At 36.1% G+C, this 243952-nt stretch overlaps 31 protein-coding genes and 4 long non-coding RNA genes across 45 annotated transcripts; 14 read left to right on the top strand and 21 right to left on the bottom strand.

Moving 5' to 3' along the window:
- Positions 1-42242: 42242 nt before the first annotated feature.
- Positions 42243-45883, bottom strand: LOC118436901. Its single transcript, XM_035855561.1, has 2 exons — positions 45823-45883; positions 42243-45230 (listed from the first exon to the last, which is right to left on the bottom strand). Exons 1-2 carry the CDS (start codon positions 45880-45882, stop codon positions 43746-43748), a joined length of 1545 nt encoding a protein of 514 aa, XP_035711454.1. The 5' UTR covers position 45883; the 3' UTR covers positions 42243-43745.
- A 2688-nt stretch (positions 45884-48571) lies between these two features.
- LOC110854962 lies at positions 48572-50769 on the bottom strand. The gene is made up of 3 exons (XM_022103389.2): positions 50615-50769; positions 50251-50313; positions 48572-49588 (listed from the first exon to the last, which is right to left on the bottom strand). The coding sequence occupies exons 1-3, from the start codon at positions 50673-50675 to the stop codon at positions 48969-48971; spliced, it is 744 nt and encodes a 247-aa protein (XP_021959081.1). The 5' UTR covers positions 50676-50769; the 3' UTR covers positions 48572-48968.
- A 274-nt stretch (positions 50770-51043) lies between these two features.
- Positions 51044-52430, top strand: LOC110855080. Of its 3 annotated transcripts, none has more exons than XR_004835812.1 (4): positions 51044-51152; positions 51803-52018; positions 52102-52207; positions 52277-52430. XR_004835812.1 is itself a non-coding variant. In XM_035855677.1 (4 exons), exons 1-4 carry the CDS (start codon positions 51723-51725, stop codon positions 52341-52343), a joined length of 387 nt encoding a protein of 128 aa, XP_035711570.1. In that variant the 5' UTR covers positions 51317-51722; the 3' UTR covers positions 52344-52430. The 3 variants fall into 3 exon arrangements, 2 of the variants coding, with proteins under 2 accessions (XP_035711570.1, XP_035711569.1); XM_035855677.1 differs by lacking the exon at positions 51044-51152 and adding an exon at positions 51317-51765 and having other exon boundaries at positions 51848-52018; XM_035855676.1 differs by lacking the exon at positions 51044-51152 and having other exon boundaries at positions 51320-52018.
- Positions 52431-63086: 10656 nt separating this feature from the next.
- Positions 63087-65897, top strand: LOC110855011. Its single transcript, XM_022103443.2, has 3 exons — positions 63087-63335; positions 64844-65225; positions 65624-65897. Exons 1-3 carry the CDS (start codon positions 63127-63129, stop codon positions 65837-65839), a joined length of 807 nt encoding a protein of 268 aa, XP_021959135.1. The 5' UTR covers positions 63087-63126; the 3' UTR covers positions 65840-65897.
- Positions 65898-67830: 1933 nt separating this feature from the next.
- LOC118436980 lies at positions 67831-69123 on the bottom strand. The gene is made up of 2 exons (XM_035855701.1): positions 68521-69123; positions 67831-68241 (listed from the first exon to the last, which is right to left on the bottom strand). Exons 1-2 carry the CDS (start codon positions 69088-69090, stop codon positions 67960-67962), a joined length of 852 nt encoding a protein of 283 aa, XP_035711594.1. The 5' UTR covers positions 69091-69123; the 3' UTR covers positions 67831-67959.
- Positions 69124-70284: 1161 nt separating this feature from the next.
- LOC118437010 lies at positions 70285-72251 on the bottom strand. The gene is made up of 6 exons (XM_035855752.1): positions 72105-72251; positions 71858-72016; positions 71442-71476; positions 71157-71381; positions 70569-70735; positions 70285-70489 (listed from the first exon to the last, which is right to left on the bottom strand). The coding sequence occupies exons 1-6, from the start codon at positions 72181-72183 to the stop codon at positions 70384-70386; spliced, it is 771 nt and encodes a 256-aa protein (XP_035711645.1). The 5' UTR covers positions 72184-72251; the 3' UTR covers positions 70285-70383.
- A 509-nt stretch (positions 72252-72760) lies between these two features.
- On the bottom strand, positions 72761-77355 carry LOC118437067. Of its 2 annotated transcripts, XR_004835861.1 has the most exons (5): positions 77268-77355; positions 76353-76621; positions 74189-74422; positions 73524-73687; positions 72761-73088 (listed from the first exon to the last, which is right to left on the bottom strand). It is a non-coding gene; the product is annotated as an uncharacterized LOC118437067 (long non-coding RNA). The 2 variants fall into 2 exon arrangements; XR_004835860.1 differs by lacking the exons at positions 76353-76621; positions 77268-77355 and having other exon boundaries at positions 74189-74579.
- LOC118437068 lies at positions 74626-76034 on the top strand. The gene is made up of 3 exons (XR_004835862.1): positions 74626-75060; positions 75189-75252; positions 75362-76034. It is a non-coding gene; the product is annotated as an uncharacterized LOC118437068 (long non-coding RNA).
- A 404-nt stretch (positions 77356-77759) lies between the features above and the next one.
- Positions 77760-82279, bottom strand: LOC118437052. Its single transcript, XM_035855823.1, has 6 exons — positions 82169-82279; positions 81660-81842; positions 81556-81590; positions 81049-81282; positions 80249-80412; positions 77760-77892 (listed from the first exon to the last, which is right to left on the bottom strand). Exons 1-6 carry the CDS (start codon positions 82239-82241, stop codon positions 77760-77762), a joined length of 822 nt encoding a protein of 273 aa, XP_035711716.1. The 5' UTR covers positions 82242-82279.
- A 1734-nt stretch (positions 82280-84013) lies between these two features.
- Positions 84014-85534, top strand: LOC118437008. Its single transcript, XM_035855748.1, has 3 exons — positions 84014-84091; positions 84337-84551; positions 85078-85534. Exons 1-3 carry the CDS (start codon positions 84058-84060, stop codon positions 85210-85212), a joined length of 384 nt encoding a protein of 127 aa, XP_035711641.1. The 5' UTR covers positions 84014-84057; the 3' UTR covers positions 85213-85534.
- Positions 85535-86318: 784 nt separating this feature from the next.
- Positions 86319-93178, top strand: LOC118436921. 4 transcript variants are annotated; one of them, XM_035855597.1, is made up of 4 exons: positions 86319-87342; positions 88097-88267; positions 90132-90491; positions 90746-93178. In XM_035855597.1, exons 1-3 carry the CDS (start codon positions 87092-87094, stop codon positions 90457-90459), a joined length of 750 nt encoding a protein of 249 aa, XP_035711490.1. In that variant the 5' UTR covers positions 86319-87091; the 3' UTR covers positions 90460-90491; positions 90746-93178. The 4 variants fall into 4 exon arrangements, with proteins under 4 accessions (XP_035711490.1, XP_035711489.1, XP_035711488.1 ...); XM_035855596.1 differs by having other exon boundaries at positions 86320-86572; positions 86872-87342; positions 90132-93178; XM_035855595.1 differs by having other exon boundaries at positions 86320-86572; positions 86896-87342; positions 90132-93178.
- Positions 93179-93195: 17 nt separating this feature from the next.
- LOC118436920 lies at positions 93196-94726 on the bottom strand. The gene is made up of 4 exons (XM_035855592.1): positions 93833-94726; positions 93700-93751; positions 93392-93429; positions 93196-93322 (listed from the first exon to the last, which is right to left on the bottom strand). Exons 1-4 carry the CDS (start codon positions 94622-94624, stop codon positions 93212-93214), a joined length of 993 nt encoding a protein of 330 aa, XP_035711485.1. The 5' UTR covers positions 94625-94726; the 3' UTR covers positions 93196-93211.
- Positions 94727-96355: 1629 nt separating this feature from the next.
- Positions 96356-99464, bottom strand: LOC110855145 (zinc finger MYM-type protein 1). The gene is made up of 2 exons (XM_022103565.2): positions 98711-99464; positions 96356-98653 (listed from the first exon to the last, which is right to left on the bottom strand). The coding sequence occupies exons 1-2, from the start codon at positions 99234-99236 to the stop codon at positions 96906-96908; spliced, it is 2274 nt and encodes a 757-aa protein (XP_021959257.1). The 5' UTR covers positions 99237-99464; the 3' UTR covers positions 96356-96905.
- Positions 99465-100729: 1265 nt separating this feature from the next.
- On the bottom strand, positions 100730-104412 carry LOC118436922. Of its 2 annotated transcripts, none has more exons than XM_035855599.1 (4): positions 102411-104408; positions 102186-102343; positions 101414-101583; positions 100730-101341 (listed from the first exon to the last, which is right to left on the bottom strand). In XM_035855599.1, the coding sequence occupies exons 1-4, from the start codon at positions 103556-103558 to the stop codon at positions 101156-101158; spliced, it is 1662 nt and encodes a 553-aa protein (XP_035711492.1). In that variant the 5' UTR covers positions 103559-104408; the 3' UTR covers positions 100730-101155. The 2 variants fall into 2 exon arrangements, with proteins under 2 accessions (XP_035711492.1, XP_035711493.1); XM_035855600.1 differs by having other exon boundaries at positions 101184-101324; positions 102411-104412.
- A 2438-nt stretch (positions 104413-106850) lies between these two features.
- LOC110855146 lies at positions 106851-111037 on the top strand. 3 transcript variants are annotated; one of them, XM_035855603.1, is made up of 5 exons: positions 106851-107366; positions 107619-107965; positions 109136-109306; positions 109871-110145; positions 110222-111037. In XM_035855603.1, the coding sequence occupies exons 2-5, from the start codon at positions 107715-107717 to the stop codon at positions 110332-110334; spliced, it is 810 nt and encodes a 269-aa protein (XP_035711496.1). In that variant the 5' UTR covers positions 106851-107366; positions 107619-107714; the 3' UTR covers positions 110335-111037. The 3 variants fall into 3 exon arrangements, with proteins under 3 accessions (XP_035711496.1, XP_035711497.1, XP_035711495.1); XM_035855604.1 differs by having other exon boundaries at positions 107648-107965; XM_035855602.1 differs by having other exon boundaries at positions 106852-107366; positions 107633-107965.
- Positions 111038-112234: 1197 nt separating this feature from the next.
- LOC118436923 lies at positions 112235-115606 on the bottom strand. Its single transcript, XM_035855601.1, has 2 exons — positions 114583-115606; positions 112235-113892 (listed from the first exon to the last, which is right to left on the bottom strand). Exons 1-2 carry the CDS (start codon positions 114742-114744, stop codon positions 112687-112689), a joined length of 1368 nt encoding a protein of 455 aa, XP_035711494.1. The 5' UTR covers positions 114745-115606; the 3' UTR covers positions 112235-112686.
- A 5538-nt stretch (positions 115607-121144) lies between these two features.
- LOC118437017 lies at positions 121145-124936 on the bottom strand. Its single transcript, XM_035855759.1, has 4 exons — positions 123203-124936; positions 122784-122941; positions 121967-122127; positions 121145-121888 (listed from the first exon to the last, which is right to left on the bottom strand). The coding sequence occupies exons 1-4, from the start codon at positions 124525-124527 to the stop codon at positions 121715-121717; spliced, it is 1818 nt and encodes a 605-aa protein (XP_035711652.1). The 5' UTR covers positions 124528-124936; the 3' UTR covers positions 121145-121714.
- A 3758-nt stretch (positions 124937-128694) lies between these two features.
- On the bottom strand, positions 128695-130253 carry LOC118437053. Its single transcript, XM_035855824.1, has 2 exons — positions 129971-130253; positions 128695-129902 (listed from the first exon to the last, which is right to left on the bottom strand). The coding sequence occupies exon 2, from the start codon at positions 129892-129894 to the stop codon at positions 128695-128697; it is 1200 nt and encodes a 399-aa protein (XP_035711717.1). The 5' UTR covers positions 129895-129902; positions 129971-130253.
- A 1195-nt stretch (positions 130254-131448) lies between these two features.
- On the bottom strand, positions 131449-133375 carry LOC118437054 (protein Star-like). Its single transcript, XM_035855825.1, has 5 exons — positions 133022-133375; positions 132136-132330; positions 131585-131812; positions 131518-131521; positions 131449-131468 (listed from the first exon to the last, which is right to left on the bottom strand). Exons 1-5 carry the CDS (start codon positions 133373-133375, stop codon positions 131449-131451), a joined length of 801 nt encoding a protein of 266 aa, XP_035711718.1.
- Positions 133376-134528: 1153 nt separating this feature from the next.
- Positions 134529-135261, top strand: LOC118436954. The gene is made up of 2 exons (XR_004835808.1): positions 134529-134956; positions 135087-135261. It is a non-coding gene; the product is annotated as an uncharacterized LOC118436954 (long non-coding RNA).
- On the bottom strand, positions 134799-136743 carry LOC118436953. Its single transcript, XR_004835807.1, has 3 exons — positions 136634-136743; positions 135933-136508; positions 134799-135182 (listed from the first exon to the last, which is right to left on the bottom strand). It is a non-coding gene; the product is annotated as an uncharacterized LOC118436953 (long non-coding RNA).
- A 4256-nt stretch (positions 136744-140999) lies between these two features.
- LOC118436909 lies at positions 141000-144417 on the bottom strand. The gene is made up of 4 exons (XM_035855570.1): positions 142929-144417; positions 142308-142465; positions 141780-141949; positions 141000-141695 (listed from the first exon to the last, which is right to left on the bottom strand). Exons 1-4 carry the CDS (start codon positions 143069-143071, stop codon positions 141519-141521), a joined length of 648 nt encoding a protein of 215 aa, XP_035711463.1. The 5' UTR covers positions 143072-144417; the 3' UTR covers positions 141000-141518.
- Positions 144418-146161: 1744 nt separating this feature from the next.
- LOC110855147 lies at positions 146162-149222 on the bottom strand. Its single transcript, XM_035855557.1, has 2 exons — positions 148862-149222; positions 146162-148790 (listed from the first exon to the last, which is right to left on the bottom strand). Exon 2 carries the CDS (start codon positions 148401-148403, stop codon positions 146598-146600), a length of 1806 nt encoding a protein of 601 aa, XP_035711450.1. The 5' UTR covers positions 148404-148790; positions 148862-149222; the 3' UTR covers positions 146162-146597.
- A 2955-nt stretch (positions 149223-152177) lies between these two features.
- On the top strand, positions 152178-155657 carry LOC118437070. 2 transcript variants are annotated; one of them, XR_004835863.1, is made up of 3 exons: positions 152178-152494; positions 152556-152707; positions 155239-155657. XR_004835863.1 is itself a non-coding variant. In XM_035855847.1 (2 exons), the coding sequence occupies exon 2, from the start codon at positions 153039-153041 to the stop codon at positions 155103-155105; it is 2067 nt and encodes a 688-aa protein (XP_035711740.1). In that variant the 5' UTR covers positions 152178-152494; positions 152556-153038; the 3' UTR covers positions 155106-155657. The 2 variants fall into 2 exon arrangements, 1 of the variants encoding a protein (XP_035711740.1); XM_035855847.1 differs by having other exon boundaries at positions 152556-155657.
- A 146-nt stretch (positions 155658-155803) lies between these two features.
- On the top strand, positions 155804-157311 carry LOC118437071 (O-antigen biosynthesis glycosyltransferase WbnK-like). The gene is made up of 2 exons (XM_035855848.1): positions 155804-156471; positions 156750-157311. Exons 1-2 carry the CDS (start codon positions 155832-155834, stop codon positions 157265-157267), a joined length of 1158 nt encoding a protein of 385 aa, XP_035711741.1. The 5' UTR covers positions 155804-155831; the 3' UTR covers positions 157268-157311.
- A 10492-nt stretch (positions 157312-167803) lies between these two features.
- On the top strand, positions 167804-168639 carry LOC110855070. The gene is made up of 2 exons (XM_022103501.2): positions 167804-168009; positions 168174-168639. Exons 1-2 carry the CDS (start codon positions 167861-167863, stop codon positions 168511-168513), a joined length of 489 nt encoding a protein of 162 aa, XP_021959193.1. The 5' UTR covers positions 167804-167860; the 3' UTR covers positions 168514-168639.
- A 1271-nt stretch (positions 168640-169910) lies between these two features.
- Positions 169911-171235, bottom strand: LOC118436993 (gastrula zinc finger protein XlCGF71.1-like). Its single transcript, XM_035855724.1, has 2 exons — positions 170894-171235; positions 169911-170426 (listed from the first exon to the last, which is right to left on the bottom strand). The coding sequence occupies exons 1-2, from the start codon at positions 171017-171019 to the stop codon at positions 169959-169961; spliced, it is 594 nt and encodes a 197-aa protein (XP_035711617.1). The 5' UTR covers positions 171020-171235; the 3' UTR covers positions 169911-169958.
- Positions 171236-173863: 2628 nt separating this feature from the next.
- On the top strand, positions 173864-175225 carry LOC118436950. The gene is made up of 2 exons (XM_035855670.1): positions 173864-174224; positions 174704-175225. The coding sequence occupies exons 1-2, from the start codon at positions 173968-173970 to the stop codon at positions 174930-174932; spliced, it is 486 nt and encodes a 161-aa protein (XP_035711563.1). The 5' UTR covers positions 173864-173967; the 3' UTR covers positions 174933-175225.
- Positions 175226-179944: 4719 nt separating this feature from the next.
- On the bottom strand, positions 179945-181808 carry LOC118436991. Its single transcript, XM_035855722.1, has 4 exons — positions 181610-181808; positions 181415-181539; positions 181009-181320; positions 179945-180831 (listed from the first exon to the last, which is right to left on the bottom strand). Exons 1-4 carry the CDS (start codon positions 181660-181662, stop codon positions 180362-180364), a joined length of 960 nt encoding a protein of 319 aa, XP_035711615.1. The 5' UTR covers positions 181663-181808; the 3' UTR covers positions 179945-180361.
- An 18173-nt stretch (positions 181809-199981) lies between these two features.
- Positions 199982-203255, bottom strand: LOC110854991. The gene is made up of 6 exons (XM_022103424.2): positions 203099-203255; positions 202485-202533; positions 202068-202398; positions 201489-201665; positions 200661-200955; positions 199982-200170 (listed from the first exon to the last, which is right to left on the bottom strand). The coding sequence occupies exons 3-6, from the start codon at positions 202354-202356 to the stop codon at positions 200044-200046; spliced, it is 888 nt and encodes a 295-aa protein (XP_021959116.1). The 5' UTR covers positions 202357-202398; positions 202485-202533; positions 203099-203255; the 3' UTR covers positions 199982-200043.
- Positions 203256-212288: 9033 nt separating this feature from the next.
- LOC110855148 (ABC transporter G family member 23) lies at positions 212289-219354 on the top strand. Its single transcript, XM_022103569.2, has 15 exons — positions 212289-212559; positions 212658-212687; positions 212803-212920; positions 213350-213504; positions 213586-213656; positions 214352-214388; positions 214448-214541; positions 214809-215164; positions 215696-215942; positions 216374-216551; positions 217080-217195; positions 217274-217344; positions 217676-217938; positions 218063-218149; positions 218440-219354. Exons 1-15 carry the CDS (start codon positions 212468-212470, stop codon positions 218655-218657), a joined length of 2133 nt encoding a protein of 710 aa, XP_021959261.2. The 5' UTR covers positions 212289-212467; the 3' UTR covers positions 218658-219354.
- A 410-nt stretch (positions 219355-219764) lies between these two features.
- On the top strand, positions 219765-223442 carry LOC110854953 (failed axon connections homolog). Its single transcript, XM_022103380.2, has 6 exons — positions 219765-220218; positions 221645-221780; positions 221853-221956; positions 222017-222109; positions 222766-223109; positions 223240-223442. The coding sequence occupies exons 1-6, from the start codon at positions 220112-220114 to the stop codon at positions 223317-223319; spliced, it is 864 nt and encodes a 287-aa protein (XP_021959072.1). The 5' UTR covers positions 219765-220111; the 3' UTR covers positions 223320-223442.
- Positions 223437-225004, bottom strand: LOC110854954 (probable calcium-binding protein CML20). Its single transcript, XM_022103381.2, has 2 exons — positions 224848-225004; positions 223437-224269 (listed from the first exon to the last, which is right to left on the bottom strand). Exon 2 carries the CDS (start codon positions 224267-224269, stop codon positions 223814-223816), a length of 456 nt encoding a protein of 151 aa, XP_021959073.1. The 5' UTR covers positions 224848-225004; the 3' UTR covers positions 223437-223813.
- Positions 225005-229489: 4485 nt separating this feature from the next.
- Positions 229490-230307, bottom strand: LOC110855149. Its single transcript, XM_022103570.2, has 2 exons — positions 230089-230307; positions 229490-229925 (listed from the first exon to the last, which is right to left on the bottom strand). Exons 1-2 carry the CDS (start codon positions 230274-230276, stop codon positions 229490-229492), a joined length of 624 nt encoding a protein of 207 aa, XP_021959262.1. The 5' UTR covers positions 230277-230307.
- Positions 230308-232746: 2439 nt separating this feature from the next.
- On the top strand, positions 232747-239758 carry LOC118436897. Its single transcript, XM_035855556.1, has 7 exons — positions 232747-233129; positions 235147-235313; positions 235898-236093; positions 236417-236571; positions 237553-237733; positions 237794-237915; positions 238984-239758. Exons 1-7 carry the CDS (start codon positions 232862-232864, stop codon positions 239656-239658), a joined length of 1764 nt encoding a protein of 587 aa, XP_035711449.1. The 5' UTR covers positions 232747-232861; the 3' UTR covers positions 239659-239758.
- The last annotated feature ends 4194 nt before the right edge of the window (positions 239759-243952 follow it).

The following is a 243952-nucleotide window of genomic DNA, read 5'->3' on the forward strand; positions in this document are numbered from 1 at the left end:
TTTCTGAGTAGATTAACGAGACGTTTTGTCACACTCTAAACAAATTTGATTAAAATTTGATCAAGGTTTAGTAAAATTTGCGATGACACAACTGGTTGATTTACACAATGAAAATGAAAATTTATCCAACCTTGTAAATAGAATTTTGCCTCAACCTTCAGTAAATTTTACTCAACCCGTTTTTTCATCGCAAATGTTAGTCGAGTTTATTTAGAGGGCACGGAAAACAAGTCAAAAACTCGTGTTAACGGGGCAGTTTGCTCTGGCCGCTCTATCAGCCAATACAGTCTCTCGCTCAATATTTCTCCGTATGTTGACAACATGCATAATTTTTTGCACAGCTTTTTTACCTTGTCATTCTTATACCGAGATTAAATGTGCACTCAAAAATGTGGAATTTGTTGAATTACAACTAGTGATAGTTGCGCAACAAGAAAATAAGGCCCTTTAAGGAATTGATATGCTACTTTTATTTATATTAATCAATTAATCTCGAGAAAAACAAAATTTTGATGGAAATTGATTTTCGGCATTTAATATAAATAAAAGTAGCATACCAATTCCTCAAAGGGCCTTATTTTCTTGTTGCGCAACTATCACTAGTTGAAATTCAACAAATTCCACATTTTTGAGTGCACATTTAATCTCGGAATTAGAATGACCAGGTCAAAGATTTTGCATTTTTTCATGATTCGTCTCAACTTGTCATAGAGTATGCGTGGTGGGAAGCCACCACCACACATATTCTTCCCACTGGAAACCACTAAAAACATAAACAATGCCAGATGATATTTGCAGTTTTTGCAAAAAATTCAAAATTCCCACCGAAACTTGTGAACTTTTTACCCCACCGAGTTCATCAGTTTCGCCACTATGTGATTTATGAGGATTGGTTTAACATAAAATATAGTCAACTCTTAAACACAGGTAACAGGTCGTTATTTTTAAAAAAAACTTAATATTTTCATGCCCAAAAATCTCATACATATTTACTGATAAATACATAATAAAAACATTAAATTATTCCGAATAACGAATTCACATCTTTTGAGCACATGAGACTTTTACCTAATAAAACGTCTCGTTAATCATTACCCAAAAATAGAAAACCTCCACGATTTGTCTCCAAAATTATTTAGTGTGTCCATAAGTTTGACACCAATACAGCCGTAATAAAAGATCACTTCTGTAAGGAAGACTCCACTTCTTGAGTAATGAAAGAATGTATTCATTAAAATTGTTGTATTCATTCGAATATTTTAGTAAATCAAACTCCACTTATTCCCATCTTGCCGGAATGAGTGAGCAAATCTTAATATTTTGTGAGTGTTATGTAAAAATTTGGTGGGTTGTGTCAATCCGAAAATGAATTAAGTTGTCATCCAGTTTGCATAAGTTAACAGTAAGTCATTACTAGCATGTCCATATGTATGTATGTATATATGTAAATACGTACATATCTGTACATATGTAAATATGTACGTCTATGCAATCGTGACCAAGTTATCATACCGCAAGGGACTGTACAGAAAGAATTTCACCGATTTGAGCGGAATAGGTAGGTGTCAAGGCATCTTATCCTTCGCAAGTTAGTAGGGATATGTATAGGTCGCACCAGATAAGTAGGGGCAAAATATGTACATGACACGCTTTATGTACGGCTCCTCACCTGGCTGGATAAATATACAACTTTTGAATATTCAGAAGTTGTGTCTATCGCATTACAAATTATGCATTGACACTTACACTTGTAAGAAACAAATACCGATTTAGATTATATACATAAATACGCACCTTTCAGAAAACATATATATATGTATGTACATATTAATAGCCTCAGCTTTTATTGCAGGTTTTACGCCTTTAAAGTGTGACTCATTTGTTTGTATTTAGAGCTGGTCAAGACCTGGTTTAAGAATGAATACCTTATGCAACACGGAACAGATAAATAGATGATATCATCTTTCCTTCTTGTGAATCTCTCCATCCTCTCTTGACGACACTTTTGCTTAAATCTGGATCAATAATCGTTTGAGATATGGGCAGTCTCAATCTTTATAAATCATAAGTGGAATTCTTAGTAAATTAATGGCTTGTTGTGTGACTCATACTCATATTATACATACATACATAAATATATGCAGATTCAGAATGGAATATTTGCAAGCTAAATAACCACACGATCCCGGAATGTTACATAATAAAATTAATTTTTCTGGAATATTTACAGAGCTAATTAATAAGTATGATAAAAATGCAACTATTTCCCTCCAAATTTGGGATATTGTCAAATCCTAAAAGTACAATAATAATCCTAAACGATAAAAAAAAATATTTTCAGTGACATTTGATCCAATTTAGAAGATTTACAGCCAAAAATTATTCGATTTCTCAATATTATCGCAGATACAACAGCGTAATTTGGCTTGTACATACATACGTACCTTGAAAATGGTTGATGGGGGGCTATGCAAAAATTTTGCAGATTCTGCATGTACGCAAAAATTAATGTCATCAATTTTTGGAGCGGATTATATTGCCGACTTTACGTATGTATGTACATAAGTACTCAAATAAGTAGTTGAATCGTATTATGCACGGGACCAAAATTCTGCACATACTTTATGCAAAGTCTCCCCCTTTTTTTCATGCTCCGCTTCCTTGTTATGATTTTTATTATCGTTTGTTAAACAAATCGTAAAGTATTTCGTGGATTGAATCCAGGTCAAATTTTGTATACGCTTATTTTAAGACAGCTTGGAAAACTTGCAGGGTAAAATATAGGATAAATTTTTTTCATTATGAAAATTTTTTTGAAGTAAAAATTTCCATATTTTGCTTAATTCATGGATACAAGTTATCAAATTAAAAAAAAACAAGTGTCGAAATCGTTTTTTCTTCACAAACTTTGTCGCTGGAGAGTCCGTTTTTCCATTTTGCAAACCTGGTTCGGATTGAGGGTGACGTGTCCATGCTATTGTGTCACGCAATATGGTGACAATGAGGTGACGTGGAGGAGAAAATTTGCAGTAAGTATTTTTCCACTTTACGAACATATGTATTTATGTATGAATTTTGCTTACAATTATGTAAAGTAAGTACAGTACGTAAATTATTTTTGATATCTCTTTCGTACTAAATTTTTTATACGCAAGTTTGATAATGAGTCGCTGATAACATTTGAAGTATTTGCGACTAAAGTATAAATAATTTTTCCTGCTTTTCCACTAAATTTGTTTGCCATTCAATTGATAAAACATGATGTTGTAGGACAGTGAACTTATAATTTTGGAAAATAAATTCCTAGCGGCAAAGATGTAAGGAAATGTATGTAGCGTCTCACGAAATGAAATTTATAAAAATTTCATATTTTCTTAATCGTTTTGATTTCTTTGAGGAAAAAAATACATACATATTTAGCTACATATTTTTTAGGATTAAGGCAACTTTTGTATTTATTTATAGTATATAAAAATGGAGGTTTTGAGAATTAGGAAAGTTGACGCGACCCTAAATAAACTCAGGAAGTAACCTTACGATGAGTAAATAAATTTAAAATGTTCTTATTTGCCAATTTTTCGTAGAATTGTTGCTGTTTAGGGGCCGTGCGTGATGCAAGCGTTCAGTGGAAGAAATTCATTTACCAGTAGACCATTAATAATTTGTGAAGATTTTCACAAATGAAGAAAAAATGGAGGTATAAAAAATGTCAAAAATAAGCGAGATAAAATTATACACCCATCAAATTTGTACATATCTATATCCCTAGAAAACGAAGACAATTTCCATTCCAGGCACGATGAAATATGTGACCATCAGAGATTTTGGACTGATTCTGATTTTATTGGTTGAGTTTGCAAATGGCGAGGTAAAATAAAACAGTGCAGTTTTTCTTTGTGTTTATGCAATTTTTCCCAGCTCTGTGTTAACATTGGTGCAAAATAAATATTTAGATTCCCGTGATAAACCAGGATTCAAAATCTGCTGGGATTCTATATACCTCATGTCCAATTTCCTGACGGACAAAACTACCTCCAAAATTTCTGAAAATTCAAATGGATTTAATTTTGATGTTGCTGTTTCCTCCCGTGGAGTGGACATTACAGAAGTTAAGATATCAGAATTTAATTAGAGGTTAAATATAGGTTAAAGATCACTAGGATTACATAAACAGTTAATAATTATATTTATAACGACTAATTCACATACGAATGGAGGCTCATTCCATCTGAACCCACACGATCTTCGTCGCACGCACATGTGATATCTTGTCCACAATCTTATAATAGATGCATAATATAAAATAAAACATATCATAAAAATCAAAATTTGAAAATTAAATTTCCCCGCAAAGAAACAGCAGTTGAAACAAAATTTGGAAATGCATTCATAATGGTTTCGTCGCGAAAGTGTAGATTCAACGGGGTAGGTTACATTTACGGATGTTATTCATTTTTTATTCTTTGATAGAAAAAGTTTTCAAAAATTCCAAAATTCGAAAAAATCCGAAATTTGAAATGTATTGAAAAACTCATTTATCAAGAAGACGGACAAAAATCGCTTATAGGGAGATAAGCCAATCGATGCCTTTGGGCCTGAGGAACCAAAAACGTTTAAAACCTCACGCGATTTTTGTCCGTCTTGGAGTTTTGCCGATTTTTCGAAAAGATAAAATTAACATGGGCTGCTTGTGTAGACAGCAGTAAATAATTCTGTTCCTACGTGGCCGGGAACATTGACAAAGCAGAAGTTGTGTGGTGTTCTCTTACAAAAGAGAGGAAAATACATGGCCAAACCCAGCGAGCAGGGTTTAGCACCTCTATTTTCTGGTACTCGATCAAACGTGTTGCTTACAAATGGAATGAGCCTGGAGTGAGCATACTCACGATAACCATCGCATATCTCGCAGATTAATCAGAGCCACGTAACGGATACAGTTTTACGAGATTTGCAATACTTGATAAATTTTTAGAGCTGGGAAAATTTACTAAATGATTGGCGATGCTAAATGCTGCGAAATGCGACACAAAACTTTGTAATTAGTGGGCCAAATTTAGCTTCAAGCGTTTTTTTACAAAATTTGCAATATTGGAGGTAAAAATATCCACAAATGCAAAATTCTAGTCGTTACAAGGATTCGATTTTATAAATTTCGGATTACATTTGATCGCCAGAAATTTTCTAGATGAATGTATCTCGACAGATTTAAATGTAAAGGAAAAAAAATCAGCCACAAGTAATGCTTCGATGGAACGAAAATATTAATCAATTCTATGAGTAATTAATTAATTAAGCATAACATTAGCCCCACATGTAACGTGGCAATGTTGAGGTCTTTATAAAAATCGAATAATCTAGATAATTGAGGAGAGGGAAAAGTTTTCCAACCATATTTTCATCGATGGTAAAGCGCGATTCATTAATTTTTTCGTGGTCACGTGGAAAATATGCATATTTTACCAATTATAAATACAAGATGAAACTAGAATCGATAAGATTTACGTAATATGTAAATTACTACACATATTTTACCAATACACACATAAATATGTTTGGTTAGGGTGATAGGTAACAGTCCTTCCAAATTTCGGAAAAATAATTTTTGTCATTATTTCTTTTCTTAAAAAAATGTATGTGTTGTTCCCATGTTTTCAGTATTTCTCAAATTTTGCTGGCAAATTTGATTTTCAAGGCTAAAACACAGAAATCTGTAACAAGTGCAGAAGTATTTCTGCACTTGTTACAGATTGCATATTGACATATTTATGTATTATTGTAAATATATCTAGGAGCAAGCCTCCTTCGTCCTTATTGCTGCCCATTAGTAGTGGAATGCGACTGCAAGTCCTTTTTATATTTACATTGTAAGTCATCATTGTAAATCACCACTTGCAAAACTTCCAAATTTAAAGACATTCAGCCGTTTTCAATATTCATTCCCAGTTTACAGAAAAACTTTGCAAATCGCAATTTCTGGAATGTAGCCACACATGATACACTCTTATAAATGGGGTTACGATTATAACCAAAAAGTAAACGATGTGGGACACAAGTTAATTTTTTTCTACATAGTCGGATCCGATTTCCAAATAATACCCACTTTCGACCATATGATCCAAACTGTTGGGATGTTAATTGGCTAGTTTTGGTGTTAGATTATATTTCTACCCGACTGAATAGAGCAGGGTTAAAGTTGATAAAGGGTGAACAAATATTTCTGAAAATGTAGTCACGAAAATATTTATATAATTAACGAACCTTAAATTTCGGCCATTTCTCGTGGTATGCAGGTATTTAAATTCCGCGCATAGTGTTGGCTGTTGAAGGATTCTCAGACATTAAAGGTGTATGTAAGTTATGTTACTGTTGCACATTTTATACAAATTTAGGCGAGGCGGCATCTATGAAAGGAAAATGACTTACATCAGCTGCTGCAACCCATTGCATTGTACTTTAATAGGGAGTCGTATAACTTTTCAAGCTGTACTAAAATTCCCAGTAATGAATTAATTAGGAGTCTTTATACTTTTTTGAAAGAATTTATCATCCATGTATAACTATCGTACTTCCGATTTGTCTGTCGGTAAAGGCAAACAATTTAAGCTGTAGTTAATCTTGCGTTCCAATCTAATGGGCTGGAAAGTTTATCAGTATGGCAACTGACCAAAAAGATGCTTCTTGTATTTGAAAATTCTCCGTGTCCTGCAGATCTGACTTTGTGTGTTCTAGATCTTATCCTACGCGCGTCCTTTGGTCTTGACGGAGATGAATATACTCGGATGGTAGAAATAGGTAGAAGTACTTGGTTGTAAGTCTCCATCTGGGAATAAAAAATTGACAACCGCTCTGCCTCCCGTTGTCCTATCAACTGGGGCAACGATAGCGCATAATTGTTCAATGTCTATGATTCCGAGTTCAAGAAACCCATAGGGAAAGGTCCAGTCCATCTAGAACCCGGGAGGGTTCACGGTATTGTATGTTTCGTTTTCTATGGTACTAGGCTGCTCTCACAATTCTTCAAAGCTCCTAATTTTCTTGAAGAAATTCAATGAACTGAACTTCTTGAGTGTTATATATATAAATCATGTTTGCACTTAGTTATTAACTACTACAGGAGTTTCAATCGTTTTTATTTCCTCCTCTGAGAAGCGACTTATATTATGATGTGGCAGATAAGTGGTATATATCTGTTAACCAGTGTGCTTGATCAGTTACAAACTGCTGCATTAGTAATTGAATTTTTCCGTTCTGTTTTAATGCTCGTGATACCATTAGTGATGCGATGCAAACTCTTGGAATGCTACTAGGCTGCTTGGTACCATAGCCTCTTAGCCAGATGATACTTTTACCCGCGTAAGGTTTAAACTTTTGCGGATGAAGATCACTTCTAATATATATTTTAGAGGTACATACTAAAATTTGTAGTGAAAATCTCTACTGTATATTTTGATTTGTCCGGTTAAGTATTAAGTTTTACATGAATCAGGTGAGGTCATGAGGAACACTATACATATATTTAGGTACTTAATCAAAGACAATTTAAAGTATAGGGCTGAAAAAGCGCGCCAAACTATACACTTCCATGTAACTTTATGTAATTGACCAGGTTCAGGTCGAATGTATTTTATCGGGTTTCTACATACATAACTTTGTACGAATCAATCCAGCCTTAATCTAGCTGTTTCACAAAACATTTAGAATGATAAGAACTAAATTTTAGATTAAACGATGTACCATATTCTAATTTTTTCAAATAAGTTGGGAAGCCCGCGTGTAAATAGTCTAAAGCTGCGGCGGGTTCAAATTTGTGTACTATTTGATCGCCTAATTTATATTTGGAATCTAGGAAAGAGGATTTTTTACAAAGACATGTTCCAATATCCTAAAAACTGTAGGTGAAATCATGTACAATTTTCTCATATTTTTCTCATACATAATTTTGGAAATCCGCCTATAAATACTCTAGAACGTTAGCTTACCCAAATTTTGGTAAACAATTTGGTCGTCTAATTTGTGTTTTGGGTATGGAATTTAGAAAAGGACTTTCTGCAGTTGTTACAGATATAAGTTTGAAAATTTCTAAAAAGTTATAAAACTTTAGATGATAAAACTTTACGTAAATCATTTTGGATATTGTTTTCCCATAAAATTATTGGGAAACAAGATTTTGGAAATTTTTGGAAAATCTCGTATAAAAATAGTCAAGCAAACTAGCCGGTCTAAATGGTTATATATTCGATGCATTGAATTATTTAGGGGTAAACGTTTTAAATTTAGGTGTCCAATTTTGTACCTGATTAGATGGAAGTTCTTCAGATGTTCAAACTTATCAGTTACAAAAGTCCTTTGTAAAAGTTATTTCGAATTTTGCCTTTACTTGGGACGATCGAGCTGTCCTTTTCCTGTGAAACATTCCAGTTTTGATTAATAACTAGGGAAAACGTTATCACTAATGTATTTATATAAGTATGCAATTATGTATTTGGTAAAGTGTGAAACAAGACAAATTTACTTATTATAATAAGTACAAGAAGGATTTTTCAACGGTTGTTGGTTCCATTTAGGGCCGTACATATAGAATTTGATCGATTTTCGGGTAGTTTTGACCCTATCCTCGAAGTGATTTATGTATACGCCCAATGTTTTAATTACCATGGGAAGGAAAGGATGCCATGACCCCTACCCTCCCTCAATTCTATCACATGCTTTGTGCACAGTCCCTTGACAAACGAAGCTGTGGGGGACTTAATTAAGAATTTCGAAATGATATTCTCCCCGATACGATGACCAAAACTGTTGCAATATGAATTGGCTGTTTGGTTTAAGTCGTCAAAATCGGTCTCATTTTAATTGTTTCTCGGGTTTCTTATCCTGTATAAATCAATCCATCCTTAATCGAGCCTTTTAAACAAAAAGATAAAAAACCTTGAGCAATTTTTTAATACTCAGAAATTGTTAGATTATAGCAATTAATTGTGTTACTTGACACATAAAGACAGCTAAGCACGTGTCACATGACGCGTGTCTTTAGTGAGACATGAACGTGACACTAATAACAGATTCGCTGTGATCATGATGGACTTAAAAACATATTAATTAAACACAACATTATTGGCCCTCCTGTATTATGGCAATGTTGATACTTTTATTTTACATTGAGGATTTTATCTCCCAGCCGAGCGAACGACGACATTCACGCCATTTTCCTAACGCCGAATTGGTATTTGGGCATGAGATGAAAACTTTCATTGACTTTAAAAAATATAAATACATGTGCTACATTTTTTAGTCGACACACCAAAATGCCAGGTAGCTATACATAGTCCGACCATAAGTTCCCGTGAATGCATTTCCTGTGATAAAGACCAAAGTATTAGAGCTATCTGATAGAAATTTTTGTGGATGAACAAGGTATTAATCTTGTTTAGAAATCATAACTTCGTTTTCACAATTTCCTCCACGGGCTTGTACACAAGACATAAGTCGTGGCGAAAACTGCTCGATCGCGGCACGCACGGATTTCCTGGGAAAAGCGCCAGATCTTCAGTAAGTGCGACCTCAGCCTTTCCACACTTGGGTGAAATTTAGAGCATACTTGTACCTATAATTTTCACCACCAGTCATAATTTAGGGGATTAAGGTCTGCAGATACTGAGCACCGTTCTACGGATGAAAAAAAGTCATGAAAATTCGTCTGAAGCCAGTTTTGGACAATTTTGCACCTTGCGCAGGAACAGGGTCTTGTTGAAAGGTCCAATGTCGATTTTCGGAGGGTCCAGGGTTCAGGTTATTAACGTTTGGCTTTAGGACACTCTGAAAATAATTCTTGGCTTCAACTTGTACCCTTTGCGGTAAAAAACAGAGATTTCATTTCTCCAGCCAACTTGCTCCCATGCACACCACGGTGATGACTTCGTATTGATTTCCGCATACTTAAACGGATGTCAGACTTCTGTACAACAAATATCTGGCCTTTTTTTCTATTAAATTTTTTGCCAACGGTGAAAAGTCTGAAATACTTTTTGCACGAAAATTGGCGCGTACCACGATCAACCTGTGGCCGTCACGAGTTATGTCTTGTCTAATTGCCCGTGGACGAAATCTTGACAAAGAAGTTATGATTTCTAAACAATATTAATACCTTGTTAATCCATAAAAATTTCGAACAGATAGCTCTAATACTTTGGGATTTATTACCGGAAATGCATTCACGAGAACTTATGACCCCACTATGTAGGTATTTGCAAAAAAGTGTTACGTAGATAGGAAGCATTTTCATGCAACTTCTTGGGTATTAAATACGTAGGTCCTGATAGTATAAAGAAAGTGAGGGAAGCTTTGCGGCTCATTCTGCTAAAAAGTTGAATGTACTGTTTATGTATACAGGATAAATAAACTATATAACATTAAAACTGGTTCGCTTGACGATGATCGGTTTGCAATTGCACGACATGTCTTCAGCCACACTTAAGATCTGTTGCGTGACTTACACATTTTGAGCTTCAAAGAAACTCTTATTAGAGAATAGAAATTAATTGTTTTACCCAAAAATAACATACTTAACCGCTTTTATCATGATAGAATTAACAAATTGTTAATTAAACGCAACATTGACCCGCTTGTAATGTGGTAATGTTGACTATTTTATTTTACATTCAGAGCTTATCTTCCAGCTGAGTGAAGGACGCACATTCGCCCCACTTTCGTAATTTCCGAATTGGAATTTCGGCTGACTTTGAGAAATATATATTACATTTCTGGATCGGCGATTGTACGAAAATGTACGGCAGCTATATAGCTCTACCGTAAATTAATAAATAAATGACTACGTCTATGAATAATGGGTAGGTTAAAATAAAACGTTGAGGATAGAAATACAAGAGTCATAAATGAAATTTTATGAGACTGCGAGGTTAAATAACTCAGAAAAACTTTACGTGGAGTTATGCAAAAAAAATATCATAATTTGGGAAACCCCGATGTTTAGTCGGATATAAATAAATATTCCGATTATAGATAATTTAGAAAACTTCTTAATTCCGAAATATGGGCCGATCCCAATTTTGGTAACGATATATATGGTCGTCTAATTTGTATTTAGGCGTTTGTATAGAAAAAAGATATGCCTTCTCAGCAAAATAATATGTAGAAAGGTAGGAAAAATTGCGTTCCTTCTGACCTTCACTTAATTCAGGGAAGATTTACAAATTTCTTAAAGAATTATACAATAATTGTTAGTAAGAAGCACGGATTGTCATTATTTTCCACTATACGCAACCCAACTCCTACGATAAACTGGTTAAATTTGGGCCCATTTTTCACTTCCTTTGCACGCTTCAACCAGATTGTTAGCTTCACTCGCATGCTTCGAGTTGACCCATCACTTTCATTTCCTGATTCCGCATCAAAATAACCGTAACTCTGTTCACTTGAAATTGCAGTTTCCAGTTTATCGCAGTTTATCGACTTTTAGCAATCGTGCGATTGATTTATAGCGTAAAGATCCATAAATAAATTAGCCACATAATTTCCGTAGATTATTTGAAGATATGTAAATATACGTATACATAACTTTGTCTAAGCGCATATTTACAGATTTATATTTGACAAATGTATGAATGGTATACACTGCGAACCACAAAACAAGGACACCTAGGATTTTTTCCAATTTCTCAAAGGCCCTTCAAAATACTTATGTGCTTCTTTCACCATTAAGTACTACGGTGCCTGGTAGTCTTGTTGCAAAGTTTCGTTAAAATTGATGCAGGGGCGGGGAAGTTATCTAATAATACGTCAAAATCAGGTGGCTCATAAAACAAGGACATGTTTGGAATTATTTCCATTTTAGCCAGTTATTTTGTATTTGATCAATTCTCTTCCACAACAATACTCAGTATAACTACCAACTTTATTGATATCAGAAATAAATCGACGATTCATTGACGCCACGTGCTTATTGACATGACTGATTGGTTTTGAATCACGTGCATCAATGATTCCTTGTTTTTGTTCGGAACCTGTTAAACACGGCTGAGTATTAGCATAAACTAGACGCGAACAATATCCCTAAATAGTTTTAATCGGATTTCGATCAAAATACCTCAATGGCCAAGCCAGTATGTCGATATCGTTGTCTTTGGACCATTTCATTGATCACCGAGGAGCATAATATGGGGTATTATCTTGCCACATTTTCAACCGAATTTTTGTTTCAGAAGAAGCAATTGTTCTTCTGAAATGATCTGATAACCTTCTAAGTTCAAAGTAGTCGGAACAACACGATATTAAACCCCATACCATATACCCCGGGATCATGACACCACCTCCCCCGGTCTGTCTGTGGTGAATTTAAGTTTTGTTGCCTAAGGTCATGAAAATGATACTTATTCCTGTCAGGACAATCCAATGTGACTCGGTTTTGTTCCTAAATATGATGCTGCTCGGCTTAGGGGTCCATGACATTCGTTCTTTTGCCCACTGCGATCGAACGTCTTTGTGCTTCCGGGAAAGCTCACGCTTTTTCATCCTTTTCCTTCTGCAGAGGATCGGGAAAGCACGCCGGACTTTATTTGGCCTTGATTTCCCTGAAAGAAGCTTGAAAAGCAATAGTCTGGTTTGCAGACACAAAGGAGTTGCCTGAGCGACGGAGAATGATGGATTTTTCGCTCTGCATCATCGGAGGCATGCCTCCTTGCTTGTTTGTTCCACCGGAAGTGGTCTCTTTGGCCTTGAACGTTACTACGGAATGTCGTCTGACAATTACGTGCTTCGCAATTTTCGATATACCCCTCCTATCCGCAAGTAAAGCTTCTACATTGCCCCTCTGCCACATGACCTGGAATTTACCCCTCGCCATGATATACCTTCCATAGAAAAAGTTTAATTTACACCAACTATAGACCAAAATATCACAAACATACTGATGATAAAATTTCTGGTTCAAAGTCAATCGATTTCGCCCTGTGGAATAACAAACATCTTGTTTTTTGGGATATGTCCTTGTTTTATGGGTCACCTGAATTTTATATTTTTGTAGATTCCCAAGTTGTATGATTATGAACCAAGATGAAAAGTTGCGACAAGACTTCTACCCACCGTAGTACTTAATGGTGAAAGAAACATATAAATATTTTGTAGTGCCTTTGAGAAATTGGAAAAAATCATAGGTGTCCTTGTTTTGTGGGTCGCAGTGTACATACAAATGGAGATACATATTTATCAGATTTTCTCCAAGACTCCAAACAATATTTGATGTATGTACATATTTCGTTCATTGATAATTTCACTATTGACCATTGTGATTAAAACATAAACTTAATTTAGCTGAGGTGGATGGTCAAGTACTCACCGTGTATGTTGACCAGCACGGGACGAAGGTCGCTTTGAAATTAACCTTTGGCAACACTCAAGAGAAGTTATTTCATCTAACTTATGAATACATAAATTTACTTACATATATGCAAATTCCTTCAATGTCGTCTTAAACAATATCTTTATGTCTCTGTCGGCCCCAGAAACTTGTACATATGTCCTTGGAGTCACATTTCCACGTAGCAGCGTCCCGTTGCTCCTCGTCAATTAAGACCAGAGTTCGTTTTTTATAGTTTCCTCAATTAAAATAGTGGAGGACATTTTCATAGTGTGTTGTCCATTACTTGGAGTCGTCAGTAAGGGGCATGTTGTCGCAAGGGTACATTTGCGCAGATGCACAAATGATTATAAAATATGTGAGAAGTTGTTTAGTGGCAGGGTCTAAGCAACTTGAGTAGATAGAGTGTCTGTGAGTTTGCGGTTGTAATTTCCATATTGAATTCGCTATGAATTGTCTGACCATCAGCTTGCTGAGTTGGTATCGCAAATTGATTTGTAAATTTATTTCACTGTATCAAAAGGTAAGTTTCTGGCCTGACAGAACGTAAAAATATGCACGTGGATGATGGAGATTAAGTATTTACTCGAATTGTTTTTGGTGCAATGCATTTAGACACTAGTTAAGTAAACATTGGTGGGATATATATTTACTATTTACTTCTTTTCTTCTAGTTTTTTACCTACTTATGAAGCAGTAAATCAAGTGTGAGAATAAATGATTAGGCACGTATGTACTTCGAAACTAATTGACTCCAAAAATTATGCAGGTACATATTAAATAATTTTCGAGTTTCCAAAATTCTTCCTTGCAATCGTAAGGACACTCATGATACCAGGAAGGTTGCCTTTATCATCGATCAGTCTAAATACTACAGTCCCAAATCGTACGGTTACATATGTACTGCTAGTTACACTATGCCTATTTAATGAAAGTCTGGAGGCGAGTAACAGTAATATTTTATATCAGTTTGAAATATGCCATTCTCAGAATATCATTCGTTAATTGGACCGTTTGCAAATCAAAGAATTGCGAATATGGATTAACATTTTTGAATATAAACTTATGTATGAAGGGTGACTTACAAGGTAAACTTTTAACTGTTTACGTTCAGAGAACCGTCTTCAAGTCCAACTGATCACCTCACTCGTGCCACCTTCGTAAGCTTAATGCTAGCTCGTCAAAATGCCCAATTGGTATTTGGGCATGAGACCAAAAAATAATTTGACTTTAGAAAACGTATAGTCGATATTTTAATGGACATGTGGATGGATGGCAGAAGTAGCTTGAAAAATGGGTTTCAGGTTGGCAACCATCTTTCATGTCGTTTATCCGGCATTTGCTCGGCATTACTGTTTCAGATACTGTGGGACCAGGTTTGTCGGCTTGCATCAATCCGGTTCAGAAATGGGATTTGCATCTCTGACACTCTAATTTCGATGCGACCGAAATTACTTTTTGTAATAAGGGGAGGCAAAGCTACATATTTATGTTTGTTATCCTTAGAGATTTAAAGTTTCCTACATAATTAAGAACTTTCCAATTACAAATAGGCTTTTTCCACCTGTGGATTGTAATCTAAGGTGGGTAATTTGTACATATTTCACATCTCTGAAGTGCATGTGTTTGTGAATGTATGGAGTAGACATCAAAAATTTTCGCGCATTTGAATTTTGCATAGCATGAATACTTTTATGCATGCACATTCTTTATTTGTCACAGTACAGCTACAAGTTCGTGCAAGCATAAGTTTAAAACATCATAAACAATTGTAAAACCAGAGGTGAAATGATTTAGAATTTTAGAGTATGTGTTTGTTTACATACGTATGTTCCCAAAATCTCTTGGTCTGTAGTCGGTCCAAATTTTTGGTAACGATTTGGTCCTTCAATTTATAGTTCGTCTTTCTTACCTAAAAAATAAAAGCATACTTTCACAGCTTAAACGACAGTAACGTCGAGTATCTACATACATATCTACCCTTCATGACGGATAAATAATCAAGCGTTCAAAATTACGGAGAAGATTAAGCGAAAATTGGCGTGCTTAAAGGCTCTCATTGTCATTGCGAAATATCAACTTGATTAGATTGATAATATTTTGCACCTTTCTTCCACGCGTGAAATCAATATATTTTTGTGCCTTACACATAAATACAAATTCGAAGATACCATTTTGCGGTGAAATGTATGTATCCGTAACATTGTTTAGTTTTTCTAGGGATTTTAGACTATTTTGCAACACTATTTGCAGAGGTTTAGCACCTGGAACGAAGGCAAACCGGTTTACAATCTGAACTGACATCGTTTCTAGTAGAATCTGACGGAGTTTAGTTTATTTTTTTAATTTTAGTGTTTGGAACACAATTTTAATACCTGCAAATTATTTAATTTTAACAATCAAAATTTAATAATTTACTTAGGAATGGTAGGATTAGGTTGTAAATAGTGCAAGTAGTACATAAATTATTTATATTCTTATATGTAGTTACAGTTATCCCTTTGTTGAAGATGCATGCTCAAGAACAAAAGTATGACCATTTCCTAATCATGCATACAAAAATTTTATTTTATGTTCGTACATACATCCATAATTTAAATAAAAACTGATAACTTAAAATAAATATTCATGTAAACTTTAGCATTTGTAATTTTGTAATTTGCAGGCCGATTAGGTCCAAATCGAGAATTGGGGAGAGTAGTTTCTAATGCATCGTTTGCCATCTACATATGTATGTAGCACATGTGTCCCTAATTTTCGTAATTCGATATAAAATGCAAGTTCTTTACACCTAGAGAAAGTGTTCGGACATATGTAGAAGCAAAATAATTCTTAAAATGTAGTTCAAAAATTGTTCAATTAAACACCTTTTAAAAGGATTGGCTTGGAATGCGAGGAGGATATGTATTAACATATATGTATCCACTGATTCTTACATACCTGCAAATTTAACATGTCGAATGTATATGTAAATGTTGCAGATAAAGCACATGTACGTATTTTTTAGGATTCTCATCCAATCATCTCACCCGATTATAAATTTTGTAATTAACATGAGCGAGATTATTAGCGCCGTTCCTCCAAATATGAGTGACTATTTGAATCATATTCATGTCTAATACTTTCGAAAATATGCATCAACTGGAATGCAAATATGCATGAATGTTCAAGTTGATACGTATTTACATATTTCCCTTTTCCTTTATTTCCATTATGCACACATTTGTAACTGTGTGCATAATGCTTAATTATTGTTAATTGGCTAAATTTGGTACGTAATTTCATACAAATATACGCACATAATTAGAACTAATTTCAACACCTTAATTTTATTCCGTACACATATGTATGCATCTTACACAATTTGTGCTACTTCGACGACTTTTGCACGATATCATTCCTACGATACTCTAAATCATAAGATAGGTAACTCAATTATTTGGTGTACATATCCACATATGATATCCACGCAATTACGAGACTCAGCTCTAATTTACGATAAGAAAATGGGCAACAAAAGTAGTGTTCTTCCATGAATTCTAGCCACTTGTTGTCGACGTGTTGGTGCTTTTTTGGAAATCTGTAGAAGGAAGGCAAATTTATTTATGTATGTATCTTGCAACTGTTAACTCTTACATATATAATTGGATATTGTTTCTTGTAAATCTCTCCCTACATATCTATCTAGTGGAATTTGTAAGGCAATGTTTAAATATGTGACTTTAATAAGAAGTACCTGCGTTAATGTAGAAAGAGCAGATAGTTGGTTGACTTGCCTTTTTATCTTTAACAAACTTAAAGCTTTACGACTTCAGGATTTTATTGGTCACGTGAATAGGGTGGTCATAATACGACACATACATAATTTTCCCATATATGTAAGTGGTCATCAACAACCAGCATTTATTATGTTCATAGTGCTTGAGTAATTTTAATGGCTCTGAATAATTTTTTAGCATCAACTGCTACACGCTTTTAAGTTCATTGCAGCCATGTGGCTAGTTCTAGCTGGGATTAGTAGGTATAACATATTCCCATTAAGGATATATTACTCGGTTACACGTTTCAGGATACTCTAATATTCCAGGTAGTGAATTATTTTGAAGTTCATATGTATTTTTAGAAGTAATTTATCGTACATGTATAACTATCGTATTTCCGGTTTGTGTGTCGGTAAATGACACAAATAAATCTGTATAGTTGACCTTACTTTCCAGCTACAAAGGTTTGAGTTTGCTAGTATGGTATTTGACCTGAAACGTGCTTCTGGTACTTTTAGTATTTCTAGTGGTCTGGCCTTATTTTATCTGGATCTCTCCCTTACCCCACATCCGTCCTTTGGTCTTAACGAAGACGAATACATACACTCGTATGACAGGAAGAGGAGTGTGTTCTACGTTGCCTTTTCTAATAAACAGGCCTAATTTCACTACATCCTAAAGGCCTGAGCTCTCTTGATTATCATATGATTCAAACCAATCGTTGACTTATATAGTCTGAATGTTGAAATCTTCCCAATATGTCGCTATGCGGTTTGCAATTGCATTTTTTTCCGACAAGTGACTTAGCGTCATGCATATCTAATGTTCTGTCAAGGCCTGTTCAAAATACAAATATCTTTTTTCTATGATACACATCTGCTTTGATTGAAATTAGTAATTTAATTAGTACTTTTCCTTCGTGTAAATCAATGGTAAAGATTTCATTTAAATTTATTCTATGATATTGGTCGAGCTAGATAATATCCATTTTATATAGATTTTTGCATACTTCGCAAATAAAAAGATGGATTTGTGGGATCTTAGAGAAACGTAAACAGTACTTTAAAATTGTTTTTTGTGGTTAGAGATCGGTTATGTATATATATATTGAAAAGTTTTTATTTAATTAATCAGGCGAATTATTTCTACTGGGAGATTTATATTTTACTATTCACAAGTGTACTGTGGATGGGTATGAGCGTTCAAGCTGATATTTTCTCTTTCACTTGCACACGTTTGTAACGGTAGGGCGTCAAATTGACCCCGTCAGATTTCCCCGCGACAGATTTCCCCGGTCATATTGACCCCGCGACAGATTGACCCCACGCCATATTGACCCCACGCCATATTGACCCCGCGACAGATTGACCCCAGGCCATAGATACAGGTACTACTTAATGTATTTACACACAAATAGTTAATTTTATTTCCGATTTAAAATTTAAGTCTAAAATATGTATTCCACTCAAAAGTATACATACATAAAGTAATATTTTAATTGTTAATATGCAATTTTCATAATCTATTTTTATCCTCATTTTAAGCTAAAAAACCTACAGTGCAGACTTCATATAGCCCGAGTCATATTTGTTAGATTTTCTATTATTTGGCATCAAATCCCTTAACATCTTGAACTTTCAAAGCTGTGTGTGCTATCCAAAAGTGGTTTTTACCCCCCATACCAAATTTCAGATGGAAATAATAACTAAAAACGGTATGGGTCAGCCTTCAGGGTCACTCTGGTTACATTTTGCTCACTTTTAACTTCATATTCTATAATGAGAAGCCATTAAGTATTACCTTGCTGATTTCATCTTTTTAAAGCAATTTCTAAAAATCGGTATAGGTCACCCCATATGGTCGGTCCAGATAAAAATTTTACCAATTTATTTTCATATTCTTCCAATGGGACCTATAAGCAACATCTCTACCAAATTTCAGTTTGATATGATGATTTTTGAAAAATCAGTATGGGTCAACTCATAGGGTACCTCAAGATAACAATTTTTCCAACTTGAATTTTTCCAACTTGAGTTTTTGTGTATTATAACCCATTAGCAACCTCTGTACTAAATTTCAGCTCTCTACGATAATTTTGAAATTTTGGTGCATTATACCCCACCCACTCCGATGACCCCCACCGGTCAACCACTGGACCGATTTCGCCCATCTTCGGACTGATTTCCTAGCTTTGCCCAATATGCATATGGTAAAAATTTCAAGTCAATCGGTTCAGCCGTTTTGGGTCTATCGTGCCGGACGGACAGACATACAGACGGACGGACATGACGGTTCGATAAGCCCTGACTCGGGCTAAAAATATAACAATTTGTCAACAAAATTATGATTGAACATTCGTATGGTACGCTAGTGGACGATGTCCATGGGACATACCTATTTATTTGTGTACCTTATTAACTAATAGTTGCCGGGGGTCAATCTGTCGCGGGGTCAATATGGCGTGGGGTCAATATGGCGTGGGGTCAATCTGTCGTGTGGTCAATCTGTCGCGGGGTCAATATGACCGGGGAAATCTGTCGCGGGGAAATCTGACGGGGTCAATTTGACATGGATTCTTTGTAACTGTATGCATGCATAGAGCTTAATTATTGTTAATTGACTTAATTTTGTACATACATAATTCCCTATATCGTACATACTTACATAAATACATGACACGAAATAGTGAGGTTGATGCCGGTATAAAATATTATTGGCTCCGGTGTTTTAATTCATAAAGAGATTCGTAAAGAATTCCTCATTCGTCAGAAATTGTAGGTCGTAACTCTCTGCACTTCAATCTCAAGTCGAAAATTTCGGTAAATTTCAGGCCTGTATGAATTGATACGTCGCAACTGATAACAAAACTTTAAGCGTCAGGCTACTTACGTATCAGGTGACGCCTGCATGATTATTAGGTTATTTTTCCTTATCCCTGTGTTACGTAACGCAGTATTTTTACCCTGCCCGGGTGAATGTAGCTCTGAAGAGTGCCACGGGGGATGAAATATATTCCCTTATCTTGAGAATGTTGGAAAAGCATTTTTTCCTTCAAGGAATTGACAATTATGAATGGGATTGATAACCTACGAGGTTGAAAACATGCTCCCTTGACAGTTAATTAAAATACCAACTTGAGCTTTGATGGGCTTCATCAAATTTGTGAGATAATTAGATTCTACACTTGCTAAGGTAATTAAGTATTTAGTCATCAAGTAAAACTGGGACGTTTTTTATTATCATTACCCTATCATAAAATGTATTTATTATATGCAATGATTCTAATAGAAATTTGAAGGAGTTAATTTTTACAATTTCACACTTTTATGTACGTTACGATAAATATGTTTAAATGTGGGCGGATATTCCTACTCCAATTTTTGGACCGACAGGTCCCTTACTCATGTTGAGCTTAACATAAGTGCCATACCTCCACACACTTATTGGTGACGTAATATATGTACACTCACTATTCCGACTAAATTATGTAAAAATTTATTTAGGTTGAAAACTTGTAAAGCAAATCTGTGTAACTTCTCCGCGCGTATTTATTCCACGCATTAATTGTACCACATGCAATGGAATTTCTGCTTCAAAAATATAAATATTTAAATGATTTACAAAAAATAATTCTGAGTCAATTTTAAAAATTCTTCAGTTGTAATTGTTGGCTTCTTGTGGCCAGCGATTCTCATGGTGCAATGAAATTTTATGTTGAAGAAATCTCCATGAAAGGAACATGACTTGTGACTTGGGAATCTGGCTGAATAAATAATTTCGGTTATAATTCATGTAACAGGTTTATTGAAAGATTGGGCAATCTCATAAACTGAGGTTTCCTTGGTGGAATAGATACTCTACTTCCTTCACCTGCTGTATGTACGTATGTATGAAAATGGCTCTAATCGAAGCATGCGCAGTTTCGATTACGGCTTTATGACCATATTTTTGGTACCTTTTCTAAATCAGAAAATTGTGAAAGTTACCGTGATTACGAAATATATTTGGTTTGGAAACTTCGTTTCGGGAATTTCTCTAATTCCTTCATCTGCTATATGTTCAAAGGAAGTAAATTTTCGCGTCTCCTAAATATTCGTAAAATGTCTCATAAATAATATACAAGTTGCCTACATGTAAAACGTCTCCTAAATGAAAAAAAATTTCTCCTAGGTATTCCGACAGGGAGTCGAATTCTGAACATAATCCAAGGAAGAAAAGGAAAATTGGTGAGTGGGAGGTGCTCAAGGAGTAAATTTGAAGCCCAGAATTACTTAAAGGAGCAAAAAGAGTTGAGATATATTCTTCAGAAAGAGAACAAATTTTAAAATATGTGCGTCGAGTGTCAAAAGGATGTATCAAGGATTGTTCTCCCCAAGTAATCAGTTAAAGCATCAGTCGAAAAGACAATAGCTAGCCATGACCACTACCCGAAACCATCTCGTCTTTATAAAAAATTTTGTCATGATAATTTAGCTCATATTATCTAGTATGTACATATTTAGTTATATACAAAAGGCGATCTGACATGATCTCCACAACGGAATTACCAGACGGTTTTTGGTTGGAGAGATTTCTAATGGCTTCTATGTATAAAATATAGCTTGAAAAAGTAAAAATTTCTAAGGTGAGGAAGTGCACTTAAAAGTACTAAACAAGCTCCCCATACCTCCACCTCTCCGCCACCCAGATAATTTTACTTCGCCTGGGCTGTCTACGCATGCAAAATATCTATTTATTGTAAATAAAAATATGTTGGTTATAAATAAGTCGCTCATAGAGTCACCCAACAAACCTAAAAACAGTGGTGGTCTTGTATTGTATACTATATATTTAAGATAATATCGGTTTATCAGTACAACGAGCACGATGTCGAGCTAGTTATACAAACAATTAATAAATATTTAGGGACGGATGAACCATATGTAATAATTACCGCCAAATTATCATAATTACTAATATGTACCCTTACCACCCAGCAATGTTGATCTGGATATTAACCAATTCAAAAGTTAACTTTGGACCAAGAAATTAATTCTAATTCTTATTTTCTTACGGGACGCCGAAACATTATTGTCGATATTTTGCATGCAGTAGACAGCCTAGGCGAAGTAAAATTATCTGGGTGGCGGAGGGGTGGAGGTATGGGGAGCTTGTTTAGTACTTTTAAGTGCACTTCCTCACCTTAGAAATTTTAACTTTTTCAAGCTATATTTTATTTAATTCTTTTTAGGTTTGAATTTTAGAAGCAAAAATAGAACATCAACATTATTACACGCTATTTGCACAGAAACATTATGCTGTTAGTCTTATGGATATCGTAGCCAATTTAATTAGTTCAAATTTACGTCTTAAAAGTGCCAGTTGAAAAGTATCAAGTTCCGATACGCCTAACCCACTCAAATTTGCTCTTCGACTTATGTGTAAAGCTATATATAAGACTATTGGTAACAATTAATAAAAGGTGTGGGTGACTTCAAAGGGTCCCTCCAGATAAAAAATTTCCCGATTCCACTTCATATTCTTCCATTAGGTGCGACTGGAAACCGCTGTACCAAATTATAACTCGATTTAATGATTTTGAGCAATCAGTATGGGTGACCCCATAGGGTCCCTCCACATGAAAATTTTTCCAATCTGATTTCATATTCTTCCATTAGGAGCCACTAGCAATCTGTGTGCCAAATTTCAGCTTTCTATGATGATATCAAAATCTGGTGCATAGCACCCCACCCACTTAGATGACCCCATCAACCGATTTCGCCCACCTTCGAACTTGTTTCCTAACTTTGTCCAATATGCATATGGTAAAATTGCAAGTCTATCGTGTTCACGGACTGACATTATATAGTTACACCCTCGCCATGGAGTAATTTATAATGTTAGCCCGTGTCCGCGCTTATGGGACCGTAGTTACTATATAGCAACCACTCGGAAATTTTCGTTATAAGGAAAAGTCGGTGGTTTCTCAACCAATCGACCCAATTCTTGTTTCCCCTTATAGTAAAGTGGGGGCGATCTTTCATAAATTTAGATACCCAGCTATGTAGGTAGTCTCCTTCATACTTAAATTGAGAAACGCAACCATTCACCACCATCAAAACTTTTTTCTGGGAGGTCATATCGAAAAATCCCTAAAGATAGCACTAGATTAGGTCCGTAATTGATTTTTCGGTCTCTTTATTTTTCTCTCTAAAACGCACCCCCTTGGCTGTAGGGCTCGGTCAAAGTTTTCGAGACCTGTCGGAATGCATACCAAGGTGTAACTGTAACTATAGTATTTTTACCTCACCTTAGAAAAAGCCCATCTCTCAAACTATAGGTAAACATATCCAGTTTTGTGCACTCTGGCAAATGATATCGAGTCAAATTTGGAGGGATATCATTTTTTAATTCTTCAAACCAATGTTCTTATAACAATAGTGTCCAACAAAGGATTTTTTCGGAGGCCCTAGTGCAGAAATAGCCTTCGCGACTATTATCGAGGGACTTAGAATGATTTTTTTCACTATATACAACCACTTTTGTCTCATGCTTAGTCTAATTTCGTACTTGCCCAAGTGGATGGCACTCGTGCATACAACTTATCCACCTTTAAGGCCCCTACATATTACGACTTAAAAATGTTATGTTAAAAATGTTAAAAATGTTAAAAATATCGACGTTTTAAAAAATAGTATATTGAACTTTAAGGGAGAAAAATAAATCAAAAAAGGCTTTGTTAAAACTATAAATCTGCTAATTAAGTATTTGAAATAAAGGCAGTTTTTTATAAAACAATTTAGGAGTTACTTATGGATTTATATGAGACCGCAAAAAAATATTAGGAGACGTTTTGCATGTAGGCAACTTGTATATTATTTATGAGACATTTTACCATTTTTTAGGAGACGCGTTAATTGCATACCATGTTCAAACAAGTGAAAATGGTTAAGTTTCATGGTTAATGATTTTAACAAGATTCGAGTACGGCCCTACACAAGCATTTCTTGGCAGCGACAATATTTGTGTCCGTGAAAATAGTGCATTAATTAGACTAAAAATTTGTTTGATAAAAGTACAATTTTCACATACATAAATATTTATTTGTTATATAAAAATTGCGAAGTAAGGAATGCATGTCTTACAATTAGTACATTAAAGTTGGAATCAGGGTGTCACACTATGTAAAGGGTGATTTAAATGTCAGGTTACAATGGCAAATTTGTCAATAGGAAAAATTCGCAAATCTCCATTAGTTACCCAAATTTTGCCTTTGAAATTCAATATTTTAAGAATTTTGTCATCAGTGTTCCATAATTTTTGATAAAAATTAATAAAAATCTCAATCTCAAATCCGTAACTAATGGAAATTTACCAAATTTGTCCCATTAAAAAATTTTCCATTGTGACCTGAAATTTAAACCATCCTGTATAAAAGTTGTCATTATTAATATGCAATCTCTAATTTATTGTTTCTTACAAATCCTTCATTGTTACTTGAATTGAAGTTCCTTTCGAAACAGTAATGTTTAAATTTAGTGAAATTGTGATTTCTTCTAAAACAAACCATATAGTTTTTTTAAAAATACACATACTAATTATGACTCACCAATTAAACCTGTTCTTCAGACTAATTAAAGCTACATTGACCTGCCTGTAATTTGGTAATGTTGATACTTTTATTTTGCTTTCAAGACTGCATTTTCCAGCTGATATAACGGCGACGGTCCCACCACTTTCGTACAATGCCCAATTGGTATCTGGGCATTTTGCTCTGAATAGATGACCTAATGTACGAATGTAGATGTTTATCAAGTATGCTTTTTCGGAAATTAAGTGCCACCATACAATAAAAATGTATCAGTAAAAATGAGTGGTGAAATTTCCTTTTTACATTTTTAGATCGGATATTTCCTAGAGAATTTAAATTTAATGAGGCGAATTATTTCTACAAGACGATTTTTGAACCATCATTACTCACAAATGTACTGCGGGTAGCTATGACTTATTATGTCTATACTAAAAAAAATACTTACCGACGCGAACAAATCTCAAATTTAATGCACACTTGTACTACGATGCATACATATGTACATGTACGTAAAGATTAGGTTCTTCGTCCATTTATTGTGTAGTCGAAGATTTCGTTGGTGAACGTAGAGTCGCTAATTTCGAATTTATCTATGCGATTAAGATGTCCACTTTGTATTTGAGATTTCTTGCTCCAAAGCAGTCAAAATGTGCGTGCGAACATTAATATTGGTTTAATTTACATTCGATGTAGTTAATTGTTCAATTTGAGAAACATGTAAATGTTCTTACTTGGTTGAATTGTTTAACAAAAGATATTTTTTAAAGTTTTTAATTGGATAAATACATTGAAAATAGTGGATGAGCTACCCTTCCCCAAGTCGCGCAATTGCCCACTGATATATGAGTAGATGTGTATGCTGGTGATACTATGAAGTTGTGTAGAATATTCCATGAACAGAGTTGTATATGTGTAGTTCTTTAGTTGAGAGAGAATATTGATACTGATTTTTTATCTGTTAGTTTGGGTTATATAGGTTTGTTACAAGGTAAAATCTGAATTTTATAGAGCTGAATCAGTTCCTCCAATCTGGAGGACAGAGAAGTCTAATATGAAATACTTAATAACTGCGTTCATGAGAAACGCAGCATAGGTTAATCACCTCCATGCTTACATTACCCTTTTTCTAACTACAAGCAAATAACTCTACGTGCTGTTATCAAGGATTGTGAATACTTAAAACAATTAACACAATGTCATTCTTAAATTTCTAGACACGTGCGTTTCCAATGAGGTTAGGTGTGGAGTCTGTACTAGGAAGCTTAGGCTAAGAAACTGCAACGTGGTATGGGAAAGTAACGTTGATGTTGATGCTCAAACTTAACAAATGTTCGAGTTATACATTTGAATATTTTGACAAATTTTTTCCTCTATTCGGGCAAATTTCTATACTTTGAATGATTGTTGATTATCTGCTTTTGACAGTTTTCAGCCATCCCTTAAAAACAAGTTGAATTTAATATTTTAGCTTCAGACATATTTCACACACAGAAAAATGTTCGGGAGAAGTAAAAGATTATGTATTTCTTAGAAGATTATTTAATTAATTAGACTGCACTGATCCGGCTTAATACCTTGAACTTTAGGGCTGAGCGTAGCCTTACAAATACATAATCAAATGGACTATTTCGTAGTAAAAATTAGAATAGTATGTATGCTTAATAGGGTTGCCGCGGGTAACGGGTCGGGTACCCGTTACCCGCATACCCGCACGATTCTTGCGGGTACCCGTTATCTGCGGGTAGCGAGAACTACCCGCACGGGTATCGGGTAGTTCAGTTTTTATTTAATTTCCGACATAATTCAGTTCACAAAGAAAGTTAGCAGCAAGTTAGTGCATTTACCAACAAAAGCTTCAATTTAATATTTATCACTTCAAAATTTGCCATAAACTAGCGTTTATAGCGAGCGTGTCTTTTTCGAAACCACAGAGGCCTACGGCAGCCTCAAATGCTTTTCACGTTCCGAAAATGCGGATAAATTATTGTTTCTCAGTAATTCTCAGGTATATGTAATTTACCTGCTGTAAAATATCAGTTGTCATAATAATTTGACTTGTGTTTGTGTGTATGTATTTTGTAAGACCAACGAGATTTTAATTTATGCTTTGAAGATGAAAATTCTGAATCAGATTGAAAGCAAAAATTTTATTGGTAGCAATTTTTTTAATGAAAACTTCATTGAAGTCAAAATTTCAAAAAATCAAACTAAACATCGACCTTTTTTCAAGGTACACCAAGATTCTCTAGCGAGTATTTATATCAGAAAGTCCAGCAAAAAATTAGGAATCGCGTGATACTTTCCGTTGAGTGCCCACTTTGAAGAAAAATATTGGCTGCAAAATTCAATTTTTAAGTAAATGTTCTGCTTCTTTTTCCTCCACTTAACGAAAACTAAGGCTAACTTTGAACTCTGCCACCCAATAGTTTTCTTTAAACGGGATATTCAACGGGAAGATAAGTGATAATTTCTAATTTTTGGCTTGATTTTTTGATATAATTTTGATATAAGAAATTCAGGTGTAGCTTGAAAAAGGTTCCATTGTAAGCCAAAAAGTTTGGTTTTAGAAACATCTAATGACATCTAGCAAATTATCGAATTCATTACTTGCACAGCATTATCTCAAACTACTGAACAACCCAAATGAGGAAATAATTGATTAAATCAGAGATATTCTGAAGGTTGGTTAGTTTTTAACTTAATTCTTATAACGGGTAGCGGGTAACGGGTACCCGCTCGGGTACCCGTGCGGGTACGGGTAGTTGGGCAGCGGGTAACGGGTAGCATTTTCGCTACCCGCGGCAACCCTATAAATTACTAGGAGCTTAAACTTTAGGAATATCAAAAATGCTTTTTCGGAAATTAAGTGGGATCATATGATCACAATGTTTCAATTAAAAGAAGTGGTAAAGTTTTGCTTTTATTCTATGAGAACGGATATTTCTTCGAAAATGTAAACTTCATGTCGGCATGTGGAATGTAGTTGCATTTACGTACCTCCACGTAATTAATTTGCTCGGCAGATTAACAAGGTAATGAATTTTGCAATTAAAATACATTGCATTTCTATCGTCGTTCGTCCAATTACATATGTATGAATAGCACTGTATTCCTAGAGAATTAAGATTTTTGCAAGTTACCAATACGTTTTGTTTAAATAACTTAATAATAAATAGGTTGCAATACTCATCAAAACCTAATCCTCCAAGTTCGCCGCGTCCATCATTTCAATCCCGGGTGCAACGTCCCTAAGATCATTCCACACATTAATTGTACCACATGCATGGAATTTTTGCTTAAAAAATGCAAATATTTTAGGCGAATTATAAACAATAATTCTGAGCCAATTTTTAAAATTCCTAATCTACAATTGTTGACTTCTTGCTGATGCCACATAGGTAGCCATGGATTCTCATGCTGTAACGGAATTTCCTGTTAACGCAATCTCCACATGAATCGCCTCCATGAAATTAACATGACTTACTGCAGCTGCTCCAAGCAATTGAATCGTACTTTCATCGTACTTCGTATACCTTTTTAAAATTCCTGGTAGTGAATTATTTAGCAGTATGTATACTTCTTTAAGAAATTTATCGTCCATTTATAACTATAGTTCTTCCGATTTGTCTGTCGGTAAAAGGCAACCAGTTAAAACTGTATAGATAACCTTGCGTTCGAGTTAAGCCGGCTTGAGTTTCTTAAGTTGGTATCTTAGCAATAACTTGTTTATGCGATGGGAGAAGTAGGAGTTTTTTGTGATCCGGGAATAGGAAATTGATAAACTCTGTCACTAATGTGGGTACACGAACTGAGGCAACAAAGGCATATAGTTCTATAATATCTGTGATGCCGAGTTCAGGGAGAAAGGTCGAGTCCAATCCAGGACAGTTCACGGTATTACTAGTTTCTTCTTCTGTGAAACGAGCCTACTCTCACGATGTCTCGATTTTCTTGAAAGCATTTAATGACCTGAACTTCTGCAACTTTTAGGAGTCACATTTCCATGCATCGTCCGGTTGCTCCCCGTTAATTAAGACGATAATTCTTGTTTTCTAGATAGTTTCATCAATTTAAATAAGTAGTTGACATTAACCTAGGTGAGTAGTAAGGGGCATGTTGGTGCTAGGGTATTCGCAGAGATGCACACATGATTCTAAAATATGTGAGAAACTTAAATCTGTCTGTAAATAATTATTTCATCAAGTAATCCATGCAGGTATATGGAATTAGGTTGAACTTCGGTAAATTGAAATTAATTAACTAATCCATACGATTAGCAGAATAGTTACTTTGGCAATCAACACACATGCAATTAACAAGGTTTTTACATACACGATATTTTTTTCAAGTGTGGCATGCAGATTGGATCAGACCCTTCTTCTACCCAACGCATGTTAAATATATATATGCGACGAAGATACTTAATGAATTATTACGAAGTTACATTGTAGTGAACTTTATACATAATTATAAATTCCTCCGAATTGCGCTATTGATAATTTAAGTAAATTAGTGCAGGAATTAATCAACGAATCCTGCAATTCAACCAGGTACTGTTGATTTGCAAGTTATCACCCATCTAACAAGCCTTAAAAATGTACCTCTTAAAAAATTTTGTTTGAAAAATATCTTCAAAACCTAAAAAATTATCAATTGTACAAAAGAACTTAATAAAACGCGAAGAAAATGCAACGAGGCGCGCATATTAATTACTTGTTCTTATGTTCGAAATGGTATGTGGTAGTTGGGCGTACCTTGTCATGCATATTCAAAGCGACAAGTTTAAAATAGAACGTTGTGTATAGATCTGGATGATAAGATGTTCTGCCCCTGAAACCGGAAATATTTGAAAGATTATTTTTTTCTATTTTATTTTCATTTACTTTCTTTTGAATAAGTTAAATGCAAAAAAAGCTTAATCACTTTGGACCATCAGAATTCTTAAATTATGGAAATCAAACTTTGTAATGTTTGAGTTTTCTTCTTAACAAGCACCCTTCTTAAACTAAGTCATACTCATCCCGGATAAATAAATGCTAAATAATTTTTGTCACTATGGTTAGCCGCTTAATTTCATTTGTTCATTTCTGTGAAGGAAAGTGCACCATGTTGCAGAAAATCTAGATTTCGATATGTAATCTCACCTAATTTATGATAGAAAGTTACGCTCATAGGCTTCAGCAGAAGATTTATTGTAAAACTCATAGTGATCTTGGTGAGTGATATTTTTTGTCCCACATGCAAAACTTTATAGGTTCATACGAAATGAAACTGGGCACTATCGTTTTTGCACTAAAATTTTGCAAGGTATTCATCCTCGTCTGCACTTTTGCAAGATTAAAGCTCAAGAACGTTTTCCCCTCAAACTAGACCAATTTATTGTTTATCTTCCTTCCACTCAATTTCTGCATAGGCGTCCAAACAGTAAAAACAGCAGCGTTTTGCGAATAAATATGTGAATCCTTGTTTTTGCAGAATTTAGCTCCATTTATGTAGCCAGGAATTTTGGAATACCGGTAAATATTATGGATTTGCCACTCTAGAAAATTGATGTAGGTTTTGCGACTGAATTTCATCCTCTGGAATGACACTTAGCGAGTCATGACAAATATTGAAAGTCTGGATTTCTACGACTATAACGCATTTTAAATTCCATAAAAAATCTATGCACTTTACACGACGTGCACATGGTATTTTGCACTCGAGTCGAGTATAGTTCTTCGAGTAGGGAATATGTAAAAATCCTAATTTGTACTTGGGATTCTTTACCGTAAAGCAATAAATATTTATTTATCTTGTTTCTCCAATATGTATGCTTGATTATATGCAATAATTAGTAATTATGCACATACACATACGGCTGGATAATTGAGGCTATGATGTTTACTGAAGTTGAGCAGATTCTATCACGTCACCCGAACACACAGGTGATGCATTTGTATCACAGATACGGTGTCGTACCAGAGATGTCATGGTTTGCTAAGGCTGGCGGATTAGTGCCCCTGGCGAGAATGAGGGTAGATCGTTATCATTATTGCTCGCTGGAATCTGTTTATTAATATTCATTGCATTTCTTCTCGTACTCGAGTTGTGTATTTGTTCCGTGGTTTGAGTTTATGTATAGAACAGGTTTGATTTACAGTTCGATTTAACGGACATCGGTCTAAGAAACTTGTTTAACTACCGTAAAACCTCTATTTATAGCCCTATTCTAGTTATAGCCGGTCTCCAAATATAGCCGGGTCTAGAGACCAAGATTTCAAAATTATAGCCGGGCCCCTAATTATGGCCGGGTCCCTAATTATGGCCTGTCTTATCCGCTGTGTCCCCGTTGATACATACCCCATTCCAGAAATATGTTGCACATTATGCTAATCAACGAACAACTTGTACTACTAATTTTCACGTATTAATTTCAAGTTAATAATGGATAAAATCATGACAGAAAATTTAAAAAAAAACTGCTAAACCTCCTTTAAAGATGTAAATTTGAAATGAAAATTTTGGGCGGAACAAAATTTAGCCCGGTCTCTAATTGTAGCCGGGTCGGTGACCCTTAGTTTTGGATTTTAGCCCCGGCTATAAATTAAGTATTTATGGTAATTTTCAACTGCAATTTGACCGGCACTAAAATGTACGTAGCAGTCTCAGCTGTATGTTACATATAGAAAAATGTATGAAAAATATTTCTGAAAATGTAATCAGGAAATTTTGAAAGTAATCAATTTGTAACGCAAGTCATTGTACTTGTAAAAATTAATGCAGAATTAAATCGATGTCCATACTAAAAAATACTTTTCATCCATAACAGTTCTTATCGAGAAAGGATTAGTTTTTTCTTTTCTTTGGTGGCTATAAAAGTTTAATGATATTGAAATTAAGTCTCCCGATGACTTTTTTTTCGGGTAGTTGTAAACACCTTAATGGAAAGTATTTTAACGTATTTTTGATTTGCCGTAAAATTTATGATTTTAGACTAGGTTCAGTTGGTGAGAATGAAGTTTGCCTATTCTTCGAATCTCACGTGTCATTTGCACGTGTCACGCGAATATTCCGAACCATAGCAAATTTTCATATTTTGCCAAGACAAGAAAATATTTGTCCTTAACCCGGCGTTATAACGGTACATTTCTAGCTCCCGGTTGAATTTGCATATTGTACATACTTACATATGCACAAAACAATAATTATAACTACTCGATTGTCGTAAAATGATGAACAGATTTAATTTGTGCCTGATATCTTTCACGGGTGGATAGAATTCTCTCGATCATGGTAAACAGGTTGAATTAAAGATAGTGTAGATCGTCCCCATGTGCAACGAATAAATACGCCCCGTGAAAGCCTAAAAATGGAGGTATCGCAACGTATCCTCACAGATTTGGACCAAACAAGCGTCAATTGATCGCAAATATAATTAGTACGAAATTTGCAAATGACACTATCTGCCAATGCTCAAGTTTAGCGGAGATATTTGCATAAGCAGAGGAGAAACCGCACCCCCAAGGCTGGCAAATTGTTCATTTTTCAAGTTTGCTGCCAATTTCGCCCGCTTTGGAGGTAAATATCGCCGCCAATGCGCAGGTTTGACGGAGATATTTGCATCCGAGGCGGGAAAAATGCGCAGCAAATTTGGAGAATGAAAAATTTGCCGGCCTTGGAGGTGAGTTTTCTCCTCTTTTTATGCAAATATCTCCACTAAACTTGAGCATTGGCAAATAGTTCGATTTGCAAATTTCATACTAATTATATTTGCGATCAATTGACACTCGGTTGGTCCAAATCTGTGAGCATACGTTGGGAAAGCTCCATTGTAAGACCTGCTTGACTTGTGTTATTATCCAGTCTAGACCAGTGGCCTGTCCAAATTATTAGAATCGATTTAATCACCCAGTTTGTATTTGGGCGTTTGAATCTTAAAAAAATAATTAACCAACCTTTATAAACTTGGGAAAGAATTTGCAATAGTTGGCGTGGTTGAAAGCACAGTTTGTCGTCGACAATTATCTAACTTTTAGACTAAAATTGACTAAAATATTTCCTCCGCATTGTTTCCGCCATATTTAAGTGGTTACTTGAATTAAAACGTTACATATTTATGAAGAGGTAGAAGAATCATAAATTAACCGTTATGAGACGATCAATTTAAGTAACCCAAAACATCTCCTATTAGAGCAAGATGTTCTAGTTTTAGGCTTCAAAGGCTACTTTTATTTTTTTCTTTTCACTAGCATATTGACATAGGTAGGTTCTTTTAAAGGTAAATGGAAAATCTGCTTAATCACTTTTGACTATCAAAATTCTTAAATATTTCTATTATTTCTATATAAATTATGGAAATCAAACATTGTAATGTTTGAGTTTTCTTATCGTAATATATACAGTAGGGAAAATTATTATTCGGTCGCAAGTTCCATGTCATCCGATACCGGTACACTATCACTGCTTTCTCAAAGTAACTCATGCTTCTCCTAAATGCTAACGTGTACATAATTCCTCTCTTTAACTACGTTGCACTAGTACATGTAAATGTACGAATAACTTTTGTCACTATGGTTACCCGCTTAATTTATTTTATTCATTTCTGTGTGGCAAAGTATGTACACCATGTTTGTAAAAGATATCTAGATTTCGATATGTAATCTCACCTAATTTATGATCGCTCAGCAGAGGCTTCATTGCAAAACTCATAATTGTCTTGGTGCGTGATATTTTTGTCGTACTCAACTTTATAGGTTCTTACGATGTGAAACTGGGTACTATATCGTTTTTGCATTACAATTTTTCATGGTATTCATCACGTCTACATTTTTGCAAAGATTAATGCAAAAAATGTTTCCCCTCAAATTAGATCAATTTAGTTCGACTCAATTTCTGCGTAGGGGTCCAACAACAGCTTTTTGCGAATAAATACGTCAATCCTTGTTTTTGCAAAATTTATCTGAATTTATTTAGCTAGCAATGTTGGAGTACCAGTAAATATTATTTCTTTACCACTCTAGAAAATTGATGTATGTAGGTTTTACGACTAGATTTCATCCTCTGGAATGACACTTAGCGAGTCGCGACCAAGTAATGAAAGTCTGGTTTTGTATGAGCATAACGCATTTTAAATTCGAGCATCCATAAAAAATGTATGTACTCGACGCGACGTGTACGTGCTATTTAGCACTCGACTCGAGTATGGTTTTTCCAATAGCGAATATGCAAGAATCCTAATTTGTACTTGGGTTTTTTGCTGTAAAACAATGAATATGTACTTATATAGCTTGTTTCTCCAATATGTATGCTTGATGATATGCAATAATTAGTAATTATGTACATACACATCTACATAATTGGACAATTGCGCCCATAATGGTTACTGAAGTTGAGCAGATTCTGTCACGTCACCCGAACACAGAGGTGATGCACTTGATATGGTGTCGGTCCAGAGATATCACGGTTTGCTAAGGGTGGCTGATTAATGCTTCCTGGCGAGAATGCGGGTATCGTGTTATCCTTATTGCAAGCTAAAATTTGTTTATTAATATTCATTGCATACCTTCTCGTACTCGAGTTGTGTATTTATATGCTCCGTGGTTGGAGTTCCTGTATAGGACAGGTTTGATTTACCCGAAGTTAATGTAATCACCCCTTAGCACAATTTCATTATTTACTGTAAGACTTTGTCTAGCTTATTCTCAATAAGTTTAAATAAGTTAGTCGTGTAAGATTATAGAATTGAATGTAATGTATTCTTTGTATACTATACATATATTTAATATGTAACAGATCTTACTTAGGTATTTATTTGTATGGCAATTACGTACCTACATATGCACATATGTATGTATATCTTTATTTACAAATATCCAACCTTGAATTCAGTTGATGTACTTTTTTATTTATTAATTTTTTGATGGTTAAAAAATCATAATGTAAAATGTAAATTTGACATAAGTTAAATACAAATTCGTTGGACATAAATATGTAAACTCCAAAAAACTAAATAAATAAGATTATATGTATAAAATTTTTGAATAAGAATTATGAGATTACAGTATGTACTCTCCATTCGCACACAGTAGAACTTTTACAGAAATTGACATTTCTCAGAAACTGCGGCACTGTCAGTCAAATTCCCTCAAATTATGCTGACGGGGTACTTTGAGACTGTCAGTGCCGTACTTTCTGGGAAATCTCAATTTCTGTAAAAGTTCGCGAGTGGAGAGTTTTAGTAATTACACACTGTTAGAAATCCGGTATAGTCACGCAGGTATTGATTTCTCGGTATTAAAGTTGCTACCGCTTGGTATTAAAATTATACCGGTGAGTAAAAATTTGATACCGATATTGTAAAACTTTAATACCGGGTTATTACCACACGGTATTATTTATCAATACCACGTTGGTAGAGTCATATATGAATACCACCTGGTATTATTTTAATACTGGATTTCTAAGAGTGCATACTAGTCTTTTAAGCCCGCAAGGCGGGCTCTAAGCAAAACGATTGTATTTAGTCAGCGATACAAATGTCTGCTGAATAATTGTTACACATTTACATTCACACAGAGCAAAGGAGTATGGACTTGATTGTCACATAGCACGACGTTTAATAATAGAGTTCGTCACGTCACGATTCTAATTTCTGCAACCACGAAAAACGTTCAGTTACGACTCTAAGGAGGGGAGCTTGCGAGGTTGATAATAACAGACCTTGCTGCCCTTTGGATATGTGGTAGGGACCCATGAGTGTACTAAAACCCTGAAGTAGTTTGACTCCATGGCCACATTTGCGCCCGCCACACCCACTCAAAAATGCCCAAAAAACGCTTTCACTCCAGTTTTCACTCACTCAAATCCAGGTCAAAAATCCAATTTTACTCGGATTTTGAAATTTCTTTCACCATTATACTCCCAGATAGTTGCTTTCTTCAATCCAATGTCAAACTCAATTTTATTGATGATTATTTCGCAAACATAATTTGTTTTGTTGATGACTACAACAATGCTCATTCAGAATTTTAAATTTTAAAAATACTAAAAATTTCGAAAAAATTGAGTTTGATATTGGATTGAAGAAAGCAACTATCTGGGAGTATAATGGTGAAAGAAATTTCAAAATCCGAGTAAAATTGGATTTTTGGCGTGGATTTGAGTGAGTGAAAACTGGAGTGAAAGCGTTTTTTGGGCATTTTTGAGTGGGTGTGGCGGGCGCAAATGTGGCCATGGAGTCAAACCAATTCAGGGTTTTAGTACACTCATGGGTCCCTACCACATATCCAAAGGGCATCAAGATCTGTTATTATCAACCTCGCAAGCTCCCCTCCTAAGGGGTGTGACCACGAAAAACGTGCTGTCACGACTCTAAAGAGTGCCACAACGAAAAAAGTTCTGTCACGACTCAAAAGGGTGTGACCACGAAAAATGTTCAGTCACGACTCTTAAGGGTGTGACCACGAAACACGTTCAGTCATGACTCAAAAGGGTGTGACCACGAAAAACGTTCTGTCACGACTCTAAACAGTGTGACCACGAAAAACGTTCAGTCACGACTCTAAAGGGTGACCACGAAAAATGTTCAGTCACGACTCTTAAGGGTGTGACCACGAAACACGTTCAGTCATGACTCAAAAGGGTGTGACCACGAAAAACGTTCAGTCACGACTCTAAAGGGTGACCACGAAAAACGTTCAGTCACGACTCTAAAGGGTGTTACGACGAAAAACATACAGTCACGACTCTAAAGGGTGCGACCGCGAAAAACGTTCAGTCACGACTCTAAAGGGTGTGACCACGAAAAACGTTCAGTCACGACTCTAAAGGGTGTGACCACGAAAAACTTTCAATTAGGACTCTATGGGTGTGACCCCGAAAACGAAAAACGTTCAGTCACGACTCTATGGGTTAACCTTGAAAGACGTTCAGTCACCACTCTAAAGTGTGCCATTGTTCCAACGTTTTAAAAACGTTTAGGCACTAATAGCAAAAGCCCGCCCTCTAGCGCTGAAAAGCTGCCAACATCCGATATGTGGCACTGGTAGGTAATTAAAATTAGTGAGGCACAGGTCAAGTGTCAACTATATCGTGGGGCACATAGGTCACAGGTCGAGTGTCAAGTATAGTGGGTGTGCCCAGGTCAGAGGTCAAGTGTCAAGTATAGTGGGTGTGTCTAGGTCAGAGGTCAAGTCTCAAGTATAGTGGGTGCGCCCAGGTGACAGGTCAAGTGTCAAGTCTAGTGGGTGTGCCCAGGTCACAGCTCAAGTGTTAACTTTAGGGGGTGTACGCATGTCACAGGTGAAATGTCAACTCTACGGGGTGAGCCCGTTCATTTGATCAAGTCTCGGCAGATCCAAAGGGTGTGTTTCGTTGTTATCGTGTTTGTCAACGTTTTGGAAACGTTTTGACACTTTAGCGAAAAACGCCCTCTAGAAACGAAAAATGCAACATAGTTCCCAACCTGCCGCTAGGTGACATTATCTTGGACAATGTGAGACACGTGTGCAATCATGCGCCAAGTTCAACTGGTAACACACAGACACACACACACCACTGCACAATTCTTGGTTCTGATATTTACAAACAAATACAAAAATAAAACAAACCTACCCAACAAATGCTTACTTACAATACTTACTAGGTATTGAATTCCGTGGATAATTAAGCATATCATACATACGTGTATAATAAAGAGACCATATTTTACGATATGTAACTTTTATGAAAATTGAATGAATAAATATATTTCTAACAGTTGTGGTTATATTTTCCGCCTGATTGATAATTTACTGTTTTTTAAATGATTCATCTGCTGATATCAATTTTTATAGGGCGGATAATTGCTGCTTGACTAACCAGAATCTATGGTAACTGGTCGAAAACTAGGGAATCCCAAGTAATGTAACTCGTCGAAGACAACTCGTCGAACTGGTTAATGAAAGAAAATAATATTATAATTATATGCAATAATATTTTTAAAATGAACCGATTTATTTGTTTTACATATCTTACACTAATTGGAAGAAGGGGGTTATCCTTTCGTCAAGTTGATTTCGACGAGTTGTCCATTCGCCCAATTACCCGTTCCCAGATTAAACAAGTTTGCACATTATTATCCATCTCTCAACGCTTTGCTCACATTTTCCTTCAAAAACCCCAAATCCATCAACATTTTTGCCAACCTCTCAACCTTTTCAATCCTCTATCATTAGTATAACCTGGGTTCACCATGTGGTAATCAATGACCTCTCCCGAGTCCCTCTGGGAACCCCAATGGTCATAAACTCGTCACCAATATCGTTACAATTTGACGAAAAGTGAATTTTACACGGAAATTCCTTCGGTTTGTTGAATAAGTCATGTGTTGTGGTCATTTTGGTATAGGTGTCGACCCTCAACTCATTGGACACCTGGGTATGTTACATACCTTGTAAGCGCCTCAAAATAAGAAATACTAAAAAACATTTTATGCATCAAAGTGTCCGTATTTATGGGTTGATTCAAATGTTAAATGCAAGTTGTGGTCTAATGATGGACATAATTGGATTTCGTTTATGCAAAGAAAATACAACTTTTATTAAGGGGTGAAAGCCCTTTATAAGATCGTTATGTCCGTCTGTCTGTCCGTCCGTCCGTCCGTCTGTCTGTCCGTAGCTCCGATAACTTTTGAACGAAAAGACATAGACACTTGAAATTTTGAACGTAAACTCCTAACGTCAATGGACAGGACGAGTTCGAAGATGGACACTGTGACATCGTCACCTGTGACGATGACGTCGTCACAGTGACGAAAAAGTGTCACTTGTCAGTTTTGGCATGTGACACATCATTTTTAACTAATTTTCAACGAGGAATTCGAAAATTCAGGTCATTTTGTGTTTGGACGTCACCTGTGACGATGACATCGTCACAGTGACGAAAAGTGACGAAAAAGTGTCACTTGTCAGTTTTGACATGTGACACATCATTTTTAACTATTTTTCAATGTCAAATTCAATGGTGACCTCCATTTTGACCTCAGAGGTCATGTAAAGGTCATAGGACATATCTATTTCTATTTCAACTGAAATTTAACCCCGAATTCATTGGTGACCTCCATTTTGACCTCAGAGGTCATATAAAGGTCACATAAGGGTTATCAACTGTTAAATTTGACACAAATAAGACACAAAAGTCGAAAACACGTCAGAAGTGTCAATCTTAACAAATTTTCGAACAATTTGATATTCACATTGACGTATGACACTCCTTTCACCCCTTGGTTACATGCGTTGTAACGGTTTATTAAATAGAAGAGTATAAATAAATTTTGCTCTCTAACTTTGATAAATAAAGTGTCTTATTTAATTGCTAAATTTCCAAAACATCCTGTGAAGTCTCGCATGTTTTGCAAGTTTGGGTAGTTACTGTTCTCAATATGCATTACCCTCGTGAGTAGGCTAGTTACATATTTTTATTTTAGATCAGTGCTTAACTTTGTTAATAAAATAAAAAACCATAAAACAAATCCAATTATAAAACCATAACCATTAATCAATTAGCATCTTTAGAATTTCGTTACTTAATTTAATATAGTTAAATTTGGAAAGAAATTATTTATCAATCAAATCCCAATGTATTTATAAATTATTATAAGGATTTTTAAAATATTTTAAACGAATTTTATATCATTTTATACCCCAATAATTTTCAAACTCAAAATTTAAGAATTTTGATTTCAAAATAACCAATTAACCGATTTAATTTATTTTGAGGTTCGTGAGAAATTATGATAAGTAATTTTATATTATTTTTAATTGTGGCAGTTGATTTTATGCAAATAATTAAATTGGCAACGAAAAGGTTAATATTTATAATAATATAACGATGTTACATTTATTTACACTTTGGCATATCACATACATATATTTCATGCATGCAATATTTATTATTATTACGGGTAAATTGATATTTTGTTATTTATAATTCTTTATGAGGCAAATTGATACGTGTATATTTATTTTCTCCGTTTCTTCTCATTTGAGGTAACGTGAGATTTAATTAAACACGCTTGTGCATAACAGCTTTTGCTTTAGCACATAGATTTTTGGACCTGTTGTGGTGATGGGCCGTGACCGTTTATATACGGAAGGTCGGACGCGAAAGCAAGCTGCTTACGTGACCTGAGTCGCAGTTATTTCGGTCTTTCCGAGAATTGACGGTTACATAACTAATATGCATGCATACATCTTTCGCTTTTCTTTTCATGAACAAAGTTGATGCATTTACATTGTATCCATTGGTGGGTGACACAAAGCGAGAGTATGAGATGGCTGCCTAGCGAGTCGAGCAAGCTTCTCGTGCCATCCATCATATACACACATATGCATTTCCTGCTTACCTTTTCTCATGCAATTTGGCTTTTACATATTTTTACATGCATTCTCACCATTTATGCATCATATTTATGTACATGTTTCTTTACACATTAACATTCTAAATAATTCAGTTTTACCTTAGGGTCTCAGGCATACTATTTTCTTCCTATTTAATTAATTACCAGTCCCCACAATCCCCCCTGGCATTGTAGAAGGGGCACCATGAATTACGTCATCAACGGCTTGATTTGCATCATCAACAATTTTATTGATACTGCTTAAAACATCTGTGACCGATTGTTGTGTCAGATTTTGAAAATTTGTGGCAGCCGCATCAATTGTGTTGCGTGCGCTGCCCGCAATATCAGCCAGCCTACTAGGGACACTGTTTAAATCGTTACGTGCATCCTTTATGAGATTAGTCAAACATGTAACTGGACGCAATGATATCAAGCACTTGGATAGCTTAAGGGGATAACCTCTGATTTTTGTTATCATTTGGTTTACTTTGTTGATATCAACTTGCAAGGCTCCAAGAGCGTCGGACATGATGGTATCTACCTCTTGACCAAATTTTTGAATGGTTTGGTCAGTAAAATTATTTAATTTTCCTGCTGCCTCGGAAAGTATTTCTGTGATGTCTACTCCTAACTCAGCGGCAACATTGGCGGCATTATGAAGCGAAGCTAACCCTGTATTTGTGTAGTTCGAAATAATTCCAAGGAAAGAATCTAACATCTGCGATCGCAACTGTTGAAGAGACTTGGTTGCATTCACAATAGCGGAACCCTGGTCAGTCAATATTCCTGAAACAAACAAACGTTAAAAATTCTATCAAAAATTTCCCAAAACCGTTGGAAGATCGTACACATTTATGTACATATGGAAGTGTCGTAAAATCTCGGAGGTCTGGAGATATATAATGTTTCGTTTCGTACTGGTCTTTCTCACTTCTTGCACTGCAAGGCAGGAAATGCAAGAAAGTGGAAAATACGGGCGCGCCTTATGAACTACAGTTGGGGGAAGTAATTTCTTGGGTTTCTTGCCGATAAAAATTGCTAAATAAATTAATCATCCGTCAAATGGATCTCGTCAGATTTGGCGTGGCGTTCGCATAAAATTCCCGACAAATAAAAATGATCTACCGATCACACCAGAATGATTTTGGGTTACATTTCTCGCATCCTCTATCAAAACTAGAAGCGGGTCTGAAAATAAATTTAGGTGGTCACCTAACAACAAAAAAATATTCAATTAAATTATAAAAATTATTATTATTATTATTATTATTATTATAAAAAAACATTCTATTCATTATTTTTATTTTAAACTTTATTTACCATCCTTACCTGCATGAGCTGGACTTGCAGACAGAAATAGAATCGGGACCAAAACCAAAATGATATTCATTTTTTCCAGCTTGCTGAATTTTTTAACAGATCTTCAACTTATGTGGAGACGTTGTCGGTTTATTTGCTCACCCTGTCATAATGATTTAGACAGAACTTTGCACTGAAGGTGCGGAATAAGCCAACAAAATAGATCACAACTATTATATATTCATTATATATACCGTTTATGGTGCAACAAAAACGCCTGGCCATTGCATCATTAGTGCAGCATTAGCGACCATCTGGGAGACATAATTTTGAAAACTTTGTCAAAATTGTATGACCATTTCTCCCGGATATTTTGCACTAATGGTGCGTTATGCATCCCATCTCCCAATTATTTCGCATCATTTTGTGTTACCGATTGTTAGATATCAACTGTGCTATTAATTTATTACAAAATTCGATTCGGGTTGTTCAATACCAATGGTACGCCTAACTTTCAATAATGGTCAAGGCGATTTTTAATTAGCATCAATTCATGCAAAAAACTCGTTAACAGACGGACAGACAGACGGACAAGAGGAATTCAATAGCTCTCATGCTACGCAGGGTGAGCTAATAAGTCAGTCATGTAAGATTAATTATAGAATTGAATGCAATTTATTATTTGTGCACTACATACATACATATATCCAAAGCGCAATAGATCTTAGGTATTTATTTGTATTTATGGTAATTACGTATGTATGTATATGTTTATTAACAAATGTACTTTGAATTTAGGTGATACACGTTTTTACTTATTAATTTGCTAATGGTTAAAAAATCCTAATGTAAAATATAAATTTGAGATAAGTTAAATATAATTTTTGTGGACAAATGTAAACTCCAAAAAATAAAAAAATACGATTATGTAAAATGTTTTAATAAGTATTAGATTACATATGTAAATACAGAGGGTGGTCCAAGAAGCTGTATAAATATTCCGTAATTTTTCTAGCCCGCAGGCGGAACTTTATGGGTTCCAAAGTTGCTGGATGTGATAGTCCTTGTTCTTATCTTCAAGAATATATCGCTTTTTACCGGATAAAAAAACTTCCAGGAACTTTTCTACGGTGTTTTATTTTCACTCTTTATTTGAAGCATTCCAAAGTACGTGAAAATTCGTAAATCGTCAAATGTAAAAACTGTAATTCCACTACGAAACATCTTTAATATTCCAATCGATCAATGTCTGATAACCACCTAGGGATGTCTTGATTTTGTGTGACTGCAGAACCAAAATTATCGTCGTCCGTTTTTGCGCACTTGTGAGATTTGTCCGCAGTAAGCGGAAAAAAGTTTGATTTCTCACAATGCGTCGACCTACTTTAGGTCATTTTTGTTATGATATTTCCTAAATCAGTTTTAATGGTTCTCTGGATAGTTGATTTATTGTAAGCTAACCGTTGGACCGTGCTGAGTTGGGATAAGGGATCTTGGTGGTTGGTTCAGTCAGATAAACCAAATTTTCAGCTTTTTCGGGCATTTAGCATTGGGTAGTTTCTCAGTGGTGACAATGATATTAGACCCTTGGATTTACCTTGCATATGTCTACCAGGTACCACTCTATAAATTAATTGCAAATTCATTCCATGGAAACATACTTTAAGCTCTTTTTATAACGTTTCCCGTGAAAATCGACTGGAACAGCCCTTCACCGGTACCTCTCCTTCACCTGATCATCGTGGGAGCACTTTTGAAATTAGGTTTACAAAAAAAATCACAAAACTATTTTCTGAGTTGCTCTCCACGATTTGGGTTTGAAATTTGAATTTTATTATCCCCGCTTTGAACTGGGGTGGCTTAAACTTTTATACAGCTTCTTGGACCACCCTGTACTTTCAAAAATTTACAAAAAATTACAAAAGAAAACAGACCCCACCAACAAATGCTTAATTACTTTAAAACTTATCGAAGTATTGAACTACGTGGACAATTAAGCATATCTCTCATGTACAATGAAGAAACAATATTTTACCATGTTGAAATTTTATGAAAATTAAATGAATAAATATTTTTCGGACAGTTATGCATGGTTTTATGTACATATTTACCGACTGACACTAAATTATATTGTACTGTTTTTCAAATGATTCATCTGCAAGTATCGATTTTTTATAGGGATGATAATTGTTTGCCTAATCAGGACCTACGATAACTGAAAATGAGGGACAACTCGTAGACGACAAATCGTCGAAAGGGTTAACATTCGAAAATAATATTTTCCAAATTCAACGCGTTATTTGTTTTGCTTATCTGATACTAATTGTTAGGAGGTGCTATACTGTCGTCCAATTGATTTCGTCGAGTTACCCGTGCCCCGTTTAATCAAATTTGCACATTATTATCCATCAAACACCCATCCCTCAACCCTTTACTCACAGTTTCCTCACAAAACCCTAAATCCACCGCAATTTTCACCAACCTCTCAACTTTATCTATCCTTTCTTTACTCCAAACTGGGTTCACCACGTGGTAATCCACGCCCGGAAAAGTTTTCCTAATCCTGGCAAAATATTCACTGCTATCCACCCACACCGCAGTCTTTTTACTTCTATCGATCGAACCCAGTTGAAACTTCGCCCTGAGTGGAACCGGAAACCGAAATTCTCTCAAAGTTTGACACGCAGGAATATTCTCTTTCAAAAAAGTTGCATACAAAAATGGGACCACTCCTTCAAAAAATTCCTGATCACTAATATACCTCTGCCATTTTTTGCTTGGTTCAAAAACCTGTACTTTTAACAAAGAGGGAAACTGTTTCGCGTAATTGAGCGGGAATTGCGAGCACTCCGTCTCAAAGGTTAACCTAATTCCGAGAAAGTGTTTACACGCATTTTCGTTCCTGGATCGAGATATCTTGAAAACCTTGAGTTTTGGTAGGATCGGAATATGGAGGGGACACGGGTCACAAAGTAAGCTATGCCCGGAGGTTGAAATATTTACCAAAAATAGGTGAAATTGTTCCAGACAGTGGGAAAAGCGGTGGATCAATTGCTCATAAAGGGGGGTAACCGAGAAAGAAATTGCCTGTAACTCTAAACATTTCAGGGTCAAAGTTCTAGGCGGGAGGTACCTCGTCAACGCGTGTGTCCCTCGTGTCCCCCAGAAGTTTACCCGTAGTGAGAAGCTTGATATATTTGTGAAATCTGAAAACCAGCCAGTCGAGCCATCTTCACCCTGAGGAGTGTCATCTTTTACTGCGACCTTTCTTAAATTTGGAAATCGGGGGAGAATGTCACGTACCAGCTTTTCTTTTAGGGTTTCGTCCCCACGGTGAAATCCTGGGCATAACCCCAAATTCAAGGAAAGGATTTGAACGCTAGGGAATAAAATATCGACAGGAATTAAATCCTTTTGAAAAGAAGTGCTCACTACCTCAGGATCGTAGCACTTGCCCGATAAGTCGAATGGATACAGCTCGAAATACTTTAGATTCGTGAAAGTGGAACAAATTTCGAAGAACTGGTGAGATTGCGATTTTTCGGAGGTCAAGGTCCAATCAATTTTTAAATGTTGAATCCAGTTGGAATATTTTCCAGCAAATTGGGCAAATTCGGAGAGAAATTGGGTAAGATTGGATTGTTTGTCGATGCTAATGTCTAGATTTTTGGGGTATCCGTGGTGCTCTGGTTTGTTCATGTAATTCGCGATAGTTTTGGAAAGTTGTGGTTCATATTTCCCCGGGGTGTAGAGGTGGAGCTTGGTTCGAGAGTGGAGGTGGTTCCTGGCTTCATATTCCCACGTGGAGTTTACCAGGGTAAATTGGAGAAGGGTTGGGACCGGGATGAATTCCATGATGCGGTGGATAATCTGGAAGATATGATAATTAAATGGATCTGATTCGTAATCCGAGTATACCGAATCCGACCGAATTATGCTGCCGACAGGGTTTCATCGCGCCTGAAATCGTCATGCTTCCCAATACATGCCTGAAATTAACCTCTCGTGATTTTCATCTCAAGAAACATACAAAATAAGCCATTTTTGCCCTTTAAGGTACTATTATTCAAAATGTGACCTTATAACCTCCATAAAAGCTCCAATAAATACATATTATGTACTACTTTTCCCACACAACAATTTAACATGCCAAGATTTTGGGCTTTTGTATAGCCGGTTCACTTTTTGGGAAACTAGTATAGGGCAAAAAATGACTCGTTTTTTATGTTCCTTGAGACAAAAGTCACGAAGTGGCTAATTTCAGATGTGGCTTAACCATGAATTGGGAAGCATGGGCCGATGTGAGACGACAAGAAACCCTGATTGGCTGATTAAAAATGACAAAAAAACGACGGATTGGACGGATTGTGACCAGTTTATTTTAGACGTGGTGAAACTCTGGTGTTACTTGCATAAGTATTTATGTTGATAATAACCTTAGATTAGAAAGCTTCACACTTACGCACGGAATTTGTCCAACTTTCCATTCTTGTGAATTTGCATCCTTTTCTAGTTTTACCATGTTTGCCTGCAAAGTATGAAATTACTAATATTTACTTTCAGATCGAAAATTTATCATTGCAGTTTATGTATCATGAGAAATATCTTTAATTTTTTGGGAACGAAATTAATAGTTTATTTGTGTAGAAGAAATCGTTCAAAATAACGGTGCTAGGCGGTTGCGTGGACAATAATATAGTAGACAAGGATCGAACATGTACAGACAAAACGTGTACCCCTAACTTATGTACAGATAAAAAAGGGACAGCAGAATATATGGACAGAGCGATAACATGGACATTATGTAAACCAAATGGACATTTAAATAATTAAACAATAAAATCATGGAAAATTAAGATTTTTCCATAACTTATAGTAAAACTCAGAAAGGCGAAAATAACCTAGATTAACTGTACATATTTCTTCATAGAAATGACCCAGTGTGATAAGGAACACTGTTAAAAATCCTGGTTACTTTATGAGATGTAAAGATCGAACCTACTTTATCAGTGTAAAATTTGAGTGTCCAACGAGTCATTTTGCATACTCGAATTAATGTTAACCAACAGAATACACGTTAGTGAGTCACAATGGTGAAAATAACACGTCGTCGTGTTGACGTGACTAAGCATAGTGTAACACAGTGAGCTGCTCAATCCAGCGTACTAAATTAACGTCAATGTAACAATGGCACGTGCTAATTTTTACTTTTCTGACTTGGGCGGGCTGCATCACCGCAACCAGTATTGTTCGTCAGTTGGTCAGTTTTGTCACACGAATTATTTATTGTTCTCTGATCGGATTAAAAAATATTTCAATGAGTTACAAACTAATCTGTTATCTACCCAACAATATAATATAAACCCCAATGCGTTGAACATCTTGTCACGGAGGAACTCAAGCGATTACTGGATTCAGCTACGTTGAGCAATTTGAGGGTAAGTTTGAGTTTAGCATAACTTAAAAAATAAAATAAAAATAAGGGCAAGGTGAGAAAAAAATCTAAATATGACGGTGTAACAATAGCCTTAAGAAACAAAAATTGCCTTCCTCCGATAGCAGTGGACCATGGACCACAAAAAAATTGGCCCATCCATGGACCATTTTTAAGATAGTACATCGATGGGCCATTGACCAGTTTTAAGATGGACCATTGACCAGTTTTAAGATGGTCCATCGATGTACCATGCACCATAGACCAATTTATTGCGAGCTATGCTTTCTTCTGCAATTTTTCAGGACGACTTTTCCCTTCCACCCAAATTAAGTCATACCTTACAGCATGCCAATTGCTTTCGTGATGCGTCAAAAGCATAATTAAAAAATAATTACGTATATATAAATGTAAGACTTGCCTAGTTCCGATTATTTCTTGATGAATGTGCTTCCAGATTTTTCCTCAGAAATAAATCTGTCCGGGACTGTTAGAGTGAAGGTGTGAGACAGAAATGGCAAGGGTCAAGGGCCTTCAACAAGTTAAATAGGGTGCGTGTCATATTTATAGAAATCCAGTAAATATGTATATAGGTACATATGCAAATGACCTACACTCTTAAAAATACTGCCACCCAAAAGTAAATATAAATTATGTACTAAAAGGTTGATACCGTAAACTTCATCACCTTTTATCTACTGTACTTTACTCAGGAGTTAGTACAGTTTACTTTATATATTTACATATGTATACTCTAAATAATTTGGAAACAAATATTGGAGGTACTATTGTGCTCCACTTTTTGAATAATTATTTCTAGGACGTTTTGTCACCAAGGGAAAATAAGTCACAAACACACGTGACGTTGTTATCAAAAAACACTTTCATGCGAAAAAGTCTTATAAATAAATATTCGGATAATATGTAAAAGTATTCATGTTTTAAAAAAATAACGATGTGACCTCTGTTCCGTTAACGACTAGTTTTTTCATTTATTCTCCGTAGGTCAAAAAAATCTCTTTGTGGCCATTACACAAACAGAGTACACTATGTAGTACCTCGGTTTGTCTCCAGATTATTTGGAGTGTAGAATTTAGATTGATTTACTTTTCAAAGGGTTGCTTAAATTGTTCTTGGAAAAAGTGTGAATGCCTTTTTCTCTTTTTCTACATGTATGTAGAAGGGTTAGAGAGGCGAACACCCTCCTGCAAATGACTAAAAATAGCAAAGGCCTTTTTCCCAAAGGGGCGATCCATATATTGCGCCCTCAAGAATTGTCAATTTTAGCACACCCAACGTATAAATTAAGGGATATGGAATTTTAACATGGGGTAGATAGGAAAACAAAAATCACCCATCCAGTAAAATGATGACGTAATACATATATTGAATTCACGCTAACCCAAGTTAAACGTCTTGGTATATTTTAGGAAAAAACTTAAATTTAAGCAACAATCTTCATTAACTAGGGACAAACTTATAAACCAAATTCTCTCAGCAAGGGAAACTTCCATCAAATGTTTAATTATCACCTTATCCACCTTAATTATTCGAGTAATCATTCAAGGAGAAGGAAGGTCGTCATGACTTAACTGACATAATTTTTATTTCGATGGAAATATGTAATTGGATTTCGTTTATGCAAAGAAAATAAAACTTTCGTTAAATAGATGAGTATAAATAAATTTTTCGCTCTAACTTTGATAAATAAAAGCTCCTTCTTTACATAATTGTTAAATGCGCAAAAAATCCCGAGAAATCTCGAAAATTTTGCAAGTTTGGATAATTACAATTCTCAATATGTATTCCCCTCGTGAGTATGTACGCTTCTTACATATTTTTATTTTTGATGAGTAAAAACCCAATGCTTAATTCTTTCAATAAAATGAAGAGCCATAAAATAAATCCAGTTTTAAAACAGTAACCATAAATCAATTAGGGGTTTTAAAATTTAGTTACTTAATTTAATAGAGTTATATAAATTTGGAAAGAAATTATTTATTAATCAAACATCATAATATTTATTATTTCAATTATTTTTAAAATATTTTAAAAGAATTTTAACTGATTTTATACCACAATAATTTCCAGACTCAAACTTTAACAATTTTGATTTCAAAATAACCAATTAACCAATTAAATTTACTTCTACCTTAGGGTCTCAAGCATACTATTTAATTACCAGTCCCCACAATCCCAGTGGCACCTTGAATTGCGGCAGCCACCGCTTGATTTGCATCCTTAATAATTTTATCAAAACTGCTCCCAGCATCTGTGACCATTTGTTGTGTCAGATTTTCCAAATTTGTCACAGCCGCGTCAATTGTGTTCCGTGTGTTGACCGTCATATCAGCCAACATACTGGGGATACTGGATAAATCGTTACGTGCATCCGTTATGAAGGTAGTCAAACATGCAATTGGGCGCAATGATATCAAGCACTTGTTTATCCTAACGGGATAACCTGTGAGTTTTGTTATCATTTGGCTTATTTTGTTGATATCAACTTGCAAGGCTCCACGAGCGTCGGACATGATGGCATCTACCCCTTGACCAAAGTTTTGAACGGTTTGGTCAGCAAGATTATTCAATTTTCCTGTTGCGTCGGAAAGTATTTCTGTGACGTTCACTCCGACCTCAGCGGCATCTTTGGCGGCATTCTCAAGCGAAGCAAACCCAGTAGATGTGTAGTTCGAAATAATTCCAAGGAAAGAATCTAACGTCTCCGATCGAAACTGTGCAAGAGAGTTGGTTGCATTCAAAAAAGCTCCTATACCCTGGTCCGTCAATGTTCCTGAAATAACGCGTAAAAAATAAAACAGCATCCCGGGTGAAAAACTTAAGGAATTTATGCAGAAACTTGGCTGGATTTTATGCAGAAAAATTTATGCCGAAACAATTTGCCCATAAAATATGCAGAATTATGCATACATAATTGTGCAAAACATTTCTGCAGCATATACCCGTCAGTAGTTTTGTGCAAGATCGTTCATACATTTTCTGCATAAACCATTGTTTCGGCCACTTGTGTCAATTTATGTCAAATTCGACATACGATTTTCACCCGGGTTAGTTAAAAATTCGTGCATACAAAAGATTAAAAATTTCATAAAACCGTTTGAAAGTCGGACACATTTATTCTAGTGTCGTAAAATTTTGGAGGTCTGGAGGTAAATAATGTTTCGTTTCGTACCCGTTTTTCTAACTTTTTTCAAGCAAGAAATGCAAGAAAGCGCAAAAAACGGGTGCGCCATCTAGCGACGCGCCCTATGAACTACAGTTTGGGGAAGTAGTTTCTTGCATTTCTTGCTGATAAAAATTTCTGCAAGAAACCACTTTCTTGAATTTAATTCTTGCATCGGAAACAGCGGATATAAATTAATTATCGGTCAAATGGATCTCGTCGGATTTTACGTGGCGTTCGTATAAAATTCCCCATAAATAAAAATGACTTACTGATCACACCAGAAAGATTGTCGGTTATATTGCTCGCTTCCTCTACCAAACTTGATAGCGGGTCTAAAAATAAATTTAGGTAGTCACTTAATAACAATAAAATATTCAATTTCTACACTCTAAATAAATTTGATTAAAATTTACTCAATTTTGAGTAAAATTGCTACCAAAGCAACTATTGAGTAAAATTTACCCTGGCAAAGGTAAAATTTACTCAAGGTTGAAAGATTTTTGCACAACCTTGAGTAAATTTTACCTTTGTCAGGGTGAATTTTGCTCAACAGTTGCTTTGGTGGCAATTTTACTCAACTTTATTTACAGTGTATGCATTATTTTTATTTTAAACTTTACGTACTATCCTTACCTGCATGAGCTGGACTTGCAGACAGAAATAAAATCGAGACCAAAACTAAAGTGATCTTCATTTTTTCTAAATTTTTTAATTTTTTAATCAATCTTCAACTTATGTGGAGACGTTGTCGGTTGATTTGCAAATGAGCAGAAATATGAACTTGATTAAACTTTTATGCATGTCTGATTATATGTATCTATTCATTAGGAAAATTTTGTGTAAGACACACGCTCGCCCGTTGCGTAATGTCACGCCATACACCAAACAAGAATCAATGGTAGATAACACTCACAAGAAACGTGGTATCTTTATGTCATCCAAAGTCGACTGGCAAGCAAAGTCCAGTAAAAATAACTGTTAGCATTTTTTTTAGACTTTTGCATTTGCTTACTAAAGTGTTTGATAAGGCTGAATAGGTTAGTCCAACGTTCTCAGTTATACAAAATTAATAGGTGACGTTAAATGCTAGGGTAAAATTAAGTGCGACATTATACATATTTCACCCCGTCTTTCACTGCATATTATCCACGCTATTAAATGTGATGGTCACGTAAGCGAAACTTTTACCCAAGTTGAAGGCTAGTTTCATTCAGTATCCACACCAGGGTTGCAGAAATCTCATCTCACCTTCACAAATCTCATCTCAGTGAGATATAATGAGAAATAGTGAGACATGAGAAATATGAGATGTAGTGAGATTTATGAGTCATGCACTAGCGCCACCTAGCGGACGGGGTCATGAACTGCAAGTTTATCTCATTATTTCTCATATTTCTCACTCAGCCCCAAGTGAGATAAATGATATATCCCAGGCTGCACCAACCGAGAAAATCACATGTATTATTGGTGTCCCCGGTGTCAATTTCGTGTTTGGGGCATTATTCGTGTAAATATTTTTTTAAACACGTTCGTAACACGTATTACAAAAACGACTTTCAAACGGATTCTTTATCACCAATTTTCTCGTTCACAACACATGTACAACCCGAGAATTACAACAACCCGAAACTCGTGTTTTCGAACACCAGAAATTCACGAGAATTTCTAGTGTTGTTGGTCACAGAAACCTAAATGCTGCTCTCTCCGTTGTAAAGAAAGAGGGACAATTCTTTAGTTCGAGATGAGTAATGGAGAAAGCACGATCAAGAAAAATATTCCGAAAAGTAAGGCAAGGAAATTCGGATTTTGCATTAATTTCAGAAAGTGCAGAAAAAATAATACCGCTGCCCTCGTCATCCTTGCCAGAGGCACACACACAGAGTTCACCATCACCCGAATATTTGATTTTTGAAGCAGATGACATCTCGGATTATTCTGACAATAATTTATCCACGCAGTCAAATCTAAGTGCAAATCTAGGTTCAAGAGGACCGAAGTCACCTTTTTCAAAATCATGGATGAAGCACATTATATATGGTAAATTAGTTGTATGTGAATTAATTAAATATATAATGCGCTCCTTTAAATTAAATTCACCAATGAAATTGCTGTGTTTTCAGAGGCAATTCAAGGACTGGAAAACTTGGGCAACGCTGACGACGACGAGGTTTGGGAAGCAATTAAAAATTGGCTCAAAAATTCCAACAAGCGTATTGAATCGGATAGGTAGGACAAAATGCAATATTATTTGTACCTATTTATAAAACTTTCATAATTTTTACTTTATTTAATTAGGAAAAAGTTGGAGAAGTCCAATGCAGCTCTTCCATTAAGAAATACTGGACCAGAATCAGACAATTGATTTTTTTCACAATTTTTTATTGTTATTTGGATTTAAAACTTTATGTAATGTTAATGGTCAGTAATAAATCATAATTCCCGCATCTAATTTGCAAATAAATCTCGTGTTCTGAACGTATAATTTCACTTTTTAATACGTGTTTTTTTGGGGTTATTCTCGTGATTTGGTCGCGAAACTCGTTCCTTCAACACGTGTTTAGAACGAATAAGATACGTTAAAAATCGCGACACTTGCACCCAGTTGAGCACCAAATCTATACCAGTCTCCCACGTCGCTAACACGAAAACTGGGGTCGCCAGATTCGTTAAAAATTGGTGATAATCTCGTGATTGTGCAGCCTGGGATATCATTAAATCTCACTAAATCTCACTCAGTGATATAGATATATCACTTGTAACCCTGATCCACACACATATTTACATATTCTCACATTACATCCCAATAATTCCCCTATGCAACATTTCTCCGGAAAAATCACAATGTTTCAATTACGGACTCCACAAATAAACATGAATCATGTATAAAATGTACGTATGATGGGAATAAAAATAAACTTTGAATTAAAATTTGCTAAAAATATGTCCATTTTCAATGTTACACCTTCGAAAAAAAAGTAAACAGTCGAACTAATTTTCTGAATTAAGTTTCTCGAAAACGGCGTCCAACTTTCGGACCTTATTTTGTAGCCAGAACGGTGGTCGAGATAGGTAACCCAGAAAAATCCGGGTAAAATTCAATGCACATGCATATGAGAGCAAAATACAAAAATTTCCGGAATTTATTTCTCGAAAACGACGTCTATTTGACCCGATCGAGTTTAGTTTCAAGCTAAAACAGTGCTCTACCAAATAAATATGATGGCTGGTCATGCACGGGTAAGATAACCCAGAAATAAGGCCGGTCTGGCAAGGCAAGGCGCCGTTTTCCTGAAATAAAGTCCGAATATCGGGGAATTCTATTAGATAAATACCGACATGTCCGTACATTTGTAGATTTGTATATGCATTTATTTATTAAATTATCATACCGCAAGGGACCATGCAGAAACCATGTGACGATTTGGTATCAAACCTCTATTTATAGCCCTATTCTAATTATAGCCGGTCTCCAAATATAGCCGGGTCTAGCGACCAAGATTTCAAAATTTTAGCCAGGTCTCTAATTATTGCCGGGTTTCTAATTATGGCCTGTTTTGTTTGCGGTCTGTTTTCGTGGCTTGTCCTAAAAAATGTTGCACATTTCGTTAATCAACAAATTTGATTGGGACTAATAAAACTTTTAATTTTATTTTTTAAAAGAATGAATACAATCGGGACAAACAATTTAAAAAAGCTACTAAACTTCTTTTAAAGAAGATGATTTTGCTTTAGATTTAAAGAAAATGATTTACGATTAGTGTAACGTGTTGAATAAAATCTCAAATTGAGTTATCATGATTTATGCATGATTTTATAATTTATAAAATTATCGGCGGAACAAAATTTAGCCGGGTCTCTAATTGTAGCCGGGTCTGCGATACCCAGTTTGGAACTTTAGCTCCGCCTATAAATAGAGTATTTACGGTATCTTTATACGTGGCGTAGTTCTGTAGGCAGAAGTTGTGTGTCTCATATTACAAATTCTGCAGAACTAATACACATGTCGATAAGAACACTGTCTACCTTTTCGAACATTTACATACTTACATATGTAGGTATTAACAGCCCAAGTTATTATTACAAGTTTTACAGCCTTAAATTGTGGTTAATTAGTATCTAGAATACTAACTTTTTAAAAAAAGTTACGGTTTGCATCTTAGAATTTGAGAAAATAATTTGCTACAATCGTGCTTAATTACTTTCCCAATTCCATGCCTCGAATAACTAAATGGTTTCTATTTTTAGCATCTTTTTAATATTGTGGTTTGTATATTTTTTAAAAGTACAATTACATATCATACAATCTCTCCACATCGATAGTAGATTCCTCTTGAAAACATAGTTGCACAGTCGTGACTTCAGTTGGGAATTATCATTTCCTATTTACGATGTATTTATTCACAAATATTGGACACAATGACGACAAATAATGTAAAACACAAATCTAATTATCTATTTTAAGATTTTTACCCTGCTAATAAATTTGTTTACCATGCAAAAAATCTTTCTAAAACATTCAACGGCATAAACGTAACACTCACAGACGAAAGAAGTCGCTGCACCCAGAATTACGCATCCACAAAGGATGAACAACGTGAATATTGCACCATTTAATCCAAATGGTTTAGTTTCGTCTTCGATGACACGTTTCTTTCCACGGATTCGATCCAGAACTTGCCTCGTCTCAATTTCCTCCTCAATCCTGGCGTAAATCCCGGTCTCAACTAACCCCTCGGAATACCGCGGCACTTTTGAATACCCTTCTTTGAAAAATACTAACGCGACAAGTTTAGAATCCAAGACATCTTTTCCTGTATAAAATTCCTTTGAGAAATAGTTCTCCTTGAGAAATTTGTACTGCACATGAAAATCCTCGTCACTCGTGACGAAAACGTTTTTCTGGGAGCAATCAACAATTTCAGTTTCTATCTTTCGATTTACGTCGTCCGGTAAATATTGGTTCTTCGAATAGTCGAGACCTCCAGGAAATTGGCCTTGGCGGGGATGAAGCAGATTCAAATATAATAACTCTGTGGCTGGAGAGATGACATCATTATTTTTGAAAGAATGGGAAGATTCCCGCGATTTGCTATACTCGGTAAGCAAAAAGGAAACAAATTGGAAATAAGGTACTCGGTAGGACAGGTGTTCCTGCGCAGGTGACAACAATTTAAAACAATCCTTAGATACGTACGGATTTCGAAAATTCGTGTAATTCTCATCCAGACTGTATTGATTCGTGTGGGCAGTCACCGCCAAGGAGTACCACGTGAGCAGTGAAGGGTCAACGTATTCCTCTAATTCCTTGCGATTTTGGTGGCCACCTAATTGGCCATTCTGCCAACAAATTAAGTCTCTAAAACTTTTCGGCTGTACAGAACCCAGTGGTGCATTCAAATCAGTGATCATCAACCCATTATAGCAATTCGTTAATATAACCGACACTAAACACCAACTTCCCAAGACAAAGCGGAATATGAAATGGGCCTCCAGTTTTTTATCCGAGATTGCTGGCGGTTCTTCAAAAAGTGTGGAGAGGATGAATAACCAGGGGCAAAATGAGATCTTCCTCTCACCCGTGAATAATTTTATGTACAGATAAATTGACGTGACAACGGTAACAATCGAGACAAACAGCGTTACCCAAACCTCTTTCTGGAACGGAAACACGTAGAATTTAAAGCTGATAAAGGTCTCCTTAAAACAAGACAAAAATTGGTAGCCGGCCCACATCACGGGTGCTGATTTTGCATATCCGTCACCCAATGAAATCTTGCGAAGTCGCACCCATCCACAAGCTGTGTGGAGTTCGATGCAAGTAAAAAGAGAGACTGCGGTGACGTTTGCTCTGTTAAAAACACTCCGTGCGAGATGTTCGACAGTGAAAGGGTCACCACTTTGATTGAAGGGGTTAAGGGATATTGGGGCATTGATTAATTTCAAGTTAGGCAGTTTTTTCTGGTCGTATGATACCGTCCAGAATTTAGGCGCCAGGTGGAGCAGCTCCGTGAATAATTTGCTGGTAGGAAGTACTTTTTCGAAACATTTAACATTTTGAGAAATGTCAAACGTTTTAATGCAAATATTGACGATACGATTTCCAGAAATGTATAAAACAGCGAAATTGTAAATGTTCTGTGAGAAAATTTGTTTATTATTGTAGACTTGACTTGATTTCTCGCCGTTTGCTAGGATTACTGTGTACATATTTTTTGTAGGGATCGGTCTTTTAAGGTTATCCTCGATGAAGTGAAGTTGCCAATTTTGTGCAATTTCAAACAATCTGGGTAAATCATGGTTTTCTTCTTGACAGCAAATTTGTGGGAAGCGATAGAAATTTATAAGGAACAGTGATACATGACAGGGACCTGGTCGAGTCTGGAACACGTCAATTGTTCCAGGTTTGTAAGGGCTCTCAGAATGGATAATCACTCTGGGCTGAATTTGATGTCCCTTTGTGTGGAAGATGTCAGAATCGACGGCGTCATGAATGATATGCAGATCGCAGTTGGTGTCACGGAAGGTTAGAAAATTGTCCAGAGTGGAAACTGTTTCTGCTGAATCGATTAGTCCGGGTAATAGCAATGTGATGCATAACTTAATCATTAATTTGACTAAGTGGTTATTTGACATAAATTTTAAATAAATTGTATAATATAAATTGTAAAATGTATAAATTTTTTAGCTCCGTTTATTTTGTCTTTACTGATGCGGTTAAAGATTATCCCAGTCCGCTTGTAAATTCTATGGTGAAAAGGCAATTTTGCCAATGTGTACGTGGACGTAAAATGCACATGAGAATGTTAAAGGTTAAATTTTGGAGCGGAAATTAGCCAAAGTAATGATGAGGCACATCCATACATATAGATTAGTGTTATAAATAGTATTATATTTAGGACTTTGTACGTATGTATTTGAATATTTATGATAAAGTAATCTAGCCAGGAATGGCTGTTACATTCATACGTTGAATGGTTTGTAATTAGGGAAAATTAATCGATACATAAAATCCATAACCAAATTTAAGTACGCGTGTAACCTTAGTTTATGTAGATAATCTGTCTCGTTATTTAGCTTTCAGATGACTACATACAAACATATCTGTGTATGTGCGAAAGGTAAGAAGTAATTTCAGGTAAGTAATTAGATAAATACTATGAAGGGAGAATTTCAAGTGGTAAATTCATTAAATATTTACTTATTCATACCAAAGTTACATATAGTTTTGTAAAGAGCAACTACATATGTACATAATACCAAGACATGGAAATGACCTAACGTGGCGTAATAGTTTAGTTATTAGAAAGCAGACTATCTGCTTATCTTTAAGTGAAATATCCCTACACATAATATGAAGTTACTATGTATCTACGAAATTAATATATGGCATTAATTTTTTTGTCTGATGTATTCTAAATGTGTTATCATTCAGGTAGTAACTGTAACGGAGGAGTAAAAAATAGTATCCGAGCAGTAACAAACTTACAATAAGTTGGTATCAGACCAATGGCAGTAGAGTCGTACTATGTACATATGTACCAAAATAGTTATCAATTATAATGGTATTATTCCTGGATTATTTAGAGGCTACCCTTGGTGTGATAAACATAACTGCAAATTTGGAAATATCTACATACATACTCCCCAAACGGAAGGATCATGTATTTTGAATTGGTTGCCTGGTATCTAATTCCGAATTTCTACTGATGACCTAAATTTGTACATCGGTTTGCAACATTCACTTTAATTTCATCGCAGAACAAATTACAAGTGTCATGCAAATCCATCATTTGCGACATAAAATCATGGAGTCAGTAACTCTAATCCACAGCGAGTACCGTTTCGCCAGAAAATTAAAAGACTGACCTTACAAAATTACTAATTTTTACATTATTCATTGTATAATTCGTAAGTTTCCGTAAATATAACGATGGCAAAAGTATCTCTTGAAAGCTTGTCACCAATAAATATCAAATAAATTTACGCCTATGAGTTCTTTCCAAATGTCTCGAAATTATTTACTTGTAGGTGCCTGCATAACGCATGATAAAAAGTGGAATAAGCCTACGTGTATTCATATTTTTAAAAATATCTTGCGTACACACATACTAATGCCGAATACTTATATTACATATGAAACCGTCCACGAAAATCCCATAGGTCTGTTAGGGAATAACGCCGCAATAGCAAATACGTAACTGCTACAAAGTATATATAAACCTTACATTTCTAATTTACTAATGGTTTACTCCAAGTCACGAAGGAACAATATTTTCGTTACGAGCCACAAATGGTCTAAGTAAACCGTATCAGAAGTAGTCGTACATTGCTCTTTTGAACATTTAAAAAGTATTTATTCAACCATATGTTAACTCAAAATCTAAAATAACGTAAAACTGGAAGCATTTTATATTATTTGTGTCACTGTTTTGTGTTATCTCAAAGCTCTATTTGCAACCTTCTTGACGTAAAGGCGATCCCAAAAGTTTTTTTCTATGGGCATTGATATCTACACTACAATGAATTCAGTTAATCATAATTTTGTGTTATTTCTCATTCTTCTCAACACACCGTTCACAAATGGAAATCAGGCAGAAATCAGCGTTTCGTCTAACACAATCCAAATACACCACGTCCTCCATGACCTTAAGAACTGTGACGTTCAAATATTCCATGACGGAATAAATGCAGAGAACTTCGAACCTGACGCGACTTATTTATCCCCCACTACCATATTCGACCGAATTATGCGCGACTATCGTACTCACGCCACAAATGTGTCGCGGACTCGAATATCCCGTTTCAGACTTAGTATTTTGTTTGCCTCATTCTTGATGGCGGATCCGGATAAGGCCAATAAATCGGGACGCTTGCTGTTTTGGAGTGAAATGGCAAACTATTTATACTTTGATGAGGACAGGCGACATTGGGTATTATTTACGAGGAACGTGTATATCCTGGTTCTTTCCAAGCGAGATGTTTTACAGGAGGAAGAAGACGCATTATTTGTTAATTTGGTCGACAATTTTGCAATTGCTTGGCAGCGAGATGGAGGTAAATTCAATTTTTGTGTCCATGAGTCGAGTACACCCCCAAGTTTGCAAAGGTTCAAATGCAAACTGATGGACAGATCTGTTCCTGAAATGTTTAAAGATTTAAGCCGACCCCCTGAAATATGGGGTATTTCGGATGACACTGCCAGCCGTCAAGTTAGCTACGATGGGTCAGACATTGTAATCCACACGCTAGAAAATCCATTCGTAAGAGGAGAAGAATTTCTGGATATTACGAACTATATTATTTATACCGTTCTCAAACGAGAAAACGTTTCCCGCATGACTTTCAAACTAAACAACTTTTATGCGCAAGTGGAATACGTTAAATATGAATGGTGGCGGTGGGGGAAGCATCATCGGCAATTTGTAACGACTAGTTTTGCCGGCTTTCAATTTCTGTCTTGCTATCAAGAGAATTTTATGACGTTTACCTTCTACATAACGCCATTTAAGTCTGAGGTTTGGATCAGCTTAATAGTTTCTATCGCAGCTCTTATCATAGCGCTGGTTATCTTTATAAAATTAAGCGCAAGACAAGAAGGTCGACCGACCTCATTTTCCCCGTTGTTGTTCATTCTCGCCAGTATATTTGAAGAAGATTACCCCGTTCCGGGACAGATTGAAAGAACCAACTATTTTCGTTGCAGCATTGGTGCTTGGATTGTCATGACCGTAGTGTTAACCAATTGTTATAATGGATTAATGATCACTGAGCTTAACTCACACCAAGCTACAAATTTTCTTGAGTCGTTTCATAGCAACGTAATCTGTGGTCCTGATCCAGTCTCAAACTTCGAAAACTCACAAAAAAGCAATATTACAGTGTCTGAGTGGCTTGTGTCGAATAGCTACCAAACCTTCTTGGAACATTGGGATTGGGAAAATTTAGATAAATTATACGATTCCCACGACTCATACCTGAAACTTTGGTACAACTATGAAAAATGCGTTAGCCTTCTCTCCTCAGCAACCGATTACCTACATTCTTGGATCTGGGAGACAAATTTGCCTAAAAGTGATTTATGGTACTTCCTAAGATGGGCATTAGTTAGATCAGACATTGCAAAACTCAAAGACCTACTTCGACATGTATCTGCAACACATCTCAGTCAAGAAGCAAAGTTCCTTTCTCAAGAGAGCTTGATCATCCTAGGTTTAATGAACCCTGCTCATCCTCATGAGCCGAGCGAGCTCGTGGTCGAAGATGGTGAAGTTAATTTGCAAAAATCAGTGGAGCTTCAAGTCATTAAATGCGGCAGAACGGTATTTGTAGCACAATCTTTTAATTTAGATGCCGAGATGTACTTCTTAACTAGAAAGTATTATTGGATAAAGTTCTATAAGGGGAGGGATCAATTGGATAACAGTCCGTACGGGTGGGTCATCAAAGGTGGGAGTAAGTCCAGGGTTACGGAAAATTTGCGGGCACAATTTGAAACCGGGATACACCAACGGTTAAGGGAAGAGGAGTTTGGAAGGAAATATGTGGGCAGGAAGCCGGTTGAAGAGAGGATTATAGTAGAGGATGATCACGGTATGAATATCAAATCCGGAATTGGAACGCTTTTCATAATTGTCGGTGGTATACTCGGGATTGGATTAGTAGTATTTTTTGTTGAGATTTACAGCCTGGTTAGAAATATACTGATTAACTGGCTGATGGCTGATCTATTTTGTAAGTCAGCGATATTTTGTGTGTAAGAATAAGTTGCGAAGAAGCATCAAAAGGACCTGAAGTGTCAACTTCGAAGATTATGGACACATTTTGATTGCGTTTAAAGCAATGTGTGCTAGGATTCTAACAGGAGGAGTATTAACAGGAGGCTGAAGATTTTAGCTTATACATACTAATAAATACTTTAGTACTAGTACTTCTGTAAATATGAATTATGTTTTAGTACTATTGAAGAATATGGAACAGGATTTACATTTTTTTAAATTTGTAACTTTTCTGTTTATGTACATCACACCCATAAAAATTGTTTGATACGATTGTTACAGGAGAGAGTCTAATTTTAATGCATAGACTATAGCATTTCGTAAATATTAGAAACACTTTCGACAAAATTCAGAGATACAGAAGGGTTTGGCACTTTGGTGGATACGAATTTGACCTTGAATAACCCCAGAACAGTTTGTCGTAGCGGGTCAAAATTTTGAAAAGACGAGCACGTTATCCTCAAATACTTGTGTGCAAAAATTCAACTCTCTACTTTCAAAAAAGCCTCCCCCACAGCCCCCAGAAGTTGAGACGGTCATTTTAACTTTTTCCAAACTCCCTCTCAAAAATTTGGTCTCCACAGAAAAAAAATTATTTTCAAGTCTTCGAACCCAAAAAGGTCTATTTGACTTATGTCAGGGCATTTTACAGGGATTTCACTATTCGAAGTGATTTTTATACCGAATCTAGGTTCAAGGTCATTTACATAATCTTGGGTCAACTTTGCCGTTGATGAAGACGCTGCGTCATGGTGAAAAATAACATCCTTTATTTTTTTACCATGCCATTTAGGAAAATGTTATTCTAAATGTGGTTTTGATGCACGGTCCACATAGTGCTTTGCAGATACGCTTTTGGGGAACTTTGATAAGTGGGTGGACACCGCGATCGGACATTGCACCCACGACAATAAACTGTTTACGAAAGTTCTCCTCGCTTAAAAGCACCAAATTGCTTGAATTTTTTTCGGCATTTGTCGTGTAGTAAGCTCTTCGGACCCTATTAGTATTTTATAGAGAAAATAGTGCTTCGTCAATTGTCACCAATAACGCACTCTTATTTCTGAACAGAAAATTTAAATAACATTTTTTGCAAACACGGGCGAGATTTTTTCTGGAACAAGTTGAAATGACTGTCTCAGCTTCTGGGCGCTATGGGGGAGGCATTTTTGAAAGTAGAAATTTGGAATTTTGCACACAGCTATTTGAGGATAACATGCTCTTCTGTTCAAGATTTTGAACTGTTAAGACAAACCGTTCCGGGGTTATTCAAGGTCAAATTCGTATCCACCAAAGTGCCAGACCCTGTATGTGAAGATCTGAACGACATATGTGTGTGAGTCAGATACATAAGTAATTTTATAGATACGAGATACATATGTACATATGCGAGAACAAAGTCAATTTATGTCATCCAGAAGTCGTTATCTTGCCCTGAATGCGTACCCGATAATTATGTACGTGACTAACGATAAGCCCGCAATGAGGCAAGATCATGGCACATTTACGTCACTCTTATACAGACTGGATTACGCATTGAATGCTACAGTAATCCAGAATATCCTGAGCATTAACATAAATTAGAATTGAGGTAGATATGTACATATTCTGATACATACGTAACAATTTGTTTCACATATCGCCGGACTTTCCTACCATGTTAGCTAATACGGCAAAACCTTCAATCAGCGAGTGTAATCTGGGCTGATATTGTTCAATATGATCGAATACGGATTAACCATTCGGTCGAAAGTAGATATCTCGGAAGGCATTAACTACTCTTTAGTCGAAATCAAGGCTAATGTAGGGGCCTGCCTGTCCGTCTGTCTGAGGTACAATAAGTTTAGAAAGCATTGGTTAATTTGGGCAGAATTTGGCAGGAATATGTACAAGCCTTATAGAGTCGCATATTTAAATATATGCTGCTCGGTAGTGCATGATTTTGTATACTGTAAATAAAGTTGAGTAAAAGTTGAGATACCTTAAGCGAGTTTGTAATATTTGCACAGTGAAACTAAAATTAACTCAAGGTTGGCCGAAGATTCTGCAACGTTGGATAAGTTTTAACCTCTATTGGATACATTTTACACCTGTTTTGTCATGACAAATTTTAATAAAACTTTGCTGAATCTATTTAGAGTGCAATATGTATGTAACTTCATTCCGGATTGGTAGTATGGTCGAGGCATTAAAATTGAAGTCATTGTGGCTGAATGGTTCGGGCTACGCGAAGAAGAACTGGGAGGTTTGATGTCATTACCCATAAAATGAGATCACCCACGTGTATTAAACCATGCAAAAAAACATTTTCTCATCACTTTACCAAGTTCTTCTGTGCATGGAATAACGCCAACTATTTAATTATAAGCCATGGAGAAACTACAATTTTTTGCAACCCTTGCAATCTGCACGTTCTTCCTCGCTGCGATTCAAACTGCGTCCGGACAACAAGCCCAATTTCTATCGTTCTGGAATACAGCGAGTTGCTTTGGAACCGCTTTCGCCAATACGACCAATTCCACGACAAGCATCACCGTCCCTGTTAACTCAACAACTTTGTCTTATCGAGCTAATGGCTTGTAAGTTGTAAATTTTGCAAGAATTGGGCTTTACCACGGGGAACGTCCATATATTATGTCACAAATAAAACTACATTTAAAAAACAGCATTCTTCGGTGAGGGTGCGACTAAAAACTTTTAAACAACAGCATTGAACAAATTTATAAATTTAATATTGACCAACTTTTACCTCACCGTGGGTCCAAAATGATTCTGCATTAAATTCTGCATTAAATAAATGGTGAGGTAAAAGTTGGTCAATATTAAATTTATAAATTTGTTCAATGCTCTTGTTTAAAAGTTTTTAGTCGCACCCTCACCGAAGAATGCTGTTTTTTAAATGTAGTTTTATTTTCTGGTTTTTGGGTTGGCATTTTTTTGTTGGTTACCAATAGCAATAAGATAGGTAAGGTGCAATTATCATATGCGATTAAGCAGCTTAAACGGCTGCAGATACCACCATCAAAAGTTTCTCATTTTTCAACCGATTTGGCTCGAACGTATCTTAAATAGTGCGTAATCAGTGCCCGCACAATAAAATCAATAGCCGGCATGATCATTGTATGGTAAAATTGAATTTCCGGTTCATTTTAAAGTTTCATAGGTCCTAAAATTCTTGTAATACTAGAGTTTTGCAAAAAGAAAATTGAAAAGACACTAAATTTTGTAATTGTCTGATTTTTTTGTTTCAAAAATTTTCCACTAAATTCAACCGTTCGAGCTGTAGCGTTGACAGAAGTTTTAGGACCCTGTCTTGAAAGCATACCTTGGCTTCGCCGTAACCATGTGCTTTTCTGTCGTGAGGGTAGCCCTTGGTTACTTTCCTCACCTCAGAAAAACGCAGATTTTTACCCTCGCTCCCCCTTCCCTATCTAAGCCTATCTTACTCACGTTAAGACGAGTAAAATAAGCGATCCAAAACCACCCACCCATGTTTTTGATGACGTTATATATGGACTTTCCCTCCCCTCTTCAAATTCATTTATTCAACACAGAATGAATAAACTATTCGGGCCTAATTTCATAAGTTGTTGAATAATTGTTTCAAAATTTTTGAATGAATGAACCTTGAATAAATATTTATTCATTTTATATTCATACAGAGTGCATAAATAATTTGATTCGTTACTCCTGTTTCACGCAATGTTTAATACATGGGGAAATATTGCAAAATCCGTTTTAAAAGACGAGTTTAGGATAAACTGCGTGAAAAAGAAAGGAATATTTATTTTCAAATTTTAAATTAATGAATAATAAATTTGAACAGATAATGAATATTTATTTTCAAATTTTTAACAAATTAAGAATGAATTTGAATGCATGACAAATTATATTTAATGATACATAAGTATGTATAAATATTGATGTCGTTTCACATTTTGGTATGAACAAAGGATTAATGTAATCTTTCTTCGAATTTTAAAATTGAATAAATATTTATTGAATTACTACGTATTTTTTTGAACAGCTAAATATGTACATATGGGCTGGTTCATATTCGCAATAAATAAAAATACCTTTATTACAGATGGGAGATCCAGTTTTGCAATACTTCTACAAGTTGTCACACCCGCTTTATTCAGGCGGGCAATGGAGCCACTTGCATAACGGACTTGGTCCGGGTAAACTATACCAGAATTCATGTCCACCGTTACGGGGATCTCGACCAAAATGAGGCCAGGATCACATTTTTTGAAAGGACCCTTTTCACCGGGCCATCCTACTCGGCTACTTTTGGTACCCCGTTAGACACCACAGCACGCCTGGCGGGGTCCTACTTCTTCACCGGAGTGAATTCATGGCAGCATAAACCCGGACAAAACTCGGTGGGAGGAGTTTGTCTAAATTCCTCGGTGGAAGTGAATCAACGCGGGTATGGATTCACGTACAGTCTTGGCATCAACGCGCAGGTATTTACATATAATCCTTTTCTAGGTTATGCATAACGATTATTATCATAAAAATTATATCCATAAGAAATTATAATTTCTACAAAATCGTAGAATTGATCACTTTTGTAAACACTTTTAATCTCTTCGACCTACGTAAACATGCGAGATAGGGAACGTTCATATATGTATTACGTCATCATTTTAGTAGATAGATGGTTTAGGTTTTCCTATCTTAGCCAGGTTAAAATTCCTTACCCTTAATGCTTATGTTGGGGTGGGTGGGTGATAAAATCGGGAATTTCTGATGACGTAACATTTGGATGGCCCCATGCATTAAATGTAACACAATATTAAATCATGCATGATTAGGGCGCAAGGGCATATATCCTTTAATAAATTGATTGATTAACACGCAGGTGGGGTGGGTGCGGCATGGGTGTAACACGACGCAACCGCCGCTGACGACTAGCACCTTAAGAACGACGCAACGTCCAACCACCACCTTAAGGCCGACTCCTACAACACCTACGAATAATACGGTGAGGACGACGCAAACGAACGGCGCCGGAAAGCTGGACAATTTTGCAGTTATGTCCCTCATTTTAATGTTTATGGCCATGTCATTTCGGTGAAAGAAGAATAAAAAAAAATTTGAAACAAGTAATAAATTTCAAAATGATTTTAAAACGGTTTTGGAGCTCTAGATTTTAAATAAGTACACAGTTTTATTTCCGTGACGAAGATAGTTATCAGGGTCGCAACTATGTTTTTCTGATAGAACACTAGATAAATACCTACTTGGAAAACTGAGAATAAATTATGAATTAATTAAACATACATACAGGGTGGTTTAAATGTCAGGTTACATTGGAAAAATTTGCAAATCTCCATTAGTTACCGAAATTTTCCCTCTGAAATTCAATATTTTAAGAATTTTGTGGTCAGTGTTCTGATAAAAATTAATAAAAATCGCAATCCCAAATCCGTAACTAATGGAAATTTACGAATTTTTCCCATTGAAAAATTTTCCATTGTAACCTGACTTTTAAACCACCCTGAATTATACCACAAAGATGACGAAGGGAATTGTAGGAACAATTCGTGACAAAAACGCTTTACTGACCATCTGATTTCAATGATCACCTTCTTGCGTAAATAATAAAATTTATTGAGGCATATTTTTGAATAAAATTATAATTTTTGTATTTATTACCTAGGGATTATACAAACGTGACCCAATCCTGAATCTGTCATGCCATGATAAATGGATTTAGCTTGTTCAGTGGAAACTAGTCATATTCAAATTTACCTTAAATCATGTCCAATTTATTTATTACATATTCATTAATTGGATGTGATATGACGATCTTAAATTAGCATAAGTGCCTTACTTTGAATTGGCGTGTAAAGAATGATTTTATGTTTTTAATTCGTATTACGGACCAGGAAACATTTGTACAATTTAACTTTGATTATCTGACGTCGCCTTATTGTATCTGAATTGTGTTAAATGATTTTTGTATTACCGAACAAGCCTTACTTTTTGGGGTACCTCATCCAGTTATGTATCTTATCATATCATCAGAACTTTATTATCAAACACCCTGCATACATTGCTGCGTAATTAATTAGATCACCGCCGCTAAATATGAGGCATACTTAATTATAGGGAAATATACCTACATATCTTTGGCGATTGGTGCTCAAATACGTACAGATTTGATTCTTCTCGTTGATACATTCGCAAATTTGTAACACCTTTGCTAAAAATTAGATTACATGACATGAGTTATTCTGTTTATTGAATGGGTACTTTTTTAGTGTATGTAAATTGATAATGTATATATGTACTTTCCACGAAATTGTATAAAGATCCGTGCTGGTGACAACTTCATAAAATTTTCGTCAAAACAAAGGAAAAACCTAATAGAACCTAATAGAACCCTAGATGAAGGATCCATTCTTATTTCCACGTAAAACTCATATTCGGCTCCGTGGCGTGGCGCCAAACTTAAAATCCGCATTTTCGACCAATTTCAAACCTACATACATAACTTTTGCAGTTTCCCTGGGATTTTCGAAATTTTACGCTTAAAATGATTACACAGATCACAATTTTATCAAATGTATTAAAAAACTTATCAATACATCAAAAATTTTTATTTTTGAGATCTTTAAGATTTTTTCTACATTTAAGAAAATATTAAAATTTTCCAAAGATTGAAACAATCAGTTTTTTGAAAAATTTCATTGAAATCGAAAGTTGAACTCCATTTGTGCTAAAAATTTTGAATATCCGTGCATGATTTCAGAAGTTATGACGGTTTTAAAAACCAAAATATTCAAATTCACCCAATGTGGCGCCACGCCATGGCGCCAAATATGAGTTTTACACGGAAATAAGAATGGATCCTTCATCTAGGGTCCTGGCAGATTCTAAAACACATAGTGGGTACCCTGGACACGACCATCACCTCGAAAGTATCTCTTTAGGTTAGGTTTTACTTTTCATAAGGTTAGGGATTCATTTTGTAACACTCCTGTGTGGTCAGTTTTTCCACAAATTTTTCCGTAATTTGTTGTAAATATTTGAACTCTGCGTTACGCTATTTTACACAAGAAATAGTACAGATTTTTTTATTGACAGATAGAATACTTAACATGTTGATTCTGAATTTATCAAAAATCAGAAAATCAAGTAAATTCAAATAAGTCAAATATTTAACACTATAAATACTTGAGATTAAAAAAGTCAAGGACGCTTAAAACGTGTGGAAATCTTGTCACCAGTTTTCAGAAGAACAAAGGTAGTCCTCAGACAGCCAAATTCCTGTTGACCAAAAGAACCAAAGTCCTCGATAAGTTCGCACTTATCTTTCGTCACGGTAGCATTGTACTTCGCTCCCTGTATTGATTTGACAGGTTCGCCCGCCAGGGTGACAGCCTTATCGAGGGTCCACTCGAGTCGGACATCTTCCACGAAGTCCTTATCGTCCTGGATTTTCATTTCAAATTCTGTCCTGTTCGAAGATACCTGTTCAGAAAATTGTTTTGTCAGTCATCCCGATTTTTTGACTGAATACTTTCATTCACATTCATTCATTTTTTGTCAAACTCAATTCATTTCACTTCATTTCTTACTTCACCCTATGTCTTAAACATATGTACAGTAAAAAATGAAAAAAAGCGAGAAATATCCTTTTATTCGCAGTCATCCATGTGAAATGACGGAATCTTTTATTCATTTTCAATATGAATGAATGAATGAATGAATGAAAGTGAACAGATGTGCTTTAAAATACTGCGTGCTGACCTGTCGCCCTGTCAGCTCCCTCTCGAACGCTAGATCTTGCCGGACCAACCCTTCCGGACTTATCCAGGCTCTCGGATTCTCCTCGAAGTGGTCATTGTCACCCCCGTTGTAACGATCCCGCTGCCCAATGTTCAAATATTTCCCGCCAATACGAAGACGAGGAAGCCACAGCTGCGCTCTAGCTTCGGAAGCTTCTATAAATTTAATCCCATCCGGGGCCTCGTAGGCGAGGCGGGAATCCAAATATTCCACACCCAGGGTTCCCACCACATCCAAATGAGTATCGCTTAGCGCGCTGAGTTTTAAGGATTTTAAATTTATCCGCATAATAGTCGGGGTGTTACCGTTGGATGTCTCATTTTCCCCGCGTGGTCGGAAGTGGGCGTTATATCCCGCACCTGGGGAGGAGTAACCGTAGTGGGAGGGCAGGATGGAGGAAAAAATGGTGCGAATCTTCTCCTGGTTATGACCCAGGCGGGGATTTAGCTCGGGTTTCTTGGATTTCGGAGGGGCAGCAAAACATTGAGCAGATAAGATGGAAGTAATTAGAAAAAAGTTGAGAAATTCCATTCCAAAAAAAAAACTGGAAAACGTCTAAAATACTTAATTATAGTTACATATGAATGCAATGATTATAATTCGTGTCTGGTTTTATACTCGATTCTAGTAGAACGCGTACATATGTTAAGCTGATGCCCGGATGTTACGGTAATTCTATGTACAATAGACATGCACCGAGTACTCGGCGCTGCCGAGTACTCGGCAGGTTTTGGCCGTGTTCTCACTACTCGGACTCGGCCGAGTATTTTTGCGTGCTCGGCCGAGTATTTCTTAAATTTTTATATGCATCCAATACCACTTTACCCGTTACTTACACCGCGCAGTTCAAATTATCCATCATGTGATTTTTGCAATCAAAATCAAACTTACTGGATATTATGTAAACAATGATTTTTTTGATGATCTTTTTGCCAATATACTAGGTGGCCGAGCCTTACTAGGTACTCGATTGCCGAGCTTTGCTCTGTGCTCGGCAAACGAGCAGAAACGAGTACTCGGCAAAAATATAGCCGAGTACTCGGTGCTCGGCCGAGTCGACTTTTTCGGTACTTGGTGCATGTCTAATGTACAATAGTATCATCTTACTGTAAACTTTAATTCCGAGAATAAACATAAAGGTGAACGTCCTGAACGGAATTAAAATATCGCATGTGGACAAATCTGTGTCGGAGTGGGGTATGTATGCAAAATTATTAATATGTATGTACATAAATACGTGTGTAAAATGAGTACTTTTTTATTTAACGCATTTTCCAGGAAGTTGTATGAATTCTTTTGAGGCAAACAATTGATATCATTTATTGCATGCAGGAAGTTAATCTCGAAAGCTAACTAGTCATGTATCCATGGGTTTTTGATTAAAGTCGAATTTATGTATGCTTAAACTATGTATGCAATCTACATATTTTCTACTAATGGTGCAAAATAATGTCAGAATTGTGTGTTTACTTCATATGCCAGCTGATTATAATATGGCGAGCTACATACTTCTAAGGTTACGACGGTTTGTTTTTAAGGTTTCGTATCCAGTTTGGTACCTCATCCAATCGCGGATGGGTTGGCTTATTAGAAACTTATGGTGAATAGTATTGTTCATACATCTGAAAGTTATGCATGTACATATGTTATTAAGTAGATCATCCAAGATACATACATCGGAGGCATGAATAGGGAAAAATTCCTACAAATATATTTGGCGACTGGTTCTCATATGCCTGAAGATTTTATTTTTCTTATTAATGATTTCTGAAATTTTGGAAATAAAAATTATAAGAATTTTATTAAATTACATGTTTCCCTGAGTTATTCAGGTGTCACATGTTTCTCCTTGGCTAAGGTCGAGGTCCCCTTATGAAACCATTTTGTTAAGAGTTCATCAATATATTTCTTTTCAAGAAGTGAATTTATTCTGAAATTTGACATATATTAAAAAATCTCTGTCTCAATTTTAAAATAAAATTAGATAGTTAAATATCCCCAAAACTCACGTGAGGTCCATCTGCCACTTAGCATCGGATGCGAATAGCGGAAACCCTAGAGATAGATAGACCGACTTTTCTGCATTCCAAACAAATGGGGCTGAATCGAGCATAACTTTTTTGTACGGGTTTGGGTTCCGAAGGAAATTAAAGGGTGTGAGGATCAAGTCGGTTTTCTAGAAATAAAATGGTCTCATAACAAAAAAAATTAACGTAATACTTCATGACTAATCACCAAGATCGTTATATGTAATTAGCATAGTTTTAATCAGTTCCACGCCCGGGAAATATATTCTGAAATTTTGGACGACAAGTTTGTGGACCGTGAGTTGCTTGATAAAGTGACGGCGAGTTTTTAAGCAAGTTTCGATAAGCTCTAATTTTTTTGATGGCATTTTAAACTTGAGATCCCCTCCATCAAAAAGGTTTCAAAGTTTGAAGCATAATTTTTTTACATAAATGGCAACGACATACTCTATAAATTTGTTGTCCAGAATTTTTAAATAAATTCCCAGAACTGAGAAATGATTTGCAATGTGATTTTGACAATTTGGCGATTAGGCACCGAGTTCTGCATATGTTAATTTTAACAGTTACGTTTTGTTTAAGAAGCTTCAGAATTCTTGCTGTTCGGACAGATGAACTTTTATTCGCCAATTTTATCACGGTGATTGTGCAGTTGTCCAAATTTTTGATTTCGTGATCAATTTTGCAAATTAAATCGATCAGAAATCCGGTAAAGCAAGGACTAGCGCGACACGAGTTAGGAGATTTTGTCTTTGAGTTAAGACACGTCTGGTTTCGAATTAGCGAGGGGTGATCCTGAAATATTTGGAAATCAATGTACTTGATTTCTACCGGAATTGTAATAATAGAAGTTACCTCAATAGTTGCAATATTTCGGAGCTGAATAGGTTCTTGAAAAAATTATTTAGTTCGAGTTATTTTATAAAATGTAATGAATTTTAATTGCGCCCTAAATAAAGTTGTGTGAGAGATATTAAAGGTTGAGTAAAACAGAGGATGACAGGAATATAGTAAAATTTATGTATACATATTTAAGTATGTATTTATGTATGTGTAGATTTAATCTATAAATTTATGTAAATTTTGTTGAATAAGTTTTCTAGAATTCTTGTGTTATGTCCAGAATTATTACAAGTTGGATAAATTTTATTCAATTTCGAGTCATCCTTTGTTTTACTCAACCACGAGTCGTGGTCCACGACTAAAGTTTCAACAACTTTATTTAGTTTATTGTTTATTTCTTTTGAAATTTCAAAGAATCGTATGAACACCTTCACAGAAATGAATGTCATTATGTTTGAGGTGCTCGTAGCCAGACTGACATCGACACGTGGAGTCAATGCAGGCAGTATTTTTCCAAGCACAGTGATCACCAGGTGTACATTTTCCATGGAATTGGATCCCTTGCCTTTTTGCAACTACAGCATTTCCTACATATTAATGAAAACCATACAAAGATTACTCTTGAAATTTATTCCATAAATTTGTTTCTCTATAAAAATATATATTTATTCTTACCTGAAAATATCCAGCAAACGAGAGCCAGTACTAGGACACAAATCGTTCCAATAAAATAGTTGGTCAATTTCGTCTTCATTATGTAAATATTTATGTAAATATGTTTCTGCCTGGAGTAAACTCGGAATATATTTCATGACATTTACATGTGTACATATGTGGACGATCAGGATTGAATAAAAATATCGCGTGAGAGATACATACATATATCCAAATTATTTATACACTCTTAAAAATAGCTTTGCCAATTTCAGAAGTAAGTGCTATCAATTAATTTACATATCTATTCTAAATCCATAAACTTTACTCTTTATCAAGTCACCGTTTCTCGTGATTTTGTATAGTTTGTTTAAAATCTAGTTCAGAATGCATTTCCTTTTCATAAAGGGTAACCTGATTTTTAACAGTGCATTGTACATAAATCTGGGAAATGTAGTTTTTTAATGTGTTCTCCACAAAATTTAATTTTGTCATTGGATACAATCCTCGATTGCATGCATACAAATAAATAGTTGGTGGAGCATTATGTTTTTGTAGGATATCATAATCTCCAAATCTAGCCAGGAAAACAATTAAATTCAATTATTGTATTCATATATTATTGAATTAAATTATTTTCAGTTTGTTAAATACAATGTTTAAGTAAAAAAAAACTATTTGTGTGCTTGGATAATGAAATTGATAACTTTTATTAGGCAATGGTTTACATTATTTCTATACCAATTATATTTACAAAGCCTATGAATTTATTAGTTGCTTAAAAATTTTTGCTTTAAACATTTAACAAAATTATTTTAGCGATACATATGCACAGTCCGTGATCATTTCCGGTGTAAATTTTATACCACGTCTTATAGAAGATGACACTTTCTGGTGGGTGTGTAGGGAGTCTTCTGTTTGTCCTTGGACCACAACGATTTCCCTTGTATGAACCATTTGTTCAAGAGCTGCTCATTATGCCCCTGCCCGATAAGTACCGTGATCCTTGAAGTAAGTAGATATGCATGTAATTTGACTTGTCAATTAAATAACCCTTTAACGAGTATTTATGATTATCTACAGGTGTACAGAAAATGGGTTAAATCGGGGAATTTATACATAACTATATACATATGTTGCGGTCATCGTACGGACGGAGGTTGCAGACAAATAAACCTCAAAAAAACTTAAAGATCCTAAATTTGACATTACGTTATATTGCGAAATGTTGAAATTTAACATTGGGTCTGTACTGGAAAAATCCCTACAGATTTTTTACTACGGAAAGAAAATTATGAAAATTAGTGACCCTTCCGAAACGACAATTGTCTTCTTTCCCCACCATACCATGACCACAATTTTTCAGGATTTCTTATACATAAAACGAAAATTTTCGTCGTTCCATATCAGTTTAAATGGATTTTGAAAATGTTCCTTTACCATTTCAGGTATTGGAACTCGGCCCGAGACGAGAGGGGGAATCCAATGGAAAAATGCAATTGTTGGTACGGATTACTTATTATGAAAGTGGAGAAATCCATCGTGTTTCTGAGTTCGGTGGTTTGTTTGGTAAGACTGAAAGGCGCCAGGACGAGATCTGTTTGCTAAATGTGGGAAGAAGAAAAAATTATGGGTATATTTTACAGTAAGCTCACACATACATACATGTGACGGTGTGCAATGTCATAATATTGCCATGTCAGAAATGTCGAACTTGTCAGATACTTAAAATTTGTGACATTCAAATTTTCATAAGTGTCCAATTTCTCCGTCATGCTTACCTACATATCACAAATGTTACAAATGTCACAAATGTCAAATGAAATGTCGAATTTGTCCGTTATACATACTTGTCATAAATGTCGGTCGTCACATTTCCCATAAATATCCGTCACATTGGAATTGTGACTAATGTACGGTAAAATATGGCAAAATTTGACATCATGGCATGGACAAGCTCCATCCTTGTGCGTATGTATAACGTATGCCTTACAGTTATAAGTTATACCCTTCAGTAATAATTTAATACCAAACCGGTACAACTGCACAATGTGAAATGGAGGATTTGATTATATCGAAGTTTTTGAAGTTTTTTGTGCGCATACATTTTTCGCTACGACTTGCATCAATCCATTGTTCCACGAGGGTGGATCAGTACTCGTGTCCAGGGTCCCGATGGAATCCTTTTCGGTGATTGTGCAATTTTCCAAATTCTTAATTGCATTGTCGATAATGCGAATTACGTCGATAAGAAATCCCGTGTAACAGGGGCACCGACACGAAATATTGGAATCTGAGACTTGAAGACATGTCTCGTTCTTGATCACCCAAGGATGGTTCTACATATGTACAGGGTGGTTAAAATGTCACGCTACAATGGAAAATTTTTAGATGGGAAAAATTTGTCAATTTCCATTTGATAGCGAAATTCTCTCTCCAAAATTAAGCATTTTAAGAATTTCGTCATTAGTTTTCCATCAGTTTTGACAATAATTATGAAAATCTCATTCCAAAATCTTATAACTAATGGAGATTTTGGGGTTTATCCCATTGAAAAATTTTCCTTGTGGCGTGACATTTAGACCACCCTGTACATATGCACTCTTAGAAACTGGGTATTGATCTCTGAAAAATTTTAATACCGTCGTGCTGGTATAATCACGCAATCACGAATGGGTATTAAAATTTTGCGAAAAATCAATACCACGAGCTTGTACGTGGAGAGTATTAACTTGTAATACCGAGTTGGTAAAACATCAATACTGACTGGTACAGATTTTATACCACGTTTACCCAGTCTCAAATCAGTCCGGTATAGATTTGTGCGCGAGATTTGCAATGTAATCACCTCACACTTGCAGTTGCAAATCGTTCTCTTTTTAAAAATAAGCGCTTCTAAATTATTTCGGCTAGGGAATTATTTGAGGGGAAGAAATTGACTATTCCGCTGGAAACTTTGACACGTTCTTATTAAAGGGTAAGCTTAAATTTATTTTTTCTTTTCGTTTTATCTTTTGCTACGTATTATATTAATCGGAAGGATTTTTAAACCACCAATTTCGTCATAGTGTCTGCTTTGTATTAATTAAATTGTTTTATATTTAGCGAGATCATCAACTTAGCCAATTCCGAGTTCCGGTCGTGCATATAGGATTCCGGATAATTTTAGGTTGGTGAATACATTTACAAATCAGAATGACTATTGAAATTAAATTAGACATGTGTAGATATTCTAAAATATTTCAACTAATTGACATTTTGCTTATCACTTATTTCAGTTGGATATTTCCTATCGAATTAGGAGTAAAATAACTTTAAATTGAAAAATATATAAAAATAACTGCCTCAAAGTGTGAATTATTTACACAATTTATTGTTTAAATTAGACATGCACCAAGTACCGAAAAAGTCGACTCGGCCGAGCACCGAGTACTCGGCTATATTTTTGCCGAGTACTCGTTTCTGCTCGTTTGCCGAGCACAGAGCAAAGCTCGGCAATCGAGTACCTAGTAAGGCTCGGCCACCTAGTATATTGGCAAAAAGATCATCAAAAAAATCATTGTTTACATAATATCAAGTAAGTTTGATTTTGATTGCAAAAATCACATGATGGATAATTTGAACTGCGCGGTGTAAGTAACGGGTAAAGTGGTATTGGATGCATATAAAAATTTAAGAAATACTCGGCCGAGCACGCAAAAATACTCGGCCGAGTCCGAGTAGTGAGAACACGGCCAAAACCTGCCGAGTACTCGGTGCATGTCTAGTTTAAATTGCTTGTGCGTTTAGAACCAGTCAGCTCAACTCTTCCACATTATTGTTTGTGAGCCAGTTTCATAATTAAGTTATTCCATTATATTCCATCCAGTTGATTTCCATTTTTTGTAAATATTTGTCATTTATAATTGGCTGATTTGTAATTTTATCAAATAAATAACGTTAAAATCAATACCAACCAGTACTAAACCGTTATTTTTCATACTGCATGGTATCAATCATCAATACCGTATTAAGTGTTTTAATACCGCTGTGTCTTAGGTTGCTACCCTTCGGTATTAATAAACAATACTACCACGAACAAAAAGCAATACCGCAAGTGACGTTTTTATACCGTAACGGTATAAATCCAAAATAATACCGCTTGGTATTAAATCAATACCAAAACGGTAGAGTCACATATGAATACCGCGTGGTATTGATCTGGTATTGATTTTTCTAAGAGTGTGTAGATAATGCCTATTTAAGAATAAAAAAGCGAGAAAACCTTACCTCGACCGTGACAATGTTGTGGATTTAGACAGTTTTTGGAAATCATTCAACTCGCTTTCAAAATATGTATGACGTGAATACAAAATTGTACCATGAACACGAACCATGACAACTGATATGGCTATGGACGGCAGCTAAAAAGTGGCCTGGTCTGCATTGACAAATTCCATCGATGCAGGACGTGTTGGTGTATTTGCATTTATCCGTTGGCGTGCAGTTGCCCCTGAAATGGATTTCCCCTCGATTCGTGTCAGAATTGGGTTGACTGGCTGTTTTAAAGGGGCACGAAAGTGGATTATGTAAATTAATGATTTTATGTAACAAAAACATATGTATTTAGACTGTTAGAAATCTGGCATATGTAGCCACACAGGTATTGATTTCTCTGTATTAAAGTTACTACCGCTTGGTATTAAAGTTGTACTGGTCGGTAACAAAATTATACTAGTCGGTAAAAATTTTCTGCCGATACATAAATATGTTAATACTTAGCTATTACTACACGGTATCACTTACCAATTACTGATATGTATTTAGAGTCATATATGAATACCACTTGGTATTATTTTGAGACTGGATTTCTAAGAGTGTGTATGTATTGCAACCAAAATTGATTTTCGTTAAGCTAAAAATCTTGGACTGCGGCAACAATTTGTTTGCATTAAATGCATTATTTTTCCGTAAAATAGGAAATACTTACACGGTTATCTAGAAATGTGGCATTGGTACATCTAGTTATTAAAATTACACCGGTCCGTAAAAATTTACTTGACAATACTATGTATGTACAAAATTTACGAATTTTTCCTATTGATAAACTTTCTAGTTTATGTATGTAACATTGAAACCAGCCTGTATATATTTTGGTATAAATGCACGTAAATAAAACTATGGTGTAAAATAATACTAAAAGACCTGAGGATGTAACCCGTCCAGAAATCCCGAGCACAAGCAAGAACAGAGTGGAGGAAAGGATTACTCGCTTCATCTTCTTGGCTACGTCGCTATGGCAACTGCTTACTGATTTGGCTCAAATGTGTATACCTCATTTGCGTGATTTGGAAATAATACTTTTTCCGTAATACGTAGTTTTATACCTTATTTATTTATGCAGTATCGTGATTGACAACAAGTTAGATCCGCATGAATACTTATTAAGGTTAGATAGGATACAACCAAGGACAAATTATGAATTGGTCTTTCATTATTTGCAGGGAGGGATATGTATATGTACAAATGCAATTTCTGGGCTTTGCCAATGCAGACACATTCCTTTAAATGATCCTTGTATTTATACCATGTCTATATAATCATGATTTATTCATAAACCAGTCTGAAATTTAGACGATATTATAAATTTCAACTATTCAGCAAGTAGAATGCATAATACAACTTTTATACCAAATTTTACAAAAGATGACACTCTGCGGTTGGCGTGTATGGCGTCTTCTGCTTCTCCTTGGACCATAATGATGTCCCCTGAATAAACCATTTGTTCAAGAGCTTCTCACTATGCCCCAGTTTGGTAAAAAGGTGGATCCTTCATGAGTAAATTAACAAATTAGTTTTTCTTATGGATTTTGAAAATGTTCATTGCAGGGCTTCCCAAGGTCTCTCAAACGCATGTGCTCCCAAATACATACTATAGTTTGTGGATTAAATTTTGTCCCTATTTTTAATGTCGTTCTAGTATAATTATCAAGAACCAACGCACCTGAAGTTACTGCCAAGATTTGACTTTTGCAGGTGACACGGTTACTTTTCGGATAAAGTTACTAAATAAAGGACAAAAACGACTTACAATGGAACATTTTTTCAAGATACACCAGGATTTTTTAACGAGTTATGTCAAAAAATCAAGTCAAAAATTAAGAATCACATGCCACTTTCTGTTGAATGGTTCCTTTGAAGAACAATATTCCCGGCATGTTTAAACTTTTTGGGAAATTTTCTCTCGCTTTGCCTCCACAGGGACAAAACAAGGGAGGGTGCGTGACCTATGCTGCCCAATATTTTTTTCGAAAGGGCCATTCAACGGAAAGATACACACATAAATGCTATCCGATTCCAAATTTCTGGCTTGATTTTGTGATTTATCTCGTTAAAAAATACCCGGTATGGTTTGAATAAAGGTTCCATTGTTAGTTTTCGATGTTGCATACACTCTTAGAAAAATCAATACCAGATCAATACCACGCGGTATTCATATGTGACTCTACCGTTTTGGTATTGATTTAATACCAAGCGGTATTATTTTGGATTTATACCGTTACGGTATAAAAACGTCACTTGCGGTATTGCTTTTTGTTCGTGGTAGTATTGTTTATTAATACCGAAGGGTAGCAACCTAAGACACAGCGGTATTAAAACACTTAATACGGTATTGATGATTGATACCATGCAGTATGAAAAATAACGGTTTAGTACTGGTTGGTATTGATTTTAACGTTATTTATTTGATAAAATTACAAATCAGCCAATTATAAATGACAAATATTTACAAAAAATGGAAATCAACTGGATGGAATATAATGGAATAACTTAATTATGAAACTGGCTCACAAACAATAATGTGGAAGAGTTGAGCTGACTGGTTCTAAACGCACAAGCAATTTAAACTAGACATGCACCGAGTACTCGGCAGGTTTTGGCCGTGTTCTCACTACTCGGACTCGGCCGAGTATTTTTGCGTGCTCGGCCGAGTATTTCTTAAATTTTTATATGCATCCAATACCACTTTACCCGTTACTTACACCGCGCAGTTCAAATTATCCATCATGTGATTTTTGCAATCAAAATCAAACTTACTTGATATTATGTAAACAATGATTTTTTTGATGATCTTTTTGCCAATATACTAGGTGGCCGAGCCTTACTAGGTACTCGATTGCCGAGCTTTGCTCTGTGCTCGGCAAACGAGCAGAAACGAGTACTCGGCAAAAATATAGCCGAGTACTCGGTGCTCGGCCGAGTCGACTTTTTCGGTACTTGGTGCATGTCTAATTTAAACAATAAATTGTGTAAATAATTCACACTTTGAGGCAGTTATTTTTATATATTTTTCAATTTAAAGTTATTTTACTCCTAATTCGATAGGAAATATCCAACTGAAATAAGTGATAAGCAAAATGTCAATTAGTTGAAATATTTTAGAATATCTACACATGTCTAATTTAATTTCAATAGTCATTCTGATTTGTAAATGTATTCACCAACCTAAAATTATCCGGAATCCTATATGCACGACCGGAACTCGGAATTGGCTAAGTTGATGATCTCGCTAAATATAAAACAATTTAATTAATACAAAGCAGACACTATGACGAAATTGGTGGTTTAAAAATCCTTCCGATTAATATAATACGTAGCAAAAGATAAAACGAAAAGAAAAAATAAATTTAAGCTTACCCTTTAATAAGAACGTGTCAAAGTTTCCAGCGGAATAGTCAATTTCTTCCCCTCAAATAATTCCCTAGCCGAAATAATTTAGAAGCGCTTATTTTTAAAAAGAGAACGATTTGCAACTGCAAGTGTGAGGTGATTACATTGCAAATCTCGCGCACAAATCTATACCGGACTGATTTGAGACTGGGTAAACGTGGTATAAAATCTGTACCAGTCAGTATTGATGTTTTACCAACTCGGTATTACAAGTTAATACTCTCCACGTACAAGCTCGTGGTATTGATTTTTCGCAAAATTTTAATACCCATTCGTGATTGCGTGATTATACCAGCACGACGGTATTAAAATTTTTCAGAGATCAATACCCAGTTTCTAAGAGTGTAAGAAACAAAAATCACAAGCATCCGATGTTGGAGATATGTATGGATTTAACAAGTTTTGTGAAACATGGGCGTCTGTGAGACCCGCGGAAGCCCCGATGGTTCATTTACATGGAAAAATATAGTAAGTTAGCCCTGGACAAGTGGGGGAGGCCGATGGTTAAGTACGTGTTTTGATGCGGATTGCGGATTATGAGGCTGGAGTAATCCAAAATTGTTTTGATTTCTGGCCTCTGCTTGGAAACATTGAACGGCACCAGGGCGAGATCCGTTTGCTAAATTTTGTAAAAACGCAAAAAAAAATTAATTGAGTTGGTTACTGCGTTAGTTTCGCTGTAGATACATAGTTGCAATTCTTTCGAATGGTAATATGCATATAAATAATCACAGAAAATAAGGCTCAAGGGTGTTGATTTAATGTGCCCCTGTTTTTCGTTAAAAGATTTGAAAACTTGTAACTCTGAGCAGGTGAATATTTATTAGGACATGATCTGTACCTTTCTTCATTAAGGCGAGAAATCGTATGTCAAATATTTGCTTCAATTAAAAAACCTATCATTGGGACGAATTAAATCAGCACGCTTTATTCATATTAAGCAAATATTAAAAGTCTCAATTGGGTGGAAAATTTTCTTCGAGGTTATTTGGTTTTTGAACAAATAATATAAAATAATTTGCCAGGAAACCTTTCATATTTTATTGGTCTGTAAATATTTGCTTAATATGTAATGGTGGAATCTGGAGATAAGTAGCAGCAGTGCTTTTCATTTAGGGTGATATTATCTACGGGTTTACGATTAGCCCCTTAATACATGCTACTGTTGGGTACTAATTTACTACCAAATCGGAAATAATACCTTCACCGGATTAGCTTATCGCATCGCAATTTATGGAGATATTTTTGTGCTCACTTTTTTCGCCACGATTGCCATCAATCCCGTGTTCCACGAGGGTGGGTCACTACTCGTGTCAAGTGTCCCGACTGAGTCCATCTCAGTGACGGTGCAATTTTCCAAGTTCTTAATTTCATTGTCGATCATGCGAATGACGTCGACTAGTAATCCCGTGTAACAAGGGGATCGACATGAATTATTACGTTCTGGAGACTGAAGACATGTCTGGTTAATGATCACCCGGGGATGGTCCTACGTAGATAATTATGTAAAAATTATCTGTAATTACCATATTTATTAGGAATAAGAGACTAAAAGCTGCAATTGAGGTATATGTACGTCGGCATGAATTTCATTTTTAATGTCTACAAGAGCACTATGGTATGATTTTTTTTAAATAAGAAACTGTTTTATACAAAATCTTAACGCGGTCAGTCTCTGACTTAAAAAATCAAACCATAGGCATAGGGTGGACCGAATATATCAAAATCAAAAGCGAAACTTAAAAACTTTTGAAACCCTGACCTCAACCGTGGCAATGTTGTGGATTTGCACAATGTCTGAAAATCATTCAACTCATTTTCAAAATAACATCGGAAATAATACAAAATCTTATTATGCTCACGAACCAAAGCAACCCTGCTGGTCGCGCATGAGCGCAGTGAAAAATTGGCCTTGTTTGCATTGACAAATTCCATCGATGCAGGACACGTTGGCATATTTGCATTTGTCCGTTGGGCTGCATTTGCCCTTGAAAGCGATTTCTCCATTCGTGCCAGGATTAACAGCGTCGGGTTGAGGTTGACTGGTTGCTTTAAAGAAGAGGAACGAAATTTATGTAACAAGATAAATACATACATATGTATTTATGAGAGGTGAATATCGTGGCCTTTTAAGGCAGAAATTATTCAGTAAAATATTTTAGTTGTCGCTCCAATCTCGAACTTATCACCGAAATATTCCGGTCGAAAATTTCTCCCCAAAAAAAGTAGGTGAATACTAGGCTTAATAATGAAAACTTTGAGGAGAACATTTGTAATTTACGGAGAGACGTTTTTAATAATTTTGATTAATATTAGAGAATTGGGTATCGCTTGATCTAATGCATGAAAAATTGTGCATATTTAGCACTAAAAACCTGAGGATTTAACTTGTCCAGAAATCCCAAGCAGTAAAAATACCAGAGAAATCGACAGGGCGACTGGCTTCATCTTGTTGCCTAGGTACGTAGCTGTGGCAACTTGTTTCTTATTTTACTTAAATGTCATAACTAAACAACTGTTTGCGTGATTTGTGATAAGTTATAAATGATAATGTTTTTTGTCGTGGTACATGCAATAGTTACATACTTTGCATAATTGGTTTTTGCATATAATATTATCCCCGGACGCATTTAACCCGCAGATTCACTTTGCGTAATTTCTTTTTGCATACAAAATTCTCTCCGATCGCATTTAACATACAGAGACACCTTGCATACAAGGTCATTTTGCACACCAGCCTTTTGTGTATTTTTTTGTAAACGAGCACACATTGATCTCTATCCGCCACACGTTATACAAACATAAATACTACTCAATAAAATTTTACACAAACTAGTTTTATAAAATATTTAGTGTCGTGATTGACAAAGATTTCAATGTTAGATTCACATATAATTGAGTTCATTTATGCCGTGGAGGCGAAATTTTACGTGCAGATTAAACTTTGACACAATCAATGATCTGCATTGATCATTCATTATTTGTAAAGAAGCTTATGTCGGCTTTGTATTGCTTTAAATGATCCTTGTCTTTATAGCGTGTTTATGTAATTATGCATTAACTATTCAAGAACTAGTCTCAAATTCTAACAATGGAGCCTTTTTTCAAAGTACATAGTGATTGTCGAGCGGGTTATACATATCTAATGATAAAGCCAAAAATTAGGAATCACGTGACGCTTATTTTTCCGTTGGAAGGCCCTGTGGGAGAAAAATATTGGGAGTCAAAGTCCACACGGATTTTACCCCCGTGATGAAAAAACGAGAGTAAGTAAAAAACTCCACCTGTTGGACAAATTTTGCACAAATTTGAATGAATTTTGCACAACGGTTGGATAAGTTTTACCGTTTGTTTGTGTCATCCCCATTTTAGCTTAACCTTGAATAAATTTCACTTATTTTTATTTACAGTTTATTTAATTCTCGACATTTGTATCTTGCACAATACTTAACTAAAACTCTACTTGGGGAAATTTTGTATGCTTATCTCGTTTTTTTAGATAATTCGTGTATGTACCTACCTTAGTAATTTTTTAATGACCGGGTAAACCTGGATTATCTCGAAAGGTAATTTACGCGAGTCGTAAATACTCATCTCATAAAAATCGCTTAATGTCACTTCATTTCTTCTCTGCTAGGGATTCCCTGGTTTACTTTGTATTCAAATCGTGTAAATACATATGTACCTAAAATTTACATTGCAAATGTGTCATCATTATGTATAGCTCACAATAAATTGGGCCGATTTGCAGATAACTCCGCCAGATCAATCTTCCCCATCAATTCCACCTGGCCTTGCCCACCCCATCATTTCCACAAAGAAGATGAACCCGAACAAATTCGCCAACATGTCGCATACAGAAATTAAAATATTTCTTTGAGCCTGCGTATTTGTCAAAATCTAACTCAGGGTATAATCGTACATGTGGGATTTATTAAGGGTGGAATCGATAGGGGTAGAATTGCGGGGGGGGGGGTGGAATCATCCTCGAGGGTTTTCCACAGATCAATTTCGTAATCATGGGATAATTCTTGCCGGGTCGTGATCCAAGGTGCACAATGAATACAGAAGTTTTAACTAGCGATTACAATATGTGCATCTCATTAATATGTATCCAAGCAATTAATATTTTTCAATTAGTAGCTTCCTATACTTAAAACTTACATAAAAAGTTGATATAAAAGGACACATTTCGTCAACCTGGACAACCAGATCTTTTCCAACCTTGCGACCCGAAGATTATTTTCAATTTCGAAAAACAAATATGTTGCCCCTTAATAGAAGCAGCCGAGTTTTTGGTAAATCACTACATAAGAAAAAAAATGTCATAACTTAATTTTAAGAAATATTCGGGATTTTCATCACATGTCAACATAATTTTGAAAACAATTTCAAACTGAATACTAGCATTTGAGTTCGCGAAAGAATTCTCCAGCCAAAATTTTTGCGAACTTGTCCACCTTATTTTTTGTTAATGATACGAACTCGAAATGATTATGTACTCACATTGCTAACTTAATTTACTTTAATTTTGTACCTGCAGCCGGACTCATAACGGTGGCACTGATTGGATCATGCGGAGCTAAACTTCGTCACAATGAGCCCCGCTGCGACCAACCGTGTCGAAATGGAGGTGACGGGATTAACCAGTGCTGCCAACAGATCGGCTACGACGATGGGGGCGTTTGCATGTATCCCAACAATATCCGCTCCGAAGGCTACGCGAGGTGTTACACGAATGGAAATACGGTTCCGAACGTACGTTAACATTTTCGGTTAAATGTTTAAAATTTCTGGAATTATTATTGATTTACTGAAAATGGCCTAATTTTGGGGCAAACTAGTTTCAATCGAAAAATTGGGAACGTCCATATATTACGATTATGTCATCGTTTTAATGGGTGGGTGCCTTAGATCTTCTCATCTTTCCCGTGTTACAATTCCCTATCCTTTAATGTTTACGTTGGATGGGTGGGTATTAAAATCGAGAATTCTTAATGACGTAATATGTATATGGGTGACCCCATTTTAGTTAGTCTAAAATTTGCGGAAGACAATCTCCTAATTAGGACGCTTGGCCTAGATACATATTTGCATTTAAAGAAAGGAAAACCCGCAGAAATTTGGAAAGTGTAAAATTTGGGAAATTTTCTCCTCTTTGAATGCAAAAATCTCCACCATCGTGCATTTCGGGGGATGGTGCCATAAACTTTTTTTATGAATTGACACTAGTTTGGCCAAAATTAAGCTCCATTTGTTAAGAAAATCTATAATGTATGTACAGTGCATAGGCCCCGACCAGAAATGTGGGAGCTATGCAAATAACGCGCAATGCTGTCCAGGGTACACCTGTTTTTGTGAAAACGATATGAGTGGCAAAATGTGGAGTATTTGCAGCTGTAGACAAAGATATGGATAAGTTTGCAAAATTTTTGTTTTGTTGATGACCTGGAATGATTTTGAGATTTAAAGAAAACAATACTTTTGAAGGATTTTTTAAAACCATTCTGCGATTTAAAAATCTAAGCAGATTTTTTATTCAAATCTTAAAACTATTTAATAAGGAAATAAAATTGATTGCATTACAAAATATGCGGGTTGTCGTGGAAATGTTGCAGATTTTTTGGCAAGGTTTAAAGGTATTTTTGTCTAATTGGACATTATCATCGATGTATATGTACATATGTATTGTATGGCCATTAACTATGCGTGCCTATATAAGCGACTTGTCATATATTTATTACCGGATAATAATAAATATTTATTTTTCTAAACAAAAACGATATAATTTAATTCGTACATAAGAACTACATACATACATATATGGTAATAAAATTTCATATTTATGTACATATATGTATGTACTGATGCCAATGCGGGGGTTAAACATTTTAAACATGTATGTACAAGGTGATTTAGATATTTCGCCACAATTGAAAATCCTTAATAAATACGAACAAAATCATAAATTTCCTTTAGCTACCGAAATTTTGTCGCGTAAATTCAGCATTTTAAGAATTTTGTTACTATCAGCTTTGATAAAATTAATAACAATCTTAATCCTAAATCCTCCTAACTAATAGAGATTTAGGGGCATTTCCCTTCGAAAAATTTTCCACTTTAACGAGACATTTAAACCACCCTGTACATCAGGGTCGTTCATAAATTGTGTGAAGCAAGAGGGGAGGTCTATGGTTCAAGTGACATCGTTACTTATGTGACCCATGTTACAGGTGGGGAGGGGGTCACGATTTTTACCTTACATAATTTATGAACGGCCCCACAGCATCGAACGAAAAAATATTCTATTTTGTATGAAGAATGCTATTATAATTCACAGCTTTAAAAGCTGTGAATGTAAAATTGTATGCAAAACCTGTTCCGCATATGGTAGAAACTTCCAATATCGAACAGATGTTGCTTTCTATTACGAGACCATAGCACTTGTTGGTAAAACATCCGGTAGCGAAGAAATGAAACGAAGAGAAAGTCGGGTTTCTGGGTTGCACTCGGATGTATGTACTTACATACATAGCTCGACATGTTCATTAGTAGTAAAGAAAATACATGTTGCACAAAACAGATGACGGGACTCTCTAATTTGTAGTGAGTCACTTAATCACGTAATCACTTGATAAATAATCAATAGTGAAAGTGATCGCTGACGAAATGCACGTACAAACATACGAGTCTGCAAAAAATTCTTCTAACAAACGTTCGTGGTGAAGAACTGTGTTCCCAGTGCCAAATTTTATTTCATCCAAATAATAACTTTATCAGTTCTGGGCTTATCTACACATTCTCAAAAATTTTTTTACAAAATTATGACCGGCGGAGATACTATACAACTCTACCGCGTGGTAACACTATAGTAACAAATTGTCTTCTGAGGGTAGGAAATTGCCTCCGGTATCGGTAATATTTTTATTACCTGAGCGTTGACATTGGGGGCTGAGCAGGATTTAGCCTCTGTATATATGCTACCCTTCGGTGAAAAATTATTACCCGAGCGGTGGAATTGCATAGTACCTCCGCCGGTAACAATATCGTCAAAAAATTATTGAGAGTGCACTCTTAGACATAAAGTATTAATAATATCCAGAGGTGTTCCGATCTGTATAAACATAACTCTGCCAAATTGGGATTTAATGAGTAATACTGTAAAATAATACACATTTAGCGTCCCCACATCGGCATCAAATTTTTACGCGTTGGTATTATCTCAGTACCACGTGGGAGGTAATTTAATACCGAGAAATCCATTAGATTTTTAACTGTGTAATTTACTCCGACAAAATATGGCACACGGTTTCGTGGATTCGCAAAATTTCGATGGAATATATTCCATCCAATTTTCCAGGGACAATTTGATCCGAGTAAATGGAGTGCCTACGGTGCCAAAGAGGTTAATAGATTGTGTCAGGAAAGCGATTACTTCCGGCTGGGTGAAGGGTCTCTTTAACGAGTCTGTGGAGCATGGTGCACACGAATTTTGCTTAGTTGGTGCACCGTGGTTTGGAAAGCAAAGTAACGGGGTTGCTGGACGCAGGTAAATTTTAAAAATTAAGTTTCCAATAAGTTTAGCAACTATGTATTTAATCCATTTTTAAGTAACAATTGGGTTTAGGGGCTGTTCATAAATTATGTAGCGCGAGAGGGGTGTCTAGCTTTCCAAGTATATCGTGTCTCAGTGTCACGTCACGTGACTCACGTGTAAATGGGGAGAATGGTGGGAGGGTCTAAAATATCAAGATTTTTGCTTTACATAATTTATGAACGGCCCACATCCAGCGTATCTTTGCTTTCCGATCTTGTCCGAATTATGTAGTGTCAGTCGATCATAAAGTTAATTAGATGGTATGAAATTTAGAAAAGATATGATCTCTGGTTGATATAGAGATATTTGCATCCAAAGAGGAGAAAATGCGCAGTAAAGTTGATCAATTGCACACTGGTCAAACTTACTGTGTGTTTTCTCCTCTTTGGATGCAACTATCTTTTTCAAACGTGCTCATTTGGAGCTCAGTTTTTTTACAAATTTCATCTTAATTAAATTGTGACCCATTTTCACCACATACATAATTGGAATAATAAATTCCGTGACCACAAATATGTACCTTCATTGCCAGTGTAGAAGTATGTGTTTTGCTCAAATGAATGATTATTTAGATGAGAACGTAATGCGAAAAATTGAATTTTCGACTTTTGAAAAATTGGATTTGATTTATTATTAAAATAAAAAACTTGCTACTTTCAACGTTTCAGGCATTAAATTGATTCAAGTTTTTTTTACCGTTTTTCAGACTCCTCGCGTCAATCTTACTCGAGCTTGCGAGACAAGGTTGGCAGTTTTTGCAAAGTTTTGACCCCACTCGGAAGGATAACGATAAAGACACCATGTTCTTCGAGTTCGCCAAGCCCGACCAAGAGGCAGAGATTTTTGTCGTGAGTTTTAACAGGACTTCGAGAATCAGGTTGGTGAAATGTTTAAATTGAGATATAAATAATTTATTTTAAATTCATATACGAATACCTTACCCAAAAATATTTATTCATTCAAAATTCATTCAGTTTGACAATTTTGAAAATATTATTCATTTATTCATATTTACATAATTTAAAAATATATACATACCCAGTACCCGCAAAAGAACTGTTATAAGAAAAACTCATTGTAGCGAACCCAGTTTATCGAATTTCGAAAAAATAAGTCCAGAACTGAAAAGCCAATGAAATTTCGCGTAGGAAACATTATTCACTTTTCAAAATGTCAATCGCATAAGGGAACACGAGCCCGGAGTCTTGGTATCCACCACTCGATCGGAGTACGCACGCGTTCCAGCGGGGATTGGCCTCATTTCTATACCGTTGAATTTTTTATGGATTCCAAACTTATACGGGGTTTAGTACATACATCCAGCTAAAGTTTGAAAAATATGCCATACTCCAGCAGGTTGAGGTTCGGCGACAATCAATTTTTTTCTTGATCCGAAATGGAGTCAGGAATTTTGGATTTCAACCACCCAATTACCGTCTTGGCCTCATGAACAGGATCTGAGCCCTGTTTTATATAACGGCCATGCTTTTGAATAGGTATTGGTTCAGTGGTTCCACAATTCCCTCAGGAACTTGAACAAATAATTTTTGGCACGAAATTTCACCCCCAGAGGAAAATAAATCACTTTTTCGGCGCAATTCAACTTATGCCCAATCAAAAAATCGTAAAACCAAAATGGTGGGTAAGGTGAACATTTTTGAAATTTCTACGAATAGTCTAGACCGATGGGGTGTAGAAACGGTATTTTTGCTATTTTATTTGGACTCACCCATAAAGCTGGGATCATCTGTTGAAAATATCCGTTTCCATTTCAAAAAGCGCGTACCGCATGATCAGCTTAAGAGTTCTAATGGGTCTATTTTTACTTGGCGAGTGGTTAGGATGTGTTTCTCCCCATGACTTGAAGACATAAGTCCAAGGTTTAGTTGAAGGGCTCGAGACTTTCTTTTACTTCATCCGATAATCTGTGAGGGAAATTTTCTTAGGGCTCGGCATGGATTTGGACGAATCCATTTTTTCGTGACTTGGTGAATTTTGGTGACCTTTTTTACCTTCTGCTTCCACCTCTATCTCGGTCCTCGACACTGCCAGAGTTAGGGGATCATTTTATGGTACGGTCGACCATCTTGCGATCAGTTCCGACTTTTGTTTAACAATTGCAAAATGACGATTTTTGTTTTTTACAAAAATCTTGTTGAAAAATTGCAACATATTGTTTCTCCTGGTATGTCACTTTGGCACCTTAGGTGACAAAAAACTTGGAAGCATGGTTTCTGATAGACAGAAGCATGGAGATTTCAATGAAATACAGAATATAGTACAAAGCTCTAAAAAAATGTTTTGCCTGCTTAATTTACCCGGGAAATCTTATAACAGAACTTTTGCGGGTACTAGGTAGATACTTACTCAGTTTTCTGGAATTACCCTGATTACCCGAGTTTCTCAATATTCTCCTTGTATTAACATTGGAAAAATTAATAAAGAATGAAATTATTCACTCTTTCTTCAGGAATATGAATTGAGAAAATATTTACTTAATTTTCAATCACCCAAAAATTTTGAAAAAAGTATTCACTCATTATTCATGAAGTGTTGAATAATTAATGAATAATTGGCTAATTCTCTATTCAAATTCAATAAATGAATATCAACAGGTATCTAAACATATATTTTGTTGCGAGAATATTTTTATTATATGAATGATTAATGAAGCTCTTAAGAATAGAATTATGTACTTCATCTGATGAAGTTCATCATTCTACATATTTATGTAATTACAGGTTGATTGAGCCGCCAAACTCGCAAGTTGTGGACGCGTTTAAAACCGTCGTGACGAATGGGTGGGGCCGTGGGATATTTGGTCATCGAACGTACTACGGCGCTGATGAGATCACGTTGGTCGGAACTCCTTGGCTAACGAGCAACAAGAGTGAAAGCATTGCGGCCAAACAACTCGTGGCTTATCTGATCTACGGCATGAAACGGATCGGGTACAAGATTTATGCCTCGGTGGATATTACGGGAAGGATGGCGGGCAACCATACTCGAGACACGGGTAATTTGGACGTCCTCGTTTTTAGAAAGATTTCAGAAACTTGGGGAAATTGAAATGCGTACGTGTTTTCCTAAAGGAAGGACGGGTAAATGGATGTGTAGCTACATAAATTTGCAAATGCACCCTTAAAAATGATGAGACCCTTTTGAAAAGTGAATAAAGTCTGGATTCTATATTAACTAAATTATACTTACTCCAGAGTAATTATGTATGTAACTTGATAAAGGGTAAAGCTTACCATGGATTTAGTGAAGTTTGCTCAATTCAGAATTTAGAGTGAATTTAAGTTTCAAAAGGGTAACATACTTTTTAAGAGTGTGCTTTAATTTTCTATGGGAGGTTTAGATATAATTGTAGTTCTTTTAAGTTTGGTTCGGACAATATTGTTTGAGGACATTTTAAGTATTTCATTGTATTGATAATTGCGAGCTATCTGCGGATTACAGTTGAGTAGATCACAAGATGGAGAAAATTGTGTAGTTTCAACAAAAAGAAAGGAGTACAATTTGCAATATTTTTTGAATCTTTGAAGTTTCAAACATTGAAATAGTAATCCTGGATGAATATGTTAAAAGTTATAAGGTAATTTAAGTCACTATTTATGTATTTTTGTTGTTAAAGCTAAATACGTACGTATTTATTTTTTACCCAATTTTGCAACTTATTTACATAATATCACTTTGTTATATAAAATTTTTAACTATGTATGCATACATACGCAGTGCCTAAACTAGGCCACCCACGAGGGTGGGCAAACTTATTGATGCGCCCCAAGCCCCTCGCGCCTTCGGCGCTCGCGAATTTTTCTATGCGCCAAAATGGCCATTTTAAAATTCGTTGCAAAGACATGGCTTATTATCTTAAGCACAATTAAACCATTTCCAATGTAAGTTTGTCCATATTTATGTCCGCCGCACTGGCTCAATTTTTTCAAGTACTCCGATGGAAATCGCATCAAAATCTCCGATCGCACTCAAACATTTTGTTCTCAAACATTCTTTATGGGATAAAAAATATTGCTCAATACCTATTTTTCGAAATTTCAATTTTTGGCGAAATTATGGCAAATTTTCAAATTCATTATTTTAATTTTTTCTCTCAAATTACTAAAAACCATTCATCAAAACAATATACTTTCCTATATCATTGTATTTCTATTTTCAGTAAGATCTAATTTATGCATTAAAATTTCCCAACTTTTTGAAATTTGAAAAACGATAGTGCTAAATTCTGCTAAGTTGATGGTCAATTTGCGACCAAGATATAAAGATATAGACTAAAATATAAAAAAATTGACGTTGGGAAATGAAAACGTTTTTTGAAATTCAAATTTTAAAAAATCATAAAACTTGTAATAGGCGTTTACGCGGCGCATGTACAAAAAAATGTAATGGCTCAAATGGCAGAAAATTAAGTGTCGTAATCCAGTTAATTGAACATTTAAAAAATAATGATTTTGATGAAACTTCAAATGCATGCGCAAAATAATATTTATTTGTTTTTAAAATTATTACAATTGTAATCCCAACAATGGGTTTGCAGGCGTACGGAATTACGCAACTGGGGTAGGTGAGCTGTCTCAACTATCCCATGGCTTTGAATTTTGCAGAGTACTTGAAAAAATGGAGCCTACTCTCTTGGTAATTTCATGGACCAGTTTTGTTAAGAGTAAGAATTATAGGATTCGACAAAGGAATCCGGCAAGTATTTCAAAAGTGAAATTAAACTAGATCATTATGTTCGCCTTGAAGAAAGAAAAAGATTTGTAAAATATTTTCGGCGCCAAAATTTTCCTTGGTGGATTATGAGAATAATGGGAATTTAATATGTTGGATTTTGGCGCAGGATATCTATCGAACGGCTTGATGAAATTACAAATTTACAAAACAAATGCATGAAAAGCTTCTAATGCATTTGAGGTTGACTAAATAAAAATCGGAACGTTTATAAAGTTTTTCTAAAATTTCAGACTTTAACTTTATTCTAAAGTGCATATGGAAAATGGAAAAATCGAATAATAATATTTATTATGAACAACGAAGTACTTTATCCTGGTGAAAGAAAATATTTAGAAGAAAGTATTAATGATCGTCGGATGTACTTAGTATCAAATTATGATACATTAAATATTGCCATTCCCATTTTTTAAATTCATTAATTTTTTGAAATCATACTCATAATTGTTATGCTGCATCATTTATATTTAAAGTTTTAATAGCCATGTGCTTACTTTCTGCTATCACCCAAATTATCAATTATATCTAGTGCCTAGCGGGGCGCCTACCGGCGCCCCTTCTCATTCTGGCGCCCCGGGCAATTGCCCTGCTTGCCCACCCCCAGTTTAGGGCCTGTACATACGTACATATTTATTTGAAAATGCCAAAATTACGGAAGTTAATATTATAATAAAATTACAATTATGAATATTCAAAACTCATACATATCTAATAGTATAAAATTGTGTTGCAAGAAATTCCTTAATTTAAGACATAAACGATATGTAAATATGTATTTCTAATACTGCATGATAATTCATCATTTTATGGATAATAATAATTATATAAACCTTCTGCGGGAATCTCACCATTCTGCAATTTTGTAGTAAAAACTGAGTATTAAGGGGGGTCGATTTCAACTTTAAACAAAACTCTTGCCGTACTTTGCAACATATCAAAAATTGGAGAAAACCAATTATAATTTTGCGATAATTTTGCTGAATGCTGATAGTTTGTCCGTTAAAAATTTGCTGAAATAAATTCACATTCAATTGAATTCAATTAAACAGTGTCATTTTTGGAAGTATATTTAATTCTTTGGTCCAAAACTGGTCATCTTCGATCCTGCGTTATTTGCAGTAGTCTCCCCGTCGCGAAATTGAATCAGAACAACGATAAATGTGATTACAGTGGACAAAATCTGCAAGCATTTCAACTTTTTGGATAAAAGAAATTCAACATATGGATAAATTAATTTTGAAAAACCTACCGAAGTAATTAATCTTCGGTTTAACACAAATAATTTCCCTGTAAATATATTAAGTCAATATCAGTTAACATTAAAAGCTACACTTTTAAAAATAATGGTATGCTTTTGAAAAGTATGCAAATATGCACATATCTATGCACGCTGAACAATTTAAATGAACTAAACTACATCCAGAGTAAACTTTTCTATTTATAAGTTAACTTTACAAAATAAGAATTTAGAATTCCCAGTGTTTCTCCTTTCCAATAGGGTAATATGATTTTTAAGAGTGCAAGAAGTCGTACAAATTTTTGTACATATTGTTTTACCTGGTTTTACTTGAAGGCGATTCATTGCCATCTTTCTCAAGAGGGAATTAATCTAAACAAATGTGGCGACCAAAACAATCAAACTTAGAAATTTCAATTGATTAACCATATAAATTTAAAATTTTATCCACACCTTAACCCTCATTCTCTCGTTTCTCTCAATTTTTTCCTCCAATCCTGCAAAACACTCGAAAACATCTTCCTGCAACTCGGTCACGGTTTCCGCCTCGCTCGCAAGCTGATAAATAATCGTTACTGAGGTCAAAATTGGTGGAATTCTCATCACCGCGGGACCATAGTACTTAATCAGTATCCAGGATAAGGCGGAAAATGTCTGACACAAAATCTGCACTGCACTATTGCCAATTTCCAGGATTAAATACGTTCCGAAATGGCGGGAATATATTTTCATCAAGGATGCCACATTGCCATAAGCTTTGACCCATTTCTCGATATTGATACAAAGTAATTTTTCTGATAGTAATGCCTTATCGGCGGCGGTAAGTTCATCCTTCAAACTCTGCAAGAGTCCTTTTGCCACTTTAAGCGGAAATGTGGCCCAGATCGTGACCAAAATGTGGAAAAGCATGGTCAAATTTGGAATTGAGGCTTTAACAATTCGGATAAATAGTTCCAATTTGAACCCAATCTTTTGTCCAGTCGTACTAAAAATAATCGCTGCCATGAAATATAATTGGGATAAAGAGGCAAAAACACATTTCACAAGGAAATCCTTTCGGATAGATGACTTAATCTGGATAAATCGGGGTGACTTTAAAGTGGTCGAGATCGCGTCAACATTTTTCAGCACGGACACGAATTCAGACCAGAATGAGGTTATCTTTTTGTAGAACATTAGCCCACAAAGTGCCCTGAAGATGGTGAGGTATACCTGTTCAAAAATATTGGTACATTCAATATGCATTCATTTGCAAAATTTGAAAAAATTTATTCATATTCGTTTACTTACAATGTTTACTTGTACTTAAAATATTAAGATGCATACTGATTCATTATTCATTTTACATTTTACATTCATTCATTTTGCGTGTTATCTTAAATTCGCTTTATTAGATGAACTTCCCAATATGCCATGTGTAAGTGTGTTATAGAAAAATGAAAAATGAAAAAAATTACTCATTCCTCATTCATTCTTCATGAATATAAAATGAATAATGAAATTAATATAAAATGAAGAGTGTGTTATAGAAAAATGAAAAATGAAAATAAAATTATTCATTCTTCATGAATATAAAATGAATAATGAAATGAATATAAAATCAATAAATATGTAGTTTGTCAATTTGAATTTTTTTTTGAAAATTATTCACTCATTTCGTATATATTCATAAATTTATGGAATCATGAATGAATAATTTCTGAATTCTGTACATTTTAAGTGTTTAAATGAATGTGAACACGTGCGAAGACATACCGTGAAAAGGTTTGAGGCGATTAGGGACGCCTTCTCCGTCACGAGACTAATGTTCAAGCGGTGAAATACGTCTTGTGACAATGACGTCGCGAAAGCATGGGACCCATAGAGTTGGGCAAGTACGATAAAAATCGTCCACAAATATGGGACACTGATGAAGCGAAGGGTTAATCTGCGATTGTGGTTATCTGTGGATACCACGGTTAACGGGAGATACCCGATTAATTGAGTTTCCTTAATGGCAATCTGGCCAAACTGGATTAGCGCTGATTCCACGTCGGATTGTGAATTGGTTGGAATCGAAGTAGGATTGAGGTCTAACAGAAATATGGACTTGGGCGATGGTTTTGATGAATATGGAAACGTTTCCATGACAAGTTTGGTTTTATTATGTTAAAATTTCCGAAAAATTGTATTGACAAGCTTTAATTTTTATTCAAATACGCAAATTATGTTAGAAAATTTATAGTCCTTGTGACTCGTTTTTTCCAGGTTTGACATTTAGTACGGCTAAATATCACTTATGATTAGGTATGTATCTGTAAGTTGCAAGATTGATTTGATAAGTATATTTTGCTAAATATTTACATAACTCGATACAAACTGGCACTTTAACCTAATAGATTTTTCTATGAACTTGCACGTACACATATTCGTAATTCTTTATTGTGACGAAATTGTGGAACTTCAGGGTAGGGCGGTTAATTTTGCAAATAAATATGGGAGCGTCCATAAATCACGTGATCGATTTTTGGACAATTTTGACCCACTCCCCCCCCTTGATGATCGGTGGTGATAATTTCGCTCCCCCCCCCCACCGGTCACGTGACAGGTTATGATGCTCAAATTAAATCATGTTGTCCGAAATAACAATATTTTTAAATCATTAATCAAATTAGAGCTACATTACACACATGTGTAAATAACTATTTAATACGCCAGTCAGACAAGAATATAAGTCGAAGCAAGTTTCTAAATATGCAAAATGAAAATCAAATTTATATAACGTGCGTGTGGTATGCCAAGAGAATTTACATACACAAACGTGTATAACTCTCATGACACTTATTGGCATATACAAAAGTTAAAAAAACTTTACTCATGTCACGTGACATCTGACCATCTACCCCCCCCCCTGTGATACTTGGTGACAAATTTCAGACCCCCTCCCCCCCTCTAATCGATCACGTGATTTATGGACGCTCCCTATTAGGTCGGCGATATTCTGAAGTTTTGTTATCACTAAAGATACACACATAATAAGCTTTAATAAGCAATTTATACACATATTTGTTAATTTTGTGTATAAATGCATTATGTTATTAAAAATAAATATAGTTTGTGCATAGTAACAATGTACGAATACTACATTAGTAACCTTAGCAGGCACTTCTTCTAATTTGGGTTATATATTTATGTAATTAAAACTAATTATTTAATGCTTAATTTAAAAACGTCACCAAAAATAATTTCAGCAAAGCCCGACCCAGATTTTGTTATGAAGAATGGGTGCATATTTTACACAATAAATATTACGTTAAGCTACAGGTAAGCAGTGCCCAAACTTGCCTGGCCCGGCCCTGGGAACTTTTCCTGGCCCGGCCCCATTTAATAATTTACCATGAGTTTATGCATAACATTCTAATTCTAAACTTGTGTGCTAAATCAGATCAATATGATGATAAGCTTATTAATGACGTCCAAATTAGTAAAGGTATGACTTTATTAAAGAATATTTACTACTTCGACCACTCTATCTCGTACTTCAAGGTTATACAATCTTAATTTTGCGACATTTTTGGGAGGCGAAATCATTAATCACCTCATCGAAGTCAATATCATCTGCAACCTCTCTTCCAATAGAAATTAACGCAAGGGCGTTAAGCCTCTCCTGACCCATTGTCGACCTTAGGTAATTCTTGACTGTTTTCATCTTCGAAAACGACCTCTCATTTGACGCAACAGAGACGGGCAGAGTCAGAAATATCCTAAGTGCTGTCTCGCAGTTTGGGTAGGCAGACGCTAAGCCATTGGCGTAAAGAATGTTAAGGACATCCATGGGTCCCAATTGAGCAAGGTCTCTGCCAGTTTCGTTAAATGCAGATATGGTGGTCTCCAGACTCTGAACTTCATTTAAAAATGTAGGACCGGAAAAATCGGAAGGATATTCATGACACAAATCCTGCATGCATTTTTGTTTCTCTTGAATTTCCATCTCTTTAAGGTTGCGACCCCACAAAAATTCAAAAGTCTCCGTGCACTTCTTAAAGGCGTCGAATCTGCGGGAGATTTCGGAAATGAGCTTCTCCATTAATTTGTCAAAAAAATCGGCTTCAAATCGTTCATAGTTGGTTTGCTTTTGCGCAACCAGAGCATCCGAACGGTCCATATAACGTGGATTTATCCCTCTTCCCTGACGAATATTTTCAAATCCACTTGACATCTCTATTCCCATGTTTTCGGCAATTTGTTGCGCCAAGACTTCGGATGACTGAAATCCGGTTTCCTTGAAATTCTCCAACCAAGTTTTGAGGACATTTAATTTCTTCTTGGCTATACTCACATCAATTGTTTTATCTTGCAGGTTGAGATTACAGATGTTTATTTGGAACAAAATCTGGTTCCAAATAGTGATTCCAAGTAAAAATTTATAGTTTAGCATGTCCCGCAATCTGCTAAGGGCATTGGCATTCACATCCGAAGTGAAAGACTCTGAGGTTGAAATTTCGGTAAGGGCGTCAACGATTTCTGGGTACTGGTCATATAATGCAGAGACGGCGGCGGTTTTTGATGACCATCTTGTGTTACTTTGATATTTCAGGGTTAGCTTGACTTTGGATTGAAGAACATCCCATCTTGATGTTGATCCGGAAAAAAATAAGTAAATATTTTGGACGTCGCCAAGAATCAGCTTTGCGGGAGGTACTTTCTCCGCTGCATTAACCCCCACCAAGTTCAGGCTATGTGCCGCACATGGTAAAAATTTTGCCTTGTCATTTATTTCCAAAATTCTTGCTTGGACTCCAGAATAGATGCCCGCCATGTTTGCTCCATTGTCGTAGCCTTGTCCTCTGCAATCCATCAAGTCCAATCCATCCATTTCCAGCTTCTCCTGGATGACTTTAGACAGTCCAAGCCCGGTTTTATTGGTCGTAGTGATAAAGTCTATAAAACTTTCAACAACTCGGCAACCCATTTCTTTGCATTCCACTGTGCGAATAACTTGAGAAATTTGATCTTGTCGAGAGGAATCCGGAGTGCTGTCGAATAAAATTGAAAAATATTTTCGTTCCTTAATGTCATTGACAAGTTTTGTTCGAATTCTTTGGCCACAGAGCAAAATAAATTCATTTTGGGAGATGGCACTAAGATAACTTGGGCTGTTTTTTTGTAAGCGATCGACGTGGGCGGCCAAGGGGGCATAATACTTCGAAAGCAGCTTGATGAGGTTCAGAAAATTTCCACAATTTGGATCGGTTATTTTTTGACTTCCACCTTGGAAGGCCAAATTATTCTTGGCTAAAAAAATATTAGGATCAATTATTAGGACGTAAAATATGATAGAGGACTACCCACCTAAGAATAGTACGGCGTCTACTATTCCACGCAAAACCAATCTCCAATGATTGATGTTTTCATCATAGGTTTTCACACAAGTGCCTGTTAGCGATGTGGGATCCTTGACATTTTTTAGGAAACATTTCCATGTCCGCGTCGCGTCGAAATGGCTAAGGCTGTCCTCGTGGTCTTCAACTCCCCGCTTCGCGTGTTTGAAATCCTGGAAACCGATATTTCCAACCCCCCAATTACTCCATGGTGATTTGTTTCCAGATTTGGAGGAGAAAAAGCAACATGGAAGACAAAATGCGCTATTAGAAATCTTGCTGAATCTCAGCCAATCACGAAAATATGATTCGCCATTCTTCTTTGATCCAGTAAAATATCTTCCCGAAAATTTGTGACCGTTAACTGGGACGAAAGTAAAGGTAGACTCAAAATTTGGCACTGACTGCAAGATTCTGTTCCGATTTTCCTCGTTCAGGATTTGGGGCCAACTACTCGGATCAAACAATGAAATAGCAGCGTCGTCATCAGCATCCATTTCGACTTCGGAGGTCGCCAGAAATTCTTTATTTTCAATATTTTCATTAGGAATTTTAACGGGTAGAGAAGACGTTTAAAAATCAATCTACATTAAATACATTTGAACAGTATTATTTATTGGTCAGCTTTGATGCCAAATTAATTTTGCTCAATAAAAAATGAGCTTGGCATAATTTTTTTAAAGTTCAGAACCTGAGCAGACACGATTGCTTCCTGATTACGTGAACCATCCGAACGTACATCGTCTACACAAATTTGCAATGATGTTGAAGTTGTTGCCGGCGAATCCGTCTGCTTAATAATTTCATTAATTTTCAATTTAGCGATTCTAATTTTAATGAATTTTACCACAATATTTACAATAAATAATCGTTCAGAAAGTGTCACAACTTACCACTGAGATATCCGAATGAGGCTGTGTAGGTGACTTAAAAAACCGCTCGGCCTGCTTCCTTAATTTTTTATCCTTATCTTCTATTTCTTTCTGTTTCTTACGTTTTTGAGCTCCGGAGGGTTCTTTCGACACATCACTAATCGGTTTCTGGTTATCCAGTTTATGTTTCCTCGTCATTGCGGGATAGTAGTACCGATAGAATTTGTGAAATTTAATTGTAACAAATTTAAGCTTGGATTTTGATGGTGAAAAGAAACCTGGCAATAAATTCCCGCAATAAGTTTGTCGGATAGTTGTAAGTTGAGAAGCGTCTCAAAAAAATTTTGGTTATACTGTGCAGAGTAAATGAAAAGATGGAAAATGAGAACATGTGCAATTGTTAACATACAAACTTCTAACTACTTTTTTACACAAATTACTTAGGCTTCCTAAGTAGAAAGCACACACAATTTTTTCAGGTGTTTGCTTAGTGTGTTAACTATCGATGCGCACTTAGGATAGGTATATTAGTGTCAATGTTTAGGTTTTATGTTTGGTGTTGGTTACTGAAAAACTATTTTTATTCATTTTAAAATCAACTGCAGTCTGAATATTTTCTAATTCTTTCAGCTAAAAAATGCATGCATACATAATTATCCATTGTTGCCACTCGTGTAAAAATGAAATAGCCTACATAATAGGCCACAATATGCCTGAACAGTGAAGGATGGCCTCAGGCCTCTGCCTGTTTTAGGATTTTGAGGTCGACCTCAGTAAGACATGAGGTCGACTATTATTTTGAAAATGAAAATCTTTAAAACTAATCGTTAACCAAAGGCTTCGGTAAGGTCAAGGCCGATCGCGCCGTGGCTTTAGGTTCACGATCTGAGGTTTGGACAGAAATTATGAGGCCTTGAAATCAGTGCTCTTAACTAGCAGGGCCAAGAGAGCTTTTGGTGTGCTGGACTCGGCTCGATAATAACCGAGTCGAGCTGAATTATCTCGAACCGGACTAAAGTATTTGCTTGGCTCGAGCTCCAAAGTTAACCAGCTGGGCCGAGCCAGCTCGAGTTTTCCTGTAGTAGTATGGAAGTGGTATGAAACATATACACGAAAAATTTCAAATGAAACAGAATGTATCGATAGATGTATATTTTGCAAAACATTTTACATGATCTAGTGCACAAATTGACGCAATTGTTATTTAACCATTTTGATACTGATATGCGCATAAATTTATATTTTGTGTTCTCAGTTATTGTTTATTTTAGGTTCAACATTAGCACGCTACGCCACTGCTCAAAATCTTCTAAACACTTAAATAATCGCCTGTGCAATTTTTTTGATGGACACCAGGGCCGGGTCCCGAAGGGGCCGGGCCCTGGGAAAACCCCCACCTGGCAGCCCCTCGTAAGGGCCCTGCAGGTAAGCTACAAATTTATAGAAAAGCCCGACTATTTCGAACATTCTGTACAAAACCAGTGGCTCATACCACATAGGCACATTTTTTTAACTCATTGTGCACTAAATAATTACTTGTAGAATTAAAAATCGTCTCTGTAGGTTATCCTCGTCGTAACCGCCCAATACTCCCTTGCATATTTCCCTCTACTGGTTTTCTCCAGCCTCAAATTGGCTTCCAAGTAGTCAACCGGAATGGTTAAGTAGTGTGCTGGATTTATATCTCTGGTTGTGCTCAGAACGAAATTATACCTTTGATAGAGAGGATTCTTAAAGCAGGACAATTAAACGAGCTTCAATATTAATTTTAAAATCAATGATTTTAATTTTGTAATCCTTACCACGTTTCCATGGTCATCCAATTCTAATTCAGCTTTAAACCTATAAGCTCTTTGAGGATTTTCATGAATCGCTATCCAGATAATAACGTCATCATCAGATTGAATAGCTCGCAGTATAAAATTATCAATTCCATAAGGCCCCGATATAATTGCCATGCTGGACGAACCATCTAAGTGAGGAAAAAATTTTCTGAAAGTGTATTATTAATAATGATTTGTATGCATGAATTACTGAAAAATTGGATAAAAACATGGTTTGAAACACGCGAAATACATGTAGGGGTTCCATTAGATTAGTGAATAAATTAAGTACCGTTTCACATAACTTGAGTTCACCGCCACAGACAAGGAGCATGAGATCCCCATGTTAATTTCGTGTGGCGGTGAACCCAAGTAATGTGAAACGGAATTTAATAAGGTACACGTAAAAATAATATTTCTATTTTGAAAAGTCGTTAGTTTCATCAACATAAATTTTGCGGTGAATTTCGTATAGTTTACAGAATTTAGAATTCAAAGTGTATTTACTTTTTAAATAGATAACATTATTTTTAACGTGTCTTAATCTGCACGCTATTTACTATTGTGCGAATATTAAAAGAAGGGTCATTATTTACATGACAAGCTTCTGTTAGGAAAGTCTCTTCGTTCAAAAATCAAACCACACTCCTCCCACTGATTATACCCATCCAGCTATGGCATTGTCCACAATAATTCTTTTTATACGTACATACTTATGTTCACATTTTAAAAGAACGTCATATGCACATACCTCGCACCAACTTCCCGCTACGATTCACATAGAACTTGACATGGGCTCGTCCACCAAAAGTTCTCACTTTGCGTACAGTTTTTAAATGTTCGAGGTACCCTGCAAAAGGAATTTGAGCGTTTTGACAGCCATCAGTTTTGAAAAAGCATTCTATCGGACTGAAACGTAACAAAAAATTAGTTACTAAATGAAATGTGTAACTTACTTATTTAGTTAGTTACTAACCGGAAGTCACAAACGGGTTGGTGAGCTAGTAATCTTGTCACATCACCGGTATAGACACATCCATCTCCAACATATCCACATGGCTTATCGGGTTCTGGCGGTTTAATATTTCGTGTCGTTGTTACTTTTTTAGTTACCTTTAACTTTTCCATATCGTCCAGCAATTTTTGTTGCTGTTCTTTCATCTCTAGTTTACTCTTCTTTTGAACTACCAACTTTTCTGCGAGCAAATTTCGAGACGATCCATCATGATAAGAAATGCGACAAATGGGGCAAATTGAAATCTGTGATGTGTGCGTCTCACAGATATTGTGTCCATTTTTGCCATGCCTTATTTTGCCAGAGCATAAATCTAGGCAGATGCTACACTCGAGCATGTTGGAAACTTCATCGACAGATTCTTCAAATAGGTAGGAGGGCCAAGTTTCTTTTCTCGTAGAAGCTACTCCAGGTTTTGTTGCGTTTGATGAAGTAGATGGTTGATTAACTTTTGACGTCGTTTGGTAGATTGAACTTTGAGCAGTTGGTATTGAGCTTGAAGTTGATGGCACGTTGGTCCGGCTGATTTCTACAATACGACGATCTGCAGACCGAATTGTTGAAGAAGGACTTGATGATGTTGGTATTCGAGCTGGGTTTAATGGGGCGACATGATCCCGCTGCGATCTTTGCGGTGTAATTTGACTTCTTGTAGCTGAACCACGTGGCAATGGTTGTCTTCTTCTTGGAGTAGAAGCATTAACTCGAGAGGGTATGGGAGAGATATTTAAAGTTCTCACGGATTGTGTTGGCCTTGAATTATTGGCAGAAATTGAGCCTCGACTCGACATATTATCGAGGGCGGGTCTTATAATTTGCAATTGGGTTCTTGGTTCCGGCAACCGAGGTGCGATAGGTGTTCGAGTCGTGGTCGAGGTTAGCGAAGCTAGCCCCGTGTTTTGGTTGCTTGATACTGTAGGAGAATTTGATCTTCTTATAGCGAAATAGCCATGTCCGTCAAATTGTGTCGTGTTCATAATGAGTGGACCATCCCACCCAATGGGATGATCACAATCTTCACAACCACAGTAGGGATATGATACATGACGTGGATCACGTGGCTGATTGTTTACCGCACTTGGCGTACTTGAGGATAGCAAATTACCCATTTTGACAATTTTTAAAATTCAAACCTATGTAGATATTAGTTAAATAATAGAATAGAACGTTATGCAAGGTTTGAATGTGAGAAAAGGTAAGTAATGTTAATTACATTTAAATAAGTAAGCTAGATATTTGTATTAACAGCTGGTGTTAATTCGTTAATGAATGCGACCACTCCTTAATTGCGAAGGCAGTACAGTTTTGTACTACATAACCATGCAACATGCCGTTGGTTGACGGTGGTCTTCGGTATACACAGTAGACATGCACCGAGTACCGAAAAAGTCGACTCGGCCGAGCACCGAGTACTCGGTTATATTTTTGCCGAGTACTCGTTTCTGCTCGTTTGCCGAGCACCGAGCAAAACTCGGCACTCGAGTATCGAGCAAGGCTCGGCCACCGAGTATATTGTCAAAAAGATCATCAAAACATCATTATTTACATAATATTTAATTACCAGCACCTTAATTTTGACAACTGGTGGACGGAATCACGTGAAGCTACTGATTCTTCTTCCTGTTCCAACATTTCGATTTAAGTTGATTACCGGATAGAATTAACAAATTTCATTGGTGCATTTTTCAAGTAAGTTTGATGTTGATTGCAAAAATCACATGATGGATAATTTGAACCGCTCGGTGTAAGTACCGGGTAAAATGGTACTGGATGCATATAAAAATTTAAGAAATACTCGGGCGAGCACGCAAAAATACTCGGCCGAGTCCGAGTAGTGAGAACACGGTCAAAACCTGCCGAGTACTCGGCAGCGCCGAGTACTCGGCGCATGTCTAATACACAGCAAGGATACAAATTAAATTTACATTGGACACTTCAGTATACACATATTTGGTTATCTAGAAGATAAGGGGCAGTATCAGGAATTGTTTTGTATTTATTGGTTACGCTTACATACAACTGTGTATGTATGTATAAAGCTAAAAATCTGGTAGAGTCGCATATGTGCACTGGTATTAACTTTGCATTAAGTGATAAATTTTTCATTCCTGGACCGTTACGCCCTTTAATAACGTGCCGGTAGAGTCATACATTTACTTACTCTGGTCAATAATGATTTGTTACTAATTATATTAGAGTGTATGAAAGAAACTATGCAATTCCAGTTAAATAGTTTCAGTTTTTGAGGTATGATTTTTACGCCCAAAACCCATCCTCGATTCAACATTTTGTGCGGTAGTTTCAGAGAAACTGTTTCTCCATCTCGAAATTGAATCAAAACCAGGGCACATGTGTTATTGTGAAAACGATATGAGCGGTCAAATGTGGAGTATTTACAACTGTAGACAAAGATATGGATAAGTTTGCAAGATTTGGATTTCCAACATGACCTGGAATGATGGTGAGATTTTGGAAAAAATACTTTTGAAGGATTGTTTTAAACAATTCTGAGATTTAAAAAACTAAGCTAAATTTTGTATTGAAATCTTGAAACTAATGAGGAAATAAAATTGATTGCATTACAAAATATGAAATTTGTCGTGAAAATGGTGCATATTTTTTGCCGGTTTATAAATAGATATTTTGGTTTTTAATTGCACCTACATTAGCATAAATACATATGTACATATGTGTGGACATTAATTATATATACGTGCATATGTATTTATGTGACTTGTAATAAATTTGTTACCGGATAGTATACAGTAAATACTTCTTTTTCTAAACACTAACAATATAATTCAATTTGTAAGTATGTACTTACAATGGAACTTTTTTTCAAGCTACACGAGATAAGCTTAGTGACTTGTACTAAAAAATCAAGCTAAAAATTAGTAATGACGTGGTACTTATCTTTCCGTTGAATGGGCACTTGGAGGTCAAATATTTGAGGGCAAAGTTCACAGTAGCGGCCTGTTTTTTTCCCAAGCGGGCGAGCGGAGGAGTGAAAATTTTCTCCTGCGAGGTCACTCCGCTGCCTTCACTCTCGCGTTTTGGGGTTTGCACTTTCATTCAATGCACATTATTCTTGATAAAATTTCACAACCTCGTAAATTATACATTCATATAATTTTATATTTACTTTTTAAATCGATCCTTAAAAAAGTGACGATGGGTGCGGTAAATTATAAGTGCGTCGCTAAGACATTCATCCAAATAATACAATTTCGAGGATGATGAATCGGACCCAGATGAAGAACATTTCTTAATTGCTGAAGTTTTACTAGAAAATCTGCACGAGATAACTTACAATTACATACTTATTGAAGAAAATGAAAATCGGTGGTAAATGAATAGCTATTAGCACTTATGTAAATTACGAATTTACTCTTATTTTTATTAGGTGGTATAGTGCATGATGTTAATTTTATTGATTGCGAAAACGGGGAATTAATTGATACTTTTTTATTACGCATCGGTGGATAGTAGGATCGATTTAAAAAGTAAATATAAAATTATATGAATGTATAATTTACGAGGTTGTGAAATTTTATCAAGAATAATGTGCATTGAATGAAAGTGCAAACCCCAAAACGCGAGAGTGAAGGCAGCGGAGTGACCTCGCAGGAGAAAATTTTCACTCCTCCGCTCGCCCGCTTGAGAAAAAAACAGGCCGCTACTGTGAACTTTGCCCTCAAATATTTGACCTCCAAGTGCCCATTCAACGGAAAGATAAGTACCACGTCATTACTAATTTTTAGCTTGATTTTTTAGTATAAGTCACTAAGCTTATCTCGTGTAGCTTGAAAAAAGGTTCCATTGTTAGTAGTTATAAAATTTCATATGTACATACATTCAAATGCGGAGATTAAACATTATACATAACATGTATAATGTGATTTAAATATTTCGCTACAATTAAAAATTTCTTAATCGAAAGATTCAAAAATTTCCTTTACGTAGTTACAGAAATTTCGTCTCTGAAATTAAACATTTTAAAAATTTCGTCACTATCAGTTTCGATAAAAAATCTCAATCATAAATCCTCATAACTAATTGAGATTTAATGGCAAAAGTATCCACTGTAGCAGCATGACATTAAAACCACCCTGTACAAAAGGGCCGTTCATAAATTATGTAAAGAAGAGGGGTTTGGGTCTAAACTTCGAATGATATCGTTCCACACGTGTTACAGAGAGAAGGGAAGAGGGCCTAGAAAATCAAGATTAATGCGTTCCATTATTTTTGAACGGCCCCATACCGTCCAAGCAAAGAGTATTTCATAAAATACAGTCAGCAGAATGATGCAGACGCTGTAAATGTAAAATTGTGTGCAAAACCTGCTCAGCACAGAAACTAACAATGTCGAACAACACAATGACATGCTTCTGTTATGAGAAACACTTGTTGGGTAAATCTACGGTGGTGAAGGAATGAAACCAAGAAAAAGAAGGGTTTCTGGGCTGCACTATCTACATACATATGTATGAAGGTCTACACATATTCATTACTAGTGAAAAAAGACATGTTGCACAAAACAGATGACCGGACTCGCTAATAAATATTTAGTGAATCACTTCACTTAATTACGCAATTAAGTAAATAATTACTTAATCAGTAGTGAGTCACTTAATCAATAATTGAAGTAGTAACTGACAAGATTGCAAAAATTGTTCTAATAAGAATACATACAAACATTCGCAGTTATGGGCTTTGTTCCCAGTACATAATTTTATTTCGTCCCAAAAATAACTTTATCAGCTCTGTGTGCTTATCTGCCCTCTTAGAAATCCAGTATTAAACTAATACCCAGCCGTGTTCTTATCTATCACAGTGTTGTTAATAACTAATACCGTGAATATACTGATAAGTCGGGATTAAATTTTCGTCACATCTGTAGCGAATTTTTGCGGAGAGGTGCACTCTTAGAAATGGGGTTACGATCATAACCAAAAAGGAAACGTATGTGACTCTACCGCCGTGGTTATTAATTTCTCACGACTGGGGGTAAATTTATTATCTCCGGTGACAATTTAATACCAAGTCGGCGAAACTTTATAATTAGTCGGTGACAATTGTACCCACTCGATGACAAATTCATAACCACGGAGGTAGAGTCATACACATATATGTTAACATTTTGGTAACAATCGTAACCATATTTCTAAGAGTGTATGTATAAGTTAATTGGTGACAAGTTTACTACCGAGAAATCAAATTCTGCCGGAGATTTGAAACAGTGTAAATTGTTTACTGCGATAAAATATGGCACACGGTTTCGTGGATTCGCAAAATTTCGATGGAATATATTCCATCCAGTTTTCCAAGGACAACTTGATCCGAGTTAATGGAGTGCCTACGGTGCCAAAGAGGTTAATAGATTGTGTCAGAAAAGCAATTACTTCCGGATGGGTGAAAGGTCTACTTAACGAATCTCTGGAGCATGGAGCGCACGAATTTTGTGTAGTTGGTGCACCTTGGTATGGCAAGCAAAGCGACGGGGTTGCTGGACGCAGGTACATACATTTTTTGGAGTTCAATTTTTAAAAATTTTTAGCAACTACTGCTTCGTTTGTAGGGACTTATTAAAACGAGGATAGGAGTATAAATACTGCCCACTTACATACCTAATTGCACGCTGCCCTCTGTGAATTGGGTAAGTGGGCAGAATTTATACCCGTATCCTCGTTGTAAGATCCCTATTTATGACGTAGTTGTCTCAAAAATATCTCGCGGCAAAAATATGGCGCGAACGCTTCTCATCATGGTTTATTTTTCCCAAAAAACATATGTTATTTGTTTTGGGGGGACACGCATTCACTATGTCTTGGATGGCATTTGTCGTAAAACCATTTTTATTCATGTTTTTACTCAACGCACTAAAATCTAACTCAATACACAGTTGGTGCGTGGCCCTCACATAACAAATCTTGTTGGACGTGTTCACGCCAATTTTTTCAATTTCTAAAACTATTTTCTAAGACTTTGAAATCCAATTTTGAAATTCTGCCTCACGCCATTATAGATAATTAGCTGATTAATAAGATAGTTTTGAAATTTTTCAATTTTCATGAGCCAATTTTGCTGAGGTACAAATTTAATATAACAGGTGGTCTTATGCTTTTTATATATTTCTTGTACCTCAGCTTTCAAAAACCACCGAAATATTGAATTTCTTCTTCGAGTAGGACAACAACGGCATTATCTATAATGGCACAAGAAAGAATTTTGAAATTCCGTCTGGCAGCTGAGAAATAATTCAAAATGTGGGGTTGTGACGTCATTATTGTGACGTATGCGATGACTAATATAGTCTCACGTTAACGAATCAGTAGATTACCCTGTCTTACCTAAGAACTGACTTTAGGGGCTGTTCATAAATTATGTATCACCAGAGTGAAGAGTGGGGATCTAGCGCCCCAATGATATCGCGTCAAATTATAAGTGTCACGTGTAAAAGTTGGGAGGGGCGGGATCCAAAATAAAAATATTTTTGCGTTACATAATTTTCTACTATGTTCGAATTAGTGTTAATTCATCAGGAACTTATGTAATTACGTAATTGAAATTTATGTACAAACGATTTGATCTCTGCCCAATATATTTGCATCTAGAGAGGAGAAAATGTGCAGTAATGTTGACAAGTTTCAAGTAACAAACTGCTTCAAGTATTTTTATGTTTTCAGACTCCTCGCCTCAATTTTACTCCAGCTGGCGAGACAAGGTTGGCAGTTTTTGCAAAGTTTTGACCCCACTCGGAAGGATAACGATAAAGACACCATGTTCTTCGAGTTTGCCAAGCCCGACCCAAGGGCAGAGATTTTTGTCGTGAGTTTTAACAGACTTGCGAGAATCAGGTTGGTTAATGAAACACAACCAAATAGATGTTTCATTAAGAGTTGTTTAAAACTATGTACATGCATATGCTAAACATTCATATCTACACTCTTAGAAAAACGGGGTTACGATTATAACCAAAACGTAAACGTATATTTATGACTCTCTCGCCGTGGTTATCACCAACTAATTATAAATTTATTAACTCCGGTGGTAATTTAATTCCAAGTCGGTGAAACTGTATAATTATTTAGTAGATGACAACTGTAACAACTCGATGACAAATTCATAACAACTGCAGTGGAGTCATATATGTTGATTTTTTGGTTATAATCGTAACCCCATTTCTAAGAGTGTACACGTCTTCGTTTAAAATGCATTCAGCTCAAAAATCCAAATAATATAAATTCTTTTTCGAAACCATTCTAATTTTTTGAATGAACAATTTAGTCATTATCTATCGAATAAATGAATTTGAACAGGTATCCTAATGCTTATTTGTTTATTAGCGTTTTTAAAGATGAGCTGATATTCTAGAATCAATAAGGCTCTTCAAATTCATCATTCTATGAATTTTTATACAGATTAATCGAGCCACCAAATTCGCAAGTTGTGGACACGTTTAAAGCCGCCGTGACGAATGGGTGGGGCCGTGGGATAATTCGTCATCAAACGTATTACGGCGCTAATGAGATCATACTGGGCGGAAGTCCTTGGCTAACGAGTTACAAGGGTGAAAGCATTGCGGCCAAACAACTCGTGGCTTATCTGATTTATGCCATGAAACTGATCGGGTATAAGATTTACGCCTCGGTGGATATTACTGGAAGGAAGGTGGCCAACAATAGTCGAGACAACGGTAATTTGGACGTCATCGTTTTTAGAAAGATTTCGGAAACTTGGGGAAATTGAAATGTATACGTCTTTTTCTGCAGGAAGCACGGGTAAATGGATGTGTAGATTAATTTGCGAATGCACTCTTCAAAATAATGTACATCTTTTGAAAAGTGAATGCAATCTGGATTCAATGCTCAATAAATTATACTAACCCTTTATCAGATTATATAAGTTCACCATGGATTTAATATAGTTTACTCAATTTAGAATTTAGTTTTCAAAAGGGTAACATTTGTTTTTTAAGTTTGTGCTTTAATTTTTGTGGTGGGGATTAAATATAATCTTGGTTTAATTAAATGTGGTTAGACAGTATTTAATACTGAAACGGAAGAAGTACAATTTACAGCAGTTCTCTAATATTATATGTCGTCGAGATTTACATAATTATTTTAAATGATATTTAACATGATAATGAAAAAAAATCTGAATGTATTTGCTGTGATATGAAAATGACTTTGGTGGATGTATGTATGTACCTTTGAGACAGAGACCAGTTTGGTAAATTTGAATGGTGCCATTCTGTCGTCCTTTTTCCTGGAACTTGTCCAGTTTTTAATCTTTTTCTTTAAAGTTTTTTGAACCTTTCGTGACCTCCTCAACCCCACCTCCAATAATTGTGTGGCCATCAGCCATTGGCTGGTGAGGTTGAGGGGACCTTCCCTTTGCCAGAAGTTGGCTTCGGTTTTGGCAGTGAATATGCCCTTTTTAAGTGAAGTTCAAGTTGAAATAATTTTAGTGTCGACTCACCACTACGAGGAAGAACATCGTAACCTCTAAATTGTCCCTCGTCTCATTTTACACTCTAAATTTGTAATAGTTGGCTTATGTGTAAAATAAATGACACCACCAAGTAATTGATTGTGACCACACCGCCGCCTTATTTACGCCTCACACGGTCACATTTCGCCCATCGCCATTTACACATTAGTCACACACACAGAAACACATAAAGTTCTCTTAAATCCGAAACATTATAGGAATAATAATTATGGATAAATATATTAAAAAATTATCGAGTAATTTACATGCAGACCAATGAAGTTAAAGCGAAATATTTACATAGGTATTTTCTACCTATATTTGCAGCTTACATAATAATCATTTCGTCAAACTGAAATTTATTTAAGTAGCTAAATATGTATTCGTTTGCAAATGTCAATTTATATTTTAATAAAATCACAATTACTCATTTTGTCTCAAACTTGCCTCATTAGATCGATTTTGCAATATACAAATTATTTTTTTCGTACCTCGCCAACGATGAAAAATTAATAAATCTGTTCATTCATCCTTTATGAATATCAAATGAATAAATATCTATTCCATATTCATTCATCATTTTTCAAAAATTTAATAAATTTATTGAATTATGAACGAATAATGTCCTCATTCTGTATTTAGTTAATGAATATGAACAGGTATGGATTCCATACTATGGAACCCTACCGTAAAAAAGTTTGAGGCGATTAAGGACACCTTTTCGGGGACGAGAGTGATGTTCAGGCGGTGAAATACGTCTTACAATTACGATGAGGGCTGTCCATAAATACGGGATTCTAAAGATACGAAGGGTTAATCGACGATTGTGCGTATGCAAATCTGTGGCTACCACAGTCAGTTGGAGATATCCAATTAGTTGGGTTGCCTTAATGGCATTCTGACCAAACAGGATCAGGTCCGTTTAGACGTCGGATTGCAAATTGTTTGGATTTGGGGTAGGTTTTAGGTGTAACATAAATACGGACTTGGACTTTAACGTGATGAATATGGAGAAGCTGCTATGACAAGTTTGCTTGAACTGAAGACAATTATTGCTAAAATTTCTGAAGAATTGTACGTGTAAGTTTTAATTTTTATTGAAGTATGTATGTATATTTCTTTTAATTGGCATTTGATAATGTTGTCACTCGTGTCTGTCAGTTTGGTTATACTGATTTTGCAAAATTACACAATGATGGCTAGGAATTTCTGAAGAATTGTAGTTATGTACAACTTTTAATGTACCCTAAGACATCACTTTGGGAAATTGATTAATGATGTGACTCATTTTGGCCGGTTTTGATATTTATTTATTACGATCATCCACATACATAAGTTTGAACAGGTTACTTTGATTATCATATTTTCCTACATAAATATGTACTTATATAAGTCAACACAAACTAATAAATACGTACCGTAAATTATTATTGTTCTTTCCATGTTCATTTTACATACATTTATTTCGAAAAAGCTAAACGACCAGCGCCGTACATAAATTTCCCTATCTGAATATTCAAAAAAATTCCTCTAATTGTTGTCGTCCTAAAGATAAAAAACCTCATCCAGCTCTCGTCCTGCTGGCAGAGATCCTAAAATCGCGGCCACATTTCCGCGTTGAACTGCAATACTAATTCTTTGGATGAGAAAATTCGTTGCCCTCTTCTCGTCCGTGAGGGCTGTGATCCTTGTCCCTATTTCTTTGGTAAGGGACAAGCCCTCCTTGCCCCATACTCCAGTTGTTTCAACGGCTACGGGAACAAAGAGGAATCTGTCCAGAAGGTCTTCGAAGGTCTTCGTACCTTTTTGTCTTCCTGTCCTCCGCCCTCTCGGCTGCCGCACCAGGATGAACACAGGTTTGGGGGAGGTAAGACGGTGCAAAAGTGTCGACACACGTAAAGTCCCATACCAGGGGCCGCCCTCTTGCCCATGGAACCAATGTCAGTCCGTCAGGGCGCTTCCCGTCTGGCCGGGAACAACCGGCTGGCTCTTTAATGGTGGGGGCTCCGGAGGAACGAAGAGCTCTCCAAATCACGTCATTTGCTGCGGCATGGCGGGAATGACGCCCCGCAATACTTTTGCAGCTCAGGCCATGGTAGCCTTTTGATGTGACCATAGCTCCGCATGGACATTTATGGGAGTGGCAGACGTCGCATCCAAGACGGAGGGCACAAGCGATGCGAAACGTCTCATTTGGGAGTAGCGTCCCAAGTTGTGGCGAAGGTACGGCATTGAGCCACGCCCCCACATGCAGTTGTCCCATGGCAAGGAGACGAGCTTTATCCTCTGGAGTAGATGCTCTATTTCTGAGGTGGTTGATAGCGGCCTCTTGCTGAGGCACCTCCCACGAGGCCTGAAAACCTCTAACTTCCGGCGGGGGAAATTCTGCGGGTCCCATTGGATTCCATCCCTCTTCTCCTTCTTGCAATGCGGTGACGGTGCCATGGAGGTATGGCGGGAGTAGGCGTTCTACAAGGGGGAGGACACTGTAAGCGGACGCGAGAAAACACGGAATCGCCACGTCTACAGCGTGCCTAACCCCCAAGCCGCCATCGCCGACGGGAAGGGAGGACTGAAGCCAAGATTGCGGGGAAAGTGAGCAGTTGAGGATCCCCTCCATTGACTCCTTTAGTTTGGCGTCATAAAGAGTGAGGGCGTCGAATCTCCGCCAAGTCGGGGCACACCGCAAAAAATAAATAAGGCGGGGTGTAGAGATGGACGCCCGAAGGGGGAAAAACGCAGAGTGGGAGGAGAGTTCAAGGAGTCGGGCGCCCAGTTTGGCAAGTTGGTCGGTCTTTGTCCCCACCACCGACTCGATGGCCTCGTCAGTAAGCGGGGCGCCAAGCAGGACGGCGGTTGCGGGGGATATCTCCTGTATCCCTGGCGCCGCCTGTCGGAACCGCTCCAAAATTTTAGAGCGGGTATGGTCGTCCGCTCCAAGCACACCAACCTAATAAACTAATAAATATGTACATACATATGCACATATGTTGAACTATTAAATTAATTTCTGGATCTGCATGTAAATAAATATGCACTCAAAACAAAACGGTGTCAATATATGACTTAACCGCTTTGGTTACAACTGTAATTCCGAGTAGTAATGAAATTTTTCCGTCCGGTCATAACATTATAACCCTACCCATCATAACACTACCGGTATCAAAATCATCATAACTCGGATTCAACATTGTAACCAAGGCGGTTAAGTCATATATTGACACCGGCGGTGTTGATTTGACAAATTTTTATTTTGAGTGTATACATATGAACATACAAACGTATTTACATATTGTATTACTTCGGAGTTGGGCAGTTAATTTGGCAAATATTATGTCGGCGAACTTTTAAAGTCATGTTATCAATCAAGGACATACATATTAAACTTTAATAATTAATGGATACACACATTTGTATACATAAATATGCTGCATGAATAAATGTATTACGGTATTACGTAAAAATAACTTGCATGTGAATCGTAACATCTACTAATGCAACCTTATCTAACAGGCATTTCGTCTAATTCGAATTACTCATTCAAATTACTCATTAATTACTCATTCGAATTACTCATATTCAGTTCATTAAAATTAATTCATTCTTTATTGCATAATTTAAAAATTTCTCAAAAAGTCACCTCCTTTTTAGTTATCCTCAACTTGTCCACATTGTCCAGCAATTTTTGCTGTTGTTCCTTCATCTCTAATTTGCTCCTTTCTTGAACCACCAACTTTTCCGCGAGAAGATTTCGAGATGATCCCTCATTATATGCTACACTCCAACCTGTTAGAAACTTCATCCACTGATTCTTCGAATAGGAAGGATGGCCAAGTTTCCTTTGTTGTGGACGAAATTTTTAGAGATTTAGGTACGTTTGTCGAAGTAGATGGTCGATTAACATTTGGTGCTGTTGGATAGACTGAAGAAGGTTGAACAGCTGGAATTGACCATGATGTTGATGGTAACATGATCCAGTTTGTATCTATAATTCGGCGATCTGTTGACGATGTTGCTGATCGAATTGGATTGGATGGCGACACTGGACTTCTAAGCGATGTTTGTGGTTGAAGTTGAGTTCTTGCAGGAGCACCACAATTAGTAGAAATTGAGGGTCTACTGGTTGTGTAAGCTAGTGAGGAGGGTATAATTTGCGGTTGGGGTCTTGGTTCCGACCAAGACAGCGATCCTGTTTTGACAGAAGATCGAGACGCGGTCGGTATTGATCTTGAGCTTGGAGTTCTTGATGCAACATAAGTGCTGGAATTATATGATCCTCTTACTGGATCGGGTGAATAATCGGTAAAACCGTATGATTGTGTTGTGTTCATTCCGGGAGAATTATCGTACACGTATGGATCACAATCTGCACAACCACAGCCGTAGTCACATGCATAGCGTACTTCTCTGGGAGGATTTGAGGGTATAAAATTACCCATTGTGGCCAGTTTAAAGTTAAAAACGTATATGTTACTTATCTAGGATAAAAAGTATCGATGGAATAATATGAATTTTTAAAATATGAAACTTCACTAAACTTCACTAATATTTATTAAGTGTTTTTCGATTGATTAATTAATTTGTTACTGAATGCGACCACTCCTTAAAAAGTACATACGTATTCACTTGCACAGATAATACGCACCATTCAACACGACAGTGACCAGTTGCATGGACATATGTACAGAAAGAATATAGGCTACATTTGCATTGTGCTTCAACAAACAAGTATTTGTTTATCTTAAAGATAAGGGGCAATATCAGTAATTGTTTCGTATCTATTTATTAGTTTACAACTGAATATTTAGTACAAGTTTATTCATATTTTATCTACAATTGACTTGCTTGATTACTCATACAGACTTACAAACTATTTCCTGGAATGGGTGGTTTCACCTCACCATAAAATGATGTTATTCTCATATCACCTATTCGGATGGTTTCGTTGCGAAACTCTGTTTGGCTGCGACACCTTCAATATCTTCGCTCTAAATAAAACTTGTGCTAAATTTACTAAAGGTTGAGTAATAAAAAAATAGGATGACACAGTAATTCGGTAAAATTTATCCAGCCGATGTGCAAAATGTATACACTTTGTGTAAAATTTATGAACCGTTGCACAAATTTTATCCAATTATTGTGTCATTCTCTTTTTTACTAAACCTTTAGCATGACTTTGATTTATGTATAGTGCCTGTATGCATACATTGTTATAAATTTTGTAATTTATTTTAATTTGTGAGCTAAACACGTTTTCGTGAATAAAATGCTGATGAAAACGCACATTGTATAAATATTTCTAAATTTTGTATTTAGTTTTACAACTGAATAAATGATTAAATTGTTAAATAGTAACATTTTTTGAGGTAAAACTTGTTCGTTCGAAACTCGTCCTTGATGCTGCGTTTTGCATAGTTTCTCCGTCTCGAAATTGAATCAGAACAACGATAAATGTAACTACGGTGGACAGAATCTGCAAGCATTGCAACTTATTACATGGAAAGTTTTTAAATATTTATGTATATACATAAGAATTAAATATGTAATTCTGAGTAGCCTACCGAAGTAATTAATTTGCGGTTTAAGACAAAGAACTTCCCTGGAACGACAAGTTAATATTATTTACTAAAGTTCTGAGGCTGCACTCTTAAAAATACATAATACATAATATTTCCCCTTTCTAAAGTAAATGCAGTCGGGATTCTACAGAAATTCAGGAAAGTTAACTTAAATCCATAAGAACCTGTTGAAAAAATGTGTTTTCATTCAAAGCTCATTCATCTCGATCTAGAATTGAAGATCTTCATTCTGATTCAGTCATTTTCTTTCAAACTAATTTCATTTCACTCCATCGGACTTAATTTCTTACTTCGACCAATGTATGAAACAACAGGTGAAAAATTAAAGGAGTGAGAAATTCTTTCACTCATCTGAAATGACGGAATCCTTCATTCTTGCATGACACAATTCATTTTCATTCAGTATCGTGATCAGTCAAATGAATGAAGGTGAACAGATATGACTACTTAAATCAAGAGCAACGTTTACTTGTCAAAAAATAAATTTCACTCTATATTTGATCTGGTTTCCTTATATTGAAATCAGAGTGCATTTTCATTTTACAAGGTAACATTATCCATTTTTAACAGTGTAACTCGTATCAATTATGCTCTACATTTTACCCGGTTTAATTAGAAAGTGATTCATTGTCATTACAGATTTTGCAAGTTACCAATGAGTACGTGAAGTGCCTCAGTGGCTGCTAAAAATTTCCAAAAAGTTATGTAGGTATGTATGTACAAATTTTTATTTTTATTGAAGTATGTATAATACATTTGAAGAGCGATAAATGAAACTTTTTTTCAGTTTTGATATTTATAAAGGCTAACCATCAATTATGATTATTATGAAAATTTTAATATCATTCTTATCAGCTACTTTTCATAAGTATGTATCTACTTAACTCAATTCTAGTGTGTATATAGTTTAGCCTATTACACTATTTTGTACACACGTTGTGTACCTTCAGGGTTAGGCCGAGAAATTAGCAAATGTTCTGTCGATATTAAGCAAATTGCTAGACTGATGTCATGTACCATTAGAGGTATTAAGGATTAACATGTTCATCTTTCATTGTGTTATATATAGTTGTGAGTCCAAAATGGGAAGATTTGATAAACCGGGGTTTCGATTAATCGGATTTTGCAAAATTTACGACAAGCCGATTATCGCTTAATCCAGATTTTAAAAATTTTAAGAAACCTGCTCTCTATTCTGTGGGAAACCACTTTTAGTGCAAATTTTAATAAGTTTATAAATATAATACCCAAATATTGAATGTAAAATTAAAATTAAATGTATACTTGAGAATAAGTTATTGCAGAACAACTAAGAACGAACTATTTTTATCTCAACAAGAAACATGAAGGGTTTTTTCTATTACATGTAAACCGAAAAACGGTGTTCGTATATGCAAAAACCTGTTTCCTATAAAACTGGAAACTACAATATTCGCACTTGAATATTAAATACGACTCTGCTCTGTTTCATCTATTTTAGTACATAAGCCAAAACAAGAAATGTATTTACATAGATAAATATATTAGCATCTTATACCGTATAGGATATAAATAAAGTTTTATATGTAGTTGTATGTATGTACCGATGAAATAGCACATGCCAACCATGAGCTTCGGTAATCATTGCGTGACATTTTTGGTTTCACAGAAAAAAAAGTTCATTATGCAAATTGATCTTTTCTAAATTTAAAATGTTTTGTCTTCTAATTTGCAACACATCCTTACAAGGTTTTAAAGAAGCACGCGATCACGCGCAAGGGGTGTGACAAATGGAAAGCACCAGTGACAGTGACCGTGCACGGTTTGGGCATGTTGTTGGATAAGCGAAGTTTTTTGCACGTTAGGTGCGATTTGGTTACTACGCCATTGCACCCAGTGACAGGAATTTATTAGATGGAAGAGCTAGAAGTTCAAGCTTAACATACATATTTGCATACATATGTCCTTAAGCAGATGTAGAGGAATCAGTTTGCGAACTTTTCACTTAAATAAATCTTATCCAAATGTCGACCTCAGTCACAATAGAAATGCAATTTAATTTGCATACACAGTTTATTTCTAACCAAGCACAGAATTTAATTGTTAAACCGGAATGCATACACACATATGTATTTCAATCTTTGCAATGTCAACGTGTGAGTAGCTGGTTGCCTATTTCTGTACCAGGGTTAATGCAAATGAACACAAATTTACTTGTGCAGGTGGTACATAAGTGGTTCAAATAAACTTCATAATCATTTAGCAATCAGGATCGCCACTCGTCAAATCACTAAGTTCACGACAAATCTATGTACTCGCCAATCTGATTTTCAGGCATTACACGGTTCGTGAAATGCATCCACAATTAATATTTTGCACGATTCTCACATTAGTATCTTTAACGTCAGCCGGATACTTCTCAATACTTGCAAAAATTCAGATCAAACGCCTTCTTCGAAATATGAGCAATTGTGACGTTCAAATTTTACACGACGGGACGGACATTGTCAATTTTAACATTCCTGTTAAAGTTATCTGTATTCCTAAATATTCGAATCTTTACTTGCACCCAAGGGTGAATTTACCATCTGCAATTAACGCATTGTCATCCCGAAGTCCCAAATGTAAATTAAGTTTCGTCCTCTCAAAAGTATTCATGGATCTCACCGATGAAATTGATGGGGTGTCCTCGCGATCCTTAAGAGAATGGATAAAACTTTCAACAAGCTACCATATCTTTAGTATGGATGGCAGCCAAAACCAGCGTTTCTATCACCACGGTGATAAATTATTTGTTGTAATTCTAACGACAGCACCGGATAAAGGAAATCAATCAATTAAGCCGATATTTTTACCTTTGTTATTAAATACATTTGTCGCCGTCCTTTCATACCTTACAGACAATTTTATCCACAAAGTATGCTTCATTCCATACTCTATTGATTATGTCGATAGTATCAAAGATTGTCAAGAAATTACTTACTGGGATAGACGCATATCCCGCGTTACTACCTGGCCGGTGGAGTGGTGCTACATGTTACCCTACATGGTCGATAGGGTCAATATTGAAAAAACTTCCACAAAATCTAATCCGTTTGATCGTAATAAAATCTATACAATTCAAAACTTGATTGATATCTCGTTGTCAAAGGCGAACGCAACCATGATACACAGCAAGTATTGTCCATCGAGACCCTACCTTACATTTAATTACGAATTCGAAGCTACTGATATGGTAGACCCGTTCACGGATCTCATGACACATATCCCCATAATAACACGGATATCTGGCTGGCAGTTTCTTACATGCTACAGAGAACAGTATAAACCCTTCGAAATTTATATAGCTCCATTCCAGTACAGTTTGTGGATCTCATTATTCGTCACGTTGATCATGACTATGCTTCTAGCCTCGATATACAAGTATTTCTCCGCGTACGCAAATATTTCTTTCTCTCCTTGGCTCTTCATATTGGCGACAATATTTGAAGAAACAGGCTACGTCCCGAGCAGGATTGAAAAAAACTCCCAATTCCGCTTAACTCTAGGCATATGGTGTCTCATTTCTGTCATCATTACCAATTGTTACAACGGCTTAATGATTTCTGAACTTAACGCACCGCTCCCAGCTTTCGAACCTGGCACGTTTAGTGATCTCGTTTGCAGGAAATTATCTCCAAACACGACAGATTATATGCTCATCAAATCTAGACAAACATATTTGGACGCTGAGGGTAAGCTCTCAGTGCACCAGCTTCAGTCGTACCTATGGGCTATGGTTTATAAAGAATTTCGTGAACAAAATAACCCATACCGGAAACACAATTGTTTCAGGCTTTTGTCTGTGCCACAATCATCACTTCATTTTTTCAGGGTGCCAGAATTCCTACGTTTTCCTATAGCCATAGCTGGAATCGTTATGCCTAGGGTCTATAACTGGGATTATAATTCATACTTTAGAAAACAAATTAACTTCCATTTTAGCCTGTCCCTACCAATTCATTCCCATTTCCCCACCAACTTTAATTCCACGTGGAATCCCAAGAACGCTACAGAATTCAAGAAGAATATAGAGACAGATCTTGTTGAGTGCGGTAAAACGGTTTTCATAGATTATTCTAGCGCTTTAGAAGTGGAGCATGCCTTCCTTTCGAAACACTACCCTTGGCATAAATTCTATAACGGAAAACAAATTTTGCATAGTAAATCGGACGGATTGGTATTCCGAGGCGTAGGAATATCAAAAGTTCCAGCATACAACAGATATCTCGTTGAGGCTGGAATTTTCGGCCGCTTGTGGTATGAACTAAACAATCGTTTGAATTTGGGACGGAAACCAGCAGCTAATGCAAGTGCGGGGGGCTTTAAAAAACATAAAGAAACCGATATTTACGTTGGATTGGAAGGAGCTATTCAAACATTTTTTATAATTTGGGGCACCGCAATGGCTCTAGCTTTGGCAATGTTTGTATTTGAAATGCGACATCGAATTTATCTAGGTTGTAGGCTCATAGTTTATTCGATATTCGTTACAAGTTGGAAGATTATCAAAAATGAATGTTTCCGAAGGATAAAGAAAAGACGCAAGTTGGGTAGAAAAGCTTGTGCGAAGTAAAATGGAATGGTAAGAAACCCAATGCAATATTTATCAAGGGACAGAAGCACATAATATTTTAATATACATTGCTTACAATAAACAAAATGCAGGACAAACAAAAAACTAGAAATATGCAAATTTTCTCGATATAAATATACCGTAGTCTTAAAAATATTTAATGGAATATTGCGTTTGTAATAATATATATTTAAATTAGTTATTTCGTTATAGAAGTATTGTCGGAACACAGCGTTAATATTACGGAAAGAGCACTTTTTAGGCACAGTATAGAAAAATGACTTAAATAAAACTTGGCTTTCTATATACAATAAGCTTGTTAATTTCTACTGGACAGAATTTTTCTCTTATTCCTTATATACAGACATATACATAATTTGTGAGTGAAGCGGACTACATTTACAAAATATAAAGGCATATGTATGTTGGATTTGGACATTATCGAATACGAAAAACTTGTTCAAGTTTGGGTTTGTTGATTTGACGAAAGACAATTACTGTAAAAATGCCCTTAAAAATGTCCTAAACTGAATATGTTTGGCTATGATACCCTGAAATATCTTGGAAACATTAAATATGTACAGTTTGCGAGTTCAAATTCAACCAATTATCTTCACCGTAACTGCCCAATACTCCCTCACATAATTCCCTCTATTAGTCTCCTGTCTTAAATTGGTTTTCAAGTGCTTAACCGGGATTGTTAAGTACATGGCTGGACTCCTATCTCTCGTCGTATTCTGCACAAGACCATCAATTCCAAAGCGAGCATAATTCTTAAATGAGAACAATTAAATAAACAAATATTCAATTTAGTTTAATTTTAATGTGTGGTTATTTTATGAAAGCATTACCTTATCATCCAGTTTTAGTTCTGTTCTGAGCCTATAAGCTCTTTGAGGATTTTCATGAATGGCAACCCAGATTATCACGTCGTCATCGGATTGAATTGCTCGCAGTACGAAATTCTCCGTACCTAGTGGACCCTGTATAATTGCCATGCTGGAGGAGCCGTCTGAATGGGAAAATAATTTTCAGCAAAGTTGTGATTAATGGTGTACAGGGAACGTGCATATATTACGCTACCCATCCACCATATTGATAACGTAATATTTATATAGACGTTCCCTAAAAAAATTGCATGGTTGAAGCTGTTGTAGTAGTAGTCTCATTGTATTAGGCGGATGAATTCAATGAAGGTGCACTCTTAGAAATACATTTTGTTACTCGTTTGAAAAATATGTAAATGCAGACTGAATCGGATGTTAAGTAAGCTATACCAAATCAGAAGTCGACGCCGCCGATCGTACGGCGCCGCGCCGCCGAACGCCGGTAGCATTTTACGCGCCGCTGCGGCCGAAAAATTTGATTTCCTATTCCTTTAACATTGTGACGCCGCGCCGCCGAAAAATTACAAAAAACTGGCGCCGCCGCCGCCGAAAATTTGTCGGCGTCGACCTCTGTACCAAATCCTGAGTAAACTTTACTTATTATCAAGTTAGTGTTACTCTGAATTTAGGGTAGTTTACTTAACACGTATATATAGAATTCAGAGTGCATTTACTTTTTTAGAGAGTATCATTATTTTTAAGAGTGCATACATACACAAATATTTTTATATTGATGATTTGACATATGTGTATTATAAAAGAATGTCATGTACATATTTACCTCGCACCCACTTCCTGCCTCGATTCACATAAAACTTTACGTATGCTTCGTTGCTGAAAGTTTTGACGCTGTGTACATTTCGCAAATGTAGAATATAGTCTGAAAACTGGATTGAGGAATTTTGACACCCATCAGTTTTGAAACAGCATTCTATTGGTCTGAAATTTAAATTTAGTTACACCCTTAAAAATTCAGTGTTAAAATTATTCCAAGCCGTATTTGTATATGCATAACTCTGTTAAATGGAATTGATAAGTACTACGGGGTCGTAATACATAGCTCTATTATATAAATTTTCGTCATATTTTTCAGTAGCAAATTTTTTTGCGGACGGTAAAATTTCTGCCAAATAATACTAAAAAATACCAAATTTTTAAGAGTATATTTACCGTCAATTTGGAACTTATTTATATACTTACTGAAAATGACAAATGAGTTGATGCTCTTGTAATCTTGTAGTACCACCTTGATAAGCACATCCGTCTGCTGCATATCGACACGGCTTATCAACTTCTTTCGGTTTAGGGATGCATTTAATTTTCCTTATCTTCAACTTTTCCATATTGTCAAGTAACTTTTTTTGTTCTTCTTTCATCTCGATTTTCTTTCTCTCCTGAACAATCAACTTCTCCGCTAGTAAATTGCGAGAGCAGCCCGCATCATAAGAGGCACGGCATATGGGACAGGTTGAAATCTGAGGTATGTGCGTGGCACAGATATTATGCCCATTTTTGCACTGCGTTATCCGACCAGCGCACAAATCTAGGCAGATGCTGCACTCGAGCATGTTGGAAACTTCATCGACTGAGTCTTCGAATAGGTAGGAGGGCCAAGTCTCCCTTGATGTGGAGGATGAGACTTCGGTGGATTTTGAAGCACTTGAGGACATAGGTCTCTCAAGAATTCGATAAACATTAGACGGCGGTGTTGGCAACAAGTCCCAAGAAATTGGAAGTGGCGGTCTTGACCTTGACGTCGATGGCAAGCTGGTCCGGTTTACTTCTGTAAGGCGATCTGGAGACCGAATTGTTGATAACGTACGTGTGGATCGTAACGAAGTCGCAGATGGCGCTGTTGGCATTATTGATGTACGTTGCGCAATTGTTATTCTTGACGTTGATTGCGCTGTTGTTATTGTTGGCCTAGATGGCGCTGTTCTTATTAACGGTAATGGCGCTATTATTGTTGGCGTAGTTGGCGCAATTGTCATTGTTGACGTAGATTGCGCTATTGTAATTCTTGCTCTAGATGGCGCTGTTCTTATTCTTGACGTTGATGACGCTGCTGTTATTCTTGACGTTTCTTGTGATGACGCTGATATTAATTGAGTTGGACTTGATGACGCGACCTGACTTCGCCCTGTAATTTGAGTTCTTGGCGGATCAACACGTGTCAATTCTTGCCTACTTCTTGCAAGAGAAACAAACTCTCTTGTGGGCACTGTACTTAATGGTTGTATGGGCTGGCCGCCATAATTTGTAGAAATTGCGTCTCGGCTGGTCGAATTGGCCGCGGGCGGCGGTGGTACCCTCCCAGAATAAGGTGTTGTTGATGAAGGATAATCGTTAAACCCACGTGGTTGTGTCGTGCTTGTTAGGGAAGCATTATTGTACACAGTATCACAATTCTCACATTCACAAAATATGTCACATGGATCATGTGGTCGCTCAGGTGAACTGTTTAAGGAAGATGGTGACGGGTAAGGCACGCCATTTTGAATATTTGAGGATAACACGTTACCCATTGTGACACTTTTTAACCTTTAGGTTTTTCGTACATACCACTTAAATCAGGGCGATAGGTCGAAATGAATATTATGAAGGAGAAACTATGTAGAAATCTAAATTAATGAAACAATTCACGCAATCATTTGTAAATTCGTTAGTATTTCGTCCTTTTGTAAAATAATTTTACAAACTTTATCCAAATAAAGAGGCCCCTATTGAGTGAGTTCACAAAACTTTCTTAGCTAATTATACGTCCACAACTTTACACAAGTTTACAGATTTTACGGATTTTATAAGGTTACGAAATGCTGCGTGAATTTCCTCAATATTTATTACGTATGCACTTAACTTTATTTATGTACTGACAAAATTTCCAGCTAGATACATTCAAGCACAGCTGCTGTAAATTTGTTGATAAATGAGTGCCAGCATTCCTTACTATACATTTATACATTTGTACATATATTCATGCACATGAATATACATATTTAGTTGTTGGACGGTCAGTCCACACCATGCAAAAACGGTGGTGTACATACCGAAATATGAGCAGTTAGGATATGTACGAACCACTTGTTCATTAGGGACTGTGCAGAAAGCATGTGATGGAAATTGGGGCCTACCTGTCTTATAAGTATTATATGGGCAAACAGGTTTCGCCCGGGGGTGGGAGCATACTTAAACTCTACGAAAATCGATTAATTACATCCTTTATGTACGGCCCTTTACACACTTAAACATACCAATGTACATAGGCACTTCCGTAAATAAACGGCGTATGTACATATATACTTATTATGTAGTTCAGAAAATATTTAGTCACAATGCAATGACGAACAACCAGTCGCCGGGGAAAGCATGGGAACATTAGGAAAGTCCATATATAATGTAATGAAAAAAACGCCGATTGTAGGATTATCCACCGACCCCTTCCCTATCCGTACTAACGTTAAGGTTAACGATGATACACTGCTAAAAATCTGGTAGATCCACATAGATACTACGTGCTGGTTACCAGCTGGTATTGACTTGGTAATAATTTCCTACCGGATATGTAGTACATTGTTCCTGATTGGTAAATTTTTCATTACCACAACATTACTGTAGACTGAACGTTGATTCCCGGTAACACCAGATTCACGTGTGTATGTACTCCGGTCGGTAAAGATTGGATACCAGATTTCTAAGAGTGCAAGATAGGCGACCCACAACCACCTACCCAAGTTTTTAATGACGTAATACATGGACGTCCCCTTAATTAAATTGGGCGAAGAAGTAGTTTTTATCTATATCATAGACAGATGACGGGGATAGCATTGGATTCATTTTCCCTTTGTCCTCACATTTCCGCGGCCACTGTCCGCATGTACATATAGTACATTCATATGTAGGAGAATACATGAGTCAGAAATAAGTGCAAAAGTACTTACTTAAGTAATTTTTGTACATATAAATGTAAATGTGGTAAATATGTAGGTATGCTCTGTATTTACCGAGGGTAGTATAATGACAAATTAGAAAGTTAGTCTTTAAATGGGTCTAGTATACATAAACCATACCCTTTTAAGGATTAGCATTTTTTGTACGATCGAATATCTACAAAGATATTCGATACAACAAATTTGTGCATGAATGCACAATCTTCAGATCTGTTTTGATATGTAACAGCATATGTGTTTATATGATTATCAAAAATAAAATGCTAAGCGTATGTAGACACGAAAAATAAAACTCTGGCGTTACACTCAAGTATACATAACATTTCATTAAAAATGTTTTAACGTTTCACTTTTTCAGAATAATATATGTACTCTAACCGCCAGCTACATAATCCTAAATTTGTAATTTCCACAGTTTTGTTAATTCCTTTCTCATCTATTTAATAAAAATTTTGATGTTCAGTATCTATGTACATATATTTTTGGAAATGCGGCAATAGTTTAAAATTTTACATGCGATCGTTTTTCTGTAACTTACAGACTGTAAGCCAATTGTTAAGGAATAGCACATTGTGAAACTTTATTTAAAATAAAAAAACTCAACGTTTAAATAGTTGTTATTTCATGTAAAATGGATTCATGCGCATAAATTTGATCATGCGAGTACCCATTCTTAATATATTTTATCATCCTGTATCCCACCTCATTTGTCATGTAGTCCTTCATCGGAGCCACGTATTTGGGATGCACCTCGACCGACAGGACCTATTGGATTAAATCTAGCACTTGTAAATATTCTTCGTGCACAACACCTTTAAAAATTAAGTACCCTTTTGGTAATAAATGCACTTTCCATTTTAAATTTTATAATATGTACGAAATCCAGACTAAATTTTACTCTCCATCGAATCAACATTTACTCTGGATCTAGATACACTTTAGAAATATGGTTACGATTATAACTGTAAAAACCAAGCTATCACCTACCCGGAGTATAGTGTCTTTACGTATGTTTAATTGTGCCTTGCTCGTTGGAATTGAAGAAAGTGACTTGAGTGAATATACGATTATTTTATCTACTTAAACTAGATTTTATTTCCAACAAATTACTAATTTGTCAACACAATTCAGAGCTCTGCACTAACACGAGTTGATTGGTGACTACTATAACGACAAATTAATCGTGGACATCAATTACAAAGAATTAACAATTCTTACTCTTGATTTCCTACCACGACGACTAAATCCAAAATGTCTGACTCTGACAACGACTAAAACTCGACTGTGTAGAATTCTTCTACCTACTTACTTACTACGACTTATAACAAAGAACGACGCGCACTCAAAATCCCACTCTGACGTCACCATGGCAACCACCACCACGTCACGGGGCAGTCTTACACGCATATTCAACAATTTACAAAAATACATAAAACAATTTCATAAATACATCATTTTACATTTAACATACTCCCACCTTCTTTTGTGAGAGCAAAAGAACTATTCTAAAAACAAATTATGCAATTATCAAATTCAAATTAAATTACACAAATAAATTATAAATTCCACTTCGGATACCGCCCTGGTTTCTTCGAGATCCTATCTTGATCCTTACCACCAACTTCCGGCTCCTTCTGGACTTGCTTCTTCTCTTGACATCTTCTTGGAATTCAATTTGTGGTCGGTCGCTCCCACCATTCGACTTTCTTCTCCACCACTTTCTGCACCTTCATCTTCGGCTTAATAGAGGCTGGACGACTGAATCCGATGGGGTTACAAGCTTCCATCTTCCCACACGACGGCTTATTCGTGTACTTGTCACTAATTAGACCAAGTACCTTTGTTGTCGAGAGTAATCTTGACTTCTTTGGAGCAAAGCTGTTGCCGTTTCCCAATCCGCACCCCCTCATGGCAGGCTGGCCGATTCTGGGAACCCCCACAACACTTTGCTCCCACCGTCTCAACTCGTCGACCTTTACACGTTTATGCTCTTCTTGAGTTTTCCTCTCTACAGAGCTCTTGCTTGAACTAATTACGACACCAGCGTAATTCAACTTGCTATTGTTGACACCTGGAACCACTCCGCTGATAGTCCATCCAAACACGGATTCCACGGCGATCAATCCACATCCAAGTTTGACCATTCTTCCGGTCATCAAACTTCCCCACAGATCACTTCCTATCAATATATCGACTTCCGACGCTGAAGTGTCTGTCGTGTGGATCTTCTTCCGAGCCAACTCTTTACACCAAGGGCCAGGTGGGATTGCTGGGCATGCTCCACAAATAAAGTCCTCGTTGACTAACTGGAGATTCATCCTCGCGCAATCCTTCCTATCGATACCGCTGGCGTTGACCCGATAACAATTCTTTTCTTCGGTGCTGGTCACATGTCCACCGAACAAACTATTCTGAAGAGTCAACTTGTCCACTACTTGACATTTCAATTCCTGGGCAGTTTTCGTCCTGATGTATGACCTCTGACTTCCCTCGTCGAAAAGTAGCCGGACTGCTTTCTTGGCTCCATTTGCTCCGTTCACCATAACACGGAGCGTCTTCATCAGGACGACTTTGCTCTTGCATCCCTGACTGAAGTTTGTGGTGGTTTCTTCCACCGAACTACTACTTGATTCATCTTCATTAATTGACGTCACTTCCTCATCTCGGACCTGACCAGGACACATCACAGAGTAGTGTTTCCGTCCACATATTTGGCAACTGACCTCTTTGGTACAGTCATTTGCATTAATGTCCTCTTCCCAGGCAGATGAAGCATCCCCGATTCTCCTTCACCAGGATCTTCTCCTCGAGAGGTAATGTCTGAGCCTTATAGCACTTCTGACTTTTGTGATTCGACTTTCCACAAAAGACACATCGCTGGTCAGCTTGATGACTTGAATAGAGACCGGCAGCAGTAGAGAAATCTTCACATTCACTTTCTGCATACACGTTTACTTTCTCTCTATTCTTGACTAGACTTTGCCTGAAGGTTGACAGCACAAATTTTCTTTCTTTGGCATTCTGTGCCTCCAGCCGCAAAAACTCCATCAGGTTTTCTAAATTGGTAGCAGAAGACAAGTCTGATTTCTTCTCGCGTACCCTCAAATTACTATTCTGCCACCTGAGTAACACTTGCTGTGGCAGACTGGATTCCACTAATGGATAAATGAGTTCACTTGGATCACTAACTTTCCCCAAAGACTCGAGACTCTTCAAATGACCTTCCAACTGGTCATGCAATTCTTCCACGTCGGCATCTTCTCTTGAATCCGCGGCGCTATTGATAGCCAGGCCCAACAATTGTCTAATATAAATTTGGCGTAAAATCTTCTCATCACCAAACCGGGACTTCAGCTTCTCAACCACCAATGGATAATTCTGATCCGAGCGCGGATAAATCTTGATCACTTTCTCTGCTTCTGATCCGGGGACAATGGCTTGAATCAAATACTGAAACTTCACGTTTACTTGCAATTCATCATCTTCGTGAATCTGACGGTATTGAGCCCACCACCCCAACCAATTCTTCCAACTCCCATCGAATTTCTGTAGCTCGATCTTGGGCAGTTTGAAGCTTCTATCCTTTTTGATACGCTCCCCATTCACGGTGACATAGCTGCTACTTGCACTCGGACTTGGTGGACGGATTTCTGCATTAAGAATCTTCTCAATATCCATGATAGAAACTCTGATTCTATCTGAATATTCTTCATTCACTGCACTCTCATCCCCATAAGACCCCGCCGTGCAATTGTCATCCAACATCTGGGTAAGCACTTTTTCATCATGTTCTCTGATCGACGTCTGCAGGGATTCCAACTTCCTTAACTTGATGGTAAGTTCTCTCGAGTCCTTTGGATCTTTCGACAACTCAGCAACTACACCATCCACCGTCTTGGTAATGGAAGCTCGAACTGGAGCCCTCGCCTTCTTCAGTCGATCCATGATGTTATCTCAAATCCAACAAACAAAACAATTAGAACAGTACACGCTTATTAACTCAATCAGCAACAATGCCGACCTCTATGGCTCCCGAACGCTCAGGATGGGGCCCTCAACGAGGCAAGACAGTAATTGATTAATAGACGAATAAAGTTGAAGTTCCTCTCGGGTTGGACACGCCGATTTCAATCTGGTCGGTCACTCCTTCCTCACGGACTACTTCACAGCAACAATAAAAAACTTGAAAGGTATCACCTGAACAGCCCCCAAATACTCAGGGTCGGGTCCTCAATGAGGCAAGGCTTGATGTGAATCCTCTCCTTTGAATCTGCTCCTCGTCCAGACAGCAACAATCGCCCAGGATTTCCACGGAACACTTTTTGCACGTACACTAATTCAATCTGCTCCTCTTCCAGACAGCAACAATAGCACAGGATTTCCACGGAACACTTTTTGCACGTACACCAATTCGATCTGCTCCTCGTCCAGACAGCAACAATCGCCCAGGATTTCCACGGAACACTTTTTGCACGTACACTAATTCAATCTGCTCCTCTTCCAGACAGCAACAATAGCACAGGATTTCCACGGAACACTTTTTGCACGTACACCAATTCGATCTGCTCCTCGTCCAGACAGCAACAATCGCCCAGGATTTCCACGGAACACTTTTTGCACGTACACCAATTCGATCTGCTCCTCGTCCAGACAGCAACACTTGCACAGGATTTCCACGGAACAGTCTTTGCACGTACACTAATTCACTCAAAAGGTCACAACTCACTGACCACTATAACTAGTCCACTTTCAACTAAAACTGACCCAACGAGCAATCACGTCGAGGTCACCACTGATGTAAAAACCAAGCTATCACCTACCCGGAGTATAGTGTCTTTACGTATATTTAATGGTGCCTTGCTCGTTGGAATTGAAGAAAGTGACTTCAGTGAATATACGATTATTTTATCTACTTAAACTAGATTTTATTTCCAACAAATTACTAATTTGTCAACATAATTCAGAGCTCTGCACTAACACGAGTTGATTGGTGACTACTATAACGACAAATTAATCGTGGACATCAATTACAAAGAATTAACAATTCTTACTCTTGATTTCCTACCACGACGACTAAATCCAAAATGTCTGACTCTGACAACGACTAAAACTCGACTGTGTAGAATTCTTCTACCTACTTACTTACTACGACTTATAACAAAGAACGACGCGCACTCAAAATCCCACTCTGACGTCACCATGGCAACCACCACCACGTCACGGGGCAATCTTACACGCATATTCAACAATTTACAAAAATACATAAAACAATTTCATAAATACATCATTTTACATCTAACAATAACCAAAAAGTAAACGTATATGACTCTACCGCCGTGGTTATAAATTTGTCATCAAGTGGTTACAATTGTCACCGAGTAATTATAAAGTTTCACCGACTTGGTCTTAAATTGTCACCAGAGCTAATAAATTTGTAACCAGTCGGTGATAAATTTATAACCACGGCGATAGAATCATATATGTACGTTTACTTTGTGGTTATAATCGTAACCCCATTTCTATGAGTGTAGTATAGGAAATTTAATTTAGAATGGAGAGTGCATTTACTTTTCTAAATGGTATATGACATAATGTTTAAGTGTGTTAATCAAATCTTCACAACATAGTTACATACCTTGATAAGAACCTTATCCCATGGAATGGTTTTAAGCACGTCCAACTCGGCTCCTTCAATGTCGATACTGAAGAAGTCCACCGTTGTCATATTGATGGCTGAGAGGATTGAGTAAAGTGGGAAACATTGGGCATCAAAGGAATAATAGTCGGCCTCGTTTCCGATAAAATGTCGCTTTCCTGGAATGAAACTTAACCCTTCGTCCCGATCGTGACGGAGAAATTCCATCTATTTATTTTAAAAAAGAGCAACATACATGTATGTAATGGAATTGGGGTAAAAGTTCTGACCGAAATAAGCACCGAGACAATTCACGCCGTCAGTTGTAACTCGTAAAATTGTTAAGTTCTAAAAAATAATTTTAGAAAGTTTTACAAAGTAAAAGGTGATAGGGATAAATTACAAGAATTTGTACGCTAATTTTTTTAGAAATGTTTGTATAATTTTGTGAAAATCTGTGATTTTGGAGACATTTACAGATTTTACAAAGTTGCAAAGAACTGCGTAAATTGTGTTGATATTAATATTTCCGAAAATTAATTGAAATTTGCCTTTTGTGGTTGACTTCCGGTTGAAAGACAACATTCCGCTATCCAAGCTGCTCTATTTCTTATCATTAATTTTTTCAAAGGGCGAGGATCTGACTCGACGAGGAGTCCTGTCCAGCCATACTTTTCCTCGAGGAGCATCGTGTTTGAGAAAAATTCGCCATCATTCGCCCCACACTCGATGAATGTGCCACCATTCTGAAATAATATAAAACAACATAGAAGCTGGTCAAAAATCAGAGTTGAATCAAATATCCGGTTTTCGGATTATCCGCTAGAATCGGATAGGATTTGATTATTTTTGAATCCAAGTATTGGGATATTTTTGAATATCTGAAGGATTTATAGGTTCGGATATTTTTGGAAATTTATAGTAACGAAGTTTTCCTACAATCAAATAATTCATCGGGTCGGTTTGGGTATTTAAAAAAAAGGTCATGAAGGTGGATATTTTCCAAACTTTCAAAAAACGGATCGGGCTGTAATCAAACCTGTTCAGTTTCATTCATTTGACCGCTTATGATAGAGAATGATGGTGAATGAAAATTCACCGAAAATGAATTTCTCGTAATTTGAATGAAAATTCGTGAAGGATTCAGTAATTTCAAATGAGTGACTATGAATGAAAGGATTTCTCACTTTTATTCATTTTTCACACCATGCTTAAGACATTGGGCCAAGTAAGAAATGAAGTGAGATGATGTGAAATGAAATGAGTTTGAAAGATAATGACTGAATATTATTCAAAATCTTCAGTCAGGGTTAATAATGACTGGATACTGAATGAAAAACGTTTTTCTGAACAGGTACATATTAATGTGATCCGACTCAATTCAACTGAAAAAATAATACAAATTACACAGATACATAAATTTTTTAACTGTTTCACCTTATTTTTAAAAAGATCTATTATAAATCGCGACACTTCTTGCTGTTCAAATTTATTCGTGAGATGAACCGGGGTCCAATCAACGCCCGCCTGGACACCTTTTGGCGACGGTGGAATGAGATACTTTTCCGAAATGTGGCGCATTAAGCGGGCGTCGTCTTGCGCCAATTGTCCCGTCCCAGACTCTATTTCCGCCTGAGTTAGTTCGTACCCTTGGAAAAGGGAGAATAAATTCCACCCGTCTTGATTGGCAAGACTTGTCGACAAAAATATCAGGGCGCAGATAAACAATAAAAAAGTGTACAAGTAAAAGACGTGCCGCAGTGAAAGGCATCGGCGTGTGGTAAAATGCATATCTGTATTCTTAACTGGGTCAAGTTATTACGTAAAATTAGCAATTTAATGATACTAATTTAGAGCTGCACACGCTAAAAAGTTTACAATATCAGAAATCTGGCATTGTCACGGTGGTATTTATTTCTCGGTATTAAAGTTACACTCAAAACAAAACGGTGTTAATATATGACTTAACCGCCTTGGTTACAATTGTGATTCCGAGAAGTAATGAATTTTTTCCGTCCAGTCATAATATTATAACTACCGGTATCAAAATCATAATAACTCGGATTCAACATTGTAACCAAGGCGGTTAAGTCATATATTGACACCGGCGGTGTTGATTTGACAATTTTTGCTTTGAGTGTGCTTGCCGTTCAGTATTATAATTACACCGGTCCATTCAACACGATAAAACTTCGATCCCGAGCTATGTTTAGCAATTACCGCTTGGTATTGTCTTTTAAAACAAGACTTCTATCTATGACAAAATAAACAAACGACTGGGGGAGATTTTTGAAGTGGAGCACATTTGGTCAGTACCAAACCTTCATGTTTTAGAAAAATATGCAAGACTGGTATTTCGCCAGATACACGCATTGATAGACAAATTTTTCCTTATTACATTAAAGATTTGGAACACATATGTAAATAACGGCATACTTATTTTTCAGCACAGTTTTGCTTTTTGCTTACATATGTACCAGTCAAACATTTTAGTGAGGATACATATATACAATTCTGTAGCCTCACTCATTAAAATTTGTTCCGTGTAAACAAATTTTTATTACCAGGAAACTTATTTTTATTTCAACTAAATATGTACATAATCTAAATAGAGACGACATATCTGCATGAGATGCACATAATAATTAAGCTCTAATGTTACAATTACTACATACATATGCCGCAGTTACTTCACTTGCACTCAAAATAAGGTAGTAATGAATCATTACCATGCGGAATGACTATGTGGCTCTACCACGTCGGTTACGATTTGTCGTAGAAATGGTAAAAATAAGTTCAGGGAAATTCAAATTTAATACATAATGGTATTCACTTCCTTAATATTTGGTAATGAATTTGAATTTCCCTGAAATTATATTTACCATTTCTACGACAAATCGTAATCGACGTGGTAGAGCCACATAGTCATTCCGCATGGTAATGATTCATTACTACCTTATTTTGAGTGTGGTAACACAAAGTTGGTAATGCGAAAGGTGATTATATAAGAGTGTGTATGTACATGCCAAAGTACTAGTAGGTATTAACATAATATGTTAATACATATTATGTATGTATGTGTTAATATATGTAAAACTACAAATTCGAAAAAAATCAATATACTTCTGAAAACCCCACAAACTATGGAATTTTTCCAAACTGGAGAACAAAACAATTCATTTTCCAGCTAAAAAAAACAAAGGAAATATTTAACAAAGTTTCGACCATGTTTTTATTACTTAACTTTTTTTTTAATTTTGCAACTTTGACATTTTCAGTGCAACTTTTTCCTTCTTGTGGACCTATAATTAGCAATTTCAAGTAGCATACTATGCCATACATACTCGACAAAATTGAGTTACGAGAATTTGTGTAAGTGACCTTTAAAAAAAATTTCTAACAAATTGTAAAGTGTAGCTTAAAATTTCTTTCAAAAGTGGAAACTTTATGTCTACATAGTTAATTTCTCAAACCTATTATTATCTTATTATTTTACTAATAGATACTTAGGTACGCACGTGGCATAAGCTGTACATTTTAATTGGAAGGTGTATTTTTATTTTTTTAAAGTATCCCATTTTTCGCAAAACTTCATTCACTGCAAATTTCAATAAATCATAAAATCAATACATTTTGTAAGATTGGAATTGACTAAGGAGGGGAGCTTGCGAGGTTGATAATAACAGATCTTGGTGCCCTTTGGATATGTGGTAGGGACCCATGAGTGTACTAAAACCCTGAAGTAGTTTGACTCCATGGCCACATTTGCGCCCGCCACACCCACTCAAAAATGCCCAAAAAACGCTTTCACTCGAGTTTTCACTCACTCAAATCCACGTCAAAAATCCAATTTTACTCGGATTTTGAAATTTCTTTCACCATTATACTCCCAGATAGTTGCTTTCTTCAATCCAATATCAAACTCAATTTTATTGATGATTATTTCGCAAACATAATTTGTTTTGTTGATGACTACAACAATGCTCATTCAGAATTTTAAATTTTAAAAATACTAAAAATTTCGAAAAAATTGAGTTTGATATTGGATTGAAGAAAGCAACTATCTGGGAGTATAATGGTGAAAGAAATTTCAAAATCCGAGTAAAATTGGATTTTTGACGTGGATTTGAGTGAGTGAAAACTGGGGTGAAAGCGTTTTTTGGACATTTTTGAGTGGGTGTGGCGGGCGCAAATGTGGCCATGGAGTCAAACCACTTCAGGGTTTTAGTACACTCATGGGTCCCTACCACATATCCAAAGGGCACCAATATCTGTTATTATCAACCTCGCAAGCTCCCCTCCTAAGCTGGTGAATCAAGGTAAAGTTTTTTTTTTCACGCGACGTTACCGTCGTATTTAGAAACGCCTGTGCTAAAAGCTAGTATAGTTAATAGTTGTACTGGGGACACCTGCGGTCGGACCCGTCCGCGCGGTGGTCGTCGCACCCCCAATGGATTGCTGCAGACTCTCCAGGATGGATTCAAGTTGATCCAAAATTTCTTCGATTGCGGTCAAGCCATCAACAACTTTTTTAATTTGCCTCGCCACCAAGGTTTGTCCTTTATCAACTGCTTGATTCAATTTGGCTTGCACCGAGTCAATCTTGGTGTCCAGTTGAATCTGTAAATTTGTAACGGTGTCTATCAGCTGGTCTACGAGAGGCAGTACAGCACGTGATAATTGACCGGACAGGGAGTTCAGCTGTTTCACGAGCTGTGACAGCTGGGCCGCGAGGACATTCAGCTGCTCCGGATTGGGCAAGAGCGCAGTGGTGAACGCATCCAGGATCCTGAGTAACAGAGCCCCCTGACCTGGTTTACGATGAAGGTGACCGGGTTATTCAAAGGGTTAGGGGTGTTTGTCGTTGACGATGCCCCCGAGGGTGGCGTCGTTGGCCGGATGGTTGGCGCTGTAGTTTGGGCAGCTGTGAAAAAATTATTTCATAATTTTGACAAAATTAATAAAGCTTCATACAAAGAATTGAAGCATTTTGAAATAAGTGACGACCATAAATATTGAAACGCTTAAACCTAAAAATTTTGTCTTTACCTGCTCCAACTATAACCAAGGAGGCAACGAGGACAAAAACTAGCTTCATGGTTTCTCGAAATTTCTCGAAGTTTGGGATCTCTTTAGATTATTTCGGTTCGAAAGGTAGGTTGCGTCTGTGCTTTTCCCCTTGGGGAGATCTCCTTTAAATAGGTTGTACCTGAGATAAGCTCACAGGGGATGAATAAACTGTGAATAGATTGCGATTAATCTGGTTATGCAAAGTTCAATTATATTGGGGATTTAGTGATGCCATGCAATCGTATCTGCACATATTTTGTATACGTACACTTTTTACTTCTAAACGAATTTGAAGATTTATGTACTTATTAAGAAACTGAGACGAGTGCTTAGGAATTAATAGGGTATTTATTAGGGTTGCCGCGGGTAGCGAAAATGCTACCCGTTACCCGACCCGTTACCCGCAGCACAACTACTCGTACCCGCACGGGTACCCGTTACCCGCTACCCGTTACGAGAATTAAGTTAAAACTAACTAACCTTCAGAATAAATTTGATTTAATCAATTATTTGCTCATTTGGGTTGTTCAGTAGTTGGATATAATACTGTGCAGGTACCGAATGCCATAATTTGCTAGATGACCTTAGATTTTTCTGAAACCAAACTTTTTTGGCTTACAATGGAACCTTTTCAAGCCTATGCCGTGATTTCTTGGCGAATTATATAGAAAAATCAAGCCAAAAATTAGGAATTATCACTTATTTTTCTGTTGAATAGCCCGTTAATAGAAAACTATTTGGGGGGAGAGTTCAAAGTCAACTATGGTTAACGTCAGCGAAGGAAAAAGATGCAAAACATGTACTTAAAAATTGGACTTTGACGTTAATATTTTGATATACTCGCGAGACAATCCTTGTGTAATTTGAAAATAGAGTCAATTTTTAGTCTGATTTTTAAAATTTATATTTTAAATGAAGGCATCATTTACGAAATTGCCTACAAATAGAATTTTTGCTTTCAATCGATTCAAGTTTTTCACCTTCAAAGCACAAATTAAAATCTCGTCAGTTTTACATAAAGACACAAGTACAAGTCAAGTTATTACTGATGTTTCAGAGCAGGCAAGTTATTCTTGAGAAACAATAATTTCTCCGCATTTTCCAAGAATAAAAAGCATTTAAGGCTGCCGTAGGCTTCTGTTGCTTCCGAAAACACACGCTCGCTATGAACGCTAGTTGCTGGCAAATGGAAAATGCCAAAATTTGAAATGAATAAATAATAAATTGGTGCTTTTGTTCGTAAATGGACTAACTTTCTTTGTGAGCTGTTTTAAGTCGAAAATTAAATAAAAACTGAACTACCCGTTACCCGTGCGGGTAGTTCTCGCTACCCGCAGAGAACGGGTACCCGCAAAAGTCGTGCGGGTATGCGGGTAACGGGTACCCGACCCGTTACCCGCGGCAACCCTAGTATTTATTATCTCATATTTGTATCTATCTAAATCCTACGTAGGGTTTGTAAGACTGGGTTTTTTGCGGTATTTGTGTTTATTTTAGATTTTCTCGATATTTTGTACTTGTTTTGTTATTTTTTACTTGTATTACAAAATTGAATTCGATACACTGAAGATTTTTGATATGTATGAAGCAAAACATTCAATTTATAAATACATAAATATATATAGGGAATATCATTTTTTATATTTTTCTTGGCAAATTTTTCAAACAAATTTCTGGTATTTGATAATCCTTTCCAGGAAGTTTTCATGTTTTGAGCAAGTTATTCTTGAGAAAAGTAGGAAACATGAATGGCTAAAAAATCGCACGTCTTTGGAACCCCAGTACATATGTTCATATTTATTCATAGTGAAATTAAAATCTAAGCATGTACAAACATATATGTTTGTACATACACATTGTATATACATATATGTATATATGTACTTAAGGAATGTATGGTTATTCATTATTCACAAAATGGTCTCAACTTTCTAAATCTTATCCGTGTCAAACTCCAGCTGCTGTGAGGCAAGTGTCTCACTCAGGATTAACTCTGCATGATCAAGTTCAAAGGCAGCGTATTGATGACTGCAAGATTAATTGCTTTTCTGAGGAAACACGTGCTATACATGTGTATGTACATGTAATATGTAAATTTGCGAACGATTAACCGTTGGATAATGTATATGTTGTATGTACATATACCAGAACTTATGTCATATATCGTACCCCATTATGAAACGTTTATATATTACGTCATCATTTTAGTGGGTGGGTGGTGTAGGGCTGCCTATCCTTCCCATGTTAAAATTTCTTATCCCTTAATGTTTTCGTTGGGTGGGTGGATGCTAAAATCGAGAATTGTTGATGACGTCCTCTATGGATGGCCCCTCTATGGTCACATACATTTCGGAATCATTAAGACGTGTAAATAATACGTATTTACATATGTACATACAGGCTGGTTTAAATATCTCACCACAGTGGAAAATTTTACAAAGAGGAAAGTTCATTAATCTCCATTGGTTAGGAAAATGTGGGATTTAGATTTATGTTAATTATTCAACTTCAGTATCAAAACTGATGAAATAATTTTTAAATCGTTGAAGTTCAGATGCAAGATTTTGATAAGTAATGAAAATTTAAGAATTTTTTCGAATAGAAAATTTCCCATTGTAAATAGCAGCGAGACATTTAAACCACCCTGTACATGTTTAGGCATTGAAAATTTTCTTTAATCCGATTCACGTAGGATTCGAATTAAAGAATATTAATTATTTTCTGTATGTATGTATCAAACATACATCTTTATATGAATCGGATTAAAGAAGGTTACTAAATGGAAAATTTATGGGAATCTGATAATGTGATAAATTTGTATGTATGTTTAATATGTACTTATGCAATGCTTTCCGCCGATTTAGTACTTGTTTAATGCTATCACGAGGTGAAGTGTTTCTACATTTTTAATACACCTTGTATTTAGATTTATCAGTAATTCCGCTTGTGAGTCTGACTTGGAGAATAGGCTCAAGCCCGAAGAAAATTTACATATCTTAATTACTGCAAAACAGATAGCTCTCCTGAGGTTACTGGCTTGGGATGAGGCTTGCTTATTTAAGAGAACAATTTATTTATGTACCGCTGGACAATATCTATGTGTGTATAAATATACGCCATAAGCTATGCAATACACATACATATATGTATCTTACTTTACATAATTGACTGACAACGCGATGGTGTGACGTATTTATAACCTTCCGATTTGGTTGAAATTTTAAAATTATGTGGTCCAATTCCATACAACAAATGTTTCTTGAGACAGTTTGTGTGATGGCCAGAATTTGTCAAAATATTTGGGGTCAAAGTTGAAAAACTTGGCGATTGTTACCAAGGGGATGAAGCAAATCCCATTCCGGGCGATTACTTTGGAAATAAAATATCGCCCTTTTTCAACTTTGACCTCAAATATTTTGACTGATACACAAAAAGAAACGTTGCTGTATTGACTTGGACCACGTAATTTTAAAATTTCAACCAACTCTGAGGGTTACACTTCACACCATCAGATTTTGATGTTCATACATATTCTTATGTACGTACATGAGCCAATTTATGACATCATCAGTAACATGTATAGATGATGCACATGTAAATATGGTATGTCCAGGAATAAGTGGTTCCGCGTAATGTGTAAGCATACTGCGCAGTTTGTGCAGACTGGTATTTTTCATTTTCATTTTTTGAAACGTAATTACATGGGTCTCCAGGAGATACAAAGCATTTTTTCTTAAAATGACGAATTTTAGTAGTAATCGTCATGAAGGTGAAAACCTCGCGAATCGAGTTTTTCACAACCGCAAAATCGTCGCTTGTCGTGACTCGAACAAGTCGTGGCTGTACTTCAAAACGGAAACATGTCACAAAACGACAATCTATATTCATTTTTCGGTATATGAGGATGACAAAAAGTGGAATTCAAAAAACATTCCAGATCAACTCTCCTCATAGTCACCCATAAAAAACTCTTCAGCCATAACTCTTCCATGTCAAATTGTGGCGCTGCCCCGATAATGAAAATTTAATAAAGTTTGTTCCGCAACATCGAAGTTCATAAACTGGGGATTACAGAAAAAATTAAAGAAAATCTCCCAAAGTATGTTAAAGACCAAAAAATCACCATCCAAAAATGTTGCAAAAAAATGTGTCAACAAATGTCATTAAAAATTATGATCAATGATGAGGAGATCTACGTCGACCCTGATCCCATAAAGACTTCGGGAAACACATTTTTTCACGCAGGCACCTCTGCCAGTGTAGATTATCAACAGAATTTGTACATGAAAACTATATTCCCTGTAAAATGCCTAGTTAGTCATGTAACGGTTAACATTGAGAAAGATATTAAAACAGTCAACCTCATAATGTCCTTTATTTGTGAGAAATCTACCAGTTTCGGGCCTTGGGCAAAAGAAGGTTCTCCAACCTTCGCTCCAAGGCGAAAAAGCTGGTGGCAGTCGAACGTTAATGGCAAAAAATAAGCCAGGACATTTCGGAATCGGGTTGAAAATCGCTAATTTGAGGGTTGGTGTGGAAAATCGGATTGGTGGCCAGGATGGGAGTAGGAAAAATCTTTTGGAAACTAAAACTAGTAGCTATGGTTCCTACGTACACTTTGCCGAAGGTTTTATAAAATTCTTCTAACCAGGTCGTATTACACAGGTCATTAGGCGGGGAACCATTTACTCTTAGACAAATGATACGTATTTATTAAGTTATTTCAGATACTGCTAAAAATGTGTGAAGTCAGATATACACTCCGTGATAACTTCTCCCTGGGTTGGTACTTCCGGGGGAGAAGTTATCATACATATCTATAAATACCCATATGTACATATGTTGCTGTTTATAACCTTAAAATTCAAGTAATTATCTTCACCGTAACGGCCCAATACTCCCTCACATAATTCCCTCTATTAGACTTCTCCTGCCTTAAATTGGTTTTCAAGTGTTTCACCGGAATTTTTAAGTAACTGACTGGATATCTATCCCAGGTTGTACTCAGCACATAATCATCACTTTGATAGAGGGGCTGACTCTTAAATAAACGAGAACAATTAAAGAAATGTTCATTAATTAATCTCGAAATAATTGTAATTTTATTAAATCATTATATAATTACCTGGTTTCCAAAGTTTTCCAATTTTAGTTCATTTCGGAACCTCAAGTCTCTTATATAATGGGCATGAATCGCTATCCAGATCATCACCTCATCCTCGGATTGAATTGCTCTCAAAATGAAAGTGGCGATTCCTAGTGGACCCTCGATAATTGCCATGCTGGAGGAGCCGTCTGAATGGAAATAATTGCCAGAAAAGTTGCTTGGGTTAATGTTTTAGGGAGCAAATTGTTTTAAAAGGTGGTTTTAGCCAGCGGTGGGAGTAGTCCCATTGTTTTTGGTGGTCAATGAAGGTGCACTCTTAAAAATAATGCTACCCTTTTGAAAACTAACTGGACCCTTAATTATGGGTAGGCTACGTATACTAAATCCAGAGTAAACTTTTTGTTGATGGATTAAGTATAATTTAGTTAGTATAGAATTCAGAGAGCAGTTACTTTTCATTTTTTAGTGTGTATGCATAAATATTTTATTTTTGTATTTACGAATTGACCTATGTGTGCGTCTTAAATGAAAATCATGAATGCATACCTCGCACCAACTTGCCGCCACGATTCACATAAAATTTTACGTATGCTTCGTCACTGAAGGTTTTCACGTTGTGGACATTTTGCAAATGTTGAATATAGCCCAAGAATGGGATTTCCGAGTTTTGACAGCCGTCATTTTTGAAGCAGCATTCAATCGGCCTGAAATTTTAATTAATTTAAGCAGTTACGCTATTAGAAATCAAGTATTAAAATAATGTCGAGTGGTGTCACATTAAATATGACTTTGTCAAGCCAAATAGAATTGATAAGCATCCTAGCCATGTTCGGTATTATAGTTCTACCATATCGGTAGTAAATTTTTACGGCCGGATATAATTTTTGGTACTACAAACCAGTCTATTTATTTAAAAAAAAATGAAAATTTATTTCCCATTTTTCTACTGTAAATTTCCTCAAAGATGAATTGGCTAAGTTTTTTTTCAAATCGACTTGTTTCTTGTACCAAAAATTAGCTTTAGTTTAAAATACCAAAATTTGCATTTATCTCAAAACTTATGGAGTTGATTAAATCTTTGAAATTGCATTTAAAAACATTGAACTAGGGTTGAGTTAGAATAAAAACTCTATGGAGCCTTAACTTTAAATTTAGTTGTATACTTACCGATAATCACAAATGGGTTGATGCTCTTGTAATCTTGTAGTGTGACCCTTATAGGTACATCCATCTCCAGAATATTGACACGGCTTATCAACTTCTTGGGGTTTCCGGTCACATTTAATTTTACTTATCTTCAACTTTTCCATATTGTCCAGTAACTTTTTTTGTTCTTCTTTCACCTCGAGTTTCCTTTTCTCTTGAACAACCAACTTCTCCGCGAGCAATTTCGGGACGATCCCTCTTTATAAGAGACCCGACAAATGGGACAGGTTGAAATCTGAGATGTGTGCGTGGCGCAGATATTATGCCCATTTTTGCACTGCGTTATCCGACCAGAGCATAATTCTTGGCAGATGCTACACTGGAGCATGTTGGAAACTTCATCGACTGATTCTTCGAATAAGTAGGACGGCCAGGTTTCCTTGGAATCAGGATCTGGAGTAGGTTTCGCCGATGATGGATTGACATGTGTCGTTGTGGGTGATACGTCACAGGAATTTGGGACTTGTGGCCTTGACCTTGATGTTGATGGTAGTCTGGTCCTGTTGGTTTCTAAAATGCGATATAGAAAGGAGCGAATTGTTGGTCTTGGTGGGGACCTTAAGGTTGTTTCTGGCGTGGATCTTAAGGTTTCCGTTGATGACGTTGCTGTTGATCTAGTTGCATCGGATGACGATATCAAACTTGACGGTGGACTCTGACTTGTTTCAGAACCAACATGTCTCAATTCTTGACTCCCTCTTGTGGTAGAAAGAAACACTCGGATGGGAACTGTATTACGGGTATTGAAAGATCTCTCGGGTTGTGCCAGTTGGCCAGAATTGGTAGAATTTGAGTCTCGGGTGGCAGCGGGGGAGGACGGTATCCTGGCAGGATATGGTCTTCTTGGTGAATATTTGTCAAACCAGTGTGATTCTGTCGTGCTCGAATTATTGTGCAAATTGTATAACAATTTGCACAAGTACAGAATATGCCACATGGATCACGTGGTCGCTCAGGTGAACTGTTGGAGGAAGATGGCATGGCGTTAGGCACGTCATTTTGAACACATGAGGATATCGAGTTACCCATTGTCACAGTTTTTAATTTAAAAGTTGTGTCTTTCGTACGTTTAACTTATGTAATTCGCAGTTATCAATCGAAATTAATATTGGAAAGGGGAAACTAAAAAAATTAATGAGGCAATTCACCCAGTCATTTATGTATAACTTGTTAAAAAATTAGGAAGTAACCCGTCCTTTTGTAAAATAATTTTACAAACTTATAAAAAGACATTCATGATCAGAGCAACTTTACAGAAATTACTGAGCGAATTATCCTTGCAAAAGTGTTTACGCAAGTTTACAGATTTTACGGATTTCACAATATTACCAAAGGCTGCGTGAATTGCCTCAATCTTAATTGTAAATATGTGTACTTCACTTGATTTACTTTTAAAAAATTCCAGCTACGTGCACAGCCGCTGTTCATTTAGTAAGTAATGAGTGCCATCATTCCTTCGTACGTATACATATGCATACATGCATAATCCATCCACATATTTGCATAGCTGGACACTAGGCCCTTGATGACATGTACCGTATGTAAGGATAGATATGGACCACTTTTTACATTATACACTTCAAAATATGTACAAATGTACCTAAGTATGTATGTATGTATAGCGATAAGATTCAATAAGTATTTCCCTTCAGTTCACAAATATGTAAGTAGTTATAGTTATTTACATATACTGTAGTTATTCCTCTGTGTTACTTAATATTGAATTAATTTTATGTACATGAGCTTATTTAAAGTGAAAATATTGGACTTTGCATTAAGAAATGGTATTTATGTACATGTGTATGTATTCATAAATATATTTACATGGATGCGTCAGTATAATTCGACGATTTAGCATGAGAATTCTTAAAAACCAGTTTTTTTAAAAGAAGTGTTCTCAAACTGTAAGTCATACAAATAATAAATTATGTACTCAGCTGTGTACCTAATGTATGTGCATTCGTACAGAGTTTTAACATTTATCTATGTTTGGGACTGTGCAGAAAGCATGTGATCGACTTGAGCGGATATTTTAATCCTACCCTTACCATGTTAATAATAACATGGGCAGTATTTATATGTCACACGGGGGGTGATTGGATAGATGGATGGACAATTTTTCCGTTAATTTTTCTAACATTAAAAAATGAGAGCGGACAAATACATAACTACTAAACTACATATTAGTATTCCTGTGAATCATTCTGACACAATTGTACAGACAAATTATTTGGGCTGGTCACCGCATTCGAATGTTTTCATGTAGTCGAGATAAGCATAAAGTTTATTCAACATGGATAGCATGTATCGGTGAAAATGGACATTGTGAAATTTATGCAAATGAGGTGACACTCCTAAGAAAGAGGATAGTTTGTAAATATATCCAAATCTTTATATCCAAACTCCCACTAAGTATGGGGATGCAAACCATGTTCAACCCAGATAATTTTAGGACTAGCTCATTTTAAAAGACAATGTAGAAACAACACTTATCGACAAACTTATCTACACAAGTGCGCGAAATTATACGAATTCCGGGCGCTGCGAGCTCGCAGGATTTTCAAGGGTAGTCTGTGCCTTGTGGACATTCCTGGTATTGATTTATCGTAAAATCCGAGCATTTTGGTGAGCTTTCCCTGCTGGCAAGGTCACCCAAATTCACCTGAATTCGTTTAATTTTGAGCACCTGCGTACGTTAAGCGCTAAATGTTGTTTTTAAAAAGTTAATCAGTTAAGTGGTCAAAACACAATTTGGGTTGAACATGAGTTGCGTCACTGTCTAGAACATTTGTTCCGTAAAGACAAATTCGTCATTAACAACCAGGAAACCTATCTTTATTTTAACTAAATACCCTTTCAATATTCATTAGGAGGTGGAAGGAATCGTTACGCTGTGATATGGAAATTTTTACATAGATATGTACTTATCTTTGTATGGCGAAATACACATTTGAGCATGGATGGTCAGTAAATTTGATGTTCTATGTAGATTTAGAACAGTAAAAATTCCTATAGCGATTTCAGATACAATGTATCGGTGATTTGTTTATGTGTAAGTTAATCATAGCTGTTCACATTCATTTATTCAGTACAGAATGAATAAATTATACAATTCCCATTGAATAAATTTTGAACAATGAGTTACCTAATCAATTTTTAAGAATTTCTGAATGACTGAATATTGAGTACCCATTTTTATTCCTGTCGTAATCATGAAGAATGACTGAATAATTTTATTAATTTTTCATTTGTCAACGCTATTCTTAATATATTCTGTATTTTGATTAATCATTCTCATAGAGCGAATTTGTGATCAAATGAATAAAACTGCATAATTATGGTTAAAAGTAAGGAATACATTTTTACTTTTAAATTCGGCATAGAACGATTATGAATTTATTACTGCTACATACATACCTTCATTGACTAGCAAATTAAATCCAAGATACATAATATTTAGAAAATATTAATACGAGTATTAATAGTAAAAACTACTGTGTACATTAAACTAAAATACTTGAATTATTCACAGCAGGTTATCGTATCTTAATATCAAGAAAGCTACCAGGCAAAAATATTAGAAGTCAGAATCCCATTGCATGTAGTACATGTTTCTGCTAATTGTATTTCTTACCACTTAACACCAGGGTATAAACATTTCCTAGTAGTCCCTTCCTCCATCATAATTTTCCTCTCCGAGATTCCTTTTCTTACAAGGACTGTGTCCCGGTGATTGGGTCCAAATGCTTTCTCCATCGAGAGCAGGACCTCCTCCAGCATGACAAATGCTTTATCCGTATCTCCCATATCCCACAGGGCTCCGGCCAGCGTGTATTTCGTGTTCAACGTTATTCGATGTTCAGGTCCAAGCTTGTCTACCATCTGGCCTAATTGGTTTTCAAATTCGGTTATGGCGTCCTCCTCCGTTATGCGGCCAGCAACATAGGGGAAGATGGTCAAATGATTAAGGGTTGCTAGAGTATGTTCGTGTGACGGTCCAAGGTTCTTTATTCTCCACTCTAATATCTCTTGGTAAATGATAATTGCTTCATCAAACCGCGTGAGGTGAACTAAAGCCTGCGCCATTATGCTCATGGTATGCATTTTATGTTCTTCTTGAACACATAGAAGATGGTCTTGCGCCAATCTCTTTCGACACCACTCGAGTGCCTCCTCAGGTCTACCAAGGCTCAAAAGGGTTTGAGCTATGCAACATATCGTGAGATTAGTGAGGGGGTGTCTTGACCCAAATACCATTTGGATTTTGTCGAATAATTGCGTATACTTGGTCAGTGTTTCAGCAGGGTCACAATCGTGATTTGACACAAGTGACACAAAGACTTCCATTTTTATTGTTTCTGCATGGTCAGGACCACATACTTGGCGTAACAGTGCGTAGTTTTTATTTAGAAATCCCTCCTTCTCGTGCATCATCAAGTCAGGCGTGGACCAAAACATCTTGTCGAATATTTGAAAAACAAGGTTTGAATTTTGTTTGACAATTTCTTCATCTGCATGTTCCCAAATGCTGATTAATTGTACAAGTTCTTCACGGGATAAACCTTTTATTTTCACGTGTTTCAGTAAAATACTCAGCGCATCTTTGTAGTCACATTCAAGACGAAAAATATCTTGCACAAGACGATGAATAGAGATTACCTCGGACTCGACGTTAACCAAAGAGAACTTTGTCAGTAACTGGACAACCTTTCTCGTCCTTGGGGGAGTCGCTTGGGTTAAAGTGGGAACAGCGCCATCTTCAGTTTTACAGAACAGTTGGCAGGAAAATAATCTTAACATTTTGGAGCGAGGAGGTCCTGGTTTATTTCGAAGATAAATATCAACTAGGTTTTGAAGAATGTGCAGATGTATTCCATCAGGGCGAACGACACCCAGAATGACTGCCACCGTTTTCACCAGGCTTCCAACATCTCCGTAATTATTTGAAATGGATGACAACGATAATTGAACTATGGTGAGGATTGTTTGGTCATAATCGGCTAACTTCAAAGCATGCTGAAGTATGATTTTGCGATTATCTTTAAGCTCCTCGAGAAAATTTGGAATGTTATAGTCATTTCCAATGACGCTCTTCTGACGATTTTCTCTGATGTATGCAACGGATTGTTGGAGTGCCAGGGCGTGATGACCAAGTTCTTCACAGAGCAAAGTCACGTCAGTTTCGATTACATTTTCGAGAGAATTATTTACCAATTTTAATGAGTCGGCTGGCAAAAGTGTTGGGAGGCTTAGCTGATAAACTTCTCCTGCATAGATGTCGTTTTTTCGAGATGTCAAAACCACGAATCCATCATTTTGAAGTAGGATTTTGACGACAGTAGCACAGTCTTCATACTCTTGATCTACATTATCCAATACAATCAGCCAACCAGAATTTGTGACTTTGGAGATCACCTTGCTTGCTATTTGTTCCATAAGAAGATAAAGTGGAATTGGCCTATTTGTATGATCGGTTGTAGGGATATTAAGGAAGACGGCGAATTCAGTTATCGAGGAAATCAATTCCTGTGGGCTACTCCCTTGAAGCCACGTGATTATCGGGGGTGAGGAATTAATTCTGGTTAGATCTTCGATGAATTTTTTTACAAAGCGCAGTTTTTCCTTGTCCCCCAATTGCACTGATGACAACGCAGCTTCTATTTCGTTGGTGAAGATAATTTTTTAGTATTTCAAGTTCTTTTTCGCGACCAATAAATTTATGAATTGCTTTTTTGAGGCCGAAGCATATTTGTCTCGGATGGGTTGTGGTGGGATTTGGCGATGCTTGGCGGATTTTGGAGTCGGGCAAGCTAGCTAATGCCTCTACAAGTAAGAAGAAAGGATTAAGGCGCTTCAAGAAATGACCGAGTTCAATATTTAATAAAATCGCTTACCTGCTGCCGCCTGAAACATATTTATTGAGAAGATTGCTCCAAGGGATTTAATGTTTGCTTCGTCCCCGTTACGTTCTACCCAGCTTTTAATTATCAACGTTAATAGCTCGTACGAATTTATTGTCTGATTACGAAATGATGACATCCACTGTTCTGAGTCATGTGAAGGAACGTTTAACATGGTAGAAATTCGGACTTTTTCAGTCACAAAGTTATCACCGTCAGCCTCCAAAACCGTTGTTACGATGTCGTGGATACTAACCATTTTTAGGTATCGCAAATTGTGACGAATTTATTCCTAAATTTTAAAACAAATTATGTATGTGAATTAAATATCAATTGCGATAAAATTTATGATCTCTCTGCAATGTGTGCTGGCTGTCAATAATGATGTGCCCCACCCATAAATGATGATTCATACTTGCCACTTAGATTATCGTGAACGTTGAACATGACAATTTTACACCCAATCAATATAATGATCAATAACCAAATGATATTCATACAAAAGGTGATCTCAAATTATGAGCACGCCTCACCTTGAGTCATTTACCGAGAACCGTTACACTTGAAATTTGCTGTATGGGCAAGTAGTTAATACGTGCCAATAGGTTGGCAAAAACAATTGGCCATTACGATTTGACACGAAGTCAACAATTTAAAAATAAGCAAGGAATCAAAATTTATAAATCAAAAATCAAAATTTTGACCTAAATTTGTAAACACAAAAATTACCTATTTTTGGGTTTAATTAGCGACCAATTTTTGGGTGGACTAAAATCTTTATTTTGTTAACATGTTAACATGACTTTGAACATTTTTCAAAATCGTTATTTTAATATATAAAACACGGGAAAGTTGAGGTGCAGAATATTTTAAAAAGCAACATACAAAATAGAATGCACAACTACGAGTGCATGTTAATTCTGAACATATGTAAATAGGGCTACTATAATTTTTGAACATCCTCTGTACTCATGGAACCAACTTTGGTACACATACGAGATAATCATACCCCGGACAAATATTTTTTTATCCTACCCTACTCATGTTGAGCTCAACACGAGTAGGGTAGGATAAAAAAATATTTGTCCGGGGTATGGAGATAATAGATGATAAGCGATGACTAACTTATATGCCGATGCGCACTAACATTATGTATGGACCTAAATATTAGGGTTGCCGCGGGTAACGGGTCGGGTACCCGTTACCCGCATACCCGCACGATTCTTGCGGGTACCCGTTATCTGCGGGTAGCGAGAACTACCCGCACGGGTATCGGGTAGTTCAGTTTTTATTTAATTTCCGACATAAATCAGTTCACAAAGAAAGTTAGCAGCAAGTTAGTGCATTTACCAACAAAAGCTTCAATTTAATATTTATCACTTCAAAATTTGCCATAAACTAGCGTTTATAGCGAGCGTGTCTTTTTCGAAACCACAGAAGCCTACGGCAGCCTCAAATGCTTTTCACGTTCCGAAAATGCGGATAAATTATTATTTCTCAGTAATTCTCAGGTATATGTAATTTACCTGCTGTAAAATATCAGTTGTCATAATAATTTGACTTGTGTTTGTGTGTATGTATTTTGTAAGACCAACGAGATTTTAATTTATGCTTTGAAGATGAAAATTCTGAATCAGATTGAAAGCAAAAATTTTATTGGTAGCAATTTTTTTAATGAAAACTTCATTGAAGTCAAAATTTCAAAAAATCAAACTAAACATTGATCTTTTTTCAAGGTACACCAAGATTCTCTAGCGAGTATTTATATCAGAAAGTCCAGCAAAAAATTAGGAATCGCGTGATACTTTCCGTTGAGTGCCCACTTTGAAGAAAAATATTGGCTGCAAAATTCAATTTTTAAGTAAATGTTCTGCTTCTTTTTCCTCCACTTAACGAAAACTAAGGCTAACTTTGAACTCTGCCACCCAATAGTTTTCTTTAAACGGGATATTCAACGGGAAGATAAGTGATAATTTCTAATTTTTGGCTTGATTTTTTGATATAATTTTGATATAAGAAATTCAGGTGTAGCTTGAAAAAGGTTCCATTGTAAGCCAAAAAGTTTGGTTTTAGAAACATCTAATGACATCTAGCAAATTATCGCATTCATTACTTGCACAGCATTATCTCAAACTACTGAACAACCCAAATGAGGAAATAATTGATTAAATCAGAGATATTCTGAAGGTTGGTTAGTTTTTAACTTAATTCTTATAACGGGTAGCGGGTAACGGGTACCCGCACGGGTACCCGTGCGGGTACGGGTAGTTGGGCAGCGGGTAACGGGTCGGGTAACGGGTAGCATTTTCGCTACCCGCGGCAACCCTACTAAATATATGCTTCCATACAATATATATGCGTACATATTTACCATTTGTACATAAACACATATGCATGTACAAACTGACGTATGTAATTCCTATTTTATTGCGTATGCGAAACTTGTGTACGCAAATGCAAGTCATCATGATTCCGTTCTGTATTTATGAATAGATATTTCTGCTATCCTGTCAAAGGAATGTATAACATTAACTCTATACAGTATTTATCTGGGTGCCAAAAAATGCATGCAAATTTAATTTTGCAAAAATTAGCAATGATTTATGTATTGTACTTTGTATTTTGTATTTTTATTTGGATCCTAAACCCTTCCAGGCCGAGGCCCATAGAGTTACATAATAATAATTTAAGTAATATAAATAAAATAAAATAATTAATATTTAATTAAAAATACTAATATTTTAAAGTGAGTTCTACTTTAACGATTTTGTTAAGTGAGTTCATAATTGCATGAGTAAGAAAATGATTGCATAATATAAGTTGTCTAATTTGAATAAGTCGTTAAATTTCCATTAGAATATGATTAAAATAATCTGTATAAATTGTAAATGATTTATGTATAGTGCATCTAACGCAACGCCATTTACATCACACATCAGTACCGTACGATGTATAAATAAATGTGCAGATATTTAAATTTTGCTACTAAATCATAAAAGCGTAACCTTTACGAATATGTAAAACACATACATATTTGCATATGTAATATGTATTAGGTACTGATTTAGCAAATGGATTTATTTATCCATATACATGAAGACTTTATTGCAAATTAATTGTATGAATAAATTTATAATGCATAATTGGCCAAGCAAACATTTATAGATCAAACGAACACGATTATTACCACATGACGTATTCCCAGAATAAATATTTATTCAATTGGTAACAAATTTGTTGATAGAGTGAATGCTGGTACTTACCTTGTACATAAAATAATCGTAAGGAATAAAATTATTCCTAACGATTTTGCACAGTAGATTTTTGTAAATACTTGAATAAACCATGTAAATGAAGAAATTCATCGTGTTCTTTTATTTATTCGGACGAGATTCAAAAAAAATTAGAGAAAAATTTATATATGTAAATACGTGAGGTTGCCAGTTTACGGATAGATTTCCATATTTTCTTTGGATACTTGGGGACCATGTCGTTTTATAAGGCAAAACTAAGTGTCTTACCGATTTATATTTTGGGTGGGCTTATCATCCTGAGTATCTTGCGTGGTGGTGAGGACACTATATCTTGGATTGGCACGCCGTATAATGTGTCAATAATGGGGGAAAGGTGTGCAATTGTTAAAAATTTAATTGAATTAGAATTTAATTGTCTAATTAAATAATTACAGAAAAGGCTTCAGAAATTTCTTGCAAATTGTTCGATCGAAATAGATTTTAGTGTGAGCTTAATAATGATCAAAAGTAGTATTTTATCAACCTGAATTTGAATTTCCAAATTTGAAAAATAATTTATGTAGCTACCCGAAACCTGTGGTGTAAGGTATGTCATAGAGTATAGTTAAGTCTCATATTTCTGTATCTCTGACTGTGCTCGTCTCACTTGCCCAGTCAGTCACCATCTGCTACTTGGAGAATAAAGACATGTATATAGTAACTCTCCAGTGCCTGCTCTCTGACTGATTTCGACATCGGTGTAAATGGTGTGTCGATGGCCAACGCTACCTAATTGCATCTCACACGCATTACACTACATGGTGGCAGCGGGTCAGAACTCCCGTCGTGTCGAAAAGGTGACTTATCAGTGATTACTGTGAGGGGAAGTTTATTGCGGTGTCTGCACGTTGAACTATAGTACTACTCTGCGCATAGAGATGGCAGATAAAGGGTCAGTGTTTCAAGTGTGCCCACCTGAGCAATTCTCGTTCTCGTCCCCCTCAGACTGGCCTCGATGGAAACGTCGGTTCGAAAGGTTCCGGATCGCTTCTGGCCTAGTCAACAAGACTGAAGTGGAGCAAGTCAACTCTCTTATCTATTTTATGGGCGACCAGGCGGATGATATCTTACTATCATTTGGGCTCTCCAGTGACGACCAGAAGAAGTTCGACACCGTCTTAGCCAAGTTTGAGGCTCACTTCATCGTGAAAAGGAACACAATCTATGAGCGTTCCCGTTTTAATTCTCGCGTTCAGGAGAACGGAGAAAGTGTCGACGAATTCATCACTTCGCTATACTCACTTTCTGAATACTGTGAGTACGGGCAATTGAAGGATGAACTGATTCGTGACAGAATTGTTGTTGGGGTGTGTGATCGTCATCTGGCTGAGAAGATGCAGTTGGACGAGTCGCTCACTCTGGAAAAGGCTGTGAAGATGTCCCGTCAGCATGAGACCGTGAAGAGGCAGCAACGAGATCTTCGTGGCGAAACGACTACTACTAATCTTGCAAGGGTAGGGGCCCAGCCAGTGAAGGAAAAGCCCAACTCCCAGGCGAAGTCTGAAAAATCTTCGTCGTCCGACTCCTCCAAAAGCTGCAAATTTTGTGGGAGGACCCATGAGATGAAGAAGGAACTCTGTCCAGCATGGGGAAAGGATTGTAAGACCTGCGGCAAGAAGAACCATTTCTCTAAACTGTGCAAAAGTAAAGTGGGGACTGTTAAAGTGAATTATGTGGACGGTGAAGTGCGCGATCGTGAAGGTAGTTTTGTTGGATCCATCAGAACCATCGGCTTTTTGGAAACAGCCCAGTCGCGTGACTCTCGCTGGTCATCCCTGGTGAAGGTGGACAACGCCGAAATCCTCTTCAAGCTCGACCCTGGGGCTGACGTCACTGTGATCCCACACACTCTTTTCTGTCAAAAGTGGAAATCTCGCCGACTGGATCATCCGACGCGATCAGTGAATGGACCGGATGGATCATCTCTGAATTCTGTGGGAAGTTTTATGTGTGACCTGAGCCATGGAAAGTTAAAAGTGAATGAAACTGTTTATGTGATTCGAGGGCTGCAGCGACCACTGCTAGGACTGCGAGCCTGTGAAGACTTGAATCTTGTTCGCCGAGTTGACCGTGTGTGGAATGAAGAGGTGCCGAAGTCAGCAGAAAATCCTGCCCACTTTGAGAAGGAGTTTCCGATGCTCTTCTCGGGTCTTGGAAAAATTGACCACCCCTACACGATCAAGCTCAAACCTGACGCCGTGCCGTACGCGATTCACTGCCCAAGGAGGGTGCCACTCCCACTAATGGACAAGCTGAAAGGGAAGATTGAAGAATTTCTCCGCGACGACATCATCGAATCTGTGGATGAACCGACCGAATGGTGTGCTCCTGTCGTCATGGCGCCGAAGTCGAATGGTGACAGAGTTTGTGTTGATCTGACAAAACTCAACCGGAATGTTGAACGAGAGTTTCACATGATGCCTGTTGTTGAGCACACGCTTGGCCAGATCTCTGGAGCCAAGTACTTTACGAAACGGAATCCAACTCGACTTGTGCCAATCTCAGTGGACAAGGAAGACCTCAACTCGAAAGAAGAGCTGCGACGGTCAAGACAGAAGAAGGACTACGATTCGCATCATCGTGTCCAGCCGAAGGAAGACCTCCAACCTGAAGAAGTTGTCTGGGTTAAAGACCTTCGAACCTGGGGAAAAGTGTTGGAGAATGCTAATGCTCCGGGTTCTCTTATTGTGGACACACCGCGAGGAAAGTTTCGACGCAACTCCTTGGCGCTGACTCGTGCTCACACGAATGATCTCCCCGAAACGCCTGCTCCAGATTTGGACTGCCCATCCCAGTCATTCGTCGATGGACAAAATACGAAGGACCCACCTGAACAGAATCAAGATCGCCGACCTCGGGACCAAGCTTCAAAGAATGATGGCAACTACGTTACGCGTTCTGGTCGAATTGTCAAGCCTGTGCAACGTCTCTTATGTGAAAAGTGATAGTTGTTACGAATATGCATTTGATTTATTTATGAAATGAATGCATGATTATTATTGATGTCCTTTGTTTATTGATCTTTGTCCTTTATGTATGAATGATTTCTTTAGCTTAGAAAGGGGGGTGTGGTGTAAGGTATGTCATAGAGTATAGTTAAGTCTCATATTTCTGTATCTCTGACTGTGCTCGTCTCACTTGCCCAGTCAGTCACCATCTGCTACTTGGAGAATAAAGACATGTATATAGTAACTCTCCAGTGCCTGCTCTCTGACTGATTTCGACATCGGTGTAAATGGTGTGTCGATGGCCAACGCTACCTAATTGCATCTCACACGCATTACACTACAAAACCTGCTGTTACAAGATTATTGATTTGGTAGATATTAGTGCTATGTAACATTTGAAGACAGATTTTTACAAAGGCCATCAATAAAATTACGCAAAACTTAAAATGCGAATTTATTCAGTGGACAAAATTAGGTTATACAAGGTGGTTTAAATATAAGGTTACAATGGAAAATTTTTCAACGGGAAAAATTCGCAAATCTCCGAAATTTTGCCACTGAAATTCAATATTTTAAGAATTTTGTCATCAGTGTTCCATCGTTTTTAATAAAAATTAATAAAAATCTCAATCCCAAATCCGTAACTTATGGAAATTTAGGAATTTTTCCCATTGAAAAATTTTCCATTGTAACCTGACATTTAAACCACCTTGTACATAAAAAATGTTAAAAATTAATTATCTAGATCTTGTCAGACTTTTAATTTTCCTATTGAATTACAGATTAGGGATAACAAATGGCAACTTAGAACCCGGAATTGTCACAAGGAAGAAATTAAACTCAATAACGGACCAGTCATTTTACCCCGTCTCTAATACGTCCGATCACACCACCAGACAAATTAACCGCCCTGCAATCCTTCTCGAACCTAAAGGGGGTTTCGGAAACCAACTATTTCAATACGCCTGCCACTACGCACTCGCACGGAAACATGATCTCCCCCTTTATATCAGACTGCCCACCGGAATTCCTACTAAAATTCAGAATAAAATGGCGCGCAGCCGTTTCCCGCTGATGCATCATCCCTTTTCCCTAGACGCCCTTAACGTTCCCCTCTTCCCTTGGAATTCTATCGACGCGATGGATCAAATTACTTACATTACAGATTCCGACCTTCTATCCGGCTCGTACTTATCGTTTTTGAACAATAATTCTGTCCTGAGTCTGACTGGGAGAGATTTTTGTCAGTCGGAAACTTATTTCGCACAGTACCGCGACGAACTTAAGGAGATGTTCGAGTTTAAGCGGGATCTTCAATGGAGCAAGGAAGTCATATCGTGGGAAAATATAATTCGCGACAAAGGTGACACGTGTACCTGTTCACTTTTATTCATTCGTGATAATCATGAATTTTTTTTTCATTTAAGTGAAAATGAATTTCATTTGAATGAAAATGACTGATGGATTCTGTCATTTAAGATGAATGGCTGTGAATGAAAGGATTCCTGACACCTTTCATTTTTCAGTCTTTACTTGATGAAAGAAATGAAGTCAGATGAAGTGAATTAAAATGAATATGAAAGTAACTGTTAGTGAAAATGTCCTTCCTTTCTTTTGAATAAAAATTGTTTTTTTGAACAGGTACCGGTGACACCGTGGCGATTCACATGCGTCGCGGGGACTTTGTCCGGTTAAAAGCAACCACCCCGGAGTCCTACTATGCCTCCGCGATTTCTAGTCTTCTCTTGAAGCTTAGGAACAATTCTCAGAAATCTGAAAACATTACTTTCTTCATATTTTCCGACGGGATGAATTACGTTAGGGAAAAGTTGCTACCAAAAATTTTACCTGTGCTAGAAAATCATCAAGTTCACATGGTCTCCAATCCGTACCGTTTGTCGGGTCTCGACGAGTTTTATCTTTTAACGAAATGTAAACATTTTATAATTCCGAACAGTTCGTTCGCCTGGTGGGCCGCGTATTTGGGAAAGTTTGAGGAGAAAATAGTCTACGCTGCCAAATTCAGGAAAGGCTATGTGAAATGGCTGTACCGCGGAGATAATGTGGAGAGACAAGAGTTTTATTTGTGGCAGTATGGAAACATTTATTATCCGAGTGGGTGGAATGCCATTGATCCAAAGTGGGAGAATGAGGAATAAATGTGTTAAGAATAAAATTATATGCACGTATTTCTTGTGAGTAATTATTTAATATTCAGTTGATTTGATTTTAAAGGGAGCCGCTACATATTTAATTTCTGCATAAAAATCGGTAGGGGAAATATCGTGCAATTTCACTTTTTGAAGTGGGATAAATGCAAACTTTGCTATGCATACCAAACATTGCAAAAAAATGGAAACCATAAATTCACGTAATTTTATTAAGAATTTGTCAATTTGTGCTCAGTTAAGCCATGTAAACAATTTTTAGCTTTTAGCGATAAAAATGCGGAAAATTAATTAAAGCTGTCTCATTCTCATGCCTATTCACTATTTATTTCCTGTCACTGGAGAAAGGATTAAAAGATACTTACATATTTATGTAGAGTAAAAAAATCTTATAGTCACACATATCTTCATACTAATATTGATTTAGTAGTGATTTACTATCGTATTGGTAATAGTTTGCTCTTGAACGGCAAATAACTCATTTTCATTACCAAACCATAATCCTCGAAATCACCATGCCAGTAAATTCAGCTACAGTAGTATTACTACATAGGTACGACCATTAATGATTGAAGTAATACCAGCTTGATAAGAGTGTATTTAAATACAAAAATACTTATGTACTGTACTTACGTACTCTGCTCTGTCACCTCATTTGCATATTTTAACGCATTCGTGAAAGTCATAGAGTTTACTCAACATGGAAAGCCCGTATCGCGGAAAATGGGCTATTGAGATTTATGCAAATGAGGTGACACGCCTAAATGCGAGGATAGTACATGTACTTATGTAAAAAGCTCAGAACATTCTCTCATTAAATATTCTCCGTAAGAATTTCTATCATCATACAGTAGTATAATTAATTGTAAATATTAGGGTTTTGTCATCTTGCACGCAAACTTTGTTCACGAACTGTTTATATAACTTTACTGATTAGTTTTTCGTCCCGAATTCTGCGCATTGCAATCTATATTTGGATTCTGCTTTATTGATTTATTTATGCATATAAACCTCACATATATACATAAAAACATAAGCCGCGGCTGTCCCACCATCGAAATATCTAATCAGCAAATACTTTCATATAATATTTATAGATTTTGTATGTATTATGGCATACATACATATGTAAGAAGTTCGAGATTTTCAAGTAACAATCAGATTCAGGCAGATTATGCGATTGTTGAAACTAACGATTCTTACCAAGCGGAGGAAGCAAATTTCACTATCACGTCTTTCGCAGGGAAAGAACGCATATGTATTTATCAATTTTGACCTCAAATATTTTGACTAATTCAAACCATCTCATAAATAAACTGCATCAGGAATCCTTGATTGTATTAACTTGGACTACATATGTAATTTTACAATTTGAAGAAAATCGGGGTGTGGCACTTCGCAAATAGTATCATAAGTATACAGTCTAAGAAATTGGGTTATGATTATAACCTAAAAATAAATGTATGTGACCATACCGCTGCGCGGTGTGGTTATAAATTTGTCGTCGAGTGTTTACAATTGTCACCGACTAATTATAAACTTTCACCCACCTGGTATTTAATTGTCGCCAGGGCTAATAAATTTATAACCACTCGATGACAAATTCATAACCACGGCGGTAGAGTCATATACGTTTACTTTTTGGTTATAATCCTAACCCCATTTCTAAGAGTCAGCTTATACATAATAAAATTGCTACCAGATTACTACTAGATTGTCCAAGCATATTACTCTACCGGAAAACTCTTAAAGAATAACTCTATGTATATGAAGACCACTCCACATTGTATTCTTTTAAGCTCCATCAATTCCAATTGCACACATCACCTCACTCCCCTTCATTTGCGACAATACATACTTAAAGATGGTGACCTCTAGTTCACAAAACACCCCGTCGCCAGCCAATTTTCCGGCAGCGGCGCAAATCCTGCTGATTTTCGGCTGTTTATGTAAATTCGGTGGCGTCGACCTATGCTTTATTGAGCTGCGACTTATTTACAATATTGCACCCCAGGATAATCGATACTCTGAAATAGTACGCTGTAACAATCCCACAAGCCGATCAACCTACAATAGCACCCCGTCAAAACTATTTATGGCTTATGTTAGTACAACCTGGCCCAGTAATATATTTAGAACAATTTAATGCTCGTGATCGGGCAATAGAATCCAACAACAACGCGTCTAATAGATTTGGTATTTAGCAAGGATTATTACTATTTTCAATAGCGATTTAAATTCCTGTAACTTGTTCGCTCTTGGCGAGAAGTTGACTCATGTACTCATTTTTGAACTTGGAAGACTTTATTGGCATCCACATTTAACCACATTTAACCATTTGGGGTAGATTATATTCATACGTAACATGTTCGTGGTTCTTTACCAGTACACAAGTGTGTGAACAAATTCTACCGACTACGTACATATGCCAGTCATATCATTACACCATAATTTACCTCTAGAAATTGGTAAATGCGACCAAATAAAGAATCGTATGGTTTAGTAAAATACTAAACAGTGAGCGCCTCAAACCAAATAAGTAATGTGACTAAATTATGCCACTGTGCAGAAAAGAAGGTCGGTGCTACATATGCGCTAAAATTAATTAATGTTTCTTAAAAAAATTAGATGAATACATTCATTGACGTTTTTAAAACAGAAACTTTCCAGTTGTTCAAGGATCTGAAAGTTAATCGTCCTACACACATAAAAAGCTATTCTCAGAATTCTTCCCGATTATGAATTCTTGTCAATAACTAAGTTGCGATATATCGCACGCAACGTCTTATGATTAATAATTTATTATTACCTCTGACAAGGGACACTCACGACCTGTCGTTTGAGTCCAGGGTACCCACCATGTTTTTTAGAATCTACTAGGACCCCAGATGAAGGATTCATTCATATTTCCGTGTAAAACTCATATTTGGCGACGTGGCGTGGCGCCAAATTCGCCAAAATTGAATATTTTTATTTTTGAAACCGCCATAACTTTTGAAATTGTGGACGGATTTTCAAAATTTTTGGCAAAAATCATGACAAGGAGTTCAACTTTCTTATTCCATGAAATTTTTTCTAAAATTATCGCTTTTAACTTTTCGCAAAATTTCGTAATTTTCTTCGAAATGGGGGTTCGTCGAAAAAATCCTAAAAATATTGCAAAAATTAGAAATTTTTTATTTTTATTTTTTTGTCAAAAATTTCGACTTTTGTGATCATTTTAAGCATAAAATTTTGAAAATCCGACATAAACTGCAAAAGTTATGAGGGTTTGAAGTTGGTCCAAAATGCAAATTTTTAAGTTTGGCGCCACGCCATGGCGCCAAATATGAGTTTAACACGGAAATATGAATGGATCCTTCATCTGGGGTCCTAGTAGATTCTAAAAAACATAGTGGGTACTCTGGACTCAAACAACAGGTCGTGAGTGTCCCTTGTGAGCTGTGAAGTGTTTCAGGACGCATTTAAACCATAAATTGCCACAGGAACATAAACCCACGCTTAAAAAACATCTGTTTTTAAGCAGTTACTACAACCTGAATTCCGAATTAAGCAAACTATACTGTTAGCATAGTACGTGACCTTGACAATGAGCAAAGTTTAACCTGGACTTAGTATCGCTTGATTGAAAAACATCTGAATACAATGACTCCTCTTTTCTTTATTCTTACATATTTATATTTCTTTAATTTGATTCCTGCTATATTCCCTGTTAGTTCGCAACCGTACACGCCTATTATATACACGCCCAATTTTTTTTGAATACTCTGAGATTTACTTCATCCACCAAAGATTTCTTGGCGACGATCAAACTTTCCCGGTTAATAAATACTTTGGTATACTACGGAGGAACAATCTCTACACGCCAGTAACCATTCACGTGAGAAACTATAAAAACGGGAAATATAATTTTACCGATAATCAATCGCAACTTTACAGTTGGCGAAGAAAATTTCACCAGGTTAAGGTAGCATTCCTGAATTTAGTGTCACCGATTAACATTTCTGAGCGAGTTGGTACTCCTCCACACTACCAAGTACTGATCACAACGGAACATATTATCCCGGATTATGTCTTCGTCTGCGTGAAGTTTCCTGTTCGAAGTGAGTATTACTACCTTTATGCAGCGTCGTCGTCACCAGGAATCCTGGTGTTTTTTGACCTTTCAAATCCTAAAGAAATTGTTATGCCGTGCATTGTCTGTACTTCTACTACTTTAATACCAATCGGGCATATCTCATCACAATCTGATCTCGCCAATCTATGGGATACCTCTAACACACAAAACCTCCACGGCGGTACAATGCTAACTAGCGTCTGGAACAAAAAGCCCGGCGCAGTTTGTGGTATCAGTCTGGGTCGATTTAAGGAAACCGACAGTTCCGTTGTTTGTATGTTAAACCTTTTAAGCGGACGCTATAATTTCACATATGTTTCAACCGTCGGATATTACATAGATTTTAACCGTCTGATTGGAAACATGGATATCAGAAGAATTTTAAACGAAAAATTTGTCGAACATCTCACATCAACTAAATCAATCATTTATGAAATGAAATTGGCTGAAATTGACTTCGTAATCGTTACACAATTCCCTCGCGCGGAGAATAGCATTTGGGGCGTGTTTACCCCATTTGAGAGTTCCATCTGGTGGTCGATTTTGGTTTCTTGTGTAGGAATAAGTATAGTCCTGCAGTTTCAGGGGAAAGGATTGCCCAACAATTTTAGTGGGCTAAGATCTGTCCATGATTTCTTATTGGTCCAATCACTCCTTTTCGGACAAGCTATTGCAGACGAGGTAATCAAAAAAGTCAAAAATAGGAAAATCGGCCTCCCAGTATTAGCAATTTGGTTCTTTGTTTGCTACATTCTCATGGAAAATCTATACCAAGGAAGTATCTATTCCGACTTGACCGTAATATATCCACCTAACGTTCCCAAAACGTTTCAAGGACTTGTCGCGTCCAACATGACAATTTTCACGACTTCTGTAGCCTTTAGATCCTACAGAGATTCCAATAGAAAAGCAACTTCGTTTCTGAAAATGTTCATAATTCCAGAAGTACTAATGAAGAATTTCAGTCAACGATACAACAAATTTGTGAATAAGATGAATTCTAAAATGGAGTACATTCATGGCGCCAATAAGGATGTATCAATGGTTAAAAATATGTCAAAGTTTTTACAAATTAGGTCGAATACAACTTCTAAATGGGTATCGACCAGAGGGACCTTTGCAATTATGGATGTGCTCCAAGACTTGGAATTGTACATCTTATCGTTGCGTACTGTTGGGACTAGATTGGTCATCCAGAATAATGCAGATGCCTCAATTCGGTGCAGCATCTTGTATGCTGGAGGCCGAAATTGTATAGCTCCCAAGATTCAAGCGTTTCTGCGGCATCTGGCCGAGACTGGTATTCTAGGGAGGTTCAAACTCCTTGAACAAGCAAATCGTAAAATGCACTTTATTAAACAATTTGGGACAGAAATATATTCGAAATTTGTTGCGAAATTGAATTCTAACTTTAAGGAGGTGAAAGTGTTTCATGAAAGCTGGAATGGAAATGAGGTCGAGGAGTCGGTCGGCGCTTTGTGGCACGTACTAGCGTTATGTTCCGTCATGGTAGCCTTTGCTAGCGTTATTTTGATTTGGGAATTGATATGCAAAAGGATTTGCAAGAGTTAGAAAAGAAAAAAAAAAATTAAGTCAAATACAATTAGGTGATACTCGTTTAATAGAAATCGGGTCGTAAGTTAGGGACTATTTATGTACATATGTATGGACTAGTTTGTACTGTTACAATATGTGCATTGATAATTTAATCCTTAATATTGGATAGTAAAAATCTCTGTACGACGGAGAAATACAAACTTGGCGTCTTTAAGCATTGCTTTGAGCTCTGAGTGGGAAATTTTGCGTCCCCCAGAGATTTTTACTCTATAATGTTTAGGTTACTCACCTTCCGCTTGCGGATGCTTTTACGACACCGAGTTATTGGAGCTTTGAACCAGACCTTACTTTACATTTGAATTATATCTTCTTTTCACGCTTCTCTATATTTATATGAGGAAACTAAGAAAGTATCATATAAAGTTAGAAAACTTTGAATTCATAATTGGACGAATAATTAATTTAAAGACTTAAGTCCGGATATGCAAACAACTTTGTCGCTTTCATTGTAGTCCCAGGTTTGGCGGAAATAAATACTTGCATCAAAAGAAGATAAAACGCGTCCCAACGTCGACAAATTTCACATTTTTTAAATTTACTTCGAGATCGTTTGAAAACAAAGGTAAATACACAAATGTCTCCACTCGTATAATAATGGTAATAAATCATTACCGACCGGAGTACATATGTATGTTATACTACCGGCACTAGTATTGACGGGAATTACAGTTCAGTAAGGTTGTAGTAATGAAAAATTTACCACAAAGACACAATTTACTACCAATCCGGTAAGAAATTATTATCAAATTAATACCAGCACGGAGTATCTAAATATGTGACACTACCAGATGTTTAACAGTGTACATCAGTAACTTACGATAAATTGATAACCTTACATCATTCTGATGTTTCGAATTTGTTACAAAATAATTTGCTTTTACTCCAAATAATTTAACGGATACATTAGTTTTTTCGTATTTTTTCTTAACCTTGTGTATCCCAATGTACTTGGCATTTCCAACCCTAAACAAAGTGCGCAACCCACAACGCAAATCCCACATATATAAAACCCTGTAACAATCTTCGAGTTGCGGCTCAATTGTGAGACAACATCAAATTTCGGACTCGTCCAATTAGCAAAGTTATGAAATAACCGGGGTGGTTTTACCAGTCTAAAATAATTTTCCCAGTGGGAATAAATTCCCGAAGATATTATAATCTTGAGACGCTTTGCAACATAGTTGTGCCGCACAGGTGTTATTAGCCAACCAGGTGTCACCACAAAAAGGGGATCCTCACCAGTCAAAAATTTTACACCGTCCGGATTATCGTTGAAAAATGGGAGCAGCAAATTAATATTTTCCTTCGTATCTAGAAACGCTTGTTTCCCACATTTCGACAATGTCTTCACGATTCGATCCGTTTCATCGTAACCAATCGGTTTTATCGGAGATATTGGCAATATTTGATTGTAGAACAGCTCTTCTTGCTCATGATAAGCTATTTTACGGCTAATGCGAGGAATTAGCCTGACAATAAATTGAGCCAATTTCCGGGTTTGCTTAAATACTTTGGACTTCCCTGGATCCCTGGTTAAACCGTAAGCCCTATGTCGTAGTCGGGTGAAGAATGTGAGATAGCGAAACCCTCCCAAAACTTTAGAATTATCCACTCGGGTATCAGCTAATAATTCGAAAGGCAGATATGCCTGCATTCCATCAATGTCTAGAAAGCTTGTCCATGGAGGAGGATAAGTTGCTGGGACAATCATTTCAATCGTGAAGAAAGCTTTGTACCAATTTGTTAATACTGTTCCTATTAAGATAGTCCAAACCCCGAGGAGAAAGTGTACCCTCAAGGATAGATAGTTCATGGGAAGTGTACGTTTATATGATTCTAACCGATCCAATACTGAACTCTCGAGACAGACCCCGATAAGTATTAACGCTCCTTCAAAACCAATTTTACTCCGCGATACATTGACAAGTAGTAAGATAATTGAGAGACTAAAGGTTAGATAAATCCAACTATGCGTGGTCAATGGACTGGTTAGGGCATGTAGTATATTGCCCGTGACAGGTTTCACTTTATAACAAGATATGAAACTAAAGGTTTCACTTCGGTGAGGAATAAATTCGTGTTGGCTGTCATATACGATGGGTTTCTCGAGAACAGGGATTTCATAGCATGCCGTAATGTTTGAATGTTTATCCCAAACCTCTTGTAACAACCAAAATGCGACAAATTCATTGAGTACGGTTAACGCGATGAGCTGTTTATACATTTTGCGTAAGTTCACTTTGTACGTCAATTTTTTCGCAATTGTGCGAACATTTTCATTCTTAACTACAGCTGGTATCCGCCAATAATATTCATTTAGACTTGCAGTTCTTTGACTAATCATTTGAATCTGTCTGAAACAATCCTGTCCTCCTTTAGATATTAGACATTTTGCGGAGTACCAGGATTTAGAGGGCTCGCCATCCATCATTTTTAAGTCGGGGTGATGATTAACGTTGTAATAGTGCAATTGTAGAATTTTTGGGCAAACTTGACGTGCCATCTCGTCTTTGTGTAGGGACACTTCTATGATTATTATTTCCCGCCGTCCGTACTTATGGGTGACAGGCTTTCTCAATTTGAGATAGTCTTGAATCCCTGATTTTGTAGTGGACAAGAAAATCAAGTATTGGGAACTCATGGTTACCCGGATGAAGAGATGATTCCCGTTGAAAACTAGGTAATTCCCAAGTTGATCATTCCCTGTGAGTAGGACAAATGAGGCCCAACAATGCCTCGAAGGGTTTAGCCTTCTTTGCAAACCAAACCTATGTTCAATATATTTGTAAGTTCGACAGGTTTTGTTGAGTAGGAGGATTGGATTATTATCGATTTCTAGGCTTTGAATTTTCAAGTTTCTCGGAATAATTGCCATGCTTGTACAGTTCTCAAAAGGGAGAAAATAATCGTTGAGTTGGAGTTGGACAGGGTCTTGGATCCTATCAGAGGAGCCAATTTTAACAGCGGTCAATAATTGGCAGAACTGGACACAACTAACGAAGAATAGGAAACTATGGAGGCTGTTGAATTGGTAAGCCATTTTCCGACCCGATTTAAGTCTGGAAACGTTTTAATCAAAATTTACAATATCCAGCGAAATATGATTGAGGGTGGAACTTCATTCGACTTGTGTGCTAAAGCAATGCTTACGCAAAAGTAAATCTATAAGGAACGAAACCATAATTGTGTCTAATTAACCAATTAGCCTCAATTTTTTCCGTCTACAACATACCAAACTTGTAGATAAACCTAAAAACTGATATTTACATACTTTGTATGGTGAAGCATACATGATTTCATGACCAAATGTAATTTTAAAATGTAAAGGTAAACGCCAACTGAGTCTTCCTGTCAAGCTGTTTATCCACAATTCGTGATTCACAAAAGTTTACTTTTCTTAAATTCCACCTTGAATTTGGATCGCAATAATATATGTACGGATAAATCTGCGGATATCCTGTCACCTACTTATTTACATAGTTAGTTACGTACCTATTATAGTGAAGGGCTCTCATTATCTTAAACAGGGAGCTAACGACGGTATTTATGTATTTATGTGCCATGTGTCGTCCTAGTGCGTGTTTAAATAATGTTTAGAAGACACGTGTTTAGACATTTCATGGTTAAACCTTTGTATGAGAAATTACACACATATATCAGTATGGTACATACATAGTTGTTTAAATTTCTAGCTACAATAGAAAATTGTTTAATATGAAAAGCTCCTAAATTTCCACTATTTACTAGATTTGGGATTGACATTTTTTTATATTAATACAAAACTGATGGAGTACTGATGACAAAATCTGAAAATACTAAATTTCATGGACAGAATTTTGGTAACTAATAGAAATGTACTAATTTTTCCCATTTAAAAATTTTCAATTTTAGTGTGACATTTAACCACCCTATAGGTATTTGTGTAGGCGTAGGCGTCTACTATCTGTCTACGGCAAGTTGAACCCGGAGATATGGGAGACTAAACTCAGTTCAACGTTAATAGGCATGGGCCGGGATTTAGTCTTCCATATCTCCGGGTTCAACTTGCCGTGGACAGACTATACATATAAGTACATAGTACAACATGTTAATAATACATGGAAATTTATTAATTAGATTGCCGGGAAGTTGTAGTGCGAAATTTTGAGGAACATTTACATACATTATTGGTCAATATCTCGAATAATATCGGGAATGTGTCCATCCCGCCAAGGATAAGTTGCAAAAGATGGCCACATTCGGACAACTTTGTTGTTCATTTAATTTAATTGCTATAATTTTTGAAGTGTCGTATTTCTGACGTATGTATCTCTGTGTAAAACAAAACTGAATTACATATTAACTGTCATCTACATATTTCCGGGTTGTAATAACAATAACTTTGACTGCTGTAACATAAATTATTTGCATCTGTGAAGTAAATAAATTTGATAATGATGTTATACGATAAAATTAGCTGAATTAAAATTTCAAGTTTAACCTATTCCGCAAAACTTGATGCGACATCGTTTACGAATTTAAATTTCGCTTACGACATTGGCATGTTAAAATGCAGTAAAATTGGAACTTGCCTACAGCTTACATATATCCATATGTGTTTCGCAATTAATTAAATAAACGTATGTATAAAACCAGGAATGAACACATTTTGGTTAATGGCCAGCTAAAATTTAATATTTTTAAATGCAGCTCTCACTGATACATATTTAGCTGAATACAGAGTAATAAAATTTTAACTGGAAATGTCAGCGGCATATAAAGCCAAATGTTCGACTGCAGAACGATATTCGTACTTTAGCTCCAGCTATCATACACAATTTTTAATTATTCAATTTTTCCCAATTTTCGTCATGACTCCTTTAATTTTGATAATCTGGATATTCTTTGCTATTTCAGCCAATGGAAATTCAAACTTCTTCCCGGGATGTGACACCAGGTGCAAGCGGGAACTACAGAAAAGTTGCATAAATCATGACCAAGGTCCAATCGACTATTGGGGGTAAGTTTCCTTCAGTATCATTCTTAAATAAAGGCTCAGCCACACTCTAAATTTTTTAATTTTAATTTTGATTTCCGCTTTAAATAATAAAAAACGAAACGTCTCCATTTTCCAGAACCTTCTTTTAAAATTCTAAAATAAACTATTATCTGATATGTATTTAGATACCGTTCAATCTGCTTAACATTTGATGCCGACAATTTCACTGGAATGGGATGCTTATCCAGCACGCCTGCCATTCGGTTGACCAATTTGACCGTTACAGACGGAACCCTGAATGAGCTGACTGTTGAAGTAGACGAGCCCGGATCTCACATTTACACCTCCAACTTTTTTGACTCCGATGGTACCGAATATATTTACCTTAGGGTCACCACCTATGGAAGTAATGAGCATGATTGTCTCATAAAACCCGGACGTTGCGTATCCTTCGACTGCTACATGTGTTCCGCTACAGCCTGGCAGAATTACACAACCGTAACGTATACAAATGATTACTGTTAATAGTCAGTTATAGTAATTTATAACTTACTACGCAATGATAATTTACATATGTAATTATGAGTAGTGATTGATGATTTGGCGAGTATATCTAAAAGAATCAATAAATTTTAACATGACAAAAATTAATTTTGATTTTAAACTCAAACTATTTAACAAGTTGTGCAACTGTAATGGAACATGTATGAACACAATTATTTAAATAGATATGCTAATTTCAAGACTATTGTGTCTTCGTTATGGATTAATGGGATGCCTAACGCCTTGACTATGGGAGGACGATCATTGGAATTTAAGTCATATGAGTAGGAAATTAGATTTTATTATTTGTTTATTAAATCAAATTATATAATTAAAATGCATTGATTAACATAAAACTAAATCATATTGAAAAAAAGTATTCAAACTTGGGATGTTGTTTAAAGTTTTAAAAATTTAGAAATTTAGATTTAGAAGTTTTAGAAATTGTTAATTAAGAATATTAATATTGGACAACTCAAATTGAATCAACATTAATTATGTATATGCGATTTTATAGTATTAAAAATTAGAACGGAACAAAATTTAGCCAAGTCTCTAATTGTACATAGCCGGGTCTGTAAGACTCGGTTTTGGATTTTAGGCCCAGCCATAAATTGAGTATTTACGGTAGTTTAACTTCCACTGTAATTGAATTCGTGCTTCTCCATAGTATGAATTGTTGCACAGTGACGCACCAAGTTCCAAAAAGTGCTAAGTTTCTTGCCACAAAAATAGCATTCATGCCCCCTCCCAGCAACTTCGTGTCGTTTCACGTGATGCCTTATTGAGTCCTTGGAATAGGTTTTAAACTCGCATTTCTTACAGGAAATGAGACTCTCCTCACTCGTGGGGTGGCTCGAATGCATATGTCGTTTCAAATGATACGCTGTCAAATATCGTTTCCTACAAATTTCGCACTGGTTACTCCACCCATTTTCATGAACAGCAATGACGTGCTGTTTCCTCGACTCCTTCCAAAGGAAAGTCTGAGGACAGAGATGACACGGAAAGACGGCACGCTTATCCTTATCCTTATGGATATCTTGCGAAACGAACACATATTAAATATAAATTGATGTACCCTTCATAAAAAATATTTATTCATTCAAAGTCCATTCATTCAAAGCCTTGAAGAAAACATTCATTACTTATTCACTCATTCTTAATTTGTGAACAATATATTCATTAATTCTTCAACATTTATTCATTATTCAGCATTAGCCATTTTATTCAAATTTCACTGTATGTATAAGATGAATTTCTCGACTTTCCCTACGGATTAAGTCTTGAGTAAAAAATGAATGACGAAAAAAATATTCATTCACAGGAATTGAATAGATATTAATTCAACATTTATTTAGCCAAAAATCAGAATCAAATATTCATTCAATATTCATTCAATTTTTGAATATGGAATAAAAATATATTCATTCATCACTAGATGAATGAATGTGAACATGTATGCCGAAATAAATTCCTAGCTTTACCTGGTGCTGTTGCAGTTGCCACTTTGTAACAAAGGATTTTTCACATGTTCCGCACTTGAGAGTTTTTTCCTTCGTGTGGCTTGAAATATGGCTCTCAAGATGGACTTTCTGTTTGAATTCTTTTTTGCACAGGGTACAAGAAAATCTGACAGGATCGTCAGCATGCTCTCTTCTCAAGTGCCTATCAACATCTTGTTGATTCAGATAGGTTTTGTGACATCCAGGAAATGTGCAGGGCATGCGCGCTCTGGTGGCAACACTATGGACTCTACGGACATGTTCTGATAAGCTGCGACGGTTCACAAATGTTCGCTCGCAAATGTTGCAAGATGGTCTGGCACGGTCAGTGTGGGTCTGTACCATGTGGGTCCGAAGGGAGTCACGATTTTTGTAGGATTTTTGGCATACCTATAAAAAATCGGTCCGCGATAAGCATTTGAATATCTCAATACCTGTTCAAACAAACTTTTTACATTCAAACTTCATTCTTCTCGATTTCTGACTTTTCATTTTCATTTTAAGATTTTCATTCACACTCAGTCATTTTCTTTCCAACTCATTTAATTTCACTTCATCTGACTTCATTTCTTACTTCGCCCAATGTATTTATTAAGGATAGGGTGAAAAATAAAATTAGCGAGAAATCTTTCATTCACAGCCACGCTTCTGAAATGTCTAAATATTTCACTCATTTTCAGTCATATCACAGAAAATTCATTTCCATTCACTATCATAATCAGTCAAATGAATGAAAGTGAACAGGTATGAATATCTTTGCGCTTTATAAAAACGTTGGCTGTATTATGTATTCTCTATGAATTTTAAATTCTTTTAGGCTCATTGTTGTCAATAAAAGTATGTTGCTATGCACTTACCTCGCATTTAACTTTAGGGGCATCAACATCGTGAGTAACAAGGTGTCTGGAAAAGTAGTATTTGTCCTTGATTATTTTGAGGCAGACGTAGCATTCAAAACCTTCGCCTTTCTTAACTGGATTCATTGTTCCAACGACGGAAGTAGTTGAAAGTTTACTCTTTGATAAGTATTTCTTAAATACTTTATTTGAACAAAATTTGATAAATGTTAATACCCTACGTTTTTTTTGCTGGGGTGAATGCAAAACATTTGCAATAAACGCCAAAATCCTTAATTTTTACAGCAACAATATTGGAAATGTATGGATATATGTACAACCTCTCGTCCGTTAGAGCGCGACTAAATGGTCAGTGATATCTGAATGCCTATTTATATTATTTCTCCCTTAGTTTTGTGTACAGATGTAGGTGAGACCCATGCGACAAATATAGAGACAAATTTACAAATCCTCTTCGCCTACATTCCTCAGGATTCTTAATGTTGGGCTACATTTGCCTCAAACTGGAGCAGATTTTGTCTAGGTTTACCTGTGGGACGGTCCATAAATTATGTCACGCGAGAAGAGGGAGGGGGGGTCTTAGGCTCCAATCCAATGATATCGTGCTTATGTGACACATCTTAAAGGAGCGTCTACGAAATCGCGATTTTTGATTGACATAATTTATGGATGGCCACTATACCGGACAGGTTTGATCGTACCTTTTTTGGAGATAGTGGAGCAGTATGGCCCTGAGCTCGAGGGTATTCAGATTCGTAAACCTGTACTGGCCTCATGTTAGTCATGAGGAGAGAGGCCTCATGTTAGTCATGAGGAGAGAGGCATCTTCATCTTTCTGTGCTCCGCATAGATTAAGAATAACAAGATTCTCTACGTTATTCCTTTGTTAACAATGGTAATATAATTCATAGAAAGCTAAAATTTGGTATTGAGGGTCCTGCTGATTTCTAATGGAGAAATATAAAGTGAAGTTGCCAAAGTTTTCATCTTGAGGGCCCTTAGGTAACAGGACTGAAATTTGTTACATAATTGCTAAGGTTCGTTCAAAATTAATATGCAGTAAAGTTCTCAAAATTTATTAAAAGGTGAAATGGTGCAAATTTCTAATTGTCGGTGACAATGATTTAATAATTATTAAGCATAATTATTAAGTAGCTTAAGCTACTTCATGCGAAGATTTTGTCTCTCTGTCCGTCCTTCTGCCAGCAGGATAAAAAGAGACCCCATCGAGATTATCGAGATTGGCTTGCGGCATCATGTGTGTACCCCTTATGGGAGGATCCTTTCAAGTTCTGGGGGTCAATCGGACTATCCCCATGAGGTGTTGTTTGGGTAAAATGGTATTTTTGCTGAAATTGGTTCAGCTGAGAGAAAATCGTTCGCTTTTGCGAACTTGCGGCGGCCATAACTTACTGATTTTTACGCATCTGCGCAAATGCGCCACCAAATGTTGTTTCTGGGCTGAAAATCGTTTACGCCGCCATTGATTTTCAGTATGATAATGATTATGATTTGCAGTATGATTATGATAACCCTAATCCTACTGAAAATGATACTGAATGTCATGGTTAGAATTATCTATACTGAAAATCAGAATCATAATCGTGCTGAAAACATACTGAAAATCACACCGGAAATCATACTGAAATTCATAATCATTATGATTTTGCCTATGATTTTCAATATCATTTTGAGTCATTTTGAGTGACGAGTCACTCCAAGTCAAAACCTTCGATTGGAAGAGAGTCATGAGAGCGGCGATGTTATCTCTCCACTCCGAGCGACTACTGACGGTGGTGCTCAACAGCTGTGGGCGTATCACGGGCTGTCGTGCTGTATGTCGACACGGCCATAGCTAATTTTTACAAGCTATATTTTTTGAAGTCAGTGTTAAGAATAAGTCTTGATTCATGCGACACATGAATTTCGTTATTAAAATTTTGTTTACGCCCCTTGTTTTTCGATAATTATGGGAATATTCCCACCCGTAAGCTAACATGTGTCAGTAAAATCACAATAACTTCTTGCCCCCACTCATGTTTCGCGCAAAATTTTGTTGTTGTTAACTATGTCGATATTAGATCATAATTTCAAAAATTTGAGAAAAACATGAGTGGGGGCAGGAAGTTACAGAGCTCCAAAATTGTAATTCAAAATTTTGAAAATTGGAAATTTTCAACTTTTGACAATTTTATCAAGTAGACTACGGCAAATAAAATAAAGTTTAAGTAGGAGTAAACTGTGTCAAAAATCTGTAGCACTTGATATTTCAAATGTAACACGTTTTTAAAATTTCGAAAATAAAAAACAGCTCGGTCAACATTTGAAATAAAATTTTAATTTTTTTGACATTAATTTCTTCTACATATTGGCGATTATTGGTAACGTCGGGGACAAAATCTGAGGCATATGCCGCAATTGGAAATAGGCCTTCAAGAAAACTGAGTCTGACGTGATAATATTACAATGTAAGAATACTCAACCTATACGGATTATTTGACCTGTCCATTTTAACGAATTTTAATTTAAAATGTTCCAATTAAAGTTTTTCCAATGCAGGAACTTGTAGATTAATTGTTGAATATATGTACATATCTGTAAAATTATCGCATACCCACGACTTGCTGCATATAAATAATCGAATGACGCAACGATTAAAACGTTGTGGAAGCATTTTCGTAGATGCGAACGTGTCAAATTTATTTATTCATGGTTTTATCTTATGATAAGATTCTTATCGCTGCAAATTTTACCAGGTCTTTGCATACCTAAATACGTGCATGGCATCAAATGCCGAACATCTACATCCCAACTGATTACAATATTTACAAGGCATTTTGATAAATGGGATAATCAAGCCTTTTGTTTAAAGCGTGGGAACGAATTAATTACAGATATGACTCGATACTTATTGCTTCATATTTAAATATCAAACGTTTTCGGTATACATACAGTATATCCATAGATTCGGTTACGTATACATACATTTTCGCATCAAAATTTTGCAATGAACAACCTTTTTGAAAATTTTGTAGCCACGCCTGTCGCAAATCTATACGATAACTATAATAATAATGGTCACCACTGGTATCATCTTATGTGCTCAGTGGAAAATTTTGAAATTCTATGTGGTGTCGAAAATAACTGGTTACAGCAAAACCTTACATTTCACACAATTTGTAAATGTCAGACAAATTGGTGAAAACGCTTATGAGCACGAACACATTCATGCACTAGTGGAACTATCTGAGAAAAAAGAAAAATTCAAGAGACTTTTTAAATTGCAAACAGGTGGAGTGACAATGACAAGGCCACAGTTCAAAGATATAAGGTAAATTTGAAATATTTATAAGCTTAAGGTATAAATGTACGTTAAACATGATCCGGAAATAAGCAATCTTAGATGGCTGGTAGGTACATATTTTTAACGATACACATAATAAATTAGTAACTCCACCGTACTCTCTTAGAAATGGGGTTACGATTATAACCAAAAAGTAAACGTACGTGACTCTACCGCCGTGCTTATGAATTTGTTACAATTGTCACTGACCAATTATAAATTTTCACCGGCTTGGTATTAAATTGTCACCAGACCTAATAAATGTATAACCAGTTGGTGACAAACTCATAACCACGGCGGTAGAGTCATAAATATACGTCTACTTTTTGGTTATAATTGTAACCCCTTTTCTAAGAGTGTATTGCCAATAAGTTTGTATGTAAGCTTCCCGATTAAATCACTTGTCACCAGATTATTTTAATTGTACATAAATTTGATGTTTTCATTCATTATTATGTATCCAACAGGTGTGCGAAGCATTTACTTAACACCATTCTGTATTTGTGTTGCATCCATGGACAGAGCAACTATTGCTCCGTGAGTCATCAACATTACGCGCACAGAGTTGCAGACAAAAACTGGATACATGACGGCGACCGGAGGGCTCTAGTGGAGCAGTTGGTCCGTCAACAAATTGGGGATAGGTTTCATCATCCTAATGATTGTAATTGTGGAAATGCAATGAGGAGGATGTAGAAGTTGCAGGCATGCACTCTTACTACTTGATATTGACTCGTCATCGCTGGCCATGTGGATGAGTTTATTGTGATAAGGTCTTATCTATTGGCGGCGTTACATAAGAGATAATTTTATGATGCGGATTTATTTAATGTATTTATAATTCCAACTTACCAGATTCACGTATGTACACCCTAAGAAACTCGGTAACTAAGTTATTACCAGGCGGAGTAACTATGTGACTCTACCGCATGGTAATTTATTTATTACTGAGTGGTTGACATTTTGTTACCAAACCGGTAATAACCCCTGTCGCGAAATTTGAAAATATTACCAGTTGGTAACAAAATGTCTACCACTCAATAATAAATTAATTACCATGCGGTAGAGTCACATAGATACTCCGCCTGGTAATAACTTAGTTACCGGGTTTCTTAGAGTGTATACGTCTGCATAAAATAACATGCATAATAACTTTTAACCAAACTGAGTAGTATTGCAAAAAAACACCAAAATCTCGCCGCACTTTCTGCTCATTAATTATGCAGAGACAATATGCATGAGAATGTCAAATTATTGTTACCGTTCTTGCGACAATAGATTAATTAATTATTAAACTAGAATTATTATTTTAAATTAATATTCAAATTACTTTAATTATATTTCAAGTAAATCTGTATGATTGTAAAGGCCGCGGCCACATCAATCGAACTTAATAAATACCTACTATGCTTATGTTATGGAACCTTGTAATCATTCCAAACAGGATGGATAATATTAACTGAAACCAAAAGTTTATAATTGGATTACACGGAGTTAAGCGGACCAAATCGCAAAAAAAGTTTGCCTTATTTTGTCAATATTTCGAATGCTATCTGCCATTCATTATTAAGAAATTTATAAGAAAATGAGAAATTTAATTATTCGTGGAAATTAGTTTGTGTAAATTGAATTTACAAACTAATTTTATGAATTTATTTCATAACATAATTTATTTCATAACATTAGCTCAACTATATGTTTAGAGCTTTAAGCTTTTAGCTTTTTGCTCTAAACAACGCAATTCCTCAGCAAGATTTTTTCCAGGGGGTTAAATATCTCATTTTACACTGTTCGTACAGTGGCAGCAGAGATTGGAGGGACATGTGGGGAGATTAGCATTGTGAGATAAGAAAAAGAGGGGCTTATTAACTTAGGCAAGATAAAATTTTTCCGCATTTCTGGGGGGACAATTTCCCCCTGTCCCACTACTTCCGGCACCACTGCATTTGCATGTAAATTAATTAAATATCAAGGGGGAAAAGTGGATCGAGTTTTACGAGCAATTACGCTCTTAAAAACCCGGTGTTAATCATCACCGCCCGGTTACACATTTTTTCCTCTCCGCATTACAGTGAACCTTTCCCGCATGGTGACAATTTTTGCATAACCATAAGGTGAGAAACATAATCACAGTGCGGTGAAGCCCAATATGCGCACCATCCGGCGATAATCATGTAACGCCGGATTTTTAAGAGTGGCAACCAAGCTCGAACTTCAGTAGGTGCTAGATACATAAATGTCGGGGCATTAAAATTAGACCAAATTCTTAAAGAGACTCTAACGAGATAAGAATGTTTTACATTTTCAATGCCTCGACCACAACGGATTATGACAAATGATGCGTAGTCCACGACTACAATTTATCCATATTCCAATCTAATGAGCGTTTTTTCCAGATTTTATGATGCACATTCAGCTTATTAATTGCTACTGGAACAGGTGAAAGTTGGATTTTCGCTGTCACGCAAGTCGTAGGATTTCTCCTCTTTTGGGGCTTTGTTTATTGTCTCTTCTCATTAAGCGTATTAAAACAAATGACCAAGTTTATGGCGTCATAAACAAGAGAAGGGAACGTCCACATTTTACGTTATCAAAGAAACTCAGATTGTTAAAATATCTATCCACCCCTTCCCCATTTTAGTCATGCTAAGCCCAAAACACTTAAAATAGGCGACTTAAGACCAACCACCCAGCATTTTGATGACGCAACATATGGACGTTCCTTAACAAGCTTTTTCCTTCGTTATTCTCTTCGCTGGCAATTCAACTTTATTTTTGGCAGTTTTAACGAATTCAGTCCAGCTTTCACGGTAGGAAAGCTGGACTCGAATGAAGAAACTTGGTAAAATTCATTTTTATGCAAAATTTGTATATATTGAACTTTGTGAAATTTATCTTTGTATTAATAATTTTTGGTACAGAAGTCATGATGCATACGTTTCTGAAAGTCGACCGGTACCCAAGGTAGCTAATAGAAAGCATTATGAATGTAAGTGTAACTCTAATTTTGTTAAAGGTAAATTTCAATATATGCGGACAGTCTCTTATTTTAGAAATCAGACCAAATCATTGTCGAATATAAAAGCTCTCATTTTCTTATTCTTGTCTCCCAGCTGGGTTACCTGGATCAAGATAATAACATCGCCAAAGCGGGCTGCTTAGGCTTGATGATCTTTTAGAAAGCAAAATCCATTTTTTGTGGCCTCAGTATTTGATTGAGGATGCAGAAGAATGCACTCACCCCTCTCATTTCAACTGTATTTTTAAGGAATCTAACGAAGTCCAGCTTTCCCTGTAAGAAAACATGGACTAGAATGAAACAACCTGGTAATATTCATTGTCATGCAAATTTAAAATTTAGGTAAATATTTTAAATGAAACTCATCTTACCTCCCAGCGCATGCTCTCAGAAGTTTGACCAAACCTTTGTGAATTAATCACAAATTTAATTAGCAGGAAATTTGCAAAGATACGATCTCCAGGGTAGCAGAGATATTTGCATCCAAATAGGAGAACACTAGGAGGTACATTTGGAAATTGTACAACGTTGGCGAATTTTCGCATCTTTGGATGCAAATCTCCGGCCAAACTTGCCTACCGAATTTTTGCAAATTTCATTCTCATCAAATTTCTGATCGATCAATACTAATTTGGTCAAAATCTGACCGCATTTGCTGGATGATCTACATTTTTAATAATTAACAATTCCTGGGACACTAATTATCATCCGCTAATCATATTTTAACAACATTCTGTATATGTATGTAGGTATGTAGACCTGATGTCCTGATCCACCCAGACTAATCGAGATGAAGCAGGTTTAATTTTACATAAATTTTCTTGTCCAGGAAATTTGCTGATCCACGTAAAGGAGAAATACACACTGGGCGCCGAAACGACCCGTTTATCGCCAATCCAATCCGGGACGGTCGTCACGTTCAGGATTTTGATAGTCGCCCACGCTCGTAAGATAATCGGATTTCCCGTTACGTTCTGATCATTTTTAAGTCACCTTGTACGTTCCGTAACATTGTATGTTTGTGGAAAAGAACGCTCAAAATTCAATTAAAAACTGATATATGTATCAGTTTTATACTAGACATAATAATTCCCTGTAATTTGATTATATAGAAGTGATTAATCTGTATGTACATAACTAAAACGTTTTCACGAATTTGTATTTCATGAAGGCGCTACATGTACATACGTACGTAATAGTGGTCAAACGAAGCGGTTTAAAACTTACGGCATAGATAATCCAAACACAATTTATATCTGGTGTTGAGGGTCACGCCGAATTTTTCTTAATAGTGTCGTCGTTTTAAGCAAATATTTAATCTTACTGCGACGTTGTGTGTTTGTGAAATGATACGAAGAAAGTTGACAGTTTGATAAAAAAACTCAGACAAAACTGTAATTAAATTACATATATGTAATTCTTCTCAAACATCGTTACGAATTTGTACTTTGGGAAGCCCTCTGTATAAATATGACGATTAATTAATTAGATTAATTATTTATATTAGTACGCATTTATCTACCACATATGTATGTACTTTTCAGTACGACGAGTTTTACTACATAACAAAAAACCTATACTGGCAAAACGATATGCAATTGTTTGGGCAAGATTTAGGAATTTTATAACTCTTATTTAACCATATGATGAAATTTTCGTATTTAACTATATGATAAGAGTTTTTTTTAGCTAATCTGCTCGTGCATGTACTTATGTATGTATGTATCACATATTTATTCAGTACTAAATACTCAATATGATTTAACGGTTTTAAGTCAGTCCAGCTTTCACGGTAGGAATAGTTGGACTCGAATTGGTAAAATTTGTACATATGTAGGTATTAAAAAAAATGGATCGTAAAATGATTCATAAGTTCTAGTACAGAAATTATCATCCGTTCCTAGGAGTATGTAGCTCCGATGTCCCATTTTGGGCTGAGTAGTCAAATGCAATTATATTTTGATTAGTGGAAAATTTCAACATATTCTGCACATTAATTGATCAAACACTGAGGCCAAGTCCTTGTGATCCAAAGCGATTCGTGTGCTGCCGATCAGTGTAGTCATGTTCAATAGTTTGACGATCCTCCGTGACCGTTAACACTGCACACTGGGGTATATTATCAGATTCTGATTTATTAGACGATTTGATATATTTATTTACTACGGGGGTAATGCTACCATTTACATAAATATGGGAGCTTTCATAGATTAGTAATAAGTAGATTTCATAGATCTATTTAACACTGGAATTGTTATTGAGCCGCTCGTGAATACTATCGAGTTAAAACGGTTTAAAATTTGTAATCTCTCATAATGTAAATATGCATCTCCTTTTATGGATTGAATGTTTCATGTCGTACTTTCAAGTGATCTTGTACTTTCTACAACATTGTACGTTTGTGAAATGATACGGAGAAACTTGATAATGCCTACACTCAAAATGAGGTAGTAATGAATCATTACCATGCGGAATCACTATGTGTCTCTACCACGTCGGTTACGATTTGTCGTAGAAATGGTAATAATAAGTTCAGGGAAATTCAAATTTAATACATAATGGTATTCACTTCCTTAATATTTGGTAATGAATTTGAATTTCCCTGAACTTATTATTATCATTTCTACGACAAATCGTAACCGACGTGGTAGAGACACATAGTGATTCCGCATGGTAATAATTCATTAACCCCTCATTTTGAGTGTAACTTCAATTAAAAACTCATATTAATTTAACTTCAGTTTAAGTATATATCTGTTTATCTTACTGAAACGTTTTCACGAATTTGTATTTCGCGAAGGCGCTGCGTAACAATTAATAATGCGAAATTTATTTTACCTAATTAATACATATGTATGCATTTGTTCATAAATAAATCCGTTCGTATTGTCCAAATACGTTTAAGTATAAATAAAAGTTCGTTGAATGTATTACAAAAGATAATATTCGGTCTGAACTACATTGTACGTAGAGATGCATTTACATGTAGTGAATCACTGGCCGAAAGAGGGTTACAGATGACAAAATTATGTCGCACAACTTGCAATTTTTTGCAACAAGTGTTTATGTACATACTCGTATTTTTGGGGCCGATTCAAGCAGCCCTCTACTGTCCTTTACGGACATACGTGTTTTCATGATATTTTAAATGGTGCCCTCTCTTGAACCCCTTTCCGCACACGTGACACGCGAACTTCCTCACCCCTTGGTGCACACAGCTCTCATGCCTTTCGTCGCGAATTCGCGAGGGCAAAGGGTACACTTGAAGTCCTTGGGGCGCACGGTGTGGCGCCGTTCGGTGTGGAGGGCGAGGCCGTTGTGGGACAAGATTTTGGAGCAAATGGGGCACGTGACGGGGGACTTGTCGAGGGTGGCCTTTTTTGAAGGGTCGACTGGATACGGTGGGAGGGTTTAAAATGGGGCGTTTATTGGTAGAAGTGGCGGGTTTTGAGACCTTTTTGCCCCTGGAGTTGTTGGTTTTTGGGGGTGAAGGGTGTCTGGTTTTACGGGTGGTGGTGAGACGACGACGTTTTTCAGTGGGATTTCGGATGGAGTGCACTACCAGAGTTAGGGGTCCTGTTGCATAAAAATTTGAGGTGAGGACAGGTATGTACTTAGGGTTAGCGGGCCGTTCATAAATTATATAAGGCAAATATGTGTCACATAGACACGATATCATTGCAACCACCACCCCTTCCCTCTCTTGCATTACACATTTTATGAATGGCTTTAGAATTTTGGTTATTTACTCACCAGAAGTTAAGTCGTCCTCATCGTCGCCCTCCCCATAGTGAGGTTCGTAATGTAAATCAGACACGTACGAGCTAGGAATTTTTTCCTCGTCAGAATTATTAATATTTCTGGATGCGAGGACGTCGTCCTCCTCCGACTTTATGGCGAAAACCTCACTACTAAGCAGTAATTGGTATAATGCCGTGTCGTCATCCCCTGTCCATTCAGGATCATATTTTGCCCGAAATTTCTTCTCCACTTCGTCAAGCCCGGTGTTGATTGAATTCAGCCCGTTCGCCAGCATCAGGTGGAGGTCGCAGGATACGTTGTAATCTGTAAAGTTTTATCATATATTTTAAATTTCTGAATAAAAGTATGTAACTATGCGAGTTTTTGTATGCGAAATTTAGTAAACATATTTATGTACCTTCAAAATATTTGACACATTTTCTCGAAATTGATGCTAATTTCGACTCTGTACCGATAAGTACGTTTCGCATGGTGTCCAATTCGACGAGAAAGTTTTTTAACTCGTTTATCTTGATTTCCCTACTAGAAAGAGGCAAAGTTTTCCAATAACTAGTTTTACCAAAAAAGTTATCTCCAAATTCTGGTTACTCACTGCTCCGTTTCTTGTTTTATTTCAAAAGTTTGCTTCTTGGGTGTGATTTCCATTGCGAGACGTTTGAGAATATTTGCACGCGAGTAAATAATTTGCGTGAAAATGTGCTTGTTTTTTAAGTACTTTTGTGTAGATAAACTTTGAGGAGTAAGTTTGAGACTCTTTTTAACAAGTAGGCATTTATTTACACTCTCAATGGAATCACAATTAATTTTTAATATTTTTACAAATATTATTCTTCTCGCTCTGATGTCCAAGAACCGAATAAAATCCTCGTCCAACCTTTTTCTATACACATAACACAAACAAAGGATCCTTTCTCTTTAAACTGCACTGTTGCTGCTCTCCATCCGGTGTGGAAAAGGTCATCGAGCCAGAGCAATAAAACTAAAGAGGATACGGATCTGATGAATGATTCTTTCACAACTTCGCCATCTCAACCTTGCTCACAATATTTTATTTCATTCAGAGACAAACTTGAATATTGAAATTATCTATCTAGGGGACGTTAATAAAATGCTTAATTTAGCGTACGGGGTGGGTTAAGTTGCACCCGATTAGATCCGGCTACATTAGAAAAAAGTGTCTCAGCATGAAGAAGAATTTGGGGACAATTTGGGGATAACGCATGGTTACACGGTGGCAGTTGCACACGGTGGCAGTTGCACACGGTGGCAGTTGCACACGGTGGCAGTTGCACACGGTGGCAGTTGCACACGGTGGAGTGCTTAGCACGTTTGCAGTGCACATCATTAAAAATTCTAAAAACTACGAAAATAATATTCCCCTGAGTTTCTTGCTTCTAATCAGATACATAGCCTAAGGTTTTGGAAATGTAATGCAACTTAATAGAGAGGCTTATCAACGTTATCAACAACTTCCCAAACAGGTGGAGAGGATGGCAGGTCATTACAATTGTCGCTGGTTATAGACGGGGGTGTACTAGGGGTGTTACGTGTATGCGTTGATAAACGGGGGGTGGAACCATCCTCTTCTCCATCACTGAATACGGGAAAACGCACGGGAATTATTTCACCGGTGCGCTCATCACTAGCAGTGGTGTACGTATACCTCCTGTGTGGTGGTGAATCGAGGATTGACGGGGACGAGGACCGACGTGTACGTTTCGGCATCTACAAGTATAAGGAAGAGAAATGAAATTATTGTGACCTTAAGGACAACTACATATGTAGGGCTAAGAGCAAGCAGGAGTGGACGATTAAAGGAGGACCGCGTCAGAGTAGTTGATGGGACGAAATGAAGAGGGTCCTGACAAAGGGGGGTATCTTCGCATTTTGGTTCGAGATTGGTCGTGGAGGGTTTGGCCTCAAGTAGTGGGATACTTTGACCTTCTTGGGGCTGGACGGGGTACAGACGCCCTTGGCGGAATTGGTAGCCCAAGATGATGAGGATGACGACCAGGACAAGGATGAGGGTCAAATTAATCCATAATAAGGACATCATCACAGTTTCCAGGTCGCTTAACTCGTCTTGCAGGGATATACCTCGGACATACTGTCTTGGGGCGGAGGCGTACATGGTGAGGGGGCGGTTTTTGATAATCCCGAACATCAGATACATTACAGATAAAATAAGCACTGAATTTAAAACATTCCACAAAATCATAGAGAGGGGTGCGTAAATCTCCGTGGAAAATGACGTCAACTTGGGGGGTTTGAGTTGTTGTCGGAGGGCTTCTAAGGTCTCATTGAAATGATAAGAGGAGGAGGAAATGTCGGTCCAAGTTTCATTCAATATTCCCGTGAGGTTAGCGTACGTGGGGGTCTCGCTTTGTGTTTGAATAGTGACATAAGCGGAAGTGAGGATACTCCAAGCTGCAGGCACGACGTGGGTTAATTGGGCGTCTGATTGGGGATTGGAACAAGGAAAGGTGGATTGAATCAATTCGTGATCAGGAATTTCAACGCTGCATCCGCAGGGGAGCATAATTTGTAGGGATCCAAATTCTGGACGGGGTGGCTGGGTTTTGTTATTTCCACATTGGAGGTAAGAAGCACATTAGTCAAGATGAATAAGTTACGCTCCACTTGTGTTACATGAACACGTGTCGCGGGACGACACTCAAATTCGCAAGCCTGATTTAATTCCGTAATCGTTGACCGTTGGAATAATTGTTGTGAACATTTAGTTGCAGAGCATCATCCACACGGAATTGGGGAAGGGGACAGAGGGGAGCTTCTTGGTGGCATCGATGAAGATTAAGGCCAGTGAGAGGGACAATAGAATTGGCGGAGACGGTAACAATGGTAGGAGGAATTTTCATGCTGCACATAGTTTTATTCCACAGGAATGGCATGGGAGAAATTTCAAACAGAACAGAAGTTGATCTTTTGAGGAATGGAATAGAGATTTTGATAATGATTTGAGTATCTGTGAAGATGCATTGGGTTAAAGGGGTTGTAAAATAGTTATGGAAATCGTCCAATGGCGAGTTCTTACCCTTGATTTTGTAAGGTGTCCTGCACTTTAACGAGGTCGTCGTAAAAAGTATCGGACGGTACTAGAGAGGCTGGAATGAGTTTGGTTCTGCAGTTGTCCATGACCTTCAGATGATGGTCGGTGTCAATACTCCAGTGCAGATATTGTGCTAAATTTACGAGAAGGTTGGTTTTGGCTTTTTGTTGTACCAAACTCCGTAATTCGTGCTGGTGAATAATCTAATCATTTATTACTGTATCAATTTCATTTTTGATTCGATGGAAGGTGTCATTAACTTGCTGGGCCAAGGAATCTCTTTCGTTTTGCATAACCATGATGGTTTGTCGGTCGCTCGTAGTTGCATTCGTAATACGCGACATAAACTGCTGCACTTCTTCATCATTGGTGGTGATGGTTCCGAGATCTGTCTGTGACACAGTACCACAGCAGTAGGAGAGAGCATTTCCAATGGCAGAGCTGATGATGTTTCGCCTGACATGAGAGTTTTGGGTCTCGGTAATGGTGCAATTCTTACTTGGACACTGTTGATGGGGATGAAAAGTTGCAGATGTTATCTCTTCAGATGTGGACAGGGGCATTGACATGGATCGCATGGCCATCCATTGATCAGGATGTTCGTGGTGGGATATAAATATCTCTCTCAGGGTCATAGGCCACCGCTGTGTGTTTGGATGATAAAGTTAAGAATTGCTCATCTGAGGTTAATTTCATGTCTATGGCCTGTAATTGAGCCACTGCAAACTCAAAAACTCTGTAATGAGTCTTTCCGTATTAATAAGTCTTGTTCTTTGCACAGTATTAGGTTATGAGATCATCAAAATGATGGATTTGAGGGTGGTTAATATTAACTTGGTAGATAAGTGGAACCGTTCCCTCATATGGAATGAATTGGTCCAGAGGGTTAATGTATGCGCCGCTGATAATTTGTGTGGGAGGTGGATTTGATATGGAGAGGCCATTGACAGCCACAATCAATGGGATGAGGAGAATGACCTGCATTTTGCTAATGCTGTTGAGGAGAAGAAACGGAGTTATGTTTGGTGAGGTTGATTGAGTTGATTTGGATTTGTCGTCTGGTTGTTAAGCTTAAAAACTAAGATAGATGCTCCAGTTGACGTCGTGGATTCGGAAGGGCTGCACCAGAATTCGGTCACGGAGGCGTCTTTTTGTGATAAATTTTGTAGTAGCATTCGGAGTTGCTTTGGTGCGAGTGGGGGTTTTAATCCCGTGACAAATTGTCGTATTGTGGGTCTATTGTTAGGCATGCCCCCCTAAAGCAAGCACAATCATCAAGATGGGGCTAATATAAAATTGGGTCACGCATCTCAACGCTCTCTAATTAGTCGTGTTGTGGTAATTTAGTGGGGTGAACAATCAAGGAGTGTCGTGAAATGTTTTTATGGAAAGTGTTTTGGTTGTGCCAAGTGTGGTGTCGTGATTTTTATGAAGTAGGACTTTGCATCGCCCGTGACATAGCACGAGTAACGCGTCGGTTATCTGAAGAAGGGGCGTCATTGACAGGCACCACCAAAGGGGTCTGAAGTGGGGGCATATCAGACGGAACGTTATTACCGTCTGAGGCTTCAACTCAGGGTACATTTGGGTCTGGTGTAATAACAGCTTCAGTAGAATCATTGATTTTATCGCAAGCATCCTCATTTTCCTCGCCAAAAAATTGAATTTTTGCCAAAAAATGAAAACCCACCAAATTTTCCATAACTACTTCCGATTGAGAAATCCTAGGCATAATCTAAGTCCTAGTATTCCAAGCTATCAGAAAAACCTGATAATGTCATGAAATTTAAAAACTAGTGGAAGAAAATCAGCCTAGAAGTGGTGAAAGTTTCCTGGAAAAAGATGATGCAAAATTTCAAGAAGAAAATAGAGTCTGTGACAGATGGCGGACTTTAATCATTAAAAATTTAATTGTATTACAGACAGAACCCTTTGAGAATGAACATATGTAATTTTTTTGAAATCTCATTCACTGTGTGTAAAGTTATGAGCATTTTTCTTCTCCATTCCCAATCCTTAGTGGACGCTCTTTACTATAAAATTTAGCAAAGTTTTCATATTGCTATAAAATTTGTTTACGATGTACAAAATCTTTCTATAATGTTCGACGGTATAAACATAACATTCACAAAGGAAAGCAGCCGATGCACACAGAATTACGAATACACCCAAAATAAACAGTGTGAATAATGCACTATTCAGTCCAAACAATTTAGTTGTTCCATTTTGCATCTTTCGTTTCTCTCTTCTTACTCGATCCAAAACTTGTCTCGCCTCAATCTCGGCGTCAATTTTGGCGTAAATCCCGGCCTCAATTAACCCCTCGTAATAATGCGGAACTTTCGAAGACCCCTCCCTGGAAAACACTAATGCAACCAGTTTAGAATCTAGGACGTCCCTACCTTTGTAAAATTCCTTTGAAAAATAGTTCGCCCTCAGAAATTTGTACTGCACGCGAAAATTTTCGCCCCTCGTGACGAAAACGATTTTCTGGGAACAATCAACAATTTCCGTTTCGATTTTGTGATTTATTTCGTCGGGTAAATATTCGTTTCTCGAATAGTCGAGACCTTTAGGAAAATGGGCTTGGCGGGGATGGAGCAGATTTAAATATAATAAAACTGTGGCTCGAGAGATGACTTCCCCTTTTTTAAGAGGATCGTAAACTTGGCCAGATTTGCTATACTGGGAAATTAAAAATGTTACAAACTGAAAATGTTTGACCGGAAAGGACAAGTGTTCCTGCGCAGCGGATAATATTTTAAAACAATTCTTAGATTGGTAGGGATTACGAAAATTCGTGTAATTCCCATCCAAACTGTACTGATTCGTGTGGGTAGTCACAGCCAAGTAGTACCACCGGAGCAATGAAGGGTCTACGTGTTTCTCTAATTCCTCAAGATTTGCATCGCTACGGAATTGTCCATCTTCCCAACAAATTAAGTCCTTAAATGTTCTCGGCTTGAGAGAACCCAGCGGTGCATTCAAATCAGTGATCATCAATCCATTATAACAATTCGTTAAAACGACTGTAACTAAGCACCAACTTCCCAGGATATACCGGAAGCTGGAGTGAGCCTCCAATTTTTTATCCGAGACTTCCTGCACTTGTTCAAAAACTGTTGAGAGAACGAATAACCAAGGGGAAAAGGAGATCTTCCTCCCATCCAAAAGGAATTTTATGCATAGATACATTGACATGAGAACAGTGCCGGTGGAAATAATCAGAGCTATCCAAACCTCTTTCTCGAACGGATTGACGTAGAATTTAAAGCTGATAAAGGTCTCTTTAAAACAACTCAAAAATTCAAAGCCTGTCCACATAAGCGGTACGGATTTGGCAAATCCGTCCATCAAAGAAATTTTGCCAAGTCGCATCCATCCGCAAGCTGCGTTCAGATCGATGCAGTCAAAAATTGAAATTGCGGTTACGTTTGCTCGGCGAAACACGACCTGTGCGAGATGTTCCCCCGTGTAGGGAGGACCTCTTTGATTAAAGGGGTAAAGGGATATTGCGGCATTAATTAATTTCAAATTTGTAAGTTTTTTCCCGTGGAACGTTATTGTCCAAAATCTTGGCGCCGGGGAGAGCACGTCTTCTAACAATTTGCTGATGCGAAGTATTTTTTCGAAGCATGCAACATGTCGTAAAGTGTCAGACGTTTTAGTACAAAGCTTGATTACACGATTTCCAGAAATATATAAAACCGCGAAATTGTAACTATCATGGGAGAAAATTTGTAAATTATTGCAAAAAACACTTGATATGTGAGAGTCTGCAATTATAATTTTGTAAATATGTTTTGTAGGAATCAGTCTTTTAAAATTATCCTGGGGGAAATGGAGTTGCCAATTTTGTGCGATGTCGAATAATCTGGGTAAGTCATACGTCTTGTTTTGCAAACCGGTTTGTGGAAAACGGAAGAAATTTATGAGGAATAGTGATACATGACAGGAACCTGGTCGAGCCTGGAACACGTCAATGGTTCGAGGGTGATAAGGGCTGTTGGCGTGGAAGATTACTGTGGGGTGAGTTTGAGGCTCCTTTCTCTGAAAAAGGTCAGAGTCCACGGCGTCATGAATGATTTGCAGGTCACAGTTGGGATCAAGAAGGGTGAGAATATTGTCAAGAGATGTAGCTGCTTCGGTTACATGGACTACCCCAATTAGCAGTAAGATGTATAAGTTGAGGAAAAATTTTATTAAGTGCTTGCTTGACATTATGATTTTTTATGTAATGTTGAAAATGTGAAAAGTGCCAAATATGCCATATACGCGTTGATTTTGGAACACCTATCTACTGGACTTGCATCGTGTATTATGCCTGTGAGTGTATGTGAATATTTTTCGAAGTTTAATACTTCCATGTTTATTACTAGGAAGGTCTAAAGCTCTCCCAACCTGATTGGAAATTTTCTGCTTAGAAGGAAATAATACATAGATGTATGTAAGTATCATTAAAGGTTTTGGAACGGAAATAGGCAAAAATATGGGGCTCGTTCTTATTGAAGGGTATCATAATTAACATGAATACCTAAATATGTACAGGGTGGTTAAAATGTCACGCAACAATGGAAAATTTTTCGATGGGAAAAATTTGTAAATTTCCATTAGTTACCGAAATTTTGTCTCTAAAATGCAACATTTTAAGAATTTTGTCATCAGTTTTGATAATAATTTATAAAAATCTCAATCCGAAATCTTGTAACTAATGGAGATTTAGGGACTTTTCCCATTGAAAAATTTTCCATTGTGGCGTAACATTTTAACCACCCTGTATAAAGACTTGGTCGTCGTGACAAATGAATATTTATGAGAAAGTACTTTAGCCGAGAACATGCATTACGTAGAATGGTTCGTAATTAGCCAACATTGATCTATTACCTGAGTTCTATAAGCGGACCAACATTCATCTAATCTGCGGCATAGATAACTCCACCCCCACCCAAATCCACCCGTTTTAATATTTAAAAAGTAACACTTTTATGCAAAAAATTATATTCACATAATACATAAAAGTGTTATTTTTATATTTAGACGTAATACATATGGGTGCTTTTTATCAGTTTGTTGTATGTTTTCCGTTGGTAAGAATAAGTCACCGGAATCATTGCCCGAAAATAGAGTATACATCTGTGAGTCACAATTTGTCTCTAAATTATCCCGAGTGTGGGATTCAGAGTGCGAATTTACACACTTTTCAAAAAGGTGAGTTAAAAAACGTGAAATGCCTTTCATGTCGAATGGTTAACGAGGTGAACCCCTTTCTGCAAAAACTAAAAATGGAGGAGGCGGCCTCTTTCACCCAGTTACACATTCGATGCAATAATTTAATTTGAACTTTCAAATATACTTAAGTATGTAAATATGCACAAGAAAATTTAAGTGTCAATAAATTCTTACACATCCATGGTTAATTTCAGAAAAAAATATTTGTTCATTAGGACAAGCTAATGAACAAAGTGCACTCAGCAAGTAAGAATGTGAACATTTATTGAATAAACTTATAAACAAAAATCACATCTTTCTATAAACCTTTCTGAAAAATCATGGTTTCTGCTGAAGATTTTTCGGTTTTCCTTACCGCAAAATAATGCATTGCATATATGTATATATATATACCTATATATATATAACAAATTTACCTATGTAACTTATTTATGTAAATTTATATATGTATATATATAACAAAATTATTTAAATGATTTCTATTTTTAGCATATTTTAGATATTTTTGCTGGAATTTTATTTGTTTTTATGTAAATACAATTAATCTAATCTCTTCATATCGATAGTAGATTCCCTTTGACAATAAATCTAATCGCGGGGAGTATGTACTCTACTGTAATAAAACACGTCATTGATGGTCTAGCAACATTAGACGACAAGTACTTAACAAGTGTAATACAAATTTGACACTATTACGTTTTCAATTTACGTTTTCGTTTTACTCTAATAAATTTGTTTACGATGTGAAAAATCTTTCTTAAACATTTGACGGCATAAATATAACACTCGCACAGGAAAGAAGTCCCTGCACCTAGAATTACAAATCCACACACGATAAACAACGTGAATATTGCACCGTTTAATCCAAACGATATATTCGTTTCATCTTGAATCACTCGCTTCTCTCCACGGATCCGATCCAAAACTTGTCTCGCCTCAATCTCCGCCTCAATTCTGGCGTAAATCCCGGTCTCAATTAACCCCTCGTAATACCGCGGAACTTTCGAAACCCCTTCGTTGAAAAACACTAATGCGATAAGTTGAGGATTTAGGACATCCCTTCCTTTGTAAAATTCCTTTGAAAAATAGTTCTCCCTCAAAAATTTGTACTGCACGTGAAAATCCTCGTCACTCGTGACAAAAACGTTTCTCTTGGAACAATCAACAATTTCTGTTTCGATCTTGTGATTTATTTCGTCCTGTAAATATTGGTTCTTCGAATAGTCGTGACCTCCAGGAAAATAGCCTTTGCGGGGATGAAGCAGATTTAAATATAGTAAAACCGTGGCACGGGAGATGACTGCCTTATTTTTGAAAGAATTGAAAAATTGTTGAACTATGTTATACTCGGAAATCAGAAATGATAGGAATTGGAAATATGGGACTCGGTAGGACAAATGTTCCTGCGCAGGTGACAATATTTTAAAACAATTCTTAGATTCGTAAGGATTTGGAAAATTCGTGTAATTTCCCTCAAAACTGTACTGATTCGTGTGGGTAGTCACAGCCAAGTAATACCACCGGAGCAGTGAAGGGTCTACGTGTTTCTCTAATTCCTCAAGATTTGCATCGCTACGGAATTGTCCATCTTCCCAACAAATTAAGTCCTTAAATGTTTTCGGCTTGAGAGAACCCAGCGGTGCGTTCAAATCAGTGATCATCAATCCATTATAACAATTCATTAAAACAACCAATACTAAGCACCAACTTCCCAAGACAAAGCGGAATATGAAATGAGCCTCCAATTTTTATCCAAGATTGCCGGCGGTTCTTCAAAAAGTGTGGATAAGACGAATAGCCAGGGGCAAAATGAGATCATTCGCTGATTTCGCAGTAAGAACTTAATAGACAGATACATTCCCATGAGAACGGTAATAATCGAAACAAACAGAGCTATCCAAACCTCTTTCTCGAACGGATTCACGTAAAATTTAAAGCTGATAAAGGTCTCTTTAAAACAAGTCAAAAATTGGTAGCCTGTCCAGATCAGTGGTACGGATTTGGCGTATCCGTCCGTCAATGAAATTTTGCGAAGTCGCACCCATCCGCAAGCTGTGTTCAGTTCGATGCAATGAAAAAGTGTAATTGGGGTGACGTTAGCGTGGCGAAACACGAGCTGTGCGAGATGCTCGATGGTGAAGGGGTGACCACTTTGATTGAAGGGGTTAAGAGACTTGGTGGCAGTAATTAACTTCAAATTTGGAAGTTTTTTGTCGTCGAAAGATATTGTCCAAAACCTTGGCGCCAGGGTTAATAATTCGGCCATAGGGAATATTTCTTTGAAGCATTTAACCGTTTCTAAAATATCAAACGTTTTTATACAAATTTTCACCAAGCGATTTCCAGAAATATAGACAACTACGAAATTGTAAACATCATGGGGGGAAATTTGTACATTTTGTAGGATTTTTCACCGTTTGCTACTATAATTGTGTACATAATTTTAGTAGGGATCAATCTTCTGAGCTTTTTCTCGTTGAAATGTAGTTGCCAATTTTTTGCAAGTTCAAACAATCTGCGTAAGTCATATTCCTCTTCTTGCAATCCAATTTGCTCCGGAAAACGGAAGCAATTTATGAGGAATAGTGATACATGACAGGAACCTGGTCGAGCCTGGAACACATCAATGGTTCGAGGGTCATAAGGGCTGTTGGCGTGGAAGATTACTGTGGGGTGAGTGTGAGGCTCCTTTCCCTGAAAAATGTCAGAGTCCACGGCGTCATGAATGATTTGCAGGTCACAGTTGGGGTCACTGAGGCTGAGGAACTTGTCAAGAGGGGAAACTGCCTCGGTTGCATGGACCACTCCAATTAGAAATATGATGCATAACATTAGCAAAAATTCGCCTAAATGCTTGTTTAACATTATGATTTTTTATGTATGTGAATTTGATTCAGGTTTGCTAGCTAATGTTTTTATGCAACGTTGAAAATCTGATAAGTGCCAAATATACGGCGTTGATTTTGGAGCAATTTCCTACTGGACTTGTAAAACATATTATGTACGGTTATTGTGAGTTTATGTGAAAATTTTTCGAAATTTAATAGCTACATGTTTGTTGTTGCTGGGAAGGTCTAAAGCTCTCCCAATCGGATTTGAAAGTTTCTTCTAATTATATATGTCTGGACGAATCATTTAAGGCTTAATTTTGGAGCGGAAATTGACAAAAGTAAAGGACACGTCCATAAATATTGAAGGGTATTATAATTAGCATGCATATGTATGTATGTATAAGTATGTATGTCGTCCTGATGTGTGTATGAATATTTATGATAAAGTAATTTAACTCAGAAAACGTAGTACATAAATTTAGGAAAGGTTAATCAATACACCCGTAACCTGAGTTGTGTCAGCGCACCAACATTCATCTAATCTTCCACCTTGTTAAACTCTACACTGAATATTGCGAAGGGCAAAAATAATTTCAGGTAAGAAACTAAATACTATCAAGTCAATATTTCGACTCGGTAGTAGATCATAGGTACGAAATTCACCAAATATTCGTCATCAAAGTAATGTACTTACCTATGTCATAAATAATCGGGTAGTTATTGTATTACCAGAGGTGACTACCGTAAAAACTCAAATAAAGGGCATCCCAAAAGTAAAGTGCAGCTCGGTCAACCTTTGATTTTAAGGGTACGGGCGGGAAAAAATTGATCAGAGATAAGTCATGTGGATTAAGACAACTGATTTAAGATTTCATCAAAAAATCTTATCTATGTAATACACGAGCTGGAATCCAAAAATTCGGAAGTGTCGATTTTCACTCGCACGAAAATTCACATCGGCGTGATTAGAAAAAGATGATTGATTACTTCGCCAGGCAAGAAAAACGTAGATTCGTTGTCGACCTAATAATTACAAGATGTGAGCTTGCCGGTGACATGAATTGCAAAAAAATATCAGGTCAGACGGTTATCCAGTTGACGAAAAGAAATGTCGAGAAAATTAGGATGTTCTCAAAGAAGCGTCCCGCAATTCCATGATTGCCGTATCCCGTCTAGACACACGGATGGAATGGAACGTGCGGGTACCATGGCTGACAAGTGGATATTCAACTTTCGGGATTGCGTCGCAGCCATTTGCGGGTATTTGTAAATCAACTGGTGTATCTGGCATACAATTTAATGGGAACTTCAAAACAAAGATTTACTGACACTTTGCATTCATTGTTAAATGATAAAATTAGAGTTGTTTAAATCACTAAAATTTCCTAGGAACAGGTTTTTACTCTAAATTTATTCAAACGCATTTTTTAAATTGCTTCGTCACATGACCTAATTGCGTCTGTCCCGAATTAATCAAAATCTAGTCGACAATATGTATATGACACGGTAGTATCCAAACTTGTCCGGTAGCGTACATATACAGGCTAACACCTGCTTTTGTATTAAGGTCGTTCATCAAGCTTCAATTGAAACAAATCCGGGGTCAATCGGTTAAGAAATGCGACAGTTTTACTGAGGGGACGTTCATAAACTTCGTAACGCAAAGAGGTGTGGGTGGGGGGGTCAGGGCCCAATGATATCGTGCCTATGCATAGGCACATAGCTATGTGACACATGAGGTGGGTGGGTGTCCAGTGGACACCCACCCACCTCATGTGGACACTGTCCAAAAAATCCAAAATTTTCTTTATGAAGTTTACGCACGGGTGTGCGGTCGAATTGCATAATTTTTTTGGTATAACGACAATTTGGTATAATTTGATTTGGTATAATATTGTTGGTATAATTTAAGGGAACCATTTGGTATAATGAAACTCAGGGATAATTCTATTAGGGATAATTATATTTTAAGCTTTAAAGGGACTAGACATGCACCGAGTACCGAAAAAGTCGACTCGGCCGAGCACCGAGTACTCGGCTATATTTTTGCCGAGTAATCGTTTCTGCTCGTTTGCCGAGCACCGAGCAAAGCTCGGCAATCGAGTACCGAGCAAGGCTCGGCCACCGAGTAGATTGTCAAAAGGATCATCAAAAAAATCATTGTCTATATAATATTTAATTACCAGTACCTTTATTTTGAGAACTGGTGGACGGAATCACGTGAAGCTACTGATTTTTCTTCCTGTTCCAACATTTCGATTAAAGTTGACTACCGGATAGAATTAACAAATTTAATGGGTATTTTTCAAGTAAGTTTGATTTTCATTGCAAAAATCACATGATGGATAATTTGAACTACGCGGTGTAAGAACCGGGAAAGTGGTACTGGATGCATATAAGAATTTAAGAAATACTCGGCCGAGCACGCAAAAATGAAATAAATGTCTAAAAGGGACCATAATTCATTCCATTCCTTCTTTCGTTGCATTCTACATTCACTCGAATTGCACTCCGAAGTCATAACCATGTCCACTTAAAACGCTATATTTGTACCAAAAACAACTGCAAGAATGACAGAGTACTATATTTGCACGCACAGAAATAAAATACCATGGAGGATTGGCATTTACGCATAAATATTATGTGAAAAGCCATTAAAATTTTACAAAATGAACAAAGCCATTGGAATTTGGAAATCGAAAAATTGAAATCTGAGCAAGTCGAGTCACAGGATAAAATGTACAGGGACCTGGATAAGCGACTCCTCTTGATTGTAGAAAATTACAACACTGATCTTGACACTTTCGACTATCTCAAGGCTATTGGAAAATGCCTTCACAACTACATGACTGTTTAAATTTTAATTTAAAATTTAATTTTGGTTTTCGTATAATTCTCCCTTTTTAATTATCCCTTATATACCCTTATACCAATTTGTTTTATACCAAAAAAAATTATACCATATTGCATTATCCCTAAAAAATTATGCAATTCGACCTACAACCTACGCACGTCCCCTGAAGCTTTTAACAACTACTTGCTTGCCTATAATAACTACGAGGTTGCCATTGATAACCAAAACTATATTTCCAATCCATATAACCAAACTAATTTTCACATTATACAGCAATAAAAAATAGGATAATTTTCAACAAGGGGTTAACTCACTGGTGTTAAAGCTCATGTCATTCAAAAACCAAAAATTAAAAAACCGTATACGGCGAGGCTTCGACTAAAAACCTCAGTAGTCATTTTCATGCAAAATTAAGCCAAAATTCATTCATTCGCTTATTAGATATTTTGCATCACCGTGGGTAAGTGACTGTAATTGATTTAATTTTTACAGATCATACAAAGAGTAGCCACTTGGGCTGTGTATCTGTTTTTTTGACTCCCGCACCACAGGGGGCAGGTTGAGATTGGGCTTATAAAAGTGGCTCGCAAATGCGAGCTAAACTACTCGTAGTCAAGAAAAATCGGGTTATTAACATACCAGAAGAAGAATTTTGCCTGCAATGCGATGGTGTGAGGGGACGTTCATAAACTTCATAACGCAAATATTGCCTTTTTTGGACACCCACCCTCCCCTATGTCACGCTTGTATCACAAAATATTGGTAGCCCACCCCCCCCCCTTCCGTTACGTAACGCAAGTGTCTAATTTTGCAGCCTTTATACGAGATTAATTACCAATGTTGGTATGTATGGATGTGGCACTTCAAAATATGAAAGAATTGATCTTCAAATTTGAAATCAAAAATTTTAATCACGGAAACTACAAAGTTTATTGGAAGATGAAAATGTTCGGGTGGGTTGAAACAAAACTTCCTTAAGCTGCATCCTGACCAAAACTATAAATACCTAGTAGTTGTCGCAGTATAAAACGTAGAGTATAAAAAGGAGTTTTAGGAGGTAGAGGGGTCGCCACGGGAGTTGGTGATGTGAAATTTGTCCCAAAAATGGTCAAAAAATGATTCCAAAAATGCCAAAATGATGAAGAATATTCGAAATGTATCTATCGTTAGATATCCGTAATCAGAGACGACTGAAGTCCATTGTGCACGTTATATTTAACTTTTTTTTATCACCCCACCATTAGTACTTATCTGGAAAACTTTGCAACTTCATTGTAAGTTTTCAAGTTTTCACAGAACGGAATATAAATTTTCTTAAGATTGTAAAAGATGCTTCTAAATATTCAAGAGCTTAAATTATTGACTGTTTCACAAAGCTTGGAGTATTTCTTCTTGGATAAAGTCCAAATTTTGATTTTGGGGTGTAGATGATGGGCGTTTGAGAGATTTCCATCTTCCGACCCCAAACTGACATTTTGGTCAATTTCTTCCTTGGGATTTATTGCATGGTGGATGATCGCAAAGGTCGGACAAAAAAAATTATATTTTATGTTTTTGATACTCCTTGATGAAAGGAATCAGACGGTCTATCTCATATTTCTGAAAATAAACCTGTTCGCCCGCACAGCCCTATTGAACTTAAGGGTCCCAAAAATGTCCAAATGGGCCTAACCCCGGCCACATCTGGGATTTCTTTGGAAACTTCGAAGAACATTTTAATTTCTCTTCAGTTTTCCATTGAGGGATATATTTCCCATGCAAAAATTGCCTTTCCGGAGTTTCTGTCACGTTTTCAAGGATGTAGGACTCATCATAAATAGCCAACCTTTTTGGTGAAATTTTGTTGTAAAGCTTGGAAGGGCTTGCGTTCACCATTTTTTCTTGACCTTCTTTATGTTTTGGCGCAGATTTTTTTTGCATACGCTCTGACCCACACGTTATGGGCCTTAATATGATACACATAGTTGGTATTAATTATTGACTTCATGGACGCATCAGGCACGAAGGTAGATGGGTACTTTTTAAAAAAAGATTCAATTGTTTTTAACCTTCGAGGGGTCGATATGAAGGGTTTTTCTTAAGGTGGTTATTTGAAGTTTACATTTTTGGATTCTCCATACTTTTCTGTGTATATCTGAATTTTTACACGGCCAAACCCTTCTCTTTTGAAATGTGGAAAAGACTTCTTCGAGTTTTTGTAACTCGAATTTTGGTTCTTACCTATACAAAAAATTCGTTTCCCGACTTCCTCGCTTTGAAGTTGTGTACGAAATTTATCTTTTAAGGAAAGCTTATGAAATTTTGAGGGTACGTGGTTGAATATATTTGCAATATTATACGAAAAAATAAGATCTCCGAAACCATTGTTTACTACCCTGCTACTAATTACTAGGGTTGCCGAGGGTAACGGGTCGGGTACCCGTTACCCGCATACCCGCATTCTTGCGGGTAGCGAGAACTACCCGCACGGGTAACGGGTAATTTAGTTTTTATTTAATTTTCGGCATAAATCAGTCTACAAAGAAAGTTAGCAGAAAGTTAGTCCATTTACCAACAAAAGCGTCAATTTATTGTTTTTCCATTTCAAAGTCATTTGCCAGCAACAAGCGTTTCTAACGAGCTTGCCTTTGTGGAAGCCACAGAAGCCTACGGCAGCCTCAAATACTTTTCACGTCCAGAAAATGCGGAACAATTATTGTTTCTCAAAGATAGTTTGCCTGCTCTAAAATATCAGTAATAATGTGACTTGTATTTGTGTGTATTTATTTACATATGTAAAACTGACGAGATTTTAATTTGCGCTTTGAGGATGAAAAATCTGAATCTTATTGAAAGCAAAAAAATTATTTGTAGACAATTCTTTTGAATGAAAACTTCATTTCAATCAAAATTTAAAAAATAATTTAACTAAAAATTTAACCTTTTCAAGGTATGAACACTAAGATTGCCCAGCGAGGGTATCGAAAAGTCAGACCAAAAGCTAGGAATCGCGTGAATGGAATCGCGTGATACTTAAATAAATTTACTTATCTTTCCATTGAATGCCCCCTCGAAGAAAAATATTGACGGAAAAGTTTAATTTTTAAGTAAATGTTGTATCTTTCTCCTCCACTGGATGAAATCCATGGTGGACTTTGAACTCTGCCCCGCAACAGTTTCCTTTAAACTGGTCATTCAGTGGAAAAATAAGTGCAATGTACATAATTCCTCTTTTTGGCTTAATTATTTGATAGATACATAAACCGCTAAGAAATTCCAGAATAGCTTGAAAAACGATCCATGGGTAAAAAAATAAATGAGGTGGTTTTTCAGGATGACGCAGCGTCTTCCCAGATGGCAAAGTTGACCCAAGATTATGCAAAAGACCTTGAAGTTAGATTGGAGATATAAATCACATCGAATAGGGAAATACCTGTATAATCCCCTGATATAAGTTAAATGGACTTGTTTGGGTTCGGATACTTGAAAAGAAAATCTTTTCTGCAGATATCGAATTTTTTAGACATATGTAGTTTGGAAAGAGTTGGAATGACTGTCTCAACTTCTGGGGGCTGTGGGGGAGGCATTTTTAAAAGTAGAAAGTTGAATTTTTCCACACGCCCATCTGAGGATAACATGCTCCTCTGTTCAAAATTTTGACCCGCTACGACTATCCGTTCCGGGGTTATTCAACAACAAATTCGTTTACACTTATTTCAGCCCCCTTTTGTATGTATATTCATGTGATACTTGAATTTCAAGGATAATCAACATGTAAATTCTAGTTAGCTATTTAGTTTACATGTACATAAATAAAATAAATACTTTTGACTTAAAAGCAGCGTTTCTGCTCTTTTAAACTTTCCTCGTAATTTTTGTGTTTCAGTGTCAAAAGTATTTCAATTTTTTAATATTAAGAATAGTTAAAAATTTGTAAAATTGGTGCAATTATAACTCTACGATTTTTATGAACGTTGACAAAGCAAATCCCTTTTCGTAATTTTCTTGCCGAATAATAATTTCATGTTATTCGATGTGTACAAAATTTTAGTCGCTAAGATTAGTCTTAACAGCGCAATCGATTGACTGACAGAAACAACTTTAACCATGGTTAGATAAACTCCAACTTGGGCTATAAAGCGGTGCTGTATTGCTTCGAAGCAGAACATGATTTTAGATAGAATAGAAAGTAGATAGCTACTTGAATCTTACACTAACTTTACACGTTGGAAACTATATTTAAAAAAGTATATTTACAGATATATTCATTTTTATGCGTTTTTATGCATTTTATGTACTTTTATATCCATGCATTTCTAAAAATTATATTGTGCGGACAAAAAGAAATTTGCGTTACAGTAACATGTGTCAGCTCACCCACCCTCCCCCCTGTCACGCTGCGTAACGGAATTTCTAGTACCCACCCACCCCTCTTAGCGTTATGAAGTTTATGAACGTCCCCTGAAGTGTAACCCTCCGATTTGGTTGAAAATTAAAAATTGTGTGGCCCAAGTCAAAAGAACCAACGTTTCTTGAGGCAATTTGTGCGATGGTGCGAATTAGTCAAAATATTTAAGGTCAAAGTTATTTTAAAAAAATGGGAGATTCGGGGAATGGGAATGAAGTTTGATTCCTCCGCTTGGTAAAAATTGTACATTTTTTCAACTTTGAGCTCAAATATTTTGACTATTTCAAATTTAGTCAGCCTGACCTTGTAACATCTAAACTTTTGGGCGGAAAAAATTTAGCCGGGTCGGTGACCCTCAGTTTTGGATTTTAGCGGATATAAATAGAGTACTTACGCTATGCAGATTAAGAGCAAAAAATAAATCACTGTGTATGCCTATTTGTAGTTTGCTTACTATATATTTACATAATTAAGAAGACATGCACTTTTCAAGTTTTGAAATTCAAAATAGTAACATCATTTTTAAGAGTGTAGTCAAGTCTGTAAAAGCAGTTATTTATCTCTCATTAAGCTATGCACTAACATGAAATAGGACGTATTGTGTATGACTCATACCATTTTTATTTATTTCATTATTAATTGTTGAGGTAGTACATATTTAGCGTGAGAATTTGACTCCTGTACACTTGCTAATATGCTTCATAAGGAACGCCTTGGTGGGGAAGAGGCCCTCACATCGGGTACACCCAAACTGGCAGTCGCGTCCCCTTTGTTTGCTGGAATAACTAAATAAAAAGCGTAGTCAAAAATCATTTCTAAATTATAAAAACTTTCGATTTAAAAAATAATGTTACCCTTTTGAGAAGTAAATACACTCTGAATTCTAAATTATGTACTAAACTGCACTAAATGTGGAGTAAACTTTACCTTTCTCAGGCTAAAGTTACTCTAGATTTATCATTAGTACAATTTACTTAAGCTTAGTACTCAGGACGGATTTTTTACACGAAAATGCAGGTTTTCTGCTTTCTGTTAAATTACTTCTTCACTTGAATTGCCAAGTTGAATTACTCGAGTTTCACTACAAAATGTACCAAATGGGAATCTTTCCACAAATCAATTTCAAAATTTTACTGTAGTATCCTTTTCCCGTTTTTCCTAAACTTTTCTATGTACAAGACAAATCCGTCCTGACCACTAGGCTTTAATCAATAATTAAAGAGTGAATTTATTTTTCGAAAAGGTATATCGTTATTTTTGAAGATATTTGCCCACCTGCGGATAGACTTTGCAGTAGAAACGACAGGATTTGAAAAATGCGGATTTGACGACGATGTGGACGACGCGATCGGCATTTCCTCCGCGTCTTCAAACTCGAAGAAGGCGTCGTCTCCCTCTACTTTGACGGGGACGATGGTGTCTTTTGGTTCCTTCTTGATGATGGTGTCCTTGTGCTGGATGGGATCTGCAGGAAGGAACCGGCCAGGGTGGGCTTTTGTACTTGTGGATTCGGGGTTTGTCTCGGTCTTTATGTTTATAGGTTCGCTTGGTGCAGGTTTCTTTGCACTGTCTAAAATAAATAATCGCCATAATTTTTTAAATTTTATGGACACCCTTAAAAATTAATTTACTTTACTCTTTAAAGAGTATGTAAATGCACCCCGAATTATTCTACATTACGTTATGTTACCTATGTATGTACAACGGAGGTCTCTCAGTGTATGCTCTTTGATTTTGATCAAATTAGTGTCAATGGAATAGAAATTTAATTAGTATGAAATTTGCAAAAGAGACGATTTCCCAATGCTCTAGTTTCGCCCAGATATTTGCATCCAACGAGGAGAAAACGCGTCATAAAGCTGACAAATTGTAACCTTTCTGCCCATTTTTTCCTCTTCGGATGTAAATATCGCTGCCAAACGTTCCAATTGGGAGATCTTGTCCTTTTCAAATTTAATATTAACTAAATTTATGACGGATTGACACTAAGTTGCTAAAAATCGGAGAGCGTAGACTAGGTTAAGATATTGCATTTATGTAATTCTTAAAGAACAACAATATTTTTAAGAGTGCATGGTCCTCATTTTTTAAAGAAATATTTACATTGCCGTGGCGCAGGCGTGGGAGCGGAACTGTTGATCCTGCTGTTGAACACGGGCGTGGCTTCGTCCCGGATTTCGCTCATTATTTGGTCGCATTTTGGAGCAGCCTTTTTTCCTTCTTGGACTTGTTTCTTCCTTTTTGAGGCAGCTATTTTCTTTCGAGGGGTAAGTTTCCCGACTGAAATTTTTAAAGCAAAATTATTAGCAGAATGGAATAATGTAGCAATTCACGCAGTCTTTTGTAACGTCGTAAAATCCGTAAATTCTGTAAACTTTAAAAATTTTACAAATATACAATCCGTAAATTCTGCAAACTTTAAAAATTTCACAAATATTTTTAATGAAAAATATCTAGCTTATAAATTTTTGTAATCTTCTATTTAAGTATTTTGTAAAAGTTTGTGAAATTGCATATTTACAAAGCGCCCGGATTTTACGACTTACCAACAACAGCGTGAATTACATGATAAATTAATACGTGAAATTTGTCCTTATGAAATTGTATACAATTTGTATAAAGTTACAAAAATCGGAGTTAACTGCTTTATCAATTTATAAATTAATATTTCCAATTTTTTACCATGTTCGAAAAGTGTTCTCCCCAGCATGGTTTTCATTTCGCCTTGCAGCTCTAAAATTTCTCGGTGCAATTCCCACACTTGGCCGACACGTGTGAGGCACGTGGCGCAGGATTTGTCGCTCTCATTTTCGGCGGTGGGGTATTCGAGGGAGTAGGTCGAATGGGCGAGGAAACCCTTGGCGAAGGCTTCTTTGTTTAAGAGATCCTTAAAGAGACTGATTTGTCGGGTCACGTGGCCGTTGTGGGGAACGTCGGATGTCGAAGGGGACGCGCAGAGAAAGCAGGTCATCGCGAGTCGGGCTTATCCGTTTATTTAATTTATCCGAGTGGGCTGGAAACAACAAATATTTCGGATAAGCACGAAATTTTTTAGAGCTACGAGAACGAGATAAAAGAGTTTCAAATACCGGAAAATACCTGATAAGTGAGTCCGCAGGAATCTTCGTGTAGATTGAAATTTTCACGTCTGAAATAATTCGAAAAAAAACGTCCAATAATTTGATGACGCAATTAACGCAGTCATTTGCAACTTTGTAAAATTCGGGCGGACAGTTTTACACCTTTACATAAAAAAGTCGCCCTGGATGGGAGCAAGTTTACAAAGATTTCTAAGCAAAATTTGTTTAGGAATACTTGTAAATTTACAGAATTTACAATATTACCAACCAATGGTTGGCAACCATTGCGTGAACTGCTTCATAATTTTGCACCTTTAACATAAATTAACGTAACATAAATTAACGTAACATAAATTTAAGTAAATAGGTACGAACTTCTTCATAAAACATTATTTTACTTTAAAAATAACGATAACTAAACTCACAATGTGGAGAAATTTAGACTACAAACTAACTTTTGCAGTGGAGAAGGCTTTAACGACTCGAAAACCGTTTAAATTTTATAATTGTGTGATGTGTGACAATATTTAACAAAAATCTAAAGAAAAACTGCTAATTTCAAATTTAATTTTATAAAATCAAAACCAAAAGTCAAAACTCAAAAGTACAAACTTAAAAGTAAAGTTTTCTTACCAAGTCAATTTTTTCAATAATTAGACCACGTGTGCCTCTTTTGTAATGGATAATCAGAGCAAATTTCACCACAAAATGTTAATTAATCCGGAAACGAAAAAACTTGACAAGATACGAAATTCTACCTGCTGATTAAAAATATTGTAAATATCGTGTGCTGCACGCTCGCGCGGTATCACTTCACCCACAATTCAACCATCGCTCTTTGTTGACTGTGTCATGCATTTTTTTGCATGCAACGCGAGTGCATGGAAATGGCCCAAAATGTAATTTTACATATTTTTAAATATGAATGGCTAATATGCACGTAATATTGGCCAATTTTGTATTTTTAACCATTTAAAGTGGATGCTAAATTACAAACAAATACATCAATTCGGGGAAGTCAGATATATGTATGTGGTCAAAAACTGGAAAAAAATTAAAAATTCGGAATTTGCTCAATTCCGGATTTTTCATTCAAGGATGGGCAAATTACTTTGTCCAATTGCAGCAATCTGATCTCAGTTCTTCGACTGGTTTAGATTTGCATGTGGATTTTCATTACCCTTACGCACACCTGCAGAAACTTTAGACTCTTCATCGAGTATGTACATACATACATATGTACATATAACGGTCATACGAAATTACAGGTCTTGTGAAATTTTATAAATTCCAAATGCAAAATTTCGGTAACTTATGAAAATTTACGAATTTTTCCCATTATAAAATGCAAGACATTTGAAAAACATCCATTCGCAGCAATCCGTATCCAATCAACCAAGTGTCGTCACTTCGTTGATTGGCAAAATTCGAAATTGGCAATTTAGAAAGACTTATGTTGCGATGCGAACTCGTAATGTGTACCTTCAATGATACATTTAAGAGATGAGCACTTGGAAAGGGACAAGTACCATGAAACGGACATATCGTTATAATATACGACATTGAAATAAAATGCATAAAACTTTGTCCAACCCAACCAAGAATTGGAATAAAAAGGAGGATAAATCATCTTTTGTTCCGGATTCAAATTCACGCATATTCAAGTTCAAAGATTCAAACTAAAGTGGACTGATAATGTGAGGTCCTCTATACATAACCCTTGGCTATCTTGCAGAAAATATGTGCATATTTCTCCTCCAAGAATGGTCGATAACTCCAATAATGAGAACGTTTTCCTTATTGGAATCCCCGTGAAGTGATTCGTCTAATGGTTGAATCAATTTTGTTTTTATACAGGCCTGAGATCTTTTCTCTCTCAAGGTGTGTCGATTAATTAGCTAATAATCTAGCACGTAAGAATAATATTCGACTAATGATTACTTAATTAATCCTCCTCCTCCTTTTAGCGTTTAACGATTAATTAAACTAACTCTCCTTCCTCATTTCAATATTATCGGATTAGCTAACAAGAATCTACCTGATTTTAACGTGGGACAAATAGTTTAACGAGATTTTTCCTCATCTTGAGGGTAGACAATTAGTTAACAGAAATCTTGGTAAATCTCAAGGTGTTAATAGTTGCAGGATATACATGTAAATAGTTACTTCTATCCAGGTAATATTTACCTGCATGTATTGTTTGCTATAATATTTAAATCCGCAGCTAAAGCGTGTTCCAACAATTATGGTAACGTAATCCAGATCTTAAGCGCGTCATTTTCCAGACTTCCCGCATACTCTAAATAGGTATGAAAAGCTCAAAATAAAAAATCCCTCTAAAAGTTTTTGACGGATAGGATCTAACTTGATGTCGCAGCGACAGTAATGAGCACACCAAAAACGTAAAACTCAGGAATTAAATCATATATTTACAAATTTACTACGTTTTAAATTGATAAAAGTGATTGAATGATTCAATTTGAACCATATACATATGTATTTAAATATGTCAAACTTTTTGGTACAAAATCGATGAAAATTTTGTGTCAGCCTGTTAAGTATTAATTTTTAAAATACATGATCGCAATGACGTACGTTAAGTTGCATATATACATAGAAATGGAAATTTTGAAATATTTGTCTCACGCTGTCAGCTAAGAACTCGTAAGAAGTTTTGGAATTTTGCAAGTAGAAACATAATTAATATGTAATTTACTCCGGGGAGATTGAAACTAGGTTTAGGGACGTACGTAGTTTTTCGACTTGCAATATTTACAAATTATGCACTTCATGGAGATTCCCATAAGGAAAAGAAGTTAACGTTGGACGACTAAACAAATGTTCTTGAGAGAGAAATACACATTCTTCTATCCAGGATAATTTTCAACGTAATAAAGGACTGTGCAGAAAGCGTGTGATCGGTTTGAGGGGTAAAGGCATGCTATCCCTCCCATGAATTATAACATCGGACTTACGGGAGGCAGGGATAGAAATTCTCCGAAAATCAATCACATGCTTTATGTACGGCTCCTTAAGTCTAAAATTATCGATTACTCCTGCCCACAATAATATTTACTTGGATATAATTTTCTTGGTGAGGATGATTTTTGCTATTCATGTATGTATGTACTAATAATATGCATATTTCTAAGGGGCGGTCCATAATTTACGTAAGGCAATAATCGCTAATTTTTATCAACTTTCCCCTTGTAACATGTGTCACATAGACACAATATTATTGGAAGTTTAGACCCCGTTCTCCCCTCTCGCGATACGTAATTTATGGACGACCCCTAATGTATGTAGGTAAGAGTTTATATCATTTTGTCAGATTTACGTCTACTAAAAATGAACCTGTTTCTTCCCTCTGCAGATATCGGAGGTCCTGATGTAATCACATTGCCTTCATGTACAGATATTATTGAGAAAAATAGTATAAAAATGTGTTTAGTTTTCCATAACTAAGTTGTTATTGTCTTTAGAAAACATCTAAATACGAAGTTTCACTTTTACCCGTAATTATTTATTTATAAGTCTTCTCAGACATAAAAATGTATGTGTTTTTGTTATTGTTCATAAGATGCATGCATATCCACTTTTGTCATTTTTAATGGACTTGGGTTTTCTGTTTATCAAGAGAAAGAAAATGAAGTACCGGATTCATCCAAACGTTCCATACAAATGTATTTAGACAATATGTAAATTAAGTTGGCGATATATGTATAACATTGTCACGTTTATTGATGATAAAAAACTGGGTTTTATTACGGCTGATAAAAGATATATAGTTTATTTAAAACAAGGCATATTAAAGGGATCGTGCAAGAAGTGTGTCGTAATTTATTGGTCTCTACCAATATCAAATATGTAAGAAACAATTAAAATAGAAAAAATTCCAAAAAACTGTAAAATTTATGACATTCTTTACGCACCGTGAACAAAACTATGTCCTCCCCAAAATGAAGAGTTGAATGGCTCAATTTAATTAGGAAATTTTTGGCAATTTGCAACAAGTCGGCGACTTATAAAGTGAACAATTTAGCATTCTGAACTAGTCAGGATTTTATTTTTCTGCTGGGGAATCCCAAGAGAGTGAGATATTAAGAACAGGAATTAACAAGAGATTAACTAACCTACCTTATAGGAAACTGGTCTCTGAAGAGGACCGTGCAAAAATTGTGCAATAAAAATATGCATCCTTCATCATAAGTCTTCACGCATACATATTTACAAGCTACACCTCAAATATTTACGTAGGAAGGATACACTCTTAAAAATAATGTTAAGTTTTGAAAAGTAACTGCACTCTGAATTCTAAGTTAAGGAAACTGTACGAAATCCAGCGTAATGTTAACTTGATAAAGAGAAAAGTTTACTCTGGATTTAGTTCAGTTTATTTAATATCGAGTTTGGAGAGCATGTGCTGATGAAAAGAGTCACATTATTTTTAAGAGTGTATGGTAGCATTATCTTACCTGATAAGCCGGCGAAAAGAGTTTATACTGTTTGCGCGGTCCCTTTAGATGGCATATATTTACATCTTGAAATAAGACACACATATCACATGAGGCTGAGGAATGTATGTACATACATAAGTGCGTGTATAAATATATATGTTTAACAATCTTGTACCTATAACTTTCATATTAATTGCTAAAAATTCACCAAATTCAGTAAGTCGCCTATCTTATCCGGAAGGGAGGAAAATTAAGATAATTACACATCTAAAATTGTTACTGGAGCATAATGCATTTATTTACAACCAGAGCTGGGCAATATCCAATCCAATGAATGACTGACAATGGAGGTCTCTAAACGTATGCTCACAGATTTGGGCCAAACTAGATCAATCGATCGCAAATATAATTAGTAGGAAATTTTCAAATGGAACTATCTTCCAATGCGCAGGTTTGGCGGAGATATTTGCATCCCAAGCGGGAAAAATGCGCAACAAATTTGGGAAATATAAAATTTGCCAGCCTTGGAGGTGAGTTTTTTCCTCTTTTTGTGCAAATATCTCCGTAAAACGTGAGCATTGGCAAATGGTTCCATTTGCAAATTTCATACTAATTATATTTGCAATCGATTGACGCTAGTTTGCTCCAAATCTTTAACCATACGTTGGGAGACCTCCATTGTGAGTTTATGTAATGCAAACATATCCAAATGAAGGTCCTGGTCATGGACATGAATGCAATTCAATTTTGGTGTATTACAAAGATGTACACTCTTAAAAATAATGGTGCTCTATCAAAAAGTAAATACACTCATAATTCTGAATTCTTTAAAGTGTTCTGAATCCAGAGTAACGTTACCTTAATAAAGAATAAAGCTTAATCTCTCCTTAGTAAAGCTTACTTATAGGTAATTTGGAATTCAGAAAGCGCACTTACTTTACAAAACAGTCACATCATTTTTAAGAGTGTTTGGTTAAGGTACCCAATAGGTAAAGCTGCATAAAGGTTACGCATGTACAAGGTATTTACATGAAAAAGGTCGCCTTATTTTTTAAATGGTTGCCATTATATACAAGAACGGCAAGAATATCAATGAAATTGATATATTTTGTTTGGTTCGCAAAAAATGTTGACTCCGATCCTGATTGTAAACGAGGGAACTTGATCTACATTTAATTTTTTTAATTGATAACATTTTTCAGGTTGGTCTCATTCCTGCAGATTTAACGTATATTTTTTTAAAATTAACAAATTTTTATACATAAATACACCACCTACAAAGAAAAAAAAAGTTCTACAGCATGTGCATGTAAATGTTGGAGGATCAGAATCAGAGTAAAAATGAGCATTGCGGAAGGTCTTCAATATGTTGCGCAATGGTGTCCTTTTAATGCAAATAATAATTGGCATAGGCATGGATTAAAATGACCATGGGCAATTAAGTGATTAATAATCCATGGACTGTTCAAGCGCATGTATAATTTATACATTATAGAAATCTCACTAGTCAGTCAAATAGAGTTTACTTTTTCCGAATTCTACAGAAATGGACAAAACCTCGATGCATATTGTATTCTATAGATTTTTAGCCCGAGTCAGGGCTTATGGAACCGTCATGTCCGTCCGTCCGTCTTTCTGTCTGTCCGGCACGATAGAGCTAAAACGGCTGAACCGATTGACTTGAAATTTTTACCATACGCATATTGGACAAAGTTAGGAAACGAGTTCGAGGATGCGTGAAATCGGTCCAGTGGTTGACCCGTGGGGTTCATCGGAGTGGGTGGGGTATTATGCACCAAAATTTCAAAATTGTCGTAGAAGGCTGAAATTTGGTACAGAGGTTGCTAATGGTTCCTAATGGATAAAAATTACTTCAAGTTGGAAACATTTTCAATTTGAGGGACCCCATAGGGTGACCCATACGGATTTTTCAAAATCATCATATCGAGCTGAAATTTGGTAGAGAGGTTGCTAATGGGTCTTAATGTAGGAACATGATATGAAATTGGTAAAATTTTTATCTGGAGCGACCCTATGGGGTGATCCATACCGATTTTTAGAAATTGCTTTAAAAACATGAAATCCTGCATGGTGGTACTTAATGGCTTCCTACGAAAGAATTTGAAGGAAAAAGTAAGCAAAGTGCAACCAGAGTGACCCTGGAGGCTGACCCATACCGTTTTTAAAATTTAAAATAATTACTAATACTAATTTATAATACTAATTTATAATAAATACTAATTTAAAAGTTGCTATTTCCATCTGAAATTTGGTATGGGGGATAAAAACCACTTCTGGATAGCACACACAGCTTTGGAAGTTCAAGTTGTTAAGGGATTTGATGCCAAATAATAAAAAATGTAACACACATTAAACTGTCCAAATCACGGAGTTTGTGTATTATGTCGGTCAATTCGGAGAAAAATTTAGAACTCTGAATCACCGATTCAGGGACTCTGTCCCTGACTCGGGCTATATGGAGTCTGCACTGTAGGTTTTTTTTGTAAAATCCTACCCAAAATTTCTGTGCGTTTTATTCTGGAGAATCGTTTAAGCATGGTCCTGTCAAGTTTTCTGCAGAAATCGTTCTGAATACAGTTTTTATGCAGAAAACTGGGGCAAATTTATGCATAAATTAGTGTAAATTTGCACTAGGGAGAAGCTTTATAACAAACGTTTAACTTGAGTCATCTCCCATTAAAAGTAAATAAGTGTCGAACGAAGGCTTCGTAAATTGACCACGTCCTACTTGCATGACCCCAACGTAAACACATAATTATTTAGTCAGAAAGCAAGAGGGAGGATTAATTTGTGGTCAAGAGTCGGATGCGAAATAGGTTGGGATTTCCATCCCATTTCGTATTGGGAAACATCTCAAAGTCTTGTCTCAGACCGAATTTGTACATACATTAGCTTTCTTTGTCCAGGATGGATTACACATTTTTTTCTGAGTTTTAACATGTACTCATTTTCTGAAAGTGCACAACTCATTTATTTTTTGTCTCCAAAATTATGAAACGTGCCTAAGACAGCATGGGCTTTGTTTTCCTTAATTGCCTAATTCATGTTCTTCGCAGTTGACGAGAAATTAATTAATTTTACTAGAATACACAATTATGGCCAGATTAGTGCAGAAAATTGCTGTTTTGTTAAGTACATAAAGGCAAAAAAGCCACGTGTGTGTGTACCTTGAGTTGGGTTTACATACGCATGACGTAAAAAGTACATAAAAATGGCTGTATGTATGTATGTATTTCCCACCACGGGGCGTCATTCCTGCCTGGAAATTTGGATACATATTACGAAATATTTGTAAATTTGCAGTCTGTCAGTCTCAGGGAAGAGGTGCTTAACATGATACATAATTATATTCCCACAATCTACCTACTGTACATAAAAAATGCTGAACTTGTGGTGGAAAATGTGCACTAAAATTGCATTTAGCAAATGTTTTTCGCAATGCTATGTTTTTGTTAATGAGCAAATTATATAATGGGGAATAACAAAGTGACGGTGTAGGTAGGTATACTTCGCACAATTTTGTTAAAGTCGGTGAAAAATACATAAGGCGCTTTTAAAAATCTGGATTTACCATTACAAGAAAATACTTGCAAAAACTAGCTGATACATACATATTTTGAAAATGGAAAGCCATTACATTTCTACATCATAATTTCTTAACACGCAAAATTTAAAAATTGATATGTTTGTATTGTTGTATAGCATTTTTCGTTTAGAGTATTGCTAAAAACTTCCGAAAATGCTATCAAGCAATTATTCGCAATAGGCAAGAATACAATAATGAATATGCACGCATGCATTGCAGTTTCCATGGTCAGCATGGTCCATGGTTACATTAATTATGCACATAAAATATCTGTGCTAGTTGCTCAATTCAAGACAGGAATTACGAAAAATTGATGCCACATTTTAATGGTCGCATTTACATACCTCAGGATCTCTGCCACGTCGAAGCTGTTTTAAGAAGAAGTAAAAAAATTGCATGTTACATAAACATCCTTATCATTTCTTGCTGGATAAATTTGCACACAACAATTTACATATATATTTTTCTAGGGAAACGATGACGTCAAACTTCACAGCATTTTGTTGACATTAAAAGTATGTTGACATGCTAAATTTTGCACAATGCACATGAAAAACTCGCATGAGGTTGAATTGCAAAAATATTTACTGGGGCAAGGCAACGTCTACACCGTCATGTTTCGGTCCAGGCACACTCTTAAAAATAATGATAATAAGTACTTTGAGAATTTAATGCCCTCTAAATCAGATAAATTATACTAAATCCAGAGCAAAATTTACTCTTTATCAAGTTAATGCTGCACCTGATTTAGTATTTATAGCTTGCTTAACTTAGAATTCACACTGAATTTACTTTTCAAAATGGTAACACTATTTTTAAGAGTGTCGGAAAAATAATTAGAACTCATCAAAAGCGTGTTTGTTTTGAAGGTAAATGAAGTTATTTGAACGGGAAATGAATCATATTTTTGCGAAGACGTGATTAAGAAAACGCATTCCCAAAAATTCGTAATAAATAATAATAACAAGTTGCGTTGGATTGTGTAAGTATGTTATGTAAAACCCTTGGAACTGGGGATTCCAATTGAGGACAAAAAACTAGTCTTGGAATCAGAACTGACGAGATTTGGGTGTGCAATGAGTGAGAGGTGGTCACGCGATGATGTGTTGATGAGATATGCACAATAACACAGCACAGGTGAGAGTTGTGTATGAACTTGAACTTGCGTACGTGAAGTGTGACAGGGTTTGGCGAAGGAATGTGCAAAAATATGGCGATATGAAGACAGTTATTATTTATTGGCAAAAGGGTTTTTTAAAGTCTCAATTTGTTTTAAATCCATTAAAACCCATTTAAACCCATTAAAAGTGGATTTTAAAATCCACTAGCAATTAAGGTATGCAAAATTCTACAAAAATGTGATTTTACTTAATTTTATGCAACTATGCGACCTTATTGCTTACCTTACATCATCACAAAACATAATTGGCGAAGATATCACAGCGTGCGAAAATCGCAGAAATCACAGCTAAATCACAAATTGTGATTATCACAAGTTAAACCCTGTTGAGTGAAGGTATCTTTTCACCGTATTTGTACATGGATCATAAGTAGGTACATAAATATGTGCAAATACTTTAGTCCGTCTCCATGCAAAAAAATATTTGTTCGTTTGATTTTGCTTAACATATGCAAATTTATGTATGTTGGGTGGCGGAACCCTGTCGGATTTTTCCATTCATTTCTATGACGATTATGTTTTATTTACTGTTGTTATTAAAATGCAACAACCTCTCCACGTACGAGCCCAGTGATAATTTACACCTTCAAGTGAAGACAAGTAGTTCCTGTTCGGGTGATGAGGATATATTTTCCCTTTGAAAATTTAGATTTGTATAAAATTTCTAAAAAAAGTGGGACAAATTTTGCCTGAAATTTAAACTTTCTGGAAAGAGTTTATTTTTTAAAGACTTTGCCAAATTAAGAATAAAATTTATAATGGCGTTACGCGTGAGAAACGGGACCAAGTCATACTTTAAAGGATCCTACATTCTGAAAGATCTCAATATGAGCGTGGCTCGGGGAGAAATGTACTTTTTTCAAATTTGAAATTTCCTAAAAAAAACTTTCAAAAAACATCAGACAAGTAAAATTAATTTATCGTCATTTTATTAATTAATTTATTTAGTTATGGACTCCTCGGTGCGAGTGGGTGCGGGTGAGTTTACGAAAATAAGTTCAAAAATGCATGAAATATTTATGCAAATTATTGCGAATTTTTTGCGCATGCAAAATTTGAAGAGTGAAAAATAAATATTTTTGATTTTTTTTAGAAAGACGACTCTTCTCTCATGCGTCGTCGGCCTGCGACAACTCGACCGTGGTGACCTTATCGTCTTCGGACAACAGAGGAACGGTCACCTGGGTCACTTGTGCGGCTACATGCCACAAGTAAGTGATTTTGTCAAATTAATAGATTAGTAAACTTGCCAAAAAATAGATCGGAAATTAACACGGTTAAAAAATACTTATGTGAAACACGATTTTGGAAAAAAATGAGGCAATTAACGCAGGTCTGGGTAACCCTGCAAAACTATCCGTAAAATCTGTAAACTCAAATATTTTTGCAAAAGTTTAAAAATGTTTCGAAGGAAAATTAGTCTACAAATTTTTACAATTTTGAAAATCAGATCAATCTTAAATTACACCAGTCTTTTCATATTGTAAAACTTATGTATGAAATTATTTTATGAAGGTTACAAGTTAGCAATGACTCCGTGAATTGTGCCAATGGTTCTGAAAATAAGAAAGTGAAACCATTACAAAAATTAGATATTTATGAAAAACTTTGTAAATAAAATTTGTAACAACATTTTTCAGGACATTTCTCTCCTCAACGTGTTAACTATTGACGAAGCGCTGCACCACTTTGGCTTAATTTATGGCATGTCGGAAAAAGCGATAGAAAACAAGATCAAGTTCCTCGCCAGCTTTCTCGACTTGCCAGACTTGTCGAGACAAATTCAGCATTTGAGGTATGCAAATTTAAATCAGAAATGCCACGTGGTCAGTTGGGTAGCTGGAAATTTAAATTTGTTTTAAATTGGCATGTACAGTGGGGGTCAGAAGCGGAGGGTGTCCTTAGCCGTGGTTATGATTCACAATCCTGCCCTCCTCGTTCTCGACGGTAATAAATAATTTGTGTCAATTTACAATTAAGACTAACAAGGGACACTCACGACCTGTTGTTTGAGTCCAGGGTACCCACTATGTTTTTTAGAATCTACTAGGACCCCAGATGAAGGATTCATTCTTATTTCCGTGTAAAAGTCATATTTAGCGTCGTACCGTGGCGCCAAATTCGCCAAATTTCAATGTTTTTATTTTTGAAACCGCCATAACTTTTGAAATCCTGGGCGGATTTTCAAAATTTTTTGCAAAAATCATGACAAGGAGTTCAACTTTCGTATCCCATGAAATTTTTTCCAAAATTTTTGCTTTTAAATTTTCGCAAAATTTCGTAATTTTCTTAGAAATGAGGGTTCGTCGGAAAAATGCTAGAAATATTTCAAAAATTAGAAATTTTTTATTTTTATTTTTTTCTCATAAATTTGGACTTGTGTGATCATTTTAAGCATAAAAATTTGAAAATCCTACATAATCTGCAAAAGTTATGAGGGTTTGAAATTGGTCGAAAATGCAAATTTTTAAGTTTGGCGCCACGGCACGGCGCCAAATATGAGTTTTACACGGAAATATGAATGAATCCTTCATCTGGGGTCCTAGTAGATTCTAAAAAACATGGTGGGTATCCTGGACTCAAACGACAGGTCGTGAGTGTCCCTTGTAAGATGATGTAACTTAATGATGACCCCATTTTAGAGCCAACAGTCGGCCTGGATCCTCTGTTACGACAAAGGTATGAAATTTAATGAATGTTTTGTAAGATGATTATTTATGTATGAATCAAATTTTTAGAATTTGGGAACATTTATTCGAAATTTCACGCACGCGAGGGACCACCATTATAATTTCGACGCATTATATCGAAGAGTGCAAGCGGTGTGACAAGGTAGGTCAAATTTTATTATTGTTGGTAAATTTCAATTTTTATGGTAAAGCTATTTTTGAAGATTTTCTAATTTTAGCTTGAAAATCCTTTGTCATGAATAAACAAATATATACATTAAAAAATTGAATAACTTATTTCGAAATTGCGTTCACATTTCAGTTGAGTTATTCATTAAGAGTTCTACGTATGATGATAAAATTTAGAAAATTGAAAGTTCATTTTCAAAATTGTAATCTCTAATTAAATTTGTACCGTTGTCTTACTCAGGTTGGTTTTATGCGGTGCGGTCAACTTCTCGCGGAAGACACGCCCACCGCCCTTCTCACAATGTATGGCGAGACCTCCCTGGAAGGCGTGGCCCTTCACCTCTGCCGCCAGCATGAGACGCGTCCCTCCATCTCCGCCAACCCAGACGTCCTTAACGCCAAACCGCTTTCCATAGATCCCGACAAGATCATCGAGGACGAAGAGACGGGCGTCGTGAAGGCGAAATTGTACCGGAAGTTGTCCATCACCCTGCATGACAACGTCGTCCTCTCGCCCGTCAATGTACAAACGAACCATAAATCCGTCGTAAAAGCGCTCGTGCTTAAGGCGTGGCGGAGGAGAAAGCGGGACTGGAGGTAGGTGCCTCACACTCTTAAAAATATGTAGTGTTACCCTTTTTAACGGTAAATGCACTATGAATTTTAAACATATAAATTAAGGTTGCATAAAATGACGATTATAGATTTTAATCACACTCTGCCTCTATATTTTTAATAAAAATTAAAAAAAAAATGGCATGAAGCTTAGGAGTTTTGAGACAAATGTAGCTTTTGCTACTATAAAGCTATGCTAATTTTTTCTGGTACTACATGCAAAGCTATGGATTTGGAAAATCTAGGGAATTAAAGTAAGAGGAGATTTATTGTGAGAAAGTTGAACGTATTTTAAAAATTTGCATATTTACGTACGTACGATTAGATGATGTAACTAATTTTGAAGAAGAATTGTCTTTATTGTTGGTGGCAAATTTTTTTGTAAAATTTCTAGCCCATCAGACATATTGCTTATCAATTTTCAGAAACTTCTATTTTTCTTGGAAAGTAGATTTTTCTTTAAATTGAACTGAAAATACAAATTGTTTTTAATCCGTTTGTCTATACATTTAGACTCGTATTTGCCGAACTCCTCATGCCGATCGTGGTCCTGATTGTGCTGCAAAACGTGGTGGGTTTGGAGCCGAGAAATATTGGAGTTTCGTTAGTCACAGGGAACCCAAATTTAACAAATAATGCCCAACTCGAGAAATACTGTGAGGGAAGAGATGTACAAAGGAGTAATGGTTCAAGTCGATGTTTCGAAAATTTGGGAATCTGTGATTTCGTCGGGAATTTCAAACCTTACGAGTTCAACTGGGTAAGTATCAAATTTAATGGGTGCAAATTTAATAACCCAATAAAATTTGGTTTTATCCCAAGAATAAGAGTTAATAACTCAAACAATGATAAAAAGTCCGACAAAGCTATTTATTTCATATGCAAATAGCTTCATAAAAGTGCCCAAAAAAATAATTAAATTACCAAAAAAGAAATAATTCAGTTGGCTAACCAAAATTATTATTATCCGAAATATTATTTTTAGTTGGGGTAAATTACAATTTTGTTGAGGGTATAAAATATTCCCAAATTTAATTATTTCCTGAAAACGATTCATCCCATATTTGGGTTTGAATTACTAATGACGCACTATTCAGAATTAACTAGATCATTTAGAATAATTAAGTTTGAATTTTACTTAAAAATAAGGTTCATAAAATCTAAAAAAAAATATGTATGTTTTTTTTTCAGATGACCACAGATTCTTGGGAGAACGGGTTGTACAACATTCGTGCTGGAAAATCAGTAGCATTAGTGGAGTTCCCGCATAATTACACGAACCACATGAGGAACCGGATACTCGAGAGAAATTACGTTTCGAACGAAACCATTGATGGAACCACGATCTCAATCGCGATGGATCAGTCAAGTAAGCATTTCCACAAAAGAATTTAAAAAGTATGAAAATGTACAAACACTAGCGTATAAGCCCGTCTCCCGCCGGGCAAGAGCGTATTTGATTTTCGTGAAAATTAAGTCGAATTGTTCATAATTCCAGCGAATCATTTTTTTACTATAAAATTAGCTACAAATGCCTGTTGGCGAGGGAAGTGAAACTTTCTCAATTTTTACTTCCGTCACGGAAAATTACTTTCACTTCCGTTGCAGACAAACATTTCCAGCTTATAATATAGATAACTCGAAGATTGGGCTGAATTATGATTGTACTAGAGTTTATGGATGTGCCGTCATGACATATCAGAAATAAACCAAATATGACATGTTCAAATCGTCATATTTATATGTTTAATTTGTCCGTGACATTGGAATTGTGACAAATTGGATGGTCAAATTAGCAAATATGACATGTACATATGACAAATTAGGCAAACATGACACGGACAACTCCATCCTTGCCAGAATTAGGAACAACTATTAATGTAACATCGTTTAACAGATATTATAACTGCCACCTGGATAAAGCAATTAATTGTGACCAACTACTTAAAATACATTGGCGCCATGGCAACGTCATGCGGTGGCAGTGAAGAATCTGTCCAGCCACCACTTTACGTGAGTATAAAGCTAATCCAGCTTCTAAAAAAAGTGTCAAATTTTTTATGACCGATTTTTTTCTTTTATGTTTTGCAGTTCCACGCGATCTATGGGGGTTTGGGGATTGAAAGCATTATTCGATTTTCCGAGCCCGCTATGCTAGTCGTGTAAGTTTATTTAAATAAATTTGGGCATATTTAGCGTTCCTTAACATTGCTGTAGTTTTCGCGAAACTCGGTTGTGCAAAAATTTGCAAGGAACCATTTGCAGTAAATAAGGGCAATAAAGTAGTTTCCTATCCTGATTTTGATCTGTATTTAGTAAATGCAAGAAGCTAAACACAGATAATTCTCCCCTTCGCTAGATGGCGGGAATTTCTTGCACATTTTCGCATTTTTTTGCACCTCGCAATTTTTTTGCATTATTTTCTATTATTTTCAAACCTGCATCCTTTTTGTGAAATACTGTAAAATATTTAACATTTACCGGTTTCGACAGGTTAATGATGTTCCTATCGCAGTCGGGCGGTATAGTATGGATCGTGGATCGCTCAGAAGGTTTGGAAGATCGCGATTACGCGGCCGGTGTGACGCTGCGGCATCGCATCGCGGCCTCCTTGCTGACCGACTCGACCAAGATTGTCATCCAACTCATCGTCTTCGTCACTTTGCTCACGGCGGTGTACGGGATGCGGGTCAAGGGGTCGTGGGTGCTCATGTTAGCGCTCGTTTTCCTAGCGTCCGTTGAAGGACTAGCGATCGGTAATAAATATGAAATAGATAAATTATTAAGTAAAATTTTTGCTCACAAATGTTTGGAGAAATATTTTTCTAAAAACTTCTTTAACAAAGTGTGAAATATGTTTTTTTTATAATTTTTATGCAGGTTGGATGATCGGAACGTTGCGGGATACAGCGCTCGAAGCGATCATTATAGTTCTTTGGATTTTCATTACGCAGGCGTCCGCGTCAGGTGGGTAGATTTTATTTTTTATACATACACACTCTTAAAGATTTTGTGACAGATTTTAAAAGTAAATGCACTCTGAATTCGATATTAAGTAAGCAATACAAAATCAAGAGTAACGTTAACTCGATTAGGAGCAAAATTTACCCTGAATTTAGTATCCGGATTTACTTAATATAAAATTCAGGGTGCATTTACGTTTCAAATTAAGTGTTAGAATTATTTTTAAGAGTGCATTCAAGTCCAGGTAAATGGACAAATTGGCACGAAGGATAATCATGTTTGGAATTTTGCAGGTCTGTTTTTTCCCTTGGAGTGGTCGCCAGACTATTTCCGCCAGTATTTTAGCCACTGGTTGCCCTCCACCTACCCGAACGACGCACTAAGGTCGATCGCATCGAGGGGGTGGGGATTAGACAACTTTTATGTGACGAGAGGTTTCGTCACTTCTCTGGGATGGACCTTAGTCTGCGTTTTGATCGTGTTACTGGTGGAAAGTCGGAAACACAAGTAGATGGAAGTACGGGCTACTTTTTAATTTGGCCGGAACTATGAAGTGTTTGGATGCTGTAGAAGACTGATTAGTTGCCGGCAACATTTTCCTTATTTATTTGTACAAATGTGTAATTTTCGTATGTATATATAGTTTACGATGGATAATTTGCATTATTAAAAATAGTTGTACCCTTTTCTAAGGTAAATGCAGTATTATTATTATTTACTTAATCTGGTACTATTCCCGAGGAAATAAGCTGGCGAGTATTCGGAGTGCATATATTTTTAAAAAGGGAATTTAATTACCTACATGCAATTTACAATTGTTAAAAGGCTGTTTTATCGAGAGGATGATTCCTATTAAATTGTAATTTATTAAATCTACACTTTGTAGTAGAGTTTGTGAAATGTGCAGCTTGTACTGCTAAATCGAAAATGCAAATGTAAATTCGCTTCGCAATCATACAGACATATATTTACATAAGTACTATTCACAAAATACGGAGTAAGAACCACACTATTTATCTATGTATTACTTTCCATTTAAATAAATATAGTTCTATTTATTGCTAACAATACAACTCACTTGATCCTAAAAATGAATCAGTGAATAACTCAAACCTCAACGAAGTTTTATTAATAAGTAAATGTTTATGTAACATAAGTATTTAAGTAGTTACAAATAAATCAGTATGTACGTAAACATTTACACGAAACACGTCCCTTAGTATATAGTTGGCTGGATTTACACATAAAAAACTGTAAACATTTTAACCTAAAATTAGCATATTTACATACATACAAACTGAAAGAATTGCATGCATTTTCCTACTATTGAAAGAAACTCGTCCAAAGCCAGAAACAAATTCTGGTAAGGGTACGTACATACATACATAAATATTTATGTACACACACAAATATCAAATAGTATAGTAAGTACATAAACATGTGCGCACACTCTTAAAAAAACATGTCACCCTTTTGATAAACGAATGCACCCTGAATTATAAATTAAATTAAGTAATTGTACAAATCAAAATTTAAATTTATCACTCATTAAGCTAACTTTTCATACTTTGGATTTAGTATGAATATGTAGTTTATTTAATTTGTAATTTAGAATGCACTTACATTTTAGAAAGGTAACCTTATTTTTTAAGAGAGCATGAATTCACAATCTTTTATGTAGTTTTTAGCAACTGATCTTACCATGGTGGTGAATCAAGGAAAGAGAAACAAAAAATGAGGACAAATATCTACAACTTTATTGTGCAACATGACCATTTGAAGAGTTTTGTTAAGGGGAGTTGATCATTCTTATTTTTCATCTCACTAAATATTGACACTGTGTGCTTGCGTTTAAGCATTTTAGCAATTTCAACGTTTATTATCTTTAAATATTGTAATGTAAAAGAAAAAGAAATTTGAAGAGGAAATTGATGTGATAAAATAAATCAAAATTTACAGAGTGCCATGATTTCCGCGATATTATATTACTGTATTATTCCATTATTCGTATCATGGGTAGGAATCCGATATGGGTCTCAAATTTACAAGAAACGAGAGGAAAAACGAATTCAGTAAGTAGTTACAAAAAATTAAAACATTTCATAAATTTTAAAATGATACGTATCTATAAGAAATAAATTACTGTAATGCAATTTAAATTTAAAAAAATTATAAATAACAAGAAATAATACAGAGCGTGTTTCAAGATACAAAACTCACTTTTGTTTATTTTTCTACAGCTTTATTTTTCGTTTGTGAATTTTGTCAATTCCTTTAATGTGTAGCCCATTGGTTTGTCTATCGAGGTGCAATCCCTTTTTCCATGTCATTACCAAGTATGACACTTTTTTGAAGTGATTTTGTTGCACCCGCCCGTGAAATGTTTTCCAAAACCCATTTAGCGCCCGAGCCGTCAACTTGAAAATCTCTGGTTCAACTACTCAAATCCAAAATAATTAATCTGAATAATGTCAGGCGACTCATCAAGAGTAATTGCAGTTTACAATTTATTTCTGGAAAATAATTTTTTATACAGTTATCGCGAAGTTACTTCGAAAAACTTAATGTAAGACGGTTTGGGGGCGTACACTGGGTCCTCCTCCGCGTTAGTCTATTTAGGTCAGAGTGATTGACCATAAAAACTATTGCCTGACACACCCCCAACATTTTGCATACTTTTCTTTGATGACGGATTTTCCTTATTGATAAAATTTGCAATATAGTACAACTCATCCTCGATCCTGGCTGATCTTGGACTCCACTTTAATGGATGTGGAACTCCAGCCAATGATCCCTGCCTCTTTATGCTAGTGTTATTTAATACACTGAAAATATGGCTTCGACTGACATTGAATTCAGTTGTCGCCAGTTTCTTAACAATTTTTTATGATACAATTCATCTTTGGAAAACTCTTTTCCGGCTACCTCGCACTCCGTGGGGGTTAGTGGGGGCATGTTGCTGCACAGAACTAAGAGGTATTTTGAAAAATGTTCCTTGACTATCTGGGTACGACACATGCAAATTTCAATAATCCCAGGTCTCTCTAACAATTGTTATATCAAAAAATAAAGTGAGTTTTGTATCTTGAAACACGCTCTGTAGAAGCAATAAAATAAAATAAAATGATAGTGGTATTCACGTCAAATTGTTAAAAGCCGTAAACCTCGCTTATTTTCGTAACTTCGCAATGTTTCGTAGATTTGCGATGCTGTAACGAATCAAAAATTTTCATTCAAAATTCTTCAGTTTTTTAAGAAAAATGCGACACAAAAATAAATCTATGCATTTATTACCGTCGTAAACGATTTTTCGTAAAAAAAAGTATAGCGAATTTTCACTTTTCATCCCATTTTCAGTTTCATAATTTTCATTTCTGTAATAAATACAACTGATTTCGCAAACATTGCAAAGTTTCGATGGTGTGTTATGAAACGAGATTTTGCAAAGTTGACGTGAATAATTACACAGAATATCTGTTTACGTATGAAATGTTGCAGAGATTTGTACGCGAAGACGCCCAAAGATTTGGTAATTCTTCACTGTTTTCCCATGACGTCGCTCCCTCTGGGGACTTGTATTCCTTGGGATCTTAAAATTGAGCTGTTTTGTCGCATGGGGAAAATAAAGTATCAGGTAATTTCTGCATGAATAAATATGTATTTGCATATTCACAAATTTCCTAAAAATGTGGATTTCGTTTAATAGAAAGACACAAATCATCCCTTCGGAGTGAAATCCAAGACGCCATGGATCTCAATAAATGGGGCACATGTATCAGACTCTCACTTGATTTTACAGTTTCTGAAAAAGTTCGAAATTCAATGACTACAGTTATGAAAAAATTTTGATATTTATTTTTAAAATTTCAGAAAATTTGACGTGAATTTCCCCAATAATTATACAAAAGAAGAACTTTCCACGGCACGGGCGGTTCGGGTCATGCTGGAAGAACGGTGGTACTGGTATGTGAATAGCGGCCAAAATTTTGAAATTTTCAAAAAATTATGTTTATTCGACCGGATAATATCTCGACCACTTTTTACACCACTTTTGCCTACGTTTGAATCCTAACCGTCTTCAGTCTCACTTTAGTTGGCAGCCTAAGTGGATTGAACTCCCAGAACTGACCGCATATACGATACGCCTTGGCACAATATCTAATCTGACTTTGCCTCCTCGGAATAATCTCAAGAGTTGGTTGAGTCAAGAGAAGAGATACAAACATACTTTTTATGACGAGATAGATAATAATAAGTGATTGTTTTACCATTTACGACACGTGATCTTATCAAAAATACGCCGATTAACAAGTTATCATTGACGTTTTATCTAAGAAAAAGGTTTACCTAATTATAAAATGGATCTTATCCAATCGGATTATTCAACCTTTTAGTATCCATAACATCCGATCCGACCGGATAATTCGACTAGTTAATATAACATTCGATCCGATCCGATCCGACCCATGATACATGTGGTAAATGGCCGGATAAAAAAAATTAGACCGGATCTGTATCTAAGCCTTAAATTTACATTAAATAATTAATTAATTTATATTAATTTATATTTAATTAATTAATTAATTTAATTTATATTATAAAAATATGTATATATGCAGGGCCATGCCACTATGGCGCTTCATTCGTCCCGATGGTTGGACCCAGTTTGCCAAAGATTTTGGAAGAGTTGGTTCATTCACCTGGCCAATTCCGTTACGACTTGTGCGATTGTATTGGAAACGGATTTTAAGCAATGAAGTTAATGCGCATGGAATCGGGCGTCACTCGAGGGAAGAAAGGGATGCAATGTTTTTGGGAGATTTGCAAACCGTGTCGGATATTCTGGGAGAAAAAAAATACATTTTGGGGAATGAACCCTGTGAAGAGGATTGTGCTATATTTGGTCAAATTGCCCAAGCCGTGTGGGGTCTGCCGGATTCGCCATATTCTAACTTTATAAATGGTAGGTATTTAAGGCTTAAATAGTAATCAGGACGGGTTTCCACGTAAAAAAGTTTAGCAAAAACCGGCAAGAGACTTAAAGATACTTCGTCCACTTAATTTACGTAATTTTTGAATTTTATTTTTTTCAGAAAAAGCATCAAATTTGAAAGCTTATTGTGAAAGGATCAGAAGTCAATACTGGGCTGACGAATGGGCTTTCGAGTACTAAAGTTGACAAGTAAATATTATCAATCCTTTTATATATATGTACATTCATTGATATTACATTTATTGTGAGTATTTTACTGTTAAAGCACCAAATTATTAAATACAACACTATGAGGACTTTCAAGAGTTTCAATACATTTATTTCCTCAAATTCATGCGAAACATATGTATCGAATTTTAAGAATACTTAGCTTTAGATTTGTTTATCAAATCCCAAAATTGAGACAAAATATCTCACACGTTACACAAATAAGTATATTTTGGAAAATAAAGAACACACATTTTAAAATAATTTTTAAAAGTAAGTGTACTCTGAATTGTATGTCAAGCACATAAATTACATCTGTACATAGTAAATCAAGAGTATCGTTTGGCAAGGAGGGCTCTAGATTTAGTACATATGGTTTACGTATGTAATACTGGATTGATAGTGTGCTTACTTTTCAACAGAATAACATTATTTTTAAGAAAGTGCTATACCAGCCCTAATGTTGATTAATGTTTCGCATTTTTGCTGAACCACTCCACAGCCTCGTCAATGCTGACTTTTCCATCCTTCGCGGTGTCCGCTTCCTCCACAAACTTTTCATAGTCTACTTTTGGAAAGGCGGGATCATGCGCTAACATAAGTTCGACAATCGCTTTAAAATCGACTTCATCAATGACCCCGTCTTTGTTGAGGTCAAGAGCTTCGATATGCGTGCGCATGAGTTCCTTCGTATCATCCACGACCCCCAAGGAATTTATGGCGATGTCGAGATCCAACTTCCCGTTGTGAACTTCATTAAGAAATTTTTCATATGCGACCATCTGCTCAGCGGTGTACGTATAGCCAATGCTGTCCAGGAAGCCGGCCAAATCGGCGAAGTCGATTTTGTTATCGGCAAAAGTCGGCATTTTTTTCATGGCGGTTTCTACCTCTTCTCGGTCATACTTTCGGTTGTGAGACATCTGAAAGACAAGAAATATGTAAAGTGAAAGTAAGAGAAACGAGGAGTTTTTTTCTGGAAAATTAAGTTTCTGTCGTGCAAAAAAAATCGGTTGGAGAAATTTCTGCAAGAAATTGTTCGTTTTGCAGACGTTATAGGGTGGTAGAAACGCAAGATATCAGCGTCGTTTCACGGATAATTACTAGAATTAACTGTATTGCAATTATTTAAACAACGTAGGTAACTAGTGCAGGTAATTTAAAATTTGCACGAGAAAAAATCTCGAGCAAAAAAAATTACTCAAAGTTGTGTTTTCAAGAAGACAACTTTTTGTGCAAAATTTACTTGAAAATGGATAAAATTTACTAAAAGTTTAGCGAATTTAATACAGTATAAAATAAATTTTTTAACCATTTCAAGTAATTTTCCTACATCCCGTGCAAAATGCTTATTCTTTTTACATATATAGCTTGATGAGAAGTATGAGACAAATATTTGCATCTTTCAGGAGCAAGGTAAACATGTAGACGCTAATTTGTCACAAAACTGTATTTATTTTAAGTACTTATCTCCATGCAAAGACATGAAAAGTTTAAATACCGTGTTTGCTAAAGGTTTGATGCGTCGCCTTATTGAAAAAGATGTCAAAAAAGTAATAAATAGTCTTCCTCTTTCCAAGACTTCAAATTTTATTTAACCAAAGAAACAACAATGCACACACTGCAAACACTCAGCCACGACTGAAGAATTATTCATTATCATAAAACTATTTATCCAATAATTATTTAAATGTACAGACTTCATTAAGTTCAACCTTGGCCATCAAATATTTATTGCATTATGAATCCAGTTTTTAGTGGAGAACGTGATTGATTATTCAGTAAAAAAAAGCTTATTAAGATTTAATGTGCATACAATGAATATTTACTTTGGGATGGATAATCAGTAAACTATTGAGGTGAGCAAGTCAGGGTCAACGTGACAATTATGCGAGATTGGCTTTGCCATAAATCATTACAAACTTGCTCCTCACTTTTGCTCACGTTTTATGAAGTTCCATATATCGTGGCAAATAAATATGTAAGTACATACAGACATACAAATGTTTAGAGGGTTGGAATCATGTATCTATGTATGTCATCTATGTATGTACATATGTATTACAAATTGAATTAAAGAATTTATACATTAAATAAACTACACCGATGCTTTTTCCCATTGAGTTATGTTTTTTTCGTCCATGCACATTTATATACCAATATGCTGATGGTCACAGGTTAGTTCAGTATGCTAAAAAGTGTAAAAAATCACCGCAATAGTTAGACATACTTATCTACATATTTACATACGTACATATGTGTGTATACATATTAGTAAAAATCTACACTGCAAAAAATCCAGCGATGTCGCTCACCGTGGGGTGTGTATGTAAATATAAGTATACACCGGTCCGGCATGTTTGTCATCTCGTAGTAATAATATTACTAGTGGTGCCAGTTTTGCGTAAATCTGAAGATAAGGTTATGTTGCATATTGATGTAGATTCCACCAACGAAATACTTTACTTTCTCATTGCTCCCAACCGCACAACGAACTGTTTATGATCTATCATATGCATTTAACTATACTGTTAAAGCTCTTGTGGAGTTACACGTACCTACACAGTGCTCGAGGAAGCATGCACGGGGACCAATGGCTAATGTCTATTCGATGTCCGAATGGCCGATCATCTTCTCATGTTATAAATAAATACTTATAAACGGATTCTTCCGATAGCCTACAATGTTAATATTCCCAGATGTCGGCATGGCTCTGGCGGCCATACATATAAACACCTTGCTGATATTTAAATTGTAATATTTTCTCATCGGATTGGTAGTAGTTTGTTTCTGAGTGGAAAATTTTTAATTACATTAATAAAGGTAATGCTCGTTATTTTGTACATAAACCTAGTCTTTAAAACTCTGGTAGAGTCACATAGATACCCCGTGCTGGTATTGATTGGTATTAAGTTCCTACCGGATTGGTAGTAAATTGTTCCTGAGTGGGAAATTTTTCATTACCACAACATTACTGAACGGTCCAATTAGTTAGATTGACCAATTGAACCTTGGAACTGTGGCTAACTTGTATAATTGTACATATATTTGCCAGTTTATAAAAATATATTATATAATATATGCAGTTATATATTATATAACTGCTGCTTATCTATTCAAACCATACGTACACAAATCTTTCCACTCGTCAGGATTTAAGGAATTACCTCACATTTGTAGTAGTTGTGTAATTAATGCAATCGTAATTAATTAATGCAATTTTATTAATTGATCTGTCACATGATAATTCAGGACAAGTAAATTAATTAAAAACGCCTTACTAATCTGTCGGTCGAATTACAACATATATGTGGTAATATGTAGGTATACCTGCATATTTTTGTTGTACAGATATTCTTGCTAGCATTTCAAGTGATAGGAATATGTACCGGATATATTTTATGGATGGCGTATATACTTACATAAGTACGGTCCTTTATGAAACATATGGAAGGTTACGTCAATTTGCATAATGCATACAAAATTATGTACCACCGGTTGAATTTATCCTAAACAGTCACTTTTCATACCGAGTAATCTTGCATACATACCAGAATTTGATTTTTTGCAAACAAGTGCCCGTTCATCTCCTTTTACTGACTTATGTATCTCTGTGTTAGACCTTCAAATTTTAGAATATTTACTAATTACTAATTAAGTGATAACGTCCGGGTTCCTTCAACATTTTAAAATTGTAAAACATACGTACATATGTACCAAAAATCATGATCTGACTTTTGCACCCACTTCGAGCAAGTATATAATTACCTGGTGGCTGCGTAATTTCTTTAATTGATTGACATTTCATTAATTGATCTACCAAATGATAACTAAATACAAGTTAGTTATCTGAAAAATTTGTTAGAATGTATTTGCGAATTACGTTTTTAATAAATGCAAGTTAGATATTTATGGAATTGATTCTGAAAACAATTGAAAGAATATGTTTTACTAATTACCAACATTTCTAATTGCAAACCAGGTTGTCTTAAAATATGAGCTTCGTCAAATAAATTTCAAATTTTATTCGTCCTGTAGGGTAACTGGTGGGGTACCCGTTACCCGCATACCCGCACGATTTTTGCGGGTACCCGTTATCTGCGGGTAGCTGGACCTACCCGCACGGGTACGGGTTGCTCAGTTTTTATTTAATTTTGGCCATAAATTGGCTCACAAACAAAGTTTTGTAGAAGCTCATCAGCCCTTACATTTACGGAAGCATAATTTTATTATTCATCCACTTCAAAATTTGCCATTTGCCAGCAACAAACGTGTATAGTGAGCGTGTATTTTCGGAACCCTAAAAAGCCTACGGTAGCCACACACACTTACGTCCAGAAAATGCGGAGAAATTATTGTTTTTCGTAATTCGTCTACACTAAAATATATGTGTATAGGTACTAATTTGACTTGTATTTGTGTGTATTTATGCAAAACTGACGATATTTTAAATTGTGCGGGTGAAAAATATCAACCTGGTTGAAAGCAACAATTCTATTTGTAGACGATTTTCGTATGAAAACCTCATTGAAATCAAAACGTGATACTTATCTTTCTGTTGACTTGCCACTTTGAAGAGAAATATTGGAAAAGTTCAATTTTAAGTACATTTTCTCCATGCTTTCCCTCCACTGAATGAAAACCATGCTGGACTTTGAACTCTGGTCCCCCAATAGTTTTCTTCGAAAGTGTCGTTCAACGATAAGATAAGTGTCATGTAATTCCTAATTTTTGGCTTGATTTATTAATATAATTCGCTACGAACTCCCGATGTAGCTTGAAAAACTTTCCATTGTAAGACAAAAAGTTTGGTTTCAGAAACAACTTATGACATCTACCAAAGGGAGGGCAGCTCGCTGATAACGATTTTGACCTTTAATATCTTTGGCACTTGTAGTAATTTCAATTTGAAACTTCGCGAATTGATAGACACTAGAGTTGGCATTATAGGTGCAAAATCTCAGTTCTCTGTAAGAACCAGACCTTCAACTCAACCTACAGTACAACAGTGATGATTTTTTGTGTTCCAGACATAAATTACCATATGGAAGCACATGGGGCAGTTATTGATAACCTAAAAATGTCAGGAAATAGCAAATTCTGTGACCCTATGTCTGTAGTACACATTGCAGTTTAAATTTTGATTGAAATATAACTGTGTAGAGTTTCAGAGTAAAAGTTATAACAGCCCCCAAACTGTCAAAATGTCGCTAATTTCTCTCAACTCACTCCATAACACGAAATTAAATATGTGTACTCCAAAATCTGTCTCTATTACCATCAGTAACGTCTCCTCTAACTCCTAAATTAATAAATATGAAAAAATTTCAACTATTGAGATTTGTAAAATTCCATTTAGCACACAAAAATACGTTACTCACGCTTTTTTTGTGCAAATCCACCTGGTATGGAATAAGTTAACAAACTTTTAGGAGGTTTGGAGTTGTTTATGAAAGCCACATACCTAGATGCCAAAAATTTTCATAACACCCACATTAAATTCTATGAACAATTCACAATTCTAGAGTGTTTTAAAAATATTCTGAAACTTAAAAAAATTCAATTTTGGAATCGCTTTGGAACAGAACAATTTTTTCGTATGCATATATCTCTGGTGCCGTTTACACTAGCGAATTGAAATTTTACACCCATAATGCTGACTATAAGGTGAACAAATTATAAAAATTTCAATTCAAAATTTATAATAGCACCATAGATATTAATGGTCAAAATCGTTATCAGCGGGACGCCCCACCCTCAGTATGTACATAGCAAATTAGGGCATGCGTTACTTGCATAGCATTATCTCAAACTACATACATATTAATTAACCCAAATGAGCAAATAATTGATTAAATCAAAGTTATTCCGAAGGTTGATCAGTTTTTAACTTAATTCTCATAACGGGTCGTGCGTAACGGGAACCCGTGCGGGTGCGGGTAGTGATGCTGCGAGTAGCGGGTCGGGTAACGGGTAGCATTTTCGCTACCCGCGGCAACCCTATCGATTTGTAATATATCGATGAAGTTAGATTCGAATTTCATTAATCCTAAAATCAGTGGCGTCGAATTAAATCAACACGCTTCACATATACAACATGAACATACGTATGCACATAGATTTAAACAATCGTTTCTTATTGTTCACAAAATTTTATCGACGTCATAATACTCGCTCTCGTATTTGGCGTCACATCCTTTAACTAACGACCTAACGGTGATTTCTGTTAAATACACTTGTGCTACTAGTTCTGAGGTAGAGAAGCAGGTTGAGTTTCCAGTAAAATCGTCATTAAAAAAACCAGTCCAACTCGACCTTCCAGTTAGAACCATGTACTTAGGAACAAATCCAAAGTTGGTGGCAGCTAAGGCAGTAAATGTGCGTTCGATTCCACCCGCATAGTTGGAAATAGTTCCACTGTAAATTGAAACAGAAGGTGTGGTTGTGTCCAAGGGTCCTTGATACCTCAAAGACATTGTTAGAGGAAATGTTGCATTCCTGCAAACCACTGTCCCATTAGCAGAATCCTGATTGAGTGTATTCTGGTTAGAGTAATTTGTCTCATTGAATCCTATCCACCTGTAAAATCATGAATAATATCTTGCATCACTTAACTCTTGCAGAAGTAATTTTTATTACAAGTCAAGAAAAGTTGATGGTATAAAATTGTGTAATAATATCCATGGAATTAACATAAGCGGAAATAAATACATGAACTTCAAGTTAATTAAGTAATCTTTACCATCCAGTGTAGCAGTATGATCGGACCATCCTTAGTTGTGACGAATAATGTGGCGAAAGATCGGGCTGTTTACTCCGGAATAGGAACCCATCTCCTCCAGCGTTGGGTTCCGTGTAGAATGTTATTTCTTGCACAAAGCCCAGTGCCAAAAAAATGGAAGTGGCGAAGGAAAATAGTCGAAGCAGCATGGCGACAAAGATGTTCCAGAAAAATTGACTAGTGATCCTTTTCCAAACTCGATTGCGTTTTATACTTATACTTTAATTTCATCTGTTACGTCATTCTAGATAAGTGTTCGCAAAGAATTTTTGCAGTTTTCACTGAATTTAAGGAGATAAATGAATTCTTGTAATACATTTGAAATGTCAGTTTAATTAATTTGTGACAAGATAAGGGATTTGCTGAGCATGTTCAATTTTGAAGCTTGGTTATGTACCGGGGAGAGGTTGATACTTATCTCTGATTACATATTAAAGGGTGTCGGATGAAATTTATGCTCGATGCTTGCTAAATTAATTTAAAACATTGTACCAAATTAGCTAGCAAATTAGCTATATTTTTAAATTTCAATAATCAACTGGGGTTGAGCGATTTGTGTAAAAGGGAATTCGTCTAGTAATCAAGAGTCCAAACCCACAGAAGTAACCCACAGAGATGGAAACCGAAAATATAAAGGTTTGTCGACTATGCCAAATTGAGCACAATATTCGCGAACTTAAATATGAAGTAGTGTAAGCAAGTGAACAAACTTTCACTTCCGAACAAATTTCGGAACTGTGGCTAAATTATACACTTACAATTGTACATATATTTGCCATTATAAAAATATATTGGGCACCCTGTGCGTACATATATCTAATGCTTACATATGTATGTATCTATTATCCGCGCGCTATTACTTGTCCCCGGCTCATACACAAATTAACGGTGTACTCTCCCGTGTTGTAGAGTGTTGAGTGTATATACTGACTATGTTGTATACACCGTTAATTTGTGCATTAGACGGGGACAAGTAATAGCGCGTGGCTAATATTCAAACCACACGTACACGACTCTTTCCACCCATCAGGATTCCAGGAATTACCTCACAAAAGTAGTGATTGCGAAATTCATACAAATTGATGGACATTTTATTAATTGATCTGTCACATAATAACTGAGGACAAGTATTTAAGTAAATGAACACGCCTGACTAATCTATCGGTATTGGGTATTACAACATACTTAATTTTGTTGTACAAATATTCTTATGCGAGTATTTGAACTGATAGGCATATTACATATTGATGGATAGCGTGCATACTTAACTACGCTCATTTTTGAAACATATTTACATACATACACATGCATGGGATGGTTACGTCAATTTGCATAATGCATTTTGCATATGTACAAAATTATTGTTACGTTTATCCTAATCAGTAACTATGCATAAAGCTAATTTTTTATATCAGAATTAGCATATTTCCTTGCAAACAAGTGTTCGTTCATTTCCTTTTATTTATCTCTGTACTACACCTTCAAATTTTAGAATATTTACCAATTCAATGATAACGTCCGTGTTCATTAAACATGCAAAAAATGTACAAAGCACATATGTATGTATGTATGTACCAAAAATAATGATCTGCTTGCTATTTTAGAATTTATGGGAGAATTAATTATGCAAAGTGGTTGATTATATCATGTCACGTTTATGTGATAAGAATTATGCTATATTACAGTTATGGAAAAGGGATTATGAAATTTAACCGCACACGACATGGTATAAGCAACCATTTTTCATATCGTCTCTTTTCATCAATGTACACGATAATCGCACCCATACTATTTCTCGGAGTAATTATGTAAATACAGTTTTCCAGCTATGAGTGAGAAACCAATACATCGTTTTTTTCCAGAAATTGGAGCTCAATATGAGTCAAATGTATCTCTCTGCATATAAAAGTTTTCCCAAATGTTTCACATTACAAATATTTCAATGTATGCATGTACTGAACATGGGCGCACTTTTACCCTGGAAAAAGAGAACCAGAAGTAGGTATCAACTGCACATGTCTTTCACTACCTACGTAACGAAGGAAATTCACCCTACGCATAAATACACCCTAAAAAATAATCTTACCATCTTCAAACATACGTAAATAAACTTAAAATTCTAAATAAAGCTACTATACCATACACAATTTTTTTTCGTTCAAAAGTCAGTCATCCCGATTTCTGATGGAAGATATCCATTCACATTTAGTCATTTTATTTCAAAGTCATTTCAGTTCATTTCACTTCATCTGACTTCATTTCTTATACACTTCGCCCATGCATGAATTAAGCATAGGGTGAAAAATGAAATGAAAGATAAATCCTAACACATACACTAATTCATCTGAACTGACGGAATCTTTAGTAATTTTCATTGAATGACAGGACATTCATTCTCATTCATTATAATTTACTATGATAAGCAGTCAAATGAATGAATGTGAACTGGTATACACTTTATAAAATCCAACCTAAACGTTACTCTTGATCAAGTTAACGTTACTCTGGATTTGGAATAACTTGCTTAATACAGAATTCAGAGCGCATTTACTTTTCAAAGATTACCATTATGTTTTTAGAGTGTACCCTAAATTCTATATATGCTCCAGCTGACTTTCTCTTTATGGATCCTCACTCGCATTCAAACAGGTTTCTTAAATTTTTAACCTTTTTAAGAAAAACGTTTCAGGAAGCTTATCTCGTTAAGGAAGGTTAAGCTTATCAGGTCGACAAAATGGAGCCTGATAAGCCCAAGGGTAAAGTTGGACTGCTGTCGGGCCCTTACTTTAACGGTCTTCTCCTCATTATCAGTCTCTCGAACGTGATAGCTTATCTAAGAGTTTACACATCTCATACAATCGACTCAACATGGAGCCCCGCAGAATTGGCGACGTACGAGTTTGTGACCCTGTGCGCTTATCAATTGTGGATGATTTTGAACGTTATATTATTCCTGGCATTCTACGCGTATTACGCTTGCTTGGAGCGGATCAAAAATGAATGTGAGGCAGTACTTAGTTTTAAAATTTTAGTTTAATTATGGCGGAGAAAGTCGATAAATTATACTCTTAGAACTCCAGTATTAAAATAAACCGTTGCGAAATGCGAGTGTTTAGGGGTATTCACGTCAAACTTCGTAAACGTCGTTTCCCAACATATGTATCATTCCCTCCAATTTTGCAATGTTTGCGCAGAGTTAGTCTTTATTTTATTACGAATTATACGAAGTAAAATGACATCTCCTTAATACGTCGTAAGCCCTTTTGAAGCGGGGCAAAGTCATGTGATTTTTGTCTTGTCTCATTTACATACAATTACATGTATGTATTTTTCTTTGAAATTGGTAGCTCACGCAGGACACTGATTTCGCAAACATCGCAAAGTTGAGAAGATGGGTTGCGATGCGACGTTTTTTGAGTGACATGAATACCCTGAAAGTTTTGCAAGGGTGGTGAGAAATTTTTGTGACTAAAGCCTTCTACTCCGGACGGATTTTTTAGTGCCAAGAAGTTTAACATAAACGAGAGTAAAAAAAATTTTGCAATTCATTTGAAAAAAAACACCCATTTGTTTCACCTTTTCAAGTAATTCCAGTGACTTACAATCCGATGGTGTGAACTGTAACCCTCCGATTTGGTTGAAATTTCGAAATTATATGGTCCATGTCAATACAACCAACGATTCTTCAGGCAGTTTGTGCGATGGTCAGAGTTTGTCAAAATATTTGAGGTCAAAGTTCAAAAACGGGCGATTTTTACCAGGCGGAGGAAGCAAACTCAACTTCCATTCTCTTCCCGTGCTAAAAATCGCACGTTTTTCAACTTGGACCTCAAATATTTTGACAAATTCTGACCATCGCACAAACTGCCTGAAGAATCGTTGGTTGTATTGACATGGACCATTTCGAAATTTCGAAATTTCAACCAAATGGGAGGGTTACACTTCGCAAAATCGCATTGTAAGTTAATTAATATAAGGGCCTGACACACGTGTGTATTAATTATTTATTCACCGACACGTGCGTGACTTAGCAATCAAGATAGTAGTGGGGAAATGGTGATCCCTCACAGACTAATCTTTTACCATGTCGTTTCGTTACTGATGTGCTCACAGTACTTATTTCGCACATAAACCTTGACTCCTGCGACATGACTGAAATCAAAGAGAGACAATTTATAAAATGTTGTCGCACTCCGTTGTAGGATTTAGCGTTCCAGGATTTTTGTGCGCTTAAGTCATCTGCCCATTTTATTAACATTGCAGGCGGGCTGATATTCAAGTTCAACCTGGAACTCACAATTCCAGAATAAGCAATACATTTCGGCAGTCGTTTTCAGTGGTAGTTAATGTATTGAGCTATAAATATTTAATATTTGACTTTTCGACTTCGTGTTTACACCATAGCGTGCGGAAAGCCGAACCTGATAATTTGTTTTGACAGAAGAACATTAATCTATATTATAATTTCGAAAAGTCCGTCCCGTCAAATTTTCCGTGATATTCCTGTATTCTGATTGGCATTCCTGCTCCACCAATTAGGTAACAGATAGGAATTATGATTATTGCTATGATTTTGATTATGATTTAGATTATGATTTTAAAATTTCCTTAGCAACGTCAAAAAAATTCCTTAGCAATATAAAATTAATTTCTTGGCCACCTTAAAATAAATCCTTAGCAACGTTAAAAAATTTCCTTAGAAACTTCAACAAATTCCTTAGCAACATAAAAATGTCCTTACACTCTTAGCAAGTTGGTAACAAAACGAATTATCTTCCCGTGCTAAAAACCGCCCGTTTTTCAACTTTTCCCGCAAATATTTTGCCAAATTCCGACCATCGCACAAAGTGCCTGAAGAAACGTTGGTTGTATTGACATGGACCACATAATTTCGAAATTTCAACCAAATCGGAGATTTACACTTCACACCATCGCATTTTTAGTAATTTAACACGAGGAATTTGTTTCAGGTGATAAACCCGTCATGCATTTCCACTAATTATTATAATTTTTTCCCAGATTTTGAAAAACGAAACGAACGAAACGAAACGAACGGGCGTAACGAAGAGGGTTTTACTGAAAGTCAAATTTGTGAATTGGAGACACGCTTCGGTGAGCAGAAGGGCCTCACTGACCCGGAGATTGACTACTTGGCGAAACGAATAGGACGAATTTCCGCTGCACATGTATGTATTTACAGGGTGGTTAAAATGTTACGGTACAATAGGAAATTTTTGAATTGATGGGAAAAAATCGTAAAATTTCAGTAGTTACCGAAATTTTGTCGTTGGAATTCAACATTAAAGAATTTTATCAGTTTAAGAGTTTTGAAGATAATTAATTAAATTCTCAAATTCCTAAAAGTCAGTCGGACCTGTGCATATGTATGTATCCTTTTGCGATTACTTCGTTATCTGTGCAGGCTGCATAGATATTGAGTACTCCTAATATAAATATTCATATTTTTACTAAATTATTGTAATTCACAGGTGGTTTCGAATTTTTTTGAGTGAAGACACATGAATTAAAAGTTATGATTCTGAATCATAACCTTTAATTGTGAATTATTAAAGGGTGAAAGCCCTTTACAAGATCGCTATGTCCGTCCGTCTGTCTGTCCGTTGGTCAGATAACTTTTGAACGGAAAGACATAGAGACTTGAAATTTTGAACGTACATAAACTCCTAACGTCAAGGGACAGGACGAGTTCGAAGATGGACACTCTTTCACCCCTTGGTTACCTGCGTTGTAACGGTTTATTAATTCACAGGTTACAAAATCGTTACAAAATCACCCAAGAAAATTTGAGGAGGTGAAGAGGGACGCAGAATCTCAGAAAGTACAACAACCTCAAACGGACGGAGGGGATAATACCATTAAGAATTCTACCTCATCATCGTCCTCCGCTCAAACTAGCACTTTAAAAGCCGAGCCAAAAATACGAAAAAGGCCGAAAATTAGGAAAGGTAAAACATATTTGAAATTACAAATATTTACATAATGTATGTAGGTACAGGGTGGGACAATGGAACATTTTCTGATGGGAAAAATTCGTTACTTATCAAAATTTTGGCTCCGAAATTCAACATTTTAAAAAAATTCTGAGAATATTTCGAAGTCGGTTTTGATATTACGTAAAACCAAAAATATTAATTCCAATTCCTCATAACTATGTAATACAAAGATATTTATGAGATTTTCCCTTTGCAAAATTTTCCATTGTAGCGAAAAATTTATACCACCCTTTATATTAATTTTGTATTTCCACTATTTTTCATTCTACATTTAGGTAGAATTCACCAAGGAATCAAGAACGCGAAAAATCATGAAGTGCCCTCTCCTGATAAATGTGAAAAACTGGAAAAATATTTCCAGTCGAATAGTCATCCAACCATGAATGATTTTGACGACATAGCGAAACAATTACGAGTTACACCTTCACAGGTACATATTTATGAGCATGTGTATTTTCCTAAATTTCATTGAGGATATTTTCATTTTTTCTTTAAGATTTTGTAAGAGTTACAATTTTTACGAAGCTTTCTCCTTTGGTTTTCGTCCTAAATTATTTTGCGATATGAAAAAATAATGAATACGCATGCGTACACTTAACTGCAGTTGAGCCGGATATGTGTTTTCATAAATCCGATCGGATCCGTTTTTCGGATTTTTAATAATATCCGATCCGACCAGATTCGTATTTGGCTTAAAAACTATATCCAATTCAAACAGGTCGGATTATTGGGAGAAACTAATATCCGACTCAACTTTGCTCCTGACTTTTCATTTATTCTTTAAAAATTTGTGGGGTTGGCGAAGTTAAATTCTGTAACTCAAACTCTTCTCTGGCTTTTCGCTAACTTACTCTTTACAAGTGAATCCCTCTACCTAAATATCCAGCTCGGTGGTATTTATGTACCTCAGGGTATGCAGTTTAGCTCCTTTCCCCTTAACCCTTTAACGTGTGTGATTAACAACAAGAAAATGCATTAAATCGGGGACGCTATAAGTATCTTGTGGTCATGGCGCGGGAGGAGAAATTCAGGAGTTTTAATAAAACCCGAAAAACTGAAAAATCAAAAATTTAACGTTGCGTTGTATAGGGAAATATCCAAATTTTCGGGAAGAAAATCTTCAAATTTAGCATTGTGTTAGCATAAGAGAAATCCCTAAAAATTGCAACAAATTTCAGGTCGCGGAGAGAAAATGGTGGAAATCAATGACCTTCTAGAAACGACCACTACCTTCCTTCCGCGCCATGACCACGATTTTTCTGGACGACTTTTGTCTTCCTCCCGAATTAAACCATTTCTTATAAAATGATAATTGTTACAGTTTAAAGGGTTAATTTCACCTCATTTACTTAATTGCGTAGGGTCGACTTGCAAATAAACATTGATTAAAATTGCCTTACAAAAATTCCAGGTCGTAAAACGGTTCTTTAAACGCCGTTCACAAGAAATTAAAGCCACGACAGCGAGCAAACTTGACGTAGGGCCGCAAAAAATCACTGAATCTTCAGAAACTTTAACCACACAAGGCGGGCACATGAAGACCCCGATAAATCCAGAGACCTCTCCGCCCCAGACAAATAAGACTGACGAAGGTATGGAAATTTCTTCAAAACATGATTGCCGGCTGATTTGCATTTTTTTAAATTCAACAGCAACAATGGTCGATCCTTTACGCGTCCAAATCAGTCCAACTAATGCAACTGAGATGAGGATATTGTCAGGGTATATGGAGGAGAAGGACGAATTGGAGGAACTTGGACTTACAAATGAAGAGGTATGTAATAATTGATTTATTTCATTACTAGCGTATAAGCCCGTCTTCCTCCGGGCGAGGGACAATTATAAGATGCAAATGTCTGTAAGAAACGCAAATGACTGACTTTTAATTTTTGAATTTTGAATTTATTTTGAATTTTCGCGACATTCGAAACTTAATTTTCTCCACTTTCACTTCCGTCAAGGAAAATTACTTTCACTTAATATAGAAGATAGCCAACAGCCTTTGCACATCATGAATGGTTGCATAATACTGATAATTGTAAAATTGTAAAAATAAGTAAAATTAATTTCTGGTCGGAACATACATAGGTCAAAGTATTTGGTGACTTTATGCCAGAAATGAAATTAGTTGTTCAGTACTTTATCACTACATGCCGCAGAAAAAAAATAACAATATAAAGTCGCATATTGGTAAGTTCAGTTGGATTAAATTTAGGAAAGATGAAGAGGTATGTAGACACACACATATTTTCACTGCATAAATACATATTTCCTTCTGTATTAGTTTTAGTCTCGATGCGACTTTAACTCAGGTACCAAAGGACTTCCTTGAATATTTGAATCGTTATAATAACTCATTTCTCATTTGCATTAATTTGCATTTGTTAGTATCAACGCAGTTTATCTTTTCCAATCCCGGGCTGTCGCCTCATTGATTCCAATTTCAATGTCCAACTGTCCACTCAAAACTTCGGGTATCCAACGTAAATACCACCCAAAAAGTATTGTCCATCTGTCCACAGTTGACACAAAAATGACCACGTGGACATTTGTCGTTGGACACTATGCTTCCCACACTAATGATATGGTAGGGATACGAACGCGAGAATCAAATTTTGGGTAAAGTTAAACTGCGTCGATTATACTCTGCTCTGTTCCCACTCAAAATTGGAGAGCTCCATTATTATGGTCGAGGCATTAAAATCTGTATAATTTTTACATAAGCAATGTATGCAAAATATGGCGCTAAGTTTAGTACCTCGACCGTAAGTGGTTAAATGAAAACTTCCTTTTTGTCGCACTTTTGTCCCAAATTGATAACCTCAACATATTTTTTTTCAAGGTCTCCGCGTGGTTTGAAAATCGTCGCCAACTCCCCCGCGTCTTTGATAAGCAAGGGCCCAAAGACCCTAAAGAGGACGTCGTGAAGCGTCGTAGTCGAGAAAAAAAATCAACCCCTGTGACCAGGCCGTGGTCCCTGCTCGAACTAATTTTAGCCAAGCGACTCGAGATCCTTAAAAAGCAAACTACCAGAAAACACAACCTGCCTGATGCTTCGAATCCGCGAAAAAGTAACAAGGAGCAATTAGCAATCAAAAACGGATCCAGGGTGCAGAAAACTCGAAATGAAGATCTCCCGAATGCAAGTCTGGCAACCCGACGAAGTAATCCTGTTCTTGAACTTGCACAATCTAGTCAGACCCAACCTGATACTTCGAATCCGCAAAAATGTAACAATGAGGAATTAGCAATCGAACGAATCGAAACCATGACCGAATCCAGGGTGCGGAAAACTCTAAATGAAAATCCCTCGAGTGCAAATCTGTCAACTCGAGGAAGTAATCCTGCTCTTGCAACTACACAATCTAGTCAGACCCAACCTGTAACCACTGGGCAGGAACAAGAACAGCAGGAAAATTGTAACGTTGCTGAGGAGGATTTGCGTGAAAATTTGACCGATGGAGGATCTGATGAAAGCTGGTGTCTCGTTAATTCCGGTGGAGCTGGAATTAAATAGTTGGCAGCGAATTTTTGACGTATGTAAATCATACATGTTCAAAAATTATTTATTCATTCAAAGTTCATTCATTGAAAACCTTGAACAAAATATTCATACTTTATTCACTCATTCATACTTTGTAAAAAAGAATATTCATTAATAATTCAACATTTATTCAATATTCACCATTCCTTCATTATTCATGTTATTCAAAATTCACAGTATTAGATAAATTTCTCAACTTTTCCTACATATGTTATAAGCATTAATTTAAAAATGAATGATGAAAAAAATATTCATTCATTATTTATTCACACGAATTGAATAGGTATTCACTCAATATTCATTTATTCAAAAATCAGAATAAAATATTCATTAAATATTCATTCAAAATTTTGAATATTGAATGAACAATTTATTGATTCATCATTAAATGAATGAATATGAACATGTATGATGTAAATGTGTACTGATTGGCTTGTTCTGTATACAATTTGGCCAAATTGACGTTTATGGAGAGACTTACCAGAAAGTCTTAAGGCTGAACAACCTTATCAAAAAATTCAAAACCAAACTAAAAAACCATATATTACTGACCAAAAGTTTCACATAAATTATCTTTGCAAATTTGTTTCTGATTTTTTTTATATAATTGATTTTTTGATATGATTTAATGACTACAGCTAAGGAGGAACACTTCACTAGTTGCCACCTACAGATTTCAATGCCCTTTAGCTATGTTGGAGCATCCAATGAGTGAACAACAACCCCCATGTGTTTTGATGCCATGGCCACATTTGCGCCCGTCACACCCACTTAAAGGCGCCCAAAACTCTAAAATCACCATCTTAAAACGCTCGCCAAAAATCCAAATTTGATCGAAATTTGAAAATTTTGCACCAGTATACTCCCAGAGAGTTGCTTAATAATATTCGACACCAAAATGCATTTTTTTTTAATATTTTCGAAAATTTCCTGACCAGGGCCCTGGTCAGGAAATTTTTTCGAAGACGTACCCCTGCAGGGGTACGTCTTCGAAAAAATTAAAATTTAAAAAAAGTTGAGTTTGATATTGGATATGATAATACAACTATCTTGGAGTATAATGGTGCAATATTTTCAAAATCCTATAGAAATCGGATTTTTGACGAGGGTTTAATTGAGTGAAAACAGGGATTTTTTCGTGTTTTTGACGCCTTTAAGTGGGTGTGGCGGGCGCAAATGTGGCCATGGCATCAAAACACATGGGGGTTGTTGTTCACTCATTGGATGCTCCAACATAGCCAAAGGGCATCGAGGTCTGTGGGTGGCAACTAGTGAAGTACCTCTCCTAAGACATTCATGTATTTCCTAACCTTCAGGGTATGAATGATCTCTTTTGAAATGTATTTCTACCAAACATGCAGTGAATAAAGTATTATTATTATTATTATTATTTAGCTTGAATAAATATATAGTAAAAATCGGTTGTTATGTTAAGGAGACAGGGTAAAGGGTAATTGAATCAACATGGTTAAAAGTAGTTAGTAGTTAGACTTTAGGATATAATATCCTAAAGTCTAACTACTCTCTATTCTAACTATTAGTTAGAATTTAACTACATGAAATGAACGTATGTAGTTGTATTTGTAATTCAACTATGTACTTTTATGACTTGTTGCACAACGTTGGTATCACGTGGCGGAAGAATCTTGACCCCCTCCTTTTACATACAATGTGCTCCTAAGTATCGAAGTGTTCATAAAATGTATAATTAATACTGCATTCATCATGATTCATCAAATATATGTATGTAATATGGCCAAACTGTAAATAAATATATGCACATTATCGTTTATAAATAACAATATATTGTTACAAATATTAACATTTACATAGTTCCCGAATTTATTATTTACACAAAATCACTCATCAAGCTCTCGGAAAATACTTTTTCCTTCATTAGGTGAAACTTTGAGAAAAAGTTGTGAAAATTTTACGAGTTTTTTTTATTACAGTGAAATTTAAACATGATTGGAAAATGTTATTGGGGATTGAATTGAAAAAAATATGTAATCTGGTACCAACTTCCAGTCACCAATTACAATTTTCATAATTTCCTACAGAAGATTAAAATCTACAAATATAAAAATATTGTGTTAATTTCGATAAGCTAATCAACAAATCGGTGTATGATTACGATGGTAAAAAGTTAACTTTTTTGGATATTTTTCTTCACAAATTCTGGAATTTTCCCTATACCGACCAATGTTAAAAAGTGGAAAGTACATGATTATCGCCAAAAACTTGGAAACTGGTTTAAATAAATATTGGGTTTTTACACAAAATCCAGGAAATTCAATTGGTTGCTACAAGATGTAGTTATGAATTCAATATCGTATTCAACGGAAATTTTAAGCGAGATAAATAAAGTTGAAAGAGGTTAATAGTGTAATTTTGGATTTAAAACTTTTAGACTATTGCACTTTTTTTATTTTTTTTATTTCAACCGGCCCAGCAAATCCAATCTTGAAATATTCGGAGAGAAAGTGATTCACGAGGTTGCAAATGTGAAAAATCGAAAAATGTGAATAATTTTATCACAAATCGCTGACTAGAGATTTAGCAGCTTGCTTTCATCAAGGTGAAAATCTAGAAATGGACAAACTGGCAGTAAAAAAATCCTTAATCAGTTGACTCATGGGTCAACTCGAACTCAACTTCCGTAACTCAACTCAAACTCATTATTTTTCAGCTCACTCATTCCAAAGTGAGTCGAGTTATACGGTGGACTCGAACTCAACTCAATTCAGTAACCCAATGAGTCAAATGAGTTGACTCGAACTCATTGGCAGTCCTACACTGTAAATAATCTGGTAATAAACATTACCGAAAAGCACAATTATATGACTCTACCAAACTGGTAATGACATGTTGTACCGTGTGGTATATAGATAATCGCTTGGTAATAAAGTTTTACCATCATGGTAACGAATTTTTTTACTACCTGGTAAAATATTATTGCCAAATTTATTACCGAGAAACCATTACCTGAGTGACTTTACCGGATTATTAAGAGTGTAAATACATACAAAATACCTATACGCTACACGATAATCGCACCCATATTATTTCTCACGGTAAATAAATACAGTTTTACAGCTTATGAGTGAGAAACCAATACATCGTTTTTTTTCAGAAATTGGAGCTCAATTTGAGTCAAATGGATCTCTCCGTGTATAAAAGTTTTCCCAAATGCTTCACATTATTTCAATGCCCACTTCCACCATGGAAAAAGGGAACCAGAAGTGGGTATGAACTGCACATGTCTTTCAATACCTATATAACAAAGGAAATTCACCCTTCGCATATGTACACTCTTAAAAAGAATGTTACCCTTTTCAAGACTAAATAAACTCGAGATTGCAAATATACTATACTTGCTCAAATTTTTAATTCGTTCAAACGTCAGTCAGCTGGATTTCTGACGGAAGATTTCCATTCACATTTGACATTTTATTTCATTTCACTTCACCTGACTTCATTTCTTATACACTTCGCACCCATGTATTAAGCATAGAGTGAAAAATGAAATGAGAGAAATCCTTACACTCACAGTCATTCATCGGAAATGAGGGAATCCTTCAGTGATTTTTATTTAAAAGAGAGGAAATTCATTCACATTCATTATTATTTACTATCATGCATGACTTGTCATGATCATGACCAGTAAAATGAACGTGAACTGGTAACAATACAAAATCCAGCCTAAACGTTACTCTTTATCAAATTAACGTTACTAAATATGAATTTGGAATAACTTAATATAGAATTCAGAATGCATCTACTTTTCAAATGAGTACCATTTTTTTAGAGTGTACTCTAAATGCTATGCTCCAGCTGACTTTCTCTTTTTTGATCTTCACTCATCTTCACCCAGGTTAAACATTTTCAGAAAAACTCTTCTGGAAACTTAAAGCTTGCCAGGCTTACAAAATGCAGCCTGATAAGCGCAAGGGTAAAGTAGGGCTTCTGTTGTGCACTTACGTTAACGGTGTTCTCCTCATTGTCAGTCTCTCGAACGTGATAGCTTATCTAAGAGCCTACACATCTCATAAAATCGACTCGACATGGAGCCCCGCAGAACTGGCGACGTACGAGTTTGTGACCCTTTGCGCTTATCAATTGTGGATGATTTTGAACGTTATTTTATTCCTGGGATCCTACGCGTATTACGCTTGCTTGGAGCGGATTAAAAATGAAGTGCTTACTTGGAAAGTTTTAATTTAATTATTATTAACTTAATTACATACATAATTTAATGGTGAAAGTG

This window comes from Folsomia candida, unplaced genomic scaffold, assembly GCF_002217175.1.
Source record: "Folsomia candida strain VU population unplaced genomic scaffold, ASM221717v1 Fcan01_Sc011, whole genome shotgun sequence".
NCBI lineage: Eukaryota > Metazoa > Arthropoda > Collembola > Entomobryomorpha > Isotomidae > Folsomia > Folsomia candida.

What these genes read in the sequence shown, in the direction of transcription:
- LOC118437010 (XM_035855752.1), bottom strand. Translation starts at nt 72,183, where the DNA reads ATGAAGACGAAATTGACCAACTATTTTATTGGAACGATTTGTGTCCTA. An exon ending in CGTTTGCTGGATATTTTCAG is followed by an intron (nt 72,017 to 72,104) that starts GTAAGAATAAAT and finishes ATTAATATGTAG; the next exon opens with GAAATGCTGTAGTTGCAAAA. An exon ending in AAGTGGCAGATGGACCTCAC is followed by an intron (nt 70,490 to 70,568) that starts GTGAGTTTTGGG and finishes GTCAAATTTCAG; the next exon opens with AATAAATTCACTTCTTGAAA.
- LOC118437052 (XM_035855823.1), bottom strand. Translation starts at nt 82,241, where the DNA reads ATGAAGCCAGTCGCCCTGTCGATTTCTCTGGTATTTTTACTGCTTGGG. An exon ending in ACAACATTGCCACGGTTGAG is followed by an intron (nt 81,283 to 81,555) that starts GTCAGGGTTTCA and finishes TTATCTACGTAG; the next exon opens with GACCATCCCCGGGTGATCAT. An exon ending in AACTTACTATATTTTTCCAT is followed by an intron (nt 77,893 to 80,248) that starts GTAAATGAACCA and finishes TTACTCATGAAG; the next exon opens with GATCCACCTTTTTACCAAAC.
- LOC110855011 (XM_022103443.2), top strand. Translation starts at nt 63,127, where the DNA reads ATGGAGAAACTACAATTTTTTGCAACCCTTGCAATCTGCACGTTCTTC. An exon ending in TCTTATCGAGCTAATGGCTT is followed by an intron (nt 63,336 to 64,843) that starts GTAAGTTGTAAA and finishes CCTTTATTACAG; the next exon opens with ATGGGAGATCCAGTTTTGCA. An exon ending in GTCTTGGCATCAACGCGCAG is followed by an intron (nt 65,226 to 65,623) that starts GTATTTACATAT and finishes ATTAACACGCAG; the next exon opens with GTGGGGTGGGTGCGGCATGG.
- LOC110855146 (XM_035855603.1), top strand. Translation starts at nt 107,715, where the DNA reads ATGGCACACGGTTTCGTGGATTCGCAAAATTTCGATGGAATATATTCC. An exon ending in GACGGGGTTGCTGGACGCAG is followed by an intron (nt 107,966 to 109,135) that starts GTACATACATTT and finishes TTATGTTTTCAG; the next exon opens with ACTCCTCGCCTCAATTTTAC. An exon ending in CAACAATAGTCGAGACAACG is followed by an intron (nt 110,146 to 110,221) that starts GTAATTTGGACG and finishes CTTTTTCTGCAG; the next exon opens with GAAGCACGGGTAAATGGATG.
- LOC110855149 (XM_022103570.2), bottom strand. Translation starts at nt 230,276, where the DNA reads ATGCTGCTTCGACTATTTTCCTTCGCCACTTCCATTTTTTTGGCACTG. An exon ending in TCATACTGCTACACTGGATG is followed by an intron (nt 229,926 to 230,088) that starts GTAAAGATTACT and finishes ATGATTTTACAG; the next exon opens with GTGGATAGGATTCAATGAGA.
- LOC118436922 (XM_035855599.1), bottom strand. Translation starts at nt 103,558, where the DNA reads ATGGGTAATTTGCTATCCTCAAGTACGCCAAGTGCGGTAAACAATCAG. An exon ending in TAGCGGGAAGTTGGTGCGAG is followed by an intron (nt 101,584 to 102,185) that starts GTATGTGCATAT and finishes TTCCTCACTTAG; the next exon opens with ATGGTTCGTCCAGCATGGCA. An exon ending in TGGATGACCATGGAAACGTG is followed by an intron (nt 101,342 to 101,413) that starts GTAAGGATTACA and finishes TCCTGCTTTAAG; the next exon opens with AATCCTCTCTATCAAAGGTA.
- LOC118436923 (XM_035855601.1), bottom strand. Translation starts at nt 114,744, where the DNA reads ATGAAGTTTCTAACAGGTTGGAGTGTAGCATATAATGAGGGATCATCT. An exon ending in TGAGGATAACTAAAAAGGAG is followed by an intron (nt 113,893 to 114,582) that starts GTGACTTTTTGA and finishes TTAGTTTATTAG; the next exon opens with GTTGGTGTGCTTGGAGCGGA.
- LOC110855148 (XM_022103569.2), top strand. Translation starts at nt 212,468, where the DNA reads ATGGCGTTACGCGTGAGAAACGGGACCAAGTCATACTTTAAAGGATCC. An exon ending in TGCCCTCCTCGTTCTCGACG is followed by an intron (nt 213,657 to 214,351) that starts GTAATAAATAAT and finishes ACCCCATTTTAG; the next exon opens with AGCCAACAGTCGGCCTGGAT. An exon ending in GATCCTCTGTTACGACAAAG is followed by an intron (nt 214,389 to 214,447) that starts GTATGAAATTTA and finishes TCAAATTTTTAG; the next exon opens with AATTTGGGAACATTTATTCG.
- LOC118437053 (XM_035855824.1), bottom strand. Translation starts at nt 129,894, where the DNA reads ATGGATCGACTGAAGAAGGCGAGGGCTCCAGTTCGAGCTTCCATTACC.
- LOC118436980 (XM_035855701.1), bottom strand. Translation starts at nt 69,090, where the DNA reads ATGGAATTTCTCAACTTTTTTCTAATTACTTCCATCTTATCTGCTCAA. An exon ending in GGGAGCTGACAGGGCGACAG is followed by an intron (nt 68,242 to 68,520) that starts GTCAGCACGCAG and finishes TTTTCTGAACAG; the next exon opens with GTATCTTCGAACAGGACAGA.
- LOC118436993 (XM_035855724.1), bottom strand. Translation starts at nt 171,019, where the DNA reads ATGAATCCAGTTAAGAAAGGCGAAGGTTTTGAATGCTACGTCTGCCTC. An exon ending in CCCCTAAAGTTAAATGCGAG is followed by an intron (nt 170,427 to 170,893) that starts GTAAGTGCATAG and finishes GATTTTTTATAG; the next exon opens with GTATGCCAAAAATCCTACAA.
- LOC110854991 (XM_022103424.2), bottom strand. Translation starts at nt 202,356, where the DNA reads ATGACCTGCTTTCTCTGCGCGTCCCCTTCGACATCCGACGTTCCCCAC. An exon ending in CACGCCTGCGCCACGGCAAT is followed by an intron (nt 200,956 to 201,488) that starts GTAAATATTTCT and finishes TATTTATTTTAG; the next exon opens with ACAGTGCAAAGAAACCTGCA. An exon ending in ACTGCAAAGTCTATCCGCAG is followed by an intron (nt 200,171 to 200,660) that starts GTGGGCAAATAT and finishes CTTTTTATTTAG; the next exon opens with TTATTCCAGCAAACAAAGGG.
- LOC110854962 (XM_022103389.2), bottom strand. Translation starts at nt 50,675, where the DNA reads ATGAAGATCACTTTAGTTTTGGTCTCGATTTTATTTCTGTCTGCAAGT. An exon ending in TGCAAGTCCAGCTCATGCAG is followed by an intron (nt 50,314 to 50,614) that starts GTAAGGATAGTA and finishes ATTTATTTTTAG; the next exon opens with ACCCGCTATCAAGTTTGGTA. An exon ending in CAATCTTTCTGGTGTGATCA is followed by an intron (nt 49,589 to 50,250) that starts GTAAGTCATTTT and finishes GCGTTATTTCAG; the next exon opens with GAACATTGACGGACCAGGGT.
- LOC118436897 (XM_035855556.1), top strand. Translation starts at nt 232,862, where the DNA reads ATGGAGCCTGATAAGCCCAAGGGTAAAGTTGGACTGCTGTCGGGCCCT. An exon ending in GACGAATTTCCGCTGCACAT is followed by an intron (nt 235,314 to 235,897) that starts GTATGTATTTAC and finishes ATTAATTCACAG; the next exon opens with GTTACAAAATCGTTACAAAA. An exon ending in AAGGCCGAAAATTAGGAAAG is followed by an intron (nt 236,094 to 236,416) that starts GTAAAACATATT and finishes TTCTACATTTAG; the next exon opens with GTAGAATTCACCAAGGAATC.
- LOC110855145 (XM_022103565.2), bottom strand. Translation starts at nt 99,236, where the DNA reads ATGGATGCTGATGACGACGCTGCTATTTCATTGTTTGATCCGAGTAGT. An exon ending in AGACGCCGTACTATTCTTAG is followed by an intron (nt 98,654 to 98,710) that starts GTGGGTAGTCCT and finishes ATATTTTTTTAG; the next exon opens with CCAAGAATAATTTGGCCTTC.
- LOC110855070 (XM_022103501.2), top strand. Translation starts at nt 167,861, where the DNA reads ATGACTCCTTTAATTTTGATAATCTGGATATTCTTTGCTATTTCAGCC. An exon ending in GGTCCAATCGACTATTGGGG is followed by an intron (nt 168,010 to 168,173) that starts GTAAGTTTCCTT and finishes ATATGTATTTAG; the next exon opens with ATACCGTTCAATCTGCTTAA.
- LOC118436909 (XM_035855570.1), bottom strand. Translation starts at nt 143,071, where the DNA reads ATGGAAAAGTTGAAGATAAGTAAAATTAAATGTGACCGGAAACCCCAA. An exon ending in TGGCGGCAAGTTGGTGCGAG is followed by an intron (nt 141,950 to 142,307) that starts GTATGCATTCAT and finishes ATTTCCATTCAG; the next exon opens with ACGGCTCCTCCAGCATGGCA. An exon ending in TGGAAAACTTTGGAAACCAG is followed by an intron (nt 141,696 to 141,779) that starts GTAATTATATAA and finishes CGTTTATTTAAG; the next exon opens with AGTCAGCCCCTCTATCAAAG.
- LOC110854954 (XM_022103381.2), bottom strand. Translation starts at nt 224,269, where the DNA reads ATGTCTCACAACCGAAAGTATGACCGAGAAGAGGTAGAAACCGCCATG.
- LOC118437071 (XM_035855848.1), top strand. Translation starts at nt 155,832, where the DNA reads ATGTTAAAAATTAATTATCTAGATCTTGTCAGACTTTTAATTTTCCTA. An exon ending in AAATATAATTCGCGACAAAG is followed by an intron (nt 156,472 to 156,749) that starts GTGACACGTGTA and finishes TTTTTTGAACAG; the next exon opens with GTACCGGTGACACCGTGGCG.
- LOC118436901 (XM_035855561.1), bottom strand. Translation starts at nt 45,882, where the DNA reads ATGGTAAAACTAGAAAAGGATGCAAATTCACAAGAATGGAAAGTTGGA. An exon ending in AAGTTGGACAAATTCCGTGC is followed by an intron (nt 45,231 to 45,822) that starts GTAAGTGTGAAG and finishes CATATCTTCCAG; the next exon opens with ATTATCCACCGCATCATGGA.
- LOC118437017 (XM_035855759.1), bottom strand. Translation starts at nt 124,527, where the DNA reads ATGGGTAACGTGTTATCCTCAAATATTCAAAATGGCGTGCCTTACCCG. An exon ending in AGGCAGGAAGTGGGTGCGAG is followed by an intron (nt 122,128 to 122,783) that starts GTAAATATGTAC and finishes TTTCCCATTCAG; the next exon opens with ACGGCTCCTCCAGCATGGCA. An exon ending in AACTAAAACTGGATGATAAG is followed by an intron (nt 121,889 to 121,966) that starts GTAATGCTTTCA and finishes TTCTCATTTAAG; the next exon opens with AATTATGCTCGCTTTGGAAT.
- LOC118436950 (XM_035855670.1), top strand. Translation starts at nt 173,968, where the DNA reads ATGGTCACCACTGGTATCATCTTATGTGCTCAGTGGAAAATTTTGAAA. An exon ending in CCACAGTTCAAAGATATAAG is followed by an intron (nt 174,225 to 174,703) that starts GTAAATTTGAAA and finishes TGTATCCAACAG; the next exon opens with GTGTGCGAAGCATTTACTTA.
- LOC118436991 (XM_035855722.1), bottom strand. Translation starts at nt 181,662, where the DNA reads ATGGAAATCACACCCAAGAAGCAAACTTTTGAAATAAAACAAGAAACG. An exon ending in ATAAAACAAGAAACGGAGCA is followed by an intron (nt 181,540 to 181,609) that starts GTGAGTAACCAG and finishes GCCTCTTTCTAG; the next exon opens with TAGGGAAATCAAGATAAACG. An exon ending in TGAGGACGACTTAACTTCTG is followed by an intron (nt 180,832 to 181,008) that starts GTGAGTAAATAA and finishes TTTATGCAACAG; the next exon opens with GACCCCTAACTCTGGTAGTG.
- LOC118437008 (XM_035855748.1), top strand. Translation starts at nt 84,058, where the DNA reads ATGTTGCCCCTTAATAGAAGCAGCCGAGTTTTTG. An exon ending in TAGAAGCAGCCGAGTTTTTG is followed by an intron (nt 84,092 to 84,336) that starts GTAAATCACTAC and finishes TTGTACCTGCAG; the next exon opens with CCGGACTCATAACGGTGGCA. An exon ending in ATGGAAATACGGTTCCGAAC is followed by an intron (nt 84,552 to 85,077) that starts GTACGTTAACAT and finishes ATGTATGTACAG; the next exon opens with TGCATAGGCCCCGACCAGAA.
- LOC118436920 (XM_035855592.1), bottom strand. Translation starts at nt 94,624, where the DNA reads ATGCATATTGAATGTACCAATATTTTTGAACAGGTATACCTCACCATC. An exon ending in ACGAGAGAATGAGGGTTAAG is followed by an intron (nt 93,752 to 93,832) that starts GTGTGGATAAAA and finishes ACATTTGTTTAG; the next exon opens with ATTAATTCCCTCTTGAGAAA. An exon ending in ACCGAAGATTAATTACTTCG is followed by an intron (nt 93,323 to 93,391) that starts GTAGGTTTTTCA and finishes AAATGCTTGCAG; the next exon opens with ATTTTGTCCACTGTAATCAC.
- LOC118436921 (XM_035855597.1), top strand. Translation starts at nt 87,092, where the DNA reads ATGGCACACGGTTTCGTGGATTCGCAAAATTTCGATGGAATATATTCC. An exon ending in AACGGGGTTGCTGGACGCAG is followed by an intron (nt 87,343 to 88,096) that starts GTAAATTTTAAA and finishes ACCGTTTTTCAG; the next exon opens with ACTCCTCGCGTCAATCTTAC. An exon ending in AACAGGACTTCGAGAATCAG is followed by an intron (nt 88,268 to 90,131) that starts GTTGGTGAAATG and finishes ATGTAATTACAG; the next exon opens with GTTGATTGAGCCGCCAAACT.
- LOC110855147 (XM_035855557.1), bottom strand. Translation starts at nt 148,403, where the DNA reads ATGGAACAAATAGCAAGCAAGGTGATCTCCAAAGTCACAAATTCTGGT.
- LOC110854953 (XM_022103380.2), top strand. Translation starts at nt 220,112, where the DNA reads ATGATTTCCGCGATATTATATTACTGTATTATTCCATTATTCGTATCA. An exon ending in TGGGGAAAATAAAGTATCAG is followed by an intron (nt 221,781 to 221,852) that starts GTAATTTCTGCA and finishes TTCGTTTAATAG; the next exon opens with AAAGACACAAATCATCCCTT. An exon ending in ATATTCTAACTTTATAAATG is followed by an intron (nt 223,110 to 223,239) that starts GTAGGTATTTAA and finishes TATTTTTTTCAG; the next exon opens with AAAAAGCATCAAATTTGAAA.
- LOC118437054 (XM_035855825.1), bottom strand. Translation starts at nt 133,375, where the DNA reads ATGCATTTTACCACACGCCGATGCCTTTCACTGCGGCACGTCTTTTAC. An exon ending in TAGATCTTTTTAAAAATAAG is followed by an intron (nt 132,331 to 133,021) that starts GTGAAACAGTTA and finishes ATATTATTTCAG; the next exon opens with AATGGTGGCACATTCATCGA. An exon ending in CCGGAAGTCAACCACAAAAG is followed by an intron (nt 131,813 to 132,135) that starts GCAAATTTCAAT and finishes TAAAATAAATAG; the next exon opens with ATGGAATTTCTCCGTCACGA.
- LOC110855080 (XM_035855676.1), top strand. Translation starts at nt 51,730, where the DNA reads ATGGAGAAAGCACGATCAAGAAAAATATTCCGAAAAGTAAGGCAAGGA. An exon ending in GATGAAGCACATTATATATG is followed by an intron (nt 52,019 to 52,101) that starts GTAAATTAGTTG and finishes CTGTGTTTTCAG; the next exon opens with AGGCAATTCAAGGACTGGAA. An exon ending in AAGCGTATTGAATCGGATAG is followed by an intron (nt 52,208 to 52,276) that starts GTAGGACAAAAT and finishes TTATTTAATTAG; the next exon opens with GAAAAAGTTGGAGAAGTCCA.
- LOC118437070 (XM_035855847.1), top strand. Translation starts at nt 153,039, where the DNA reads ATGGCAGATAAAGGGTCAGTGTTTCAAGTGTGCCCACCTGAGCAATTC.